This window comes from Labrus bergylta, chromosome 14 (assembly GCF_963930695.1).
Source record: "Labrus bergylta chromosome 14, fLabBer1.1, whole genome shotgun sequence".
Lineage (NCBI taxonomy): Eukaryota > Metazoa > Chordata > Actinopteri > Labriformes > Labridae > Labrus > Labrus bergylta.
The window spans coordinates 15,908,711-16,181,503 of record NC_089208.1 but is presented as its reverse complement, the minus strand read 5'-3'; the positions used below and the strand labels follow the sequence as shown (position 1 = coordinate 16,181,503).

Here is a 272,793-nt window from a genome sequence, read left to right as displayed (position 1 = left end):
CGGTGCGCATGCCCTCACCATTTGGGAAGCCCCTAGATTGACAGCACCGGTGGCTTTGACAACACTAGTATGGGGTTTCCATAATGTACAAGAAGGTAGCGTGCTTTGTGTGCGCATAATGCTGTTAAACGACGTGCACGATTTCAAAGATTATGTTTGGCGCGCAAAAACGGAGAAAAACTGAGCACCTCGATCAAAATGTGTAATAAGATTAAGATTGCCTGCATCCGTGATAATCGTTAATTTCCCGTTATTTCTTTCACTCCCTCGCAGTTTCACACACGCATGTGTCCATTTTGAATCAAACCATGTGCGCTGAGTGAATTACTGACAACATATTGTTGATTTGTGTGCTCAAAAGGGCTCTCCAGCCTGTCTTCCGTCAGACAGTTGCTGTTACTTCCGCGTAGTATGCTCCTTTTCACACTGTGTCATCATCGTCCGACTTTCACACTGTATGGCCCACATTCAAGCAGTCACGAGTAAGACTGTCCCATACTGCCCCTACTGGTGACTGGAATTATAACATCATTTCTTGTAAATGCTTGAATTCTTTGCTGGGTTGCGTTTATTTTAAAAGGCTGGTCCCCCGCACATGTTTATCATGCCAAGCATGCGCATGGGCGTGTGTGTTAGTGTGCAGCTGATAAAGTCCAAGAAATATGCTTGAATTGATTGTGTTATTTAAATTAAGTGCACTTTGCACAAACTGCAGATATATTTCACTATTTTTTGCAATATTATCATCAAAGTAATGAACAATGAAGTAATTTATAATAAGTAACACATGTCCTTTATTTTGCAGTATAGTAATATCAGCATAAACCATGATGTGCAAGTTTTATAACCTACATTTACTTTTAATATTGTATTTTGACAAAAAAGGCAAGTCTGCAAAGTCTGCACAGCCCCATGCTGAATAATAATAATAATGATAATAATAATAATATATAATAATAATAATAATAATTATTATTATTATTATAATGTTATATAATAATAATAATAATAATATAATATAATATAATAATAATAATAATATAATATAATAATAATAATAATAATAATAATAATAATAATAATAACAACAAGAAAGAATATAAATAATAAACGTGACAGTGACTGATAGTTCAGCTCATATTTTCGGTCTACGTGCAATAAGCCACCATAATCTGCCCATGTTGTTATTAACTTCCTCCTTGCTTTTAACGGTGTGATTTCTCGGAAACAGGTCTACTGCTTCAACTGCTGTGAGGCTGAGGCGCATGCGCATAAAACAACCGCTGTAAAAAAATATCAAACTTTTTTTTATTACTAGGCTATGTGGGGTCTTCAAAACACATTTCGATTGAAACCAAGAGAACGATGTCTTGCAAATATGCATTCATATGATTTAATATGTACAGTGCATGGGCAATATAAGTGAAAGTTGTTCATTTTACTGACTGAAAACAATTTATTTCGGTGTTTACTTCTACAACCTACTTGTCTAGCCTTTTCATGCAATGCACACATCATTTAAAATGATGATATGCGTGAACTTACAGTTTTTAGTTACTAAGTAAAACCCTAAAACGAAGGATTGATTAATATATATTTTAAATCTTGTCTTGAAAAAGAATTCAGAGACGGCTGATATCATGTTTTTTGAGGGTAGATATTTTTTACAGCGCCTGCGCGTCAAACCGGGGAAAACCCACGTCTCACTGTATATAAACCACTCACAGCGATGTGTAGTTAGATACTTCTGATCTGGACAGTCTGACGAGAGGATATTACAAAGACGAGGAGAAGCTTCTTTGGAGCAAAGCTCAAACAATTGGACTATTCTTTTGCATTTTCCTATCAAGGATCTTAGAACAAGCAAAGCCTGTAAGTGATTTGAAAGTTATTTTTCACTTATCCTTGCTTACAATGCCTCATAGACAATTTAAACTGTTTTTTAATTGCCCAACGATGCTTTTGAGTAGCCGAGAACTAAATGTAGTATTGAATAAATGTGCTGGTAGATTACTATTGTTAAGATTGATTTTACTCATAGTACAAAGTTTGTGTAAATCTTGCACATCTGCATTAACTTGGTTAGGCTAAATGTGACAAAAAAATGAATTAATTTCTAAACTTATTTGATTACTTTTTGAAAAAAGATTTCTTTAAGCGTGTCTTGTGCTTTTAGAAGTGGATAGGGGAAGATAAAGCATGTCTCCAAAGCCTCGTGCTTATTAAAAAAGCAAGTTGCATTTAAAATAAAAAAAGACTGCCTAATGAATCCTTGTGCATTTGAACACAATCTTAAATGCAAAAGCAATAAAAAGTCAATTCAGGAAGTTTTTTTATGGGGGTTTAGTGTGGCCTTAGTAAAGAAACGCTCCTTCAGTACGTGGAGCCTACACGCCCCCTTGTTCGCCTGCGTGCCCTGGCCGTGAACTCTACTCGCAATCGAGCAGCAGGCAGCGGTAGAGCTTAGTGGTGGCAGATGCGGGAGTTCAGTTCCTCTCACTTCTGTATCTCACACAAAGAAAGCAGTGATCATTTTTTTCTAAACACCTTTCCCTTCCTTTGTTGCTGCCCTTTTAGGCAATCATGCCCGTGTCAAGGATGAGGATGAGGCCATGGCTGGAGAAGATGATCGAGTCTAAGACGATCTCGGGCCTGGATTGGGTGGACAAGGTAAATGGCTGACTCCTTTTCTTTCTGCAACATTGTTTCTGTACATGGTTTTTAATGAAAATATGAAACTAGGCTATAGACTGATGTGAAAACAGGACTTAGACATTTTGAAATGTATTTGTTGGAGGATTGGTCTACCTTCAGACACGAGGGAGGTGATCCCTTCAAAGCTGCACAATGTTTAGTCCCAGTACACAATATTTGCACGTTATTCTTAGAATGGCTTGTTAAGAGCATGGATTTGGTTTTGTTTAGGAGTAGAAAGAATCTATTAAAGCAGATACAGTACTCTAGCATAGAACTAGAATGACGTAAAGAGAAGTTTAAAATCTCTTCCTAAAATGGCATCAAATGGACTTAAACTTGTTTGGTGTGTTTACATCTGAAATCTGTTTATAGTGGCCACAAACATGCTCTGTTTGTCGGGCTCTTGCAATACTTCTTTTGTGTTCTTCTGCTTGCAACTCAAGTGTTTCTTATTCAATTTTGCAGAACAAGACGATGTTCTCCATTCCCTGGAAGCATGCAGCCCGACATGGCTGGGAAATGGAAAAGGATGCATGTCTTTTCAAAGAATGGGCACTTCACACAGGTGAGCAGGCATGGACACAGTTCATAATGCAAAACAAATATTATTACTCGTATTTATTTTTCTTGGATGCAAACTAAACAGGATAAATTTTACAGGAAAATACATTGAAGGTCAGAACTCGGACCCAAAGACATGGAAAGCCAACTTCCGCTGTGCAATGAACTCACTGCCTGACATCGAGGAGGTGAAAGACAAGAGTATTAACAAAGGCCACCAAGCAGTGCGCGTCTTCAGGATGTTGCCTGCCACACCTAAATCGAGAGGTGAGACAACCGACAGGAAGCGAGCAAACACTTGTTATGTGAAACTGTAGGTGTGCACTCATGCGGCATCAAATCTGTTTAAGGTGTCTAATGATAAAAAATGTTTTTATTTATTCTGCGCAGATACACGAAGACAATCTAAGGAAGGAAAGCCAAGGAAGAAGGTGAATACTACAGATATTTTATACATTTAAATGCCACTTTTTCTGTAAAACTACATATGTTTGTTTTTCTTCATGAGAATTTCAAAATTAAACTTAATATGACTTTTTGTCTGCAGTACCCAATGGTAAAGCTGGAGGTGGAGGAGGACAACAGTGATACCCAGACGTCTATGCCAGCAGGCACTCTGTCCACTCAGGAGAACACAGTCGACAGCACAATGCACACAGAGCAGCAAGGTGAGGAAGAAAAAACACATTGTTGAAGCATAAACCTGATGGTACCATCATTTGTTTGAGGCGTTTGGTCAAAACTGTCAAAGAAATACATGCTAGCAAAATCACTAAGTGCTCTACTACAAAAAAAAGTTCAGTTTCCTGTCATCACTGCCTATAGTTTTTTTCTAAGTTCCAGGTATGTTAAACTTTACTTTTTGCCACTTTTGCAGATGTTGCATCTGGGTTTCCATTTGATGCTCCAGACTTCTCTGTGTCAGTTGAGATCGGGACTGATTTATTCTCCCACAGATTTGAAGTTTCCCCTGAACACGACACTGGTAAGAGAACAACACATATTTCACACTTTTTTTTTTTACACATGCACAAAAATTACTTAAACTTTATTACGTAAACTGATACATCAACACAAGAAGTCCATACTCATGTCTCCTCCTTTCTTTCTCTCTCTCTATTTGCTGTGATCTTCCAGACTACGACATAAACGACGACATTATCGAGGTAAGCATTGCTTTTGAGTACTACATTTACTAGCATGCATTGATCATTGACAGGAAAACCCATGTTTGTCTTACTCTGCCTGTTTGGCTTGTGTAATAATACTCAACAATAAACAATACTATTGATTGTCAGAGACTGTTTGATAAAGAAAACTCCAGTTGTGTAAAACTAGCAATACTCATTCCAGTGTTGCTCTTTCAGATTTGTGCACAACTGGAGAAAGAATCCCAATGGATGACGAGCAGTTTAGACAGCAGGGGGTTCCTGTGCAATGAAGCATGCACCAGTCCAGGAAGCCAGTGGAGTGAGTCTTCCTCAGGTAAATGTTGCTACTTGATGGTCAGACAACTGTCTTTAAATGTATCTGCAACATAGTTAGGATCCTTCACAATGTTTGAATTTGAGGGTAATAATCCAGATATTTCACAAGGCTCATATTTTTTGCAAGGTTTTTCTGCAAGTAAATAACTTCAGTAAACACAATTATTAAGATGCACAAAAAAGAAGGGTCAGAATTGTGTTTTTTTTTAAGTCAAACTTTGTAACTCAGTCTCAAAACCAAATCTAACATTATCCTGATGACATCATCAGGGTCAACAGCCTCAGCTAATTCTGTATAATCATTTCACTATCCTAACCTTGGATTTCCTTTCTTTGTTTTGCAGTCGACGAACTAGAAGACTTACCTCAATACACAACTCTGGGCACAACCCACAATTCCACAGACATGGTCTGGAACAACTTCAGCCTGCTCCCCAGACTATACTGAGGAATATGGGACGTGATGGTGCTTTGTCACGTTGGACTTTTACAAAGCTTGTCCTATCTACTGACTCCAATTTGATGCCTCCTTTCAGTTGACACAACAGTCCTCATACTCATCTTTGTCATCATCCTTCCGGCTTGTGATGGGCGGTGTCCACATTTTAAGCTAAAAACACCGCTCTCTCCTCACCGTTTGCCATGTGCTTGATGCTTGGCAGGCAGTTCATCGAGCTTTCCTCATCACCTCAAACCTTTCAGTGAATCAAAAAGAAAACCCTGTGAAATGCACTGCTGTGTTAAAAGAATTCACATCTGGTTTGTAGTTGAAGCATTTGTTTTTGGCTGGTTCAAAGCATTATGGTTCTCTGTTATGTGAAACTCAGATTATGGCTTAATGCACACTAAGTGGTAACTTGTAATTACCTCAAAGTGCATCATCACTGCAAGACCATATTCAGTAATCTTAAGGTTTGATAGTTAGAATAATATCAAATAGTTATCACACAATATCTGTTCTTCCGTTACAGCAAAATCAATTCATAGTTTAAGGGATAAGAAAATCTTAACCGCCGGTGAAAGCTCGACTTCAAAATGTCCCTGACTGTTTGTGTTTTCTAATCTAAGTGTACATATTTGTAAATACTTGTCTTTTTGTGTGTTTTTTGTATAAAAATAAAAAAATGAATTGTGACTGAAGGACTTTTTCTTTTTGACTTAAGCAGTTTGAAGTTTATCAGGAATAGATCAGTGCAATGGCGCTCTTATGACGTTAGTGATTAACACCAGATATTCAAGTCTCAAATTGAAAAGTGTTTTTCCAAGAAGACACCAAATGAAAATGAATCCTTGGAAGCACTAATGTGTTTCTAATCTTGTACTAATCGACAAGCAAGCAACAAATGTTGTTTTCTATGCCCAATGACTGTAAGGAAATATCAGGAAAAAGACAAACTGTCTCAGTTCAAGTCATCCCTTTTTATTTTTTTGTCTATCTTCATTTTAGTATAATGCTTTGGCTAAATCAAACAAACCATCATTACTAGTTTAAACTACAACATTTGAAGTTACTGCCTCATGAGTATTTAGAAAAAAATATCCAGCAGATTCTAACCTAGATTTTTCTATTTTTATTAAACATCAAAGCTTCAAAAAAGTATAAATGTTCTAAATAAATTTCCCCTGCAGTTAACGGCTTTGGAGAAGGAATTAATGAGTGGTGTGGGTTTCTATGTTATACTCTAAAATCATCATATTTCATGTATATTTCTACTATGATACTCTGGAACACACAGGCTGCACACTGCACACTGCACAATCTGTATTCTGTTAAAAAACGATCTTTTTAACTTGGGCAGTAAAAGTCAAGGAGCTACGCATTTCCTTGGCAAATATGACACCTTTAAATTTTACATCCTAAATGGCCCGGCTACTACACTACTAAGAGTAAAAGCATTTAAATAACAGGGAGGGGGCTTTTCTGTAAGAACTCAAGATTGACATAATCAACAACAAGATTACACTATTTCTCATTGAGTGAAGACACATTCTATGAATATTGTTCTTTTAACCTGCTAAATGTTTACTTTCCCATCCTGTGAGCTTTCTTTTTAATTGACAGCATGGCATGATCTGAAAAAGCTGTTTCTTACATCTCTGTGCTGCATGGGCTATGTTTTTTGATGTATGATCCCTTTCACTAACTGTATTGGTTTTAAAAAAATATATTTGACCAAGATAGACGCAAATAATGTGGTACTTTATTTACCTTGTATCGCCTTAAATTTCTCTGCATGTCAGCATCCATTTAAAAAAAAGGATGTGATCAGTATTGTTGTCATTTATTGCTTTTTCACTTGATTGGCAATGTACAAAAAAAGTGAAGGTTATTGATAAGTAAAAAAAACAATAATTGAGTTATGCTTATTGAAGTGTGTCTGCATGGCTTGTGCACTTATTGAGAAAGATAGATGTCACATCTCTGACCCACCGAGCATGTGAAGGTGGAGCACGGTCCTTCCACTTAAGAAGAATAAGTCGGCGGGCCAGAAGAGGGGCAAAGGCCAGAGAATTTGATTGATAACTCGAAAGGGGCAACCCTTCTGGAGCTAGGCTAAATATAGCAGATACAGGGTTAGGTGGTATATCATGTGAATACATATGAGAGCATCTCAAACACAGAGATCCAGAATGGGGTAATCGACCGGCAGGAGAAAAACATGTGAGAGAAGGTGGCAGGGGCAGCATGACACGTCTGACAGGTGGGGTCGGTACCCGGATATAGCCTTGCAAGCCTGCTTCTGCAGAGATGTAATCGAAGGAATACCTTCAACAGTTGAAGGTTAACCGTAACAAATTAAAATAATAGAGGATCAGAGTGTGTTGCCCTTACTTATAATGATTCATTAAACGGATAAAGAAGAAGAGTAGTTCTACAACTGCTATGGTTTTCATATTGTGATGGACTTCATATTTATTGTAGCAACAGCAAGTGATAACTTCACTCTGACTGATGCAGTTTTTGTTTGTGTTTCCTCCGTGGTTTAAGTTTGTGAGCCCTCAGGGGTCCTCCTACTGGTCTGGGGCCCCAAGCAGTTGCCTGCCATGCCTGTTGAAAAGCAGCGCCTCTGGGTTAAAAAAAACCCAGCCTTTTTCTCTGAAACAATATGGGAATAACTGCAATGATTAGTACTGTATGGGAAGATTTCAGTAAGTTGTCAAGATCACAAAAACCCTGGTCCATGTGAACCCTTCTTTATAATTAAAAAAAAGGTTTCTTTTGGGGCGCTGGTGGCGCAGTGGTTGGTGCGCGCGCCCCATGTATGGGGGCTGTGGTCCTCCAAAAAAGCTTTCTTTCCTTGCCATTTTATTTCATATTAACTAACAATTGTGAGATTTGAATCTCAATGAGGCTTTAAACTGGATTAAAGAAGTGGGGGGAAAAAGCAACATTTGTCCTCACAATTAAAAGGGGCATGTTAAGGTTTATAAAAGCTTTAAACTCTGTTGCAAATGTTTTTATAGACAAAGGGATCTGAAGCTTGCTTTAAGTTAGATGTCGGCCACCAGTGAATTTTGTATTCTGAATAGACTGTCCTCCATCTGTTATGGTTTAACGCCTGAATAAATTACCTGTTGCACCTGTCGCCACAATCAACATGTAAAGAAACTGTCCAACCGGTTTGATAGCGCGGTTCACTGATATTTACACTCACACAAGCTTACATGTAAATGTAAGCCTTAAAATGTGTCATATTTTGTTTGTGGAGGGTAGAAATGTCTTCATAATCAAGCAGCTTTTTGCCTTATTGAACGGGACAGTGGATTGAGGATGAAACATGGAACAAGGAGTTACAAGCCGGACTTCAACCTGGCCCGCCCGACTGGAGGACTACAGCTTCTTTACATGGGGCGCGACCCAACGGCTAGGCCCTCTGCACCCTTTTATAGAGTATTAAAGGGGTTTGAAAATACACTGTAAGGGAGAATACTCAAAATGACAACAAATATGAGGTGCAAGAAAAAAAAAATAACAATCAGTTTTACAAATCCATATTTGTACAGTTTTATTGTAGCAATTGTGGCATACATTACACTTAATATGAAGAGAAAAAGCCAGTTATTGATGGGACTATGATCCAACCAACATTTTTTAGACAAGCAAAATTTTTTTTAAATAAAAAACACTATGGCTTCATACGGAGGTTTGATTTCTCACCTTCATGTTTGAAGACATTATTTCATTATACTCTGACTGAGAATCACGCCAACAGGCTACATAAAAAGTGAATCATTTACTCATCAAACTGTGGTCAGGCTGATACCGTGCAGCTGTGTGTTAAACATTGCACGTAACTCTAGCTGAATAATTTCTTTTGTTCTGTTTACGATGCCTTACTTATCATTACGGTCTCATTTATGTTTTTATCCTATCACAAAATCATGTCCTGTAAAAGTTTCAGGTCAAAGATCAGGTTAAAATACGTCAGAATGAAAATAGTAAATGAAAAGTATGAATTTATTGACAATGTATGGGCTCAGGTCCTGCGGTTGATAACATGTAGACATTTATTAAATTACATGTAATACATTAAAAGCAGATTTAAAACTGTGTAAATTGTGATATCAGTTTCCACATCCTCGATGTAAATTTGCACAATTCCCATAGACTGTCCCTGTCTCCTGACAGACGGCCATCCTGCCTTCTTCCTCTTTCTCGTGCTTCAAACATACCTTTGAAATCCTGCAGGTTGTTAACCTATCAGAAAAGAGAAAAAACAGTTTATGATAAAGCGCATTTCTTCCTTTTTAACAACTTTAAGTGAATGACAGAGTAGGTGTCATCCCTTCACCATCCTAGATTGCAACAAGATACTGAATATGGTCAATCAATCAATGGTGGGAATCATAGGAGATTTAGAAGTGGGTATACTCTATGGAGACTGAAAAATAAGTGGGTATACACCATATACCTGCGTATATCCTGCCCTACACCACTGGTAAGGCTCCATATATCTGAAACAGACTCTCAGAAAACTGCAGGTCTGCTGAAGCTCACAGCTCTTTTTAATCAACGCTGAAGAATCACCTTTTTTTTTTACAGCTGCCTCTTATTAATAAAATATTTTTAAATAACTTTTTTAATTTGAACTCTGCACTGTAACTTTTACTCTCTTTTTGGCAACTGTGTGTATTGTTTTTGCTTCTGTTGCAAAAACCCCACGGTTGCTGAAATATGCTTGCCTTATACACACACTTTTACCATTGTTACAGTCATTGTAGCTGTAAATCTGTTTCATTCATAATTGTTTCTATAGTTGTTCTGTTTGTCTCTATCCATCTGTTTCTTTCTGCATCTCCTTTTAACCCACTTTCCAAGCCCGACAGTCGGGGCAGATGGCTTTTCAACATGAGTCTGGTTCTGCTCGAGTTTTCTGTCTCTTAAAAGCAGTATTTTGTTGGCGCTGTTACTTTGCTCAATGTTGCCAAGTGCTGTGCTCATGGTGGATTATTGTCAGGTCTTTGTCAATAATATAACAGAAAGCACTTTGATAAAAAATGTAAATTGACTGATTGCATTGAGACAAGTTTGTAAAAATCTACCTTCCCAAATTACATGTCTGACGTTACAACATATATTCCATTTCTTCATTAATATTTGCACTTCATAAAACACATGAATAATTCTTACAAACAGCAACACAAAAAGTATTGTTTCTTCCCTGAAAACAGAATTAAGAAAATTATTTAGTTGGTTAGAAATGTATGGTGGTATGGCTGCCCTTTGTTTTTTTTTTTAAAGATTTATTTTTGGGCTTTTTGTGCCTTTAATGGAGAGAGAGGACGGTGGATAGAGCTGGAAATCAGGGAGAGAGAGTGGGGAATGACATGCGGTTAAGCAGCCACAAGTGGGATTTGAACCTGGGGCCGCCCGCTTGGAGGACCATAGCCTCCATAAATGGGGCGTGCGTAATAACCATTGTGCCACCAGCGCCCCGTGGCTGCCCTTTGTGCGTATTCCAGTAATTATTGTCAACATGTCTTGGGTCTTTATTAGAATTCAAAAGTTGTTTGTATAAATGTGTGTGTGCATTTCACACTTTACGGCTTCAAAATATCCTTCAGTACTATTCCTGCTGCTGAACATTTTCACATTAGTAGGAACTACGGATTGGGATGGCATGTTTTTTTTCTAACTCCCCTAATAAATCAATCTATTAGGAAAATAGGATTTACCTTCTAACATTAGCATCTAAAATATGTAACTGATTATCAGTTTAGTCCGGGATGGGTGTGGTAGATTCCTTACCCACAATGCTCAACTGTTGGTCGTACCCCATTACAGAGATGAGATGGCAGTGAAAACCCCTTAAAAGCAAACAAGACACAAATAAGAACGAGGAAGTGAGTGAGTAAGTGAGTGAGTAAGTAAGTGAGTGAGTGAGTGAGTGTGTGTGTGTGTGTGTGTGCGTGCGTGCGTGCGTGCGTGCGTGCGTGTGTGTGTATACATGAAGGGGGAGCTAAGAAAGATATTTCTCCGGTGCTTTCCATCTGGCGAGTGTAAAACATTTCCTTACTTTTTTTATGTAGTTGTGTAACGACAGAGATGAAAATGCGAAGTAACTTCCTCTGAACATTCACACCGATGTTCACACCACAAACGCCAGCAGAGAAAAAAGTCAATTAGGGCTGGTATTTCCCTAAGTTTTCAATCTAGTCACCCTGACCAATGTCAATGTAAGGTGCTGCTTCAGTTCCACTATTAAATGCATCAGTAATTTGACATCAAACTAACGACATGGTACAGAATTGACTGTTTCACAATGTTAGGAAAGACATTGTTTTGTGTGTGTTTCTATTTTCGAGTCCACACAACATGCAAAACAGCTTTTTTGAATATTTAAATCTATGTTGGTTTAATCAATGGTAGCTGCATTTCTTCACTCTTTAATGTATACTACATCACAGTCTGGACTATATTATACCAGACTCTGGTGTCAAAGTCTTGAATGGTTAGCATGCAGGTGTACACTGCAGCCGGGGAACTTAAGTGTGTTGAATCAGCTTGCAATATTGACTCAAGTGTCCTTATTTAAGTGTTTTAGGCTACTACCTTAGGACAAAAACCCAGATTAAACCCAAAGAAGATGTTGATTTCCTTTATATGATCTAGTGGTATCAGAGATGTACACACACTGCATTGGAAAAGAACATTTTAGATATTTGTCATTCATTTTACCAGAGTAAAGTGAAAATGATTTAAGTATTCAATCTTATTCTGTTTCAATAGTACATTTTGTTATTAAGAAAGGGGCAGGTATTATAAGTTTTCTTCTTCCTGATCCTGTTTGCTTATGGACAATGTTATCATGAGAGAATATTTCATATTGTGTGTTATATTTTTTGGGAGCCAAACACTGAAATGAGCAAATAAACCAAATATGAAATGAAATTAAATATGGTACGGCTCGTTCAGGCTCCTTATGACTCCAAATTGGTTTCTACAAACTTATCAAGGAGCTAAGTTTTGTTGATGGTGAATACAATAGATGATGCATTGTTTTTCTGTTAGCATCATAAGTCTTATTAAGGGGAAAGTAACTACAGATCCACTGTGTGCTTTTTGAGTGTGGCATATCTAAGTTGTGTCAAAACTTAAAAACAAACTTTTTCAGAGGTTTAATTAGTGCAATTATATCAAGTTCATAGAAGCAATACAACAAAACTGCCCAGAAGTGTGCTTTGTGATCAAGAACTGTAAAAAGAGGGGTTTTAGTTTCGAATGAAACGCCTCCTAAAGCAATTAAACATTGCTCATTTGTGCCAACTCCTTGCCGCATAAAGACACTAGAAAGATTTTGTCTAACTAATACTTTAGACAATAAGAGGTTCATGCTTGTTGAGACAGCAGCATGAACTGCATTCTCCGGATATTTGTAGGTTAGACTTTTAAATCTGCAATGTGACTTATTAGTGTAAAACACTTTATAGTTACTTGTCCTCTACTTGATATTTTCTTTTTTTATACTGCTTTATACTTCTGCTGCACGACAAACATTTAACCCAAGATTCCTGACACCAAACGGATAATTGGTGTGTGAAGTATGGTGCAATATAAATGACCTAAACAACTAAAATATGTTTAGATCGTCTCCTTTTCTACCAGCTATGGCTTACAAAGGATGTGTAATAATAATAATGTAATAATGAATCATTAATCATATTTTCTTTTGATACTTGTAGTATACTCTCCGGAAAATACTTAAGTGTGTTGTTCATGTTTTTGTATTTTTGTAGTTTTGAATGCAGGACATAACTAACTTAAAAAGTATGTCACCGTGTCCCAAAAACGTCAAAACACACCAACATTTCACAGTAAATGTGAATATACAGTAAGTAGTGAGTAGTTTTATGAGTGTCATATTTTGTGAAAGGCTTTGAGCTACAGGGCCAGCAGATATAATTTATATATTCCCCTTATTATGGTTGTAAAACTCTTTGATCAACGTAGCAGATTTGTATCTGTCTTACCCGTTCTGCTGTTACTGCTCTCATTAAGTCAAAGGTAACAATACAAGTACATGATCACTAATGAAAAACATTCTTCTCATTCTCATTGGGCATACTACAATGACGTCTGTGCCACAAAATACCAGTTTTAATTACTTTAATTACATTAATTAGTGCTTGACGTGAACAGTTAAGATGACGATCTAAGCAGAGTAAACATAACATGCCAGACAATGAACCATGGTGATGGATTTTCAGGTCTGAATAGAATTATAAGGTCACATGCAGAGTGTTATTGCTTCACAAAAGTTAGGTTATGGTTGACCTTAAAATGCAAAGTACTGTAATTGCTAATGATTTACAATAATATAGGCATATATGCTATGGTCTCATTATATCTTGCAGGTTGAATCAACAATTGAAGTATATACAAGGTTTGTAAAATTTTTGTCCGTAGAGGTTTACTAGGTGTCAGCTAGTAAATAAAACTGTACTGGAACAAATGGAACAAATGCTCTGCAGCTTGCAGTAACGTATTAGTTTCATTTTGACTCATTAGTCATTTATTGCTTATAATCATAAAACCATAACCAACCCATAGCTGGAGTTCTGCAAAATGAGAGTTCAAGGTTAGCCGTTGAATGTCCATGTTTAAGATTTGACTTTTATGATGTGTGGATGTTTGATAAAATATATCTTTGACACACACACACACACACACACACACACACACACACACACACACACACACACACACACACACACACACACACACACGCCAAATAGTTGGGAATGGCTGTAGTTTAGAGGAAGTAATTTACATGGCTGACAGCTGGGCCAGGGTTCTGCTTACTAAGATAACATACCATAACAAAATGTATTCCTTCCCATACTAAGACAGCTACATGACCTAAACAACTACACACACACACACACACACACACACACACACACACACACACACACACACACACACACACACACACACACACACATTTGGGGGTTTGGGGTAGGTAGGAAAATACTGCCATTTTTAGGGCTTTAACTTTATCTAGCTTATTAAATTGGAAGGCATGACCACGTTCTAAATCCGCTCTTGTCCTTTCCAACATTGCATTAACATTTGCCATTGCTTTCTTTTTAAATAGACTAGAAATAATAGTTCTATTCTATACTAGTTATACTAGTTCTTTAAAAAGATGGCGGCATGTGATGGCGACCAATGGAGTTGCTTTGGCCCAGAGCTCTCCGACTACAAGCAGCTTTTTTACCAAAAAAAAAAAGACCTACCGCTGAACTAAACTTTGAATTCTTAAAAACATTTGGGCCGAAAATACTCCTGAAGGATTCCGCTCATTCACGGTGGAGATAACTTGCTCTGTCAAGTGAAAAGCTTAAATGAAGATATGAGCTGAAAGGAAACACAGTAGGCGGTGCGAGAGGAGACAGAAGAGAGGAAGGTGAGCCAGGATCTGGACTATAGGCTAAGCATAGAGTTGCAAACTGCATGATGACTTCATTGGACAACAAAACAAACACGCAGAGGGCATCTTCATCCTGGCAGGTGACTTCAATCACTCCAACCTGAGTGCAGATCTGTGAATTTGAATGATCTTGTTTAAGTCTTTTTTTCTTTGTATGGACACTAGGAACTAAATGGGATCCACTGAAAATTGAAATAAAAAATCTGAAAGAATAAACATCGCTTCCAAAGGCACTTATTTCATTTTGTCGTATATTAGACAAATCAGTTTGGTGTTGCTTTTTATTTCATATAAATATTTCTTTCTTTCTATGCTGCTCTTTATTTTACACAATTCTTTTTCTTCTTTTCTTTTTTATTTAATGTTTATTACACTACAGGCTGTACCTACAATCACATGTAGTTCGGAAGAAAAGTAGTTGGAACAAACTGTAACTTTCATTACTGTCGTTTCAAAATAAATCATATAAACCTAGAAATATGCATCCAGGACTTTTTGTTGCTTTTTTTCTGTTGAACTGAATGCGTACCAAACTTTGACTCCTGTGAACCTTTACACACCTTGTTTGTTACATATGCTAGGGGTGCTTACTTCCTCAAAGTGTCCATATTTTCCTGATAAGAATGGAACTTGACCACTATCAGCCTTAGGAGATCCACATCTTTTGGCCTTGGCAGTGGGCTTATGTGAGCACTGTGAGAACTTAGTAGCAGGCTTTCTTATGGATCACACCGCTGACAATAACTGAGCTGAATCTAAAGGAACTACAGTTTTTTGGGATTCTTTCACAGATACTATGCACTCCTGAAAATGTACGGAAATGACCTGGTTATGTTGCATGTGATAACACAAAAGTACAAATCTGCTCATGTAGCATTGTTTCGCTGCTACATTAATCGCAGCTGAAATTAAATGAGAAACAGTCACCATTACTTAAGACCCCTCCTGCACGCTCTACCAAACCCCCCACCACACCTAAACCAAACAGAGTCAAGTAATGACAACGTATTTGACAGAGACGATCTGATGTCTGGGAGGGACATGTGTGAGGGATAGAACAGAAAATGTCAGACCCTGGTTGTCTTGAATGTTTCCAGAGTTTGTGTGTAAAAGGGTCTACATTTGCAGGCCTCAGCAGTACATTCATGCTGGAGAAGAACAGGCAAAAGTTGGACAAAAGTTTTCAACTCAATGTTATCCTGAGTCAGTTGAAAACAATGACAGGAAGCAGAATGCAGTAGTCTGCCAATAGGAAGGACAATCTCAGACAAACATGCTATTATCTCAACCCCCCTCACCTATATAATTTCATTCTTACAAAATGGACAAATACTGTACGTGTGCACATCAGAGAAAAACACAGAGCATGACAGCTACGTTACTGACTTTACATCTTATTTTAAGCCATTTTAAATCAGACACAGCAATAAATACATTTTAAAAAGTCTGCGCACGAGTACATGTGCGAGTCCGCGCGTGTCATTATAGTCAGATACAGCCATGAAACTCTGGATTTCTCCATAATGAAGGCTGTCAGCGTTGTGTACCCGCGGGCTTGTGCTCATGCATGAAGTGTACCGTGCCGAAGCACACCTCTCCAAAGTGTGCCAAAGCCAAGGAAGTGTACGGTAACAGTGTCCGACCTCACTCTGGTATTTGGCTGCATGTGAGGGCTTTAATGTTAAACTGAGAAAAAGTGAAAAATAGAATTTGATTGACACTGATTGACTGAGATGCATGTGGGTGTGTGTCCCATAGAAAAAGGGAGGGTGTGTGGTGTGTGTGTGTGTGTGTGTGTGTGTGTGTGTGTGTGTGTGTGTGTGTGTGTGTGTGTGTGTGTGTGTAGGAGAGAGAGAAAGAAGTACAGGTAATAATAGTCTGCTGGTTTATTGGAAACGTCAGAGCCCTTTTAGTAGTTACAAACTGAAAAGAGAGCTAGTGGACGCAAACCAGAAACCAGATTTACAATCATTAAATTAAAGACACAAAAAGAAAAAAGGAAAAAAACAGAAGAAGAAATAATTATATATTATAATAATAATATTATAAAATATTTTGCATGTTACCTAGTTTCTGTTAATGTGCCGTTTCTAAACGCGATGATAACAGTGACTTATTTTGTGCAGGAATGGCATATTAGTTTATGCATAAATGTGACAGAGGAAACAATCTAAAGTAGACTAAAAACTGCCTGCCTTCAACATTGAGCCATATGCACTGAAGTTTGTTTTGCAATCCCCATAGTTTCATGTAACCTTCACTACATTCACATACTATGTTCTTGTCTTGCTGTATATCTATAACTAAGCTTAATGTGAATAAAGAACACATACAATATCGCAGCAGCAAATAATAATAGGTGCAGGTCTAGATAAAATGACCTGAGTCCTTTTTTTTTCTACAGTTTTGTGTAGTATTGCTGTTTGCTATTAATGTTGATCAGAATATAATGTTGTTAGAAACACACACAGATTGACAGATACCTTAAAAATCTAAACTGTCATGTTTGAATATACACACATCCTGTTTGATTTTGATACATCTGTAAACAGGAGCTGCCTGTTTGCCAAAAAACAAATGAAGTGTGCTTGTGTGTGTGTGTGTGTGTGTGTGTGTGTGTGTGTGTGTGTGTGTGTGTGTGTGTGTGTGTGTAGTTTAACAGTGGGTGTAATTATAAAACAGGAGAGAGAGAGCGAGGGGAGGAGTAAGAGGTCAGCTGACTTTCTGGAAAGACCAAAGCCATATGTCTGGTTGCTCTCCCTGTTACACAAGGTTGCATATTGCTATTTTTTGTTTTTGTTTTTTTTAGCATGTGATTTTTCTGTTTTCCAAAATCCACTGGTGCATGTATGTTTATGTGTGTGTGTGTGTGTGTGTGTGTGTGTGTGGACTCATACAGAGAAAAGGACCCTAGAAAAAAGAAGTCTGACAGTTTGCTGAAGTCAGCTGATTTACTGGAAAGCCCAGAGGCCACTCTCTGCTACACACCCACACACAAACCCACACCCACTCACATGAGGGAGTTGGAGTTTCTACACTGGCGGGAGATGGCATGATGCCCATGTCACCACATAAGTGGTAATTTTCAGTCAGGGCCCCTCGACTTTGGAACGACCTCCCTGAGGAGATAAGACTCGCAGACTCCCTCAATTCTTTTAAATCCCTTCTTAAAACATACTTTTACAGACTTGCTTTTATGTGATGTCGTCTTCTTAATGTCTTCTCTTACTGGTTTTACTATTTTTATCTTCTTCTACTTCTTACTGTCTTTTATTTATGGTCTTATCTCGTATTTATGCTCATATCTTAATCTCCTCTTGTGTTTTAACTTGGTAATTTCTTATCTTACTTACTTTGTCTATTTATGTTTCGTATTTATAGTTAATTTTTATTTTTATTAATATTATAGTTTTGGGTTTTTTGATCCTTTAACCACTTGTTTTTATTTCCTTTACTGCGCTTACCTTCTCATTGCTTTTTATTTGCTTTTATCTCTTAGTTTCTTACATCTTTTTAAATCTTTGGTCCTCTTGGTCTCAGCTCATGTTGTTGGGTTCTTGTGTTCCTGGGTTCTTATGATGGTTCTTATGATGGTTGGGTTATATATGTCTGGTTGGGTATCGTGCACTTTGGGTTCTTTTCTGTTGAATTGTTTTTAATTATTTTTGGTATTTTGCATCTGTTATATTCTTACTGTTGTTAATGTTTTTCTGTGTTTAGTTTGCTTTGTTCTTGCTGTTTGTCAAAGCACTTTGTAAACCTGTGTTTTTAAAAGGTGCTATATAAATAAAGTTATTATTATTATTATTATTATTATTATAATACAAGCTGGGTCAACCAATGCAACAGGTTAATTATAGTCAGGTACTAATAAAGGTGTTACTATTTGAACAGACTGATGGTCTTAGAATACAACTCCAGGCTATGGATGATCTGAAGACTAACATAAACTATCTCATTTTTTATAAATTACTTTTTTCCCTCACCTAAGAGCACCCTGTCATTTCAAAACATTAAACTGCCATTTTGGTGTTTTCTGGCTTCATGTGAAAATCTGAGTGTGTTTCATGATGAGTGAAATGTGTTAAGGCTCATACATGAAGCATTGCATTTCTTACTTCCTTACGACTGTGAAATCTTTATCTCGAGCAGCCACACTTCTATCTCAAACAAAATGGGGGAGGGGGGGGGGGGGGGTCTCAGGTTCATAAATCATGATTCTGGCTGAGTGTAAAAAATATAGCCTACAAACCACATTTAAAAATGTGATACTTCTACAAAGTGGCGACCATATTGTTCAAATTTGATGAAGTTCAGGCAAAAAAATTAGAGTTAGAGGAGGATAATTTAAGCTTAATAGTGATTTCCTGCTAAGATAGGAGAACAACCCTCATTTGTATTGTTTACGTGATTGGAATCAAACATAAACAGTTTGAGGCCTGTGTTGGAGCTAGTTGGACTGTTTCCTAAGATTTAATTATTTTCCATGAAGTATTTCATGTTCATGTGTTATTCTGTTTAGGTTAAATTGATTACATTTGACAACATTAGTGTTATCATTAGAATATTACAGTATTTATTTCTGCTTTTTGTGTGTGGAAAGTTCTGGGTAGTTTGGCACTGGGTGTTGTGTATATCTGGGGAGGATTGAGTAGAGCTGGGCAGACATCGGTAAGCTGATTTAAAAAAAAAATTTAAACTAAAAAAAACACAACACAGGACTGATAGAACATGTATGAGGACGGCATCACTTTTTGTTCACTTGGAGCTTATTTTTGAAAAACGACAACAAAACTTTATTCTGTGTTCAATGTGATTCCCCTCGGCCCCCAATGGCTGCTTTTTTATTGTTGAGTTGTTTGATTTTGATGATTACTTCATGAAAAATCTCCCCTACAGACCATGTCTGTTTTATCTGTGTTTGCATTAAAAGGGGCCAATCATAGTTCTAAATATGTTGGAAATATAAAGGGTCTAATGAAGACAAGTAACAAAGGGGTTTTGTAAGCTCCTATGTTGGTAGTCCTCTAGCAACCATGTGAAAACTTTTGGTGATGTAATGTACAGTGATTAGTCCAGATTGAAGTGTGCAGTTAATGGTCTAACAGCGACTGACAGCTAAAAAACACAAAAAGGTGCTAGATTACTGGTCTCATACACATGAGAGTGTTGAGAAAATCATTCCAGATTCCTTTCCGCTCACAACTATTTATTTTGGGGGATCCCTCCCTCTTACAGTGCCGTCCTTCCCCCAAGGCAGGCTGGGTTCAAACTGCACTGATGCTGGGCAGGAGGCTACTGGTGCAACAATGGAAATCAGCTCATGCCCCCTCGTTAGGGGAATGGTACCTTCTGCTCAGCACAATTGTAGCTTTTGAAAAGATATCCTTCAGTCTTCTACGTAGAATAGACAAATATTCACTGAAATGGGATAGCTACCTACGGCATATAGAAGGCCCTGGGGACTATCTCACTCCCAAGCTCAACCCACCTTCCCTCGGTTTTGAGTAGTCTTTATATTACTCAATGAACAAACCCTCCCATGGCCACAGCTTCCCTTATGGTTTTACCCCCAGACCCTCTTTTTCTTTTCTTTTCTTTTTCCTTTTATGTAAGTTGATCCCTTTATATATCTTTTTGTCTTATATGTATTTATGTGTGTATATGTATATATTTCTCCTTTCTATCGGTCTGTTCCGATGTTACCAATTTGGGCCTCCCCTCAGGAAAAAAATCATATCATCCATGACATGCAACACAGGGACAGACATTTTCTCTCCAAAGACATCACTGGAGAATGTTAGGAATGCATGTTGAGCTCTGTCTTCCAGAGAATCTGTATAAATCAAACTACCTCACTTGTCTTTATGATTCACAGAAACTTCCCTGCAGATGAGATCAGGCGAAATGTTAATGAATCTGTGAAGAGTTTATAGAGGCCAGGATCTGCAGAACAAACAAGTGACATGATTAAAGCGATTCACAAATGCAGTTTGGAAATTCTGGGTGGACTAACTATTTTCTATTCTATCTCCCCCACTTGTGTACTTCTATTACACAACACAATCCTTCACCTGACCTCCATAAATACACACGATATACTGTAGCTGTCTTAGTATGGGAAGGAATACATTTTGTTATGGTATGTTATCTTATGTTAGCAGAACCCTGGCCCAGCTGTCAGCCATGTAAATTACTTCCTCTAAACTACAGCCATTCCCAACTATTTGGCGTGTGTGTGTGTGTGTGTGTGTGTGTGTGTGTGTGTGTGTGTGTGTGTGCGCGTGTGTGTGTGTGTGTGTGTTTCTGTGAGTCAACAGCCATTTTGTGTTATGAGACAGGACATGCACACTTATTCTGCCTCTACAACCTCCCAGTGAAGACCTCCACTTCTTAATTGTTGCTGGTGTTTGAGGTGTACGTATCTGTGTTTTTGTGACTTTACATTTCATTTTAACATCATCAGGACTGCATACATGTAAGCACGGGCAGAGGTGACATTAGCAGGAAACACAATGCTGCTCTGACACTTTCAATATGCAGAAATCCTTTGTTTTCAAACATTAAACTATGTTCCAGAGATAAACAGGCGCCTGTATACCAGACTTAATCCCCCATTTACCTGAAATGCATTTAAACAGAAATGCCTTGAGCTTCTGTGCCATCTCCTGTGGGTGTGGCTACAGGTGAGAGTGGTTGGTGTTTCAAAGAAACAGCAGCAACAGCAACAGCAACAACGGCAGCAGACAACGGATAGAAAACAAAGGGTGAAGCTAAACATGTAGCCTGCAAAACCTGTTAAAACACACACCTCCATTTTTTCACTGTTACGCATGCAATCATGTTTGTGCTACGTAGATGGTTTTATATTGGCTGTTAATGTCAACACCACTAATTGTTGACTGTCTTGCTAAAATATGTCCGCCTTTAATTACGTATCTTTCTGCTTTATTGCTATTGTTTGCCATCCCTATCTGTGGGTACACAAATCATACTCAAATAATACTACTAAAACGGTACTAAATTGACCACCTTTCAAGCAATGCTGGCTGACAAATCAACAGCTTCCACAATCCTTAGTCAACAGTGTAAGAGTTGTCATTCAAACCCATTTTTGTTTTGAATTAACAAGATTTGCTTCAAGTTAAACAAAAGCCAAACAATCCCATCTTAAGCTGACAGCAAACCCTTTTCTGTGCCATATAGTGAACATACTTTTAATTTTTTTTTTTTGCAAAACTTTTGCAGAAAACATAGGGTGACTACATGTTAATATGGTGGTAATGCACCTGTTAGTCCCACACATGGTGATACCACAGGCCCATGCTGAAAACCTCCCACATGTGAGTGAGTGGGTTCATGCACAGTGTTCATTTACAAAGCAGAGACACTAACTTGTGTTATCCATTTCCTTAAATAGTCCTTAACTCTGCAATCTTCAGATAAGAGAAATAAAACTGCCACAATGCAGGATACTGGTGAATCCAGACCCTAACTACCTCTCTGCAAGTTCTTCTCAATCACGTGACTTGCAAGAAAGGCACTAAGGTGCAGCTCCACTGTTTCACCAGTAGGTGGAGTTACTCAGAGGAGACACAGAGGCATTTCTCAGAAACCCGCCTGCTGTACGGAAAGCCAAATCTGGTGTGTGGCCTTATTCAGCTCTCCCTGCAGACACTGCATACTGACTGAGCTGTACTGGAGTGTTATGCCAGCATTAGAGCCACTTTGACTGTTGGTTTATTTTGATTTGAGCCCATTTTTACTTGATGAAATTCAGTTTTTGTTTTTGAGACAGATGGCAATTTCCTTCCTGTTTGTCAAACAAAGATTTAATTATAATTACAAATGATTCACTGTTTTTATTATTCTCCTTAGTGTGCCAGATTAGTGCATTTACTGCATCTCCACAGTTAGAAAGTTTGGTGGCAGGAAAAGTACATTTTAGACAAGTTGAAATGTTATTTGCTTGGCTAGTAGTATACTATATTAAAAATGACATTAAAAGGACATATGACAATCAGCTTTAAGGGAATACCTCCCACAAATGTAAACACATATGAAACACACTTTCTTTTTTATTGTCTGGAAATAAACACTGTTACATTTGATCTAATAATAGTCTCTATCATGCTGGCTAAGCCTGCAAAAAAGACCAAACACTGGTTCGTCTTACTTCTTCAAAGGGAAAAAGAACAGTTTCAGGTTTGTAACTTATGCAGACATTTTATTTATCAAGAAGCAATCAGAGACTGCTCTCAGTGACTTTTAGAACCTACTTACTGTAGATGTTGAACAAAGGTCTATACCTGGGTAAGTCTGAGTTTAGGTGCTCACCACATCCTAAAAGCTTGTTATGTGACAACTGCAGACAAAACATGAACTGCAAATACGTCACTAAAAAAGAAAAGTATCAGAAATTCAACAATTATTATTAATGCTTATTTTCTGTGTTAAAACAGTTTAAATGGAATGGTCTTTTTGAATACTACTTAAACAAACGACTACTCTTCAATGTCAATAGAAGATATTTCTTCATCTCCTTTAAACTGAGCTACAATACAACACTTGCTGGCGATGACTTCAAAAGTAAAGACAGTGTGAGTCTTATGTCTTTTGTGTATGTGAATCTGTGCCAGTCTGTTATCTGTTTGCCTGGCTGTAATTCTTTGTCTGGTTCAGTCACTGATAACTCATAATAGGGCAAGAACATCAAAACAGATTCCAATGAAACAAGACAAAGACATATCTGAGGCTCAGGCATTCGTACACCGTGACACAAACACACACATGCCGACGAGATCGAAAACTTTTATACCACCTAAGTATCTATCACTCATCTTTTGAGGCCTGTTTGTGTTAAGACAATGGTATGCGGAAGTCCCTCTACATTTGGCTATTTTAGATAAACTCTTGTTTGGCGGCAAAGCATTTCCTGTTTGGCTGTTGTATGAAAGCCCCACCTGCCTGAGAGGAATTTAAGTAGATCAAGTGGCCTATTGGCCAATTTAGAGGAGTCATTTTTTTTTTCCCTCATTTTCTGTTTTTTTCTGTTTTCCTGAACAGGTTTGCAGGGTGGTTTCTAATCACATGCACATGCAAATTAACCAAAACAATTGAATCAGGTCAGCAGCCAGGTTAAGTTTCTATGTGAGTAGACAAGGAGAGTACCAAGTGAGTCATGAAGACTGACTCCACATAAACACTTCCCCTTTCACACACCACTGAGAGTAAGTGCTATGTACACTAAACAAGTTCATGTTGGCTATATTTAAGGCTTTACTGCCATCTAGTGGTTGTTCATGAAACATTGTTTAAATCATAGACCATTGGTGACATCTGGCGATTGGTTTTGATATTAAATATTTTGCTGTTGACTCAGAGCTCACATTAGCTTATCAACGGAAAAGGGGGGTAAAATATGCAGTTTAGTGCTTTTGTCAAAAAACAGTGTGATTAGATAGATTCTGTCCCCCCTGTATCACAGTTACGTTTATTAATGAGCTGCGTGTGGTTTTATTTTAAACATGATAAGCACAAAAAATATGATGCACTGGCAAACATTCAACGTATCTACTGGCTCTACCTCGACAAGAGTTATTACATACCGTTTTTTTTTTTATAAACATCGCAAAACAGAGTATTAAAAATTTTAAAAAATCACAGTGGCTATGTTTCCATTATACGTACTTTGATTGAAAGATATCTGAGAATGTATGGCAGTAACACTGCTTTTAATACTTTTTAAAGGATTTTTTATCAACCACCTATTACTCAGATATTGTTTTAGGTAGCCTATATGAACGCGGTTTTTAACTATTACTATTTCAGATTTTTATTTTATTGTATTAGTGGTGCAAGTAGTGCATTTAGACCTTGTATGAACGTCTTGATGAGCTTCATGGCCAGCCTTATAGGCTATATTTGTTAGTTTGATTTCTAAATACAAAAATAGCATGTTGACTATAGCTGTCAAATAAAATACATTGTGCTTTCGCTAGTTTCTTGGTTACAGTCCAGTTATTGCAAACAAAAAAAAAACAACAATGTGAAAAGTCACTCACTCAACATCACTCCAGTAGCCTAAATAAAGTAGGCCTAACTAACTAAAGTCATCACTCAAGTAAAACAGTGAGTGTCAGAAGTGAAACTGTTCTTTAGAAAGTTGTAGGCCTATCTCACTTCTCTGGTGGATGCATATTAGACCATAGTTTTTCGTTTGGCTTTTTTTCAAATTCATATTTTGGCTATAGTTTATGAAAGCATTGACCAGTAGGCCTTAAAGGACGTCAGCCTTTGGCGACATCTAGCGGCACCTCTTAGAACTGCGTCAGTAACATATTCAACAACTGTGCTCTCACTGTCTATGTGGACATGTCGGGGTGCCGCCATTTGAAACAATGTCAACATTAAAAACCGGTATAAGGACTTAAAAAACCTTTTATTCTTTCTTTTTTTTAAAGTGAATAACCCATGTTTAATAACCTAGCCTACACCTGTCAAATGGTATGTAATAACTGTGTGTCTAGTCAAGTCAACAGCGAACAATTCTTTCCAATAATGCAGAATCCAAGCGTGAGGATAATTTGAATTAAATATGAAACTGCTGTTCAGTAACAATCTGAATCTGCGCTATCAAAACAAAACCGTGCAAACCAGTCTGAATGTTTCAAAATATGCCTACTGTATGGGAATAACGAAGAATTTGAGAGGATTGAGGAGCAAACGGTACTTAAAAGATTGAACAGAAAACAATGGATGGTGGATGATCTTGCAGTTTTTTTTGCAGCACGGACACACGTTTTGTAGAGAAATAAAAGCTTACTGTTCGAGTATGGACAAATGCAGCGTCGAAACCTAATTTCTATTGCTACATGAAATTGTTTTACACCATACTAATCTTGTCTTCATGATGTAGGACTATTCATATTTAAGATTCTAGTTGATTTAATTAGCCCGTTGAAGTGAAATCTTACCTTAAATAACGTAGCCATCCTCCATGGAGGTTATGTCTGAACAAAGAAATCCATCCACTGATGTAGTAGCCTTTTCTTTAGAGAAACTGAACAAATAACCAAACGGTTTTCAGTGTAGATGCATTGTTCTTACTTTCACTTTTACTTCAGTCAACCGTTAAGGAGAAATCAACAGCGTCAGCTGCAGCAGAATTTCCCTTTAAGTGCAGCTGAGAGTGAGCAGGTCGGGGATCAGATCAACAACAGCTCTTCACTAAACAGTTTGAACACCAAGTCGACTGGAATGATATGACTTACACATAATGGAAATCCACAGAGTTTCTTGGTCTTTAAAGCTTCTTGGTTGACTAGAAGTGAAAGTGAAATTTCTCTGCGAGATAGTGACATACGTCGAATAAGCTTTTAGGCCTATAAGCAGCGTGTTGGCGAAACACACAGGAAAATTACAAGGTTACATTTCCATGAGCCTCTAAATTACTTTTTCTAATTATTTTCACTCTAAACATTTATTTTTAATTTCATTAGAATGCAAAGATAAACGTGAAAGCATTTCTTAGCCAAATCATTTTTTGCCCAAACCGGTCTCTTTAAAGGGGGGTAACCCTTATTGCAATGATAACCTCTGCTGGCTCTGTTTGTAGCTCCTGGATCATAAGCTTGTTTGTTCACTAAGGACAGTTCAAACTATTTCTATTATCCAGGAGTTGTCAAATTATGAGGTGTTGTCCCTTTAACTGAATAGCCCAGCTCTATACTATATATAACTTATTAGTAGTTACATCTATAACCTATACTTTTACTCAGCGGGACTAAAGCAAACTGCCCCTCCTCCTCCTGAGCCACTGTTACATGTGGTTTTAAGTTTGTCAGTCCTTGGTTGGGCCCCCTACTGGCCAAAGGCCCTAAGCAGTTGCCTGCCTTGCCTGTTGAAAAGCAGCACCTCTGGACTATAGCAGCAGGTGGACAACCTCTACATTATTGTCAGTGGTTTAGTGACCTGTGTAAGGTAAGGTATTTTCAGATGGATTTCATTATATCCTTTTTTTTTCTTTATCCATTATTTTCATGCAAAAATTCACATGCTTTAGCTGTTTTCACATATGCACTCTTGAAAATGTCTAGACAATTTCAGGAAGACTGCTCCGGAGATTATTCTGATCTGATCTGATATAATAAGAATGTTTGTCTTTATATCAATGTTATGTACTCCAACGAAATGACAATATCAAGAAAAGAGCGGAGAACAACATGCTGGCGAACAGAAAACGTACTGCAGCCGTTTAATTATGTTCACGGAGATCGTAGTGGTCGAGTGTATACACTGTATGCACCGTGCAGCTATCACAGTATAGAAACGTCATTCCTCCTCCTATTGGCTCAAGGTGAATTCTCCGGGGAGAATATCCTGCTGCGTTCTTACATCAGCTCATTCGGATTTGCTGCGAAAAAAAAATACAAGGGGTCCGGCAGGAGAAACTCAGAGTGAAGTCCGAGGGAAAAATTCTGATGTTTGCGTTCACATATACAGCTCCTCCTGGAAATATCAGGATTTTTTCGGGAGAATTCTGCAAGTGTGAAAGCCCTTTTCAACTCATAAATTAAGTCCTTCAGTCCAAATTATAAAAATAGAAAAAACATTAAAGCTTTGGTAATTTTCCACGTGACTTAAACTTTGTGCAGCATTAAAACAGTTTTATACCATGAAAAACTACAATAAAAACTTTTCAAAGTAAGCTTCAAGCTTTCAAGCATAAATAACCACAACTTTATCAAGCAGCTTTTTTTTGGTTTTTATTCCCTTTAGTACACAAACTTATCCAAATTGTTTATTTCAACTGAACATTTTCAGTTGGTAACATGTTCATTCAAGTGGAGAGCATGAATTTGAGTTCTTAAATTTAAGTTTAGAGGTTTTTCCTGTCTTACACATTAAATAAGTCAATTGATAAACAGAAAAATTTCACTCCAGATCAAGGAATTAAAAAAAACAAAACAAAGTCTCAATTATGGTTGTATCAATTCCAAATGAAATATATCCTTCAATGCATGATGTCTTAATTGAATGGATGATTCATCATAATTTTCTTCAAATATGAAATCAATACTTGGCATTTTAACATTATTTTGCTCTTTAGTTATTATATGATGTTACATTTTTTTCATTGCAAGGGTTTTCTCCTGTGGTAGGGTTTGGGAGATTTTCCTGAGCTGCATAGCATTTCTGACCTCCTGCAGCAATTTTGATATTAGTTTGGCAGAAAACAACCTTTGTATTTACTCTCCACTGTAGTGGCAACTAGGGGATAAACTACAACTTGGTTACTTTAGTCTGAAAATCAGCGATGTGCTCTCCCTTTTCAGCTTCTTTCTTCTTTCCACATCTCCTGTTTGAATATTAAGAGGATATTTAGTGACACTGTAACAGCAGCAGCATCAAAGATCAGAGATTAACTAAAGGTTTTTCCTGATAACAATAAGAACAGGGGTAACAAAAGTAGACCATTATAAATTAATAATTGTTGCACTTCTCTAAGACTGGTCCCTAAGGACCTTCAAGAGATGCAACATTACATAAACATGACTAAAATTACAAAGTGAGCAGCTGTAGTTTTTGTATCTGTCCTTTTTAAAAATTAAACCAAACTTTGTCTATCATTTCAATTTATATCTGCACTGACATAACATTTTTGTGTTGGCTGTAGCGCAGGAGCTAAAGAGATGGCCGACTTCAACTTGGAAGATAAAAAGTTTGATCCCTAGCTTTCTTGACTTTGTAGTAAATTAAAACATAATCTGTGCAGTTATAGAAACATTGTTGCCTTTAAACATACAGCATAGTGTGTGAACTCACCTGTATATCTGCTGCATCTGGGATAAGGTCTCTGGTAAAGGCTTGTTAAATGTCTCTGGAAGAAGGAGGCATAAGAAAGCACCGATAACTGCAAAGCTTCCCATCAATATGTACGGGAGTGACTTGTTGTATTGACCTGCAAAAGAAAGTCAAAGTAAGTCACTTCTTAGATTTATACAAACAAACCAAACTGTTGAAACATTAGGACACTCATTGTATCAAATAATCAGGATATTTTTTTCTCTGTTAATCATTTCATTTGAATGAAAAAGTATTCTCTGTGAAAATATTTGCGCATTCATTCATTCGTTTACTGATTTCTTTGACAATTGAACACATATATTGTTGCAGTGATTATGAAAACTCCTACAACTACCACATTTCAGCTGAAAAAGTCCATTGCACTGGCAAAGTTCTGACAATCTAAAAACAATAAATCCTTACCCAGATAAATGATGAAGGGGGAGATGATTGTTCCAATGCGAGCTGACATTGAACAACATCCCATTGCTGTATTTCTGATAAAAGTGGGGAAGTACTCTGAGGTGACAGCATATACGATGCAAAATGCAGCTGTTATGCCAAATTTCCCCAACATCTCAAGAAACACGGATACAGCAGGTAGACCTAAAGAGACCATCAAAAATGGCATAAAGGCAAATAACCCCAAAGTTCACAAAAGGCATTTCAAACTTCCCACATATTAACTCTACCATCTCACCGGTTTTAATTAACCTATATTTCTGGTTTAGCACTTTGGTAAGGGAAACTCAATGGGTCAGTGAACCCACTAAAATATCTCGTGAAAAAAGAAAAGACTAAAATATTAAATTATTTTGAGAGTAGGCATTTAATCTTGTGTCATATTGAGGGTGAAAACTGGACTTTTTAAAAATTTCACCATCTACTGGATGGATCAAAATAACATTTGGAGCAAAAATTCATAATAATCACATCATTAACTATAGTGATCAGTAGTATATTTCTTCAGTATCATCAACAGCTTGTAGATACATTCTGCAGCATTTTGGACACAGATTTAGCATTTAGCTCAAAGCTCAGTTTTGGACTCATAGGGCTCTATCCTGTTATTCAATTCAATAAAAAAAATACTTTATTTGTCCCCTGGGGGCAATTCAAAGGCACATACATGGAGCTATTATTGTGGCAAAACTATTTGAATATTCGTACACAGATCCACAAATGTGTAAATAGATCCACAAATGCATGTACTAATCTGCAAATATGTAGCCATTGGCTGTCATTTTACACGTGACAAACCCCACTAATGTGTTTGCAGATCGTCAGACACACATTTGAAGATATGTGTACGCATTTGTGGATCTTGCATGGCAGGAGTGTTGCAAAAGTCACGTGTAAAATGACAGCCAATGGAGAGGCCCGCCTCAGTTGTAAGCGATCATTTGTGTGTATTTTCAGGAATTACAGCTGAAAAAGTTTACTGCCATTAATAAATAAGTAAATATTTCGAAATTGATCTACATATTTGCAGATTAATTTACACATTTGTGGATCTTTATACACATTTGTGGATCTTTTTACACATTTGTGGATCTGTGTACGCATATTCAAATAGTTTTGCCACAGTAATAGATCCATACACATAGAACAGTAGCATGAAAATAGCAACACCTAAGGAGCAGCAAGGACAATTTAAGGTTGATAAACCTATCAAATTAAATATATACTATTATGCAAGTAGACTCACATTTTTAGTGACAAAATGAATGCATCATGACGTCAAACTTTGTTGATCACTAACTGCTAAAAATATCACAAAAAAGAGACTTACCTATGGGGATGAGGTTAACACAGAGGATCATCACGCCTCCAAGCAACAGTGTAGAAGACTGACAGAAGCGCCTGGGGCAAAACTTGAGCAATAGAAGAGCAAGAAGATAAGCTGGCACCTCTGTCAAAGCAGAGAAGAAGCAGTTTAAATAAGGGCTGCCGTGCAGGTTTGAAGTATTGAGGGCTAAAGCGAAATAACTGATGGTGATGATGACCCTGGAGAGACAATCAGAACAAGACATTACAAACAGGATAGGAATCACTAAAAATTACATAAAACAGAGATTTTAGTAAATGTGATGGATTGATGGATTGAGGTGTGAGGAAACTGCAGACCTACCACAGAAGTGAGCACAGTAGTGTAAGAGAAAACATATTGCAGTTGCTTAGGATATTTGAGAAGTTGTATTTCTTGTTTTTCATAGCCAGTACGTCTTCGATCTGCAAAAAACAAGAATTGTTGAAACAATGTAGCCTGAAAAGTCAAATTCTAATCTGCACATTTGACTGCTGAGCTGCTGAAACCCCCCACAAACCCCTATGAATGATGGATGGATGGTTCTAGAAGTTTCTAATTAGTTTTAAATTAAATTACTTTGATTAATGAGTTTTACTTTTTTGCGCTTGTCTCATGTTTGGTAAGGATTTCAGGGCCTGTTACGCTAAGTTTTGTTTCTGGGATTGGGAGCTTTTGAAAACTGGAGGTAATAAACTATTGGTTTCAAAGTGTAATAAAGCTGCTCTTCTAGCCTTCCATGGGGGATGCATAGTGTTTCTTGGTTTCCTCTTGTCCAAGTACAGAAGACACACAGTTTCTTTCCTATGTTTGTTAAAACTAGCTTTTACTGCTTTATTTCAAAGAACCTTCTGGCCTTGGCACGTGCACTCTGAGCTGAGCGGCACATGTGGTAAAACTTTATAACAATCATAAAACAGCTGATACCTCAGCTGCTGTAAAGATGGTCTGTGGAGCCTCTACGTTATTTGTCTTGGCAGCGTCCCTGATTATTGCCTCAGCCTCCTTCACTCTTCCCTGATAAAACAGCCAGCGAGGAGACTCTGGGACTATCCTGGACATTAAAAACAGAAAACAATGACAATAATGACTCTCAGAGAAACGGGAATAAATGCACAAAACCTAACCAGTTGACTGTACTTAAAGGGCCTATACACACCAGCAATTCCCTTTAAGGGACCGGAAAACAGTATGTAGTTAGATATTAACTTGTGCACTGTCCTATTTCATAAAACTCTGCTCTCCAGAAGTATCCTGGTTTAAAAGTATAGCCACCATGTGGGGGTTTAAGTGAGTATTGGAGGTGGATTGCTTCCCTTAAACCATGAGTTTATGAAACTCCCACCAAGAAACATCATTAAAATGGTCACAATCGTGTTAGATTCAATAGGTAAAATACATGATTTGAATATTCTTACCACCAAAGAGGGAGGTACAACAGGCCAGAGGCAGCCATGAGAATCAGCAGCAATCGCCAATCACGAAGGAAGTAAGCTGCAGCTGGGCTTAACATGTACCCCAAAGCAGAGCTCATAAAAACCCCAAGAGAGCAGAAGACCACTCTGGTTTTTGGGCATAGAATTTCTGTACCTGGATGAGTAACAAATTAAAGAAGATTAATAAAACTTGAGACTGTCAAGCACAATTTTTGTATTCAAACTTCTGCTTCTTCGTGTTTTACCTTATCAACTCAAACAGGCCATTATGACATATACAACTATATCAAGGGGTATCAAATCAATATTGAATGCTTGAGATCCTCACTAGAAAACATACCCAGCACAAATGCAATGATATAGTTGGAGTATCCTCCCCCACCGACGAAGAAGAAAATAAATGTAAAGATCTCCCAGCTTGGTGAGAATATTTGTGCTGTAATTGAAACAGTCTGTATAGCCATCATGAGAAAAAGTGTGGGTCTCCTTCCAAACCTGTGTAAGAAATACAGTGCATGATTTGTGTTTATCCCTCAGAACCAAATTGGACTGGTAAATGTTTCCAACATTGCTGTTAGCAGTACCAACCTGTCAGACATCAGGCCTGATAAAAATGCTCCCACTAGTACACCAACATAATGGATAGAGGTAGCCAATGGAGTTTTGTAGCTATTGTCACACACCAAGTCCCACTGCAAATGGAGACATATTATTTAGTTATCAGTATTATACAACAGTAGCAATATGGAACATATTTTATTTGAAGCAGCAGCGTCATAATCTTATTTAACCAGGAAAAGTCTCATTGAGATTAAAAATCTCTTTTAAAAGAGCATCCTGGCCAAGACAGGCAGCAGCACAATTTACTGGGTTTCAGACATAAAGCACTTAACAACAATTAACATAAATGAAGGAATCACAAAATATAAGAAACATTCATCAAAATATGTAATCTATAGCTTAGTGTTGTGGCACCAATGAACACAGAGGCCATTATTATTATGCCAGAAACAGCATTAATAAGTAATCTCCTAAATTGTACTGTCACCCCTAGAAGTAGTAATAGCATCAGTGTTGGTAGCTGAAATAGTCACATAGGTTTTGCTATAATAGTAGCTAACTTAGCATAAATAGCGATTAGCATTTGTAGTCAAATGGCTTTTTTTTTTGTTGTAGAATCTACATCTCGTAAATTTAAAAAATGCGGTGCTTCACAATTGTCTCTAAAACCTGATATTAACCTCAACTGTTTTTCTCCAATTGACCTTTCAATAAATAATCATAATAATAATTTGTTCTTTATTAATCCCGCAAAGGGAAATTCGGTATGACACTCTGTTTAACGAATATGATTACACACATAGGCCGAAATACACACGTGCACAAACAGGACCCCATGGACATGCATTATAGTAGAGGTCTCAGAGTGAGGGGGCTGCCCACAGAAAGCGCTCCAGCAGTTTTTTGGGGGGTCCAGCGCCTTGCTCAAGGGCACCTCAGCAGTGCTCAGGAAGTGGACTGGCACTTCTCCAGCTACCTGGCCAATTTCTGGACTTCTTTTATCTACACCGTCAGCCTGTCTTTTAGAACCAATTCCAACCAAGCTGGTTGCTCTATATTAGATATGATCAATATGTCTTTACTGGCATGTTATGTACCACAGTCGCTGTAGTAGCTGAATTTAAACCTCTTCTTAAAAGCCTACTCTTGCTTCAAGAACCCTAGCTAACCTTATTAATATCTAACCTTCATTTTCTCCAAAAGATCCTGGAGAAAGTGTTAGCAAATCAGTTATGTGACTGTCTCAATGACAACAGTTTATTTGAGGATTTTCAGTCAGGATTTAGAGTCCACCATATAAAGCATTGAGACTGTCTGTCTAGCCCCGGACAGGGAACTTCTCTCTGTGCTTGTCCTGTTAGATCTTAGTGCTGCAAATGACACGATTGACCATCTTATCCTATTACAGAGATGAAAACAATGAATTAGAATTACATGGACTGCTTTAAGTTCAATTTAATTGTATTTTACAATTTCTTATTTATAACTAAAACTGACAGAGAAGTTAATTGATGACTTACCTCTGTGACAATGGTTGACTGGTAGATTTCTTTGCTGTAAGTCCAACCATCTAGACAACTTTCTAAAGGAATGTTACTCACATTTACATCCACATTTGGGATGATTCCTTTTTGAGAGTAGTTACTGACAATATCCAAGTTAAGCCTTGAGCAGGAGCTTCGCTTTTCAATGCCATTGACAGTCTCCAAAGGGATAGTCACATTTCTCCACATGCCATTGATGCTGTTGTTCTCAGGGATAAAGCACTCATGAGGAGGGGTATCACCTGCAAATATTATGTAGGTACCAACAAATCCATTTGGTAGGATGCTGATGGCCAGTGCTAAAAAAATCCTTCGTTGAAAGGGTCCCCAAGATCCAAGGAATGATGTGATACTGTCATAGTCCCTTGTCTTTAAGCTGCCCATTATCTTGTCAAAACCCTTGATAAAAAAAAGTAAGGATCGAAAAAGACATCCACAAGGCACAGGAGAGAATTTGGCCTACTGCACTGTGATTCGAATTTGACCCATGTGAGAGAGTAAGCGGAGTTATATATCCCAGTTTCACTTGATGTTGAAAGTTACACAGTTACATGGAATAGTCCACTATGCACTTGAGTTATGCATGACGTAAGAAATATGGTGTATTAATAACATAGGTTGTGAGGTAAGGAAACAATTCAAAGTGTACTTGGGCATGAGTAAATCATTTTCAAATTGAAGTAAACCAGTAATTTGTGAAGACAGATTATTTACAGATAAAGCAGTAAGGTCGTTATGACGCTAGGTCAGTTTTTGTCAATGAACTTTGAGTCAGACGGCTAAAGTCCTGTTGAACACGAGTCAGTAACGGATACAATGCTTCATTTTCCCAGTCTCGTCAGAAGGGGCCCTGCTGATTTTGAAAATAAAACAGTTGATACTTAATGAAAAGCTCTAATGAAAAGGACAAGTACTCCGTGAAGCAAACCCACTCGTATCCTAAAGCCCTGCTGATTTGTCACATAATCTAGCGCCTAATGGTTTCCCCCAACTCAACAGTGACGACAGATGGTTAGTGAGAACCAGTACATCACTGGGGTAACCAAGTGGGCATCTCCCTCCACTATTCCTTTGTCTAGTTAAGCCCAGCACACATTGGGGAGGCTTTACTATTACTTTATCTCCAGCATAGTTATCTCAGATACAACTGAGACACAGACCACATGCAAATGGTTTTCTTCAACAGAGTGATACTTGTCTTTTACAGTTAACACTATGTGAGTTACCAACCCTTGAACACAGACAGTGGGTTTTAGATTTTGATTTTTTGTATAATTTTTCAATTAACTAACCTCACTTTTACTTGATGCAACAATAACACAATACAGGACCATTTATTTCAGGGCTGTTTTTTTTTTTTTTTCAATAAAAAACATTCTGTAGAAGCTTAATTTGTTCAATATAATGTAATATAAGACACATTTTTTTTTGAAAAAACAAAAAGATCTACATTTTTTTCCCCAAAAAATTTAAAGGAAAAATAAAGAAATCAAAATACAAGTTTGGTTTGACTTTTTAACTTTATTTAAAACAACTTAACATTTCCAAAGAACAATTCTGTAGGTAGCAACCATCAACTGAATACAAAAATAGAGGTTTTAAATATGTTAAAAAAAACAAAAACATACAGTTTTTGGCAGCAGGCTTTTGGATCCCGCTGTGCATGTTTTGGATTTTAATTTCAGATTTCAGATTATTTAATTCAAGCAATCAAATAGTTCCTTCTTTTTTTCATTTCTTTGTTGTTTGCCAATCTGAACTATGCAGTAAGAGATTGCACATCAGACTTTGCCTCATGATGTATGTTGGGGTTGTCGCTTCCTCCATTTTCTACATATCTCTTCTTTTTGAGTCCATTGCACAACCTGTAATCCAAAGAAAAACAAAGGCAAAAAGCTGATGAGCAATAAGAGAACCACTGGTAAAAAAAAATGTGTCCGATATATACTTTTTGTAAATATATTAATATTATGTATTCCTTCCTTTTACTGTGTCTTGGCTTTTATGTTTATAGGATAGAACTATGCATATGGTGTGCTGGTAGCAGACTGGCTAGATTATGCGCCCCATTTACAGAAGCTGCAGTCCTCAAAGAGGGTGGCCCAGGTTTGAATCCCACCTATGGCACCTTTCCTGCAATAATAGTAATAGTAATAGCAATTCCTAGCTCTCACCCTGGTGTCTGACTCTATCCCATATCTGTCCCTCCAATAAAGGCACAAAATCACAAAAATTACCCCCCCCCCCCAAAAAAAAAAAACCAACAACTATGCATATACTTTCTTTTTGAATTTTCCGGCCTTTGACTCCTTCTTTGGAGGAAGCAATAAGAGTGATGCACTATTACAGTATATGATCGAGTCAAGAGCAATTCAGTTATTTGTGTTGGATAAGAACTCAAAGTAATGTCTTGCCTGTTTATCTCTTTGGAGGTCAATTACAAAAGACGCTTATATTTGTTGTAACATGTGACTGAGTGAGAGCTTTTATCTTATCTTTTAAAGTTTGTTGTAAAACTTTGTGGCTATGGTTACTTCAAAAGTGTGTACCGCAGAAACCAGGAAGAGATGTACCTACCCCTGACATTCTTGCATCTGCTCTACTGTTTCTGGAAGATCTCTATGTAGGGTCTCCGGAAGGAAGAAATTCACCACAGAGGAGGCAATTGTGAGACTTCCCATGAGAATATACGGCAGAACCTTATTATAAGTACCTGAACAGAAACAGAACACAGCTCTTCATTAAAAATGACAAAGAAGTGCTTGAAATGCATTTGTACAAGTCACTGATATGAATCTATACAGAATGGTTTTGCTATTTAAACTGATACGATAACTTTTACATACCTAAATAAATGACATAAGGAGCTGTGATACTGCCGATGCGTGCAGCCGAGGAGCACATTCCCATGCCGACGTTCCTGAGTACAGTGGGATAAATCTCTGCAGTGTAGATGTAGACGATGCTGAAGGCCATGGTGAAGCCAAACTTCCCGGTCATTTCCAAAGCCAGAGCTATATACTGAAGGGCTGAGAGGGAGAGAAATGTGAAATTTGAGTTTATTTAAAGCTTATTAAAGAAAAATCTACAAAATAACTAGTCTTTGAAAGGAAAAAGGATTGTGTTGAAAGTGACGCAGGGACAGGTAGACTGAGGTAGAGAAAAAAGTAACTTGTAACTTAAAAGTAAAATCCTCAGGTTTGAAAAGAAAATAGATATCATAACAGTCTTAGGGGGAATACAATTAATTTAAATATATTAAATGATAAAATTCAAGTTAAGAAGTAAACTTTATATTTTCTGTGACCATGGTCTCATACTTACAGAACAAAGATGAATTATATGAACCCTTCTAATATGAACCCTTCTAAACTCATTCTGAAAAACTGATTGAGAGGATGCATTGATCTTGAGTACAGCTTCTTTAACGTCAGCAAAAATCATTGTGTTACCTATAGCTTATTGAGGAAAATGTTGGATGTTGTTTGGGTGAAAGGGTGAAAGGGTGAAGGTGTGTGGGATCACATGGCACTGTTTTGGCCTTGTTAAGTGTCATCTGGTGAAAACTCAGGTTAAATATTAATTCTGTCCATTACTGGATTACACTGCAATCAAAGATACAGTAGATTTTTAGGTTAATATTATCTATCATTACCAGTATTGGCTTGGACAATCATAACATTAAAAAGTATATTTATGTTGTCAAAAAGTTGCATTCACTTACAGTGTGGTATACCCTGAATGACTAGAAGTGATCTGAGCTGCACAATCAGCAGCAGAAACTCACATAAGTGATGAAACATTTACAAAGAATCTTTGTTTAACTTAGCTTGCTCAGTTGCACAACCTCTTGTACAAAGCCTTTTTTTTTTTTCCACTGAAACAGCCTTTCTAGACACTTTGAGACTGGCTTTACGTCATACCATAGGTTGAACAAAACACTGACCTGATAGCAAGGTCAGCTTACAAAACACTGACCTGATAGCAAGGACGAGAAGTAGATTTACAACTGGACAAAGAGTCATAAGGAGGAAAAATGTCATGTTAAGTAAAACACTCACTTTACCCAAATCAGAAAACACATTCCTGTCAACAAAAGTATTGAAGTAAAAAATTAACCAGCTTTGTTTCATCTGAGGAATTTCTGCTTGAGAACTGTGCCTTGAAATCCAATTCTATATGTATTTTGTAAAATGTAATGCATAATTACCCTTTAAATTGACTATAAAATACAGAAAGAAGTCTTACTATCAGGGATGAACTGGATGAGAAGAAGAACACCTCCCCCAATGATGAGGAATGATGACAGAAGTGCTCTTCTTGGACATTTTCTTAGCAGCAGAGTAGAAACCACATAGGCAGGAACCTCAGCAGCAGCTGAGAGAAAACAGTTCATGAAGGGGTCTCCGCTCAGGTTAGAGGTGTTCAGGGACAATCCAAAATACCCAATGTTTATGGCCATCCTGAGAAGAAACGAAAAAGAAAACTACAATTGATGGGTCATCGAATTTCATGGATGCACATTTAGTATTTGTATGCACTAGTGCTTTCCCAACATAATTCATTAAACTGCATATGAACAGATAACAGAATCACCATTTATCTAAGTGTATATCTAAGTTTATTTAAGTGTGACTTATGACCATTTAGAAAATGTTATATTGAACAGGAAAACATCCCCTTACCACAACAAGAGACACATCAGTGTGATACATCTGATGTTCTTGGATTTCAAAATATCAAGCATGGTGTATGTTTTGATTGGAGGCCTCCCCTGGAGCTTAAACCAATGGAAACAAGAGAGTTGATTCAGTTGTGCTTCTTGCACACAGACGATTTAGATATTTTATGATCACATTGAAATTAGGCATTGGCCAAGTAACTATTGATGCAGATTGCGGACTGAAGGGATCTGGGTCAGTTATGAACCCACTTTCTTTCTTTCAAAACTTTTAAATTGAAGAAGCAAATTTTTATACCAAGCACTCTGCTCAAGCCATATTTGCTTATTCTCCTTTTGTACTGTTGTCGAGTGCTGACATATGGTTGATTAAGTTCTGTTAAATATTACAACAGTACAGTTTGGACCTGCTGTATATGTACCCTGTAATGAGTTCATTTTTGCTGTGAGCTTGGAGCCATATATAACACAATCGCTTGATTGATTTGTGTTTAATACCAGTAATAATCTATTGGGCTGTACTAGCTGTCAGAAATGTTTGGATTTCAGTTAGATTTTCATCCTAAGAGTTACATTTTAAGATACTGATTTTAGCACAGCACTGTTCTCCATGATGAAATTATTCATAAGTCATAAATTATGTTAGTAAAAAAAAACTCACCTCAAACTCTTTAAAAATAACTGCTGGGGCCTGAACTTTATTTTTTCTTGCAGCATCTCTCACGATGGCCTCAGCTTCCTCCACTCGACCCTGAGTGAGCAGCCAGCGAGGAGACTCTGGGAGAAACCTGCACAAACAGTTCAAGTTTACATTTAACGTTTACTAAAGAGGGTTTTTTGAATCATCCTTTATGCTGATCCTTTTGATTCAAACTATTGAAGTTAATATATTCAAACACAAAAGTTTAGGGAGTACAAATGAGGAGGACATACCACCACAGTGGGATGTAGACCACAGAAGTTGTGGCCAAAACTGCCAAAAGAGTCCTCCACTCTCTAATGCCATATGCAATCCAAGGTAGAGTCATGTAACCAATGCAATAGAAAAGAAAGGCCCCGAGGGTGGTGAAGATCACTCGCATAGTTTTACTTAACACCTCCGTTCCTGTCCAAGATGAGATGTGTATGATGAACACAGTGGGGTGAAATAAAAAAACAATCTTTAATATTTCTCAATGAAAGCTGCAAGATTTTATGCCAAACATATGTAATCTACAATTCATACCTAGTACAAAGGCCGAGATATAGATGGATATCTGTGAGGCTCCAACAAAGAGGAACATGATGCAGAACATCCTCCATGAATGAGAGAAAGACTGGAGGATGACCGAGACACACTGGGCTGCAAGAGATATGAAGATAACCTTCTTCCTCCCAAACCTTAATGCAAAAGAATCACATGTTGTTTTTTGTTGTTAGAGATTCAAAGATACAGCAACAGATCAGTCAGGTAATAAATTGAGTGTATCGAGACAGCAGGCAGTTAATGACAGATGCTTATTAGTAAATGATTAACAATAAAAACACATTTTCTTATTACCATACCCTATATTATTGTTATTTTTCTTGTTACTTTTGTTGTTATTATTCTTGATACAGTTGTTTGTATTGGTGTCATTTTTGTTATTGTAATTTTCTGTTGTTTCAGAAGGTTTCTGTAAGGGTTATTACTGTAGTTTCTGTAGTCGTTAATATATACTGCTGTATACATACATGGGGTGCTATTTGAATAGTGTGAGTTTAACATTCCTGCACTGCTGATGATGGTATTTTGGGATTTTAATAGGCTCAAGCACAAGTTGAGAGTCAACACTTTTCCCAAGCAGCCATTGGTTTAATATTTAATCCAGTGGGTTGGCAGTGCAGAGATAGAGCAATAACTTCTTTTTTTTCAAGGAAACGTGTTTGTACCACACGTAGCCACAATTCTTCTCTGAGGCAAGACCCTGTAATCAACTGGCAGCTGCATGTTACCTTGTTTCCTTGACTGAACTTTTGCAACGAGAGTAAGCCAACAGCAAACTAGAGTGAAGGTGTTACACGATAACGATACGTTTGTCATCTATTATTATTCACATTATCTACAATTCAGAATTTCAAAGTTTGTGGCTATAGTTTAAATATATGCTTAATGCCTTACGTGGTAAAGTTTACCTAAACAGAAGACGATTCATTGTTTGAACAACAACCATCTTTGTTAAACATAAAACCATAAGCTTCCTTCTCATCTATCCAGCATGCACTTCAAACACAACATGAGTACGTGCATTTATGTAATGGTACAACAGCTTAATGAGACTCTGGACTTTAATGTCTTTCTTCTAGTCCCTTCAAACGGTCATAATACTTCAACTGCAGAACAGGAAGATTCCTTTGTTGCCTTCAACGAAAATAGTTAATATCAGAAGCAAATAACCAACTTGATGACTTTTGTGAATTTGCTTAATTAAACAAGGATAAATAATGTCATCAATGAACTTCCTCCCAACATACAAGTATACTCTTTAACAGCTTCAAAAGCTTCATAGTGACACAATGATCAAACAGTCCTAAAGCCCCTCACCCCCCCAGTTATCACAGCTGCAAAACAGCTGAACAGTGAACAGACACACCGCTGCGTCCTGAACCCCTTGCTCCTCAACAATCTGAAGTTCAAATGTCTGTCAGAGACAAACATGGACTACAAGTTACATTAAGTTCTCATTCTCTTTCTTTTAGGACAACAACAAACTACAAACACTTAATGTAGTGCAGCCGTCCTGACAGAGGATTGGATACCACATAAAGCTCATTTACATGTGGTTTAAATAGACACAAAGCACAACCCATGATCCAAGTCAATACTGATATGAAATGCAATGTTGTTACTAAAACCTATATCAATTACCGATAAATGGTGAAGTAAAACACATGTGTCACATCTAGGCAACCTGACTAGTTGTGCTTTTTTCACAACCTGAGGAAAATAAAATCCTCTCTTGGAGGTCACCAAGCTCAACAGTAGATGGAGCTGTTTTCATTATATTACAGATCACAGGGCCTAAGTCTCCTTTGACACCACAGTGTTTAATCCTTACTTATCTGATCATTTATACAATTTAAAAGCAGACTTTTGGCAAATGCAACAGAAAGTAGAAACACAAAGTAACACAACTACTGTTTAAAGTTAATGATAAATACTGTCTTAAAACTTTTAAAGTACATTCAACGTTTATATTGGACTGAGACATCTTATGATTTTATGGGTCTTCATGGGTGATAAGTATGGATGAAATACCTGTCAGAAAGCTGGCCTGAGATCAGGGAACCGAGAAGGTATCCCACAAAGAGAGTCGAGGATGCAAAGGGAACTTTCCACTGGTTGTCACAAACAAGGTCCCACTGTGGAGAGTTAAAACACACATTTTAAAGGATCACAAAGGAGCAGATTTCCCATAAATACAAAATAAAACACACACATGCACACTTATATTGACCTCAGTGACTATGTTGGAGTGGTAGATCTCTTTGCTGTAGCTCCATCCATTCAAACATCCCTCCTGCTCCAGGTTTGTAAGGTTGACATCCCTCCCAGGAATGTATCCTTCAGCCGAGAGATTCCTCACTACATCCAGTTTATATCTGCTGCACTGGCTCTGAACTTCATCACCATCCACTATCGTAAAGGGAATGATGGCATGTTCCCACTCATGTGTCAAGTTTACATCCGGAACAAAACAGTGATGTTTCGGAGCTGCCCCAACAAACACAATGTAAAGTCCATTGAATCCAGTTGAGACAAAAACTGTGTTCAGGAGGAAGAATGTGGTCCAGAAGTATGGACCAGTCTGTCCGAGGAATGCAGTGTCTTCATCATAGTCTCCCATTCTTTTAAATAAAAGTACCTCCCTGCTCCGGAGGGAGAAAATAAATCCTTGGAAATTCTTTAGCGTATGAGACGTGGTATCCCTCTTAAAGTCTTAAAGTACCAGAGGGGTAGGGTTGAGCTTTCTGTGGGGCAGAGTGAGCTGGTCCCTCTGTGGGACACTTTCACAGAAGGAAAACTTCAGTTTCCATTCCCGAGAGGGTATCAAACTTATTTTCAAGGGGAAACTTCTCCCAGAGAAACTTATTGAACGACAATCAAATCTCTTATCTCTTAGTTTGTGACAATTTATCTAATAAGAGACCTATCACTCACTGATTTCATTGGATTTACTGAGAGAGGAGCTTGATTAAAAGATCCAGAATGGCCAGTCTAACCACCCAGCCCCCCCACCCCCGCACCTCTGTGGTTAGTGTGGTATTTTCTCTAAACAACATTCCTCACTTTTAAATACCCCAAGGAAGTGCACGTGCCTCTACTCAAAACATTTTCAAAGCAGCATTAAAAGTCCCTTTGGACTATTTAAAGCCACACTGCAGAAGCAAAAAAGCAATTATTAAAAACTAACAAGAACGTAATTTAATATGTACGCTTTGAATTGTATAATTATTTTACTTTAAACTTTATTTACACCTGCTGTGAGGAAGCAGACTGAAATTAATCTGATACCTTTACATAAGCTACAAAAGCTAACAAGACCATTGGAAATAAGATCAATTCTTTCCATATAGTCATGTATTACTCCTGTAACACCTATCAACAAGTCATTTTCCACTTGAAACACTCAATGTAAGTGATATGATTGACTGTTAAAAGACAGCTGGATGAGATCACCTGTCAGATTTTATTAACAGACACATTCAGGACACAATTAGTATAGAGTTAAGTAGCAACTGGTCAGCAGGGGTTAACAAAAGTTCACACAATAAGCGGCTACCCCCACCAACCACAAAAAACAAGCAAGCGTAAGTGTGTTTTCTGATATTAAAATGCATGTTTCTTAAAAAAGATTTGACACTATTATTTGAGCAGTAATCACATGATCTGACTTTGAGAAAGATAATCAAAAATGTTTCAATATGCTCCATTTACCAGGCTGTGATGTTTTGTTTCCCCACACAAAGGTTTATCAGGACATTCATTCATTCATGGTCTTCATGTCTCATGATTTCCTGTGGCCTTCATCAGTGAGAACACAAACTAATTGCTTTCAGACACAACCAATCAAACTTTTACAGAAGAAATAATCTATTCACATGAAACAAAGAGAAGGTCTGGATGAACTTTCCGGTTTTCCAGCTCTAAAGAGGCTCACATGCTACTGTAGATTTAATATAGGAGTAAGTTAGTTACTGTTCCTGAAACTGGTTTCTCCAAAGTGGATAATAAGCTTAAATAATTTATTCGAATTAAGTTATGATGATCCAGCAGCCGTTTACCTCTAAAACACACTGTACAAAGGCAAGTGCTTATCAACACAATGGTCTGACCTTATGTCATTTTAGACCTGGGAAGCAAAAAAGTACTTCATTTCTGTGACAAAAACAGTATTCTCATATCTGTGCTTTTTCATTTTCCAACCTTTTTCATTTTGATTAAAATATTTGTAACTCAACTTTCTTCATATTTCAAAGGGGGTTCATTAGGTATACTGAAATGCATTTTTGGGGATATTATTGGTCGATAATTTTACAATGCCTCATTGTGTGCTCGCTTATCAACATCAAGACTTATTTCAGCTTAAATCAGCAAAAACCTTCAAAAAAGGACACTTTTTTTAAGTGTTAAGGATGTGTAAAATGTATCAAGACAAAATAAATGGGGGAGGGGATCTCAACCACTGAGCAGATGTTTCCAGTGAATTCAATGTTTGTGGCCAACATGGATAACTTGTAGCAACATGGATGGAATAACCAATCATTGAAGACAACGTTTAAGCAGATTCGCAGCTGCAAGACATTCCCAATCCAACTAAACAAAGATGATGTTTATTATGTTCAGCATATATTATTTAATTATACTTAAAGTTATAATATTTAAAACTACAGAGGAACTTCTTTTTTATGTTGATTTTTGGCGCCCCCTGTAGACAAATGTATATAGATAGCGAGATTTAATTTGGCATGGATATCACAGATGAATTGGACGGACCAGATGCATTGTTTAAAGAGGACATATTATACCCCTTTTCTACCTGTGCAGTCCCCTGTGGTCTAAATGAAACATCTGTGCTGTGCTTTGGTCAAAATATAACATGAATCAAGCACCAGAGGAGGTTTGTGACCCTGTATAAACCAGCTCTCTCTGAACCGTCAGTTTTGGTGTTTGGTGTCCCCCTGAGTTTTCCCGGTAGACATCAATCCTCTGAAGCAAAAAACTGACCTGCGCAAAAGTTTTGCTCTAGGCTGGGGATGGAGTCAATGGGTGGAGATATCAGGGGAGGGGAGGGAAGGGGATTTCTTTTTTACCAAAATCCCAATGTGACATCACAAGCTGAGCAAATTTGAAACAGAGCACTTTTCTCTGTGTTGTAAGACTTAGGCACACCACAAACAAAGGACAGGATGGGTTTATTTCACATTTTGTGGGTTCGTAGACACTCAAGTTACCCAAATGTATGTTCAAAAACACTGTAAAAGTGCATTTTTCTAAATTTGTCCCCTCTAAGTGTTTTAGCATGCATGCTAGTTCTCAACACCGGTCCACAGGAGGACAGCAAATCTTTGCAGATTTGATCCTGTCCATGATGTTCTTGTTTGATTTTGTAGATCATGTATAATCATCTTTTATTATAGTCTGTTTCATAGCCTTTTACAAATTGAATGCTCTCTTAATTGGACTTACATTTTCAGTTAGCTTTGCGCAGAAAAAGCTGATAGAGAGGACAATAACAATATGTACTTTTCAGTATGAACTTACTGACTTATTCTTGTTCAATCTGTTCTTTTATCATCGTCTTGTTTTAGATAAGTGTATTTCTTTCTACTCAAGTGAAGACTGTGTGTACTTTTGCTACCTCTGCAGATATGTATCTGACCTTCACACTAATGTCTAGGCCTACTAAGAATATTTGTTGTCTAAGTACAAACAGTCTGCCAGACAAATAAGGTGCTTTTCACAAACTGATCTATTCTTTCTTCTAGTAATGTCTGGAAAAATATAATCACACACTTTGCAGGCTTATGTTTCATGTTAATCAATCCTAAAGCATTAACGTGACTGGTCCTCTACACATGATTTGCATGGGATACTAATGTATTTATTTAATTTTATTACTATTATATAATTTATCTGCATGTGTGTATACAGCAAAGGTTTCCCAGCCTGTTTAATCTCCTGTGTAAACAGTGGAGGAAACTGTCATGATTTGGTCTTTTCTAGTTTTGTTTTTCAGTGTTTAGTGTTTCTGTATGTTCTAGTGTGTTTTGTTCATTTTTGAGTTCTGTGTGTCTTCAGTGTTTAATGTATTTATTTTGTAGTTGTCCTCAGTGTTTCTTGTGTCCATTCCTTCCTCTGTGTGTTTCCTTCCATTGTGATTGCCCTCATTGTCTTCACCTGTATTATAAGTCTCACCTGTGTTTGATTACCCCTGTGTCTACTTAGTCTCTGTGTTTCTTCCCTTCTGTGTCAGTTCATTGTGTGTGTTTGTCGGTGGCAGTTGTTGGTGTTGGTTTACCTGTGGCTCCTTGTTTTCTCCTGTTTGGATTTTTGGAAGTGAGTTTTTGTTTGATTAAATATTTTTGGTTGATTCTGCATCTGGGTCCTCCTCTCGGTTTTCCCGATCCGTGACAGAAACCCTCCATCCCTAAGCCTAATGATTAACTAGCTATCAGAGTATTCAAACAAACAGCCATCAACACCAGTTTTCCATAATTTGACACTGAAAGGGTCATGATTAACGAAGCCTTACTGAGTACAAGTGAAAGTGACTTTTCTGCATGTGACATGTAAAGCACATGGTCATAGCAGGCTGCAAGTGAGGTATTGTTGTTGTTGTTGTTGGTGTGTGTGTTGTACATTGTACTGCTGGGATACTCTGCTATGTTTGTAGTAGTTTATTTTGTGTGTGATGTTTTATTACTTTGTGATGTTTTAGTTGTGACTTGCTGAGGGACTGCAGATGTAAACTAGCTCTATATGCTAACTTTGGTTCAATGCATCAAATGCATCACCATTTATGTTTAATATTGTACATGGTCCCTTTACAAATAAAATACATAAAACAGCATTTAGACCTTATTGAGTCTTATTCAAATGAAATGCAAGGAAAGATTAGCTTTACAAAAAGTTGTCATTTAATTCACACAATACTGAAAGTGATGCTAGTATGAATTCCAAATTATGGAAATCATGGGGAAAATGGTTGCAAAGGGCATTTTGGTGATGACCTTGAATTGAAATGTTTACGATGTTAAAAAATGTAATTGCAATTTAAGGACAGCATTATTTGCAGATAATTCACTGAAAGGTTAACACTGAAGAGAAAGAAAATAGTGAGTAAAACTATTGGGTTAAGTTAGATGTGGAAAAATAGATCATGGCTGGAATCCATCATTTTCTAGTAAGGAACATTACATTACAATACATTTAACAGAAATATCCTCTGAAGAGCAGGCATACACCACATGCACAGCAAATTCCTGTGTGTCATGCCCAAGCACATAGAAAATAAATAGTCATTATACATTTATACACCTGAATGTCAATATACAGTACCTTCATATACATACCTGACACAACTGTGACAAATACCAGTGTACATTATAACGTAACATTACATTATAACGTAACTGCATTATAAGGCAAAATATGTACAAACATATACAGATAGTTAAATGAAGATCTCTATATAGTTCTTGTCTATACACATACAGTGCACAAAAAAAAAATGCATCTCATCGTTAGTAGACCAAAAGAAATGGTCCAACACAAGTTAGCAAATCTGCTGTTTAAAGGGTGAATAGTTTTTTTTAACTCATTTATTTTTGTTTAAGGGTAGAAAAACAAATGACTTGTTAATTAGTCAACCTCCGAGGTGCTGGCCTCTGGATTTCTGTCACTGTTTGACAGAGCTGTAGGCAAATGTTTGTCACTGTCTCCCCCATGCTAAGGTAACAACTGTGCTTTAATCAGATTATCAGATGTCAGATTTACTAGACAGATGTTAAGAGTGACCTTCTGAGTCTGCGCCTAAAACTGTTTCCACATTTCTCAAAAAACATTCCTTTATCAGAGTCATGCATTCTTTATTAATCCCTGTGGTGGAAATTTGGGTGTTACGATTGCTCCTACATAGAAAAGTGAAGCGTGGTCCAGTCCAAACATCCGAGAACAACACAGAGAACATGACTGCTACTTTACTGAAGTTGTTGCTTGTATTCAGTCATTTTGGTCAGATAAAGCCATAAAGCTCCAGGATTTCTTGATAATGGAAGGCTGTGCTCGTGCATGACCTGTACCATGCTGAAGCACACCTCTTCCTAGCGTGCCAGGGCCAAGGAAGAGCTTGAGCACAGATTGGAGCACTCAGTCAAACGAACTGGACTTTGGGGGTGAAGGGTGCTTAGGCACGGTACAGAATGCCTAGCGTCAGTGCGGTCTAGGCGCTGTAACCAAGGAAAAAAGTGTTCCTTTTCTGACCTTGAACAAAAGATAAACTTGTCAATAAAAGGGTTCAGAGTGCACAAGTCTTGTAAAGAGAGCCACAGTCAAGTAGAGAAAGCTGAACAACACAAGCTATTGTTAGTGAAGAGAAGAGAGATCAGTCGGTGTAACTCTCTCATCGAGTTTTTTGACACATTACTCTGTCGTTTGATGCTTTCTCTTTGCAATTGTAATTTGCAATGATTCAGTGAGATAGCTACAGCAATTTTTCAAATTACACAATAAATACAAGTATACATGAAGGTGTGTTTTTCTTACTTTTAGGCCTGTTTTTACAGTGGTTATAGAATGTATTTTCCTTCTAACTTAATATTTTGTGGCATTTACTTATTGTGTGAATTTTATTGGGCTAGGCTGCATGCCATTAAAGCCTTTTGAGACCTTATAATTATGTCTTTTGATAGCCTTATACTCTCTAGTTGGGTTTCTACACACTGATTAAACAGTGGACAGCGGGTGGTCGGTGGGTGGGCGTTTTTTTTTTTGTTTCCTACTCAAAGCTGCTGCTTTGTTTTTAGTCCCTCATCGATAACTACTTTTAACTCTGCGCCAGGTGAGTCTTTCTATCACAGGCAACATGACCGACTATGAAGCTGCCACCGCCTTCATCGGGGAATGGGGACGTTTCCAGCAGGAGGTGTTTTTCCTCCTGTGTATGAGCATCATCCCAAACGGCTTCACCTCCCTGTCCATCGTCTTCCTCGCGGACACGCTGCCTCATCGCTGCCTCATCCCCGCACACGTGAACCTCACTGCCGCGTGGAGGAACAGCAGCATCCCGCTCGAGGCTGACAGCCCCAGCGGCACGCTCGTGCCCAGCAAGTGCGCGAGATACAAACTCCAAGATGTGCTGGATTTCTCGGACAGAGGCTTGCTCCCGGGAGTTGATGTTAACCTGTCTCATGTGTCGACAGAAGGCTGCTTGGACGGGTGGGAGTACGACAGGAGCGTGTATAATTCTACTATTATATCTGAGGTTCGTGTACCTGCTCTGTCACTACCTTTTTAACAGGAGGTTATGGTGCCCTAATTATGAGGCCACATTTAGTCTATCAAGGATAAGTACGTGTTAAATAAACATCTAAATAGCGTCGGTTTGGAAAACGTTTGAATAGTCCTGAAGTCAATTGTATCGGTTTTGTGTGTGTGTGTGTGTGTGTGTGTGTGTGTGTGTGTGTGTGTGTGTGTGTGTGTGTGTGTGTGTGTGTGTGTGTGTGTGTGTGTGTGTGTGTGTGTGTGTGTGTGTGTGTGTGTGTGTGTGTGTGTGTGTGTGTGTGTGTGTTTTCAGTGGGACCTGGTGTGTGATGACAGGTGGAAGAACCCTCTGACTTCTTCTATCTTCTTCTGTGGAGTTCTCTCTGGGTCACTTATTTCGGGACAGCTCTCTGACAGGTTATGAGCAGACGACGACATTTATTGTTATTTCTACAAAATGTAGCCTACATGTCCTCAATTTTATTTGAGTGTTAAAACAGAATTGATAGAAGTAGTTAAGTGTGTGTGTTTAATTCAAGTGCCTTAAACAGTCTGCATGTCCCCTACATTGCATTAAGTCTCTTGCACTGTCAATAGATACATCTTTCATTTATTGAAGTGATAAGGATTTGCATCCGGGTAGAACTGATCGCTCAGATTAAACAAAAAGTCTTGAGATTGAAAAGTTTACCATCACATTTACACAACATGCTTATTTGGTCAGTTACCTGTACTTTGTTTCCTTTTTCAGGTATGGGAGAAAAAACATATTATTCGTTACCATTGCTGTCCAGACAGTGGCCACATTCCTTCTGGTCTTCTCACAATCCTGGGTCATGTTCTGCGCCATCTATTTCATTGTTGGATTGGGCGCAATCTCCAATTATGTTACTGCGTTTGTACTAGGTACTTTGGTGTCTGCTCAATGTTTTTGTTTCCTTATTTGTTCTTGATAATCCAACATATTCATATGATAGTGATTTTTCTCTAACATCACACAGAATAATGCTGCTAAACACAGTTATATTGTCACAAAGCTGTGTATCGTGTTTCTTTAAGATTGTCTGAGTTTGTACAATTGGCAAAGAGCAACTTATTCACTATATAGATTAGCATCTGAAAATAAAAGTTTAGTAAAAAAAAAAAAAATCAGGAGGGATATTGGGCCACCCTTGTAATTGAACAATCGTACAGTAATGCTAACTTGGAAGTGGTTGTATGGAAATGTTAGCCATCGACAAGCAGTAGCTAATAGGAAATTAAGAATGAATGAAAATAGAAAGTAAATTGTTTTAATTTAATTTAATTTGTCTTATCAGTGGCTGAAGCCGTGACATAACTTTGTCAGATTCCAGAAATGGATGCCAATTTAAACCTTGATAAATGTAATCTTATGTTATAACAGCATTCAAGCTTCTCTCCCTCAAAGTGATGCCCCCCTTTTTATCCATGTGCTTAGGAGCAGAGATTTTAGGCCAACATGTTCGGACAGTCTTCTCTACAGCAGGCGTGAGCCTTTTCTTTGCTGTGGGCTACATGCTGCTGCCACTGTTTGCCTTCTTCATCAGAGACTGGAGGATGCTTAGTCTTGGGCTTGCCCTGCCTGGCTTTTTCTGTGTTCCTCTATGGTGGTAGGTGCGTGTGTTTGTCTGTGGCTTCTTTTTTTTTATTTTTTATTAGCTTATCTTATATATTTGATCTACTTTTGCAGCCAATTTCCTAGTGCCTGCTTAAAAAGGGTTTTAGGGGCGCTGATATTCTAGTGGTCTGAAGACCTGCGCTAGCCAGCTGTCTGAGATTCTGCAACACCTCTTCAACCTGAGTCTGAGCCAGGAGAGGATACCGGTGCTGTGGTCCCAAAGAAGACGACACCATCTCATCTCAAGGCCTATCGACCAGTGGCTCTCACTTCTCATGTGATGAAAGTGCTGGAGAGGCTCGTCTTGACCCTTGTCAAGGGATTGTGAAACCATCCCTTGACCCTCTACAATTTGCCTACCAGCCACACCTGGGAGTGGACGATGCCATCATCTGCCTGCTGCAGTGTGCTCACTCACATCTGGAGGGAAACGGCTGCACTGTGAGAATCACCTTTTTTGATTTCTCCAGTGCATTCAACACCATCCAGCCACGACTGCTGGAAGAGAAGCTGCAGTTGATGGGTGTGGACTCGTCTATCACCTCCTGGATTACTGACTACCTGACAGACAGACCACAGTTTGTCCGACTTGGCAGTGTTCAGTCTGGAATGGTGGAGAGTAGTACAGGAGCTCCACAGGGGACTGTGCTGTCTCCTTTCCTTTTCACCTTGTACACCTCTGACTTTAAGTACAACGCCAGGTCATGCCACTTGCAGAAGTTTTCTGATGACTCTGCGGTGGTGGGGTGTATAAGTGATGGGCAAGAGGGGGAGTACAGAGAGCTGGTGGATAACTTTGTGGAGTGGACAGGAAGAAATCACCTGATTCTGAACTTGGATAACACCAGGGAGATGGTGATTGATTTCAGAAGGAAGAGGACAGAGCCACCACCGCTGTGCATCCTGGGAGAGGATGTGTCTGTGGTGGAGGAGAACAAGTACCTGGGTGTCAACATAGACAACAAACTGAACTGGAAGGCCAACACTCAGGCTGTGTACAAGAAGGGGATGAGCCGACTCTACTTTCTGAGGAAGCTGAGATCCTTCAACGTGTGCAGCAAGATGTTGGAGATCTTCTATCAGTCTGTTGTGGCCAGTGCACTGTTCTCTGCTGTGGTCTGCTGGGGGAGCAGCATTGGAGCTGGTGACACTAAGAGACTGGACAAACTCATCAAGAAGGCCTGCTCTGTGATAGGCTTTTGTAGTGGTGACAGAGAGGAGGACTCTTAACAAACTGTTATCCATTATGGATAATCCTGAGCACCCTCTGCACACCCTACTGGACAAACAGCGGAGCAGCTTCTCCAACAGACTGATCCAACTCCACTGTCACAAGGACAGATACAAGAAATCTTTCTTACCGAAGGCCATAACTCTGTACAACAGCTCACCTCTTGCAAGCAGAGAACTGTCATCATGATAATATCTGTCTCTCCATACTGTAATCTGTTCTGCACATGTTAAATTTACAAATTTAACAATCAAGTCTGATCTGCGGCTCCTTTCCGCATGTCATTCCCACTTTCTCCGGATATCCTCTATCCACTGTCCTATCTAAATAACAGTAAAAAAGCCCCAAAGCAAATCGTCTTTCCAATGGGCTTTTATTAGTTAGTTAGAAGCTTCCAGTTTTAATAACTCTTAAGTCCAAAATGTTAACCTCTCTTTCACCCTCTGTCCTCTCTCTTGTCTAACGAGGCAGGTACATCCCAGAGTCTCCTCGTTGGCTGCTCTCTCAGGGTAGAGTTGAAGAGGCTGAAGCCATCATAAGAAATGCTGCTAAAAGGAACAAAATTGAGGCGCCATCAGTCATCTTTAGTCCTCTGCAGGTGAGAGGACTTAATATTCTAACATATTTTCTTGAAGGTAAATCATTGGTATGTACTTCTTTGATTATATGTGAATTGTTGTTTGAAATGAGTTCTTATTTATTGATGTTACTGTGGAGGCAGCTAAATGTCTGCAGCACTTAAGTCTAAGACAAATTTCCTCAAGGGGACAATAAGGTGGAGTGTACCGTATTGTATTGTATCAAGTTTACCTCCAGGTTCACCATATAAACGTGGTGCAGAGGTTGGCATGTCCATGTGAACCATGAGGTACCAGGGCAATTGCTATGAGCCATCCAGTCCCCATATGACCAAAGTGAGAGCTATGGCTGCATACTCGGCACAAGGTCTGACATGCTCTTGTGCATGTAGGCCTATGCCAGGGTTCTCCATTTCTACCAATTCTGTTTGTGATTTTCATGGACAGTATCTCAAGGCAATGAGTTATGAGTGCACTTTACCGGACTGTCATGGCGAAGAGGTAGCTCAATGAATGAGCTGTATTTACTTACCAGATAAGTAGTGGGAATGCAAACACCTTTTAGTGTTCACATCTGTGATGTAATTATTTACTATTCTGCACTTGAGTGAGCACTTCACTGAGTTGCAGTTTATAGGAATATATTGGACAGATCTTTCTCTTTTATAATTGTTTGGAGATATAATATGTATTGAAAATTAACGAAGTAGAAAATCCTGGAAAAAAGATTAACTTCTAAGATTTAAGATCTTAAGATCTAAGGGAGATTTGCCCTTCATGACATCACAAAGCGCAGTAAGCCCTCCCCCGGGTGGGATACGCTCCCACAGCTAGGTGTTTGTTTTGAACTCTTAGTCTGCCTTCTCACTGTAAGCAATAGGGCATGGAGCAAGAAAGCAGAAAGATAAAATACAGGATTAAAGTGGATTAAGTGTGAACATGAAGAAATCACCCAGAAGGATTTATAGAAGCAGCATATCTAGTTTTGAGAATTTAATTGGCTACGAGAAATGTCAGTCATCTGCACAGTTGGCCGTAAGAACAGGGGGAGAGACCTCCTCTCAAGAACGGCTCCTATTGGCATTTTCACATCACTTCCCGACCTCACACAGAACACTAGGGGGCTGGCAGGAAGAATTGTGGGTAAGGTCAGAGTTGAAAGTTCCACTCAGTTTTCAGGAGTTTTGTGCATGTGTGGAAGCACCAAAAAGGGAGGAATTTGTTCAGTGGGAGAATTAACCAGAGCACTCAGCATTATCTTGCAAAATTATTATTATTATTAATTATGATAGTTTCACAAATAGATTAAAGCTAGTTGTGCATTTTTGTTCTGCAATTCATGTTATTGCCCTCATATAAACTAAATGTGCAATACCTTTACTATGGCAGATTTCTCTTTCTATCAGTATTCCTAATTACTAAAAGCTCTTTCATTGAACCTTTGCCTCTATTAATCCTTATCCTGGGGTTTTAGCCCTATATGTGTGAACACGTGTAAATGCATGTGTTCACACAGCAAGTGGCCGTGCATTAACAATTTCCTCTCTAATTAAATTATTTCCAGACTGATGGCTCTGCTTGTTAAGTGTTTGTTGTTCCACGTGCTCCCACTGCCCCACAGATAGAACTTCAATCTGATCAGAGGAAGGCCTACAACATCTGTGACCTGCTCCGCTCTCCAAACATCCGCTGGCTCTCTATCACGCTGTGGCTAGTCTGGTGAGTCCCTGCTGTCCCGCCTGACCTCCACATTCAGTACAGTGACCCTGCACACACAAGAAAGCACACCTAAGCACACACATGCAGACATGTACCGGGCATACACTGTTTCAACTTGTATCCATCTCCTCGACCATGTGTCAGCCTGTTTCACCAACAACAAATAATTAACTAACTGTCAGGTGCTGTGAGGCATGCACCAAAGATCAAAATCAGTTTTATGTAACTGCACAGTATGCCGGGTTCATTTCCTTGCTGTCCTGTAGCTGTGGAAAAAGCTGAACGTCAAGTCAGCTAAAGAACCATTAACATAACTCCACCTTTTCTCTTTCAGAAACAAGGAAAATCTATTGCTGTGAGTTATTTTATTGTTGGAAGGGAAACATGCAAAACACAAACCTCCAAACATTGAACTGCTATACTCTCTTCACATGCGGTTCAACTTATCTTTATAGTCTTGTATTCATCCACCTGGAAGTGTTGCACTGTTTCCCGTACACCAACCACTGATGTAACACTAACGCTCACAGTTTAGCTTTTATCACAGTTCAAGTCTATCATCCGCCCAGATTTGATAGTTAAAAGCGAACAGTTGATCTCTACCCTACAGTATATGCAGAGGCTGCAGCAAGGTGCTCCATATACAGTAAGTGTTCTGCAGGAAGCAAAGGCTGCCTGATTCTCATAATGCAATGAGAATGGAGTATGACCGTGCAGGCCAAACATTGAAAACAACAAACAGAAAGATGCTATAATGCTATGCAGGGATTAGGAAAATTGCCTCCTGGATTAAGGACTGTGGGTTCACAATGTAGCCATGCAGATGTGCCTCCAACCTGCATACTTCATCAAAACGGCTAAGGACAACATCCCAAACTCCAGGCTGTGAAGTGGTTGTCCACAAACAAACAGTTGACATCACATTCAGGTCTTTTATATACAGTGTGCTTGAAAGTATTTCCCTATTTTTTATTTTTTTTTATGTTAAATTCACTTCAATTTATAAACACACATTAATAATCAGTGAATACATAAGAAGATCCTGCTAATAGTGTGATTACATTTGGTAAAATACTGTAATTAGTAATTACTTCTATCCATTATTCCTACAGGAACACAGTGGCCATTGGCTACTTCGCTCTTTCCCTGAACACATCAAACCTTCACGGCAACGCATTCTTCAACTGTTTCTTGTCTGCCCTGGTAGAGATACCTGCCTACACTTTGTCCTGGGTTATGTTTCGCTGGTTTTCAAGGCGACTGAGTCTTTCCTCAACGCTTTTCATGGGAGGATTGTTTCTACTCCTCATACAGCTCGTACCAGCAAGTATGACACTCAAGTAGACAATTTAACATGATAAACCCCTGTGATACTCCTGTTTATTTTATGTAATGTGGTTTTCTCATTTCAATACATCAAGCAGGATTTATTTGCTGACAATAGCTGACATTTAGTCGCTAACATGTTATGCTTCACTCCCTTTAGATCAGATTTTTCTAGCCATTACACTGGAGATGATGGGGAAGTTCGCAGTGACAACAGCGTTCGCTATTGTGTACGCATACACAGCAGAGCTCTACCCGACTGTTTTGAGGAACACAGCTTTGGGAACCTGCTCCATGGTCTCCAGAGTAGGCAGCATCATTGCTCCATACTTCATTTATTTAAGTAAGGATACTCTTACCTCTGCCTGAAGTTAGTCATCATAATGAGCTGTCCGTTGATAACTTAGGGATAAGTGTGAACCTTCGAGTATTTAGGTAAACAGTATCCAGCCCTTTTATTTAATTTAGTTTGCACAAGCACAAAAAAAATGTTGTTCCTGATCTTGGTTGCTGCATTATCAGCTCAGTTGAATGTAATTTTACCTTTAATTTTACCTACATTTGATTTTCTCTGCTTTTCTCTTTAGCTTTTCCTGGCCACTTGTATAATATAACTGTTCTTGATGGAGGTTTTGGCATTTTATAGTTCTGTAATATTTAGAGCTTTTTCATAAGTGCAAATCTAAGTCCTCAAGTTATACAGATATACAACAAAATGCATGTCCTGGGATTAAAATACTCACTTAAAAAGTGTGAATTGTAATGCCTTATTCTGAAAAGAAAAAAAAAAAATCAAGAGTAAATAATTATTTCAGAGATAATAGAACCGTTGCCAATATGCAAGTAAGAAATATAACTAAGATTGAATTGACTGGAGTTTGATCCCTGTTAAGTTTCTGCAATTCCATAGTCTCTCAGGTGTAATGGAAAATGGATAAAAGATGCTGTTCACTTTTATTTAAAGGCTTTATATGCGATTTTTCACACTTAAATGTAATAGAAATCAAGTATATCCTCTGAAAATAACTCTGTGAGTCATGACTGTCTACAATGAGAGTGACACCCGAGTCTGACTGTCTGTGATGTTTTCCGAGCTTTCCGAGTCCTATTTTCACTTTGTTTACATCGCCAGGACGGCCGGCCGGCTCATCCCCCGGCGTATAAAAGTTGTTTAATTGAGGGACTAGAGAACAGAAGAATAACATACTGCACTCACTGCTTAATTGAATGTCACGTAAGTGTTTCTAGATCACGGTCATTTTGGGTAAATTTACATGCAGTGTGAAGATGCGAGCATAATAAAGATCGCTAGCATTAGCAGGCTAACACAACAATGCAGCGCGAGTTGTTTTGGTTTCATGCTGGTAGATATTCTGCCTTTAAGTTATCACTGAACCTTGATAGTATGACCTTTAGAATGAGAAGGGGGGTATTTATCTGGAATCTTAGATAAATAGTCCTAGTGAGCCTGATTAGCACCCAGATGAGGATAGACCAGCTGAAAGCGTAGAGTTTCTTTAAAGATTTAGTGGAAGTGATTTAAATTTCTAATGCAGCCACATCGTACTATTCTGTCATCTCTTTTGTCTTTTAGTTTTTAAAATGCTCTACGACACCCTTTTAGCCTCGCTGGCTTTTCACTTCCTTCTCTCCTTTGATGTGTCACCACAGGAAGCTATTCGGTTTCACTGCCTTACATCCTCATGGGAAGTCTGACAGCTCTGGTTGGGTTGCTGAGTCTCCTGCTGCCTGAGACCCGTGGAATGCCTCTGCCTGACACCATCACTCACATGCAACGCTTCCCCGGGTAAGACCACACCTCCCTGTCAGGAAGTTTTATTGTAGCTTTGAACTGGTCCGTTTAAACTTTGTTACATTTTAATGTTGATTCAGGCTTAATTTCTATTAGTTTCATGGTTACCTTTTCCACGTTTATAAAAAGTCATAGGCTCTATTTACAGTACACAATTTACAGAGCAAAATAAAGAGTAAGAGATTGTAAGTAGTCTCCTCTAACTTCATAATAGATGTGTCTTTTGTTTCTGGGGTTGGATTCTTTTTACTTCTGTACTTCCATTGTGTCTGTATACTCACTGATGAAAATAGTCAGGGTCTAATGTTGGTTAATATATTTTCTACTGCATGGGTAACAGACAGTGGACATTGTATTATTATTGTTATGATTTGGCATGATGGCACAGGTAGTTATGTTAGAGGATCATGTATCATTTACCTCTAGGTTGTGTGTATGTGCAAGTGTGTAGATGTGTATAGAGAAGAACATACAATAACAGAGGCATAATTATGGCTGGAGACAGATGAATCAAATACTTATCCTCTCCAAATCCTATAAGATATAAATAGTTAAGAAATCTTATGACTGAGATGTCTCTACTAATAAGTTATCTTAAGAGTTTTTTGTGGTCAGATTTTGAAGCCTTTGGCCAGATCCTCTTCAACATGTTCATGTATATATGCTAAGCTATGCTACCTGGCTGCAGATTCAAATTTAAAGCAAAATTATTGGCTTTATTTTATTTTATTTTGCAATTTTGGCACAGGTGGTCTAGTCTCAGAACATAGATTACAGACAGCTTACAATGTGTGTTTTCATGCAGGGCTTTCTGCCAGAAACCTGAGCAGCGCTTCTCTAGAGGGGAACTTACAGTTTGAGAACAGATCTTCAGGGTGCTGAGTCAAAATTAAAGCTGCACCATTCCCTATTCAAATGATTGTACATCTGTAATTTAAGATAAAATAGTTACAACAAGTCACAATAACCCCACCCTCCTCCATTCATAACTGTGAATCTGTCCATTTAAACACATGGAGAAAAGAAAGTGGGATCAACCACACACACTACCTGGCATTGGCTAAGGTTGTGACTGTGGCAAAGATAAGGCAAAAATGCATAGAATAGAATTACTTTATTGATCCCAAACTGGGAAATTGTGGCGTTACAGCAGCAGGTTATCCAACACACAATATGAGTAAAAAACACAATATTAGCAATCTAAACACAATATAATATTAACTACAGAGTGAACAAGTACTAAAAGATATCAAAAATAAGAATGTGAATATATACAACCAGGATTTAACTAAGCATTACTAGTCTTAAATAGGAAGATTAAATATGGAAGATTGGATGTGCAAAAACAGAGTCGTAGATGATTATAAATTAAATATGAAAGATTAAATGTTAGCATCCATACAATGTAAGTAAACTGGAGGTGAATTTGATCAATTTCACTTGTAATGACATTTCCTAAAACTGCTGCCACTCTCAAGAGTCTGTAAGCTTTAAATTTGTTAAAGTTGTGGAGTGGATGATGAGCATTGAATTTACACTGTACTTGACCACATTTTGAAGGAGATATGGAGTCCATAACCCTTAAAAAAATCTCCCTTTCCTTTTGGGTCCAGCAGGTGGAGCCTTAGCATGCTTAGTTCTCCTACAGCAATATTCAAACCAGGCCTTAACATGTTTTTCTGTGACAAGTGAAATACTGTAACTGTATAAATTATTTTTATTTTTTTACACTAGATGTTGCCAGAAGAAACCTAACACACTAACCCAGGTGGAGGAAAATGAAAACCCAGCTGAAAGGAAGTCTCTGGTTGTCCAGTGAAGATCTGATGTTCTGTGTAAGGCAAATATCTGGACAGAAATCCCATGATTCACTTTAACGTGCACAGAGGAACTGAACATTTCTTCAAATAATGTGACTATGCTTTCAAACATATCCTTTGAACTGGAGTGATGTTCTCCTTTTGGTGGTACAGTGAAAGGAAAAGTGTGACAATGTTTTTGACAATGCGATTTACTGCTGTTACCCTTATTAATAATAATTTTTCTTTTACTAACGACACAACTGTATTGTTCCACATTTACTGCACCACAATATTGCAAAGTGTATGGTAAATATTTGGAATACATTTGTCATAAACTCCATGCAGAGAATTCAAGCACAATGTAATTAACTCCAAATGTTGGTCAAATGTTGAAGAAATATGTCAACCTTTATTTCTTGTAAAAGTCATTTCTCAAAGAGGACAATTTTTGTACATTTAAAAAAAAAAAATCATATTACCTTTTTTAATGACTAAAAACTCGTCAATGATGGCATGAAATATTTTAGACGGTCAAAGTTTTGTTTCAAAAGGCAGCCCAGGTTTTGAATGTTGTTTCCGAGAGATGATTGGCCACTTCAAGCTGTTTGGACAAAAGACAAACAAACAGAGAAACATTATTCGTTTGAGTTTTAAAAAGAGCAAAACTGAAATTTCATTATGATGAGTGGGAGGGTGTTTTGCTTTTATTAAAAAACAAAAATGAATCTGTGACATCATGTTTTCTGTTGTTCAAAAAATCTGTTCTGGTATCTGTACAAAAACTGACTAGTTTGTTATGACATTACTTCCTGTCCTTTTGAGTACAATTAAAGTATGCTATCAAGCACACATATTTGAAGAGTTATACACCCATAAAAACATAATTTTTGACATAAAACCAAAATAAAGTGTACTGAATTGAAGAAAATGTGTCCGGACGTGACCATTTCTAAAGTCACACACTTATTTTCAGACTTTTTAACTTATGTCAAAATGATGGGATACAGCTGTAGCCATGAGGGGACAGGGATGCAGTTTCACTTCCAGGTCAAAAATGCAGGGGGTGTGGCTTAAATCCAGGCTGAGGCAAGGCACTAAAATTCTTGAGGTTTTAGTAGTGACATGAAAACTGGGGACATGCTTTTTTGGGCATAGTTTTTTAATTAAAAAAAATTAAATCCACAATAAATCTAAATATTTCAATACACAGTCTTTTAAAATTAATCGACTTCAATTTTGGAAAATATATAATCATGTTAAGATAGTTCATTTAATCACAAAAGTCTTCTTACATGTATCACTTTACATTACATTTTCGTTTTTTTATAAATCCACACCTGCAGTATGAAGAATTTAACTAAAAAGCAGAACTAAGCAAAGTGTTAAGAAATGTGAGGATACTTCATTACTACACTGTGGAATTGTGAACATCAGCAGACACGATGAAATGTTAAATTGACAGTCCTAATGACATTCAGAAATCAATTAAGCTCTCAGGAATAATCTGAACTTGGTGTCTGGAGGGTTATAATTGAATAATTCTAGACTTCATAAAACATTTCATAAAATCATTAAAGAGAGAAGAATATAAATGATCACTGTCTGACGATCTGATTTGATAAAGGAGAAGTTTATGAATGTATTCTTCAAACAACCTACCTTCCTCTCTTATGCATCTGTTGAATAGTTTCAGGAAGAGGTCGTCTAAAGCTCTCTGGCAGGAAGAGAGTAGCAAAGGCCGACACAACACACAGAGTCCCCAAAATGATGTATGGAAGGTTCTTAAAGTCCAAGCCTGAACAAGGAGAGGAAGAAATAAGGATGAGAAGGAATCCTACAGACATGGATAAAAATATTAGTGTTGCACTTGAATCTTAAGGGTAGGTAAGTTGTTGTCATTACTATTGAGTTTACTTACTCAGCTGTAATAAAAAAGGTGCAATGCAGCTGCCCACTCTGGCAAGAGTGGTACATGTTCCAGTCGCAGTGTTCCTGAGCCCTGTCGGGTAAAGCTCTGCTGTGTAACTATACATCAGGGATGAACCACTGGTAATACCAAATTTCCCCAGCATCTCCAGTGCAACAGAGAGACTTTGTAAACCTGAAAAGTAAGACACGGTTTGTTGTGGGATTTCAGGAGTACCTTACCTTCTTCCTCTTTTAAAGTTCTTAAATAAATGCCCTATAATAGATTAAATATTCTACAATTCTACAATTCACTTAGCAGACGCTTTTATCCAAAGCGACGTACATCAGAGAGTAAGTACAACACAAGCAAGGATCTAGAAAAAAGGGAACTATGTCAGTAAGTGCAAGCGATCAACTTTGAGTCCGATTGGACACACAGGTGCTGACAGGCATTGCACAGAGGCAAAGCACAACATTGACGGTAGTTCGAGAGCTCTAATCAGTATAGAAACCATCTTATAAGTCGTCGTTATTAAAGTAAAACCATCGTCATTACCATCATCATCATCATCAATAATATCGAGACCATCATCATCCTCCTCATTAAGTTAGTAGGTATTCAATATCTCCATCATCACTTTTTAGTCACTTTTTAAAAACATGAGATTGTTTGAGGTGTGCACTGCTAAATCTCAGTTCCTTTTTTTAACACCTGATGATATTTGCTTGGAAATATCAGCACCTTCATGTAACACAATACTGCTTACTTTGTGGTATCAGTTGAATCAAGTACAGTGAGACTCCTCCGAGGAGCAGGACACAGATTGTAGACACTCTTCGTGGAATGTATTGCAGCGCAAGCCAGCAGGCGATGTAGGCTGGTACCTCTACAGCAGCTGAAATGAAGCAGCTGAGATAGGGGTCAGCATGAAGCCGAGATGTGTTCAGGGACAGGCCAAAGTATCCAGTACTCAGGGTAAACCTGGGGAGATGCAGGCAAAGGAAATGTTTGAAAGGTATAATAAAACTTAAGGTAAACCCATAGCATAATAGGCAGCTCTTGATTATTTTTTCAATGTATTGATTTGAAGTAAGACATGCCTTGCCTTGATACTTACCACACAAGGCCCAGGATCAAAGTTGTGTTTCTGATGTTGTTTGTCCTCAGCAGACTGGATACATTGTGATGTTCCTTTTGTTGTGTCTTAACCTCATCAACCTGCAAGACATAAAACCTCTTGTCTCACCCTTTTCTCACCTTATTTTGCCCTCCCCTCTCTCCCCTCCCCAGTATATTTGGTGCAGACATTCACGTTAAATTGTAAAAACAATGTTTGTATTTTCAAGCACACAAGTTGAAGTAATTTAAACAAAGCAGACTTACATGAGAGCTGCATTTTTCAAAAATGACCTGTGGAGCCTCCACTTTGTTCCACCTAGCAGCTTTTCTGACTATGGCCTCCGCCTCCTCCACTCTTCCCTGACTGAGTAGCCATCTGGGAGACTCTGGGATGAGCCTACCATACCATGATAAAGAAGAAGTTGAATCAGGTCGGCTTCCTCACAAGAACAAAATCGCAAGGTAGGTTACCTTACCACGTATGCATGTTCATTATTCATGGTAAGAATACAACCTACCACCAGAGAGGGATGTAGGCCAGGCCAGGCAAAGACAAAGCCAACAAGAGAGATTTCCAGTTCCTTAAATAGTAAGCAAAGAGAGGCAGCATCATGTAGCCAACAGCATAGCCCAAACATACCCCCATAGATGAGAATAGCACCCGCACACTGCCAGTCAAAATCTCAATGCCTGCGTAAAAAAAAACACAGAAGTGTTGGTAATTAGTTGTACATACAACAAGACACATTCAAGACTGACATGTATACAGTTCAGAATCACTTAATACTGTTTAAAAGTAGCTTGAATTGGAATTTCCCCCCTTTCCCATTTTCAAGGGTCTCAGGATACCATTTGTCATGAATTGGCGCTATACAAATAAAGATGGATTGATTGATTGAAATAAAGATTGAGTACAAGAAGTTCACATTTACCCAGCACAAAACCAGACACATAGTTTGAGATCTGTCCCATTCCAGCGATAAAGAGCAGGACACAAAGCATCAACCATGAAGACGAGAAGATTTGAACAAAGGTAAAAACGGTTTGCACCGCCATGGTTGCAAAGAGAACAGTCTTTCTACCAAACCTAAAATAAAAGGCAAACAATGTTAAAAGAGCAAAAAAAAAAACTGTAAAAAAAAAAAAAAAAATCAATAAAAAGTGCAAATACAAAATACGTAAAATAAAGGACCACACTTTTCATTTGAGGGGTTTAGAAGATGATATGTGCATCCTTAAAGCTTTACCTGTCTGAGAGCTGTCCTGAGATGAACGATCCAATAAGAACTCCCAGGAAGACGACGGTGGAGGTGAACGGCTGCTTCCACTGCTCACTGCACACCAGGTCAAACTTCAAATCCAAGCATAAATAATTTAACAATTGTTCAATTCAAATAATTGTATCTATCCGTTAGGAACTTCAGCTCTGTAACAAAGCATCAGTGAGTAGACAGGTCAGCACAAAAACACACACACACCAACATTTTTGTCTTTTTTTAACCAATGTACAGTGCCTTTGAGTGTTGAAAAACGCTTATAAATAAAATGTATTATTACAATTATTATTATTAAATGAAGCATGACAGATTAGCAATAAATCATTCTAAAGATTTCTAGGGTTAAAAAAAAGAATAAACACTGGAATTAATTTATGAGGTGTATTGAAAGCATGATAAATAGGTCAAGGACAATGTTATGAAAGCTTAAAAATAAATAAATAGATGAGTCTGATGCATGTGGGCACAAAACAAGCCTCTCTTAGTCCTGTAGGTGAGAAATCTGTAGCCTGAGGGTAAAGGGTTGTGGATTGTAATGTGTGTGCCACCTGAGGCGTTTGTGTTGTCCCTTTATTTTTGTCCTCCTGCTGTGAATGTTGATCAGTGGTTCCTGCTGCTGTCTGATTATTGAACTGCTCATTGTTATGACCCTGTTTAATGGATTGCGATGACTGATAGACAAGGACCCAAACCAGGTTGTGGTATTCAAAATCAAAAACTATTGCTTCTTAAACTAGACAAAAGTAGTCCTAGACATGCACCTCAGAGACAATGGTGGACTGGTAGATGTCTTTGCTGTAGCTCCACCCGTCCACACAGCTCTCCTGCTCCAGCTGGGTCAGGTTAATATCCCGGCCAGGAATTAATCCTTGAGAAGAGAGATTTTTGACAACATCCAGCCTGTATCTGCTGCAGCTACTTCGCTCCTCTTCCCCATCTGTCACCTCACAGTCACATGGACAAAAACTTTATTAGTAAGGTAAGTTAACAAAAAATGTATACCTGTATAAAGCTACATAACACTTGCAATGGAGCCATACTGGGCTACAGTAGTTGGCTTAACACCTAAGGCAGATACAGAACATAGACAAATAACAAAAAATGCTAAAACTGCTAAACATATTAAAAATTAACATTAATCCCAGGAAAATATACAAAACCTTCAGAGCAACTACAGTTTTAGCTTCTCTTCACTTAGCAAGTAATATTCATAGGATATTATAACAATAAATGAAAAAACTGCCATGCTATTTTTTTTTTTTTTTTTTACCTCTATTGGTATAACAGCATTGAGCCAATCTTCAGTGAGATTGGCGTCTGGGACCAGGCAGTGGTGACGGGGGATGTCAGCAAGGAAGACAATAGAGAAAACTCCACTTCCATTGGGTATGGTGCTGGCAGCGAGCACGAAGAAGACAACCTGCTGGAAACATCCCCACTGACCCAGAAACGCTGAGGATTCATCGTAATCCTTCATTGTGTAATCCTTTCAGGTGTCCGTCACTGTTGTTCCTGCTGTGTTTTTTTTGTGCCCATTTTCTACTGTGAACAAGTTTGCCTTCCTCTCACCAGACACCTTAAGCCACACCTTACTGTACTTTTTTTTCTTCTTTAATCTTTATTTAACCAGGAAAGAAACTCATTGAGAAGTTCCCCCTTACCGTGTGAAAGTTACTTAGTGATAAACATGACGATCATACTTCCCATGGTTCCCTACAAGCCCTACAGTACTGATGTGGTGCCAACTACAAATCTACAAAGTGCTGATAAAAAAAACACTTGTGTCAGGCCTTTACGACAAAAATAAGAACGTTGCAACTTTTGCTAGACATTTATTAACAACTGTTTTTTATAGAACACATAAAGACCTGCAGATGCCTGATGAGTGGTGAAGTTTCTAAATAGATAAAAAAAAGTCAAGCTATTAGTTTTTAATTTTCACCAGTTTATTCAAGATATTTATCCATATTTAAAAAAATATATATGATGTAAAAAAGTACAAGTGCTGGAAAGAAATATCAATAAATGAACTTGTCAGTGAAGTGTTACTTCAGCAGATAATCATAGTTTACTGTCCAGGAGTACTAAGGTTTTTGGGGGTTCTTTTCCAGGGATGCATGGACACTTTATTCTGTTGAATGAGGGAAAAAGACAACATTAATATGTGCAATATTCCTCATTTAAACTAGGGCTAATCATTCCCTTTTTCAATTTTTTTTATATTTGTTACCGGCTTTATATCGATAAAGTTCTACAAATCTTATTCAAAACTTTCTGCACTCTTCTCTTTAACAACATGCTTCCCAACCTTTTTGGTGCACATTATAAATGCCAACATTTGATGATTGAAAAGCTGTAAGGAACTTTCATTTGTCATTTTTGACATTAACTGTGCACTTCAACCGTTCTCACCATGTGTCTTTTTAAATGGTTGACAAAGTACTCATTGGTGAGTTTACCTGGAAAAATGGCTAACAAGCTCTCTAGGACTGCTCGTCTTCTGGTTGGTGGTCCGGTTTGCTTTTGTGGCATCATTTGAAAAATTTAGACTGTTTCCTTTTTATGTTAAAAAGTTCCAAATTCAAGTTATTTTTGAAATAGTTTTCCAATTAAAGTATAATATTGTGCTCACAAAGATCTATTTTTCGTACATCACTTAACTATCATGTTATGCTATGAAATACCATCCATGAAATCCACTTGTCAGCTGCAATGTCTCTTACATAAGAATTAGGATATATGACTAAATGAACAGACTCAGACCAGGAAAAACATCCATGTCCTGGTTTTCTTTTCTTTTTCAAACGTTAGAAAAAAACTTTAAACCTGTGCTTGTACAGAGTGTGTGAAAACATATGAAGTACTTAGTTGATATGGGATTAGTTGATATTGTGGCAATATAGCCCACTCAAAGTTCTCAATGGAAATGAAGAGGTCAGAGAATTTAACTTTGGATACTAAATGAAATAAAACTTTTTAGAAGTTGGACGGGAAGTAAAACAACAATTTCATTTTGGAATCACTTTATCACTCAACGGTTTCTCGTAATCATAAAACATAACACTTAAGGCACTTTTGGCACTGAGAAGAATTATAAAACAATAATAACAATAAACTGGTGCTATTCGAAAGCAGCCTACCTTTCTCTTTGATGCATCTGTTGAATAGTTTCAGGAAGAGGTTTTCCAAAACTCTCCGGCAGGAAGAGAGCAGCAAACGAAGACACAACAGCCAAGGTCGCCATTATGATATAAGGAAGGTATTTAAAGTATCCACCTTTAAAAGGAGAAGATTAAGATTAGATGAGAGAATCGGCTAGGTCCTTTGTGTGTACACACACGCTGAGTCAGAAACAGAACACTCCTTAATATGTAGTAATGTGGTGTGACATTATCATATGCTATATGGTGGACTCATTGGCCCTCATTCACCAAAATGTTCTGAAGAATTTTTGTACGTTTTTTTTCTTAAGTTGTTCTTAAGATGACTCTCCGTCAGATTCATCTTAAATGACTGAATGGTTCGCAGACGTGTCCTTATCTCCTCGTGTTCATAAGTTGAAAGCTTGTGCTTGTTGTTCCATATGAGCAAAGGTAACCGCCCACTTAGAAGACATAAAGAAAAAAAGCCCATAAAAGGGCTTGAGTGCATGACCCTGCAGATAGAGAAACACATGCTGGTAGCAAAAAAATAAGGCTGTGGTGATGCAATAACCATTCCGTCATTCTGCCCCAAGCCGCTCAGCACTCGAAATGGGACTTCTGTTCTTATCTAAGAACAAATCCCACAGAAGAAAACATCTGTTAATCCCAGAACCTTCTTAAAAATACTAATTTGTTCTTAAATACTACTTACAAACTTTTTAAGAACGGTCGGTGAATGAGGCCCATTGTAGCCCACAATGCATTGTGAAAAGTAGGGCAAAATTCACAGTCAGTAACCAGGCAATAAAAACCATTATGAGATGCTGTGTGGTAAAACACTGGTATTTTTACTGAAATCTTTTTAATATTTTAATATAGAGGTTAAGGATTTTCACAGTAGTAACGTTTGTTTTTCCTAATGATGATGATAGGCATGAGACCAGTGTCTGTTCACACAAATAAATCTGTTGTTGGGCTCATTCTTTTATTAACAATACAGAACTTAAATATATGTTTTATATTTCATTGTTTTGAGAAAATACACTCAGTTTAATATTAGTTCTCTACCGGGCGTAGATATCAGCAGCCAGCACGAAGTGTCTGAAATAGTACATTTACTGATCTGATGAGTTCACTATATAGTCCACTACAGAGGACTCCCCAAATTGGGAGTAGGGATTAGGGGGAAGTGAATGAGTGTGAGACACAATGATAGAATGTTTGAAAATATTGACGACATATCAGATCCCCCAAAGTGAAGCCAAAACAATTGTAGCTCTCCCTACTGACATTCATTGGTGTAGGTGTGTCTAACCTCATGACACACGTGTGACACACCATGTTGACAAATGGAACATTGGTTAAGCAATGAACAACAATAAAATATAATACAAACATTTAAGTTCTGTATTGTTAATAAAACAATGAGCCCCACAACCCATTCACAACACACTCAAACCAATGATCCTCGTTTCTGTCTGTATAGTTAGTTCTTATCATGCTTATTTAAGTCCCAGTGTTCACTTCTCGTTGAAGCTTAGTTTAAATGAATGATTTGATAAAAAGGGCTAACATGCAACGATTGACAGCTCTGATGACAAATTCGAGCAGTGTAGAGGAGGGAAAGCGAAGAGGGAATATAACAAAAACTAACATGAGTTATGAACTTTCCATAACTTTTGAGTGTCAGCTTCGAACCCTATTCATGAATCTTTATGTCAGGGACTGTATCGCAGGATCTTTGTCATTTTATCGGTCAGGTCACTGTTTGTTTTGACAAATATTTAAAATCCCATACTGTAAAACTAATGGCGATAATTTTTATCTAGTGTCAGGAAACTCACCCAACTCTAACAACAATGGTGCCATGCAGCTGCCCAATCTGGAAACTGTGGTGCATGTCCCCGTCGCAGTGTTCCTGAGCACTGTTGGGTAAAGCTCAGCGATGTAGACAAACATCAGGGAGGATACGGTGGTGGCTGCAAATTTACCCAACATCTCCAGTGCAAGAGAAAGATAATACAGACCTGAAAAATAAGAAAAGATTCATTTATTTATTTATTTCATGTTTATTTGTGTAGGGACAAGTAGAGTGCGAGTAAACTGGTGCCACACACTACAGCGTTTATAGCATAAGCTACAATTCTACAATTCATTTAGCAGACGCTTACATTCCAAAGCAATGTACGTCATAGAGTAAGTACAACACAAGCAAGGATCTAGAGGGGAGGGAACAACGTCAGTAAGTGCAAACGATCAGCCTTAAACTAGATGAGACACACAGGTGCTGAGAGGCAGTGAAGAGAGGCAAATCACAGTCGACTGCTGTTCTTGAGAGTTCTAATCAGCATCAAATCCATCCTTCAATCATCATTATCAAATAAAACCATCATCATCATCATCATCATTAACATCTGGGTCTTTAGCCTTAACTTAAATATGCAAAGGGTTAGGCCTTTAGTGGAGTAGTTCCTCACGGGTGTACGTCAACATCCGGAACAATAAAAAGAGAAACGTCCCAAAAGAAACGAGTCATTTCAAGGAATTGCATAGCTAAAACACTACAGTAACAGAAAACAAATAAACGCAATACTATCAAAGTAAGTGAATTCAAAAAAATGAATATTAAAGAGACAAAAAGAGAAAGTGAGTCAGAGCTGCTGTAACAGGCTGCCTCTCAGCGCTCAGAAGTTTGTTCGTGAGTGCTTTAATGCATGAAAAAAAGGCAGGATGTATCATTTTTTTTATTGTCCAACACTCCGTTATGATTTACTGCATACAAGTTCATACAGTATGACTAGTTTGGCTTTAAATATTTTAAGTGAATCAACCCCTAGAATTTGTAATTGTTACTTTTACATTATTTGTATAGTAAATTCTTCTTAGTTTAAGAGCAAAGTCCATTGCTTTGCACTGAGAATATTTGAAGTCCTGGGTGTTAAACAGGGACAGGAGGGCAGAGAGGTGCCTGTTTGAGAGAGAAGACACTGTATGCTCTTTAGTTTAAGAGCTCCCCTTCACTTGTCAATCACTCGTTGATTATTTAAGTGCTTACTTTTGGGGATGAGCAGGATGAGGTAGAGTGGCACTGCTTCAAGCAGCAAAGAGCTGATGACAGACACTCGCCGTGGAAGGTATAGCAGAGCCAGCCAGCTGGAAATATAAGCAGGAACCTCTACAGCTGCAGAGATGAAACAACTGATGTATGGGTCAGCATGGAGTTGGGATGTGTTGAAGGATAGGCCATAGTATCCAATAGTCATAGTGAACCTGAGGGAGAAGGTTTTACAAACATAGAGCAGAGATGTTTTCATTGGAATCTGCATAGTAAAGGCATCTTATAACACATTCTTATTGGACTAAGGTCCACTCAAGTAAAGGACACTCGTAGAGCCTGAGGTTCATTTTACCTGCCTTTAAAAGTTTAGTTTTGTATCTTTTCCATTTTGTACTACAATCAAAGCTATTTTTTCATGGATAAAAATATAGGTCCACACTTATTCAAAAAAAGTGTGTGGACATTGATGAATACGTTTATTTGAGCAGAAATGTGCAGGAGGAGAGCCGATCTCACACACAATTACAGTTTAAAGCTTTCCTTTTTTTGTTCACTCAACAATATTTTTCATACATTTTTTATAAAGATTAATACAGTACAGTGAGCAATTGGAAAGAGCAGAAGATGCAAAAGGATCAGCAACCCCCTCCCTCATTCCCTCAAATCCCTGTCTACTGCTGGATATTCGTATCACTGTGCTTAAATATCAAATTCTGGAGTTAAAGGACAAGCAAGTGCTGGAATTTGGGTTTCATAGACCCTGAAATAAAAAGAATGACATACAGCGTTCCTTTTTAAATAAATATCCTATCTGTTAATAGTCACTTGGAGTTTATTGCAGTGTTTAAAGTGCTTAAGTGTGAAACGTGGCTTGCATATAACAGCATGTGAACAGCTGGGTATAGGCTGATAAGGAAATCATTGCCTGCATTTACAGATTTGCAAGTAGAGCTGTATTTGGTTTTCTATGCCAAACATTCTTTCAGTACAATTTAGTCGAATAAATGCAGAATGTTTCACTTCTTCCTCTTCCCTTATCGCATGAACAAACAAACCGCATCATACAGAAATATATTTTGGTGTTGGATTTTTATCATCCGTCAATGATAAAGACAGAAGATGATTTTAGGGGTTAAAACAGTATAAAATCTCTGCGCCTGTCCGTGTGTACTGCTTATATTTTGTCCAGTTGGTGAAGATCTTCACTTTATGTTGTTTTTACCCATTAGAACATTATGTGAGTTTGGATGATTTAACTTTTTTGACTTACGACAACAAGCAAAGAACGAGAGTCATGACTCTGATCTGGCTTTTCCTCAGCAGGTCCAACACACTGTAGTGTTCTTCAGGGTTTCCTTTTGTATCCTTCTTAATAACCTGCACAAGACACACACACAAATCTCATCATCTGTTTGTGATTCTTTTCTTAGAAGCCAAATTTAAATAATTTAAAAAAGATAACAAACAAACATAATTTTCAAAAATCAATGCGTTGACAATATCATGATGTTTTCATGTTGTCAGTCTTACGTAGTCAATTGTTTCCTAAAGAGTAAAGGCCAATCAATCTTCTACATGATGTTAAAGTAGCTGACAGAGAATATACCTTTTCTTCTCTTATGACTGTTCATTTGATCATTTATAGTGGTTGTTCTTGTCTCCAGCTTTTCAAACATTACTCAGACCTTGACAATAAAAAACACTTACACTGCAACCTTCAAAGATCACCCTTGGAGCCCGGACTTTATTCCACCTAGCAGCCTTTCTCAATATGGCTTCAGCCTCCTCCACCCTTCCCTGAGAGAGCAGCCAGCGAGGAGACTCTGGGATGAACCTGAAAATTACACAGAAAAGAGGTTAAATCTGATGAGCTGAGAGCAAGTAGGTTAATACTTCTCTTGGGAAAAAAATTAGTCGATAGTATTACGATTATGATCAAATCTTAAACTACTCATGCACAGATAGCAAAGACATGTAGTCACTTGAGTTAGACAATTTGTTTAGGTATGTTATTTCATTAAGACACTTAAACAACCATGCAACAGGTACACTAAATCCCCTTCAATGCTGTATCAATTTAGAGTAATATTCCTGTAGTAAGTGTGTCTCACCACCAGAGGGGGAGGTAGATCATACTTGGCACAGACAAAGCCAGCAGGAGAGATTTCCAATCCCTCAAAAAGTAAGCAAAGAGAGGCAGCATCATGTAGCCGATGGCAAAACCTAAACAGGTGCCCAAAGACGAGTAAAGGACTCGCACGTTTCCAGTCAAGGTCTCAGCGCCTGCAGACATACAGCAGATAAAAAGTCAAAGAGAGGGACAGGTAATGAATAAGTGAAAGAAAATGCATGTTTTCAGAATCTAAAAATATTCTAAATTTGAATGAGTTTAAATGAGTTAAACTGTAGAGGAAGTTAGATAGAATGCAATATGGATATGTACCCAGCACTAAAGCACCTACAAAGTTGGACATCTGTCCCAAACCGTTCATGAAGAGGAGGATGGTAAACATTGTCCATGAGACGGAGAACACTTGAATGAAGGTAAAAGCTGTCTGAACGGCCATGGTTGCAAAAAGCACCGGTTTCCTTCCAAACCTATAAAGAAGTTAAAAACAGGTCATATTGAGATACAACAGAGTATTGTTTTCCTTTGACACTTCCACTTCACAGGTTGGAGAACTAGTCGCAAGATGTGCTCAACACAAACACATTGTTTACTCTTGAATAGTCATGAATGATAAATATTTGGATACAAATACTCAATAAACAAAGTTAAACAACCGTCTTAGGGTCATGAAAGAGTACTGTGCAATTCAATGGTGGAAGAAGCACTCTTCTATTTTAATATGTCAGTCTACCCTTCTACAGAAGTATTGTGCATACAATGTAATCCAAGATTCAAAAGTGCATGTATAATTATAAACGGACACTTTGTGTTATAAATGGAGTGTGTATACACATACACATACATGTCAAGACATCAAGGGAATACATTAAATCAGCACATTATTATTGAAATGTTACAATATCAGATGCATTTTAATTCAGCTTGTTGAGGTGAAGCTAATTTGACCCTTTAAAAGGAAAATTCTGTCCAAAAAGCAGATATGCCAAATGTTTACACCTGATTACAATTTTTTTTACAGGATAGTGCAGTCATACATGTGAAATCCAATCACAGTTTGAAAATTGACACAAACACTACTAAGACCCAAGTATCTGTAACTGGTAAATGCAGCTGCTAAATAGAAGCAGTTTAGAAAATTGCCTAAAGCCCAAGAAACAGTGTATGTATTATGTATAACACTTTAAATCACATGGAGCTTTTTTTTTTTTTTCTTTTTTAATTACCTGTCTGCAAGCTGTCCCGAGAAGAAGGATCCAAAAACAACTCCAATAAAGAACACTGTGGAGGTGAATGGCTGCTTCCACTGCTCACTGCACACCAGGTCAAACTAACAGATCATAAATGAACAAATAAGGACAACAAAAACATGAATTATGATACATTGATGTTCCTATGCATTTCAATTGTTTGATTGAACACATTCTTTATGTCTTCTCTGATGCTGGTTCTACATGAGGCCAAATAAAACTCAATGTGTCTACTAATTGATTATGAGGTACAGATGTAAATTAGACATTTGCCCTGGAGCCTGTTACTTTAAAGTACTGGTGTGAATGCACATAGTCCTATTGCACAGAGTTAGCATGTACAGACAGACATGTTCATGCACATACTGAGGTTCACATATGTAGATGTGTTTCTGTATGCAGTATTGCACTGGGGTTATCTACATAGATTTATGTATGTAGGCATACTTAAAGATTGATTTTTATACATGGTCACAGATCTGGTTGGTTCTATGCCCCAGCTTCAGATGACCATTGAAAGTGGTAAAGGTGGAGCATTCCCTGACTGACAGTGGTAAGCTGTTCCATAATGTGCTCCCTTTGAACGGCAAAGAATTATGACCAAATGATTGTCTAAGGTGAATCTTGCAGGCACCTCTAACAGTGGCTTTGGTGGTTCTAATTGAAGAGTCACTGAAAGCTTGCTGTTTGATGTGATCATTTAGTGGAGGGGGAGCCAGCCCATGTAGCACTTTATACATCAAACAGGCAGTTTTAATTTTTTGGAAGTTGTCATAGCTTAATAGCTTGTACTTTAGAAGGATGTTGCAATGCTGATACGAGAAGGCTTTTTTAAAACAGAGATTTTGCAGGTTTCAGTGTTGCTACTGTAAGTGACCAACTGATTTTGAAGTAGTTAATATGTGAGAATATCATAGAGTGCAAACACATAAAGGCAGCACCTTCAGTCAAAGATGTCCTGATTTGCTTTAAATTATACAGGTTCAATTTGACAGCGTTAGACACTTTTTTTTAATGTGGCTCTTGACAGAAAGTGAAGAATCAAGGATGAGCCCCAGGTAGTTAAACTCATTGACAAGCTCTAGTTCTTCCCCTCCCAAGAGCCCATTTACTGAGTACATTTTCTGTATTGGTGGTGTATTTTTAAATCAGTGCTATTTTGTAACTACAAATCTGTTGAATTTCTTCAATTTTCATGAATGTTAAACATTATGTATGTAAACTCTACTAAGCTAGGTTACATTCCAATCTTTACCTCTTTCATTTCGGAGTTACGGTTATGGCAGAAAGCAGAAAGTGTGAGCAATTAAAGCCACTGACAGGCAAGGCTGGATGAGCAGGCTTATCACAACCACTTACTTTAAATGAATGAATGGAGGGCATGTCTACCCAGTCTGGCCAGAAGTTAAAAAAAATATTGGATGCTAATGAATGAAAGAGGTTGGCAGTAGGCTTTAACAATGCTTACATTTGTTTGTGGAGAGGATCTTGACAGAAGTATGATATTCAGATAGTACTGACAGCTGTGCTGACAGACAGTAGGTGTGTCAATATGGCCTTTATTTGATATTATGTCACTTAGTTGACTTTTCACTTTGCAAACGATCTACAGGCATCCAAAGGCTTGGAAAAATGTCCTACCTTGAATAAACAAAGAGCAGAAAGGCTATGTAAAACACATACTCGACAGACAGGTAGGAGGAGGGCTTATGCAGTGCTCATTCAGACACAGTAAAAGAAACACAAAAAGACCAAGCAGATTCTGAAAAACGACTGAGGAAGAGGAAGTAGTATTAGGGGACTGTTCAGAAAAAACTAAATATGACAGTGTTTTTACAGTTTTGGATGCGCAGTTACCTCAGAGACAATGGTAGACTGGTATATGTCTTTGCTGTAGCTCCACCCATCCACACAGCTCTCCTGCTCCATCTCGGTGAGGTTAATATCTCTGCCAGGGATTAAACCCTGAGCAGAGAGATTTTTGACCACACCCAGCCTGTATCTGCTGCAACTACTCCGCTCCTTTTCCCCATTTATAACCTGATAGACAAAATGACAGGTTGATTAAAAACTCAGTGAGATTATATTTGTACTGTGCACAACTTTACAGTATAAAGCAATCTTTTGCAAGCCTGGTAATTTCCATTGCTTTATTGCTACACTTTGAGATAAAAAACAAACTGAACAAATGTCAAATATAATTGAATAGCAACAGCTTATATAAAACAAATTTTACATTTTCAATACAATAATCCAAAAGCAAAATATAGATTTATGTTTTATTTCCCAAGAGGTAAAAATCGTCTTTTTTAGGTCGGTCTCTCTCTCTCTGTCAACTGAGCATGCATGCAGGTGTTGTATTACGATGTTATGTACAAGAGGTTATTGTGCTTAGGCACGGTTAGTTCTAACACTGAGATCTTGTTCCTGCATGGCACCAGCTGCATGGATGTCCCATACACAGTCTGCAGCAGGGGTTGTAGAACAAATGGTACAAAACCTGAGTGAGCAGTTTTACAGGCTGTCCCTCCCTAATCTGCTCACACCAATGCATCACTGGCATGAAATTAAAAGTTGCACAAATTCTCTTGTATTCAATACACACCAGCTAATCATGCAGTATGGTCTTTATGTATTATTTGCAGTAGTGTTAGGTCGCAGTATTGGGTCACACATATGTTGCTATGTTATGGCTCTTGGTGTGCTGTTACCTTTGCCACCTCCTTGCAGCAGACTTTCTCTCGAGGAGAGAGCTTAGAGAAGTAACCAGAGGAGCAACTGTTGAAAATTTAAAATAAATCTAAGGGGGCATCATCTACCTCTCAGAGCAGCCCTTATAATCTCCTGGCATCGGCAGTCTCTGCACTCAGTGCCTGTGCCAACGGTTCAAACTGATACAGCTCTGGACCGCTGTGGTCGTGGCCTACAGGAGACTCGGAAGGAGAAAAATCCTCTACCCCAAACAAAATTTCTGTTGCAAAAGTGTCATAGCTGCTTGAGTTGTTGCTCGTGGATAAATATCAAAGCTAAATTTCTAATCTGTTCATATGTGTGTTGCATAAATGTACGTTGTCTGCTGCTGATTGTGAAGGCCGGACTGGGTGAGTGGGCGTGTCTTATCCCCATGTTGAAAAATTGAGGTTCAAATGCATTTTTTAACATTCCAGGGCAGGTGCAACTACCTACAGTGGATTTAACACAGACCCACACAAAAAAATATACTCCAGGATTATAGTTATATTATATTATATAAAGTTCCGCTAACTTTCTTAAATCCTGATGCACATCTTTCAAAGTTTCATGATCACACCATTCTATCAAGCAACTATAATCCTGGAGTGTCACTCAAGAGGAATTTATAGACCCTTTAAGTGTTCATCAACATTGTGACGTTTTTTGGTGGGCTGGCCTTAGTTGTTTTTGGCATGAGATAGAGTGTTACTGGAATAAGTTAACACTGACGAGTAGGAAGAGACTGGCTGACCCATCTCGTACGCTCTCACTTAGTAGAACTGCTCTAAAAACAGAGTGTGTATAGTAAAGACAAACTGAGGGTGCACAAGTCCTTAGTTGCCTATAACTGTCGTAAACGGCCAGCTACAGATCTTTAAACACCACGACTTAACTAATGAGTTTTGTGTCTTACTGTCCGAACTTCTGCCCAGCCAGCGGCAAGGACAGAAGACAAGGCTAGGGTCATTGTTAATAGAGCAAGCAACTACATACTGATGGTGAACTGTGGTTGCACTGCTGGGTATGAAGTGACTTTCTCCTTCTACTTCTCCTCCTTTGACATTTTAAGACTCTATTGTTGCCTACTACCCTGTGGTGGCAATATGTATTTCCCTATAGTTTCGCTTGGTTTTGCCTTTCCAGCGAATACCGTGACATCATAATGACATATGCCCTAAAAAAGTCTCTACAACAAGACTTAGAAAACAGAAGTAGACAAGTAGAACCGGAAATCTCACCTTTACGGGTATGATTGCTTCAAGCCATTCCCTAGTCAGGTTAGCCTCAGGAACAAAGCAGTGGTGAATTGGTATATCATTCACAAAGACGAGTGTAAAGGCACCAAATCCATTAGGCATGATACTGGCACAGAGCAGGAAGAATACAACCTGCTGGAAAAGTCCCCACTGACCCAGAAAGGCGATGCTCTCCGCATAATCCTTCATTGTCAGACAGACGGCAGAAGGCCTTTTGCTCTTCTTCCCACAACTCTAACATGTACAGTCACATCCTCAATGCTCCGTTTTGTTAGCTGTACATAATAAGCTTTGTGGAAAAACCTGTAGGAAATAAGATACACGCCTCCAGGCACCACCCAGTGGAAGCAAACAGTTCAACTGCGTTTGCTACATTTCCATTAACCCCAAAAGGTAAATTTCTAGGCCATTTGATAGACCTCTGACATTCAGAAATCAACAAGTTATAATACTTTTTAGCAATTAAACACCAACACTGTAATACACATGCAAACTATTGTGTTTTTATCAGTATGGAATCTTGCAATCCAATAATCAATGATTTGTTTATGGAGTTAGATCAGTCTCAATATTCACAAATGCATACAGAAGGATTCACAAATATATTTACTTCTAAATGTAAAACAAATCCACAAATAAAAAAATAAGATTCACAAATGTATTTCTGATTCACACACACATGTATAGTTTTATATGTAATAGAAATCCACAAATATATAAACTGTTCAGTCTGCATTTACAAACTGTTTGTCATTTGTGAACCTCAGTGCATTTGTGTGTGGGATTTTTGAGACTCCCCTGCCGTGGTTAGATTCACAAATGCATTTTTTTCAGCAGGGAAATGTCTGTAGCCAATCAGATGTCTCCTTCCTATTCAGCCAATCACAATAGCATAGATTCAAGGGTATGATTTAATGTGATCACTTTAGCGTTGCATCTGCGCATACAGTGATTAGCCTAGCTATCAGACAATCTGATTAAGTCATTTTCTAAACTGACCAGCACAAATAGTCTCTGTGATTGTCGTACTATAGAATGAAATATATTTGTGTGCATTGAAATATATTTGTGAATCCTTCTGTGTGCATTTGTGAATATTGAGACTGATCTAACTCCATATTTGTTACACCTTAATGTGCGGGAATTTGGGCAAATGGGTCTAACATTAGTTTGACTTCCAGGTGAAGACTTGATGCTGAAAAATATTGAAGTTTGTTTTAAGGTCTAAAAGACCATAGTGCAATAATGAATGCATTTTGATGCATTTAAAATAAAATGCCCTCGTACTTTCTTGTTTTCTTTGACTGCATGTATCCTCGTGCAAAGAGCACTTAAACCTACACTTTTCTAAATCCATGCTGCTCAGTAGTATGTGAACAAAAACTTGATCCTTAACTGTAAGTCAGTACACCCCTACAGGGGTTTTGTGTAACACTGCAGTTTAGATCAAGGTATATTTTATTTATCTTTGCTGTTTGGTTGAAAAATCATGACACTCAAGAATGGAGGAAAAGTTTGCCCCGAATAAGCAGTATTCCTTAGTAGTTGAAAATACAAAAAAAAAGTACATACTGGATTATTTTGTTAACATTTTGTGTGAATTTACAAGTCTTTGACTTGAGCAGTCTACCCCTGTGGGCTTGCACAGGGGTGGCTCTGAAGAGTTTATAGCTTGCTGCCTCAGAGGACAAGTTCACAAGTTTTTACATGAAAAAAATGTATGTTGAAACTTCTCAAATAACTACTGATTTTTAATCTCTCAAAGCTTTTATCTCTTTGCAGCTGTGAGAAACTCTCATTCTGCAAAATCATGGCAGCCTCTGGGAATAAAAGCAGTTGCCCTGGTTTTAAGAATGTATTGATCGGACAAGTGATCGATTGTTTTGATAGTAAAAGAAGGAAACATTTGGATACACTGGTCAATGAAAGTTTATCAACATGGTTTAACAAATGAACTCCTTCTAAATCCCTGCATAGTGTCTCAAGTGAAAATAAAGTAAATAAAGTTCAACAAACGTGAAAAATGTCAGGTCAACAGCTCGATGTTGCTGTTCATCTGGTCTTGCACTGAAGTTCATTATGTTCTCATACAGTAGCAGTGAGGTGACTTTTATGTCATCTCTGCTTTCGCCCAATTTGTAAATTCATAATTTGTCATTCATAAATAGTCTATGAATGAAGCAGAGGGGGATAAAAATGTAAAAAAAATAATGAGTAAGAGTTTTAAACAGTCAACCATGCTCAACTAATACACTTCACAGTAGCACCTCCCTTTCTTCTTCTTTCTTCTCTCTACCCTTCAAGCCCTACTGTCTTTTTCCTTTCTTTAACTCTATAAAATGTGTATTATGTTTTACATCTGTGTAAGAATATACACATAGCAATATATATAAATATAAGTTTCTGTTTCAGGCAGGGTAGCAGGGGATATCTTCCACAAAAATGCTCTCCTCTCCAACCCAGTGGCTGGGCTGGTGGTGGGAATACTGGTGACTGTGTTAGTTCAAAGCTCTTCCACATCTAACTCAATCATAGTCAGCCTCCTCTCTTCTGGTTGTGAGTTTAGGTATTAACAAATCTTCAAGATTTGTGGGTTATTGATAGTATATTGCAATATTCTAGCTCTTTTAGTGTCATAAAGCTGTAAACTGCACAAAAAGTTAGCTCTTAGCGCTGCAATTTGATCAGTAAAATATTTGTAATAGGATACTACAATGTGACAGGTTTGGGATGAAGGCGACAGGTGTGAGCGGTGTGGTAGGCTCCACTCATCTCCAAACTTTAGCCTTCCTGACTTTTTTCTTTCCTCCTTTAATCTACCAACTGATCAAGCATGTCTATCAGCTAAGCAATAATTCTAACCTGCTCTGTGGTCTACTGTTGCTGCTTCCTCTGGTGTACACCTGTGACCATACGGAAGACCCGATTGCAAAACTCAGCCTCAAAGCCCGAAGTTGCATCATAGATCCAATGGGATTATTATCCATCAAACCACGGATTAATTTCTATGGTCATGGCTACATGGCTATCGCCTCCCTTTTCCACCACGGCGGCCGACATGCAGCAGCGAGTTCGGGACGAGCCACACAGCCACCAGACGCGGGCTGGGGAGCTGCTCGGATTTTGTTTACTCTTCTTCTACTTGCCGGTGATGTGCACTTAAATCCAGGATTGAGGAGGATGAGGATTCGGCTCGTGATAAAACAACGTCAGCATCTGTATTTTCAAACAACCTAAAGGTATTTTTGGTGGTCACCTTAATATTAGAAGCTTACTGCCCAAAATAGACCAAATACAGAACCTGCTTGTGGACTCAAACTTGGACTTTCTATGTCTCACTGAGAGCTGGCTTCGAAGTGACATACCATCCAACCTCGTAAACATTCCAGGATACACTTGCTTTAGGAAAGACATATTATCGGGGAGAGGAGGGGGTTCTGATATACATTCGAGATCATAAAAGATGTACAGAAATACAGCTGAACTGTAATCTTGAATGCCTGGGGGTGAATATTATTCTCTCACCAAAAATGAATTTTAATGTAACTTTTTTGTATAATCCGCCTTCACATGATGTAAGTTTTTATGATGAACTGAAAAAAACTGCTCATAATATCGAATTGTTCCTCTGAATCAATTCTGCTTGGGGACTATAATATAAACTGGATGGATAAAGTTGCTAAACGAAAACTGAAAGCATTGGCTACAAAATTTAATTATAACCAAATAATAGATAAACCTACTAGAATAACGAAGACAAGTAAAACTCTAATTGACCTTATTTTCACAAACAGGACAGAAAGAATAACTAGAATTTACAATCTGATCACAGGCCTATCAGATCATAATATGACACTAGTTGTTAGGAAGCTAACTAAGAAAAGAATGGCTCATCATACAAAAAAGGACACTAAATCCATTAAATCAGGCATTCCAAAACAGAAAAGAGCAGAATTTGAAAGGGACTTGATGCAAATGGACTGGTCCACAGTAACAGAAACACATAACGTGGACAAATGCTGTGATAATTTCATAACAGCTATCACTGGATTAATTAACAAACACACTAAAACATGGAAGAGCAGACCAAGAAGAAACTCGCTCCCATGGTTTATTCAAGACCTTTGGCAATTAATGAAAAGACATGACTTTGCCCTTAAAAAATGTCTTATCTCTAAAACTAACACTGAACAGTCCAAAGGTAATAGCTCTGCCCTGTGGAAGCACATTAACACTTTAACCAACTCCAGTGCCACAAAACATCATAGAATTAAGGGTTTAACGATAAACAACAAATTTACTTCAGACAACGCATCAGTTGCAAGTGAGTTTAATGCTTTCTTTATAGAATCAGTTCAGGAACTATCCAAAAACTTCAAACCTGTCGAGTTATGACCAGACACACTCAGTCAGAAAACTCAAAATGAATTTTATATCAAAGAAGTAACTTTGGAAAAAGTCAGTAAGATCATGAATAACCTGAACAACTCAAAGACTAGGGATATTCATGATTTGGATGGTGAACTGATAAAATATCATAGAACTCAATTACTTAAGCCAATAACACATCTGGTGAATATGTCAATTCAAACAAAAAAAAAAGCCATTATCAGTCCAATTTACAAAAGTGGTAAGCCAGACTTGACATGTAATTATAGACCCATTGCCATTCTCCCAGTTGTGGCCAAGATATTAGAAAAAGTTGTTGCAGAGCAACTCATACTACATCTTGAGACAAACCACTTGCTGCATCAACAACAATTCGGGTTTAGACCGAAACATTCTACTGAGACTGCAAACTGTTATCTTATTGAGAAAATAGAATGCTTTCTGGATAAGGGACACATTGTGGGAGCAGTTTTCCTACACTTGAAAAAAGCCTTCGACACTGTTAACCACAATGTGTTGCTATCCAAACTTTCTAAATTTCAATTTTCTGATCAGGCTTCGCAGTGGATTGACTCATACCTAAGTGGAAGAGTGCAATGTGTCAGAGTCAATGGGCAAAAGTCCATCTTCCGTAACAACAGCATGGGGATACCCCAGGGGTCAGTTCTAGGTCCGCTGGTATTCAGCATGTACATCAATGACCTACCTGAGATCTGTCCTGCAGTTGGCTGCCAAATGTACACCGACGATACGGTTATATACACACCTGCAAGATCTGCTAGCAAAGCTGCTGCCCACCTCAATGACTCCTTGCACTGTATTGCAAAATGGCTTGAGTCTTCTCACTTAACATTAAATATTAAAAAAACGGTTTCAATATGCTTTTCTATGCGCAAACTAAGGGATAAAGAAACATTCTTAGTTAAAATAAATAATGAGACCATTAATGCGGTTGAAGATGTAAAGTACTTAGGGATCATTCTAGACTCACACCTACGATTCGAAAAACACATAGATTACACCTGCAAAAAAGCTAGATCTAATCTAAACTGCTTCAGAATCATTAGAAAATACCTCTCATTTAGTACAGCTCAGCTATATATGCATGCTATAATATTATCACATCTATCATACTGCATCAGTTTTTGGTCTCAAGCCTCACATTAGAGGTGCACAATATGTTTAGCTTTGAAAGCTTCATTAGCTACTGCAACCTCAAATTAATGTTTAAATGTCTGCATGGTCTGGCACCTTCTCTGTTTTAATGAATTTGTAACGAGAAGTCAGGATTCAAGTCGAATCAACACATGCGCTTCAGTAAGCGGTAACTGTTGCATTCCAATGCGAAAAACCTCATTTGGACAATCAGCCTTCTCTGTTATTGGAGCTAATCTATAGAATGGTCTACCCACTGAACTGAAAATGCGACACAGTTTAAATGATTTTAACTAAGGTATTAAATCATGGCTGAAGGAGAAACAACATTGTTCTCACACCTAAACGCACATGAGCTTGTATATTTTTCTCTCTGTAACTGTATTTTATCCCTGTTGCATTCATAACTGCGATGTATTTATAACTGAACTGTTTTCTTTTTCTTACCCTTTTTATCTTTATCTCTGTTGTTTCTAAAAGCTTCCCGTGGACAGGTGTTGCAAATTAGCATTTTGCTATAAACACTAAGAGCAGTGCATCTGGAACTTGTGCATGGTTAAATGTTACAGCACCAATGTTACTGTATGTCCATGTTAAATAAACAAACAAACAAATAAATAAATATTCAAAGCCTGCACTCCGACAAGATGTGGTCAACAGACAACCACATCGCTACTCTTCAACTAATCAAATCAAACTTGTTTTTTTGTTTTGTTTACAAATCTTTACTTGATATAGTGCTGGATGTTCAGTCAGCCATTCCTATTATTATGGGCTCCAACATCGGAACATCAGTCACCAATACAATTGTTGCTCTAATGCAACTGGGGAGAGAGATTTTGAAAGGTAAAGCTGTATTTCAATGTGTTTAGTATCTATGTTAATGTGTTTGGCAGGAAAAATACAAATAATATCTATCTTATATTGTGTTCTTTTGTAGAGAGTTTGCTGGCGCTACAGTCCACGACTGTTTTAACTGTCTGTTATGGTGCTTCTCTCTCTGGAAGCCGCGAGTGGGCTGCTGAGGCGACTGTCACAGGCCGTGGTCGACACACTGTGACTCAATACTGCAGAAGAAGCTCCTGAACTCCTTAAAGTCCTCACAGAGCCACTCACTAAAATGATTATACAGGTAGGCTACAGTCTATATATATATATATTTAGTTAGTCAGCAAACTAAATATATATTGGTTCAGAGTAGTTCTGTCTTCACCTCTGCCATCACTCCACTCCTCCTCTCCTTAACCATGGAAATAAGCTGCCGCCAACAGGACAGTCTAGCAGCAGTCTCCTCTTAAGTGTTCCACGAGAACAATTAATAAATGACCACCAGAGTGTTTTTATAGTTACAACACTCTTGCAAGCTTGGTACACATTAACAGGACTGTAGAAGTTCATTGTTAAGCATGACGGTTTAAAATCCTTCTTGTGTAAAACATTTAATTCTTCAATATAGCTTGACAACAATAATAAAAAAAAGCTCCTCTCTGATTGGCCCAATGGCTGAGCCTACCAATCCCTGATTTGACTTCTTTTTTTACTGTTTGAAACCATATGTTTTCTCCCTCTAACTTTTCTAAAAACCTTGATTTTCTTTACAAGAGATAATAAAATCATCTTGTTGCCGGTTGGCATACTTCATATTTGAAAGCAATCTGAGTAAACAGCAGAAAGCAACACTCTCCTGGGACTGCAAGAGCAATGGGCCTGAGAAAGCAACAGAAAATGTGTAAGCCGTGGTTTTTAGCTGTTGTTCTAACATGTTTTTACATTACCCGAGTGAGTCACGCATGTGAGAATGCTTTGAAGTGCAGCAGTTTCCAATGTTAAATACAGAGCATGGGTTTTGAATAAACATTTTCCGTACTGGTTCTGCGAAAGCCACAGAAAAACGTATAAGCTGTCACTCTATCATGTGGTTTGATTTTTGCATTACCCGAGTTGCTTGTGAGAATGATTTGAGGTGCAGCAGTTTCCTTGTTAAATATAGAGCATGGGTTTGAAATCAAACATGCCCATACTGTGTGAGAAACAGGAAGTTGCTGTCCTCGTGTCCTTTGCAGAAATACAAGAATATTTTCTTTTCAATCATACAATAAGCTCGAGTCCAAAACTGGAGTACGACTCAAGCCCTTATTTTCAGAATTCGACAGACTCAGACTTGGTTCTTTGTTCTGCTGCTTAAATGTGTCATGCTATTAACTATGAATACATTGACAGGAGCTGTAAAAAGCTTCTCTAATCTAAAAAAAGGAAAAAGCTGAAGAAGACATGAATACATAAATAGAACGCAAGTAAAAAACTCACCTCGTAGCTTGCACTTCATATTATAATAACTTCATACTTAGACTTTGTGTTTTAACTAGGGCTGGGCTACATATAGAGTTTTTAAGAAATATGGATATATTTCCAAATGAGATATAGGGTTAAACAATATAGTTCATATTGATATAGTTAATATTGTGTAAATATAAAACATTTCTTGCATAGAGCCGCCATTTTGCCTATTTCTCCTCTCACTGTCTGTGCCTCTTCAGGCTGTTCCACATACTGCTCTGAGCGAAACTAAAAAAATATACACAGCTGTGTATTTTGTTATGCAGGAAAGGAATATGTATTCTTTATTTTATTCAATGAGCATGTTCTCCCACGAACACTTAGTTAATTTTTTTTGATATTTTTCATGAAAATGTTGACACTGTGCAGCTGGCTGTTGAAAACAAAGTCAGTTTTAAGTCAAATGCACACAGACCACATTCCAAATGTCACACAGGAACTTTATCGTTATTTCTTTACAGAACTTTTACCAAAATGATAATGATAATCATCACGATATGATTTTTCCTAATATAAATATAAAAAATGTTCAATAAAAGGTTGATAGATTTAAACATGTGATTACACCATCAAACCACTGGGAAAAGGGGGGTGGGGGGGGCTAGTTGCCACCTAACATTAAAGAAAAGAACAAAAAGTCGATGAACAGCCAATCATGTTGCAGGGATATGGGTAGGCTTAGAGACGTCTGGAGCGGAATGGAAACACAGCTGAAATGAGGATCTGAGCAATAGCCACACCTAAGAAAACACTGAGCCTACCAGCTCAAAGTAGGAGAAAACATCGTCGACGAGACGACAAGAAAGGCCGCTCCATTTCAGGAGTTTGGAGATAGTTTGGCTATTTACAGTCCGACAAAAACGAGTAACATGCTCTGTTAACTGTGCCGAAGACAAGTGCAGCTAAAATGGGCAACACCACTAACATTTCCCAGTGTTTGAAAGAATATCAACCGTTAGAACACAGAGAGAAAGAAATCAACAAACGTCCCAAACAAGTGTTAGTGTGGACCATATTGTAAAAAAATATAAACAGGGTGTGGACCCACAGTAAACACCAGGCCAGTAAGTGTGACTCCCCAGCAGCAAACGGTGAAATCAGCGTTTTCCAGCTCTGTGCACTGCGCTTATGATGGTGAAATGTCTCTGTTTAATTACAGTTTGTCATGTTCTGACAATAAAGAATAATTAAACCATAGTTAATCATGTGGTTTCTTCAACTTTCACTCAGGAGCAAAAATCAGCCTTTAAATCTTAAAGAATAAATGATTTGACAATTATCATGATAATTATCGATATTGATATGTCCATATCGCCCAACCCTTTTTTAACAATATCACACTCTCTCATACAGCGGTACAGTATGACCATGACCACACAAATAGTTATAGCTCGTCTCAGAAGCATTTAACGTCAAAGATCGATAAATGAATGCGCTAAACTAAAGCCTGTCTTGAAACTTGGCTCATACTCAACCTTGAGGACTCAGGTTGAGGTAGGACTCTGACTTTTCTTTGGTGACTCCCCGGACTTGGGGACTAGACTACAACACTGCTTTTTTGTAACTTGGAACTTATAGGTACATAAAGTGTTTAATTCATGTTGGCATATTAGAAATAAAAGTCATTATTTAAAAAATATATATTTTGAGCCATTTATGCACATGTGGCTGTTAAGAGTAACCAGCATCTAAATGTATGACCTCAAAGGTTAAACAGCTACTTCAATAAATACCATGTGACATTATTGCTAAATAATATTGCTAACAATAGTTACTACATGCACAGTATAATTAAGTATATGTGTGAAATATCAAACCAAAGACCTTTGGTTGGTGTACCGACAACCAGAAGAAGAGCTATGGCCGATTATAGACATTGGTTTATTGTTGCTGCCAACGTACCAGTTCCCACATTTTGGGTTACATGATGTTGTAAAGACATTTGAAAACAGATCAATGTACTGTAGCGTTGTTCTAAACTGGTCAGACACTGCTTCACAATTGAAAAACTATGATTACAACAATCAGTCTCAAGTAATCTCATATTTAAAATGTTCTTTGGATTTTGTTAACTGGCAATTTGTGGGTAAGCACTTTTAAAAACACTTCCTTGAATCATATGAGATCACAAGAAGAAGACGAGAAGAGTTTTCACCAGCCCTCAGTCAAAAAACCGGTCAGTCTAAAATAACCTCAGCGTGAGACATCACACCTCTGTGAGTATATCACGACATATGATTGAAACATTTTTGAGCTGAGATTGGTGAAAGAAAGCGGGTAGGTTTACTACATTTTTATTATTCAATTGTATGAAGAATTCTTAAATCTGAGGATGTCTTTTTTTCCATTTCTAAAATACTGTAACATTTTATTTTTAGATTTGATGTGCAACTGTCTCAATAATTTGATAATTAAAAGTAGAATTTTAATTACATTAAATGTATATTATACAACAGAAAGAAAATGAAACACTTCTACGTGATCATCACAGCTCTGGCAGCAACAGCTCTGGCACAAGGTACACTACAGTTTTAAAATGTGTTACTGCTAAATCCACCAGATGCGTGTTCTGTCTGTCTCCGCTCCGCCACGGCAGCAGAGCTGATAGCTTTTTACTTTAGTCAATGTGTGTGCGTCTCAGCTCTGTCCCGGCTCCAGCAGTCCAGAGTCTTCTGCAAGGCTTCTATTTGTGCCGGATTAAGGCGCATCAATTTCAACACAATGACCTTATGTTTAATAAGGGTTTTTATACAGTTTTTTATGGCATACTGTATATCATATTATTTCACGCTGTTCTGCATGATACTGTAAATAAGGAGGTAACTCCTTGGTCTCAGGACTCCAACTGTCCGTCGGCGCTGCTCAGTGAGGCTCTCTGATAAAGCTGCCTGCAAGTGTCGACTGGCGAGGGAGCACAGAGCCGTACCCGAGTGGAGTAGACATGCAATGCACACGTATCTGGTGGCAGTTCTGTGTTAAAGTCTGTTATTCTGTAAAAAATGTTTTAATATTTGATCAAAGAGAAAAAAAGTTTGCCACAGTAATGAATTTAGAAGTCTAGTTTAATAGTTAATCATTTAGCCATCAAGTTACTGGTTAAATTAAAGTATACAGTATGACTAAGGCAGCTGTATACATTTAAAACATATTTGGATTTAATAACAAAATGCTTTAACCTTCTTGTTTTACAAAGTTTTGCAACTGAAGTAAGACACTATTGTTTAAGATTTTTTGTTTGTTGATTTCAGGCTCTATTGAATGTAATTTCCATGAAGCTACTGGAACTCAGCAATGTTACGGAGCGGTGGGAGAACTGTTGTTTTTTCACCTGCCAAACACTGCAGATACAGATGTAAGGTTGAAGAAAGACAAGAAATATATGATTTTAAAATCATACAAAAATCAGATAGAGAGTCTACATGAGGAATACGTCAATCACAGCAATCAGACTGAACTTTACACCAAGGGAAGACTTGAATTGGGAAAAGCAACAAAGAAACACTCTGGAGACTACATGTTGCATGAATATACTATAAAAGGGACTTTAATAAGAAAAGTAAATGTGCACGTAGAAATTGAAGGTAAGTTAAATTGTATTTCAGTGTGTGACACTGATATGTCTTTATGTTATTGAAAGATCCTGTTCGACAGGATCATTGTCTGTGTTAAAAATAAAGATGTAATGGTCACTTGCAGGAAAAAAGATGCAATCGGTTTTTTACTACACGTCTATATAGAGTATTGCTCTAGTGCAGGGATGTCAAACACACGGCCCGCAGGCCATGTCCAGCCCGACAGCAGGTTTCATCCAGCTCGCGAGACATTTTGGGAAGAAGGGGGAAATCTATTGAATGTATTGTATTTAGGATATTTTTTATAAATTAAATATTTTTATATTTATTTTCCCCAAATAGTAATAAAAACCCATTAATAATTAGCAACGTAAAAGGGTAATATGATGATACAAAAATGAATTGAACGGGGCATTTAAACATAAAACGACAAGTGGCCGAGTGCATGAGCGGCTCCTGCGTTACATTAATCAGGAAACAGCCTGAACAAAAAGAAGAGAGAGAAGAGAGGTGACAGAACGCAGGTTTTCAAGAGAGATCAGAGGAGCAGCATTTCTTTAGTTTTAGTTGCTCACAATTTGCCAGAATTGTTTAAGCGTTAAGGGACTTAACCAAAGGTGCACAGACGTCCGCTGGTTAGTCGCGCAGAGCAGCGCTAAAATGCTTCCTTGAATTGCGCAAGGAGATAGCACAGATTCATGGTGCATAAAAAGTAGGGGACAGAGTTAGATTAAGATAGTATGGACACGTAGAAGAACGGACTGCCAGGGCTCATATTAATCTCTCTTCACTGTACTCTGTTTATTAATGCACTGATCCCAGGGCAAGTAAATCTGTATCAATGTTTCTTTAACCTTGAACAGCAAAATTAAAAAAGAATATAATAATCTCAAAGACATTTATACAAAACCTAAATATTGTTGTTTTCTTCTGTATTGTGGAACATTTAATTATTTCAATGTGCCAACATGCAGTTTGCAATGCCAGAGTTTACCCCTCTGCTTAATGTAATTTTACATTTTATGCGTTTGCATGCAGTTTTCTATACAAGTACCTTATTTTGTCTTTTTTTTCTAATCATTCAGCAGACAATATATCCATGTGTTGAGTTATAGTCATATCTGCAAAATTAGTCCGGCCCACTGGAAGTCTCATTTGCACAAATCTGGCCCCCCGACCCAATAGGACTTTGACACCCTTGCTCTCGTGTTTGAACCAACCAGCACCCCATGTTCTTCAAACTTTTAATAAAGGCCTCTTTATTCTTTGATTTAATTTTAGCTGAAAGTACAAATTCAACATTTTTTTATTTTACTGTTATAGTTTGAGAAGGTAAAGAGAGAGACAGAGAATAATGACAGAGAGGTTAATAAATGTTTTACAATCAACCAAAGACCTCCACTTCTAAGGCCATTTGACTACCAGAAGACAAAAGGACATAAACATAATGTATGCATGTTATTAGCATGAGGATCCTGATGCAAAATTACATCAAAGACGTGTACATTCAACAACTGTAGGCAGTTAATACGCTGAGTTACTATGTTTGCATATATTATGATTTGTTATCTTCATCTGCCAGCCTGACATTCTATGTTTAAATATTTTTCCTAAACAAAAAGGTTTCAATTTGGTCAATTGATTTCTTTTTTTGGGGAAGGGTCCGAAACCTCTTCAAATCCAGGAATTCTTCTTCAGCCTATGATTAACCATTTCACAAAGTTTTCCATAATCTGGTTTACAGCACCACAACCAAAACTAAGTAGTTCTGGAGGTGACACTTTGTATATCACATCCATTAACTTACATTCCCTATTGTCTACATTTTGTTCTATTTCCTTTGGGTTTAATCCTTATTTACTACAAAATGTAGTTACAAAATATTCATGAAACTTAAAAGATTTTTTCAGGAGTTAGTTTAACCATTAAAATAGGAATTTAAAAAAGCTATAGCTCCAAAAAGAACAAAGTTTAGGTTATTCTGCCCTGTATTTTGTACTGTAGGTACTTAACATGTTTCTTTTTGTTTGTCTTCCAGCTCCAGTGTCAAAGCCAGCTGTTTCTCAGACGTGTTCGTCAGAACAGATCAACATCGGCTGCTCCTCTGAGGGAGATGGAGTGGAGTTCCGTCTGACTTTAGACGGAAACTTACTCATACAGACAAGAGACAATGGCCAGTTCCTGAACAGCAGTAGAGTTAACATACAATCTCTGACAGAGACTAGAACTACACAAGACGAACCCAGTCTTAAATATGTTACCATCAGCTTAAAGGGTCAGCTGGCTGGAAGCTTAACGTGTATTGTTTGGAACAATGTCAGCAAAGAAGAAACAGTTATTCAACTGAAAATCTGCACAGTGCCCAGTCTGCAAGGTACAGCAGTTGACGATCCTACTAAAATCTTCATTTTGACTGTTCTTCAACTTTATCTAAATAAAACCAATCGACTATCAAATTCTTGTCGTAAAAAAAATAGTTATTAACTTTCATTTGACAACAAGTTTGAAGAACATAGGGTGCTGGTTTAGCTCAGTCAGTAGAGCAGGCGTCCCATCCACTGAGGCCACTGTCCTTGTAGCAGGATCAATAACAAATCCTGACAGTATTTGGAGCATGCCATGTCTGTAAAGCTCTTTAATAAAGGTGAACAGTAAAATAAAATCTGATACAGAGTTCAAATGTAGCTTTAAATGATAACTACACATTACCTTAAACTGTAAATCTATCTTGAACACTGGGAGGAAGGAGTATATATTCGACAGACATCTTTCTGGCTTTACAAATCAATCAATACATTTTTATTTGAATAGCATCAACTCATAAGTGTTATCGCGAGACAATTTACAAAAAGCAGGTAAAATACCTTACTCTTTGTCTTTTAACATTACAAAAGAGCAGGTAAAAAGACCATACTCATTGTTATGTTACAAAAAGCAAGTAAAAGATCTTACTTAATGCTATATTACAAAGACTTAATTCATCCATCATGAACACTTTAGCAAAGCAGCAAAAGTTACAATGACTTGTCAATGTAAATGCCATCCTCTAATTTTGTTTGATATGTTTATATTTTTCAGGTATTTCCATCCTTGTTGTGTCTGTGGCTGTTACAGCAAGCTTTTTGGCTGTCCTCCTGGGATGTATTTTAATCATTCTCCGTAAAAACCAAACACCCTCAGCTGTTAATGAGGGTGAGTCTAAGATTTTTTTTTTATCATGTCCTCGTCTTTCTAAATAAGAAATGCAACATTAAGTAAGGTTATCATTGCTTGAATTATTGTTCTTCCACTTTTCATTTTGGATTTGTTCTACATCAATTTGACATAATGGAAATATTTTTTAAAGACTACCTTTAGAAAAGTAGAATGATGTCCTCTGTGTTAATTTACTAATCAAAAGCCCTCCCATTTCCCCTCTCTCTCTTTTGAGATGTTACAGGGAACCCTGAAGAGGACGTTATCTACGCCCATGTAAGAATAATACAAAACACAATGACAACTGAACCCAACTCACAGATTTCAACATAATCTTCTCCTAAAGGAGGGATCAAGCATCAGTCCAAGAATGTTACAAGTAATCTTTTTCTTTTGTGGCTTGGGCTGGCAAGAGTAAAATAATTTTGGCCAATTAATTCATGCCATGAAACCTCATCTACTTCTGTAATCTATGATCGTATCTGTATGGACTATTTTTCAATTTAATTCGATTCAAATACATTTATTAATCCGTTAGGAACAGTGCACATTTTACAGTTAATACTTTTGATTCTTTTTAAAATTGTGCTTCTTTGATTGATTTTAGCATTTAGTTTCCTTATATAACATTTCTATGATTGTATTCTTGTAATTATATGGCAGCTTAAGCAAATTTGTGAAACATGTATGAAAATGTTATCTGTTGTTTGTTTTTAAGTAAAATAAAGTATATTTCTTAAATGGATTATGTTCTCTTTTTCATATAAAAGATCAAACAAAATTCAAAATGAAAACAAATAAGACAATGATAAAGGTTACAACGTGACTGAGGCCAAGTATGCATGAGAATGATCCCGATTTTCATTTTCAAAAAAGTTCCCTATTCAGACGATATTTTGATTATAACAGCTGTTCACATGGCATCCTCAAAAATGACTGAAAACATTGTAGTATACATGCCAGACCAGTAATTGGCGTTGTGACTTTCTAATGAAACAATCGCATGTGCACATGCTCTTCCTTCTTCAGAGCAGTGGGTGTAAACATAGAGAAAAGGCAAACTCGCACACGTTTGTGTTGCAGACGATGAGGTGGGGTTGCTACTCGAAGTGACCCTGAACTACAAACAGTTAAATATTACTTACGTTTCTAGAAAAAAGTCGACTGGGAGTGAGCAGCAAAAACAGAATTCGGGATTTGGCCATTGTTGTTGAGTTGCACTTAATCATTCTCATATGGTAACAGCAACGAGCATGATGTGCGTAAGGTTACCGTTCTTGGGCAGAAAAGCGGTTTGCCAGTTTAAACAGTCAGAGACACTACCGTTTACAAAAGTTTGCACTCTTGACCGCATTTTTTAAAACCTTCTTTTGAGGCAACCAAAACACTAAGTAAAGGAAAAATCAATACACAACAAAAGGAAGCCATTTATGGATGAAATTGTTGTCGTGTAAACATGACCTTAAATAAGTAGGATCTACTTTAAGTGGAATATTGGTTCGTCATTTTATGTGAATATTTTTTGGAGTGTTATTTGACAAGATTTAAAAATATTTCAATAAGGTTTCCTCAAGCAAAACAAAACAAAGCATATTTTTTTATTTTACAGTGTGAGAAAAAAAGAGTCTTTTTGACATTGCTTTGTTCTTCAGGATTGGTATAAGATTTAGCAATGAGACTTGTCACTACTTGAGGGTGGGACCATGTAGTGTAAATGTGCTTTACATATGGTTTGATCATTTTGGAAGCTGCATATGAGAGACGATGTGCTTGCTTAATTTTTGTCTTGACTTTCAGGGATTTACTTTGTGTGCAGTAATGTGAGGGTTTCTTGAAGAACCATGCTGAAATGATTTGTAAAATACGTATGGTTTCCTTAAGTAAAAGAAACAAAGCACTGTTTTAGTTCTAAGATTTAGCAATGAGACTTGTCATTATTTGAGGGATGGACTATGTAGGGTCAACATGCTTTTTATAATAGCTGTTTCTTTACAGTGATGTTTTGTATAATAAATATTAACCCTTTCATTATATTCTTCTGTTGATTTCCTTGTATTGACTTTGAAAAGTGTAACTTTTTTAACAAGCACAAGATGGAGCCAACAGTCCTCACGTCACTACTTGATGATCATCAAACTTAACTTTTAATCTATTAAGTTAAAACCTCACTGATGCATCTGTCTGGAGGCATAAGGCCTCCTGGTGTATATTTTCATGATGATAAAAGAAAAACTGTTGGGAAAAATCAAGTTATCAGTTTGCTTTATTGTCATGGTAAATACGCTTAATGTTGACTGCAGTGGGAACACCAAGAGACACTTAATCATTTTCTCAACAATTTCAAATGAGGCACCACCCAATGTAGCAACAGAGCATTAAAAGAGCAGGTTTTTAAATGTCAGTCTCCAACAGTTAAATATGATATAACCTGAGAAAGTTTAGTGATGGGTTTAAGCAAAACATTGAAGAGAGCTAGGAAGTGGTTTTTTTATCTCCTTGACAATGAAAATAGTTAGTGTGAAAGTAAGCTGTGGTTTTTAGTTGTCATTCTATCACGTGGTTTGATTTTTGAATTACCTGAGTTGCTTGTAAGAATGGTTTGAGCTGCAGCAGTTTCCTTGTTGAATATATTGATGGGTTTGAAATCAAGTATTTTTCATTCTGTGTGAAAACCAGGAAGTGTTAGTGTCTTCATGTGTTCTTTGCAGAAAAAAGGCTTATGCTATAACATAAGATATTAACGGCCGAAATTCACAAGTTTATAGCCTGGTTCAAAAAAACAAAAAAGCGCGTAGATGAGCTGATTGACGGGCAGACCTGATGTAGCTGTTGGTCAAGAGGCTAAAAACCCACCCACCCATTCTTTTTACGGTTGAAACAATCAGTTAGTTTATTTTTTTGGCATTTTTCATGTAAGTGTTGACACTGTGCAGCACAGACCACGTTCCAAATGTCACACAGGAACTTTATCGTTATTTCTTTTCAGAACTGTTTTTTCCCAGGTAAACAACGTTTCGCCATTCAGCTACAAAATATCGAGTTAATATTTCAGTTCGGCAAGAGCGATAAAACGATAATGATAATCATCGCGATATGATTTTTCCTAATATAAATATAAAAAATGTTCAATAAAAGGTTGATAGATTTAAATATGTGATTACACTATCACACCACTGGAAAAAGGGGGGGGGGCTTGTTGCCACCTGACATTAAAGAAAAGAACAAAAAGTCTGAAATGAAGATCTGAGCGATAGCCACACCTAAGAAAACAATGAGCCTACCAGCTCAAAGTAGAAGAAAACATCGTCGACAAGACGACAAGAAAGGCCGCTCCATTTCAGGAGTTTGGAGATAGTTTGGCTATTTACAGTCCGACAAAAACGAGTAACATGCTCTGTTAACTGTGCCGAAGACAAGTGCAGCTAAAACGGGCAACACCACTAACATTTCCCAGTGTTTGAAATAAAATCAACCGTTAGAACACAGAGAGAAAGAAATCAACAAACGTCCCAAACAAGTGTTAGTGTGGACCTTATTGTAAAAAAATATAAACAGGGTGTGGACCCACAGTAAACACCAGGCCAGTAAGTGTGACTCCCCAGCAGCAAATGGTCAAATCAGCGTTTTCCAGCTCTGTGCACTGCGCTTATGATGGTGAAATGTCTCTGTTTAATTACAGTTTGTCATGTTCTGACAATAAAGAATAATTAAACCATAGTTAATCATGTGGTTTCTTCAACTTTCACTCAGGAGCAAAAATCAGCCTTTAAATGTTAAAGAATAAATGATTTGACAATTATCATGATAATTATCGATATCGATATGTCCATATCGCCCAACCCTTTTTTAACAATATCACACTCTCTCATACAGCGGTACAGTATGACCATGACCACACAAATAGTTATAGCTCGGCTCAGAAGCATTTAACATCAAAGATCGATAAATTAATGCGCTAAACTAAAGCCTGTCTTGAAACTTGGCTCATACTCAACCTTGAGGACTCAGGTTGAGGTAGGACTCTGACTTTTCTTTGGTAACTCCCCGGACTTGGGGACTAGACTACAACACTGCTTTTTTGTAACTTGGAACTTATAGGTACATAAAGTGTTTAATTCATGTTGGCATATTAGAAATAAAAGTCATTATTTAAAAAAATAAATTCTAAGCCATTTACGCACATGTGGCTGTTAAGAGTAACCAGCATCTAAATGTATGACCTCAAAGGTTAAACAGCTACTTCAATAAATACCGTGTGACATTATTGCTAAATAATATTGCTAACAATAGTTACTACATGCACAGTATAATTAAGTATATGTGTGAAATATCAAACCAAAGACCTTTGGTTGGTGTACCGACAACCAGAAGAAGAGCTATGGCCGATTATAGACATTGGTTTATTGTTGCTGCCAACGTACCAGTTCCCACATTTTGGGTTACATGATGTTGTAAAGACATTTGAAAACAGATCAATGTACTGTAGCTTTGTTCTAAACTGGTCAGACACTGCTTCACAATTGAAAAACTATGATTACAACAATCAGTCTCAAGTAATCTCATATATAAAATGTTCTTTGTATTTTGTTAACTGGCAATTTGTGGGTAAGCACTTTTAAAAACACTTCCTTGAATCATATGAGATCACAAGAAGAAGACGAGAAGAGTTTTCACCAGCCCTCAGTCAAAAAAACGGTCAGTCTAAAATAACCTCAGCGTGAGACATCACACCTCTGTGAGTATATCACGACATATGATTGAAACATTTTTCAGCTGAGATTGGTGAAAGAAAGCAGGTAGGTTTATTATTTATTTGTTTATTTATTTTATTATTCAATTGTATGAAGAACTTTTAAATCTGAGGATGTCTTTTTTTCCATTTCTAAAATACTGTAACATTTTATTTTTAGATTTGATGTGCAACTGTCTCAATAATTTGATAATTAAAAGTAGAATTTTAATTACATTAAATGTATATTATACAACAGAAAGAAAATGAAACACTTCTACGTGATCATCACAGCTCTGGCAGCAACAGCTCTGGCACAAGGTACACTACAGTTTTAAAATGTGTTACTGCTAAATCCACCAGATGCGTGTTCTGTCCGTCTCCGCTCCGCCACGGCAGCAGAGCTGATAGCTTTTTACTTTAGTCAATGTGTGTGCGTCTCAGCTCTGTCCCGGCTCCAGCAGTCCAGAGTCTTCTGCAAGGCTTCTATTTGTGCCGGATTAAGGTGCATCAATTTCAACACAATGACCTTATGTTTAATAAGGGTTTTTATACAGTTTTTTATGGCATACTGGATATCATATTATCTCACGCTGTTCTGCATGATATTGTAAATACAGCAGTAACTCCTTGGTCTCAGGACTCCAACTGTCCGTCGGCGCTGCTCTGTGAGGCTCTCTGATAAAGCTGCCTGCGAGTGTCGACTGGCGAGGGAGCACAGAGCCGTACCCGAGTGGAGTAGACATGCAATGCACACGTATCTGGTGGCAGTTCTGTGTTATAGTCTGTTATTCTCTAAAAATTTTTTTAACATTTGATCAAAGAGAAAAAAAGTTTGCCATAGTAATGAATTTAGAAGTCTAGTTTAATAGTTAATCATTTAGCCATCAAGTTACTGGTTAAATTAAAGTATACAGTATGACTAAGGCAGCTATATACATTTAAAACATATTTGGATTTAATGACAAAATGCTTTAACCTTCTTGTTTTACAAAGTTTTGCAACTGAAGTAAGACACTATTGTTTAAGATTTTTTGTTTGTTGATTTCAGGCTCTATTGAATGTAATTTCACTGAAGCTACTGGAACTCAGCAATGTTACGGAGCGGTGGGACAACTGTTGGTTTTTCACCTGCCAAACACTGCAGATACAGATGTAAGGTTGAAGAAAGACAAGAAATATATGATTTTAAAATCATACAAAAATCAGATAGAGAGTCTACATGAGGAATACGTCAATCACAGCAATCAGACTGAACTTTTCACCAAGGGAAGACTTGAATTAGGAAAAGCAACAAAGAAACACTCTGGAGACTACATGTTGGAAGAATATAGTGGAAATGGGAATTTCATAAGAAAAGTAAATGTGCACGTAGAAATTGAAGGTAAGTTAAATTGTATTTCAGTGTGTGACACTGATATGTCTTTATGTTATTGAAAGATCCTGTTCGACAGGAATCATTGTCCGTGTTAAAAATAAAGATGTAATGGTCACTTGCAGGAAAAAAGAGGCAAACGTTTTTTACTATACGTCTATATAGAGTATTGCTCTAGTGCAGGGATGTCAAACACACGGCCCGCAGGCCATGTCCAGCCCGACAGCAGGTTTCATCTAGCTCGCGAGACATTTTGGGAAGAAGGGGGAAATCTATTGAATGTATTGTATTTAGGATATTTTTTATAAATTAAATATTTTTAATATTTATTTTCCCCAAATAGTAATAAAAACCCATTCATAATTAGCAACGTAAAAGGGTAATATGATGATACAAAAATGAATTGAATGGGGCATTTAAACATAAAACGACAAGTGGCCGAGCGCATGAGCTGCTCCTGCGTTACATTAATCAGGAAACAGCCTGAACAAAAAGAAGAGAGAGAAGAGAGGTGACAGAACGCAGGTTTTCAAGAGAGATCAGAGGAGCAGCATTTCGTTAGTTTTATTTGCTCACAATGTGCCAGAATTGTATAAGAGCTAAGGGACTTAAACAAAGGCGCAAAGAGGTCTAGAGGTAGAGGTACTACAAAATGTAGTTACAAAATATTCATGAAACTTAAAAGATTTTTTCAGGAGTTAGTTTAACAATTAAAATAGGAATTTAAAAAAGCTATAGCTCCAAAAAGAACAAAGTTTAGGTTATTCTGCCCTGTATTTTGTACTGTAGGTACTTAACATGTTTCTTTGTGTTTGTCTTCCAGCTCCAGTGTCAAAGCCAGCTGTTTCTCAGATGTGTTCGTCAGAACAGATCAACATCAGCTGCTCCTCTGAGGGAGATGGAGTGGAGTTCCGTCTGACTTTAGACGGAAACTTACTCATGCAGACAAGAGACAACAGCCAGTTCCTGAACAGCAGTAGAGTTAACATACAATCTCTGACAGAGACTAGAACTACACAAGACGAACCCAGTCTTAAACACGTTACCATCAGCTTAAAGAGTCAGCTGGCTGGAAGCTTAACGTGTATTGTTTGGAACAATGTCAGCAGAGAAGAAACAGTTATTCAACTGAAAATCTGCACAGGTACAGTGGTTGACGATCCTACTAAAATCTTCATTTTGACTGTTCTTCAACTTTATCTAAATAAAACCAATCGACTATCAAATTCTTGTCGTAAAAAAAATAGTTATTAACTTTCATTTGACAACAAGTTTGAAGAACATAGGGTGCTGGTTTAGCTCAGTCAGTAGAGCAGGCGTCCCATCCACTGAGGCCACTGTCCTTGTAGCAGGATCAATAACAAATCCTGACAGTATTTGGAGCATGCCATGTCTGTAAAGCTCTTTAATAAAGGTGAACAGTAAAATAAAATCTGATACAGAGTTCAAATGTAGCTTTAAATGATAACTACACATTACCTTAAACTGTAAATCTATCTTGAACACTGGGAGGAAGGAGTATATATTCGACAGACATCTTTCTGGCTTTACAAATCAATCAATACATTTTTATTTGAATAGCGTCAACTCATAAGTGTTATCGCGAGACAATTTACAAAAAGCAGGTAAAATATCTTACTCTTTGTCTTTTAACATTACAAAAGAGCAGGTAAAAAGACCATACTCATTGTTATGTTACAAAAAGCAAGTAAAAGATCTTACTTAATGCTATATTACAAAGACTTAATTCATCCATCATGAACACTTTAGCAAAGCAGCAAAAGTTACAATGACTTGTCAATGTAAATGCCATCCTCTAATTTTGTTTGATATGTTTATATTTTTCAGGTATTTCCATCCTTGTTGTGTCTGTGGCTGTTACAGCAAGCTTTTTGGCTGTCCTCCTGGGATGTATTTTAATCATTCTCCGTAAAAACCAAACACCCTCAGCTGTTAATGAGGGTGAGTCTAAGATTTTTTTTTTATCATGTCCTCGTCTTTCTAAATAAGAAATGCAACATTAAGTAAGGTTATCATTGCTTGAATTATTGTTCTTCCACTTTTCATTTTGGATTTGTTCTACATCAATTTGACATAATGGAAATATTTTTTAAAGACTACCTTTAGAAAAGTAGAATGATGTCCTCTGTGTTAATTTACTAATCAAAAGCCCTCCCATTTCCCCTCTCTCTCTTTTGAGATGTTACAGGGAACCCTGAAGAGGACGTTATCTACGCCCATGAAAGAATAATACAAAACACAAGGACAACTGAACCCAACTCGCAGATTTCAACATAATCTTCTCCTAAAGAAGGGATCAAGCATCAGTCCAAGAATGTTACAAGTAATCTTTTTCTTTTGTGGCTTGGGCTGGCAAGAGTAAAATAATTTTGGCCAATTAATTCATGCCATGAAACCTCATCTACTTCTGTAATCTATGATCGTATCTGTATGGACTATTTTTCAATTTAATTCGATTCAAATACATTTATTAATCCGTTAGGAACAGTGCACATTTTACAGTTAATACTTTTGATTCTTTTTAAAATTGTGCTTCTTTGATTGATTTTAGCATTTAGTTTCCTTATATAACATTTCTATGATTGTATTCTTGTAATTATATGGCAGCTTAAGCAAATTCGTGAAACATGTATGAAAATGTTATCTGTTGTTTGTTTTTAAGTAAAATAAAGTATATTTCTTAAATGGATTATGTTCTCTTTTTCATATAAAAGATCAAACAAAATTCAAAATGAAAACAAATAAGACAATGATAAAGGTTACAACGTGACTGAGGCCAAGTATGCATGAGAATGATCCCGATTTTCATTTTCAAAAAAGTTCCCTATTCAGACGATATTTTGATTATAACAGCTGTTCACATGGCATCCTCAAAAATGACTGAAAACATTGTAGTATACATGCCAGACCAGTAATTGGCGTTGTGACTTTCTAATGAAACAATCGCATGTGCACATGCTCTTCCTTCTTCAGAGCAGTGGGTGTAAACATAGAGAAAAGGCAAACTCGCACACGTTTGTGTTGCAGACGATGAGGTGGGGTTGCTACTCGAAGTGACCCTGAACTACAAACAGTTAAATATTACTTACGTTTCTAGAAAAAAGTCGACTGGGAGTGAGCAGCAAAAACAGAATTCGGGATTTGGCCATTGTTGTTGAGTTGCACTTAATCATTCTCATATGGTAACAGCAACGAGCATGATGTGCGTAAGGTTACCGTTCTTGGGCAGAAAAGCGGTTTGCCAGTTTAAACAGTCAGAGACACTACCGTTTACAAAAGTTTGCACTCTTGACCGCATTTTTTAAAACCTTCTTTTGAGGCAACCAAAACACTAAGTAAAGGAAAAATCAATACACAACAAAAGGAAGCCATTTATGGATGAAATTGTTGTCGTGTAAACATGACCTTAAATAAGTAGGATCTACTTTAAGTGGAATATTGGTTCGTCATTTTATGTGAATATTTTTTGGAGTGTTATTTGACAAGATTTAAAAATATTTCAATAAGGTTTCCTCAAGCAAAACAAAACAAAGCATATTTTTTTATTTTACAGTGTGAGAAAAAAAGAGTCTTTTTGACATTGCTTTGTTCTTCAGGATTGGTATAAGATTTAGCAATGAGACTTGTCACTACTTGAGGGTGGGACCATGTAGTGTAAATGTGCTTTACATATGGTTTGATCATTTTGGAAGCTGCATATGAGAGACGATGTGCTTGCTTAATTTTTGTCTTGACTTTCAGGGATTTACTTTGTGTGCAGTAATGTGAGGGTTTCTTGAAGAACCATGCTGAAATGATTTGTAAAATACGTATGGTTTCCTTAAGTAAAAGAAACAAAGCACTGTTTTAGTTCTAAGATTTAGCAATGAGACTTGTCATTATTTGAGGGATGGACTATGTAGGGTCAACATGCTTTTTATAATAGCTGTTTCTTTACAGTGATGTTTTGTATAATAAATATTAACCCTTTCATTATATTCTTCTGTTGATTTCCTTGTATTGACTTTGAAAAGTGTAACTTTTTTAACAAGCACAAGATGGAGCCAACAGTCCTCACGTCACTACTTGATGATCATCAAACTTAACTTTTAATCTATTAAGTTAAAACCTCACTGATGCATCTGTCTGGAGGCATAAGGCCTCCTGGTGTATATTTTCATGATGATAAAAGAAAAACTGTTGGGAAAAATCAAGTTATCAGTTTGCTTTATTGTCATGGTAAATACGCTTAATGTTGACTGCAGTGGGAACACCAAGAGACACTTAATCATTTTCTCAACAATTTCAAATGAGGCACCACCCAATGTAGCAACAGAGCATTAAAAGAGCAGGTTTTTAAATGTCAGTCTCCAACAGTTAAATATGATATAACCTGAGAAAGTTTAGTGATGGGTTTAAGCAAAACATTGAAGAGAGCTAGGAAGTGGTTTTTTTATCTCCTTGACAATGAAAATAGTTAGTGTGAAAGTAAGCTGTGGTTTTTAGTTGTCATTCTATCACGTGGTTTGATTTTTGAATTACCTGAGTTGCTTGTAAGAATGGTTTGAGCTGCAGCAGTTTCCTTGTTGAATATATTGATGGGTTTGAAATCAAGTATTTTTCATTCTGTGTGAAAACCAGGAAGTGTTAGTGTCTTCATGTGTTCTTTGCAGAAAAAAGGCTTATGCTATAACATAAGATATTAACGGCCGAAATTCACAAGTTTATAGCCTGGTTCAAAAAAACAAAAAAGCGCGTAGATGAGCTGATTGACGGGCAGACCTGATGTAGCTGTTGGTCAAGAGGCTAAAAACCCACCCACCCATTCTTTTTACGGTTGAAACAATCAGTTAGTTTATTTTTTTGGCATTTTTCATGTAAGTGTTGACACTGTGCAGCACAGACCACGTTCCAAATGTCACACAGGAACTTTATCGTTATTTCTTTTCAGAACTGTTTTTTCCCAGGTAAACAACGTTTCGCCATTCAGCTACAAAATATCGAGTTAATATTTCAGTTCGGCAAGAGCGATAAAACGATAATGATAATCATCGCGATATGATTTTTCCTAATATAAATATAAAAAATGTTCAATAAAAGGTTGATAGATTTAAATATGTGATTACACTATCACACCACTGGAAAAAGGGGGGGGGGCTTGTTGCCACCTGACATTAAAGAAAAGAACAAAAAGTCTGAAATGAAGATCTGAGCGATAGCCACACCTAAGAAAACAATGAGCCTACCAGCTCAAAGTAGAAGAAAACATCGTCGACAAGACGACAAGAAAGGCCGCTCCATTTCAGGAGTTTGGAGATAGTTTGGCTATTTACAGTCCGACAAAAACGAGTAACATGCTCTGTTAACTGTGCCGAAGACAAGTGCAGCTAAAACGGGCAACACCACTAACATTTCCCAGTGTTTGAAATAAAATCAACCGTTAGAACACAGAGAGAAAGAAATCAACAAACGTCCCAAACAAGTGTTAGTGTGGACCTTATTGTAAAAAAATATAAACAGGGTGTGGACCCACAGTAAACACCAGGCCAGTAAGTGTGACTCCCCAGCAGCAAATGGTCAAATCAGCGTTTTCCAGCTCTGTGCACTGCGCTTATGATGGTGAAATGTCTCTGTTTAATTACAGTTTGTCATGTTCTGACAATAAAGAATAATTAAACCATAGTTAATCATGTGGTTTCTTCAACTTTCACTCAGGAGCAAAAATCAGCCTTTAAATGTTAAAGAATAAATGATTTGACAATTATCATGATAATTATCGATATCGATATGTCCATATCGCCCAACCCTTTTTTAACAATATCACACTCTCTCATACAGCGGTACAGTATGACCATGACCACACAAATAGTTATAGCTCGGCTCAGAAGCATTTAACATCAAAGATCGATAAATTAATGCGCTAAACTAAAGCCTGTCTTGAAACTTGGCTCATACTCAACCTTGAGGACTCAGGTTGAGGTAGGACTCTGACTTTTCTTTGGTAACTCCCCGGACTTGGGGACTAGACTACAACACTGCTTTTTTGTAACTTGGAACTTATAGGTACATAAAGTGTTTAATTCATGTTGGCATATTAGAAATAAAAGTCATTATTTAAAAAAATAAATTCTAAGCCATTTACGCACATGTGGCTGTTAAGAGTAACCAGCATCTAAATGTATGACCTCAAAGGTTAAACAGCTACTTCAATAAATACCGTGTGACATTATTGCTAAATAATATTGCTAACAATAGTTACTACATGCACAGTATAATTAAGTATATGTGTGAAATATCAAACCAAAGACCTTTGGTTGGTGTACCGACAACCAGAAGAAGAGCTATGGCCGATTATAGACATTGGTTTATTGTTGCTGCCAACGTACCAGTTCCCACATTTTGGGTTACATGATGTTGTAAAGACATTTGAAAACAGATCAATGTACTGTAGCTTTGTTCTAAACTGGTCAGACACTGCTTCACAATTGAAAAACTATGATTACAACAATCAGTCTCAAGTAATCTCATATATAAAATGTTCTTTGTATTTTGTTAACTGGCAATTTGTGGGTAAGCACTTTTAAAAACACTTCCTTGAATCATATGAGATCACAAGAAGAAGACGAGAAGAGTTTTCACCAGCCCTCAGTCAAAAAAACGGTCAGTCTAAAATAACCTCAGCGTGAGACATCACACCTCTGTGAGTATATCACGACATATGATTGAAACATTTTTCAGCTGAGATTGGTGAAAGAAAGCAGGTAGGTTTATTATTTATTTGTTTATTTATTTTATTATTCAATTGTATGAAGAACTTTTAAATCTGAGGATGTCTTTTTTTCCATTTCTAAAATACTGTAACATTTTATTTTTAGATTTGATGTGCAACTGTCTCAATAATTTGATAATTAAAAGTAGAATTTTAATTACATTAAATGTATATTATACAACAGAAAGAAAATGAAACACTTCTACGTGATCATCACAGCTCTGGCAGCAACAGCTCTGGCACAAGGTACACTACAGTTTTAAAATGTGTTACTGCTAAATCCACCAGATGCGTGTTCTGTCCGTCTCCGCTCCGCCACGGCAGCAGAGCTGATAGCTTTTTACTTTAGTCAATGTGTGTGCGTCTCAGCTCTGTCCCGGCTCCAGCAGTCCAGAGTCTTCTGCAAGGCTTCTATTTGTGCCGGATTAAGGTGCATCAATTTCAACACAATGACCTTATGTTTAATAAGGGTTTTTATACAGTTTTTTATGGCATACTGGATATCATATTATCTCACGCTGTTCTGCATGATATTGTAAATACAGCAGTAACTCCTTGGTCTCAGGACTCCAACTGTCCGTCGGCGCTGCTCTGTGAGGCTCTCTGATAAAGCTGCCTGCGAGTGTCGACTGGCGAGGGAGCACAGAGCCGTACCCGAGTGGAGTAGACATGCAATGCACACGTATCTGGTGGCAGTTCTGTGTTATAGTCTGTTATTCTCTAAAAATTTTTTTAACATTTGATCAAAGAGAAAAAAAGTTTGCCATAGTAATGAATTTAGAAGTCTAGTTTAATAGTTAATCATTTAGCCATCAAGTTACTGGTTAAATTAAAGTATACAGTATGACTAAGGCAGCTATATACATTTAAAACATATTTGGATTTAATGACAAAATGCTTTAACCTTCTTGTTTTACAAAGTTTTGCAACTGAAGTAAGACACTATTGTTTAAGATTTTTTGTTTGTTGATTTCAGGCTCTATTGAATGTAATTTCACTGAAGCTACTGGAACTCAGCAATGTTACGGAGCGGTGGGACAACTGTTGGTTTTTCACCTGCCAAACACTGCAGATACAGATGTAAGGTTGAAGAAAGACAAGAAATATATGATTTTAAAATCATACAAAAATCAGATAGAGAGTCTACATGAGGAATACGTCAATCACAGCAATCAGACTGAACTTTTCACCAAGGGAAGACTTGAATTAGGAAAAGCAACAAAGAAACACTCTGGAGACTACATGTTGGAAGAATATAGTGGAAATGGGAATTTCATAAGAAAAGTAAATGTGCACGTAGAAATTGAAGGTAAGTTAAATTGTATTTCAGTGTGTGACACTGATATGTCTTTATGTTATTGAAAGATCCTGTTCGACAGGAATCATTGTCCGTGTTAAAAATAAAGATGTAATGGTCACTTGCAGGAAAAAAGAGGCAAACGTTTTTTACTATACGTCTATATAGAGTATTGCTCTAGTGCAGGGATGTCAAACACACGGCCCGCAGGCCATGTCCAGCCCGACAGCAGGTTTCATCTAGCTCGCGAGACATTTTGGGAAGAAGGGGGAAATCTATTGAATGTATTGTATTTAGGATATTTTTTATAAATTAAATATTTTTAATATTTATTTTCCCCAAATAGTAATAAAAACCCATTCATAATTAGCAACGTAAAAGGGTAATATGATGATACAAAAATGAATTGAATGGGGCATTTAAACATAAAACGACAAGTGGCCGAGCGCATGAGCTGCTCCTGCGTTACATTAATCAGGAAACAGCCTGAACAAAAAGAAGAGAGAGAAGAGAGGTGACAGAACGCAGGTTTTCAAGAGAGATCAGAGGAGCAGCATTTCGTTAGTTTTATTTGCTCACAATGTGCCAGAATTGTATAAGAGCTAAGGGACTTAAACAAAGGCGCAAAGAGGTCTAGAGGTAGAGGTACTACAAAATGTAGTTACAAAATATTCATGAAACTTAAAAGATTTTTTCAGGAGTTAGTTTAACAATTAAAATAGGAATTTAAAAAAGCTATAGCTCCAAAAAGAACAAAGTTTAGGTTATTCTGCCCTGTATTTTGTACTGTAGGTACTTAACATGTTTCTTTGTGTTTGTCTTCCAGCTCCAGTGTCAAAGCCAGCTGTTTCTCAGATGTGTTCGTCAGAACAGATCAACATCAGCTGCTCCTCTGAGGGAGATGGAGTGGAGTTCCGTCTGACTTTAGACGGAAACTTACTCATGCAGACAAGAGACAACAGCCAGTTCCTGAACAGCAGTAGAGTTAACATACAATCTCTGACAGAGACTAGAACTACACAAGACGAACCCAGTCTTAAACACGTTACCATCAGCTTAAAGAGTCAGCTGGCTGGAAGCTTAACGTGTATTGTTTGGAACAATGTCAGCAGAGAAGAAACAGTTATTCAACTGAAAATCTGCACAGGTACAGTGGTTGACGATCCTACTAAAATCTTCATTTTGACTGTTCTTCAACTTTATCTAAATAAAACCAATCGACTATCAAATTCTTGTCGTAAAAAAAATAGTTATTAACTTTCATTTGACAACAAGTTTGAAGAACATAGGGTGCTGGTTTAGCTCAGTCAGTAGAGCAGGCGTCCCATCCACTGAGGCCACTGTCCTTGTAGCAGGATCAATAACAAATCCTGACAGTATTTGGAGCATGCCATGTCTGTAAAGCTCTTTAATAAAGGTGAACAGTAAAATAAAATCTGATACAGAGTTCAAATGTAGCTTTAAATGATAACTACACATTACCTTAAACTGTAAATCTATCTTGAACACTGGGAGGAAGGAGTATATATTCGACAGACATCTTTCTGGCTTTACAAATCAATCAATACATTTTTATTTGAATAGCGTCAACTCATAAGTGTTATCGCGAGACAATTTACAAAAAGCAGGTAAAATATCTTACTCTTTGTCTTTTAACATTACAAAAGAGCAGGTAAAAAGACCATACTCATTGTTATGTTACAAAAAGCAAGTAAAAGATCTTACTTAATGCTATATTACAAAGACTTAATTCATCCATCATGAACACTTTAGCAAAGCAGCAAAAGTTACAATGACTTGTCAATGTAAATGCCATCCTCTAATTTTGTTTGATATGTTTATATTTTTCAGGTATTTCCATCCTTGTTGTGTCTGTGGCTGTTACAGCAAGCTTTTTGGCTGTCCTCCTGGGATGTATTTTAATCATTCTCCGTAAAAACCAAACACCCTCAGCTGTTAATGAGGGTGAGTCTAAGATTTTTTTTTTATCATGTCCTCGTCTTTCTAAATAAGAAATGCAACATTAAGTAAGGTTATCATTGCTTGAATTATTGTTCTTCCACTTTTCATTTTGGATTTGTTCTACATCAATTTGACATAATGGAAATATTTTTTAAAGACTACCTTTAGAAAAGTAGAATGATGTCCTCTGTGTTAATTTACTAATCAAAAGCCCTCCCATTTCCCCTCTCTCTCTTTTGAGATGTTACAGGGAACCCTGAAGAGGACGTTATCTACGCCCATGAAAGAATAATACAAAACACAAGGACAACTGAACCCAACTCGCAGATTTCAACATAATCTTCTCCTAAAGAAGGGATCAAGCATCAGTCCAAGAATGTTACAAGTAATCTTTTTCTTTTGTGGCTTGGGCTGGCAAGAGTAAAATAATTTTGGCCAATTAATTCATGCCATGAAACCTCATCTACTTCTGTAATCTATGATCGTATCTGTATGGACTATTTTTCAATTTAATTCGATTCAAATACATTTATTAATCCGTTAGGAACAGTGCACATTTTACAGTTAATACTTTTGATTCTTTTTAAAATTGTGCTTCTTTGATTGATTTTAGCATTTAGTTTCCTTATATAACATTTCTATGATTGTATTCTTGTAATTATATGGCAGCTTAAGCAAATTCGTGAAACATGTATGAAAATGTTATCTGTTGTTTGTTTTTAAGTAAAATAAAGTATATTTCTTAAATGGATTATGTTCTCTTTTTCATATAAAAGATCAAACAAAATTCAAAATGAAAACAAATAAGACAATGCTAAAGGTTACAACGTGACTGAGGCCAAGTATGCATGAGAATGATCCCGATTTTCATTTTCAAAAAAGTTCCCTATTCAGACGATATTTTGATTATAACAGCTGTTCACATGGCATCCTCAAAAATGACTGAAAACATTGTAGTATACATGCCAGACCAGTAATTGGCGTTGTGACTTTCTAATGAAACAATCGCATGTGCACATGCTCTTCCTTCTTCAGAGCAGTGGGTGTAAACATAGAGAAAAGGCAAACTCGCACACGTTTGTGTTGCAGACGATGAGGTGGGGTTGCTACTCGAAGTGACCCTGAACTACAAACAGTTAAATATTACTTACGTTTCTAGAAAAAAGTAGACTGGAGCAAAAACAGAATTCGGGATTTGGCCATTGTTGTTGAGTTGCACTTAATCATTCTCATAAGGTAACAGCAACGAGCATGATGTGCGTAAGGTTACCGTTCTTGGGCAGAAAAGCGGTTTGCCAGTTTGAACAGTCAGAGACACTACTGTTTACAAAAGTTTGCACTCTTGACCGCATTTTTTAAAACCCTCTTTTGAGGCAACCAAAACACCAAGTAAAGGAACAATCAATACACAACAAAAGGAAGCCATTTATGGATGAAATTGTTGTCGTGTAAACATGACCTTAAATAAGTAGGATCTACTTTAAGTGGAATATTGGTTCGTCATTTTATGTGAATATTTTTTGGAGTGTTATTTGACAAGATTTAAAAATATTTCAATAAGGTTTCCTCAAGCAAAACAAAACAAAGCATATTTTTTATTTTTTTATTTTACAGTGTGAGAAAAAAAGAGTCTTTTTGACATTGCTTTGTTCTTCAGGATTGGTATAAGATTTAGCAATGAGACTTGTCACTACTTGAGGGTGGGACCATGTAGTGTAAATGTGCTTTACATATGGTTTGATCATTTTGGAAGCTGCATATGAGAGACGATGTGCTTGCTTAATTTTTGTCTTGACTTTCAGGGATTTACTTTGTGTGCAGTAATGTGAGGGTTTCTTGAAGAACCATGCTGAAATGATTTGTAAAATACGTATGGTTTCCTTAAGTAAAAGAAACAAAGCACTGTTTTAGTTCTAAGATTTAGCAATGAGACTTGTCATTATTTGAGGGATGGACTATGTAGGGTCAACATGCTTTTTATAATAGCTGTTTCTTTACAGTGATGTTTTGTATAATAAATATTAACCCTTTCATTATATTCTTCTGTTGATTTCCTTGTATTGACTTTGAAAAGTGTAACTTTTTTAACAAGCACAAGATGGAGCCAACAGTCCTCACGTCACTACTTGATGATCATCAAACTTAACTTTTAATCTATTAAGTTAAAACCTCACTGATGCATCTGTCTGGAGGCATAAGGCCTCCTGGTGTATATTTTCATGATGATAAAAGAAAAACTGTTGGGAAAAATCAAGTTATCAGTTTGCTTTATTGTCATAGTAAATATGCTTAATGTTGACTGCAGTGGGAACACCAAGAGACACTTAATCATTTTCTCAACAATTTCAAATGAGGCACCACCCAATGTAGCAACAGAGCATTAAAAGAGCAGGTTTTTAAATGTCAGTCTCCAACAGTTAAATATGATATAACCTGAGAAAGTTTAGTGATGGGTTTAAGCAAAACATTGAAGAGAGCTAGGAAGTGTTTTTTTTATCTCCTTGACAGTGAAAATAGTTAGTGTGAAAGTAAGCTGTGGTTTTTAGTTGTCATTCTATCACGTGGTTTGATTTTTGAATTACCTGAGTTGCTTGTAAGAATGGTTTGAGCTGCAGCAGTTTCCTTGTTGAATATATTGATGGGTTTGAAATCAAGTATTTTTCATTCTGGGCGATAAAACGATAATGATAATCATCGCAATATGATTTTTCCTAATATAAATATAAAAAATGTTCAATAAAAGGTTGATAGATTTAAACACGTGATTACACTATCACACCACTGGGAAAAGGGGGGGGGGGCTTGTTGCCACCTGACATTAAAGAAAAGAACAAAAAGTCGATGAACAGCCAATCATGTTGCAGGGATATGGGTAGGCTTAGAGACGTCTGGAGCGGAATGGAAACACAGCTGAAATGAGGATCTGAGCGATAGCCACACCTAAGAAAACGCTGAGCCTACCAGCTCAAAGTAGGAGAAAACATCGTCGACGAGACGACAAGAAAGGCCGCTCCATTTCAGGAGTTTGGAGATAGTTTGGCTATTTACAGTCCGACAAAAACGAGTAACATGCTCTGTTAACTGTGCCGAAGACAAGTGCAGCTAAAACGGGCAACACCACTAACATTTCCCAGTGTTTGAAAGAATATCAACCGTTAGAACACAGAGAGAAAGAAATCAACAAACGTCCCAAACAAGTGTTAGTGTGGACCATATTGTAAAAAAATATAAACAGGGTGTGGACCCACAGTAAACACCAGGCCAGTAAGTGTGACTCCCCAGCAGCAAACGGTGAAATCAGCGTTTTCCAGCTCTGTGCACTGCGCTTATGATGGTGAAATGTCTCTGTTTAATTACAGTTTGTCATGTTCTGACAATAAAGAATAATTAAACCATAGTTAATCATGTGGTTTCTTCAACTTTCACTCAGAAGCAAAAATCAGCCTTTAAATCTTAAAGAATAAATGATTTGACAATTATCATGATAATTATCGATATCGATATGTCCATATCGCCCAACCCTTTTTTAACAATATCACACTCTCTCATACAGCGGTACAGTATGACCATGACCACACAAATAGTTATAGCTCGGCTCAGAAGCATTTAACATCAAAGATCGATAAATTAATGCGCTAAACTAAAGCCTGTCTTGAAACTTGGCTCATACTCAACCTTGAGGACTCAGGTTGAGGTAGGACTCTGACTTTTCTTTGGTGACTCCCCGGACTTGGGGACTAGACTACAACACTGCTTTTTTGTAACTTGGAACTTATAGGTACATAAAGTGTTTAATTCATGTTGGCATATTAGAAATAAAACTCATTATTTAAAAAAATAAATTCTAAGCCATTTATGCGCATGTGGCTGTTAAGAGTAACCAGCATCTAAATGTATGACCTCAAAGGTTAAACAGCTACTTCAATAAATACCGTGTGACATTATTGCTAAATAATATTGCTAACAATAGTTACTACATGCACAGTATAATTAAGTATATGTGTGAAATATCAAACCAAAGAACTTTGGTTGGTGTACCGACAACCAGAAGAAGAGCTATGGCCGACTGGTCAGACACTGCTTCACAATTGAAAAACTAAGTAATCTCATATTTAAAATGTTCTTTGTATTTTGTTAACTGGCAATTTGTGAGTAAGCACTTTTAAAAACACTTCCTCATACATTAAATCATATGAGATCACAAGAAGAAGACGAGAAGAGTTTTCACCAGCCCTCAGTCAAAAAAACGGTCAGTCTAAAATAACCTCAGCGTGAGACATCACACCTCTGTGAGTATATCACGACATATGATTGAAACATTTTTGAGCTGAGATTGGTGAAAGAAAGCGGGTAGGTTTACTACATTTTTATTATTCAATTGTATGAAGAATTCTTAAATCTGAGGATGTCTTCTTTTTCCATTTCTAAATTACTGTAACTCTGACATTTTATTTTTAGATTTGATGTGCAACTGTCTCAATAATTTGATAATTAAAAGTAGAATTTTAATTACATTAAATGTATATTATACAACAGAAAGAAAATGAAACACTTCTACGTGATCATCACAGCTCTGGCAGCAACAGCTCTGGCACAAGGTACACTACAGTTTTAAAATGTGTTACTGCTAAATCCACCAGATGCGTGTTCTGTCCGTCTCCGCTCCGCCACGGCAGCAGAGCTGATAGCTTTTTACTTTAGTCAATGTGTGTGCGTCTCAGCTCTGTCCCGGCTCCAGTATGACTAAGGCAGCTATATACATTTAAAACATATTTGGATTTAATGACAAAATGCTTTAACCTTCTTGTTTTACAAAGTTTTGCAACTGAAGTAAGACACTATTGTTTAAGATTTTTTGTTTGTTGATTTCAGGCTCTATTGAATGTAATTTCACTGAAGCTACTGGAACTCAGCAATGTTACGGAGCGGTGGGACAACTGCTGATTTTTCACCTGCCAAACACTGCAGATACAGATGTAAGGTTGACGAAAGACAAGACACGTATTATTTTAAAATGTAAAAAAAATAAGATAGAGACGCCACATGAGGAATATGGCAATCAGACTGAACTTTTCACCAAGGGAAGATTTGAATTGGGAAAAGCATTGAAGACACACTCTGGAGACTACATGTTGGAAGAATATAGTGGAAATGGGACTTTAATAAGAAAAGTAAATGTGCACGTAGAAATTGAAGGTAAGTTGAATTGTATTTAAGTGTCTGACACTGATATGTCTTTAAGTTATTAAACAATGGCAATGGTCATTGTCAAGAAAAAATATGCAAATAGTTTTTAACTGTTATGTCTATAACAATTATTCCTGGACTTTATTATGGTTTGAGAAGGGAAAGAGAGACGGAGAATAATGACGGACAGGTAAAACATTTTTTATTTAGTTAGTTGACTTTTTATGATTTCGGAACTCTTTAAATAACATCCAGTAGAGAGAATACAGAGAATAACATTTGAAGTTTGGAAGTGAGAATGCTATGATTTACAGGATCAAATGCTTATTAAAGTCTAGGGAGACCTTTGTCCATACATAAATAACATTTCCAGAAGGTAACAATTAGAACTTTCTGTAGATGATTTATGGTCTGAACCCAAATTGTAATGGGTGCATAAAGTTATTTTTTCCAGGTAGTGTGTTAATGTATTGTTACAGCCCTCTCCAAAAACGTTTCATAACAGGGAGGATGTTGATTGGCCGATAATTAACCCATTTGGTTTCTTGCTCCTGTCTTTATATAATAAAATAGTTACAATCTATTTATGCAGCTTAAAAGATTTTTTTCAGGAGTTAGTTTAACAATTAAAATAGGAATTTAAAAAAGCTATAGCTCCAAAAAGGATAAAAAGTTTAGGTTATTCTGCCCTGTATTTTGTACTGTAGGTACTTAACATGTTTCTTTTTGTTTGTCTTCCAGCTCCAGTGTCAAAGCCAGCTGTTTCTCAGACGTGTTCGTCAGAACAGATCAACATCGGCTGCTCCTCTGAGGGAGATGGAGTGGAGTTCCGTCTGACTTTAGACGGAAACTTACTCATGCAGACAAGAGACAACAGCCAGTTCCTGAACAGCAGTAGAGTTAACATACAATCTCTGACAGAGACTAGAACTACACAAGACGAACCCAGTCTTAAACATGTTACCATCAGCTTAAAGGGTCAGCTGGCTGGAAGCTTAATGTGTATTGTTTGGAACAATGTCAGCAAAGAAGAAACAGTTATTCAACTGAAAATCTGCACAGTGCCCAGTCTGCAAGGTACAGTGGTTAACTCTAAAACTACAATTCACATTTTGACTGTTTTTTTTTACTTTGTCTAATTAAAACCAATCAAATATAAAATTATTGTATTAAAACATTCAGTTATTAACTTTTATTTGACAACAAGTTTGAAGAACATGGGGTGCTGGTTTAGCTCAGTTAGTAGTTATATACAATAGTTATATTTAATCACACATTGATGTGATTGACATGATTCATTCCTTAAGGGTGGGGAGAAACTTCTGATACAGTGGTGAAATTTTGCTTTCAATGATAACTACATAACCGCTTAAACTGTTTGTAATGTAAATGCCATCATCTAATTTTGTTTGATCATTATTTTGATTTCTTAGTTCTTAAATTCATGTTCCCTGCTGTGGCTGTGGCTGTCATAGCAAGCTTTTTGGTTGTCCTCCTCGTGGCTCTGAGCTGTGGTTTTATCTTTCTCCATAACATCCCGACACCCTCGGCTGTTAATGAGGGTGAGCCAAAGATTTTGTTTTCTCATGTCCTCATCTTTCTAAATGAGGACTATAAGGACATTAAGTAAGGTTATCATTACTTGAATTAATGTTGTATTTGCTCTACATTAGTTTGATATCATGCCATGGGAATGATTTTGTAAAGACTTCCTTTAAAAAAAAGTTTAAAAAGTAGACATGATGTCCTCTGAGTTCATTTACTAATCAAAAGCCCTCCCATTTCTCCTCTCTCTTTAGATGTCACAGAGAACCCTGAAGAGGAAATTGTCTACACAGACGTAAGAATCGGACAAAACACAATGACAACATTTTAAAGGGAAATAATTTGTTGTTCATAAGAGGCCTCTCTGATTTTCTCTTTTTCAGATTATTGCTCTTAAAAAAGTGTTTTAAATTAAAAAGTGATTTAATTCAATCAATTCACACCGTATGTTAACTCTGCCATAGGATGTACTGTTTATTAAAGACACAAATTATGCAGTAAGTCACTGTGCATAATGTTTAAGCCGACTACAGCGTTCTTAAAACTGTCATAACCTCCGTTTATAATTAGCAAAAAAAAGTATGTGTCAGACAAGCCTTGTCCAAAATATTTAACTACTTCCTGAACTCCACCACAAATCACAAGAAGACCATAAGCAGCATACTGTCAGTATAACTATCAATTGTAAGGTGAACTCACAATGAAGCCTTGAGTCATCAGTGTTTACTCTAGGATGGAGTTGTAGCAGCGGAGGTGAAGTGGAACAATGTCTTAAGTGCGTGCAAATGAATGATTTACCTTCTATCAACAACACCCCATAGAGTAAAATCACATAACCAAATTAGTAAAATCCTAAAGATCTGTGCCTCAAATGCATCTTCTCAAGGCTTTCCACCAGATGCGAAGTAGCCAGCAAGCGGGTTTTCGTAGCCCCCTTTGGGAGTCCCGGCAGGAATTTTGATCATTAAAGCCCAAATTTGGCGGCCTCTGGCATAATTTAATGCCACTGGCCCTCCAATTTATCTTAAATGTTTCACATGTGAATGACTTTGCATCCCCGATTGTAAACATGTAGCCTAGTGAATTATTGTAAAGGAGAACAAGGCTTCTTTTCTTTTTAACATCCTCAGCAACAGGGGTTTCACTTCAGAGTATGAGAGATAGAGTTCTAGTTGCACACTCGCAGGAGCCATGTATGAGCATATGGGGGGGGGGGGGGGGGGGGGGGTACTGAAAGAGATAGGCATATTTGTCTATTATCATGCTCGCATTAGAGGTGTGATTTCTGAGCACTCTGTCACGCTCTCTTGTGCACGCAGCAATTTTATGAATAAATGAAAAATTTAATAAAATGGTCGGAAATATACTCAGATACACACGCCATCCCTTACGTTTACACGTTTAGCAATTTGGTCAGTTTCTAACTTTGTGAGTTATTTAAAAAAAAAATAAAGGAGAAAAAAAGCCCCTTACCTCTACTCTCCACCTGTCTCCTCTCCTTTCATTTCCCCTTTCCTCTCTCTCTAAACAAAGTCAGCAGCGGTGGTCATATTATATTCCATAAAGCAAATTAATATAACGTTAGTTTCTAAAGAGATAAGATGGAGCCCTGTCCCCTCCTCTCTCATTTCATTTACTTTCTCCTCTCGTAAAAAAAAAGTGTAGGTCAAATTTCAGCAGTGATGCACCTCCGCTAATAGATGCATATAGCGGAAACAGTGGTCATATGAAGAACACTCATCACAGCTATAAATAAATCCTTCAGTTGCCGGTTTCTTTATAGAATAAGGCTGCAGTAACTCTTGAAAGTTGCAACAGTTTCTGTTGGTGTTATTTTAGGCACATGGTGATGCACCTCATGTGATCATTTTGGAGGCTGCATATGAGAGACGATGTGCTTGCTTAATTTTTGTCTCAACTTCACAAGATTTACTTTGTGCAGTACTGTGAATATTTTTTGAAGAATCATATGGTGTCCTTAAGTAAAGAAAACAAAACACTGTTTTAGTAGTGGGTATAAGATTTAGCAATGAGACTAGTCATTATTTGAGGGTCGGACCATGTAGGGTCAATATGCTTTGTAAAGTAGCTGATAGATTCTATACAGTGATGTTTTGTATAATAAATGTTTATCTCTGTTCATTTTATTCTTCTGTTGAGTTCCATTTGCAGAGCTTTGAAAAGTGTTGCTCACTCATGACATCTAGTGGATCTATTCTGTTCTTGCAGGTGCTTACTAAATTACTAAAGTCTTTCTTATGTACACACAACAAGCAATGTAGGAATCTTGACGACCACAAGATGGAGCCAACAGCCGTTGCTTCAGTAAATTATCATGAAAATAAAATAAATCTATTTAACATTTGTTGCACAAGCTGTTATTCATGAACTGTCATCCTGATCCATAAGATGTTGATCTCAATGTGCATAATTTAAACTCTGCTTCACATACCACTTGGGGGCTTTAAAGGTACAATATGTAGAATGTTTACACTGAAATATCTAAATTAATTTAAATTGACTAGACCTGTCATGTTTTTTTTTAACTTTGATATGATACTAGTAAAAATTAAGGGATATAGTTACCTGAAAAAGAATCATAGGCACCCATATTGTGTTATTTCTTGTTTTTAAATGTGGACAGGAAAGAAACTAATGGTACAGTGGTGTTATTAAAAAAAATGGTTTTCAGCTATTGACCACAAGGAGGCAATAATGTGCCGTAAAACACTTTCCTCAACACAGGCTTCAACAATACAGTTTTCTGATTTGACTTAAGATGAACAACAGCATTTTCCTCTCGTCATGTATCAAAACTCTCCCAACATCAGCCTTAAAAAGTCATTAAAAGCCAACTACATTAAGCCCTAATATGAGTTTTGGCCAAAAAAAATACCAATACTGACTTGCTTCAACAAATGTCAATGCATTTAATCTGTTCAAACAATGATGCAATTGGGTATACTGGCATTCAAGTTTGTAATCACATATGTATGTGCTTTCATTTTTTGGTAGAAGCAGTTTTTTTAACTGTTGGAATGTCGATACAAAGTCTGATATTTATGGGTATACATTAAATGTATATTTCCTCATTTAGGAAGCACAAAGGTGTATGGTATTGAAAATGACATTTCATCCTCTTTTTGCCATAACTTTGTTTTTTTAATGTTATTCTTCTGCTTGTTGCCCAGAAAGAAAAGACCCTTTAGTCGTTCTTCAGGAGTAAGACATTTAAATTGTATTACTACGTTTATAAAAAGTTGTTTTCCTATCTTTAAAATTGAACATGTTTTTCAATGTCTGTAAGTGGCTTTGATTATAACAAGATAAGCAATGACAGGGATGACAAGTGTACAATAAGTCTTCTTAAACGTACAATATGTAGAATTGTATGACAATGTTGACACTAAAATATCTAAATTTATTAAAAAATTGACTAAACCCATGTTAAATATATGGTAACACTTTATATTAGGTGCTTGTAATAAGCTGTAATTAATAGGTGATAAGTCACTTATAAGACGTTATTATATAGAGATCTTATTAGATTCATATTAACACAAATAAGACTATATAAGTGTTAATATAGGCATAATTAAAACCTTTATTATGTCTTATAAGACACTTATAGGCTCTTATTAGAAACTTATTAATAGTTTATATACCGCCATAAACATTAATAAGATGTTTATTAACACAAATAATGTCATGATTTGGTCATTTTTTGTTTTGTTTTTCAGTGTTTCTTTATGTTCTAGTGTGTTTTGTTCATTCTTGAGTTCTGTGTGTCTTCAGTGTTTAATGTATTTATTTTGTAGTTGTCCTCAGTGTTTCTTGTCTTGTGTTCATTCCTTCCTCTGTGTGTTTCCTTCCATTGTGATTGCCCTCATTGTCTTCACCTGTGTCATTAGTCTCACCTGTGTTTGATTACCCCTGTGTCTAGTTTGTCTCTGTGTTTCTTCCCTTCTGTGTCAGTTCATTGTATGTGTTTGTTGGTGTCGGTTGTCGTGTGTCAGTTTACCTGTGGCTCCTTGTTTTTCCTCGTGTTTGGATTTTGGAAGTAAGTTTTTGTTTGTCTTTTTTGAAGAATAAATAGTTTCTGTTGATTCTGCATCTGGTTCCTCCTCTTGGTTTTCTCGATCCGTAACAAATAAGTCTATATAAGTGTTAATAGAGGCATAATTAAAACCTTTATTATGTCTTATAAGAAACTTAAAGGCTCTTATTAGAAACTTATCAACAGTTTATATACCGCCATAAACATTAATAAGATGTTTATTAACATTTATAAGACTTTATAAGGAAATATAAATCCTTATAACAAATACTTTATTATGCACTTATTAAGAGCTAATAAAGCTCCTCTGCAGTTACTGGATCTAAAGTGGGAACACTACTTATAAAGATTAATAAATACTTTATTATGCACTTATTAAGAGTTAAGGGTTAGGGTTTAATCTTTATGAGTAGTGTTCCCACTTTAGATCCAGTACCTGCAGAGGAGCTTTATTAACTCTTAATAAGTGCATAATTAAGTATTAATTAATCTTTATAAGGATTTATAGTTCCTTATAAAGTCTTATAAATGTTAATAAACATCTTATTAATGTTTATGGCGGTATATAAACTGTTAATAAGTTTCTAACAAGAGCCTATAAGTGTCTTATAAGACATAAAGGTTTTAATTATGTCTCTATTAACACTAATATAGCCTTATTTGTGTTAATAAGAATCTAATAAGGTCTTATAACGTCTAATAAGTGACTTACTACCTATTAATTACAGCTTATTACAAGCACCTTAATATAAAGTGTTACCAAATATATATTTTTTTGTTGGGTACTTACCTCAAATATTTCCAACAGTAATCAAAGCCAGAGAAATCTGTAATTTTATAGTTGTAACGCAGGGATGGGCAACTTTGGTCACAGCAAGGGCCACATTCATTTAATTCTCACTGCCAGAGGGCCACATTGTAGGATACAAAAACGATTACAGTCAATTATGTCTCAAATTTAACTCAACATATACCAGTGATCAAATATTTTGATGGACATATTTCTGTTTTTCATGGCAGATTTTGGAATGTTTTCTTCTTGTTTCCAATTAATTGATATTTAAAAATTGACCTGAGGGCCACGTTGAGGGTTGATGGGGGCTGCATGTGGCCCCGAGGCCGCCAGTTGCCCACCCCTGTTGTAACAGGACGTGTTTTGTCGAGGCGGCCACCATGATGAGCCGCCATGACACAGAATGTTTATCGTTACCGTGGAAACACTGGATGTTACGTCAAAGCCCGCTACATGAGGAAGCAGGTATTCCTCCTGAAAGCCGTCGTGCTGTTGCTGTATTTGCTGTTTTGATAAAAACGTCATGTATTGGGGGGTAAAAGATGCAAGCTAAATCTCCCATGATTCCCCGCCAGCCTCGACATCATCTTTTGTTATTGAAGTATTGATTGACAGCTCCCTGGCGGCTGAATCTACATAGTGTATTTTTAAGAATCATGTATTATTGGTCATTTAGACATGGACACTTTCTTCTGGTGTCCCCTTACTAGGATTTTGATTGTTCAGATTTATTTTATCGCAACATTTAGTCTAGTGACAGGGATGCCGCATCCCTTTATTGGCCAACGTCCGTTTTCATGAGATTACTTATCACTTACATAACCAACTCACCCGTTTACAGCGTCAACAAGGCCTTGTCGCTTCAGCTTCAGGAAGAAAAAGTCCCTCTTTGAGCAGAAGGAGGAACTGAGGAAGAAAGAGGGAGATGATGAAGAAGGTTTAACAAAGTGCAATGGGTGAGGACTCTGGGAGTGTGGTTTTCTGTATCAACTACTCACTCTCACATCATTAAATACTCCTCAGCGTACACTGTAGTGCAGTGGTTCTCAAACTATGGTATGCGTACCACCGGTGGTACGCATACCATAGTTTGATCTCCACAATATAAAAAAAAACATGTTCAGCATAAAACGCCAATTTTTTGTTTTTTTGTCATACTCTTATATTATCTGTCTTGTATCTATTGGGTTGTATTTCAAATGTGTTTTCCCTCTAAATTAATCTAGTTTTTGCAAAAAACAACTTTAATCTGCTCAATTTATGCTCAAACACAGACATAAACAACAACAGGAGAACACCTCGCGTTTTGAAAAGTTCCACTTGATATTCCGTTATAGTTCAAGACTGAAACAACAGCAAGCAGCTGTAGACCTACATTAACAGATATTCTGTTATTTATTGAAGTTCAGCACACAATCCGCAGCAAGCAGCTGTACATTAACATTTTTAAAACGGAGCCAGGAGAAGCTTCAGTTTTGAGACATGTACGGACAGCGGGAGGGGGACCTTATCGCTCCCCCTCCCTCTATCTCTATCTCTCTCTCTGTAGCTCTGAAGCTGATGTGATTCTGCTCTGTTTTGATGTCTTAACGCTCCGTAGGAGTTGAGAGGCATTTTTTTTAAAAAGGCAGTTTTGCTATGTTGAACGCAGAGACTTATAATAAAGCGGCGTTGTTTGCACCAAGCCTGCAGAGTGCACGCCTGCACTCTCACAAGCTCTCTCTCTCTCTCTCAGGCACGCAGCAATTTTATGAATAAATGAAAATTAAATGAGAACAGGTCGGAAATATACTTGGGCCCAGGTATCGTGTTTGTGTGGGAAACACTGGAGACTAAATATTTCCAATTGTCATTTTTAATGTTCTGCATTTTTGTGTGTGCAAGTTCTAGCACTAGCCCTTAGTAGTCCTACAGTGTGGCTGCCAGCAGTCAATAATAAATAATATTCTTTTAATTAATTTGCCTCTTGCATGAAATGTGTGTTGAAATAGGCCTACAATGTATTTTAACATCTACCATAATGGTGGTACTTTTTTTATTTTTTATATTTTCGGCGGTGGTACGCAGTCTAAAAAGTTTGAGAACCAATGCGCTAAAGCCTGTCTTGAAACTTAGCTCATACTCAACCTTGAGGACTCAGGTTGAGGTAGGACTCTGACTTTTCTTTGGTGACTCCCCGGACTTGGGGACTAGACTACAACACTGCTTTTTTGTAACTTGGAACTTATAGGTACATAAAGTGTTTAATTCATGTTGGCATATCAGAAATAAAAGCCATTTTTAAAAAATATATATTTTGAGCCATTTATGCACATGTGGCTGTTAAGAGTAACCAGCATCTAAATGTATGACCTCAAAGGTTAAACAGCTACTTCAATAAATACCGTGTGACATTATTGCTAAACAATACTACATGCACAGTATAATTTAGTATATGTGTGAAATATCAAACTAAAGACCTTTGGTTGGTGTACCGACAACCAGAAGAAGAGCTATGGCCGATTATAGACATTGGTTTATTGTTGCTGCCTACATATTTTGTGGGTAAGCACTTTTAAAAACACTTCCTTGAATCATATGAGATCACAAGAAGACGAGAAGAGTTTTCACCAGCCCTCAGTCAAAAAAACGGTCAATCTAAAATAACCTCAGCGTGAGACATCACACCTGTGTGAAGCGAGTATATCACAACATATGATTGAAATATTTTTTAGCTTAGAGATTGGTGAAAGAAAGCGGGTAGGTTTACTACATTTTTATTATTCAAAATGTATGAAGAACTCTTAAATCTGAGGAGGTTTATTTTTCCATTTCTAAAATAGTTCAAAAACTCAATGCAATCGACAAACTTCACTGTAACATTTCATTTTAGATTTGATGTGCAACTGTCTCAATAATTTGATAATTAAAAGTAGAATTTTAATTACATTAAATGTATATTATACAACAGAAAGAAAATGAAACACTTCTACGTGATCATCACAGCTCTGGCAGCAACAGCTCTGGCACAAGGTACACTACAGTTTTAAAATGTGTTACTGCTAAATCCACCAGATGCGTGTTCTGTCTGTCTCCGCTCCGCCACGGCAGCAGAGCTGATAGCTTTTTACTTTAGTCAATGTGTGTGCGTCTCAGCTCTGTCCCGGCTCCAGCAGTCCAGAGTCTTCTGCAAGGCTTCTATTTGTGCCGGATTAAGGCGCATCAATTTCAACACAATGACCTTATGTTTAATAAGGGTTTTTATACAGTTTTTTATGACATACTGTATATCATATTATCTCACGCTGTTCTGCATGATACTGTAAATACGGCAGTAACTCCTTGGTCTCAGGACTCCAACTGTCCGTCGGCGCTGCTCAGTGAGGCTCTCTGATAAAGCTGCCTGCGAGTGTCGACTGGCGAGGGAGCACAGAGCCGTACCCGAGTGGAGCAGACATGCAATGCACACGTATCTGGTGGCAGTTCTGTGTTAAAGTCTGTTATTCTCTAAAAAATGTTTTAATATTTGATCAAAGAGAAAAAAAGTTTGCCATAGTAATGAATTTAGAAGTCTAGTTTAATAGTTAATCATTTAGCCATCAAGTTACTGGTTAAATTAAAGTATACAGTATGACTAAGGCAGCTATATACATTTAAAACATTTGGATTTAATGACAAAATGCTTTAACCTTCTTGTTTTACAAAGTTTTGCAACTGAAGTAAGACACTATTGTTTAAGATTTTTTGTTTGTTGATTTCAGGCTCTATTGAATGTAATTTCACTGAAGCTACTGGAACTCAGCAATGTTATGGAGCGGTGGGACAACTGCTGATTTTTCACCTGCCAAACACTGCAGATAGAGATGTAAGGTTGACGAAAGACAAGACACGTATTATTTTAAAATGTAAAAAAAATCAGATAGAGACGCCACAGGAGGAATATGGCAATCAGACTGAACTTTTCACCAAGGGAAGATTTGAATTGGGAAAAGCATTGAAGACACACTCCGGAGACTACATGTTGGAAGAATATAGTGGAAATGGGACTTTAATAAGAAAAGTAAATGTGCACGTAGAAATTGAAGGTAAGTTGAATTGTATTTAAGTGTCTGACACTGATATGTCTTTAAGTTATTAAACAATGGCAATGGTCATTGTCAAGAAAAAATATGCAAATACTTTTTAACTGTTATGTCTATAACAATTATTCCTGGACTTTATTATGGTTTGAGAAGGGAAAGAGAGACGGAGAATAATGACGGACAGGTGAAACATTTTTTAGTTAGTTAGCTGACTCTTTATGGTTTCGGAACTCTTTAAATAACATCCAGTAGAGAGAATACGGAGAATAACATTTGAAGTTTGGAAATGAGAATGCTATGATTTACAGGATCAAATGCTTATTAAAGTCTAGTGAGACCTTTGTCCATACATAAATAAAATTTCCAGAAGGTAACAATTAGAACTTTCTGTCGATGATTTTGGTCTGAACCAAAATTGTAATGGGTGCATAAAGTTATTTTTTCCAGGTAGTGTGTTAATGTATTGTTACAGCCCTCTCCAAAAATGTTTCATAACAGGGAGGATGTAGATTGGCCGATAATTAACCCATTTGGTTTCTTGCTCCTGTCTTTATATAAAAAAATAGTCACAAAATATTTATGCAGCTTAAAAGATTTTTTTCAGGAGTTAGTTTAACCATTAAAATAGGAATTTAAAAAAGCTATAGCTCCAAAAAGGATAAAAAGTTTAGGTTATTCTGCCCTGTACTTTGTACTGTAGGTACTTAACATGTTTCTTTTTGTTTGTCTTCCAGCTCCAGTGTCAAAGCCAGCTGTTTCTCAGATGTGTTCGTCAGAACAGATCAACATCAGCTGCTCCTCTGAGGGAGATGGAGTGGAGTTCCGTCTGACTTTAGACGGAAACTTACTCATGCAGACAAGAGACAACAGCCAGTTCCTGAACAGCAGTAGAGTTAACATACAATCTCTGACAGAGACTAGAACTACACAAGACGAACACAGTCTTAAACATGTTACCACCAGCTTAAAGGGTCAGCTGGCTGGAAGCTTAATGTGTATTGTTTGGAACAATGTCAGCAAAGAAGAAACAGTTATTCAACTGAAAATCTGCACAGTGCCCAGTCTGCAAGGTACAGTGGTTAACTCTAAAACTACAATCCACATTTTGACTGTTTTTTAACTTTGTCTAATTAAAACCAATCAAATATAAAATTCTCGTAGTATAATATCAGTTAACTTTTTTTTTGACAACAACAAGTTTGAAGAACATAGGGTGCTGGTTTATCTTATTTAGTAGAGCAGCCCCTGAGGCCACGGTCCTTGTAGCAGGATCAACAACCAATCCTGACAGTATTTTGCGCATTTCATGTCTGTAAAGCTATACTCTCTAAGGGCACACTCACACTAGGCAATCGGTACTGTGAATAAGCACACTTCATCCGGCGGCTGTGGCTCAGTGGGTAGAGTCATTGCCTCTTCACCGGAGAGGTCAAAGGTTTGATCCCCAGCAGAGCAACATCATACGGAAGTCCGCCGGTTAGTCGCGCAGAGCAACGCTAAAATGCTTCCTTGAATTGCGCAAGGAGATAACACAGATTCATTGTGCATAAAAAGTAGGGGACAGAGTTAGATTAAGATAGTAAGGACATGCAACATGTCCGATGTGTCCTTGCAAGACACAAGACGCATTGCTCCCTCTGCTTTGGTGGCGGTGTATGAATGGAATAGTGTTGTACTTACTCTCTGATGTACGTCGCTTTAGATAAAAGCATCTGCTAAGACTTGTGAATTGTAGAATCCCTTAAATCGAAGGCAAAGGTGACCGGTACAGTGCCATGGTATCTTTATCTGGCTTTACAAATGACTTGTCAATGTTAATGCCATCATCTAATTTTGTTTGATATGTTTATATTTTTCAGGTCCTTTATTCCCTGTTGTGTCTATGGCTATTAAAGCAATCTTTTTGGCTGTCCTCCTGGGAAGTGTTTTAATCATTCTCCATAACATCCTAAAACCTGGCATTGAGGGTGAGTTAAAGAATTTTTTCTCATGTCCTTGTCTTTCTCAATAAGAAATACGGACATTGAGTAAGGTTATTAGGATTTAAATTAATGTGGTATGCTACATCAATTTGACAGAATGGATTTATTTATTTTTTAGAATTCCTTTAAAAAAAAAAAAACAACTTGAGAAGTAGAATGTCCTCTGAGGCAATTTACTAATCAAAAGTCCTCCTATTTCCCCTCTCTTTTTAGATGTTATAGAGAACCCAGAAGAGTTCATTACTACACCCATGTAGGAATAATACAAAAAAAAGGACAACTGAACCCAACCCCAAGATTTCTACATCCAGTGTATCCCACAGAATGACGTGATTCTGCTCTCATAGATTTGCTGCGTCTTATCTCTCCGCAAGAGTCGAGAGGGAATCTTTTTTTTAAACAGGAGTTTTGTTATGTTGCATGGAGAGTTCAGGCACAGAAAAATGTCATCCGCTCAGTGATATCCTTGGGCCCGCCTGAACTCTTGCTTGCTTTCTCGTGCACGCTGCAATATTATGAATGAATAAAAAATAGATAAAAACAGGGCTGAAATATACTAGGGCAGGCTCACCCAGGTATCTTCTATGTTTGGTAAACACTTTAATCTTCTCCTAAAAAAGGATCAAGTATCAGCCCAATAATTGACCATGTCTGTAATCTGTGATCATGTAGTTCAGTTAATACTTTGTATTCTTTTTTTAAATTGTGCTTCTTTGATTCATTTTGGCATTTGGCTTCCTTATATAACCATATCTTTGATTGTATTCTTGTAAATTTGTGTTATCATAAGCAATTTATGAAACATATATCAAAATGTTCTCTGGTTTTTGTTTTTAAGTAAAAACACTGTATATTTCCTAAATTGATTATGTTGTCTTTTTCATATAAAGATCAAACAAAATTCAAAATGAGAAAAATAGGACAACCCTTAAGGTTACAATGTTTGTGATACCAGTTTGTTTTATTGAAATGGTAAATGCTTAATGTTGACTACTGTAGGAACACCAAGGACACTGAATAATTTTCTTAACAATTTCAAATGAGGCACTTCACACAGTGTATCAACCATGTCAGTCTCCCACAGTTAAATATGACTTAACCTGACAAAGTTTAGTGATGGGTTTAAGCAAAACATTGAAGAGAGATAGGAAGTGGTTTTTTTTATCTCCTTGACAGTGAAAATAGTTAGTGTGAAAGTTTGAGTCATACTTTCATAAGGCATATAAATGATGTGCTTATTTCCTCACTCAGATACAGACATTACTATTTCTATTGTCTTCATAGTCCTGCTCTGAACTAATCTGTTATTTGAAACTGTAAAGGGCAACGTCTCCCATCACTGCATATTGTCAACATTACTTCAAAAATATTTTTCATATTAATAATTATTACCCACCAAAAGGAATAATTTGGAATGTTTTGGAAATGAAATTTCAGAGAAAGACTGTTTATATATCCACAGCAGGGGCCAACCATAGTTCACTGACAATCTGGCATTCTAAAAAGTTTAAATAAATAATTGCGCTTAGCAATAGAGCTAATGCTATAGGGAGGAACACAGGTTGTTAGTGCTGTTACAAAAGGTGCCTATAAAGTTGCTGAATAATCTTCAACACAGCCGAGTATGGTTTTAAGGTTCTTTAGTTAGATTTCTGGTTGCATAACATTAACCTCATAGCCTCAGTTTTCTTCTTCGTTATTCCAACATATCTTTCAAACATGAACCAAGAGGGCCCCCAATGTGGGCCAAACAGAACAGTACCAAATTACATCACTTGCATAAAACATAAACATTACAGTGTCCTTTTGCATATGAAATTGCTCTAAATGTTTCCATGTTGTAAAAGTTTTTGAAAATAATAAAGTTTATAATATATATACAACTTTTAGTTGTCGTTCTATCACGTGGTTGGATTTTTGTAATACCCGAGTTGCTTGTGAGAATGGTTTGAGCTGCAGCGGTTACCTTGTTAAATATATTGATGGGTTTGAAATCAAAACTTTTCCATACTGTGTGAGAACCAGGAAGTTGTTGTGTCTTCATGGGTCCTTTGTAGAAATAAGAATATAATATAATTAAATAAGTTATTAAACCAAAGCAGGTAATAAAGCTGAGATCTCTGGTGTTGAAGAATGAAGCTGACGCCTAAGTGCCAAACCCTGCAGCTTGTTGAGTGTCGACTTGAGGCTGACTGCAAAAGCTTGGTAGTCCCATAAACACCACAATTCAAATTAATGGCAGAAATTATCAAGTTTATAGACCGTTTCAAAAAAATGAAAAAGCGCGTAGCTGACCTGTAGACAGGCAGGCGCGATGTAGCCGTTGTCAAAAGGCTGAAAAACCCAGCTTGGCTCCAGCTCTTAGCCTGTAGTTAGGTTGACTGAAGGTTAGGTTGAGACAGCATTTCAAGCATGGCTAAGCCATCGATGGGACTCCAGTGACCCCTGCAGTAACAGATGGGTGACGCCACTCAGGCTTCGTCCATTGATATTTACAGTCCATGGTCACTATATATGGGTGTTGGAACCACTCAGATTTCATAAGAAAGACAAAAACATCCCTTGATCAATTGTGCCCATATCTACGCCTTTGTAAATTTTAATTCTAGAATGAAGTACAAGTATTACCAATGGTACATCAGATACTCCTATAAATTTGACCTCAGTTTTTTGCAGAGTTTAACAATATGTAGTTTGTGTAGTATTGAACAGCTTTGGAGGGACTCAAACTAGGGATGTAATCGTGAGGCAGTTACAAATCGATTCTAAGGTGTCAAGGTTCACACCGGTACTCTGAAAAATGAATCGCAGTAATATCGTGAGCGTCAGCAGCTGTAGAGCAGAGGCGGTTGGTTGTAACAAGCAGGCCTTATCATGACAGCTGCGGAGGCCAAACCATACTAACAAGTGGGTTTTCAGCCCCGCTCGCCCAAACGAGTGCAAGAGCCAAAGAGATTACGAGGTGTATTGGTGTTTTAATGAAAAATTAAAGGTATCTTTTTCAGTCATCTCATAATTTTTCCTCAGTCTCATTTTGTTAAATAAATTGTGAGAGAATCATATCATGAACACAATATCGTGAACCCAGTATCGTGAATCATATCGTGAACCCAGTATCGTGAATCGTATCGTGAGCCCAGTATCGTGAACCCAGTATCGTGAGCCCAGTATCGTGAGCCCAGTATCGTGAATCAAATCGTGAACCCAGTATTGTGTATCGTATTGTGAGCCCAGTATCGTGAACCCAGTATCGTGAGCCCAGTATCGTGAATCGTATCGTGAACCCAGTATTGTGTATCGTATTGTGAGTTGAGTGAATCGTTGCATCCCTAACTCTTAACTGTTAATCCCATTTATGTTCATAAGGCGAATAGAGTATAAGAAAGACCTCTTGTAGTTTGTAACCAGCACAGCTAAATGTATGAACTCAATGACTAAACAGCTACTTTAATAACTATCTTAACCACGTTTGAAAACACTTCCTTGAATCTTATCATACGACATTACAAGAAGACGACAAGAAGAGTTTTCACTAGCCCTCTGTCAAGTACCGGTCAGTCTAAAATAGCCTCAGAGTGAGATATTACACCACTGTAAAGCGAGTACATGACAACGTCTGATTGCAGGTAGGTTTACTACATTGTTATGTTTCTTTCCTGTTTCTAAAACAGTTAAAAAATTAAATATACTAGATAACTTAACAAACGAAAAACTTCAGTGTGCGTTTCAATTTAGATTCGATGTTTAACTGTAAAATAATGTGATGATTTTAAATAGAATTTTAATTACGTTTTATTCATGTTGGACAACAGAAAGAAAATGAAATCCATCTACATGATCATCACAGCTCTGGCATCAACAGCTCTGGCAAAAGGTACACTGAAAAGTGTTATAGTCTGTGATTCTGGAAAAAGGTTTTCATATTTGATCTAAGATAAAGAAAGTTTACCAAAGTAATTAACACTTTTCAATTACAATTCTGAATTTCCTGAGGGAACCTTCCCAAGGGATTAATAAAGTTCCTATCTATCTATCTAACACATTTTGAAATTCACTTCAATATTTAAGTTGTAGTTTGGCCGATAAGGTCATGGTTATTCTAAAGTATACATACATTTAAGTTGACTAGGACAGCGTTATACTAAAGAAATATTCTGATATGACTAAATGTTTCAACGTTCTTGCTTTTACGCTCTAATGAATGTAATTTCACTGAAGCTACTGGAACTCAGCAATGTGACGGAGCGGTGGGACAACTGTTGGTTTTTCACCTGCCAAACACTGCAGATAGAGATGTAAGGTTGACGAAAGACAAGACACGTATTATTTTAAAATGTAAAAAAAATCAGATAGAGACGCCACAGGAGGAATATGGCAATCAGACTGAACTTTTCACCAAGGGAAGATTTGAATTGGGAAAAGCATTGAAGACACACAATACAGTGGTTAACTCTAAAACTACAATCCACATTTTGACTGTTTTTTAACTTTGTCTAATTAAAACCAATCAAATATAAAATTCTTGTATTAAAACATTCAGTTATTAACTTTTATTTGACAAACAAGTTTGAAGAACATGGGGTGCTGGTTTAGCTCAGTTAGTAGAGCAGGTGTCCCTCAAACAATAGTTATATTTAATCACACATTCATCTTTTGCCTGCACTGGTATGAGATATTATATTTGATTCATTCCTTAAGGGGGGGAGAAACTTCTGATACAGTGGTGAAATTTTGCTTTCAATGATAACTACATAACCGCTTAAACTACCATCATCTAATTTTGTTTGATCATTATTTTGATTTCTTAGTTCTTAAATTCATGTTCCCTGCTGTGGCTGTGGCTGTCATAGCAAGCTTTTTGGTTGTCCTCCTCGTGGCTCTGAGTTGTGGTTTTATCTTTCTCCATAACATCCCGACACCCTCGGCTGTTAATGAGGGTGAGCCAAAGATTTTTTTTCTCATGTCTTCATCTTTCTAAATGAGGACTATAAGGACATTAAGTAAGGTTATCATTACTTGAATTAATGTTGTATTTGCTCCACATTAGTTTGATATCATGCCATGGGAATGATTTTGTAAAGACTTCCTTTAAAAAAAAGTTTAAAAAGTAGACATGATGTCCTCTGAGTTCATTTACTAATCAAAAGCCCTCCCATTTCTCCTCTCTCTTTAGATGTCACAGAGAACCCTGAAGAGGAAATTGTCTACACACATGTAAGAATCGTACAAAACACAATGACAACATTTTAAAGGGAAATAATTTGTTGTTCATAAGAGGCCTGTCTGATTTTCTCTTTTTCAGATTATTGCTCTTAAAAAATTCAATCAATTCCACCGTATGTTAACTCTGCCATAGGATGTACTGTTTATTAAAGACACAAATTATGCAGTAAGTCACTGTGCATAATGTTTATGTTTCTTCTTTATGTTAATGTTTCTTAAAACTGTCATAACCTCTGTTTATAAGTAGCAAAAACAAGTATGTGTCAGATAAGCCTTGTCCAAAATATTTAACTACTTCCTGAACTCCACCACAAATCACAAGAAGACCATAAGCAGCATACTGTCAGTATAACTATCAATTGTAAGGTGAACTCACAATGAAGCCTTGAGTCATCAGTGTTTACTCTAGGATGGAGTTGTAGCAGCGGAAGTGAAGTGTAACAATATTTTAATGGCATGCAAATGAATGATTTACCTTCTATCAACAACACCCCATAGAGTAAAATCACATAACCAATCATCAATCAACCAATCATCTTCTCAAGGCTTTCCACCAGATGCGAAGTAGCCAGCAAGCGGGTTTTCGTAGCCCTCTTTGGGAGTCCCGGCAGGAATTTTGGTCATTAAAGGCCAAATTTGGTGGCCTCTGGTATAATTTAATGCCACTGTCCCTCCAACTTATCTTAAAAGTTTCACATGTGAATGACTTTGCATACCCGATTGTAAACATGTAGCCTAGTGAATTATTGTAAAGGAGAACAAGGCTTCTTTTCTTTTTAACATCCTCAGCAACAGGGGTTTCACTTCAGAGTATGAGAGTTCTCAGTTGCACACTCGCAGGAGCCATGTATGAGCATATGGGGGGGGGGGGGGTCGGCTTCCTGGTCAGAAATATACTCAGATATACACGCCATCCCTTACGTTTACATCCTTTAGCAATTTGGTCAGTTTCTAACTTTGTGAGTTATTTAACAAAAATAAAAATAAAGAAGAAAAAAAGCCCCTTACCTCTACTCTCCACCTGTCTCCTCTCCTTTCATTTCCCCTTTCCTCTCTCTCTGAACAAAGTCAGCAGCGGTGGTCATATTATATTCCATAAAGCAAATTAATATAACGTTAGTTTCTAAAGAGATAAGATGGAGCCCTGTCCCCTCCTCTCTCATTTAATTTACTTTCTCCTCTCGTAAAAAAAAAAAATTAGGTCAAATTTCAGCAGTGGTGCACCTCTGCATATAGCGGAAACACTGGTCTTATGAAGACCACTCATCACAGCTAGAAATAAATCCTTCAGTTGGCGGTTTCTTTATAGAATAAAGCTGCAGTAACTCTTGAAAGTTGCAACAGTTTCTGTTGGTGTTATTTTAGGCACATGGTGATGCACCTCATGTGATCATTTTGGAGGCTGCATATGAGAGACGATGTGCTTGCTTAATTTTTGTCTCGACTTCACAAGATTTACTTTGTGTGCAGTACTGTGAATATTTTTTGAAGAATCATATGGTGTCCTTAAGTAAAGAAAACAAAGCACTGTTTTAGTAGTGGGTATAAGATTTAGCAATGAGACTAGTCATTATTTGAGGGTCGGACCATGTAGGGTCAATATGCTTTGTAAAGTAGCTGATAGATTCTATACAGTGATGTTTTGTATAATAAAGGTTTATCTCTGTTCATTTTATTCTTCTGTTGAGTTCCATTTGCCGAGCTTTGAAAAGTGTTGCTCGCTCATGACATCTAGTGGATCTATTCTGTTCTTGCAGGTGCTTACTAAATTACTAAAGTCTTTCTTATGTACACACAACAAGCAATGTAGGAATCTTTGTCGACCACAAGATGGAGCCAAAAGCCGTTGCTTCAGTAAATGATCGTGAAAATAAAATAAATCTATTTAACATTTGTTGCACAAGCTGTTATTCATGAACTGTCATCCTGATCCGTAAGATGTCGATCTCAATGTGCATAATTTAAATTCTGCTTCACATACCACTTGGGGGCTTTAAAGGTACAATATGTAGAATGTTTACACTAAAATATCTAAATTAATTTAAATTGACTAGACCTGTCAATTTTTTGTTTTACTTTGATATGATACTAGTAAAAATTAAGGGATATAGTTACCTGAAAAAAAATAGGCACCCATATTGTGTTATTTCTTGTTTTTAAATGTGGACAGGAAAGAAACTAATGGTACAGTGGTGTTATTCAAAAAAATGGTTGACCACAAGGAGGCAATAATGTGCCGTAAAACACTTTCCTCAACACAGGCTTCAACAATACAGTTTTCTGATTTGACTTAAGATGAACAACAGCATTTTCCTCTCGTCATGTATCAAAACTCTCCCAACATCAGCCTTAAAAAGTCATTAAAAGCCAACTACATTAAGCCCTAATATGAGTTTTGGCCAAAAAAAATACCAATACTGACTTGCTTCAACAAATGTCAATGCATTTAATCTGTTCAAACAATGATGCAATTGGTTATGCTGGCATTGAAATTTGTAATCACATATATGAGCTTTCATTTTTTGGTAGAAGCAGTTTTTTTAACTGTTGGAATGTCGATACAAAGTCTGATATTTATGGGTATACATTAAATGTATATTTCCTCATTTAGGAAGCACAAAGGTGTATGGTATTGAAAATGACATTTCATCCTCTTTTTGCCATAACTTTGTTTTTCTAATGTTATTCTTCTGCTTGTTGCCCAGAAAGAAAAGACCCTTTAGTCGTTCTTCAGGAATAAGACATTTAAATTGTATTACTACCTTTATAAAAAGTTGTTTTCCTATCTTTAAAATTGAACATGTCTTTTAATGTCTGTAAGTGGCTTTGATTATAACAAGATAAGCAATGACAGGGATGACAAGTGTACAATGAGTCTTCTTAAACGTACAATATGTAGAATTGTATGACAATGTTGACACTAAAATATCTAAATTTATTTAAAAATTTACTAAACCCATGTTAAATATATGGTAACACTTTATATTAGGTGCTTGTAATAAGCTGTAATTAATAGGTGATAAGTCACTTATAAGACGTTATTATATAGAGACCTTATTAGATTCATATTAACACAAATAAGACTATATAAGTGTTAATATAGGCATAATTAAAACCTTTATTATGTCTTATAAGACACTTATAAGCTCTTATTAGAAACTTATTAACAGTTTATATACCGCCATAAACATTAATAAGATGTTTATTAACACAAATAATGTCATGATTTGGTCATTTTTTGTTTTGTTTTTCAGTGTTTCTTTATGTTCTAGTGTGTTTTGTTCATTCTTGAGTTCTGTGTGTCTTCAGTGTTTAATGTATTTATTTTGTAGTTGTCCTCAGTGTTTCTTGTCTTGTGTTCATTCCTTCCTCTGTGTGTTTCCTTCCATTGTGATTGCCCTCATTGTCTTCACCTGTGTCATTAGTCTCACCTGTGTTTGATTACCCCTGTGTCTAGTTAGTCTCTGTGTTTCTTCCCTTCTGTGTCAGTTCATTGTATGTGTTTGTTGGTGTCGGTTGTCGTGTGTCAGTTTACCTGTGGCTCCTTGTTTTTCTCGTGTTTGGATCCTTGTTTTTCTCGTGTTTGGATTTTGGAAGTAAGTTTTTGTTTGTCTTTTTTGAAGAATAAATAGTTTCTGTTGATTCTGCATCTGGTTCCTCCTCTTGGTTTTCTCGATCCGTAACAAATAAGTCTATATAAGTGTTAATATAGGCATAATTAAAACCTTTATTATGTCTTATAAGAAACGTAAAGGCTCTTATTAGAAACTTATTAACAGTTTATATACCGCCATAAACATTAATAAGATGTTTATTAACATGTATAAGACTTTATAAGGAAATATAAATCCTTATAACAAATACTTTATTATGCACTTATTAAGAGCTAATAAAGCTCCTCTGCAGGTACTGGATCTAAAGTGGGAACACTACTTATAAAGATTAATAAATACTTTATTATGCACTTATTAAGAGTTAAGGGTTAGGGTTTAATCTTTATAAGTAGTGTTCCCACTTTAGATCCAGTACCTGCAGAGGAGCTTTATTAACTCTTAATAAGTGCATAATTAAGTATTTATTAATCTTTATAAGATTTATATTTCCTTATAAAGTCTTATAAATGTTAATAAACATCTTATTAATGTTTATGGCGGTATATAAACTGTTAATAAGTTTCTATCAAGAGCCTATAAGTGTCTTATAAGACATAAAGGTTTTAATTATGTCTCTATTAACACTTATATAGCCTTATTTGTGTTAATAAGAATCTAATAAGGTCTTATAACGTCTAATAAGTGACTTATTACCTATTAATTACAGCTTATTACAAGCACCTTAATATAAAGTGTTACCAAATATATATTTTTTTGTTGGGTACTTACATTACCTCAAATATTTCCAACAGTAATCAAAGCCAGAGAAATCTGTAATTTTATAGTTGTAACGCAGGGATGGGCAACTTTGGTCACAGCAAGGGCCACATTCATTTAATTCTCACTGCCAGAGGGCCACATTGTAGGATACAAAAACGATTACAGTCAATTATGTCTCAAATTTAACTCAACATATACCAGTGATCAAATATTTTGATGGACATATTTCTGTTTTTCATGGCAGATTTTGGAATGTTTTCTTCTTGTTTCCAATTAATTGATATTTAAAAATTGACCTGAGGGCCACGTTGAGGGTTGATGGGGGCTGCATGTGGCCCCGAGGCCGCCAGTTGCCCACCCCTGTTGTAACAGGACGTGTTTTGTCGAGGCGGCCACCATGATGAGCCGCCATGACACAGAATGTTTATCGTTACCGTGGAAACACTGGATGTTACGTCAAAGCCCGCTACATGAGGAAGCAGGTATTCCTCCTGAAAGCCGTCGTGCTGTTGCTGTATTTGCTGTTTTGATAAAAACGTCATGTATTGGGGGGTAAAATATGCAAGCTAAATCTCCCATGATTCCCCGCCAGCCTCGACATCATCTTTTGTTATTGAAGTATTGATTGACAGCTCCCTGGCGGCTGAATCTACATATTGTATTTTTAAGAATCATGTATTATTGGTCATTTAGACATGGACACTTTCTTCTGGTGTCCCCTTACTAGGATTTTGATTGTTCAGATTTATTTTATAAGTGGTTCTCAAACTATGGTATGCGTACCACCGGTGGTACACAAAGAAATCTCCACAATATAAAAAAAAACATGTTCAGCATAAAACGCCAATTTTTTTTTTTTTTTTCTTGTCATACTCTTATATTATCTGTCTTGTATCTATTGGGTTGTATTTCAAATGTGTTTCCCCTCTAAATTAATCTAGTTTTTGCAACAAACAACTTTAATCTGCTCAATTTATGCTCAAACACAGACATAAACAACAACAGGAGAACACCTCGCGTTTTGAAAGTTCCACTTGATATTCCGTTATAGTTCAGTACTGAAACAACAGCAAGCAGCTGTAGACCTACATTAACAGATATTCTGTTATTTATTGAAGTTCAGCACACAATCCGCAGCAAGCAGCTGTACATGAACATTTTTAAAATGGAGCCAGGAGAAGCTTCAGTTTTGATACATGTACGGACAGCGGACCTGATCGCTCCCCCTCCCTCTATCTCTATCTCTCTCTCTGTAGCTCTGAAGCTGAGCTCAAAAGGCAGTTTTGCTATGTTGAACGCAGAGACTTATAATAAAGTGGCGTTGTTTGCACCAAGCCTGCAGAGTGCGCGCCTGCACTCTCACAAGCTCTCTCTCTCTCTCTCAGGCACGCAGCAATTTTATGAAAAAAAGAAAATTAAATGAGAACAGGTCGGAAATATACTTGGGCCCAGGTATCGTGTTTGTGTGGGAAACACTGACATTATTGCTAAACAATAGTTACTACATGCACAGTATAATTTAGTATATGTGTGAAATATCAAACTAAAGACCTTTGGTTGGTGTACCGACAACCAGAAGAAGAGCTATGGCCGATTATAGACATTGGTTTATTGTTGTTGCCTACGTAGTTTGTGGGTAAGCACTTTTAAAAACACCTCCTTGAATCATATGAGATCACAAGAAGACGAGAAGAGTTTTCACCAGCCCTCAGTCAAAAAAACATACGACAACATATGATTGAAATATTTTTTAGCTGAGATTGGTGAAAGAAAGCGGGTAGGTTTACTACATTTTTATTATTCAATTGTATGAAGAACTCTTAAATCTGAGGAGGTTTATTTTTCCATTTCTAAAATAGTTCAAAAACTCAATGCAATAGACAAACTTCACTGTAACATTTCATTTTAGATTTGATGTGCAACTGTCTCAATAATTTGATAATTAAAAGTAGAATTTTAATTACATTAAATGTATATTATACAACAGAAAGAAAATGAAACACTTCTACGTGATCATCACAGCTCTGGCAGCAACAGCTCTGGCACAAGGTACACTACAGTTTTAAAATGTGTTACTGCTAAATCCACCAGATGCGTGTTCTGTCTGTCTCCGCTCCGCCACGGCAGCAGAGCTGATAGCTTTTTACTTTAGTCAATGTGTGTGCGTCTCAGCTCTGTCCCGGCTCCAGCAGTCCAGAGTCTTCTGCAAGGCTTCTATTTGTGCCGGATTAAGGCGCATCAATTTCAACACAATGACCTTATGTTTAATAAGGGTTTTTATACAGTTTTTTATGGCATACTGTATATCATATTATTTCACGCTGTTCTGCATGATACTGTAAATACGGCAGTAACTCCTTGGTCTCAGGACTCCAACTGTCCGTCGGCGCTGCTCAGTGAGGCTCTCTGATAAAGCTGCCTGCGAGTGTCGACTGGCGAGGGAGCACAGAGCCGTACCCGAGTGGAGCAGACATGCAATGCACACGTATCTGGTGGCAGTTCTGTGTTATAGTCTGTTATTCTCTAAAAAATGTTTTAACATTTGATCAAAGAGAAAAAAAGTTTGCCATAGTAATGAATTTAGAAGCCTAGTTTAATAGTTAATCATTTAGCCATCAAGTTACTGGTTAAATTAAAGTATACAGTATGACTAAGGCAGCTGTATACATTTAAAACATATTTGGATTCAATGACAAAATGCTTTAACCTTCTTGTTTTACAAAGTTTTGCAACTGAAGTAAGACACTATTGTTTAAGATTTTTTGTTTGTTGATTTCAGGCTCTATTGAATGTAATTTCACTGAAGCTACTGGAACTCAGCAATGTTACGGAGCGGTGGGACAACTGTTGGTTTTTCACCTGCCAAACACTGCAGATACAGATGTAAGGTTGAAGAAAGACAAGACACGTATTATTTTAAAATGTAAAAAAAATCAGATAGAGACGCCACATGAGGAATATGGCAATCAGACTGAACTTTTCACCAAGGGAAGATTTGAATTGGGAAAAGCATTGAAGACACACTCCGGAGACTACATGTTGGAAGAATATAGTGGAAATGGGACTTTAATAAGAAAAGTAAATGTGCACGTAGAAATTGAAGGTAAGTTGAATTGTATTTAAGTGTCTGACACTGATATGTCTTTAAGTTATTAAACAATGGCAATGGTCATTGTCAAGAAAAAATATGCAAATAGTTTTTAACTGTTATGTCTATAACAATTATTCCTGGACTTTATTATGGTTTGAGAAGGGAAAGAGAGACGGAGAATAATGACGGACAGGTGAAACATTTTTTAGTTAGTTAGCTGACTCTTTATGGTTTCGGAACTCTTTAAATAACATCCAGTAGAGAGAATACAGAGAATAACATTTGAAGTTTGGAAGTGAGAATGCTATGATTTACAGGATCAAATGCTTATTAAAGTCTAGTGAGACCTTTGTCCATACATAAATAACATTTCCAGAAGGTAACAATTAGAACTTTCTGTAGATGATTTATGGTCTGAACCAAAATTGTAATGGGTGCATAAAGTAATTTTTTCCAGGTAGTGTGTTAATGTATTGTTACAGCCCTCTCCAAAAATGTTTCATAACAGGGAGGATGTTGATTGGCCGATAATTAACCCATTTGGTTTCTTGCTCCTGTCTTTATATAAAAAAATAGTTACAAACTATTTATGCAGCTTAAAAGATTTTTTTCAGGAGTTAGTTTAACAATTAAAATAGGAATTTAAAAAAGCTATAGCTCCAAAAAGGATAAAAAGTTTAGGTTATTCTACCCTGTACTTTGTACTGTAGGTACTTAACATGTTTCTTTGTGTTTGTCTTCCAGCTCCAGTGTCAAAGCCAGCTGTTTCTCAGACGTGTTCGTCAGAACAGATCAACATCGGCTGCTCCTCTGAGGGAGATGGAGTGGAGTTCCGTCTGACTTTAGATGGAAACTTACTCATGCAGACAAGAGACAACAGCCAGTTCCTGAACAGCAGTAGAGTTAACATACAATCTCTGACAGGGACTAGAACTACACAAGACGAACCCAGTCTTAAACATGTTACCATCAGCTTAAAGGGTCAGCTGGCTGGAAGCTTAACGTGTATTGTTTGGAACAATGTCAGCAAAGAAGAAACAGTTATTCAACTGAAAATCTGCACAGTGCCCAGTCTGCAAGGTACAGTGGTTAACTCTAAAACTACAATCCACATTTTGACTGTTTTTTAACTTTGTCTAATTAAAACCAATCAAATATAAAATTCTTGTATTAAAACATTCAGTTATTAACTTTTATTTGACAACAAGTTTGAAGAACATGGGGTGCTGGTTTAGCTCAGTTAGTAGTTATATACAATAATTATATTTAATCACACATTGATGTGATTGACATGATTCATTCTTTAAGGGTGGGGAGAAACTTCTGATACAGTGGTGAAATTTTGCTTTCAATGATAACTACATAACCGCTTAAACTACCATCATCTAATTTTGTTTGATCATTATTTTGATTTCTTAGTTCTTAAATTCATGTTCCCTGCTGTGGCTGTGGCTGTCATAGCAAGCTTTTTGGTTGTCCTCCTCGTGGCTCTGAGCTGTGGTTTTATCTTTCTCCATAACATCCCGACACCCTCGGCTGTTAATGAGGGTGAGCCAAAGATTTTTTTTTCTCATGTCCTCATCTTTCTAAATGAGGACTATAAGGACATTAAGTAAGGTTATCATTACTTGAATTAATGTTGTATTTGCTCCACATTAGTTTGATATCATGCCATGGGAATGATTTTGTAAAGACTTCCTTTAAAAAAAAGTTTAAAAAGTAGACATGATGTCCTCTGAGTTCATTTACTAATCAAAAGCCCTCCCATTTCTCCTCTCTCTTTAGATGTCACAGAGAACCCTGAAGAGGAAATTGTCTACACAGACGTAAGAATCGTACAAAACACAATGACAACATTTTAAAGGGAAATAATTTGTTGTTCATAAGAGGCCTCTCTGATTTTCTCTTTTTCAGATTATTGCTCTTAAAAAAATGTTTTAAATTAAAAAGTGATTTAATTCAATCAATTCACACCGTATGTTAACTCTGCCATAGGATGTACTGTTTATTAAAGACACAAATTATGCAGTAAGTCACTGTGCATAATGTTTAAGCCGACTACAGCGTTCTTAAAACTGTCATAACCTCCGTTTATAATTAGCAAAAAAAAGTATGTGTCAGACAAGCCTTGTCCAAAATATTTAACTACTTCCTGAACTCCACCACAGAACACAAGAAGACCATAAGCAGCCTACTGTCAGTATAACTATCAATTGTAAGGTGAACTCACAATGAAGCCTTGAGTCATCAGTGTTTACTCTAGGATGGAGTTGTAGCAGCGGAGGTGAAGTGGAACAATGTCTTAAGTGCGTGCAAATGAATGATTTACCTTCTATCAACAACACCCCATAGAGTAAAATCACATAACCAAATTAGTAAAATCCTAAAGATCTGTGCCTCAAATGCATCTTCTCAAGGCTTTCCACCAGATGCGAAGTAGCCAGCAAGCGGGTTTTCGTAGCCCCCTTTGGGAGTCCCGGCAGGAATTTTGATCATTAAAGCCCAAATTTGGCGGCCTCTGGCATAATTTAATGCCACTGGCCCTCCAACTTATCTTAAATGTTTCATATGTGAATGACTTTGCATCCCCGATTGTAAACATGTAGCCTAGTGAATTATTGTAAAGGAGAACAAGGTTTCTTTTCTTTTTAACCAGCGGTTGACATCCTCAGCAACAGGGGTTTCACTTCAGAGTATGAGAGATAGAGTTCTAGTTGCACACTCGCAGGAGCCATGTATGAGCATATGGGGGGGGGGGGGGGGGGGGGGGGTACTGAAAGAGATAGGCATATCTGTCTATTATCATGCTCGCATTAGAGGTGTGATTTCTGAGCACTCTGTCACGCTCTCTTGTGCACGCAGCAATTTTATGAATAAATGAAAAATTTAATAAAATGGTCGGAAATATACTCAGATATACACGCCATCCCTTACGTTTACACGTTTAGCAATTTGGTCAGTTTCTAACTTTGTGAGTTATTTAAAAAAAAAATAAAGGAGAAAAAAAGCCCCTTACCTCTACTCTCCACCTGTCTCCTCTCCTTTCATTTCCCCTTTCCTCTCTCTCTAAACAAAGTCAGCAGCGGTGGTCATATTATATTCCATAAAGCAAATTAATATAACGTTAGTTTCTAAAGAGATAAGATGGAGCCCTGTCCCCTCCTCTCTCATTTCATTTACTTTCTCCTCTCGTAAAAAAAAAGTGTAGGTCAAATTTCAGCAGTGATGCACCTCCGCTAATAGATGCATATAGCGGAAACAGTGGTCATATGAAGAACACTCATCACAGCTAGAAATAAATCCTTCAGTTGCCGGTTTCTTTTATAGAATAAAGCTGCAGTAACTCTTGAAAGTTGCAACAGTTTCTGTTGGTGTTATTTTAGGCACATGGTGATGCACCTCATGTGATCATTTTGGAGGCTGCATATGAGAGACGATGTGCTTGCTTAATTTTTGTCTCAACTTCACAAGATTTACTTTGTGCAGTACTGTGAATATTTTTTGAAGAATCATATGGTGTCCTTAAGTAAAGAAAACAAAACACTGTTTTAGTAGTGGGTATAAGATTTAGCAATGAGACTAGTCATTATTTGAGGGTCGGACCATGTAGGGTCAATATGCTTTGTAAAGTAGCTGATAGATTCTATACAGTGATGTTTTGTATAATAAATGTTTATCTCTGTTCATTTTATTCTTCTGTTGAGTTCCATTTGCCGAGCTTTGAAAAGTGTTGCTCACTCATGACATCTAGTGGATCTATTCTGTTCTTGCAGGTGCTTACTAAATTACTAAAGTCTTTCTTATGTACACACAACAAGCAATGTAGGAATCTTGTCGACCACAAGATGGAGCCAACAGCCGTTGCTTCAGTAAATTATCATGAAAATAAAATAAATCTATTTAACATTTGTTGCACAAGCTGTTATTCATGAACTGTCATCCTGATCCATAAGATGATGATCTCAATGTGCATAATTTAAACTCTGCTTCACATACCACTTGGGGGCTTTAAAGGTACAATATGTAGAATGTTTACACTAAAATATCTAAATTAATTTAAATTGACTAGACCTGTCATGTTTTTTTTAAACTTTAATATGATACTAGTAAAAATTAAGGGATATAGTTACCTGAAAAAGAATCATAGGCACCCATATTGTGTTATTTCTTGTTTTTAAATGTTGACAGGAAAGAAACTAATGGTACAGTGGTGTTATTTAAAAAAATGGTTTTCAGCTATTGACCACAAGGAGGCAATAATGTGCCGTAAAACACTTTCCTCAACACAGGCCTAAACAATACACTTTTCTGATTTGACTTAAGATGAACAACAGCATTTTCCTCTCGTCATGTATCAAAGCTCTCCCAACATCAGCCTTAAAAAGTCATTAAAAGCCAACTAAATTAAGCCCTAATATGAGTTTTGGCCAAAAAAAATACCAATACTGACTTGCTTCAACAAATGTCAATGCATTTAATCTGTTCAAACAATGATGCAATTGGGTATGCTGGCATTGAAATTTGTAATCACATATATGAGCTTTCATTTTTTGGTAGAAGCAGTTTTTTTAACTGTTGGAATGTCGATACAAAGTCTGATATTTATGGGTATACATTAAATGTATATTTCCTCATTTAGGAAGCACAAAGGTGTATGGTATTGAAAATGACATTTCATCCTCTTTTTGCCATAACTTTGTTTTTCTAATGTTATTCTTCTGCTTGTTGCCCAGAAAGAAAAGACCCTTTAGTCGTTCTTCAGGAATAAGACATTTAAATTGTATTACTACGTTTATAAAAAGTTGTTTTCCTATCTTTAAAATTGAACATGTTTTTCAATGTCTGTAAGTGGCTTTGATTATAACAAGATAAGCAATGACAGGGATGACAAGTGTACAATAAGTCTTCTTAAACGTACAATATGTAGAATTGTATGACAATGTTGACACTAAAATATCTAAATTTATTAAAAAATTGACTAAACCTATGTTAAATATATGGTAACACTTTATATTAGGTGCTTGTAATAAGCTGTAATTAATAGGTGATAAGTCACTTATAAGACGTTATTATATAGAGACCTTATTAGATTCATATTAACACAAATAAGACTATATAAGTGTTAATATAGGCATAATTAAAACCTTTATTATGTCTTATAAGACACTTATAGGCTCTTATTAGAAACTTATTAATAGTTTATATACCGCCATAAACATTAATAAGATGTTTATTAACACAAATAATGTCATGATTTGGTCATTTTTTGTTTTGTTTTTCAGTGTTTCTTTATGTTCTAGTGTGTTTTGTTCATTCTTGAGTTCTGTGTGTCTTCAGTGTTTAATGTATTTATTTTGTAGTTGTCCTCAGTGTTTCTTGTCTTGTGTTCATTCCTTCCTCTGTGTGTTTCCTTCCATTGTGATTGCCCTCATTGTCTTCACCTGTGTTTGATTACCCCTGTGTCTAGTTAGTCTCTGTGTTTCTTCCCTTCTGTGTCAGTTCATTGTATGTGTTTGTTGGTGTCGGTTGTCGTGTGTCAGTTTACCTGTGGCTCCTTGTTTTTCTCGTGTTTGGATTTTGGAAGTAAGTTTTTGTTTGTCTTTTTTGAAGAATAAATAGTTTCTGTTGATTCTGCATCTGGTTCCTCCTCTTGGTTTTCTCGATCCGTAACAAATAAGTCTATATAAGTGTTAATAGAGGCATAATTAAAACCTTTATTATGTCTTATAAGAAACTTAAAGGCTCTTATTAGAAACTTATCAACAGTTTATATACCGCCATAAACATTAATAAGATGTTTATTAACATTTATAAGACTTTATAAGGAAATATAAATCCTTATAACAAATACTTTATTATGCACTTATTAAGAGCTAATAAAGCTCCTCTGCAGTTACTGGATCTAAAGTGGGAACACTACTTATAAAGATTAATAAATACTTTATTATGCACTTATTAAGAGTTAAGGGTTAGGGTTTAATCTTTATGAGTAGTGTTCCCACTTTAGATCCAGTACCTGCAGAGGAGCTTTATTAACTCTTAATAAGTGCATAATTAAGTATTAATTAATCTTTATAAGGATTTATAGTTCCTTATAAAGTCTTATAAATGTTAATAAACATCTTATTAATGTTTATGGCGGTATATAAACTGTTAATAAGTTTCTAACAAGAGCCTATAAGTGTCTTATAAGACATAAAGGTTTTAATTATGTCTCTATTAACACTAATATAGCCTTATTTGTGTTAATAAGAATCTAATAAGGTCTTATAACGTCTAATAAGTGACTTACTACCTATTAATTACAGCTTATTACAAGCACCTTAATATAAAGTGTTACCAAATATATATTTTTTTGTTGGGTACTTACCTCAAATATTTCCAACAGTAATCAAAGCCAGAGAAATCTGTAATTTTATAGTTGTAACGCAGGGATGGGCAACTTTGGTCACAGCAAGGGCCACATTCATTTAATTCTCACTGCCAGAGGGCCACATTGTAGGATACAAAAACAATTACAGTCAATTATGTCTCAAATTTAACTCAACATATACCAGTGATCAAATATTTTGATGGACATATTTCTGTTTTTCATGGCAGATTTTGGAATGTTTTCTTCTTGTTTCCAATTAATTGATATTTAAAAATTGACCTGAGGGCCACGTTGAGGGTTGATGGGGGCTGCATGTGGCCCCGAGGCCGCCAGTTGCCCACCCCTGTTGTAACAGGACGTGTTTTGTCGAGGCGGCCACCATGGTGAGCCGCCATGACAGAGAATGTTTATCGTTACCGTGGAAACACTGGATGTTACGTCAAAGCCCGCTACATGAGGAAGCAGGTATTCCTCCTGAAAGCCGTCGTGCTGTTGCTGTATTTGCTGTTTTGATAAAAACGTCATGTATTGGGGGGTAAAAGATGCAAGCTAAATCTCCCATGATTCCCCGCCAGCCTCGACATCATCTTTTGTTATTGAAGTATTGATTGACAGCTCCCTGGCGGCTGAATCTACATAGTGTATTTTTAAGAATCATGTATTATTGGTCATTTAGACATGGACACTTTCTTCTGGTGTCCCCTTACTAGGATTTTGATTGTTCAGATTTATTTTATCGCAACATTTAGTCTAGTGACAGGGATGCCGCATCCCTTTATTGGCCAACGTCCATTTTCATGAGATTACTTATCACTTACATAACCAACTCACCCGTTTACAGCGTCAACAAGGCCTTGTCGCTTCAGCTTCAGGAAGAAAAAGTCCCTCTTTGAGCAGAAGGAGGAACTGAGGAAGAAAGAGGGAGATGATGAGGAAGGTTTAACAAAGTGCAATGGGTGAGGACTCTGGGAGTGTGGTTTTCTGTATCAACTACTCACTCTCACATCATTAAATACTCCTCAGCGTACACTGTAGTGCCGTGGTTCTCAAACTATGGTATGCGTACCACCGGTGGTACGCATACCATAGTTTGATCTCCACAATATAAAAAAAAACCTGTTCAGCATAAAACGCCAATTTTTGTTTTGTTTTTTTGTCATACTCTTATATTATCTGTCTTGTATCTATTGGGTTGTATTTCAAATGTGTTTTCCCTCTAAATTAATCTAGTTTTTGCAACAAACAACTTTAATCTGCTCAATTTATGCTCAAACACAGACATAAACAATAACAGGAGAACACCTCGCGTTTTGAAAAGTTCCACTTGATATTCCGTTATAGTTCAGTACTGAAACAACAGCAAGCAGCTGTAGACCTACATTAACAGATATTCTGTTATTTATTGAAGTTCAGCACACAATCCGCAGCAAGCAGCTGTACATGAACATTTTTAGTTACACACTAGCTTCAGTTTTGATACACGCTCCCCCTCCCTCTATCTCTATCTCTCTCTCTGTAGCTCTGAAGCTGAGCTCAAAAGGCAGTTTTGCTATGTTGAACGCAGAGACTTATAATAAAGTGGCGTTGTTTGCACTGAGCCTGCAGAGTGCGCGCCTGCACTCTCACAAGCTCTCTCTCTCTCTCTCAGGCACGCAGCAATTTTATGAAAAAAAGAAAATTAAATGAGAACAGGTCGGAAATATACTTGGGCCCAGGTATCGTGTTTGTGTGGGAAACACTGGAGACTAAATATTTCCAAACAGGTTGTTGGTATAAATTTGTCATTTTTAATGTTCTGCATTTTTGTGTGTGCAAGTTCTAGCACTAGCCCTTAGTAGTCCTACAGTGTGGCTGCCAGCAGTCAATAATAAATAATATTCTTTTAATTAATTTGCCTCTTGCATGAAATGTGTGTTGAAATAGGCCTACAATGTATTTTAACATCTACCATAATGGTGGTACTTTTTTTATTTTTTATATTTTCGGCGGTGGTACGCAGTCTAAAAAGTTTGAGAACCAATGCGCTAAAGCCTGTCTTGAAACTTAGCTCATACTCAACCTTGAGGACTCAGGTTGAGGTAGGACTCTGACTTTTCTTTGGTGACTCAGACTTGAGTCTCTACCCGGACTTGGGGACTAGACTACAACACTGCTTTTTTGTAACTTGGAACTTATAGGTACATAAAGTGTTTAATTCATGTTGGCATATCAGAAATAAAAGCCATTTTTAAAAAATATATATTTTGAGCCATTTATGCACATGCGGCTGTTAAGAGTAACCAGCATCTAAATGTATGACCTCAAAGGTTAAACAGCTACTTCAATAAATACCGTGTGACATTATTGCTAAACAATACTACATGCACAGTATAATTTAGTATATGTGTGAAATATCAAACTAAAGACCTTTGGTTGGTGTACCGACAACCAGAAGAAGAGCTATATATGGCCGATTATAGACATTGGTTTATTGTTGTTGCCTACGTAGTTTGTGGGTAAGCACTTTTAAAAAAACTTCCTTGAATCATATGAGATCACAAGAAGACGAGAAGAGTTTTCACCAGCCCTCAGTCAAAAAAACGGTCAGTCTAAAATAACCTCAGCGTGAGACATCACACCTCTGTGAAGCGAGTATATCACAACATATGATTGAAATATTTTTTAGCTGAGATTGGTGAAAGAAAGCGGGTAGGTTTACTACATTTTTATTATTCAATTGTATGAAGAACTCTTAAATCTGAGGAGGTTTATTTTTCCATTTCTAAAATAGTTCAAAAACTCAATGCAATAGACAAACTTCACTGTAACATTTCATTTTAGATTTGATGTGCAACTGTCTCAATAATTTGATAATTAAAAGTAGAATTTTAATTACATTAAATGTATATTATACAACAGAAAGAAAATGAAACACTTCTACGTGATCATCACAGCTCTGGCAGCAACAGCTCTGGCACAAGGTACACTACAGTTTTAAAATGTGTTACTGCTAAATCCACCAGATGCGTGTTCTGTCTGTCTCCGCTCCGCCACGGCAGCAGAGCTGATAGCTTTTTACTTTAGTCAATGTGTGTGCGTCTCAGCTCTGTCCCGGCTCCAGCAGTCCAGAGTCTTCTGCAAGGCTTCTATTTGTGCCGGATTAAGGCGCATCAATTTCAACACAATGACCTTATGTTTAATAAGGGTTTTTATACAGTTTTTCATGGCATACTGTATATCATATTATTTCACGCTGTTCTGCATGATACTGTAAATAAGGAGGTAACTCCTTGGTCTCAGGACTCCCAACTGTCCGTCGGCGCTGCTCTGTGAGGCTCTCTGATAAAGCTGCCTGCGAGTGTCGACTGGCGAGGGAGCACAGAGCCGTACCCGAGTGGAGCAGACATGCAATGCACACGTATCTGGTTGCAGTTCTGTGTTAAAGTCTGTTATTCTGTAAAAAATGTTTTCATATTTGATCAAAGAGAAAAAAAAGTTTGCCATAGTAATGAATTTAGAAGTCTAGTTTAATAGTTAATCATTTAGCCATCAAGTTACTGGTTAAATTAAAGTATACAGTATGACTAAGGCAGCTATATACATCTAAAACATATTTGGATTCAATGACAAAATGCTTTAACCTTCTTGTTTTACAAAGTTTTGCAACTGAAGTAAGACACTATTGTTTAAGATTTTTTGTTTGTTGATTTCAGGCTCTATTGAATGTAATTTCACTGAAGCTACTGGAACTCAGCAATGTTACGGAGCGGTGGGACAACTGTTGGTTTTTCACCTGCCAAACACTGCAGATACAGATGTAAGGTTGAAGAAAGACAAGAAATATATGATTTTAAAATCATACAAAAATCTGATAGAGAGTCTACATGAGGAATACGTCAATCACAGCAATCAGACTGAACTTTACACCAAGGGAAGACTTGAATTGGGAAAAGCAACAAAGAAACACTCTGGAGACTACATGTTGCATGAATATACTATAAAAGGGACTTTAATAAGAAAAGTAAATGTGCACGTAGAAATTGAAGGTAAGTTAAATTGTATTTCAGTGTGTGACACTGATATGTCTTTATGTTATTGAAAGATCCTGTTCGACAGGAATCATTGTCCGTGTTAAAAATAAAGATGTAATGGTCACTTGCAGGAAAAAAGAGGCAAACGTTTTTTACTATACGTCTATATAGAGTATTGCTCTAGTGCAGGGATGTCAAACACACGGCCCGCAGGCCATGTCCAGCCCGACAGCAGGTTTTGGGAAGAAGGGGGAAATCTATTGAATGTATTGTATTTAGGATATTTTTTATAAATTAAATATTTGTAATACTTATTTTCCCCGAATTGTAATAAAAACCCATTTATAATTAGCAACGTAAAAGGGTAATATGATGATACAAAAATGAATTGAACGGGGCAATTAAACTTTATTCTCAGCGGGGAGTAACATAAAAAGAGGAGTGTCCGAGCGCATGAGCTGCTCCTGCGTTACGTTAATCAGGAAACAGTCTGAACAAAAAGAAGAGAGAGAAGAGAGGTGACAGAACGCAGGTTTTCAAGAGAGATCGGAGGAGCAGCATTTCTTTAGTTTTATTTGCTCACAATTTGCCAGAATTGTTTCAGAGCTAAGGGACTTAACCAAAGGTGCACAGCGGCACTGCGCGCGCTTCCTGGCGGTCTTCAGTTCTGTCCACACTTCTCACCAGTGTCTCCTGTCTTGACTAATGTAAAACGAAAGTTTGGCTGATAATAACAGCGCTTCCTTTCAGGAGTGAGCTACAATTAGCAGCTCGTCTGGATAAAAAAACACTCTTCTCCATCATACGTAACAACCAGACCGTCTCTCCACATAAAGACTAAGTGTAGGTTACGAACACCGGCGTTGATCCTCTGGCATCTTCAGACTTATTTTACCTCTGATTTTTGTAAAAACAGTAACGTAAAATTAATATTAACTGATTGTATTTACACAAGGTTCCTTTTTAGGTCACGTCATTGTTATCCAAAAACGATATAACACAGGCTGTCCGATCATACAGAGGTCCGCTGGTTAGTCGCGCAGAGCAGCGCTAAAATGCTTCCTTGAATTGCGCAAGGAGATAGCACAGATTCATGGTGCATAAAAAGTAGGGGACAGAGTTAGATTAAGATAGTACGGACATGTAGAAGAATGGACTGCCAGGGCTCATATTAATCTCTCTTCACTGTACTCTGTTTATTAATGCACTGATCCCAGGGCAAGTAAATCTGTATCAATGTTTCTTTAACCTTGAACAGCAAAATTAAAAAAGAATATAATAATCTCAAAGACATTTATACAAAACCTAAATATTGTTGTTTTCTTCTGTATTGTGGAACATTTAATTATTTCAATGTGCCAACATGCAGTTTGCAATGCCAGAGTTTACCCCTCTGCTTAATGTAATTTTACATTTTATGCGTTTGCATGCAGTTTTCTATACAAGTACCTTATTTTGTCTTTTTTTTCTAATCATTCAGCAGACAATATATCCATGTGTTGAGTTATAGTCATATCTGCAAAATTAGTCCGGCTCACTGGAAGTCTCATTTGCACAAATCTGGCCCCCCGACCCAATAGGACTTTGACACCCCTGCTCTAGTGTTTGAGCCAACCAGCACCCCATGTTCTTCAAACTTTTAATAAAGGTCTCTTTATTCTTTGATTTAATTTTAGCTTAAAGTACAATTTTATTTTACAAGTAAAAAACTTTTATTTTACTGTTATAGTTTGAGAAGGTAAAGAGAGAGACAGAGAATAATGACAGAGAGGTTAATAAATGTTTTACAATCAACCAAAGACCTCCACTTCTAAGGCCATTTGACTACCAGAAGACAAAAGGACATAAACATAATGTATGCATGTTATTAGCATGAGGATCCTGATGCAAAATTACATCAAAGACGTGTACATTCAACAACTGTAGGCAGTTAATACGCTGAGTTACTATGTTTGCACATATTATGATTTGTTATCTTCATCTGCCAGCATGACATTATATGTTTAAATATTTTTCCTAAACAAAAAGGTTTCAATTTGGTCAATTGATTTCTTTTTTTGGGGAAGGGTCCGAAACCTCTTCAAATCCAGGAATTCTTCTTCAGCCTATGATTAACCATTTCACAAAGTTTTCCATAATCTGGTTTACAGCACCACAACCAAAACTAAGTAGTTCTGGAGGTGACACTTTGTATATCACATCCATTAACTTACATTCCCTATTGTCTACATTTTGTTCTATTTCCTTTGGGATGAATCCTTATTTACTACAAAATGTTGTCACAAAATATTCATGAAACTTAAAAGATTTTTTCAGGAGTTAGTTTAACCATTAAAATAGGAATTTAAAAAAGCTATAGCTCCAAAAAGAACAAAGTTTAGGTTATTCTACCCTGTACTTTGTACTGTAGGTACTTAACATGTTTCTTTTTGTTTGTCTTCCAGCTCCAGTGTCAAAGCCAGCTGTTTCTCAGATGTGTTCGTCAGAACAGATCAACATCAGCTGCTCCTCTGAGGGAGATGGAGTGGAGTTCCGTCTGACTTTAGACGGAAACTTACTCATGCAGACAAGAGACAACAGCCAGTTCCTGAACAGCAGTAGAGTTAACATACAATCTCTGACAAGGACTAGAACTACACAAGACGAACCCAGTCTTAAACACGTTACCATCAGCTTAAAGGGTCAGCTGGCTGGAAGCTTAACGTGTATTGTTTGGAACAATGTCAGCAAAGAAGAAACAGTTATTCAACTGAAAATCTGCACAGTGCCCAGTCTGCAAGGTACAGTGGTTAACTCTAAAACTACAATCCACATTTTGACTTTTTTTTTTAACTTTGTCTAATTAAAACCAATCAAATATAAAATTCTCGTAGTATAATATCAGTTCACTTTTTTTTTGACAACAACAAGTTTGAAGAACATAGGGTGCTGGTTTAGCTTATTTAGTAGAGCAGCCCCTGAGGCCACGGTCCTTGTAGCAGGATCAACAACCAATCCTGACAGTATTTTGCGCATTTCATGTCTGTAAAGCTATCCTCTCTAAGGGCACACTCACACTAGGCAATCGGTACTGTGAATAAGCACACTTCATCCGGTGGCTGTGGCTCAGTGGGTAGAGTCATTGCCTCTTCACCGGAGAAGTCAAGGGTTCAATCCCCAGCAGAGCAACATCATACGGAAGTCCGCCGGTTAGTCGCGCAGAGCAGCGCTAAAATGCTTCCTTGAATTGCGCAAGGAGATAGCACAGATTCATTGTGCATAAAAAGTAGGGGACAGAGTTAGATTAAGATAGTAAGGACATGCAACATGTCCGATGTGTCCTTGCAAGACACAAGACGCATTGCTCCCACTGCTTTGGTGGCGGTGTATGAATGGAATAGTGTTGTACTTACTCTCTGATGTACGTCGCTTTAGATAAAAGCATCTGCTAAGACTTGTGAATTGTAGAATCCCTTAAGTCAAAGGCAAAGGTGACCGGTACAGTGCCATGGTATCTTTATCTGGCTTTACAAATGACTTGTCAATGTTAATGCCATCATCTAATTTTGTTTGATATGTTTATATTTTTCAGGTCCTTTATTCCCTGTTGTGTCTATGGCTATTAAAGCAATCTTTTTGGCTGTCCTCCTGGGAAGTGTTTTAATCATTCTCCATAACATCCTAACACCTGGCATTGAGGGTGAGTTAAAGAATTTTTTCTCATGTCCTTGTCTTTCTCAATAAGAAATACGGACATTGAGTAAGGTTATTAGGATTTAAATTAATGTGGTATGCTACATCAATTTGACAGAATGGAATTTTTTTTTTTTAGAATTCCTTTAAAAAAAACAAAAACCTTGAGAAGTAGAATGTCCTCTGAGGCAATTTACTAATCAAAAGTCCTCCTATTTCCCCTCTCTTTTTAGATGTTATAGAGAACCCAGAAGAGTTCATTACTACACCCATGTTGGAATAATACAAAAAAAAGGACAACTGAACCCAACCCCAAGATTTCTACATCCAGTGTATCCCACAGAATGACATGATTCTGCTCTCATAGATTTGCTGCGTCTTATCTCTCCGCAGGAGTCGAGAGGGAATCTTTTTTTTAAACAGGAGTTTTGTTATGTTGCATGGAGGGTTCAGGCACAGAAAAATGTCATCCGCTCAGTGATATCCTCGCGCCCGCCTGAACTCTTGCTTGCTTTCTCGTGCATGCTGCAATATTATGAATGAATAAAAAATAGATAAAAACAGGGCTGAAATATACTAGGGCAGGCCCACCCAGGTATCTTCTATGTGTGGTAAACATTTTAATCTTCTCCTAAAAAAGGATCAAGTATCAGCCCAATAATTGACCATGTCTGTAATCTGTGATCATGTAGTTCAGTTAATACTTTGTATTCTTTTTTTAAATTGTGCTTCTTTGATTCATTTTGGCATTTGGTTTCCTTATATAACCATATCTTTGATTGTATTCTTGTAAATTTGTGTTATCATAAGCAATTTATGAAACATATATCAAAATGTTCTCTGGTTTTTGTTTTTAAGTAAAAACACTGTATATTTCCTAAATTGATTATGTTGTCTTTTTCATATAAAGATCAAACAAAATTCAAAATGAGAAAAATAGGACAACCCTTAAGGTTACAATGTTTGTGATACCAGTTTGTTTTATTGAAATGGTAAATGCTTAATGTTGACTACTGTAGGAACACCAAGGACACTGAATAATTTTCTTAACAATTTCAAATGAGGCACTTCACACAGTGTATCAACCATGTCAGTCTCCCACAGTTAAATATGACTTAACCTGACAAAGTTTAGTGATGGGTTTAAGCAAAACATTGAAGAGAGATAGGAAGTGTTTTTTTTATCTCCTTGACAGTGAAAATAGTTAGTGTGAAAGTATGAGTCATACTTTCATAAGGCATATAAATGATGTGCTTATTTCCTCACTCAGATACAGACATTACTATTTCTATTGTCTTCATAGTCCTGCTCTGAACTAATCTGTTATTTGAAACTGTAAAGGGCAACGTCTCCCATCACTGCATATTGTCAACATTACTTCAAAAATATTTTTCATATTAATAATTATTACCCACCAAAAGGAATAATTTGGAATGTTTTGGAAATGAACTTTCAGAGAAAGACTGTTTATATATCCACAGCAGGGGCCAACCATAGTTCACTGACAATCTGGCATTCTAAAAAGTTTAAATAAATAATTGCGCTTAGCAATAGAGCTAATGCTATAGGGAGGAACACAGGTTGTTAGTGCTGTTACAAAAGGTGCCTATAAAGTTGCTGAATAATCTTCAACACAGCCGAGTATGGTTTTAAGGTTCTTTAGTTAGATTTCTGGGTGCATAACATTAACCTCATAGCCTCAGTTTTCTTCTTCGTTATTCCAACATATCTTTCAAACATGAACCAAGAGGGCCCCCAATGTGGGCCAAACAGAACACTACCAAATTACATCACTGGCATAAAACATAAACATTACAGTGTCCTTTTGCATATGAAATTGCTCTAAATGTTTCCATGTTGTAAAAGTTTTTGAAAATAATAAAGTTTATAATATATATACAACTTTTAGTTGTCGTTCTATCACGTGGTTGGATTTTTGTAATACCCGAGTTGCTTGTGAGAATGGTTTGAGCTGCAGCGGTTACCTTGTTAAATATATTGATGGGTTTGAAATCAAACATTTTCCATACTGTGTGAGAACCAGGAAGTTGTTGTGTCTTCATGGGTCCTTTGTAGAAATAAGAATATAATATAATTAAATAAGTTATTAAACCAAAGCAGGTAATAAAGCTGAGATCTCTGGTGTTGAAGAATGAAGCTGACGCCTAAGTGCCAAACCCTGCAGCTTGTTGAGTGTCGACTTGAGGCTGACTGCAAAAGCTTGGTAGTCCCATAAACACCACAATTCAAATTAATGGCAGAAATTAACAAGTTTATAGACCGTTTCAAAAAAATGAAAAAGCGCGTAGCTGACCTGTAGACAGGCAGGCGCGATGTAGCCGTTGTCAAAAGGCTGAAAAACCCAGCTTGGCTCCAGCTCTTAGCCTGTAGTTAGGTTGACTGAAGGTTAGGTTGAGACAGCATTTCAAGCATGGCTAAGCCATCGATGGGACCCCTGCAGTAACAGATGGGTGACGCCACTCAGGCTTCGTCCATTGATATTTACAGTCTATGGTCACTATATATGGGTGTTGGAACCACTCAGATTTCATAAGAAAGACAAAAACATCCCTTGATCAATTGTGCCCATATCTACGCCTTTGTAAATTTTAATTCTGGAATGAAGTACAAGTATTACCAATGGTACATCAGATACTCCTATAAATTTGACCTCAGTTTTTTGCAGAGTTTAACAATATGTAGTTTGTGTAGTATTGAACAGCTTTGGAGGGACTCAAACTAGGGATGTAATCGTGAGGCAGTTACAAATCGATTCTAAGGTGTCAAGGTTCACACCGGTACTCTGAAAAATGAATCGCAGTAATATCGTGAGCGTCAGCAGCTGTAGAGCAGAGGCGGTTGGTTGTAACAAGCAGCCCTTATCATGGCAGCTGCGGAGGCCAAACCATACTAACAAGTGGGTTTTCAGCCCCGCTCGCCCAAACGAGTGCAAGAGCCAAAGAGATTACGAGGTGTATTGGTGTTTTAATGAAAAATTAAAGGTATCTTTTTCAGTCATCTCATAATTTTTCCTCAGTCTCATTTTGTTAAATAAATTGTGAGAGAATCGTATCGTGAACACAGTATCGTGAACCCAGTATCGTGAATCATATCGTGAACCCGGTGTCGTGAATCGTATTGTGAGTTGAGTGAATCGTTGCATCCCTAACTCTAACTGTTAATCCCATTTATGTTCATAAGGCGAATAGAGTATAAGAAAGACCTCTTGTACTTTGTAACCAGCACAGCTAAATGTATGAACTCAATGACTAAACAGCTACTTTAATAACTATCTTAACCACGTTTGAAAACACTTCCTTGAATCTTATCATACGACATTACAAGAAGACGACAAGAAGAGTTTTCACTAGCCCTCTGTCAAGTACCGGTCAGTCTAAAATAGCCTCAGAGTGAGATATCACACCACTGTGAAGCAACTACATGACAACGTCTGATTGCAGGTAGGTTTACTACATTGTTATGTTTCTTTCCTGTTTCTAAAACAGTTAAAAAATTAAATGTACTAGATAACTTAACAAACGAACAACTTCAGTGTGCGTTTCATTTTAGATTCGATGTTTAACTGTAAAATAATGTGATGATTTAAAGTAGAATTTTAATTACGTTTTATTCATGTTGGACAACAGAAAGAAAATGAAATCCATCTACATGATCATCACAGCTCTGGCATCAACAGCTCTGGCAAAAGGTACACTGAAAAGTGTTATAGTCTGTGATTCTGGAAAAAAGTTTTCATATTTGATCTAAGATAAAGAAAGTTTACCAAAGTAATTAACACTTTTCAATTACAATTCTGAATTTCCTGAGGGAACCTTCCCAAGGGATTAATAAAATTCCTATCTATCTATCTAACACATTTTGAAATTTGCTTAAATATTTAAGTTGTAGTTTGGTCGATAAGGTCATGGTTATTCTAAAGTATACATACATTTAAGTTGACTAGGACAGCGTTATACGAAAGAAATATTCTGATATGACTAAATGTTTCAACGTTCTTGCTTTTAGGCTCTATTGAATGTAATTTCACTGAAGCTACTGGAACTCAGCAATGTTACGGAGCGGTGGGACAACTGCTGATTTTTCACCTGCCAAACACTGCAGATAGAGATGTAAGGTTGACGAAAGACAAGACACGTATTATTTTAAAATGTAAAAAAAATCAGATAGAGACGCCACAGGAGGAATATGGCAATCAGACTGAACTTTTCACCAAGGGAAGATTTGAATTGGGAAAAGCATTGAAGACACACTCCGGAGACTACATGTTGGAAGAATATAGTAGAAATGGGACTTTAATAAGAAAAGTAAATGTGCATGTAGAAATTGAAGGTAAGTTCAATCAGCGTCTGACACTGATATGTCTTTAAGTTATTAAAAGATCCTGTTTCACTGTGAATAAATGTACGTGTTAAAAAAATCAAGATCTAATGGTCATTGTCAAGAAAAAATATGCAAATAGTTTTTAACTGTTATGTCTATAACAATTATTCCTGGACTTTATTATGGTTTGAGAAGGGAAAGAGAGACGGAGAATAATGGCGGACAGGTAAAACATTTTTTAGTTAGTTAGCTGACTCTTTATGGTTTCGGAACTCTTTAAATAACATCCAGTAGAGAGAATACAGAGAATAACATTTGAAGTTTGGAAGTGAGAATGCTATGATTTACAGGATCAAATGCTTATTAAAGTCTAGTGAGACCTTTGTCCATACATAAATAACATTTCCAGAAGATAACAATTAGAACTTTCTGTCGATGATTTTGGTCTGAACCCAAATTGTAATGGGTGCATAAAGTTATTTTTTTCCAGGTAGTGTGTTAATGTATTGTTACAGCCCTCTCCAAAAACGTTTCATAACAGGGAGGATGTAGATTGGCCGATAATTAACCCATTTGGTTTCTTGCTCCTGTCTTTATATAAAAAAATAGTTACAAACTAATTATGCAGCTTAAAAGATTTTTTTCAGGAGTTAGTTTAACCATTAAAATAGGAATTTAAAAAAGCTATAGCTCCAAAAAGGATAAAAAGTTTAGGTTATTCTACCCTGTACTTTGTACTGTAGGTACTTAACATGTTTCTTTGTGTTTGTCTTCCAGCTCCAGTGTCAAAGCCAGCTGTTTCTCAGACGTGTTCGTCAGAACAGATCAACATCGGCTGCTCCTCTGAGGGAGATGGAGTGGAGTTCCGTCTGACTTTAGATGGAAACTTACTCATGCAGACAAGAGACAACAGCCAGTTCCTGAACAGCAGTAGAGTTAACATACAATCTCTGACAGGGACTAGAACTACACAAGACGAACCCAGTCTTAAACATGTTACCATCAGCTTAAAGGGTCAGCTGGCTGGAAGCTTAACGTGTATTGTTTGGAACAATGTCAGCAAAGAAGAAACAGTTATTCAACTGAAAATCTGCACAGTGCCCAGTCTGCAAGGTACAGTGGTTAACTCTAAAACTACAATTCACATTTTGACTGTTTTTTAACTTTGTCTAATTAAAACCAATCAAATATAAAATTCTTGTATTAAAACATTCAGTTATTAACTTTTATTTGACAACAAGTTTGAAGAACATGGGGTGCTGGTTTAGCTCAGTTAGTAGAGCAGGTGTCCCTCAAACAATAGTTATATTTAATCACACATTCATCTTTTGCCTTCACTGGTGTGAGATATTATATTTGATTCATTCCTTAAGGGGGGGAGAAACTTCTGATACAGTGGTGAAATTTTGCTTTCAATGATAACTACATAACCACTTAAACTGCCATCATCTAATTTTGTTTGATCATTATTTTGATTTCTTAGTTCTTAAATTCATGTTCCCTGCTGTGGCTGTGGCTGTCATAGCAAGCTTTTTGGTTGTCCTCCTCGTGGCTCTGAGCTGTGGTTTTATCATTCTCCATAACATCCCGACACCCTCGGCTGTTAATGAGGGTGAGCCAAAGATTTTTTTTCTCATGTCCTCATCTTTCTAAATAAGGACTGTTAAGTAAGGTTATCATTACTTGAATTAATGTTGTATTTGCTCTACATTAGTTTGATATCATGCCATGGGAATGATTTTGTAAAGACTTCCTTTAAAAAAAAGTTTAAAAAGTAGACATGATGTCCTCTGAGTTCATTTACTAATCAAAAGCCCTCCCATTTCTCCTCTCTCTTTAGATGTCACAGAGAACCCTGAAGAGGAAATTGTCTACACACATGTAAGAATCGGACAAAACACAATGACAACATTTTAAAGGGAAATAATTTGTTGTTCATAAGAGGCCTCTCTGATTTTCTCTTTTTCAGATTATTGCTCTTAAAAAAGTGTTTTAAATTAAAAAGTGATTTAATTCAATCAATTCACACCGTATGTTAACTCTGCCATAGGATGTACTGTTTATTAAAGACACAAATTATGCAGTAAGTCACTGTGCATAATGTTTAAGCTGACTACAGCATTCTTAAAACTGTCATAACCTCCGTTTATAAGTAGCAAAAACAAGTATGTGTCAGACAAGCCTTGTCCAAAATATTTAACCACTTCCTGAGCTCCACCACAGAACACAAGAAGACCATAAGCAGCCTACTGTCAGTATAACTATCAATTGTAAGGTGAACTCACAATGAAGCCTTGAGTCATCAGTGTTTACTCTAGGATGGAGTTGTAGCAGCGGAGGTGAAGTGGAACAATGTCTTAAGTGCGTGCAAATGAATGATTTACCTTCTATCAACAACACCCCATAGAGTAAAATCACATAACCAAATTAGTAAAATCCTAAAGATCTGTGCCTCAAATGCATCTTCTCAAGGCTTTCCACCAGATGCGAAGTAGCCAGCAAGCGGGTTTTCGTAGCCCTCTTTGGGAGTCCCGGCAGGAATTTTGGTCATTAAAGGCCAAATTTGGTGGCCTCTGGTATAATTTAATGCCACTGTCCCTCCAACTTATCTTAAATGTTTCATATGTGAATGACTTTGCATCCCCGATTGTAAACATGTAGCCTAGTGAATTGTTGTAAAGGAGAACAAGGCTTCTTTTCTTTTTAACATCCTCAGCAACAGGGGTTTCACTTCAGAGTATGAGAGTTCTCAGTTGCACACTCGCAGGAGCCATGTATGAGCATATGGGGGGGGGGGGGGGGGGGGGGGGGGGGGGGGTCGGCTACCTGGTCAGAAATATTACTCAGATATACACGCCATCCCTTACGTTTACATCCTTTAGCAATTTGGTCAGTTTCTAACTTTGTGAGTTATTTAAAAAACAAAAAAAAAAAAGGAGAAAAAAAGCCCCTTACCTCTACTCTCCACCTGTCTCCTCTCCTTTCATTTCCCCTTTCCTCTCTCTCTGAACAAAGTCAGCAGCGGTGGTCATATTATATTCCATAAAGCAAATTAATATAACGTTAGTTTCTAAAGAGATAAGATGGAGCCCTGTCCCCTCCTCTCTCATTTCATTTACTTTCTCCTCTCGTAAAAAAAAAGTGTAGGTCAAATTTCAGCAGTGATGCACCTCTGCTAATAGATGCATATAGCGGAAACAGTGGTCATATGAAGAACACTCATCACAGCTAGAAATAAATCCTTCAGTTGCCGGTTTCTTTATAGAATAAGGCTGCAGTAACTCTTGAAAGTTGCAACAGTTTCTGTTGGTGTTATTTTAGGCACATGGTGATGCACCTCATGTGATCATTTTGGAGGCTGCATATGAGAGACGATGTGCTTGCTTAATTTTTGTCTCAACTTCACAAGATTTACTTTGTGCAGTACTGTGAATATTTTTTGAAGAATCATATGGTGTCCTTAAGTAAAGAAAACAAAGCACTGTTTTAGTAGTGGGTATAAGATTTAGCAATGAGACTAGTCATTATTTGAGGGTCGGACCATGTAGGGTCAATATGCTTTGTAAAGTAGCTGATAGATTCTATACAGTGATGTTTTGTATAATAAATGTTTATCTCTGTTCATTTTATTCTTCTGTTGAGTTCCATTTGCCGAGCTTTGAAAAGTGTTGCTCGCTCATGACATCTAGTGGATCTATTCTGTTCTTGCAGGTGCTTACTAAATTACTAAAGTCTTTCTTATGTACACACAACAAGCAATGTAGGAATCTTGTCGACCACAAGATGGAGCCAACAGCCGTTGCTTCAGTAAATGATCGTGAAAATAAAATAAATCTATTTAACATTTGTTGCACAAGCTGTTATTCATGAACTGTCATCCTGATCCATAAGATGTTGATCTCAATGTGCATAATTTAAACTCTGCTTCACATACCACTTGGGGGCTTTAAAGGTACAATATGTAGAATGTTTACACTGAAATATCTAAATTAATTTAAATTGACTAGACCTGTCATGTTTTTTGTTTTACTTTGATATGATACTAGTAAAAATTAAGGGATATAGTTACCTGAAAAAGAATCATAGGCACCCATATTGTGTTATTTCTTGTTTTTAAATGTGGACAGGAAAGAAACTAATGGTACAGTGGTGTTATTAAAAAAAATGGTTTTCAGCTATTGACCACAAGGAGGCAACAATGTGCCGTAAAACACTTTCCTCAACACAGGCTTCAACAATACAGTTTTCTGATTTGACTTAAGATGAACAACAGCATTTTCCTCTCGTCATGTATCAAAACTCTCCCAACATCAGCCTTAAAAAGTCATTAAAAGCCAACTACATTAAGCCCTAATATGAGTTTTGGCCAAACAAAATACCAATACTGACTTGCTTCAACAAATGTCAATGCATTTAATCTGTTCAAACAATGATGCAATTGGGTATACTGGCATTCAAGTTTGTAATCACATATGTATGTGCTTTCATTTTTTGGTAGAAGCAGTTTTTTTAACTGTTGGAATGTCGATACAAAGTCTGATATTTATGGGTATACATTAAATGTATATTTCCTCATTTAGGAAGCACAAAGGTGTATGGTATTGAAAATGACATTTCATCCTCTTTTTGCCATAACTTTGTTTTTTTAATGTTATTCTTCTGCTTGCTGCCCAGAAAGAAAAGACCCTTTAGTCGTTCTTCAGGAATAAGACCTTTAAATTGTATTACTACGTTTATAAAAAGTTGTTTTCCTATCTTTGAAATTGAACATGTTTTTCAATGTCTGTAAGTGGCTTTGATTATAACAAGATAAGCAATGACAGGGATGACAAGTGTACAATGAGTCTTCTTAAACGTACAATATGTAGAATTGTATGACAATGTTGACACTAAAATATCTAAATTTATTAAAAAATTGACTGAACCTATGTTAAATATATATATTTTTTGTTGGGTACTTACATTACCTCAAATATTTCCAACAGTAATCAAAGCCAGAGAATCTGTAATTTTAAAGTTGTAACGGGACGTGTGTTGTCGAGGCGGCCACCATGATGAGCCGCCATGACAGAGAATGTTTATCGTTACCGTGGAAACACTGGATGTTACGTCAAAGCCCGCTACATGAGGAAGCAGGTATTCCTCCTGAAAGCCGTCGTGCTGTTGCTGTATTTGCTATTTTGATAAAAACGTCATGTATTGGGGGGTAAAAGATGCAAGCTAAATCTCCCATGATTCCCCGCCAGCCTCGACATCATCTTTTGTTATTGAAGTATTGATTGACAGCTCCCTGGCGGCTGAATCTACTTATTGTATTTTTAAGAATCATGTATTATTGGTCATTTAGACATGGACACTTTCTTCTGGTGTCCCCTTACTAGGATTTTGATTGTTCAGATTCATTTTATCGCAACATTTAGTCTAGTGACAGGGATGCTGCATCCCTTTATTGGCCAACGTCCGTTTTCATGAGATTACTTATCACTTACATAACCAACTCACCCGTTTACAGCGTCAACAAGGCCTTGTCGCTTCAGCTTCAGGAAGAAAAAGTCCCTCTTTGAGCAGAAGGAGGAACTGAGGAAGAAAGAGGGAGATGATGAGGAAGGTTTAACAAAGTGCAATGGGTGAGGACTCTGGGAGTGTGGTTTTCTGTATCAACTACTCACTCTCACATCATTAAATACTCCTCAGCGTACACTGTATTGCAAACCACATCCTTCCCATGCACCACCAGAGAGCTCAAACAACTCCTCTGGATTGGCATTTTCTATTTAACATGGTCTCTATCAATGTTCTGTTTAATGTCTTACTATCCATTAAATTATGCACAGAATTTGACTGAGTGGGCTACCTTTTTGTAGAGTCATTCATGATGGATTTACATGAATCATTTATAAATACTGTTAATAAAAAGTACAAAGAAATGCTTCAATTAAAGGAAGAACGTGCAACTTTGAGCACCAGCATTAAACTAAAACAAGCAAACTGCTGTTTGGCGACACTCCGCTATTCTGAAGCCTCCTTTCTCTTCCAGCGGCACACCTCCAACCCCTCTCCACTCGAAGGAGTTATGAATTAGAACGCACCCTAATTAAGCACAATCAAGCGCAAGCGGAGGACAAAATTCTCCTTTGCTCGAGCTGCAATCGCCCATGGCCTGCTTTTTAGTGTTAGCTGGCTAATGTTAGCACACTTGGGTTACTCATGGCTTCATATTGCACAAAAACTGACATGGAATGATCGTGACCTAAAGACACTTATGTGACATCTAAATAAGAAGTGAAAAGGCTAGGTTATTCTTCTTTTCTCTAGTCCTTGACTAAAACAGATTTATAAGCAAGGCCATCCCGGCTATGTAAACAAGGTCCCGACAACAACACAGCCAGCGGGAATAACTCATAGTAGACAGTCATGACTCAGAGACAATTACAGAGGATACACTTGATTTCTGCTGTATTCATGTGTAAAAAAAATGTTGCTCATTCTAAAAATAAGTGAATATCATTATGATTAAATTATTTAATCAGTCTTCAAATAAAAAAATAGATTAGTGAACTGGGAATGGGATGATTAAATGCATATTTAAAAATGGACTAGTCGGCTTCAGAAAAGACTTTCAAAACAGTGAAAATAGGGCACAATTCATTTTCCCCTGCTTAGAACCGAGGGTCTCAGAGTCTGTGGGTAAAATATGTCAAATTAGTTTTTTAATGCGGCTAAGCTTAGCTTAGTATTGCTAGCACTGCAAGCCTGTTATCCTCCTGCAGATTTCTTAATTTCTGTCCCCATGTCTAAAATCAATTAACTAAAAGAGGCCAACCATACACCACATTTGACCGACATTGTGGGCCTGAATTGATACAAAATATTGATAAATAGTTTAACTGAGTACTTTTTTTCGGGTACTGACTGACCAGTGAGTTTGACAATGTTTAATCAATTAGTGGGCTGCTTGCGCACATCCCTAACATAAACAACATAAACCTGTAGACTTGGACTGGAGGACTGAACTATTTACTCTGCTGTCATATCTCCAAGGGGGATTTATGTTACCACATTCCTTAGGTAGCCATCTGTCTTTCCATTAGCACCACAACACAATAAATGCCAACTATAACCTACAGCCACAACACTGGAAACTGACTTAGGTCATATGGAATAACACTGTTGTGACTTTCCCCACTTTCTCTCCTTGCCAACTTCCCTCTTTCCCCTTCAGTGTTTTATAGAGTGACTGCAGGAGAAAGTAGGAGGGCTTCCCTATTCTCTGAAGCCCCTGCTTTCAGAACATGTGGCCTGGGAATAATTGGGTTACAACTGCAGCAGTCCAATGAGTTGGCCTTGATTTGGAGAATGACTCCATTTACTTTTGTCTGACTGCCTGCTGCTTCCACAGCTGCAGCTTTTATCCTCCATTCAGGCTCAGGATTTAACTGTACAGGTCTGGCAGGCGGCCAGATGAGAGAGTGGAACACAGTCTGAGCATTATACTAACCCACATTCAGTGGTTAAGACGAGAAAGGAGGAAGGCCTTTGCTTTCTTTTATTCTTGTATTCTTTAAATAAAAGACACCATAGGGAACGTTGTATTTTGTTCACTTTGGCAGCTGTTGTGGACAAATACCATGTGTGTATACCACTGTACTGTATTTTAAATTATAAACAAAACAGAATAACATTTTCATTTTGGGGTCATCCTTATGTACCCTATGGTCATGTGTTCACTAACATTGCTATGGGAGGTAAGGGAAGCTGACTTTCCCTACAATGAAAGGGGGGGACATATCTATGATCTATGACCTTTTGTCCTGGATTACCCACCGCAAAATCCTCTTCATATGAAAAATGAATCAGCGCTTTCACGTGATGTTATGTTTTCTTCAAATCATTTATGTTTTCCAGACTGTTCATATTGAAATGATCCACTAATGGTTTATTTTTACTCTGTCAAACTCAAACAATCAAATTTGCAGTCAAATAGTTTTCATGCAAAAAGTTTTTAATACGTGCCCTTAGATATGTAAACTGTGCGCACAGATATGCATCCTGTGGGGATGGATTTTCAAACAGCTAATATTATTAACTCAGTAAAATATTCTCAGAAACGGAAGGCCCTTACCATAAAATTGCTTTTAAATAATGAATAAACCCTTTATATTGGACCTGCATTAACATCCCTTACCAAAGAAAGAAACACAGGTGTATCTCATAAGGCTGTCTTCGATATGAGACTGGTAAAAATCCATCTACATTGTTATCTGTTTCCATACTAAAGCAACAGGAATCGCATCCGAAACACACAATACTTGGTAATTTATTGTTTTTAATAGAGGGCAAACTCATGCATATTGATAGTCTAAATTGTACAAAAACATTGGCTTATTTATCTATAATTACACCTGTGCTAGAGGCTACCTACCAGGAAAAAAGGAAAACGAGAGTTAACTTTATTTACAGCCTATGTTTGAGATACAAACATTTAGCACCAGCACGCTGTGTACGCTGTCAACAAACATAGACGACTAGTTTTTACAGTTACACGTTACAATAAACATAATGTATTAAGACTTCACATATAATAAAGTTGTTCACATTCCAAGTTCCTGTCAACTTTGACATGTCTTACCGTGAGTCCCCTTCACCAAGGTGTAGGGTAGAAATACAGCGGCAGGCTTTGGGACAAACGTCCCTCTCTCAGGTGGAAACAGGAACTGTGTGTTACCATGGTTACTCAGCGGTATCGAGCAGGAACGGCTTTTTTTTTTTTTGTAGCTAATGCATTCTGTAAAAATATTTATGTAGCCTAGATTATTCTTCTTTTTTAGTTATATTATATATGACAAAACTATTAGATTGAGCCTACATTGTTTATTGTAATTTATAATTTCAGTTAAGTTATTGTAATTTTTAGAACAGGGTGTCCTAAATTAATGCAAAGACGAGGAAACTATTGTTGAACATCGGAGCAGCACAAAGTGTATTTTTTGTTGTTGAATTGAGATTTCACAAAGACATCAAAAGTAGAAAAATAAGAAATAAATATTAACAGCAAAAAGTTGTCTGCAACATGATTTAATATGCTTTTGTTTTTGCAACAGTCGCTGTAAATATAAAACACTTTACAATAAATAAACATATAGGCCTATTTAGCATATTGTCCTTGAAGAAATAAATTTGCAATTGAGTCCTTATGTTAATGCTTGGATGAAACGTGAATGAATAATTCTACAATTCTACAACTCACTTAGCAGACGCTTTTATCTAAAATAAATAGAATTAGAAATAGAATAACACATTCAAATAGATGCACTGCTGACCTTCCTTCAGTGCTATTAAAGTAAAATAAGTTACTTTGCAGGGACATCCTTTTTGTTATGTTTTTCATGACACCTCAACAATCCCTGCCTTTTGATTGGACCATCTCACAATGATGAAATCTGTGGTCAAAGTGCAGCAATTGGTCACCAGATACCATCACACCACATCTTTTTCCAACAATTTGTGCATCATGAGCCAAGGATGTGGCAAAAAGTTTCCTAAAGCCATATATCTTTTTTTTTTAATCTAAAACTGTTTGACCAATGAAAACAGGCCTAACCTTTCCCATGTCTGCATTAGGACCACAGAGGACCAGTTTCTTCTCTGCTGGAAATACGTCAAAGGAGGGTCAAGGTCTGTGAACACTTTAATCAATGTTGTGTTGTGTACTTTTGGAATGAACAGTAGCCGGCTTCATGTCAGTGAAATTCTCAGGGTCACTAAGACAATGAAGACACTTATCTTAAGACAAAGGCTTCTTGGTCAGAGAAGTTGGTGAACAGCCTGATACACCCATTTAAGAGGCACTTAGGCTGGGAAATGCCTCTGAGTACTTAATTCAATATTTTTATATGATAAGGAAAGGAATGCAGAGAAATCAAAAACCCAGCTCTTCAATGGCTATGAATTTGTCATTAAGTTCTAGCCGTAGTCCAAGTTTTCTCATTGTTTCTTTATTCTTTTAATTGTTACTATGTTAAGTTGTTTGGGTCACATGTTTGCACAAAATGCACAAAATAAATAATGCTCAATCAAGTTGACACTGCCCTGTAATTTCTAAATGAAACATTAAGTTAGTTAGTTAGTCTAAAACACTGCTTTAAGTTATGTTTAAGTCATGAAACAGTGTTGGCAAAGCCTCAAAGCTTTTCCACTCAGCCTCAACCACAAATCAATAAAACTGTCAAGCAAGCGTGCAGGGAAGTGTAGAACACAATAGGTCCAGCGTAGTCTCTGTTAAAAAAAAAAGGGAACCACTTTGGTGCACTAACAGAACCTGCTGGAAAGTATTGTGTTGTCGGTTTTCAGGGTTACAAGCCATTGAATGCATCTATGTCTCATGGTTCACAGGAGGAATGAGATATCATGTAACTTAGTAGGACAAACAGGATTGTCATTTTGACAAGACCACACAAGTATTTGAACTGCATGCGGGCACAAATGCAAATACACAAATAAGTAGGTGCCATGTTCTTGGAAGTAAATATACGTGCATGAAGAGACACACATGCATCCTCTCCAACACACACACAGCATAACATACATGCATCCTTCAAGCCACTGTCCATGAATGGTTACCGTGGTAATACCAAACAAACATGTACTGTCATTTGGCAGGCAGGCAGCTCGCTGGTCTCCTTCTATGAGAACTACTTTACTGAGCTGCTGTGTCATGTATGATGGGATACCACGCAGGGCTGACTCAGCCATTTAGCTACACAGTTAGTGTGGTGAGGTAGCCGACATGGATATATTCAACCCAGATTTACACTACTTTTATGTGCTAATTTAAAAAGTATATGCCACTAAGATTAAAGCACAAGTTAAACAAATTACTAACAGCCAGCTGCCTGTGTTTAATCCACGAAAATGTTGCTTGTGCAACCTTGGTGGTAAATTCTGATTTGTATTTGGTCCCGGTTAGCCAATAAATACTCTATAACAGAATTTGAAGATATTTTGGGGGTCATTGGGGAGCTACATAGTCATTTCCCTTGAAACCATTAAAACTGGTGGCAAGAGTTGTTGCATGGGAACGCAAGTGCTTAGCATTATAGTCCAACAACATTCAAAACTTGGCTGGATTTGGTCATGCAAATTGATGCACCACTATGTTGCTTCCAACAGCCTCAGGCTTAGATAGAGCTATTCCCATACTGTGTTATCTGATTTAAGCTTACAATATGTCCATTTAACATATTATATGTGAGAAATCACAGCATACATTGTTGGCTTACTTGTTTTTTTTTCCCATTATGGGCCTCAAGTTGTTGTAATGCCAACTTCATTTTGGTTTTGAACATAAAAACAGCAGAAGTCAAGCAGTAACCTCCGGTGTTGAAAAATCAAGCCAATGGGGAAGTGCAAAATCCAGCAGTTTGTTGAGGGTCCGCTTGAGGCTAGCTCCAAGAGCTCCGGAGGTCACATACACAGCACATTCAAAGACGCTTGTAGCCTGGTACAAAAAACAACATTGGTCTGATTAGTTTTGTCCTCATGGGCACACACTGTACGGGGATTTATAACACATCTGTTTTGTTTTTATGAACGATAAAAGGTATCCATAGTTAGGTGCGTAGTTGACCTGATTGACAGGCGGGCGTGATATAAGAGAATGTCAGGAGGCTTAAAACTCGCATCAGCTCCAGCTCGTAGCCTTTCGTTAGGTTGACTGAAACTTAGGCTGAGACAGGATTTCCAGTGTGGCAGCTGCCGTTGATGAGCCTCCTTAGCCCCGTGCAGTAACAGATGGGTGAAGTCCATTAATATTTACAGTCTACGGCAGAAGTCCCTGTTTCTTTTACATTTTGTGCTTTTTCAGCAAAATATCATTTTGCTTTTTATTTCTAAGTTATTCTAAAGACCACAAACTGGTTTCAGTGTTTTTTACACCTTGATTTGGTTTGAGCTTGACTGGTATTTTTTTTCCTTTCCTGATCATTTGGATGTCTGAGATCCTGTGTATATCATCTTGCTGCTGGGATTGTAGAGAGCTGTGATTACAGACAAATCACCTTTTGAAGTGAAAGTGACTTGGGGAAGAAAGACAGGAGCACACTGAGCCTTTCTGTTCTTCTTCTGCAGATCATCAATCAGCAGCAGAGGGAGACTGTGCATCTGGACCACAGATCACCTTCATCTACATGTAAACTGCCAAACGCCTATGTGGCTGGATGAAACTGAGAGCTCACACCAGCATGATGTACAAAAATCGAAAATACTCTCATGTAAATTGTTATAGTATGTCCATTTAACTTTATAAAGGTGTTTCAGAACCAGTGACTTATTGTTAAACAGAGTCTAGTTTGCCTTTTACATTTAGTTTCTGTCCATGTGTGAGGTTCGAGAGAGGAACAAGAACAGATAAGGAAAAAAGTGCAAAATGACACCATTGCTTGTAAGCTTTTATTGCTTTTTCGTTTCACCACCTTGATTCTTGCATGATCCTTTTTTTGACCCTTTTTTTTTACCATTTTGAGGGACCCGCAACATTCATCATGAGCTAGCACTTTGCTGCAGGGGTGAGGGAAAACTTTACAGTGTCTCCCTGATGACCCTGGTCAAGGGCAAAAGCCAAAAGGCGTCGGTCTAATTTGTTAATAAAGTATACTACAAGTGTTGTTGGAGCATTTTGACCTCTAAAAGCCTTTCATGCTTCATGCACCAGTTGGTGAAGTTGTGCCTGAAAATCCCGCTCTACTTCTTCAGTGTCTCTCTGTAGTCACGGTGAAGGAAAAAAAACGACACTGCTGCATCTTCGAATGTCTCATTTCATTTTTTAAAACCTCCTAATGAGCTCAGCTGACGAGTCAAAAGTAATATCCAGCATGTGACATCAAATATTTCACTTGGTATGGTCTTTGAGCTGTTTTCATTCAATTTTTGTTCCACAACAAATTCCTTTTTCCATGGTTGAGTTAATTTCGTAAAATTTGATCTACCAGAAGGTCTCGACTTTTTTTCAAATTAACAGCAGAGTTAAATTCAAACAGCAAATAAAGTACTCTCAGCTTTGGACAATACACAAACTCTAAATAAAAGCTTGCATTTTTATTTCAATAAAAGCGTACTTTTTGTTTTTAAAGGGCGAAATAATGTAATTTTAAACATTGAAATGTTTCACGCCAACCTTTCAGTAAAACCCATTTCCGACATTACGTGAGCTGATGTTAATCGAGTTTCCCAGCTGTAAATCCTAATGTAATGAATTGAATTAGAGGGGAACTTGAAATCTTCACTCATGACTGCACATGAATCAGTTTTTAAGCCTCAATTTTGACTCATAAGTCTTACTGTGGAGATGAGCTCATATTTGCTTAAGTGATATATGGTGTAGCGGCATGGTTTGTTTGAAACCCTGCACATCTATGAATGGATCCAACATTATGTCATATTAACACAACTATAATTACACAATCCCTGTCATTTACACAGGGTGGATTTATATAAACTAAGTGTGCGTGACTGGGTGTGTTTGGTGTACTCAGCGTACTTCCTTTTGTACACTGTTCACATGTTGGCCTCTGAAGATAAAACCCAAGTTTTTGGGAAGTTGCTTATTTTGAACAAATATTTTGTGGATATGACATTAATTAAATCTGAGAGAATAACAGAGTAATATTTGTATCTTTGGATGTTGAAAGCTCCTCTATGTTGATCACATAGTTGCTTACTCTGTCTGTTTGTGCTAGGCTTCATTTTCGCAGAGGGGAATCTAAAGGATGACATAAAACCTGCTGTTAAGCTCTGTGAGGCCAATGGGAGCTGACGATCCAGGTAGGTGCAAGAATATGATTGTTTTCACACCGATGTATACTTTTCACATACTGTAGCTATTTTTATTTTTTATTTATCTTTTCTAATCTATTCTGTTTAATGTGTATTTTGAGCTTACTTGTCTGTGCTGCTGCAACGCCCGAATTTCCCCTCTGGGGATCAATAAAGTACTATCCTATCCTATCCTATCCTATCCTATTTGTTTTGTTTTTTTCAGATTTGAAAATATCGATTGTAACCTGTTACAAGTAGATCATTTTTCTTTTTCTTTGAATTGTAGTAATAATGCTATAAAGATATCACTACAACCTGTTTGAGAATGATGTTATCTGGAAGAATTATTGGTTGAAAATTGCCAGCCTTGGAACGAACACAGACAGACAGACAGACAGACAGACAGACAGACAGACAGACAGACACTCCTCCAGCTCTTTGCCAGGCAGTGCACATACACCTCTCTTCTCTCCTGCTTGTATTTTGACGGACAGATTAGATTCACAATGGAGGAAAATATCATGCATTTCTAATGTCTGACTGATCACTATCAACATTAAAACAAACAGAGTTTTTATAATCCAAGATCTAGTTTAGGCTCGTTAACTTCTCCTCTTCTTTAAATAAAAACGGTTGTTGACAGACATTTTATCGTTATGCCAACCCCATGGCAGCAGTTTCTGGAATAAAAATATAAATATAAATTAAAGTTCTGACTTCCTGCTGAAATCTGTTTAAGTGTTTTTTTCTCAGAGAGACATGAAGACAGAGAAAACTGCAGAGACCAAAATGGTGAAAACACATTTCAACTCAATCGTTTAGCAGGAGTTAAACTCCTCATTTTGTTTCGGCCACTTGTTGAGGGCTGAATACTGTGCTTCAGATGTCAGTGTGACTCATAGTGTGCAGCCAAAGCCAGCAATACAAATAACTCCAGCCGACAGACGGGACCCTCCTCTCTGTGTCTTTGATTGAATTATAGCTCTCCTCGCTGCGCTCTTAAACCTTCAGATGATTGTATCTACAGTCCAGGAGCCTCACGAGGTCCACACTGAGTTATTTCGAGAAATAAAAGCCTTTTTCACTCCTTTAAAGACGGATGAAAGACACAAAGAGAGGAGAGAGAAAGAGAGATAAATAGAAGGAGCGAGAGCTGGCACTTGTAGACTCACAGTGTTTGTCCTGTAGGGCCAACTGCTGAGGAACTTTTCATACAGTCTCTATGGTAGCCGCTGAAACATGCCACTACTGCTTTTTTCAGGGTATTAAAGGGGAGGATGTAAAGGAAAGTGTGTGGGAATATGTGTGCTTTTGTTGTGTCGTTAAAAAGAGAGGTACAAAGAGTTGGAAAAAACAGTGAAGCAAGCTAGATTATTTCTTCTGAACAAGAAGATAGTCAAGCAGCAAAAGAGATCTCTTTAAAATCAGATTCATCTGTTCTGCTCTTTTGTTGTTTTATTAGGTTCAGTTCACTGTAATCTAGCTTTCTGGTTCCCTGTGCCTTTATGTAGCTATCCTCAAAATGAAAGCCTGACCAGGACTGAGTTTTCTTTCTCTGGCTCATGCAGGGGGTGCAGAGGTCAACCCATAGTCAAGCTTTTTTAATTTGAAGATCTGTTACATATATAAATCTGAAGCATCCCTACAATGAAATGGCTGAACACTAACACTTCCATTATTTTTTATGAATGCATTTGTTTTTTTAATCAAATAGTGGTTGCAAAAAGTAGCAGCTTGTAAAACAATGCGCATGTGCGTAAACAACCAAGAAGACGACACTCCATCTTATTGTTGATAATTCTTTCTAAGTACATGTTTTCATTTATTTTCCCTTCCTGTTTTATTTTGAAATACTACCCTTGTCAGATCAAGCTCCCAGGGTTTCTGAAGTTGTGTGTCACCCCACCCTGATTACACTCACCTGTGTATCATTATCCCCTGATTGTCCATTTGTCCTCCATCATGTTGCCAGTTCATCATGTTTTCCTCCATATTACCTCGTCCTATCAGGTTCTCGTGACCCCTCCTGGGTTTTTTTTCTTACGCTTCCTTTTCCATGCTCCTCTGGATTTGTTTGCTGATTGTTGTTTATTTCTACTGATAAATAACTCCCTGCTTTTTCAATGCCCTGTTGAGTCTTGCTTTTGAATCCATTGTTCCTAAGGTTAACCTTCATTTTGGAACAAGCTTTATTTGCTTGGTGTTTCAGCTCACATTAATTATATTTTCTCTTCTTTGCAGCTTGCCCACTTTCGTCATATTTGTCGTTTTGAATAGCGTCCAATCACTGAATTGTATCCACTCATCAAATCACACAAAAAAGAGGTTTTAAACAAACAGACATTACACCATGAAGCAGAAGGGGGGCATAAGTAGGGGTTTGACACCACCACACTAAGCACAAGGTGCAAGCAAAATTGACATTAAGTCAAAATATAATACAAAACTAAACCCCAAATCCTCATGACATTGAAAGTAACTTCCAATGAGTTTGATACAACATACAAGTGTTCACCGGCATTTGCATCATAGACCACCACAGAAGTCCCACCCCCCACAGCAAGGTAACTCTAAAGAAATAACCATGAATCAAACAGAAATATACCCTATGTGTTGTCTAACAATTTAATGTCTGAGCTTAATTAAAACAATGTAGCATTCAATTCAAAGACAAACTGGACAAACACTAAATCAAACTGTTCATCAGTTGACTGAAGAATTCAACAGAGTTTGATAGTTCATGTCTGAATCCATCCCTAACTTTGTTCTGTCATCACTTTCAGTTCAGTTGACCTCATCCAGGTCAGCTTTGGTGACCTATTTTTGGTTCTTAAACTCACTTTTATTCAAACAGACCGAAAGACATGAAGCTTTAGTCTGAACACTGACAGATAATGTAGAAACTCTGCTTGGTGACTGGACAGCGGACATTGAGCCATTTAGAGACATAAGAGTAAACAAAGACCTCAGAGGGGAAAACTTCACAGCATTACATATGATAAACTGAGTGTTCAGTACATCTTCAACAACTTAAGACGGATCGGTTTTCATGTGAAACTATGCACTCAGACTTCAATGTAAACACTTAATGTTCATGGCGAGGCTCTGTGAGGGAAACAGAAATAACAAGAGTGATAATAATGTGTTTTAATAGACACAATATTTACATACTTTAATCAAATATCAACACAGGGACAGACAACCTTTAGATACATGTTCCAGATTGCTCCTCACTCAATTGAGGGTATGTGTTAGAAAATGAATTGCTTGTTTGTTGGCTCATGACAATCAGTGGGGACCGAAAATATAACCTCCTCTGTGACCATGCACCATGAGTTGTATCAGGTTGTGCCACAGTAAAACATTTAAACTAAAGAAGCTAAATTTATCCACCACTTCTTCATGCAATCCAATTTGGGAAAACTATAATCAATTGTACTGTTTCTGTATGTCTCAGGACTAATTCCTGATCTAGCTCACAAAACTGCACTGCTCATCAGAGAGCTGAGGTCATCTTGTGTGTGTCTTAAGATGGGTGAGTGTCTCTTTCCAAATCCTCTTTTAATGAGAAAATCAAAGCAGAGCTCAATCTCAGCTTCATCCCTTAACAAGGGCAACAAAAACATCAGATGGATCAAGAGGCTTCCATTGATAATCACAGAGATGCCTGCAGATTAAATCGCAAAGGTTATTGTACTTACCCAAGCTCTGTACCTTTGCATGGGTGTAGATTTGGCCCTTATACTGAAGAAATAAAAGGAAACCCATGCACATCCATAAACAACTCCATGACTTGAGGTTTTTATATTTTTATAATGAAAGAACCCGGATTGATTTTGCCTTACTCATTTTTGCGGTAAAAATGGTCATTTTAAAACGGGGCTCAAATGAGATTCCTTGGTTTTTGGAGCCAGCTTCAAGTAGACACTCAAGGAACTGCAGAATTTTGCTCTTCCCCATTGGCTTATTTTGTCATTATTGAAGGTCACTGCTTGGGGGGAACTTGGCTTGAAACTTTGCTGAATTGATATCTTTGATTGACAGCGTTTAATGTAACATTAAACATCCAAATCAAATTCAGCAGAACATGAATAAATTACAATCACTAATAGGAAGATGAACCCATTTGCAGACTTTATTTTGAAGAGCAGATACACTCACATTCATAGTTCATAGTAGACAAGGTCATAAGTTTCCACTTCTGCTGTTCAGAACATTCACAGTAACTTTTAGTAACCTGTCAGGTCATACAAATAAATTCACCAGCTACACCACAGCCATTAGAACGGTAACAAAGCTGTCAGTCCTCTGATATACAGCAGACTACAAGTGTTATTACGGCTCTTAACTTCCATCATCCAGAGAACACTCCTCTCACTGAACTCCTTATTAAAGCCTCTAAAAGACCTTCTACTGTTAGAAATTGAAGGTTTCGTGTGTTGCTTGTAGATCTTTATGGGTCATGTCTTCAATCTGTATCTGAGGAGGAATGGTCAGAATGCTGCTCTGCCATATGTACCATAAAGTCTCCTATACAAAAAGTACAGTCTGCACTCATCGTGTGAGACTACACAAATCACTGCTGTCACAGACAACAGGTTGGTGCCGTATGAGCTCGAAGATCAGGAATGAGCAGAATGCTTCACAAAGCTGAGAAGTGAACAGGAAAAACTCTTTAACTCAGAGAAAGTATGGCATTATCTGAGTTGTCATTTCAAAAGAATTTTCATTTTACAAGTGTTGTTGGGGTTCGAATTTCATTGTTTATTAAAACAAAGTTATGGAGGAAGAATAATGGAGAAAGATGACTGTCCGGATGTGAAAGTGGGAAACAAAGTGATGGAAATAGGAGTTTATAAATTTGTTCAAGCAGCAGATCCATAAGATGGTTAATGTGGTTAAATACTTAAAACATAATAATACTTATATTGTATAAGAGAAGCAATACTGTCAACAATTTAAATCAATTTCTCCAAAGAGGCCAACGTGAAGAACCTGATCCTGGTCAGTTCTCTGGCATTTTATGGACTCTGGTCTTTTTTGCTGCAGTCATGCAGAGGAAAGGGAGCTCAGTTTCTGAGCTACATGAAGTGTTTATCAGTGAAGTAGACCTCATGTTTATAGATGTGAGTGAAGACAACATGAGTTTGTTTTCAAGTTGTATTGTCTGGGTTTCTCTCTCTATATCTTTCATGGCCTCAGTTTTGCTTACACTCTCCGTGTGGGCCAATTTTGTGAATTACCTTTACCCCAAATTTAAGGTAATTTCATATTTACTTCACAAACTCAATTACAAAGTCCCAGTATGGCTTCTTTGTCTGTGGTAGGTATACAGACTATCATTATAGGAAAAATGAAAGAAAAACCTTTCTTTAAGTAATTCTGTCTTGATTTAATACTCATAATAGATTTCTGCATTATGCCTGTAGAACAACAATAAGAATATGAATCTATATATAATGTTACAATTGTGACTGAGCACTTGTGCCATGCATACGGTAAACATAAGCAAAAGTGAGTAATGTTGATTATACAGGAGTAACGGCTTGTTTACTTCTCTCCTCTTCTCTATTCTAGCAGCTTTTATTTTTCCGCACACTCACCGTGGATGTTGAACGAGCTACTTCTGAAGGTGCGAGGTCATTAAATGAGCTGTGAGGTGGTCTCTCGCCTCCTGGTCTTGATTACAGGAACTCCCTTGAATCCGAGCCACTGACTGCAACTGTATGTGTTATATAGATTTGACATTTCGCTCACATACGGTAAGATGAGAAGCTGCAAGCGTGATGAAAGACAACACGTTAACAGTGCCATAAAGCAAACGCTACAAAGAATGAGAATGCTTTAGCACCATTGGCCCATTTCCCAGAAAGGCATTAGGCCTACTTCTTTAAGTGCCCTATTAAAGCAGATAGAGTCTAATTGGCTTTTCCTGATATGGCTTGTTATAGTATCACATTCAATTTGGACTAATATAGTTAATTAATTATCAAATTTCCTGAAGAACAATTAGAGGTAAACTGCAGGACTAAATGAGGGTTTAATTCAACCTTTCCCTTTAATGCTGTTCGTCAGTGTTTTTTTATGGAATGTATGGGCTGCAACATTTCACGTAAAACCCAAAAAGACCTTTAATTATTGATTTATTTGATAATTTAAAAAAACGCCAACTAATTAAAAATAAGATTCATGTTCATGCTTGTGATCATTTCTGATTTTAACATGCACAGATGTGAACGCATGTGATATGGGTAATGATAATTTAAAAGATTTATTTTGTTCTGCATTCTCTTCATTCTATTTGATTGTTTTGTCACTTTTTTACACATCTGCTTCAGCCATGTCTTTTGCTTGTTATGATGTCTTTTTTTCTTTTAGCTCCATCTGGCCCTTACTGTGGTGGCTTGGAGGAACAAACATGCTGCAGCAGTCTACTAAATATCTGTTATAAGACAGAACAAAACCAAAACTCATTCAAAAATACTTCACAAATGAACCTACAAAAATGTGCTGCAAATGTAAACCATGCTGCAGAAGCCAGAAGAAGTTCATTAACAGCAATTATCCCTGAAAATACACGATTGAAATCAAGATGCTAGAAATGAAAGAGAATTGCAAAACCCCTAATGTTACATTTCTTGAGATTGCGATGGAAGCTCAGCACATTTGCCCCTGCTGGCCACCGTACATCTCTGTCTGTGTTTACACTCACTTAGAGGACAGATGTCATTTTTGGAATCAGTCTGAATAGTTCTTCAGGACTCTACAGTGAAGAAATACGACCCTCAAGATGCTTTTCAGAGTGCCACTTTAAAGTAAGATAGGCTACTGGTTTAATTCACACTCTGTCCAGAAACAGGCACCAACGTTTGATTTCTTTAGAGCCAGGCTTTATGTATAACTTCACTTTCTGGGTTTTCACAGTAATGTTTGGCATGGTGGCTGCTGATGTTCAGTTACAAAATGCATTTATTCTCCTTGGCATTAAAGTTGAATGAGACACCATGGAAACACAACACCAGGTTTTGTGTCTTGATAACTTTACACTCAAATGTAAAGCCTCTTTAAGTGCGTGTCTACCTGGTGGTCTTGCACAATAACCTCCATGTTAGAGCTGGGGGGGGGGGTCAAACTAAGAAAACCTGAACCTCTTGTGTTTTTCACTGCACAGCTCTAAAACATGTTGTAAAAGTCTGCAGTGAAGAATGTGAACACTCACGCCACTGTAAAGCACTTCTCATTTTATTTAGTTATTCGAGGGGGAAGAAAAGCCAATAAGAAGCTCCAGAACAAAAACATGGGTTTGTAGGACAATAAGTTAAACACAAGAAAAAAGATTTGTGTCAAAGAAATCATCTAGAAACAATGAGTATGAAAAGGCACATGACTTATACGTTATATCATCATAAAACAAATATGTACAATACAAAAGGAACAATGTGGTAGCAATATAATTTTCACATAATTTACAAGATAACTAGTACAGACGGCATACCAGCAGCTACACATCATTGACGATATCTTGAACAAACTCAAGGATACCTGCACTGCAAAATTCATCTTTCATCTCAAACTACAAGCTATAAAAAAACTCTACCAATTATGAAAAGGATCACCCTATCCAATTTAATTCACTATTCACAAAAATTAAAGACGTTTTGGCCCTGTGTTGCAGTCACAATATCATATTTCTTTCATTTTGAAGCAGAAAAATACACCCCTTCTTTTCATCTCTCCATGTCATCGCTTTCTGTTTCTCTTCTCTCTGAGGAAATGTCAAAGTACATTTCATTTTCGTCATGGATTTCAGCCACGGCCAGAAATTTGAGCTCATAGCAGGAAGGGAATGCAACTATGCATACACTCAGTTTCTCTCTCCCTACGAGGATCTGTAATGTATCTATGTTGTGGGTCCAAAAAACCAAACACAGTGAATATTGCTCACACATGTTGAAAGCTGCCCAGTTTCCCAGTTTTCTACTTCCATGTTTCCCGTCTCGAATGCACATGACCATTTTTTAAAAGTTGACATAAGAATCAGAGAACACATAAGTGTGAATGGAGTGATCCAGATGAACTGTGTGCTCTGGGTTTGAACTGGAATTCTCTGGTGTGAACACGAGGGAGAGTTTAAATTCCTCTTCAGACAGGTAGTCTAGAGAATTTGAGTTACAATCGTCTGGAATAAATTATCACAACCGTTAAAAATGTCATCATTACATGCATGCTTTGCATTATTTAAGTCTCCTTTCTTGCAATGTGATGCTTTTTATAATACCATCGGGTAGAAATTCTGTTTCTCAACACAGTTCCTGAGAGAACTGGGAGGATGCCTCCTGCAGGGCTTTGTTTACAGTTCAGAGGGTGGTGCTTGGATAGCTGCATACAGAGGCCTTTACTACATGTTACGAGTTCTGTAAACCTGTTCACCGAAAGAAACGCAGCTGCGCATTCCATATCCTAACATTGAAAGATCTGCTTGGTATGAATATTGCTTATTGTTTTGCATAAGTGTAAATTGAGCAGAAAAAAAGTGACCATCAAACAGAATGTCACCCAGTTTTGTAACGAAGAAAGTCTGAAAGTAAACTGCAAAGATGTAAAATGAAGAATGCAAAAGTCCATCCAGAGGAGTAATATGTGTAACTGTTACATAGTTAAAAAGAATACTGACACCTTCAAACCCCGCACCAGGTTTTAAACGATATAACATTATACCTTTGATGACTGTAACACAGACATTAAAATATCAACTAAAATAGTCTTGTGATAACCCACATCAAAAACACACACTGCTGTTAGATATTTTAAGGCCTGAGTGATGGTTATAATGGGAAACTGAGTATTTTGCTGAAAAGCAGCAGCTGAAGTCTGCTGGTGTAATTTCAAACTGAATCTTTCATTCTTCTGACAATTGTTTTAATCAGTACATTTGATGTTTCATTTGTCTTTTAAAGGTCACATATTATACTCTTTTTCAACAACTTTAATGAAGTGTTGGAGCTCCCAAAAAACATGTCTGAAAAGTCTCTTTTTAAAAAAATCCACTCCGATCCTGTATTTTAGCATGCCTACAACCCGCTCTACTTCAGCCCTCCTCAGAACAGGCTGTTTCTGTGTCTGTAGCTTTAAATGGAAGTGAGCCGTGTCTGACCACACCCCTCTCTGAAAGGGGATGTGGCTCAGGCTTTCTTGCACCATGCCCTATTTTTTTTAAGGTGAGTAGGCAGACTCAGAGTGCAGAACTAACACTTGGCTGTGGGATTGTCACCAACCTAGCCTAGGGGAGGGGTTACTGCCCTTTGTGATGTCATGAAGGGAAAATCTGCAAACGGTCTGTTTGGGCGCACATTTTCTGAAAAGTGGAGCAGGAAAAAGACAAGAGAGGATAGACTTTTCTTATAATTCGGGGGTTTGTAGACAGACTAGAGACACATATTAGTGTTTAAAAAACATGGTAAAGTGTATTTTGCATAATATGTGGCCTTTAACATGTTCTGCTTGGAATGTGGATGCGAGCTTGAATATGCACAACTCGTCTATGAACATGATGAGTTCAATGTTTCTCATGGATCTAAAATCCAATGTCAACACTTATTGGTAAACGAGTGCTGTCATGTTGGGACGTAGCATTGAATGTCAGTTTTTTAAAATGGGTTTGAGTTTTGGGACACTCATCAGATCCAAGCCACATATCTGTCGACATATCTCATAATTATCAATGGACACAGAATTTATCAATCTGTCTGTGTAGAAATGCTGATTTTGGATCACAACATTTATGAACCCCCCCAAAGGCAAAACTTATCCAAGATCTGCATTCCTGCTTGACAGAGCCTGATAAATGCACACTAGAATACTCAGTAGCCCTGTTCACCTACATTTTACTTTCCCTGTTATATTACATTACATCCAGCTCCTGCTCCGTCTTTGTCTCAGACCAGCTCCACCTTGGAGTTTGGGTAAACGGCAACAACGTCGTAGCCTTCTGGAGGCTGGACGCGAGCCTTGGCGTGGGTCTCACAGTACAGATTGTCCTCGATGAAGAAATACCCTCTCTGCTTGAGGTTCATGCCGCAGTCGTCGCACATGAAGCACTCGGGGTGGTAGAGCTTGTCCCGAGCTTTTACGATGGTCCCACTGGAAAGAGAAGAAGGCAGACGGAAGTGTGAGAAATGTAAAAACAGAAGGAGAAGACTGAATGTTTGAAGACAATTAAAAAAAGAATTGTGCTAGTTGCTGATGGATTCCTAATATTCATGTGGTTCTTTCATGCATTATTTTTTGCTTAATCTGGATAAAATCATGATTGACAGTGTACAAAGAAAACACTGGGTTACATGTTTTGTAGAGTAGATGAAATGAGAGAAAGGTGGCACATTCGTAAAGCACCTCTCAACTTGTTTTCTTAAAGCGCTTTAATACTATTATTATATATGTAATTTTTTTCCTTAATGCATTTAAACAGGGTGGTATTGTGCATTAAAAAAAGACAAGTTTAAATTGAAAAACTAAAGGGTTGCACTACTGAGAAACATAAAAATACATGATGGAAAAATGATGCTTTCAAGGGCTCTGAGCAGTTCAGGCAGAGGTCATGATCATCCCAGAGTACAAACATTGAGCAGATAAATTCAAAAGTCAGTCAGCGATGATAAAATGTTCAAAACAGCCTCCCAGTTGTTTATTGAACCTTCTGTTGTCTATGCAAATCAACAATTATCAAACGTTTTTAGTCACTTCAACCATTCAAGCCTTTGCATATATGTGATAACATAGCAGGAATCATGAAGGTCTGACACCTGCCTGACACTTAACAACATAATCAGAATAGATAATGGATGGATGGATGGACATCCTGAGAGGAGTTTCAGAAGGAGCAAGGTTCACACACATTTGTAGCGTTGAATTCTGAAGTTGACTGGCACATGTTTATTCTGCCGGCTGGCTGCTGATCAACACTGCTGCATTTAGACGTTCACTGCTTCACTCAGTCATTAAGGGCGTTGTTCATTCACCGCTCCCAATTAGATTTTCCTTTCTGGACTTGGGATTCAGCCAGCGACCATGCAGTCACCAGCCTGCTCCTTTTAATGTGACCGCTCTGCATGTTTAACCGCACAACTGACTGGGTAAACTATTGACACAGTGCTCTATATTTGTTTAAAAAGCTGTAAAAGGCTCACTGGTCATAAGAGCCTTATTGTGCCCGGCAAGCTCCCACAATGCACTCCTGTTAACAACTAGAGTAAGCCGATGACATCACTGCTTACCTGCAGCTGCTTTTATAGAGGGGGGATTACCAATGCATTTAGCCACTTAGGCAGAAAGGTGTGTGTGTGTACGTGCTCATTCTTATGTGTGACTGTTTATTGCAAGATTGGATACCTGTGCTTAGTGAGTGTGCGGGGAAGTTTTCGTATAAAGCATGATTGAGTTAGAAGGGGTGCGGAGGAGCGCTTGGATTAATCATTAAGATGATAAATGGATAGATTTTCCACTTTGCGGAGGCCTGTTGGTGCAGGTTTATCTGCTGTAGTTCACTTCAATGTTTCAGAATCTGCAAAGAGCCAAGACTCACCTCCCACAGTTCAACATTTAAACTTTACAACTTCTCAGACAAAGTGATAAAATCCGACCGAAACATATCTTTCCCAGATGGCAATCAAAATAGTTTCAAAAGCAACTCCAAGAAGGAAAATCATTCATATTTCCAGTATGATATCGAATGACTTTCTTTTCATGCTTTTTTTTGTAACACAATGCAAATTAAATCTTTTACTTTTCTTGAAAATAAATTTGGATGGATGAAAGTATCAAAAAAATGGTCACACACTTTTTCAGACAAACTTCAACTAAAGAGACAGATTTACATGTGTAGTCTTTGAAATGTTCAGTGTAGTTGTATACTCAATTATTGCGTATATGCTTAATAATGACACCAGGATGTGAACAATACTTACACAATGCCGTTATAGCAGCGTGTGCACTGGGGTAGCTTCTGAAGACCAGGCATGGGGCTGGGGATGGGGCTTCCCAGTTTGGGGATCGGAGACCTGATTGGGGACTTTAAGTTCCTCATCCTGTCTGTTGGGGAAACACCTGGAAGTAACAAAAATATTCACAGAATTAATGTAAGAATTTACACTGTCAACTGTCAAAGGCTAGGACTTAAAAACAAGCAGAATTCTCTCAAAGGGTTTTCCAGCTGGCCTCAGGTGAACTAGGTAAACCTGCTTATATTAGGAATGTGTGTGTGAGCATCTGTTGAAGGGCCACTACACTCCAGGTAGTGCCTATCCTTTAAGTAAAGGGAGAAAGCCATCCAGCTTCATGAGAGTGTGTACTTGTGTTTGTTTTTCACTCTGCAGGGAATCCCTCTGAGTTCCTGGTAGTACTACTTGTGCCCGCTGGCTGTCAGGTTTGTATTTTGCCAGTAAATTATATAAAGATAGACTCATGTTTCACACACTTCCCTCAAGGGAGGTACTAAAGGTCAGTTTTTCCCATGCTGTACTACTTCTCACTACTTCTGGTCCTCCTCACAGATGAGTGCTGTGTTGTCCTGCTTGCATTGGGCTTAGTATAGTAATAAATGTACTGTATCATTAAAACTAATCACACGCTGGGTAACACAACCTGCAATTAACATGTGTATGATTGCTAGTGTTCTGTACTTTTTGGAGTGTACACGTCATAAAAAAAGCTCCCAATGAGTACCTAGCTGAGGACAACCTTTTGCTGATCTGGCATTATTAACCATATTGTCCTTACATATAACTTGATAAATACTGTTGTGTGTTCCTATTGTTGTGTGCACCTCGTGAATATAAATAATCAGGGAAACACCTCTAAGTTTTCACTAACTTGATGTTTAAAAGGGTATGGGCAACATATCCGATGGATTGTTTTTTTTTTAACAAATTGATGATATGTGAAATGTACAGTATGTGCTGATAACAATTCCCAGTTACACTCTATGAAGTTTGGGCCTAGATAACATTTCACTTTATTTCTGTCCGTTTCAGTTCTTCCCCTCCAACAGCCTCTCTTGCTCCTTCATGTTTGCTCTGTTCAGGTGTGAGTGGCAGCACTTCTTAGTAGTAATTCATCAATCAACCTGGCAAGACCCTCAGCAGGGAAAACATGCCAGTTACCGAGTCGTGCTTCAACCATCACACAACTGTGCTACAATCCAGGGGATATGTGTGAACAACACAAGGTGAGTTATGATGACATCCATCACAGTGTCAAGAAACAATGTAGCGCCTTGGTCTAATCTTAATATCTTGAACATGTCAAGGAGATGTTCTTCGATATTTAAAATGATTTTTTTTTTTACAGAGTAATTGATGATGATAAGTCTCATGAAAAAGGAGGGATACTGCCTTCCCACAAATTGCGCTTCTGATAAACTCGAACCATCACAGCTTTAGCCATGCCTGACTGGACTATTTGAAAGGAGCATTGTTTTAAACTGGATTTCTGCAGCCACTTGAAGGTTTCCGACTTAGATCAGTGAGGCAGAGCCGTAAACTGCAGCACATTTGACTTCTCAGTATTGATGATGTGCCAGCAGGGGTTATCCAGGCCAACAGGCCACCTATCAGAGCCACTAACCGCAGTCTAATTAGCTTTCATCTAGCACCTGACTCAAAGTGCTCTCCAGCCCTCTGAAACGTTTAGCCTCTGACTGCTCCATGGTGTGTTTAAGAGCTGACATTAGCTGGGTATGTTATTTCTGGGATTAATGTCTCTATTACTCAATTATACTCTCTAATAGAAGAGCTTTCATGTGTAGCTCTCTTGTGACTTTCTCACAGAGGGGAGGGTTGACTAAAAGAAGCCTTTAATGACTGTAGTCAGGAGTAGATATAATGAATAAGTGTTTGTTTATTCTTGCTTCTACATTTTAAAACAGACAGATGGTTTGGGCTCCACATTTTGTGTTGCCAAATGCAGAACGATACCATGTTTTATTTGACAGGTGTTTACATTTGGGGTTTTAAAAAGTCATAACTCACCTCAAATAGTTTCCATGGCACCATTTGTGTCTCAAACTGTGACTAACATTAACTAGACACACTTTACAACTGTCACATGTAGACATTAGCACACATGAAATCTGTCAAATGCAGAGAGTGAAGCCTCGGGGAGTGTTAGGCAAAGGGAATCACGATGTACTAAGATAAATAAACAGCAATAACAGTGTAATTTAAGACAGCTGTTGTCTGGAATGGTATCTACTTGAACGGGTAAAAAGAAAACTTTATTTGGGATTTTATGTAAACCATCCTTTTCATATCTCAGGGCTGAATATCACTCTTGTGACAACAAAGATGATGACAACTGGGCCTCAATAATTCACTTAATTAAGAAGTTCAGACATTACTATTTTATATTTTGAGTTGCTTTACATCACTTCACACAGTGTGCTTCAAGGTTTTGTCTGCTACTGGGCTGAACAAAAATAATGTGAGCTACTTATTAACGACTTTGTTTGCTGACTTATAGAATTATCAAAAGACCCCTGCTCCTGCTCCTACAGAGAGACAAAGGGTTAAACCCTCCAACACTTGAATCACATGTTTATCCCCAGTAGACCTGAAATCTTACCAGGGCTTTAACTCTTGTACCATTGCCACTATCACTGTGTTGCTCCACGAGGAATAACTATTTGGAAGTAACGCTCTCTCTGTCTTTCTCTAAAAATCTCTAAGAATGGAATAATCTGAAACAGAGTTTGAAGGAGGCGGATAACTGAAGTGATTTAAAATTCATCTTCACCTTCACCTGCCTCAGTTGTGGTCATCACCACATGATTAAAATCCTGCTGTTCCATTAAGCTATCATAAATCGAACAAAGTTTTTTAGACAAAGTAAACTCAAAGTTAGATATATATAACTGTATGTGAACATTCAAAGGTAACATAAGGAAGCAATCAATAATAGGAAACGTATTATAGATTTAAAGTATCAGCAGTGATTCTGATGGATGTATTTTGTCAGAGTTATTCTGATCGAGGTCAAAGCCTGCTCCCCCTGAGCGCTGTCTGTGGACCGATCCTCTCACTGAGTTATGAACTGAAAAAATACTGATGGAAAAGAAGGTGCTGGACACAAGTTAGGGTATGGGGTGCTGAAGAAGTGTGAGTAAACAGACAAAAAAAAAACATGCGTTACTTTTCTACATCCTTATATCCCTGTATAAAGTCAGGACAAGATGTGTTTAAATGTGTTCAAAGCTTCTGGTTTTGAGAACGTCTTATTTTAGAAGGCTCTGCAAACAGAAACCCAATTTCTTGTGCCAATGGATGGAAACTTGCTTTTCAGAAAATAATCAATCAAAAGTCAAATATTTAAAAATAAATAAAAACCTAAGACAACTAAACTTGAAGTTGAAGTTCGGGGAAGGGACAACATCACTGAAACTTGGTTTATTTCTTTTTCTGAAAAAATAAATAACATAAAAACACTCCACCAATCACGTTGTATTCTGTCTTCTTCTGGTTATTCCCCTTAAATGTACTTAAAACCTTCAAGTACATTTAAGGGGAAAACCTTCATGAAAGAAACCAAAAACTAACTCATTGTACAAAAGTAACACATTTTGATTCTTTTTTTTTTTTAAATATTGCTTCACACAACTGAACTCTACCATCAGTAAAATGACTTCTGTGTTATCCAATCATGGTGGCGTCTGTGGAATCCTGGGTAAACTGACACTCTTGTTTGCTTTAACTTTAAAAGCCCCTGAAAGTCAACATGGCCTCTACAGGGGCTTTCTCCTTCAAAAGGAGACCTACCACTGTGCTGGAAAAGTCTGACAGCAAGTTATGCATTCACTAACACGATGATTGGACTAAAACATATGTCAAAAAAGAGATTTGACTTGTTTTATTCTCATATGAGCTACTAAAACTCAACTAAACAACAACCTTAGGCAGCATCTGTGTCAGGATTTCACTCTCTCACCAAGATTACTGACAGCTCCAAACATCAACAAAGAGACAGATCGCTTTTAGAGTAATCCCAAAGTAAACCTAAAGTGTCTTCTTGTTTCATCAAGGGCTTTACCTGTCAATCAACCTGTCAGTCTCCCAAGCTGTAAGCCCACTGCCAGCAGACCTATTAGACCTCTGTGATCCATCAGCAGAGCCTCTGCCCCTGAAAACCCATTTAGTAGCTCTCACATCTGTCTCTTTCTGCTGCTCTTCTTTCTCTGGTATTGCTTTGAATGCAAAGGTAAGTGGTGAATCAATGAAACACCGACGTCTGGATCAGCTCCAGACCTCATTGTAGAAGCAGGGCTGTTCCTTAATTATTGTGCCAGTTCCCACATTGAAGATAAACCCGTTTGAAAAGATAACTGTAGGACTAAAACGTTCTGTGAATGTTTGACAATGGAAAATGCAACTGAACACAGCAGCTGACTTTGAATTACACATTGTATGTACATTCACAGCTGGTTACACTCCACTCATAGAAGAAAAGGTGAAAGGAGTTTTTTCAAGGACATATCAGCGTTCTCTGATTAATCATAGAAAATCCGTAGCAACAGGTCATAAGTCAACTCCTCCAATGTCCAGGCTATTTCCTCATTATCAGACAAACACAAGGCTTATAATTAAAACTTTCTCTGCTGCTCTTTCCCAGCTTCAGTGGTGAACATGGAACCTTAAAGGAATGTCTTAGCTCGGAAGATTAGCCTTCCTCTGCTGCTGTCAGCATCACATGCTCAAAAGCTGGAACGCCAGGCAGTCAGGGGGCAGACAGGAAACAATCTTTCTATCTTTATTGTACAAAGTGAAGTTGTTTTTGCAGTAAATTGCAAAACCAAAACTCCCCTCCCCTGCTCACTCATGTTTAAGCTATTTAAAGCACTTCATCTTCAACCCCCCCCTCCACCCTCAAAGGTCTTGCTTTTTGTCTCTCCCTCTCTTCTGTTCCATCCCCATAACCTAGCTGTCTGTGTCTTTCTATAAAAGGAAAACTATGCCAGTGAGATGGAGAGCTCAGCAAAGTGAGTCAGGAGCCACCTGAGAAAGGCAAGATGTTCCTTTGGCTGGAATCACAAGTCTCATCTGCTCAGAGAAATATACTCAAGATTTTTTACCTCCCTCAGCTGCGTGTCTGACCTTCTTTATTTGAAACCAGTTCAAAATGTTTTGCATAACTTTCTTTTCACAAATTATGGATAATTTTGCCACCTTTGTTCCAAAAGAGGACGATTAGGACACTTTTATTATTCCGAACCCATAACAAGAAACTTCAGAAAGAAAACTAATAAGAGAACAGATTAGCCAACTTTAAAGTTATAGCAAAATGCTAAATATTAGCAGTTTCTATGATTCAGATTTTTTCTGGCTATAAGTGTTGTATTGAACGTTATATTCATAAGATTTGGTTAGTTGGTGGGACATAACACTTTTTTTTTTCCATTCCATTTTTAACATAGGCTCGGGAAAATGTGTTTGGGCTTTTCGACATTTTGCAGAAAACTACAAACAGGTCATTTTAAACATATCAAAAGATCAGTGAGAGTGAATCCTAACTCCTATCGATTTGTAATATATTTAAAATTATGCAACAAATAAAAATTGACTTTTGGTGGACATTTTCTCAATCCCAGCGCTACGGTAAATGTTCCTGTTTTTGTTAAAAAAAAAAAAAAAAAATGCAGATGGAGGTTTCTTTTCTGTCCACCATCACACACATGCAGGCCTTCACAGAACACATGCTCACAGGAATCCCTACCTCCATCCTCTGCCTCCAGGATTCCCTGGAGGTATTTGAAGGAGCCTGACTGTTTGGGTTCAGAGACGGGCTCCACGTTGTCCTGCAGCATCTTGTAGACGTCTGACTGCGTGTCGACACCATTACGGCCCACAGGAGAGTGTGTGGGAGGCTCTGGGCTGAGGGAGACATGGGGGGCAAGATTCAGTTTTATTGCAATCCACTTTGATAAATGATGGCAAGTTACAAAAATCATAAATTGTTCTTATGTCAAGACAACAGAAAATGAACCCTTTAAGGACCCAGTGTTTGTTCTTCTCTTAAAAAAAAGTAGATGTGCAAACATTTTGGTGATTGGATGTTTCATTTTCCTGGGTTTATGTTTGAACAAGGGAGAGATGAGATGAGTTAAAGTTTTAGCCTCAACAAAGAGATAAAAGAACAGATGCCAGAGCACCAAAGAAAGAGAAGTAAACTATTTCTTTTGTTTAAACAGATGAAGTAGAGCACCTCTCTCTTTTTTTTCTGAACCAGCAGTGAAGCGCACGCAGAGGGGGGAAAACAGGCGTCTACACTTTACAACTGACATGTGATTTCACAGGCATGAAGTCTTAATCACAGCAGCTCTGTGTGTTCATCCATCCATCAAGTGATTCCCAAACCTAAGAGGATGGATGCTGTTCATAGGATACTTTTCAAACAGGCAGAGCCTCTGGGAGATGAGCAGGACTGCTGACAGATGTGTTCAAATCCTGACACACTTAACTTAGTGTTCGTCTCTGGACTCCAGGAGTCTGAAGGATGCGCTTCACAGCCAGCCTTGGGGTGTGTGTTTGTGTGGTTTGTTTGAGAGAGTAAGAGAGAGCGCAAAAGACCGAGAAAAGTAAGACTGAGAGAGAGAGAGAGAGAAAAAAACAATGAACTAGCGTAATAAAAGATTAACAGCAGGCAATGAGTTGTATAAAGTTGCTATTTTACTGTTTCCCAGGAATCAGGGAGTGCTGGAGAGGATGTTCACCAGGAGACTAAACACACACATTTATTGCCTGCTGGAGAGGATACACAACAACAAATGTCTTTTCCAGTCCACACAGCCATCTGTGCAGGTGTGTACAGAGACTTCCAAAGTTTGTCTGTGAGTGTGCTTCTGTGTGTGTATCTGTTAGTGTCTTCAGAAGAGTCAGCAACATGGATCAGTGAAGTATAAAAACACACTGTTCCATTATTTAGTTTAGTTTACACCAGAAAATTATGGTGAATTTTGTAACGGTTCTATGTAATTAATGTACCGGTACAAGAAATAGTCAAATAGTCAGAACAGAAGGTTTATAACAGGGTTTTTTCTTTGTGTGCTGTGCTTTGTGTCTAAGAAGAAGTGAAACCAACGTCCTTCAGGTGAAGTTCTGCAGTTACCTGCTTTCTGGACTGCTCTTTTTTGTATTGCACTAAACTTCCATTATAAGCAGGCCAGAGAATAATTGTCTCATTTTTAATCTTGTGCTCTAGTCGTATTTGAATGTAGAACCTTGCCTTAGACATAAGACTTTATTAGCAGTGGAAAGGTTTATGCATTTTAAACAGAAGTCATTTGACTGTCAATTCTACTGCCCAGTGTACCTAACAAGAGCTGTATTTAAAGCTACTGAAGCTAGGTAAGTATTAGTAGCGATAAGGCTATATGACTCAACATTGCATCACACATATAGATGACCTCACCTGTGCGTGGCACTGAGGCTGAGTCCTCCCATCTTGCTCGGCAGAGATCTGTCTCCATTGCTGTCGTAAAGTCCAGATGGGTTGTTGTACTGAGCGTGCCCGTTTCCATAGCCATAGCTGTGTCCATTGTTGGGTCTGGAGTGTCCATTATTCATGTGAGTGGGCAGGACAGGCAGCGGGGACTGGACGGGCAGCGGGGACTGGACAGGCAGCGGGGACTGGACAGGCAGCGGGGACTGGACAGGCAGCGGGGACTGGACAGGCAGCGGGGACTGGACAGGCAGCGGGGACTGGACAGGCAGCGGGGACTGGGGCTCAGGAGTGTATGAAGGTTTACGACTGTAACTTCCATACCCGCTGGTGATGGGACGGAAATTCTATAAATGACAGGAAACAGAAACATTCAAAAGTGATAGATTCAGACGGAAACATCGCAAGACTTATGGCACACAATTCAATCAACGTCCTGGCCCAAATGCGCCCCTGTGTCTTCCTCAATCCAATGCAAAACAAATTCCTAGAAGGGACATTCATTCTCACTGTTGTTGAAGGTGTTATTTCATGCTAATTCAAATGTTAGATAAGAAATGTGAATGTTTGTTGGCAGTTCACTTTTCAAATGTTGCCCTCCTAAAAAAAGTGATTAAATAGGCCTAGTTTATAAAAAAAGAATTTCAGCAAAAACAGACGAACAAAGGAGCAGTGGTAAAAGGAAAAGGGCAAACTAGATCAAAGACATACTTATGTTAGGAGGAGGAAGAACGGTTAATTGACCCATTACGAAATGCCCTGTTATGTTTTAGCTCAGGAAACGAAAATAAAAAGAGGGGACTTTGAAAACAAGCCCAGTGGTGCCCTTAGTAGAAAACCACAATTCTTCAGAGGCGAAAAAAAGTGGTTATTCCCAAATGAGGCTTTGCAGTGTTGAAGATGCAGAAAAAAAAAAAGCTTTTTCCATTTTATTTTCTCTTTAATAGCCCGGCTTATTAAGAAGGAGCTTGCATTAGATTTCCTGCAGATGTTTCTGTCAAAACAATTTAACTTGTGTGGTGTAAATTCTTTTTTTTTTTCCTCCCCTGGCTTCTTCTTCTATGGGTTGAAAAGTTTACAGAAGATGTGACATGTAAAAGATTAAATGATCATCTTTTTTGACATGCTATAGTGGACTTCTGCATTCTTGCCCCACAGTTGCTCTGCTGGAAATGTTTGGATAAATCTAATGAAGGACAGATGCACGGACACCTACACTTACACCACCGTGTGTACTCACAAGGGAGTGTGTTTCTGCCAAGGTCAACGCCCTCGTCTTGCATCTGCACAAACTGGACAGTGACATCACCGAGCTGCTCAGTGTTTACCACAGTTATCAGCGCACTTTAGAGATAACAGACGCTGCCAGGATCGTCTGTATCAGAGACTGCAGATAACGCTTTATTGCAACATGACGTAACCACCTCTGATGGTGCTAAGTGCTTTGAATTTCAGAGATAGCCAGTAGCTTTGAATGACCAAACAGGGCTGCACATTTTCATAACTTCAGATGTAAACACTTCAGCTGAGACAAAGGAACTTGTTTACAAGTTGAGAAACGCTGTGGGACAGGAGACAGTCAGACTGTTGTAACTATGAGCCTCTGGAATGAGTGTGTGTGTGTGCATGTGTGGTTTTTTTTTTTGGTATAAGCGCCTCTGCCACAGGGGGTTGAGGTTCACAGCTTCTCCAGACAGGACCCTTGTCATTTTCAACAGATGGGTCTGCTGGATGTTATCCTGTCCTCGGCCCCTCGCCTGGACCACACACACGCACACGGACAAGCGCACACGCACGCACACAAACACACTTCTCTAATCAGCACTTTTCGGCGGACTCGCCTCTCCTCTACACCAACAACCCACATCTTGAACGTGGAGGAGCGCTCTGTCATTGCCCTCCTCCTGCAGCCAAGACAGATGACTCTCAGGAAATTTAAAACCAAGTCTTCCTGCTCTCCCCAAAAACCTCGGACAGTGGAGATGGATGAATCCAAAGAACCCTCAGAACAAAATACCAACAGTGAGCCGTTAATGGTTAAACTTTGGAGAGGCATGTATTTAATGCTGCTACTCTTCCAGAGCCAAACCCAGTTTGGGCAGTATGTCAGAAACACCCAGCTCTCTGCGGCTCGCTCTCCAAGTAAACCCGACACTCTGAAGTCTGGTGCTCACCACAGGGCCCAGCGATCAAACCACGTCTTACTCTTTATCTTCAGCTTTATTTGCACAGATGGTGGACCTCATGTGATTCTAATCAAAAGGTCCCATAACCTCTGTATTTTTGAATATGATTTCACTTTCAGGTAAAGTGTTTTGAACCCTTTGGTCCTTTAAATGAACTTTTATTTCATTCATCATGTGTCTTTCATTTCCTGAGAACACAAAAAAAATGGAAGGCTGAAGTTCCTCAGGTTGGATCACTGTCCCAACACGTCTTTTCAGTTTGAATAAGGATCTATTATTCACGTGTCATATCTGGACAAAGTATAAATCTGCAGATAACAATCAGTACAATAACTGTATGACTGAGCTTATTCATGCCTGAATTCAGAGAAGAAAGAAGGCGAGGGGAGGAAAATCCCTGACGGTGTATTATATTACACAATCCCAGTGGCACGACAGTTAAAGACATCTATGAGTGCTAAACTGTATAAACAAGACATGCAAAGGAGGACAGGTAAACACATGAGAACATATATTGCAATACACAATTAGAAGAGAAAAAATAAATAAAAATCCTTGTTCACATTTGTTGTATAGCTTGAAGGGAAATTTACTTAAAGAAAAAATAACCATTGTCTATTTATCTGACAGACCCTAAGGCCCAGATCCTTGTACTTCAGATTTGAGAACAAGAAAAACATTTTTTTTAAAAGATACAAAACAGGAGGTCTTTATGGCCAATTTGATTTGATGTGATGTGGTTCAAAACCTCAAGGGGAGGAAAAAGTACTCTAACACTTAAGTAAAAATAGGAATACTGTAAAAAAAAAAAAAAAAGAAAAAAAAAAAAAGAAAAGGAAGATAGATAAGTATGTGTGCTTAAAGGGGAACAGATCTCATTTAAAACAAAGTCTGTTTATAGCAGAGGAGCAGACTGCCGATGTTTTGTGGCTATAGAAGGAGTTTGCTTTGTTTTCAAGTGCAGTGTCTGTAGTAACTGAAGATTTCAAGTTTTGGGTATGTGGAATTACAAAAAGGTCAGTTTCCCAGTCCTCACATCAAGCTCAGCAAAGAGATGTACCATTGTTTTTAAAGGGCTTGCCAAAATTAACAAAAAAGCTTCATGTTCTTCACAGTAGCTTTACCTATTGGTGCAAAGTAGCACTAGAGATTCTCTAAACTATAACATGACATTGTCACCGTTAACATCATTGTAAGCAGGATTTTCCTGCATTATGAGTCCCAGACATGTTCGACGCAAAATATGACAGCATGGGGTTTTTGGTTTAAACTGCATCAATTTCAAAACAATTTCTTATGCTGTCAGTCGCAAGTCAGAAATGTTATAGGAGTACAATTCTCAGTCATAGAAGTACTTCTTTTTAGTATGAGAGTTTCCTTAAAATGTAGGTAACCAGAGTCAAATTAGACAATATCAAATAAGGCCCTTTCAAAGAATATGTGTTTTGTTTAGTGATGTGCAAGCAGCACTTAAATTGTAGCTTGAAGCTACAATGTGTACATAAAAAAATATTTTTTGATTGCTGTATCTCCAAAGATTACAATCTTCAAAGTTACTTAAAATGTCACATGAAACTTTTGTTATATTCAGAATTATCAATGAAAGGAAAAAGCAACGTAATTGGGTTTTTTTTACAAACCAAAACTAAAATAAAGACCTCAAGGTGTGATCCTGTCAGTTTCAGCTAAACTGTAGCCCGAGCCCCGACCACCTGTCCTTCTTACTCATAACACTCCTTCCTCTCTGGCTGCTTGTCTGTTGCACAGATTCTTTCTTTGTGTGTATGGCAGATTTATAAGGAAGCACATCTGGTGCTGGCCTCATAAAAAAAGGCAGTTTGGTAACATTCAGGAACTTGTGCTTTAAAGTTGCTTTTGTATAGGTGCTTGTATTTTTTTAATCATAAAATCCACCTGTAAACCAACCGTCTCATTACAAAGAATTATTCTAACTTTTTCTGTCTGCATGTAGTTTTAATGGAGAATTTATTTTAAGGTGACAAGTTTATCTGGTGAATGCCTGATCACCCCAATTCCCTCCTGGTAACCTTATCTTGTTATTTCAATGTAGTCAAAACAGTTTAAAGTTAACATGAGCAGCTTCGGTCTATCTCTGATAGACACTCAACACAACAAGCTTGTTGAAAAAGGCCATCTGTGAGATCATCTATTTCCTAATTCCTCCCTCTTGAGAATTGCTGCTTTATATATTTTTTTTCCAAGTCTTGACTGCATTCCTTCTGGCACGGAGGAAAAACTTTGAAAGGGGGGATAAAAAATACAGAAAAAAGAGCTCTAAAGTAGTAACTATTTATGAGAAGCAGCATTGTCTACCTCTGCATGCATATACTGTCACAGTTCACTTACCTGCTTTACCAGAGCTGGGCTAATTATTTAGCATGACTGCCCATGTGTGAAACTATGTGTGTCAATAAATAAATACAGAAGAGCAAAAAGGCAAGAAAGTTTGAATATGCCTTTTTCTGTATACTCTGCATTATGTTGAACTGAGTTGCATTCAGCCAAGCGGCATCAAGTCCCTCCATTCATCAACATGAGTAAAACTTACCCTGATTAATAGGAGTCTAAATAAGAGAAGACAGCCACAATTTGGTCATAGAGGGGTAGACAGTCACAGGGAGGAGGAGTGGGGAAGTGCAGGAGAAAAAGGTGGAGGAAGACCTTAATTGGAATCATATGCCAATCTGTAAGTAAGAACCAGAACCTCAGTCTGCCTGCTTCACCATACACAGTTGTAATTCTTTCTTCTGTTCCTCCTGCATGATTTAAGCCATCAGTACCTTTCGAAATAAAGCTTTTCACATGGTGCTCTGCACCGCTAACCAAACACAAACAAGCCCTTTATGGCTCCCCATGGCCGGGCTTTGGGTGCCTTGCTGGAAGAGGGCCAGGCAGGCGAGCAAGGGACTATTAGTAGAGTTTCAGGGCTTCTGGCCTGAGCCTGCCTAAGAGGGAGGACATGCAACGAGAGGGATGGATGTTGCATAATGAATGAACTGAAAATGTTAAATATTTAATCCATTCTTTGTTAAATAAACTTGATAAGAAACTTTTCCATCATTCTGACCTAGCCATTCCCCACAGGGTTGAATTAAGATTCATTGTGATGTAGTCAATAATCTCCTCTCCAGTATGCCTACATTTTACAGGGGAAACATAGACTTTGCATGTACCACTGAGGGTGAAATCAGACAGACTTTTATTGTAAATAAGTCATGGAAAATTAGAAAACTTGCCACAAACAACACAAAAGTGGCTGCTTCAGGATTCATGACTTGCATCGTTCATCCTGTGATGTAACTAATGTACATCCCTTGGGCAATGGCCCCTTTTCATGATAAAACAATATAGCCTATCGTTCAGCTCTAGCATGAGCAGAGCAAATGTTAAGCTAACGTTGCTGATTGTGTATGATTTAGTTAGTTGCCATGGGATTGATTATGATACAAATGAAATGTGGTCAAATTAGCTTTAGAAGAAATAAAAGGAATTTCATACATTCTCCTTTTAAAATAAAGTTTCAAAGTTAACTTCTAGCTATCCTGCATTAGTTTTACTTCATCCATCAACCCATCCATCCATACATGGATGCTTTATCCGAGGTTGGTTCGTGGTGGCAGCAGTCAACCCAGACTGCCTGGTCCCCAGCAATGTTTCCCAGCTCCTAGTGGGGGATTCCGAGGCATTCCCAGGCCAGACATATATAACCCTTCCAGCGAACTCTTGGTCTACCCCGGGGTCTCCTGCCAGTTGGGCGTGCCTGTATAACCTCCAAAGGGAGGCGTCCAGGAGGCATCCTAATTAGATGCCCTAACCACCTCAACTGGCTCCTTTCGATGTGCAGGATAAGGCTCTACTCCAAGCTCTCCTAGAATGTCAGAGCTCCTCACCCCTCAACTCTATGGATCTTAGGCTGAGAGCAGCCCCCCTCCAGGGCAAACTAATTTCAGCCGCTTGAATTGTATTGAATCATACTCATAATCATAATCTCAAAATATCCCACTGTTATTACTGTGCTTGTATATATTCATTATTGAAGATAAGATGTGCATAGTACATCGCTGTATTCTTAATTGTTACTCTTATTGTTGTATCTTTTTTTGTACTTATTGCATTATATCTCACTTAAATTCCTATTTATTCATATTTCAACTGTATAATGCTATATTGTGTGTAAGAGCAACTGTAACGACAGAATGGGATTAATGAAGTATCTCTGATTCTGATTCTGTATCTGTGAGCGTCAACTCATAACAAGTGTTATCTCGAGACACTTTACAAAAGAGCAGGTAAAAAGACCATACTCATTGTTATGTTACAAAAAGCAGGTAAAAAACCTTACTTATTGCTATATTACAAAGACTCATGAATAGTTAGCTTTACTGATATTATAAATAATTCTGCTAAGTTTAGGGGCACCATCTACTCCTGTCTCCTTACCACTTCTGCATCACTGTTTCAACTTTTTAAACTCAAAGGGGGATAACTTAAATGTGCATAAGAAATCACTTTGCTCTGTGGACTCTTTGGATCTCTATCAGCCCAACTTCTCAATGAATGACATTCTCAATTAAGCCAAGACCCACTAAAGGGGAAGAGAATGGAATGGAAATGGGCAAAAAAAAAAATCTTCTCTAGACATTATAACACTATCTAGATCTGAATGAGCCTGAGCGGCTGCAGAATTTCCGACTTTATTACCCCGGCAAAGATTGCTCTCAGTGACCCCGTCTCTACTGCTGACAGCCAACAGCCAACAGAGCGAGGGAAGGGGGGTTCCATTAGGAAAACCAAGAGGCTGATTTGGACATTTCTGAGGATTACTGGATGATTAGTGAACACAAACAACCAAATAAGTGGGGTCATAGGTCTGTTATCTAAAAGGCCTCCTGTGTGAATGAATGTGGAGTTGTTAAAAAGGCTTCCCAGCAATGCTACACTGGTTTCAGATTCCTTGGCAGGGGATTAAATAGCAGTAGACCCAGGAGATATATTTTGGCAACCTATGACAATACTCTAAACCCTTTAACAGCCCCACATTGTTTAAATACTTTCGGGATTGTTGTGGTACAAATGTTTATCTTTTTTTGCACAAAATCTATCATTGTAGTTCAGTGTTTATTTTCCCAGAGTGTAAATATATATATTTGACACATTTACCAGCTTTTAAACTCTGTTACTCTACTGAACATATTTCACTTATCAATATCTTCTGCATCTGAAAGGCAAATGATTCTTAACAACAGATATCAAAAAGTAGTTCCCTGTTTCCATTCATAAAATAAAGCAGTATCATGCACATATTTTTGTTGTCTGAGGTAAAATTTTGTTCCAAGCAGTGAACGAAAAACGGTCTGTAAGTCATGGAAGGACTCTGTCTGTCAGCTCCTATTAATGTTAGCTTAGAGAATTCGCCTTCAGCTGCCAGATCCCGGACCGAAACTGGAGGCCTCTGTGACGTGTGATCCAGATCTCTCAGCTTCCGCATTGTAAAGTCTCATTCTTTCCACAAGGCCAGAGTGCACAGCCACAATAGCTATCACTTTAATAATGGGGTATAAGGGCAATGAAAGGCATTCTGATGTTGCCTGCCAAAACATACGGTTTGGCTTCAACAATGACCAAAAGGCCATTCCCACCTACTTGAAACTGCCACTGTTAAATTTAAGGGAAGGAATTTAAAAAACCTAAAGTGGTATTATTTTACAATTGCATGAAACCAATCCAAGTGCAAGGTAGACAGATGTATAAAGAGAGCATTTACAAGGCTGAGAGACCATTTCCCTGTTAAGATGTCTCTCTCATTGGAAAAAGGATTAGATTAAAGATATGGGATGAGATTTAGAAGGTGGTAAACCACTAGACATTATTTAATCCAAAAAATTTGCATATTTGACTGCTCACACTTGAAAACCATTGATGAGAATACCAGATGAACCCTCATGATCAAATGACATCAGGAGCAAAGGGAAGCTGATCAACAAAGCATGGCAAACCTCTGAAGACTGAAGACGCTCTCTAATGACTCTGTTGATCTAATATAAAAGCTTTGGTTTAGTTTGTGTTTGGCCTCTTTTCTGATCTAATTCTTTGTCTAAATGGTAGAGATGGGTTATGATGTGGTCAAAAATATATGTATTATTTCAGTCCTTTTTTTTTTGAGAGACTATATAGTTTTCATTTGATGCATCAAATAACTTTAACAATACAAATCACTGTAAAAATCAGCAAACAGACATAACTTGAATGTTTTCGAACTGCTTCTTACTCTCTTTTGTACGGGTCTGGATTTATACCTTATGCAATGATTTAATAAGAGTCCCAATGTAGGTTTCTCAGTGAGATCCAAGGGACAAACGTGGAACACATTTAACTAGCGTGAGTATGAAGAAACATGAACCAAACAAAGGGGTCCTTGGTAGCAGGGCTTTCAAGCGTCAAGATTTCAAAAAACATATTTCAATAGAGTACAACTTTCTGTTTAATGGTTGAAAGTTGTGAACAATGCAGTCGGCCATGCCTTTTTAGTTTCCAAAGTGTGGAATTTCAAAGTAGAGCTTCTGATAGAGTGTGAAACTGATCGCTCAGTATCGCTATCGTGATATTTACATTAGATCATCTATCTGAAGTGCAAGATTTTCTTTTTTTTGTAAGATTCATGAGCAGTGAGACTCTGCCCATTAATACAAGGTGGAGCTTAAGTTTGCCTATGACACTATTCCATTATGTCATCCCTTTCATCTGATCTACATCAGGGAAGTTGTGTATGACATATTGCTCTGTATGGAGAGAAATAAGCAGTTCTCTCGAAATACATGGCATACCACTGAATTCCCGAAAAGGATAAAAGCAACACTAAAAAAGCCTCAGTGAAAAGGTCCCATCAGCAGTATTGACTCATACCATTCCTAAATCTAAAAGTACAGCATTTCCTCATCACCTTTTATGAAAGAATAACGACTTCCTTATGTGAAAGGATATCTCATGGCTTCCATGTGTCACTTCCTGCTTAGTAGCTGATTCCCACTGGTGAGGCTGGAGTTTCCAAAAGACGTTTAGTGAACAACAAAAGGTCCATGAATAAAAAGGAAAATGTTATGTACAGATGTCCTGAAGACTGTGAGACTGGATTGTTAACGACCCAGAAGCTTTTCATTTGGCTCAAGTGGTAGCATGTTTGCAAGAGATAAATGCCTTGCCCTCTGATATCCCTGTTGGTAAATTCTCAGGTTATTGATTCACTGTGAGAAGTAAAATACCAATAAATGAAGAGGGCAGAAAAATATGTGTCAATTTCATACATGAATTGAGTCATTTTAGTCCGCCTCTGTGCTTTCATTTCTCACCCCACTAGCTAGCCAAGTCAAACGTCTTCAGCATGAGGCCCAGTGTTGCAGGTCATGTCAAATAGCAGTATGGAATCATCCATGATTGATACATTACTTAAAATCTTTGGCAGCAAAATCAGAAATCAAGTTATCATTTAAATCATAGAATTTGTTTCAAATAATTTTCTTCTCATGCTGCCCAAATTGGCTCATGGTTGGAGTTACTGAGAGCCAAGAGTATCACACGGTTTAGTTTGGACTTGGTTCCGCTGGTGTGAGAAGACTCACGGTTCATATATTGTTTCCTATGTGTCAAAGGAGCAATCTGCATTGTTGTGTTTCATTGTGGCCCTTAAAGCCTAGTCTGGACACAAAGAAAGAAAGAACCTTGGTCTTTTGTGTGGCCCCAGGGAACGGATGTTTCCTCTTTTTATATTCAGAGGAATCCACCTGAGCGTGACCATCAAGACGCCATGACTCGGAAGTTTCCAGCCATCCAGGTTCACTTCATTAAATGTGACTCCAGGGAACATTTCTGGACATTTTAGTGAGGCAGAGTGGAATGCCTGGGTGAGATGTTACAGAGAGCAAGAGGGGAGACTCTGAGAGAAAAGAGTCTGCAGAGAGACAGGTCTGCTACTCTTGTGTTACCCACACGCAAAGCCCTCCTGTCATGCATGTCTATGTTTGTATAAACAGTTTAAGCTGATGGTTATTCTCACTCAGGTTTGGTATTTCCTTGTTTTAATCAAAGCAAGACCTGAGCCGCTGAGACTTCAAGATGAAGACTGTTGCATCAGGGTTGGCTGGACATATAAAGCTTGAAACCTTTTGGCTCTTAAAACCGTATCATCATTTGTAGTTCCACGCTGACTCAGCAGTAATCACATTTGTCAACAGAGCTGTCAATCATGGATGGTATTATATCCTTTTTTTAGAGCATTACATTTGATGACAGAAACCACATTTGAGTGAAATGTATTCAATGTGTATTTTGATTTTATAGAGCCATGTCCCATCTGTTTACATGGAGGGAGCGGAGCTTATGAGCTATACTGCAGCCAGACACAAGAGACAGCTCCAAATGTGTTGGCTTCATTTTTGAGGAGCTGTCATCTCGTCCATCTTTATAAATAAATGTGATATTTCACATTTTATTTCATAAAATGAGAAAAAGCAAACAAGTGTTCCAACATATAAATTCATCTCACTCATAGTAAAAGCGTGCATTATCATCACATGTGAAGGTTTAACAGTAGACTCGATCTTTTGTTACTCTGGCAGTTCAATGATTTAAACTGAGATTGTACAAACAAATCAAAAACATATTTTTTTTTTTTACTCGGGGAAATCAGCTCACACGAGTTCTGATGCAACAACCTCTTTGATGAATTATACGATGATACGGTAAAGTTTCTTTCACTACCCAGTCACTGAAAACAAAGCTTTCAGTAGGGTGTCAAACTCCCCCTGAAAAGAGGACAGATATATTTCACTTCTTCTTCATTGTATGTCTGTTCCACCCTTTTTAGACAAAGAGACCAACAGACTAGACCGGACTCCATAACTACCACAACACAGTACTTGACAAATGGACACTCACATTTCTGAGACACAATATGCTTATTGTCTGTCTGTTTGAGTCACACTGTCTCCATTCTCACAGCATATGTGCGTTCGAACACACACACCTACTATTCTCTCTATGCTGCTTGGAAACCTGAGGGCCTGCCAGCACTGGAAAACTTAGACAAAGATCATCTGCTAGAGTTCAATGCGACTCAAATGTCCATTTGGCAGCTGGTACAATTGGAGAACAGTCAAGATACTATTTCATAACCATTCCAGTGCACAGCGGGATGCATTATTTCATTTTTAATCATGTGAATAATAGTGAACATGTAATTTATTGGCTCAAGTGTTGTGTCTGTTTCCATGGATTCTGTTTATAACACAAACAGGCTGAGAGGACTTAGGTCTCGCACCCACTGAACTGAACTGTACCTGAAGTTACAACCCCAGATGTGAATTATCCTCTCTTGCAGCTGGTGGCATAGGTAGCAGAGGAACGTAATCCAAAGCAGAAGATCTCAAAGTAAAAATAGATTTTAACATAAAGCAGATCCCTTGAACGATATCCACAGTCAGTTGATTTTGTTTATCTTTGGAGGAAAAAATAAATGAAGTGCAGAAGTAAGCCATGACTCTGAAAGTGCATTTCTGCAACAACCACCCAATCATGAGCTTAGAACTCATGCAGGATAATGACACATTGGAGACTTTGGAAGTTCACTGTGTCGAACAATGTTTAAAAAAATGGACGTTTGGATTTTTGGGAGAGTTGTGATGTATTTGGAATCTGTGATGCCAAGCTGTGGTGCTGTGTTTTCGTCAAACACAACCACAAGTTTTTCTACCTCCCCTTGCGCCTGTAACGGCCTTCACTCAAAAGCAAAGTACAAATGAATGTAACAGGAATAACTGGCGGCCCCTCCCAATTTACAACTCTATTTGATGAACACACATTCACATAAATCCAGTGTTGTTGTTGTTGTTGTTTTTTTTATATAAGAGACGTGCTTGTCTCACCACTTGGCCAGATCAGACAATCCTATAAAATGGATTTCCAAGAGCCAACCAAAGACTTCACTGATTACTCCTTTCTCTCATTTGCGGCCTAGTGGGTAATTTTAAGAGTATTTTCTGGCCGAGACCTAAAAAATTAAAGCCCTGAAACTCTGGATGAGAAATTCAGCTTGGATCAGTTTTGAAAGCCTCCCAGTGCATGTGAATTTGAATCTAAAGAAACACGTTTAGTAGATCCAGTGTAAACAGTGTTTACCTGTGAGTCAGGCTCCATGTAAGGGCTTGTCTTGCCATCTTCACTGACTGTTGGCGACCACACTCTGTCTCCTGATCCTGACCTGAAAGACAACACCCATGGGAGAAAAAAGACAGAGTTGGATCAGTCCTTGTGCAATCTTACACGAACAGCACTGAAGCATGCAATCATTTCTGCTGAGAAGTATGCTTTTTTTTTTTTTTTTTTTGCTGACATGTTTCCCACAGGAGATCTAGTGTATTAAGTTTCATCATAACTGTATGTGCATGTGTACAGAGAAACTAGAAAAGAGTGAAATGAAAGACACCATTTACATTAGTCCTTTAAGAATAACTCTAAACTGGAAAAGATGACAACTTTCAAATGATATCATACTAACCCTGTCTCCATTCTGTGCCAAAACACTCACATAACTGCTCTTAACAAATCATACACTGTACTGCTAGCTCTGTAAGAATGAGTTTATAGTGTGAGGACGTGGATATACATTTGGCAGGTTTTCACATTAGCAATGGGATTAAGATATATTCTGGCTGTCTCCCATTGCTATGAAGATAAAGTCATCGTCACATCATAACTCATTCAATGAACGATCCAGTGTTGGGATAAATCCCAGTGCATTTTAGGCCATGGAAGTGAAAACTGAACTACTGGTATCTGACACCCTGTGTAGATTCAAAGTAATTGATTCCAGTTGCATTTACTTAAAGAGAAGGAAATTACTGACTGACTGGCAACAAGGATAAATAGAATATTTAGAGCACTTCTGAATGGGCCTACTGTGTGTATGCATTAGCTGGGGTCCAAGAGATTTATCGCGACACGCCTTGGTGAAATTTGGAAAGTGACATGTATTTCTTAGGCTGATTAAATATTGCAATTCATCTCTGAAACCAGCATTTATGGTTCCTTTTCTTTCTCACATTGACATTCTATATTAAAATATTATTAACAATAATGCTTTCTGAAAGGGAATCTTTGGTTCCTCACTGTTGGCAGGTTTTCGTTGCCGTAGAGTTGACTGCTGTGAGGGAAGGAATCCAATTTCCAAAAGAAGTAACACCAGGACATCCAGAAGAGCAACTAGAGATAAATGTGTCCCTTGAATAAGGGGACTGTATAGTCGAAAGAGTTGATGTCCAGAGCAGTGAAGTCATGTTGCTGCAGCTGGCATGGCGTTGGCTGAGCTGAGGTAATGCTTCAGATATGTACCATGGAGGTGTTGCTATCAAGGACGCTCTTATGAGGCGGAGAGTGTTTGGTGGATGAACAACAGCTAGTGCGTAGGATGGGACATCCCCCCCCTTCATGGGACAGAAGTTTTCATGTTTTCAGATTGTTTGGTTTCAATGGTTACGGCACAAACAGCCTATTGAAAAAAGTAAAAGTTCAGTCTGAAGTGGCCTATTTGAACTGACATTTTGGAAGTGCAAGACAAAAGAATGAATTTTACCATCCTTCCATAAAATAAGGCCATGAAGGACGATAAGTCAGCGGAAACTATGAGAGGCAGATCAGTTTAACAGTCTTACACTGTTCATACTGTAGCGGGAAGTCACTTAAGCTCTTGAAAATTAAAATATTTTCCACTTAAAAAACAACTGCCAACACAACAGGAAAATCTCGTGCTTGAAATATTGTATTGTATATTGTATTGCAGCTTCCAGTATGCAGGCTGTTTGAATACCTTAAATGCAATGTAACATAAATAGACAAAGCTGACAGAAACAATCTGGTGTACAAAAGGTCAATCAGGGACAATGAACTGAATTGTTTTCTTCTTTTTCACACTTTTCGCATCTACCAGTATTAAACCACTCTGTGTGTGGGATCAAGTCCTTTACTGAGGGATTCACTAAAGATCTTACATTAGACAAATTGCTGTTACACATTTATTTCCCTGTTGATCATTTCTGTAGCTTTTACTTTTAAATGTTCCATTGTCAGTACTATGTGCTAATACAATATTAAATCTAGGCTTAAAGTAAAACCCTTCCAACCATTTTCTGATGAATGAACTAGTTCAATATATTCTGTATGGCTATAGGTAAGTAGATCATGTGTTTAAAAATCATTTTTATCTGGTTCTACCTCCTGTGTCTTGTAACTAAGCCAAGGACTGGACATAGCTGTGCACTGTGTTCCTCAATACAGCTTCATTGCGAGAGGATATGGATGAAGAGTGGGGTGGAGGAGCACATATGAATGGATAGAAAAGCAGGAAAAAAATATAGGGAAGTCAAGAGGAACACATGAGAAGCTTATAAGAATTAATTTGTTAACAATATGATACATTACTGGAAGTTTATTGTAAAATAGCAACAAAATCCATTGTGAACTTAAAAATGCAATAGACCAAGAGAATCATCAACTTTTGTCTGCAAAGGTAATAAAAGTACTGAAGGAAAAAAGTGTGCAATGTAGTCTTAGTACAGATGTTAATAAGAAAAGAAAAGGTGTGACGAGAAAGGGACAGAGAGATGCAGCAGTGAAAGAAGAGAGTCCCAGGTCATCACAATCACTCTCCTAAACTTTCTTCTGTTCATATTTTCCCTTGTCTGACCTTTCTCTGCCAGGTTTAATTTCCTGATTGGAGAGATCTGGTTTTCATAGCAGTGGACGAGTTTACTTTGGCCTCACAGGCTCAGTATGTTCATGTCAGGAGGAGCAACAGACAGATGACTGAAAAACCAAGTGCCCTCAAATTAAGATGTGGCTGATCGGAGAACGTTCAGGGTTCACTCAGAGTCCTTCGCTACACGTGGCTCAGTCAAACCATTCTAAATATGGAAAGAAACCAGTGGAGCACTTTGCATGTTGTATTGTGACTTGTGCGGAGTTAAAATGCTTTATCCTCAGCATGTAAAGACAGACAATGTCTTTAAAAGAAGCAGTAATGGGGGTCTCGTCTGCAGACCTAAGGGGGTCACTTAAAACATCTGCATGACGGCGATGACAAGATCAATGCAAGAGAGGCAAATTGAAGGAGGTTTGTGGTCGCCCCTTCCTCTCTCGCTCTGCATCACAGCCTCTGAAACTCCACTGATGTTGAAAACCACCACAAAAAGAGGCCTTGGGAGAGCCTTGAGAGGAATGATGCAATGGAGAGATGAAGGAGGATAAAAAAAGGAGTTTGAGTCGGGTGCTTTTGGAGGTTTCCTTTTGTCTTTGTCCCAGCTGGAGTCCTGTGTTCCTCTGGTCCCATGCAGCCTCGTGCATAATTCCTCAGCAGTGAGTCACAGGTCCTGGAGTCAAAGCGAGACAGAAGGGGCAAATCCTCCACCACAGGCTCTGACTCTGTGTCTTTTCTCAGCCTGTTTCTCTGATTCCTCCTGAATCCTCTACCCTGTGTAACATTTGTATTTTAACTCTCCAGACTCTACTCAGATTTGGATTCCTCTCCTCTGCATGGCTCAGATATGCACTCATACTGCATGCACTACTTGCAGGTTTGGAGAGGTAGAAGGCAGAGTGGGACATGGAGGTCAAGGAGAAGAAGGGGGGGGGGGGGGGGGGTAAGGGATGACGATACCAAAGTAAGGTGATGAAAAGAAGAAGACGAGAAGAAAAAGAGGAGGAGAGGGGAGAATTGTTCCACCACAGCTGGCCGTTTAGGTCTGAGGATACACAGGCTGAGCAGACATGACACACTTAAATTCATAGCTTTCAGACATGTGACTGTCGTGGAGGCCTGGAGGGCAAAAAAGGTCTTAAGAAAGACCTTAAAGAAAGTGGCGGCCATCATTTAAAACTATATAGCTGTAGCACAGGCTTGTCTATTTGCCATCTCCTCAAACAACACATATTAAGATCACATGACCTCTGTTCGCATTTCCACTAAAATGACAGCGGAGCATCTGAGGGCATCATCTCTCTGGGTTTTCTTTCTTAGATGGGATTTTTGGTTTAAAGAATAAAAGAAGCGAAAACACGTAGTGAGCAATGGAGACTGGCAACTTCCCAGTAGCGTACAGCGGTAGAAAGCCTGTCTTTTTTCCGCTAGGTGGGCGTCGTGTGTGACGTCATGTCAAAGCTATGAATATGGACTCTGTCAAGGTCCTCTGACATTACAGTGAACTTGGACATTGTGTGTACGTCAGGGGGTGGACGACATTTTTCCTCCCCAGCAAGCCAACACAGCTTCATTTCTTCACTGGTGAAACTAGCGACGGGTGTTTGACCTCGGTGTGGAGCGCTGACAGGCCGGCATCAGCAGGGAGGCCTGATGGAAAATAGAAATGTGTGGTACAGTGGTGACCTAAGAGAATTTTTTCTCTCTGGTTACTTCTCCTTGTCTTCACTTCTTAATTTTCCCCTTCCAATGCTTCCTTCTTTCTCCTCACTTAACCATTTATGTATGTTTTAATTTGAATTTATTTTCTTTGTACAGGTGGATGATAAATTAATGGGGAAACAGGAAATTAATCTAGAAATCTAGCGACATTTACACGAGACATGATGATTCCTTCTGGGTCTAAATTGCTTTAGAAGTATTTAGTTATTTCAACTTTTTACCCATATTTTTCTATATCATACATTTTGCCAATGCAGTTTGATGGAGTTCAATATAACAAAACAAGACTCCAGTAACACCAGCTGCTCTGTGAGGCTTTTCTTTGGCGAGCATACCTTGTGCACAGAGATTGAATTGATATCCTAAGGTCAGCACGCCGATGTAGTCATTTAAAATGTTTTCTGTTTGCATGTTGACCTGTTTAGATTGGGTTCTAAAGTTGCGCATGATTAAAAGGAGAGAAGGCTTTAAGTCATAGGTGGAAGCAGTTAGCTGTCTGCTAGATGCTTCCAGAGCAAATTCCAGTCACTCAACTGGACTTTTTGAATACCCACCCTCCCGTCCAAATACGGTGACTCTCGCGAAAAAAAGAAAAACAAGATGGAGACAACAAAAGAGCCAAGTTCAAGGCTTCAAAACCATATTCGACATAAAGAATGACCACATAGTGCCTTTGTCAAATTATGAAGTCAATACAGGAAACTCAGATCTGAATGAAGGTGGGTCAGAGAAATATTTCCCCAAGATAACAAAGATTTTCAAAGTAGTGTCAAATCTATTCAAATGTGACATGCACAAACACTGTGCACTTAATCACAACAGAAAAGAAAGTATTTGTTACAGAGATCATTAAAAAAAAAAAAAAAGCAAAAAGTATGAGAGCATTTGAATATTTGACAAAAAAAATCCACACCAACAACTTTTGGCAGCTGGCCCAATTCAATAAAGCCTCTATTGTTATGAGGGAACATCCCCAGAAACCCCCCAGTGCTAGCTAAAAATGCTTCATTATAAGAATTATGACAAATAGGGGTTATGAAAGTGATAAATGAGCCATTTATAAAAGAATTTTGTTTTGTTACACATGACCTCAAACTCAGATGCATCCAGTGTACTGTCATTTTGGTTCACAGCAGATGTGCCGACTCGTACATTTGTCCATCAGCAGCAACACAAAATTACAGGTCTCTTGTTTCTCCCACTACGACTCTGTGACTGTGGAATATTTGATGGTGTCGTTTTTAAAGATGGCTGGGAACTATTGTCCTCTTAAATATTATTTTCTAGTGAGTCAGCATATTTGTTCAAGTCATTTCAAACTTCTTGGACTCAAAAAGTCAATGGTTGCAATCGTCAGTTATTCCCTTCAGCCTGCAAGTGATTGTTTCAAATAAACCCACAGTGCCATATATCACAGTTTCTTCATTAATTATCATAAGAACATATCTTTCATATAATGTAAATGCGTCCTTATTGTCTGGATGCTTTACAACCCAGGGCTCAGGGGTTTTCTCCAACCTCAGAAAAGAGTAAAAACATTTACTTTGTTTATGTGACTTTAATATAATGGTAAGTATTTGACTATTTTCTTGGATTTCAGAAGTCAACAGCCAAAAGAGTGACCTCGCTTTTCCTGTTGACAAGGGCTCTTAGATTGTGTTTGTCTGCTCACACATAGTGACTGTTGCTATTTATTAACAAGACTTCCTGTGCAGCTCTTTTCCTGGGAAAAAGCGACTTCACAGAAGGTGTTTAGGACACTAAATGTAATCTTTTAATCCCCTGGCTTGAGGCTTAAAATAATTGCTTTGGAAAACATGTGTAAAACAGGTCATCCGTTGATTGATATTTGACCGGGCACAATGTGTGAAAAATTAATAACCCTGTCAACTAATGTTTCATTATATTCAGCGGGAATATTCAAACATTATTAGAAAAACGTATGCAGTCGTATGTCTTTTATCTCAGGGAGTGAAACTAAGCTCTTCATGGTGTTGTCTGTGTAATTGAATTTCCAGAAATGCACACAGCAGAAAATCTTGGCTGTAAAACAGCATTCTAGGCAGAGAAGAGCCCATGTGGATTTCTCACTTTCTCTCACTTTGATTCACTGCTCTTCTACTTGGCTTCCAGTTCCCTCCCTTTGTCTTGGTTCTGTCTTTCTCTCTGTCCACCCAGATATTTATTTTTTTCCCCATAATTCCCCCTTGTGGAAACCAAGCTTTTGTACCATCCTCCTTTGTCTGCCGTCTTCTCTTGTTGTCCAAACTCACTTGATTTCAAATTTTCAAAAACAATAAAATGCCTGTACTCGTGTTGATCTATTCCCCCCCCCCCCTTCCCCCTTCACCAGTAGCTCAATTAATCTCTGGGCCCTGGAGAGAAAGATGAATGCCTATCTCTAAGACATGCCTCACCGCCCTCGTGTCCAGCAGCAGGACAGTGCTGACTGTAATTATTTAACCAATATACTGCAGAAAGGTCACATACCAGCAGCTGGCCTTGATTTACCCGTGCTATGTTGCTATCTTATCTGTTAAAATGAAAAATGTAGGATTAATAAAGAAAACATGGCAGAGTATTACAGTTTAATTGAAGCTGATATTTAGAGGAATTATCTGTCAGCTAAGTTAGAAAGTTACAACAGCTTCATAGTTGTCAAATATGGCACACAATCAAATGAGGTTTGCCTTTCAGTTGTAAAAGCAGAGTAGATGAATTTGATGTATTTTCTTGTCCAAGTAATTTTTTTTTAAGAGCATTAAATTAAAGGTAGCTTTACTCAACAGAGACACAATGTGTAGGGGAATTTTGACAAAACTAATCTTTGTAACAGGAGTAGCTGAGAGCGGATGTTTGAGACACAATGTCAATCAGCACAATAAATGTATCCTCTTCACCTCCTTCAAATAAAGAGTCTTCTTGACAAGCATTGCTCAAATCTGTAAAATTAAAGCCAAGAAACTGTTTTTTTGTCCCATAAAATATCAATGTCTGTCTTAATAAAAGAAAATCTTCAATTTTCCACTTGGGTGTTACCATAAAAATGGCATCTTGAAAATGTCAGACAGTAAATGTGTTACAGCTCCAATGAAACGACAAAACAGGCTATAAAATGGTAAACGTGAAACAAATGGGCAGATCAGAATCGTCTCTTCAGCGCACGCATCACTCTGAAGTGCTTCTGCTTTTGATCACACAACGCTTATGTCAAGTTTTGTTTTGAATAACTTAGACTATTTAAAAGGACATTGAGGCTGAATTTGTGCATATAATGGTGTAAGTGTAAGAGTCCTTATTTCAGCTGCTGCAGCTGCAGAGGAACTCCCCTGGTCTTGGTGCTGAATACTACTTTCTGTATCCTTAAATAAATTTACTATCCCTATGTGGACAGACCACTTAACGCTCAGCTGCTCAGCTTGATATATGGTGGATGGTTTCTAGTACTGGATGAAGGAAAGGGAGGCTGTTGCATGCTAGAGTGCGTACAATAAAGCATAAAAACTGTCTGAATTTGGAGTTGTTACATTTGTTAAACTTTGCTTATCTGGCGGGTTACTCAGATAGGGTTTCTTTATTCCACCTCATCTGCAAATCAGCGTCACACTCTGATGGAGGGAGGCTGTGTTGCCTGCTGCCCTAAAAGGAGAGAGCTGAAGCACCAGTTGGCAATTGTCAACTTGTAACTGAGGCTGAAACCACACCGAGTTCTTCATCTGAGAGGACAGAATTCAGAGGTTGCCAGATTCTCTACGCACTTTCCAGGACTAACCGAAAGCAACCATCTAATAGAAATGTGGGAAGTGGCTGACATTTCAGTTTTTCCTCGGTAATTCCCCATCACCCTCTCTCTGTCATTAACTGTTCAGACAGATGATTTCAGTTGTCCGCCATTGACAGAAACATGTTTCTCCTGTCCTGCACTTATGATTGAATAAGATAAGATTAGAAAAAATAATTCTTTATTGATCCCAAGAGGGGAAGTTGAAGTGTTGCACCAGCAAAAAGTCATAAAAAAGCAAGCTATTGAGACAAATAGAAATATGCATAGATAAGAATAAATATAATTATATTTACAACTATTTACTAGTATAAAATAAATGTTACATCCATTAATGGCAAAACTAAAAACTATACAGTGCATTCAGACATGTTGTGCAGTAAGTGGCAAGTTAATGTGACAGATTGTGAGAAAAAGTGACAAGTAATGAGATACAGTAAATAATCAAAACATTCCATCCTCACATTCTAGGTCCACAAAGAGAGGAGGATAGTTTTCCATCCCATGAACTGGTCAAATTCCTAATATCGACCTGAGAAGTCCATTTGTAAAGGTCACAATCTGACTCACTGTTTGCACAAGCCTCATTGACTTTGACGGCGCTCTATAGGAGCACAGAGTCGATCATTTAAACTGTCGTAAACCTGTCATCCGTCTCAATGACTCGACTTTGCCAAGCTGAACAGACCCACCAGAAATAGAAACAAGATGTGTTCCTGGACGGGCAGCAAATGACATAGGTCATTAAAAACTGTCTGTTTTTTTAGACCCCAAGTCACTTAATGAGCAAATCCATCAAAAACCATGAGCAGCCTTTGTTAAGGGACAAAGTCGTGACGTCTGATTAGCGGTGACATATGTTTCACATTTCCTTAAATCTAATTTTTCTAAACTCATTATTTCCAGCAGTCATTCCTTACCAAATATAAACCTCATGTGTCACGTATAACGAAGGAACAAGCATTCATAAATTAAAGTGTGTAAGAATTGACTGCAAACTTGCAATAAACTCCAGTTTAAAGGTGTACTTACATTTATAGCAGGTAGATTTTGAGTGTTAACTTAACGGGACATTTTGGTTTTCCAGTGTGTGTCCACATTTAAGAAGATGGTTTGTCAGCCCCTTGCATACAATTCAATATGATCAAAACAAAAATTTGCAACCAGCCGTCGAAAAAAGAACAATATTGCTGCATCAGATACTGAAACATCCTTCTTATTGCATGAATTCTCCTACCGGATAAAAAATGATCAACCTATCTTACACAAATGCAAATTAACTATTGACAGTTTGTAAAGGAAATGGGTAAAATCAGTGGAGTTTCCATTTCAGGAAATTCTAAACATGTTGAAGTTTGTTTTCGGGTGACTCAAATGATCAGCGCTGTCCTCGTTCTGTTAAAGACGGTTTCATGTTTCCGTACCTGCTGATGTCGAGTGTGAGCTGCTGAGTGCAGTTTTTGATCCTGTTCTGAGCCTCCATGTGTGTCATCTGCTCTGTGCTGTCGCCGTTGATTGCCAGGATGGTGACTCCCGGACAGAGGTCGCCTTGGGCTGCTTTGCTACCTGGTGTTACCTACAGATTCACACACACACACACACACACACAGACAACCACACAGACAACCACGCAGACAACCACACACACAACCACACACACAACCACACACACACAGCAATCCAAGCACAACCCAACAACAAAAAAAGACAAGAAAGAAAGAGCTGTTATAAGTGGTGTCAAACTGTCAGTGAAGAAAAAAGAAAGAAATGGAGTGGTGTCAACACAGAGTCCAAATACAACAAAGAGCAGCTCTCTTTTGATTTATGATCTGTTGCCTTGGGCAGCACGCTCGGTTTAATATTTCCAAAAAAGTCAGCAAGAATGACACTGGGGAGTGAAGGGAACAAAGTTTTTGAGATCGTGAAATATTTGGAAAGAAGTTGAACATTTGAAATGCCCTACTCTAGAGATTTAAGGGGGGGAGGGGTAGGGTGCATTTTAAACTCAGAGGACTTCAGAAGAGCAGAGTTTTTGTTTGAACCTTCAACCTTTACAACTGTGTCTGTTTAATGTAGATTCATGTGCAGACATCTGCTCAATAACTTCCTTTTGTAGATGTTTCTGAGCCAACCATTCTGATCTTGTAAAACACACATCCACATCAACTTCATTTTCAAGATTATCTCTGAGCCGCATGACAGTGAGCAGGTCCGTCTCTGTGATCCCGCATACCACAAACACACACAGCTTTATGGACATTTGATCCCCTCGGGGAGGTAGAGGGGTGAGGAGTAGAGGAGGAAGGGGGGATGGTGGATGTCCCAGTGGGTATGTTTCACCTTCACAGACACGCGTACTAACATATGATAACAATTTTCCATTATGTCCTTTGTATTTCAAGGCCTGCCTCGGTCTGGTCGTATGGTTTTGGCTAACTTAAGTCAAACCCTCTATTACGAGGCATGCACAGTAAAAGAGACACTTTCATATGGTGGCCATCTGTAGAGGAATATACTCCCTACCAAATGACACTAAAATATAATGAAATGTGAACAACTGCCATCTTGTCTCCGGTCTTTATGTGCTGTCATGCTGTAACACATCTGTTAGTTTGACTACGTTTTTCAAGCCGTTTGATATGAGGGGAGCAGCAGCAGCTGGGTGCAGTTGACTGAGTCATCGTTTTTTGATGAATACAGAGCTTTTGTTAGTGACATAGTTTTCTGCTGGATCTGCCATTTCTCTCGCAGTTGAAAAGTGATTAAATATTGATTAACTACTCTATAAAGCCTTGATTCTATTTGTGTCAACAACTTGGAATTTTGTTTAGTACAAATGAAGAGTGAGGAGTGATAGCAACAGAACCTGTAAATATGACTGCTGTCATTTTTAATGTATTGTGCGTTTCTTTTTAACAGAAGAAAAAACCCTCAGTTGACTGAAATGTCTTGTTTGGTTTGACCAATAGCCCAAAATGCACAGAGTTTCCCCTTTTAATTATATAAACACAGAGAGCATCTATCATCACTTCAGACTTTCAAAGGAGATCTAAATTTTGGTAATCTTTCCTGACAATCACAGTTCACTGCAGGTCACTATTATTGGCTCGTTTTTTCTCATCTTTGGCCAATACCTTCACCGTCACCCAAAAACCAAAATTGACATGTTAATTTCTGTCAATAAATCTGTGTTTAGAGTCCAGCTGAAACACTAAAATGACTACCTGTATCTGTGAAAGAACAGGGAACAGATGATTTGGGAGGATTTTTCTGTTAATGAACACCATGGATGTCAAATGTCAGTAATACATCTCTTTCCTGTTATCCCCCTGAGCTTCTTGTACAGCTTTACGTTAAAGGGTATTATCTTTGAAGTGCTGATACTTTATGTTGTAACAGCACTTACTTTTGCAGATATATATAATCTGTTCCTGATAAATTATGCATTGATGTCGAAAAAAATGAACAGAAGCCAGAGACAGAGAGACAGGGGTTCTGCTTGTGGAGAGACAAGCAGCCTGGCTTACTTGTAGGAGCAAAGGCACAAGTTCACGCTCCATGAGGCACTAATAGCTGAGTCGTGTGGTTCAAATGTGGAATTCCTAATTTACAGCTTCTGACCGCCCAAATGTTCCTGACTCAGTTCCGGTAAACTGAGAATGTGAGTGTGGAAATCTGTGTGTTTGAGGGTCTCAGGGGAAAGTAACAAAACTCACTTTATTTATGTATCAGCATAAATCTTACAAGTGAAACACAAATTGGCATGAACTAGTCTTAAGTTCAAGACTGACTGTTTTCAAAAAACGGTTTTCTGGAAGGGGAAATGGAACGGATTCTTATTTATCAGGGCATTTGTTGAGAAACACTAACAACAAGCTCCTTTTGGCGATGTGTTTTATATATCGTATACGTATTTGATATTGTGTTTGGTGTTCTTTATTTGTGTGTCTTGGGTTTGTGTCTTGGCTGTGTTGTATTGTGTCATATGTCAGAGCGTGAGTTAGTGGGTTATATCACCTCAGGTTCAGGCCGTGAATAGCAGGGCATGAATCATCACAGACAAACACACAGTGGTATGCTGAGTGCTACAATGGCATGACGGAGTTTGTCACTAGAGGACAAAATGTAAGGATAGTGTCAGGACATAATCACAGCCTGCTATATTTACCCTGCAGACATAGTGATGTAATGACTTAAATGTATGGAGCGTTAAAGATGGATGTCATTTTGTAATGAGCTATCCACTCTTTGGCCTGGATTAGTAGCTTTGAAACCCAACCAGCATCTCCTTTTTTGCCTAAAGATTTTATTTCTCTCTTTTTACTTGAAGTTGTAGTTGCTTAATTTGTTGGCCAAAGTAAGAATTAACAGTTGTCAAAAAAGAAGGTGTGTGACTGCATCTGGCTGAGGCAAAAGATGGAAACCAGGTTGTTTTGATTGATGAAAAGTACTTTCTAAACCGCAGTGAAGGGGAACAAACAGACATTAAAATTCTACAAATGATCCAATTCTCTAGAAATAGTCACTGAGGATCATATGGTATTAATTTAATCCCATGTGCACCCCTACTTTCACTTCCAGCTGACATTCATGGAAGGAAAAAGGGGAAATCAATCAGGTTATCCGTGTTTTTAACAATAAATAACTGCTGATTTTTTCTCACACAAACAACTCCTCTTTCTAAACAGTAACCTACTTTAAGATATCACTTTGGCATTTATCAATGTTTGATGTTAATAACATGGTTTTTACTTTGGGAGTTGGTCACGCACTGTAAAAATGTGACCATGATGGATTGGATGGTGGTGATGCAGGAACTTCACCGCTTGTTGGGAAATATAAACAGTCCCATCGTTTCCATACAGGGCCGCTCCACAAACAGTGACATAGATAATTGCTAACAGATAGCGTGGTTAGTGAATTGACAGCCTCATGTCACACGGAGTCATCGTGTGGCACACTGAGGGCCTGATGACTATGTGCTGCAGTGTGGTTGCACAGTGGGCACTTGTGTGTGAGAGAGAACCAGAGGATTGTATAAAAAAGGAACTGGTCCGTGTGAATGTTTGTGTACTTGACGTGATAGTGCTACATCAACACTTTCACTGTAGTGACACCAGCCTGAGGGCAAAGTTTCCTGTCATGTCATCACTGTTTTGTGTCTGTGTGTTCTATCTTCTGTCTTATCTCGATAGAGACCTAAACTATGAAACTATGGGTGCCTCTCTTTGATCACAAATTCCAATGTATCTGTACTGCTTTGTACCTGTAGGAATGGCAATAAACATCTATTCTATTCTATTCTATACTAGATCAAATATAATCATATTCAATTAGATAAGCTACATCACAATGCAATATCATCAGTCATGACACAATGCATTAAGAAACAATAACTGACACAGTATGTTACAATACAATAATCAGAATACGATTCCATACAATACAACATGAAAAAACTATATAGGTTATGATACGATATGATATGTCACAACATGGCACAACACGATAAGATAAATAGCCTACTATTGGAACAAAAATGCACATCCTTATCAAAACACCAAGGTTACAAATTTAGCCTATGACCCCTAGTTCACTTTCCTTGTTAAACTCAATCCTAACTGATGAGACGCAGATAACTTCTGTTTCTTTTTTCATATCCACACTTCATTTGTACAGGAGTTTAATGTAAGATACGAGAAAATATATCAACATTTTCCATTAGCTGTCATTAAATCAGTATTAATAGCATCTTGAAGTGAAGGTCAAAAAAGCTATTTTTAAGGTCAAAAGAAATCCAGCCTAAACAAAAGTCTTACTTTACATGGGGTTACTCATGCCACATTTCAATGTACTGGTTGGTTATTCATAAGCTTTATGCAAGAGGAGTATGACTCTTAAATGTTTTTCATATGCCTGATTTCGACAGTAATGCTTCCCACAGGACAGGAGGAGGAGGATCATTAACTGAGTTGCACTTCTTGAATATTTTCTGGCAACGTGTCAGCTGCTTTGTTTGCTTGCTGGACCTTTGATAGGAACCATGGTTATGACCTTCGTGACACCTCAGCCTGCGGTGGGAGGATCTGACTGGTGTGTTATTGAACACTGAAACAAAGACACTGAACCTGCCAAGAACACGACTGTAGCTGATGATTAAATATGTGGAGTTTAATGGGGGCATGAGGAAACGGGAGAGTCATGTGGAAGTAATTGCAGAGTGTAATGCATTTGTGTACGTCTAGTATGACCAAAGATATTGCTCATCAATGTGAGTCACCAAAAAGCGTGCGGTAATGCCTTTGAATCTGATTAGTAGTAATTCTGCCTGGTTCAGCTTTCTTTGAAGTCTTTCCCACAAAGAAATGCTTTAATATGTTCTGCAAGGGCGTTAGAGCATCACAAGAATCATTTAAAAATACTTGGCAGCAACTCTATTTTAAAAAGAAACTCGTGCTTGTGGCAATACAAGTCATTTAAGAAGATCTGAAAGAAAACAAAAATCAAAAGAACTGCAGGGTGGTGAGTGAATTGAGAAGGTCAATGTAAAATCAAGCATAAGACACTTCTGTTTTCCACACAGTCGAACAAATCTGTGTGATTGGTTTACTCCACAGTGACGCGTTTTCTGTCTACTTTCCTTCAAGCCACCCTTAAAAATATTTTGAAGTGATTATCAATCACAGCGAGTCACTTTCAAACATCAGATAACCACATAGGCAGGAAACGCTCAGTAACAAACCCAAGGACTCCCATTGTTCCTTCTGCCCTAAAGTTTCAGGAACTCCTCAGCCTCACTGACAACAGGAAATTCTTGGAGAGTACCATCTGTTATCTTCCACTTAGCATGTTGTTGAGCTGAAGAAGCTCGAACAGCATCTATAGCCACGAGAAGGGGGCTGCCTGCAAGAGAGCTGACTATTACAACCAGCAGGGCCAGAGGGACGGCCCATGCTGCTGCAGGTCACATGTCCTGTCTCTGGTATGTGGCATAGACGCAGAGACGTACGTACACAGTGGGATTAAAGGGTACAAAGGACACTGCGCTCACTGTATATTTTCTGCTGATGTAATAGGAGATACTTTCCTTCTTATTTCAAAGCCCTCTAAAGTCAGCTCAACATACATTAACCATCCATTATGGTTTCATTATTAGTATATTTTTTTCATCTTAACTCTTAATTTCCATTAAACCCATAACGTGAATGGGAGTTTAGACTCAATATTTGAAAAAGAAAAAACGTGGCAAGTTACAGAGCCCTGATAATGTTTAAGACCATATCAGGGAGGACTTTGATCCCATACAGCAGAAAAAAATTAAGAGCCACTGATAGTTAGAAACCTAGAAGTTCACAGGGTTGATTGTTAGGCACAGGGAGTTGATGCTTTCCTCATGTTTATTTCACATAAATATTGGGAAATTTGAATTGTTGGACAAAAGATGTTTTTATTTTGGGGAAATTGGGATGGATTATATCCTTCCTTCTTAAATATTTTATTGGATAAACTTTTTTTATTATTTGAATAACATAAAAATAATTGTTTCAACTATACCAATACATGTAGCTACTATCCTGGTGTGAAAGTTGCCCACACCTTTTCCCATTAAGCAACAAGACAGACTGCAATACAAAGGTGTCATATGGGAAGCTGGACAGTTAGGTGTTCACTGCTAAGGTCATTATTTACCCAACACTCAGTTGTGAATTCCTGTCCAGGAAAATGAGTGTTTGCCAATTGGCCTGGTTGACAAGCGTCCTGCGTCACCTTCTGCCTGGACCTCTATTCACAAATCAGTTTAAACCAGAGCTGCCATATTCAACGCATCCTCTCTAAATGCTTCTGCAGTAACAGCAGTGATTTTATAATGTTTCTGTTTCTTGGCCCCCTTTTCTGTCTCATGGACATAAAGCAGTTTAAGAACCTTCAGGGCAAATGTTTCCAGAGTCAAGTAGACATGCCATTAACTGGCTGCAGCTCTAATGGAATGGCAGGGGACTAATGGGCTTAACCTGGGGTATTATCACCTTAAGCAAAGAACCAGCTGGTACCATCAGAACTTGTTCTCTGGTATTTACAACTTTCACCGTCTCCAGGTGCAGTCATCTACTTTTATATGCAGAGCGAGAAGGAAAGGGGTTAAGTCAATCATGCAAGTAAGAAGGATTGCATTATAAATTGGTAAGCTCAGCCAGCAGACACTGTTGCACCAGTTAGACGAGGTTTCCAGTGCCGCCTAAAGAGGCATTTTATATGAGACCATATTTCTCAGACACACTGATTCTCTCTCTCGAAGCATCTCAGGTTCTTTTTGATGCCATTCAACACATTGTAACTGTCGTCTAGGGCACACTGTGCAGGAAGAATGTAGCAAGCATCTGATGAATAGGGTTTTAGAGATATAAAGTCTGTCAGCAGCAATGAATCACACAGTGCTACAAACTCAGAATGCAATCAGTTCCCATGAGGTGACGCGAAAAAATTCCTTTCCCACCATTTCTACTTTTTATCACTTCTCATTCAATTTAACTATGATTTATTCACTCTGGCAAACCAGTATATTATAGAGACACCATGATAAAACAATTATCAAGTCCTGCCAATAAAACACATTTTGTCCTGTCAGCGGATGTATCAGGGTGTATGACGTCAGTTGAACATCATGCTCGGTAATGGCTGGCAGAAATAAAAAAAAGGCTGGTAGAAAGCAAAGAAAAGTATTTAGGAAGTAGAATAATGATGGGTCCTGCTGCCAAGAGAGAGTGTTTTTTATGCCTCTGACATTACATATTTGCTAAATATTCATGCAAACCACCAGCTGCTTCATTTCCTCGTTTGCAAGCCAAGAGTTTGGAACGAGCCCAATCTCACATATTTACTCCATTGTATGCAAGTGCTGATTTTTATTGCCACCTTGTTGTGCCATGTACTGTAACTGTGTATTAAGTGTAACCTGTAATTAATTCAACTGAAGCCATCATAACTCTGTTACGCAATGTTCAGAATGCAAAACGGCTTCCCTGAGAAAGCCATCGGTTTCACATTGGGAGGCACTGAAGTATGCATGGATCATATAAAACTGGCATCGTTCAGAAATTAATAAACAGCTTAAAATAGAACCACAACATGTACGCTCTACAAATCATTAAACATTTAGCAAAGTATGGCCCAGAAAAACGCACAGAAGAGAGCTGCAACAGGTCCTCAAACAAGAATCAAGCAAAAAAGAAAAGTTTAAGGATGCATTTTGTCTCCTAGAGACTTATAAAGCTTCCTTTTACTGTGATTTGGAGACGCAACATTGCCAAGAGAGCAAGAGAGTAGGTTAAAACAAAAAAAGCCCAAGACATAAAACTGGCCAAGGTTCTGAGATTTCACGCATTTCATAGCACGCCTTCCAACTGCATCATAACTCTTTGTAGGGATGCAGTTGTAGGTTTAAAACCAGAGAGCAGTTCAGGTGACCTTAAGGGGTTTGTCTGCATCTCTCAGAGTCGTTAACCCCAGATTGTAAATCTTGAAATTACACCTTTAGTTTAGAGTGCTAGGGCCCTGTAGTTAAAGGGTCGTTTTGGGGCTGGTGATACAGCTGAGCACAACACCTGGAATCCCTCAGCAGCACCAATGAGCTCTGATGAAAAACAAATGTCAGCAACCCCATTCCTCGTTTCTATAAGCCCTGCAGCATGCACGACCAGGCTGTGTTTACTCTGGCTGGGAGTAAGTATCGGCTACTGCCAGATCCACTGCCAGCACACCAACTCCTGACCCATATTCTGGGGTCAGGAAAGTTCACCAATCTTCATCAATACTTCTACAACTGCTTTTACAACTAACTTCTAATATCATAAGCAATACAAATACCTATCTAAACGATCCATTTTCATTAATAAAAAAAGCACCAAATCACACAAAAAAAGAGGTTATTTAAAAAACACTCAATACATAGAGCAGGTCTTCACTGTAGCCTACTCTTTGTTATATTCTTGAGAGAGAGCCAATATTGACCAAGAAAGCTTTTTTGAATCAGTGTCAAGGAAAAACTTCCTTTGAAGAGGTGGGAACCGTGAGCAGAGCGAAATCATTGGTGAACAACCATCAACCAATAAATGAAATAACCCAGTAGACATTAAGACCATAATATCATAAGCATCAGTTTAGGACACAGATGAGTCTGTCTTATTATTATAACCTGAGGCCACCTGCTGAAATCTGATCAAAGACTTGGAAAAAGAAACGGAAAATAACATTATTTGTGTTTAAGGATGTAGACTATTACATTTATTTTTACTTAAACTTAAGGAGGAATTCCTCATTGCCTGATGTGAGGGGGTATCAAGGTTCTGATGTAGGTTTAGGCTTATTTAAAATAACAATTTTGAATGATTACGCTTTATGCTTAGCTATTCTTTCGGTTCTAATGAAAGCTTACTAGTAATGGTATGCCAAATGCAACAACTCCTTACATCGCATAGAGAAACTTTAGGCTTCAATAATGGCACTGTCGGTTATTAAAGCTGTTCTACGTTCACTTTTCAGCCTTTTCAACCCCTATACGACCTCTTATTCAACGGAGGCTGCATTGAAAGAGGTGCGTATTTTCACCTCAGACACGTCTCTGCATTCCTTCCGGCAAGTAAGTGCCAATGAGTAAAAAGTTGCCTGGAAATGGTTTAGTCACCAAAAGTTTTCCTCCCACCGCACGGCTCACAATGAATGGAAACACAGCGAAGCGACAGGCAGCGAGTGAAGACCTACCCTGGAGATGGTTAACGGAGTGCTGAAATCCCGTCCTCCCACCAGTCGAAACCCCCAAGGAGAGGGTCCCTTTAGTGTCACGGTCTGGGGCATGTTTGGCATATTGACGGCGAAAGGGAAACGGACAGATGAACAGGTATTAGACAGAGCCGAGAAGCGTCCGCGGTTGCTTGATATGTTTTTTTTTTTTTTTTTAAAAGAAGGCAGTGTGTAGTAGCAAAGAGTCCTCCTCTGCCTAGCTGCTAGGCAACGCAGTCCCGACTGTGAAAACTCTGGTCCCCACTTGATACAGGTTTAAATAAAGAAGCCGCATGTGACGTAGAATGACGGGTTGTCCTCCCCGCCTTTCACGGGCTGTAAAGAGTGGAGGGAGGCGGGGCTGTGCGGGGGCAGGGATGGGGTCAGACCGGTCAGTCAGACGCAGACCTAGTTCACAGTGTGCCCTAACGAACTAAAAGGAGACAACAAGTTAAAAAGAGTGATAATATTATAAAATATTAGGTAAGTGTGCGCATTTTCATGTGTATGATTGATGATGGTTCAGTTTCTCTTCAAGCATTTTATCCTTTGTTACAGAAATTATAAACATAAAGGCTAAAGATTTATCACTTAGTTCATTGATTGTTACCTTAGATATTTGCTACAGCTTTACATTTTTTTTTTTTTAAATAGCCTTCACTTTCTTTGTAAATATCTGCATATTCATACATTAACATCACAAAAGGATATGTAGCCTAACTTTTTAATAAAACCAAAAACACAGGAGAGCTGAATTTTACTTCATTTTTAAGCTATTAGTTTTAGGAGCCCCTGAAAACTGTTATATTACACTGTAAGATTAAAAACCTTTGAATCATTAAAGGAGCGAATTAAAGTTTTTTAGATCAATTGCTTCAAAATCAAAAATGTAATTTTCCCATAAATGAATGAACCGTTTGTCCTTTGCTTTATTTTTTAGCTTTGAAAAGACAAATCTTGGGGAAGCTGAAAGCAAACAAGCCACCATTATAGTGGTGTGTCTCCTTACAACATCTGTACAACATCTAGGGAGGTTTAAATGCAAGCTAAAATATTCTACTTTTACCGTTACTTTTTATGTAACTTTAATTTTGATATAGCAATGTCAAGCGCATCACAAATAACCTGTGGGGTACTCAACTGCTCCAACAGTTGTGACAAACTTTGAGTTTTGAAGAAGAAAAAAAGCAGGAATGAACAAATACGCAAGCCTTTACTTCATGAAGATTTCCCCAGTATGATACCTGACACTGGACATAAGCCGCTTACGTGGAAATAATGTTAAGATCAGCAGATACCTTCATCAGCAGCTGTCTGACATTTTTAATCATCTCTCCATGTTGCTGTCACGGTCAGCGGGCAGACGCTAAGATGCCACCACAAGATCGCAGCACCCACAAATCCGTCCGTCAGATTCCTACGCATTACCTTTTATTATACCCTCAACATTGCTCCTAAAAGTTAAACATTTGCTTTCTTTGAATAGCACTTTGACTTTAAGTCATGCTGGCCTTTGGGGCTGTAGTCCAGTAAAATCTGAAGATGTACTTTAAACCAATAGCCATCAAAAACTTGTTGATCAGGGTCTTAAACAGAAGGACATGAGGCCTCAGTATCTTTTTCAACAATAAAGATGTGTTATAATTTGAATGTCTGACTGACGGTGGATATTCTAGTATCCTCTCTGCCCCACTTCTTGATTCTCTCATTTCCCCAGCCAATAACAGAGTGACTCACTGAGCTCGAGTACAGTTTTTCTGCTGCCGAGGGAATGATCTCATGGACATTCCTGGGAATCTGTCTTTCAGACAACTGCAGGCGTGTTTGAGCTCTGTCTGAAGGTTTGAGTCAGTTTTAGTCAGACAGTGACCTTTCCCAGTCACTCTCTAAAGACAGTGGCACTGCTGTCAAATCTATTAGATGTCAACAACAGGTGTCATCATCATTGCATCATGAACGTCAGTGTCCACCAAATACAATAACTATAAATGTATTGTTTTAAAAACTACTACTCAAGCTAGGCACTTGAGTTTTCTACAGGGATAATAAGGACAACAGGGAACATTATCTTTGGGATCACCATAGAAACACTTTTTGCTTATCTAAATTCAAGTCTCAACTAAGAATCAGTAGCCTATTGTATAGTATACAAATTAGTAGAGGCTTGAAAAAATATAACCTTGCACAAATAAAAAAAATCTAACATAAAAAGTATACTATAGTTTCATCTGGTACTTACAGCGAAATAGACTTTGGTACCAGTGTGTTTGTCAGTTTCTTTTTCCTTCTGATGTCCTCTTTCACAGTGGTCAGATTGCCATCAAAACTATTCTGACTCGTATAAAATATTTATAAAACTTGCCTCAAAAAGATGACAACTCCCATGCAAGACTTTAAATTATGCTTTAATCCCTCTTGAACCCGTATCCATATTGTTTTCTTTGTTTCTCCATGCAGTATATAGCAGTAACTGTAACAGCATGTGCAGTATACGTCCAACACAACTGCCATGTCCACTGCATGTGATTCTATTGTTTAATATTATCATTTATCAGTTGCAATACTTTCAATGTTATAGTTAAAGAATTGGTTTTGGTGTTGACATCCTGATCATATTAGTGGTCACAAACCCCTGTCAGGAGTATGGATTCTAAAGCCCAAAATGAACGACAAAATGAATCACATGCTGACAAAGTTCATTTTTAAAAACATACTCTACAATACTTGGCACTTAAGAACATTTCTGAATCTTGTATCCATTAAATCTGGGTAAAAATAGTGAAGTAAGAGAATGTCAGTCATTGTGTAAACATGCAAACAAAGCCAGTTATTACTGTAGTTTCAGAAGGTGTCAGTAAACAGTATTTACAAACTGCTCCTTTACTTGTAACCCAGGATACATCAAAGCATGACTAACCAAAGAAGAAGAGAGGATGAGCGGAGTTCAGTCTGCAAGGGAGATTTACTGAGCAGATGAATAGGCTGACATTTCGGATATGCGTCTTCTTCAAAGCCTGCTAACAATAAATCTGAGTCAAACTACAGAGAGCTCCCATCTCTCTGTTCTTTTCCCCTGGATGGTCATCATTCTACATAACCTTGGCTCAGCATTCCCTACAATTGCATTTACTCTGGGTTTTTTTGCCTCTGTGTTTTGAGCCAATCATTACCTGAGGGCAAGCAGGTAAGGCAAGCAATGTCGTAATCATGAGCTGTCCGCCTCTGTCTGGATTGTCTCTGCTGTCTGGGAGAATGATGTCATCTAAACTGTTGCACAAATGTTGATTTCTCAGCCCTCTCACAGGCAGTAAATACACACTAATAATTATTAATGTCATCAGACAGTATGTAAGTGCCGATAAATCCGTTCTAATGAAGAGATCTAGAGTTTTTACTGACACAAATGCATTTTAATACTATGCTATGAGCTTTTGGAGGATTTTCATTGGACAGAAAGCCTTTAAAATCGTACAGTGCAATGTTGCACCAGATGCTTTGCCTTACTTTGTGTACAGTGCACACATCACCAAATTTAATTGCTTAGTGTGAGTGTAATTAAACAAAAGAACAAAGTTGATTGAATTCATGAGAAAAACTACTAAAAGCAAAATAACTCAACTGACATGTGGAAGCTTCACTTGACTGATAGGGATGCTATCTTTGTCCTGGAAATGACATCAGCATTAGCATTTGAGTTTAAAAAATGAATGATGCATTCATCAATACTTTTATTTCAAGAATTGTTTTAATGGTGACATGCATTGTGAAAGGAGTCATCCGCAGTGAATAAAGTTAAATAATTACCTCCAACTTGACCCCTGAAAGTTCTAGCCTCTTTCAGCTCATTGTTTTGGTCCTTAGGACTGAAGCTGCGTTAGTTGGGTTGAGATTGTAAGCTGTCATCAACAGTGTGCACAACAGCAACAGGTAGCTGTTTATAGTTGACAAGATGATAAACCCACTGTAGGTTGTGCATGGCATGGTGAGAGTCGATTTGTTTAAGAACAATTTGGTTAAGAAAGAGGATGATTCAGCAGCAGCAACAAAAAAGTCAGAATGTCCTCTAGAGCAGGGGTTCCCAAACTATTCAGCCGGCGACCCCCAAATTAACGGTGCTAAGAAGTGGGGACCCCCATTGTCCCTGGAGGTGGTTAAATCATTTGCAAACTATCCAAATGGTGTTGTTAGAACAGCACAAAAGAACACAAAGCTAGAAGCAGAACACAAGTTATCTCTTGGACTATATACATTTTAATATGTTTTTAGTAGGAATCTCTCGACCCCCCTCTCAGTGTCTCGACCCCCACTTTGGGAACCACTGCTTTAGAAATCAAAACATGGCTAACATGAGATCAACTATTGATCATATCATATTAATTACATGGCCAGAAGCATGACTAAGAGTCAATTCTACTGTTGCTACATAAACGCTTCTTTTGCAACAAAAAAAAACAATGTCAGTGTTTATTCCAGGTTTCATTCTGAATTTACATCAAGCACTATGAACAAATTACAATAAAAATATGAAGACTTTGAACAAGACTTTGTATATCACTATCTGCCTTTCATCTGTAGACCCAGGGCAAGTTCACAGTGCTGTCCCCAATAAGCCAAATAACACATACAAGCTGGTTTAAGTTAAATGTTGTTTTAATTAAATCCCCACATGTACAGTATCATTTCAATATCAAAACCCTTTTAAATAAGTCCTGAATAAGGTTCAGAAGTATGCTGCAGGGAAATCAAACTGCAGATGTAGCTCCCGATGAGGAACATCTTTGCTGCGTTAACCAAAGACATAGCTTCTTTATTTATTTTTCTAGCACACGCGACATTTGGTAGCTTTACGTCTCCTGCACTGGAAACGGTCGGCTCTAATGACACAGGCTGGAAACAATGGTGCCACTTCCAGCGCTTTGCCTGGAGTGCCCACGTGGGGAAGCGAATAGTTTTAGGGAATTCATGAAGCTTAATTTATGTGGTTTCACTATCGCTGAGTCAGAAATGAAAAACAGATGAATTCATAGCGCAAGGCCACCACAGGCCCCAAAGCTGTCTTTTAATAGTGCTGCAGACTTACACATAACATCAGCATGTTAATGTGATTATATGTAATGGATGAAGAACAGGTATAACCTGAGGGAAATACATATCTTTATCTCAACACTATTCCTATTTCTTCCAAAATGATCCTTTATCTGAAAACCAATGTTTCAATCAATCTTGTTTAAAGTGTTTTTCTTGAACAGCTCCTACACTGTCCATTAAACAGTCATCCATCATCTGACTTGTAATTGAACAGCTCTGTTTCCTGACCACACACTGAGACACTCATGCACACTGACCAGATGCAAACAATGAATATTTAATGTGGTGCTGAAGCTTTACTGTTGGTGGAATAATAAACAGATGTGAATGGATCTTCAAGTACACTCAATTAATATGAGATATGATCTATTGAGGCTGTGTGCTGACATGAAAGTCAGAAAGACTGAGTGCATGTTAACCACCCTGGAGTTAAGTAAAACAATATTTTTCTAACATGATATTCAGTTAAATATGATTATTATAAAATGTGATGCCTTATAGTAGAATGATTGATGCACATGCATGTATCCAAAGTTCAGCTGTCAGTAAATTAAATTCTCAATTGATCATAATCGTGATAAGCATGGCTTGGATATAAACCAGAAACTGAACTTGAAATTGAAACTGTTAAACAATCACACTTATGCACTGATCTTTCTCAGTGTAAGGGAGAATATGAACTGGATCTGATCAACTCTGAAGAACAGGTTTGTTTCTACTATAATACTGCTTAAGAGTTAACATTTTACCAGGCACATGCTTGTCACAAAGAAATATAAAGAGGTTCATCAGTAGGTGGTACTGTATGTGGACACGATTCAGGTTGTATTTTGTTTTTTTGGTGTATGCCACATCTCATCACAGGCCCGGAAAAAATAAGTTACAGTAAAAGAGGAGACTCCACTGTTCATTTTTTCTTTCCAAATGACAGTCAGTGTTGGTCTCTCCAAGTAATTTAAACTGAACTTCCTGCCCTATGTACCCGGGGTTAAGTTGATACTATCTCTCGTGCGAAGAGTGTAAGCTTTGTTGCATGGCACAGTCCTGAAGGCAAACTTCTCCTGCTACCAGTCTGATCTTGATTTTCTTGTTATGGCTTTATGAGAGGTTGTTGACCAAGGAAACTGCCAACAGAAGAGAGACTGACAAGGACAAGCGAATATCTCAGACTGCTTTAAGTTGTTGGCAAGAAAGTTAATTGAACCCTAAAACTGTTAAGGTGCTATATAATTTTAAAAAATCCAAGTTCTTCTTCTTGCATAATGAAGATTAAACCCAAATATGATTGTTTGTGATCCTAACTTAGTTACCTTCTAAACCTAAACAAAGTACACAAATCCCTTATCACGTTACTTTTGAAGTTTTTAAAAGCACTTAAAAATGATAAGTTGTTGATTTGTTTGCTGCTGATAGGACTTTCAGAACAAAAATTGCTATTGCATGTTGATCCAACAAACAATGTGTTGGTACTTTGATTTAAAGAAATTGTTGCCTTTGATACGTAGTCCTTAAATACTGTAGAACAATAAGACAGTTTGCAGGTCACATGTTGCTTTCTTATCCTTGCTTAATGCGTCTTGAGTTTGACATGTGATCACATTTCATAACTTCACATAATTTATGATTTCAACTCTTGGGACATTCTTTCCCGTGCTATTCCTCCCTTCTCTCTTTTTTCTTGTAAATACACTTTCTCTTTCTAATTCCTTCACACACAGAGAGAATGTTATTCAGTTAACCGCAGTGAATCATCAAACCATTTCCACAGAACCATCCACTGAAACATAAACAAGCTATAGATAACTTTATCCAGAACTAATTGGCACCAAGCCCTCCTCGTTACATCAGAGGGGGGCTATCTGATGCTATGACTGAGGTTTAAATCAAGAACCATGCTCTATACTCATTAATGAACAATCAGTTGTCATGAAAGCATTGATGATGAAGAGCTCCATGGCAACAGGCGTGCTACAGACAACTTTTAAAATGCAATCAAAGCTCTGGAGGCTGGTTTAGATTTACAGATGTCATTCTGTTTTTAATTGAACACATGTGCAAAAAACAGCTAAATCAGACTCAGTCAAAGTTATCTTAAATGGTTATTGTTATTCAAGTTTGCACAAGAACATGGAGATTTTTCTTTAGCTGGACATGTCTTTTTGTGCAATGGGCATGTTGTGTTCCAGGAAATCCTGAAGGATATTAACATGATACAGTTCTTTGTGACATCTTCAACTCCAACTTCAATGTGCTGTGTATGGTACCCTGCACCTGGACTAAATAATCTCTATAGGATCACATGTGGACTCCTTGTTCCTGCTACTAAGATGTTGTTGTGCCTCTTTTTAACTAAACTTTACCCAGAGGATGTCATATCATAAACTCATTTCTTTTGCATTGTTTCAAAGGGCATGTCGCATGTTTTTGAATCTTATAATCTACCTAAAAATGTATCATTACACTAAATGAGCAAGACAAATGTGGATTAAAATGTATTTTCATGCTATACCTTTTTTAATAAGAAAACAACTGATGGTGCTGATCTTTATTTTCATTACAAAACAGATCAAAACATGATTAGACTAAATTAGTTTCAGGGACTGAAACTGCTCTGATGAACATACAGAAAATTAAAATGAGGAAAAATTATGTTGCAGGCCAAAAGTTTGGTTATCAACTCGTGTTTTTGACTCAGATCAAATTAAAACATTCCCAAATGCCCCTCATGGAGATAGTTAACCAGATCAACACCGTAACAATGCATTCTTTGTCCTCATGTGCTGGATGTTTCTGACCTGAGAAAAACACACAAATGTTTCCCATCACGTGGACACATGCAGGCTGCTGACGACCGCACATTGGCTGCTTTGTTTGTGTTTACAGTTAATGTACAATACAGCAGAGGTGAGGGCCAACAAGTATTCGTGCCAGCTGGCAGGCTGATCACTGTGACTGCCACTTTGTCTATTCTCACATGTGGTAAGCCTTCTCATGCTGATAAATCATGTATACATAAAATATAAATATTCTTGTGATTTTCAGTTTTTGAATCATCATGAATCATCAACAGCTAAAATATGAATGACTTACTTCAAATCCATGACCCAAATGTGCTATCAAAAGAAAAACATGTCACTACAACCTTTGCATGTTTGCTTTCCTGTATTTAATTTGATATGAAATGTGTATATTTATAAAGCCAAACAAAAAAGGCTGATTTTTTGTGCAAGCCACAGTTTTATCCAAACCTAAAGGGTGACTTAATGTGAAGCAAATCTTTTAGGTTTTCTCTTTCAATAACACCAGAGTAAAGTCATATTTGCAAATGTAGAAATCATACAGATTGTACATCATACAATAAGATGTCGACACTTGAACTGAATATTTCATTCTAAGGGGAGACATTGCTACATGCAAATGTAATAAGTGAAGATGAACCAAATGCAATTTTGGAAAATAAATTAAAAATTCAACACATAATTAAAGTTTTATCTTCCATTCTGACAGGTCCAGCTCAGACAAAATAAGGAAGGAAGTTTCATCCTGAACCTCTATTGGTATTCCTCCATGCAGATAATAACGGCGTCTTTTGGCTTGTTTTAAGAACATAAGTCCCTGACATGTTTGTCTCTATCTTCACTTCTTCCACCACTGCATATTGTAGTCGCGTCATGATGTATTTTACAGTAGCAGATTATTTGCAATCCTCTGCGAATAGGGCTTAAAGGATTTCACTAGATCAATGCTGTGTGATCCCTCTGTTTGTTTGTTGGTTGTGGTAAGTAACTGGACACTTTGTTGGTCATAGGAATGTTGAAATGTTTAAAAAAACAAAAACATTCTGTGGCTTTTTTACTGTTCATTAGGGATTCTCATTTTCCCTTTAAACATGGCATTGGACACAATGAGTGAGGTCTAAATAACTAAGTGAACAAATAAATGAGTTAACCTCAAACAAGTAATTGTACAAAAAGAGGGGTTGTTTTTACAGGATAAAAGTAATGTGCCCTGCATTAAATTATTTTAAATCAACACAAGTGTTTCACCTTACTTTGTTTTGCTTTAAAGGATGAACACAAAACAAAAAACATCTCTGACTTTGAGGCCTCACACGATGAACAGGTTTTTTGTTAAGCAGCGCTAAAAGATTGCACACTTCATAAACCAAAGGGGAAGTCTCTAATAGGCGAGTCCGTCACAGTTCATTCCAACCATTCAAGGCTGATCACACTGCCGAAGATAGGGCTGGCACAAAAAGTATAATTTGAGGAAGCCATATGTATTTAGACTCCAATTTGTCTTTATTGCATAGACTTAAAGAAGTGGACATATATTGGAAAGTGCCTAAAACTGCCCTGTTACCTCCAATGACCAGTAGAGGGAAAATCCATTAGTTGTTAAAGCGTTTAGAAAATTTATGAGAAAATTACCCAATTTTTTTATTCGATTTCATGATTCAGTTAAGTAAATTATAGTTGCAATCAAAGTAAAATTGATGATAAAGCAGGAAAGTCTTTATGGAGTTTCAATTATTAAATCTCTGATGCCCCTCATGTTTCGCGATCTGATTCACTCAAAGACACTTTTAGAAATCGGCTTTTTTTCTCTTCATGTGACTGCTTACAGACTGCAGTATATTTTGAAATTCATTTTACCAGCCAATAATTAACAGCTAATTATTTTATTTTTTTCTGTTAATTCCCTGTTTCCGAATGCCAATTATATCTTTATAGTCTCAACAATAGAGTGTAAGATTGAATTTTCCCAATGAGGGCTCAATAGAAGACATTGTTTCTTCTTTTAATTAGGAATATGTGTTCAAAGGGCAAATTTCAAGAGCAGGGCTGCCTAAAGCCATGCCATCTGATGTACAAGAAGAACAGTTCATTACTTGAGTTTTCTATCTCTATTTAAATTATCTGGGCCGAAACCTGGGCCTTGTGGTATGCCACTGCAAACTTGTTGGTGTCTTGTTTCTGTTTTTTCTAAACTGACCAGATGGCTTATTTCTCTACAACGCTTTACAACAAACCTTTTCTTATGTTCAAATCAATAAGTGAAAAGGGATTCAACTTTATTGTGAATGTGGCTGCATTTAAAAACATTGTGGTTGGCCTCAGAAATCAGGAATGGATGTTGAATAATAACTTGGTCAGCTAGCTGTGTCAATTCTATGTCTTTCAGCAGATGTTGGCTGTTCTACAAAAAATCTTAGAGAAAGGAGGCAGAGAAGCTTTTGTTAGGGGTTTAATACTTATTCATGCAATAAAATGCATTAAAGTCTTGCATACTTTTCAAAAATAACGTTTTGAAGTTTGAGGGCTTAATGCTGACAGGGCAGTGTCATAATATCAGCAAATAAATTGGGCCCATTTATATGCATGCTTTATTGTCTTGCTTTTAGAGAAATATGAAACTTGTTCTTAGTGATGAAATTTGAGTTGTGATTCCTCTGAAAGTCCCATGTCATGATGAGCAGTGACAGTTACGAGCTAGTTTGTGGACTGAGCAAAGTGCCTACTTCATTTTCATTCATACAGAATACAAAGTTTGAGCATCAAACGTTTTGTTGAACAGGTCTGTTTTTCAAATTATGTCAGAAACTTAAAATTCAAATATTTGATTAATTCTGTTGATTTATTGCATTTTCACATATCCCAAAACACATTCAAATACAATTCTTGTAAATGTTTTTTTGTTTATGATTTCATTTTTTCTGTTGATTTTTGTTGTTGCTGAAGTTCGGGTCCATTTGAAAAAGAGTCCCTATTAATTTTAGTCCAAACCGTCCAAACGTGTACACCTTAGAATAATTGTCTTCCTTTATAAGGAGGACTGGAGCAGAATGTAGTAACGCTACTGAAGCACCTGCTTTTAAAGACGTCTCCACCCCACGCTCACACAAACAGGGGGGAGAAATCACACACAGAAAGGAAGACAGACTGCACTTTGATCATTGTAAAGAATGTAATGGCACGACAAGTTTTGGCCTCCAATAAAAAAGTATCAGGTGGCTGACAAGCAGAAGTCAAACTATTTTTTTTTTCAATACACTTGGATAAACAATTTATTCATTTTCTTTTTAATTGTCTGTCCCTCTTGTCCACCCCTCACTTCCTCAATTCATCCACTCTAAATACTTCGGTCCAGCCCTTTGCAGGAATGTCAAACAGCACTGATGAGAGTAAGACATAAAAGGGACACACACACACACACACAAACACACTTATAAAGCCTTCCATTCACACACACACACACACACAGGAAATTACCCGGTGTCTGGCTTTTGTTTCGTTTCATTTCTTGAGAGCTTGTTTACCTCTCCTACTTTGCACCGAAAAACAGCAGCTGAACTTAACCAGGCCGCAGTGTGCAGTTAACCACTCTTACCGCTTCAACCAGAACATCTACATGTCTGACACGCTTTTTAATTTTGTCTTACACAGAGGAGATGGAAAAAATCTGTTTGTTTACAAGTTCCCCATTTATTAATTTATTTCCCTAAAAGCTTACTATGAGACTTTGAGAGCAGATTTTCAGACCTAAACAATCCTTTCTTCAGACACCCCTCTGTCATCCCTCAGCTCCCTCCTCCCCTACTGTCTCCACACTTGCCCTTTTCCCTCTCGTCCTGTTTCACTCTCAGGCTTCTGTGAGGCAGTGAGAGCAGCAGACAAGTGCTAATAAACCCCTGAAAACAGATTATGTGATCAATTTCAAGGACAGATGCATTTCGAAGTATACTATATTCAGTCTTATCTGCGTGTCTTTTTGGAATAAAGAAAATCTTTTTGGGGGTCTTGGAAAGTATTGTCCGTTCTCCTTCAGTTGTACTCTTTCCACGACACTTTCTTATTATGCCCGTAGACAAAGCACGTGGTGGCAGGGCTAACGTATGGACAGGGAGGAGCTCACTCGAAAAAAAAATGTATGAAACATGTTTGAGCCTCTGAGCAAAACATAAACAAGCTCAAGGACGCACCATCCTGTCCATGTGAACACAAAGCTGGTGACAACAAATCCAGAGGGAGTTTGACTTCACTCTCTTCTGAAGGAAGAAATTACTGAAAGATGAACAGACATAGGGTATATTTGATTTTTGCAATATTTAAATCCAGAATGTTGCATAACTTTTTAACAGGCTAAAATAAAGAGAAAGATAAAATAAGCTTTCTAGCTTTCCCCTGTAAGACTTCTGAAAAAACTTAAAAACCGTAATTTTATATATTTCATGTGACTAAATAAAATCAATCAATCAGGCAGTTACTTCAAAATAAAAGCACACTGCACATGATTCAGAAAATAAATAAATAAATACAAAAGTATATTATGGTCTTAACCACACACAAAAAAAGGCACGGGCACAAATCTCTTCTTTCTAGTTGCCAAAAAATGTGTTTCTAAACTGCATTTATGTGATGAGTCCAATTAAAGCCATCAAGGTCTTTAACGCAAAAGAATCCAAACACAATGAAAACCAGATTGGCTTCCTCCGCTTATCATCTCACTGTTACCAGCTGTGTTTGAAAGTCATTCTGTGTGTGTGTGTGTGTGTGTGTGTGTGTGTGTGTGTGTGTGTGTGTGTGTGTGTGTGTGTGTGTGTGTGTGTGTGTGTGTGTATGTGTGTGTTGTTAAGATGATGGGAGCTGAAGATTTCTAAGACATCTCTGAAGAATGCGTTCAGAACCTGTTAACAGCCTCTTCAGGGACTTCGGTGGCTTTAGGGGGAGCAGAAGGGGCCAACTTTAACCTTGTTTGCATGATGACTTCCAGACTATCGCGTGCTCCTTCTCTTTTATGCTGCGTATTCCTCTCAGGGTCAATCATCGAGTTTATTACTCTTTCAAACAACATTTTTATGGCAAGGACTTAGGGTTTGACTGATATATCTATCAGAGAAAATGACTGGCCAAAGTAGAGGTTTTCAAAGAGCTTTATCTATCTACGTGCGTCAGAACAACAAGGACAGAAATAGACCTGAAAAAAAAAGCAGCCCACACATACTTTAAATATCCAGGAAACTTTCAGTTGGTGAACCTTAAACGATCAGCCCACCGTGGGCCCAAACAGCCACTGACCAAGCTCCAACAGAGACATAATCATGTAATTGAATCTCCTCTCCCTCTTCCTTGAAGGCCTAACTGAATTACAGGTGCACTAACATTTGCCATTTGGGGGGTTATTTTTATAGCTACTTAGATTTAGCTTCTGCTGATGGCTGTGACATCATGTCTGGTCTGGATATGATTAAAATATTTTCCTTGGAGAAAAAATTCCATAGATATGTGTTATTTTCAGTTTTGCTTTAAGGGGATTTAGACCTGAGTATTTAAATAAAAGAAAGTACCTACAACATAACTAACTGAATCTTCAGGTCAGACCTGATTGGGTAATTTCCAGTTTTTCTCCTTTACTTTCTCTTTCTGCACCCGTGCTTGTTCTCCTGGAAATCGGCCTAACTTCCTTGAACAGGCTGTGGTTTTAGTCGCAATTGGCTTTGGGCCTCACATGTGATTCAGAATAAAATGTGAGGAGGACATTGGGGTCTGCATTCCCCCTCTTCCCTGCTTTCTCTCCCTCTCTCTCTAGTTGCCAGCTTCCCTCTGCTCTGTGATTGATTCAGCACATGTCTTAAGGGAGTGTGTTTTCCTATGCCTCCTTGGTGCTGTTGCCAGTCATCCACCCTTTCCAAATGAGAACAAAGTGCTGTAGATGGCAATGTAATTTGAAAACCAGCAGCAACAAGACAAACCCAAGGTCACTGAACGATGTTTTTGTGGATTTGGTTGGCTAATAATTTACACAGTGAAGATGATTTGATGTTCTTCTTGACTGCCAAGCTGTGAGTCAGGTTTGGTTGTGTTGCCCAAAACTCACAGACATGGCCTCATAGGTCTTGGTAGGTCTCACATAAATTTGATATTCAAGGAAAGATGAACACAAAGGACAAAAATAAACTTTGAAGAAAAAGGATGAGGGAAAAAAGCAAGGTAAAAAAAGGGACTGGATCTGCTCTCAGCCATCCAGCGTCTGCTAATCTGCCTTTCTCATTTGTTTCTTTTATTGCTGTGGGAACTTCTGAAACAGCAGAAAGGAGGGAGGTTTCCAGTCCTTGTGAAGTCCCCAACAGGAGAGAGAGTCTTTCTCCGGAGCTAAAGCTGCTGTCTCTGGAGACACAGTCTCTCTGGGTCGTGTTTTTACCAGTTCTCTGGAGTGGCTTTCCCTGCAACTGTTGTTTTTTTTCCTGTTATGAAGTACCTAAGAGGGAGTTTCTGCAGAAGAAGGTGTGTTGGTTTCAGTCTGTTACAGATCATAATAGATGACGTATTGGTGGATTTGACCTTTCAGTGACCCAGGACAGAGAACTCTGACTTTAGCACGAAGGGCAAAAATAAATTCACAAAATGAAGCTTCAGTCGTCATCTATTTGAACCATCTAAAGTCATAAGTCATAAGTCGTCTGAGAGTTTATGGTGATGTTCAGAAATGTATGTTTATTTTTTTTCAACCAGGCAGTCATAGAGCCTCATCAGATATGGTATCACAGCATTGTTTGTTCAACCTGTCTGTGCAGTTACAAACCAAACTGATCCAATTGATTTAGTCTGCATGGGAGATTATGGGAAGTAAACATCACACATCCCTGCAGATTATTTCTGAACAGGCTTCTCTAAGACAGGTGTAAAAATATATTTAACCCATAGCGTCTGTAAAACTTGAAATACTTAAAAATAAGACAGAACAGGACTATCTTTTCTCTTTGCATTTTTGCACTGCTGTTTGAAGATCCTGATGTTATTTATATTCTTATTTTCTCTGGACCTTATTTATGATGTTCATTTTTTGTATTTAATGTGAATGATGTTGAATGGTGTCTTTTAATGGCTGCAGCATGGGTGAAGAGCCCAAGACAAATTTCTCACCTGAAGGCAAACCTCCGATAAGTTATCTCATGTTCCCAATTGCGAGGCCTTCAATGACATTTTAGCTTCCAAAATCAGATATTGGCAAATAAGTGTACCTACCATTTGCTCTTAGACATTACTCTTCACTTGACTTCCAATCTTGATGCTCAGGTTGCTAGTTAGACTTTAAATAATCCTTTCTGCACAAACATAAAATAGTCCTCGATTTATTGTATCACACCCGTTGAATACTACGGGCTTTATTCCAAACCACTGGGTTTCTTTAGCCCAGTTCTGGCAGGTCAGGGACAGGCCTCGCTCGTGCATCCTTCCTTCTGTATTTCACAACCATAATAGGCTGTGACCTGTTTGTGCATCTGTCCGAGCTGCCTGCTCTTTCACTAGAAAGAGCTGTGTCAATATTAGTTAAGCCGTAACTCACTGATATGTTGAATGGTTGGCTAATGCTTCAGTGACAGCATCCTTTGGTCAAATAAGGTGTGTGCAAACAGATACGCTTCCGCACAATCACTCACTAACACACATGTCCTTACATGCTTGTTCACACAATAAAAGAAGGAGGGGGAGGCTGAGAAAGAAACAACAAGACAAACTGTGTTAAGAGTTAAAGTTGTAAACAATAGTCGTAGTTATACAGTAACTATCCTGATCCTTGGCTTATCCATTTTTTAGGGGGGAATTCCCAAACTTGAAAGTTATTTCTAAATCTATAGAACACATCTACCAGAGAGATGCACTGATTTTTTTCACTCGTGATACAGATACCTATAGCTTTTGGTATTATCTTATAACTGATTTAACACCAAATAAGCTGTTTATCTATGGAAATGTCACTGGAATCATTTTTTCATAAAAGATAACCTTAAAAACTGCTCTTCTAACGTTTCAAAACAGAATGTAACAACTTTGTAGCTCGTGCGTATAATTTCGTGGTATAGGAAAACTGAAATATCTTCCAAACATGTCTCAAAGTGATGAATGAATAGGTCCCTGTTGCATTTTGTTCCGCTTACACAAAGAGAACCCCTTATTTGGATCCCCAATCCCACTCCATTATTTGAATCAAAAATTGAAAATGCATCAAATATTATTGGATCATGACATCCCTTTGACTGGTCTTGCTATTCGTGGTCATTTGAAACGTTCTAAAGATATTTTATTAACAGCGCTGTCTGAAATTACAGGTTGAGCAGACTTTTCTGTGTTACTAAATCAACTAAACCTTTCTACGTTTCTACGGCAATCATTTTCATTACTGATGAAATATTGGCAGAATTTAAGGGCTGCGAGTGGTTTTGATTTGTGTCAGGCTTAAAGCTACTGTGTAGGACTTAGTGACCTGTGTGGAAAAAGTGGTACGTCATCACTTATTCACACTTAATGCACTAATATTCTCTAGCAAAATTCCTCATGCTAACAGTTAAACACATCAGTTACAGAGAAGCTTTGCTGTGGAAAAATTAGTAAAGGCTGTTTCAGCAGAGTGATTTAAATTCCTTCTTTCATTTTGTCGCTAATGGTCTTATTTGCTTTTCATAAAGAGACATCATTTCAAATTTCAGCCTTGTTCATACTATCTGAAAGACTCCTCACATGACATCAAAGCCATGGTGACTCAGTGGTCTCTAGTCCAGAGACCAGCAGACCCCACAGAGAAAGGTGAACGTGAGATAAATTAGTGAGTCTAAGTTGCCTATGAGTGTGAGGAGAGACGGACAACATGTCTCTCTCCCTCGGTCAGCACTGTGACAGGTCATCCAGGGTGTAGCTCTCAACCAGATGAGCCTCCTGTGACCCTGAACACGATAAGTGTGTGTGTAGAAAATGTACATACTCAATCTGTCTGTTAGTTGTATAGGGCCGCACCAATAAACAAAACATCACAGTACATTCCTGTGATTTGAAGGTATCTGGTGTCAAGCATCACCCATCTGTAGTCCAACTTCCCTAAAACAAACGTGAAAGGATTAATTCTTAATAGTACTTGACATCGGTGCGGTGTGAACAACACTTTGTCTATTCTGTCCTGAGGGGGCTCATTTTGTGTGCGCTGACAGACAGCTCATGTAACCCTATCCTCAGGTACTGAGCCAGCCCTGAGTCATTAGTCTGCACTGGAGTCACAGACACACAGACACACACACAGACAGACACACACACGCGCGCACATTCACACACACACACCACAAGAAAAACATGGCTCACAGAAATGTTAATGCTTTATTTCAGTCCACAGCAATTGATGGATCTTAAGTTGGATCATACACAAAACCTGACATACCAACAGCAAAACAAAACTTTTAAAAGATTGGGCTTTAAATGACTATTTCTGCTTTATTACTTGCACATCAATATGTTATCAATATCTGTCCAGGTTGGAAAAATGCCACAAAGTAGTCCTCTTGACAAGCTCGGAAAAGCCATAGCTTTGGATTTCTCCACTCTGGACTGCGCTGGAGCAATAGTCTTTCATTTCGGAGCTGTCTAAATCAGTCATGAACTAAAGTGTTTTGCTAAGAATGTTTACAGTAAATCCATTATAATAACCCCTGCACTCAAAGCATGCTAGTGATTATTTTGCTGAATGACTTTGTTGAAAACTATAAGCTGTTAATTGAGCTGCCTAATGATGCCTTGTGTTGGGTCTGTCCTCCGTAAGAGGCTCTTCTATTGATGTGTAGGTTATAAGTTTTATATCGCAAGAGTCACAGAACAATGAGGTAGTATCACTGCAAATGTATTTTCAATGGATTCAAATAAGCTGACAGCTGACAAAATAATGAGTTTTTTTATGTATTTTTTATTTTTATGTATAGATTTCCATTTAAGCACAAGGTTTGTCTTTGTTACAGACTTTTGTAACTGCTCTCTAATATTTAATTTTTCATCATTCTTAAATATATGTTTTTTTTTGTTTTTGTTTTTCACTTTGGCTGGTTTGAAGTTCTAAAATATTTAAGGGCTAGGTGAACTTCTCAATTTACAAATAAAGAATATTTTGTCAGGACTTTTGGAATCCAGAGCCCCACTGTAAGGTTTTTAAGAACAATACAGTCAGTGGTGTATTGCAGGGTATGTGGGGTATACCCACTTAATTTTCAGTCGCCATAGGGTATACCCACTTCTAACTCTCCTCTGATTCACACCAATGTTTTATTGACAATATCAGTGGTGTGGTGTAATTTTTTTTCTTCATACCAGCTCTCATACACATGTACTACAATGTCTCTGGTAAGTGTGTCCTCTCTAAATCTTTCCAGCAAAACAAGAAGGCATATTTGACCTTGTGACCTTTCTGATACTCTATTTACCAGCCAGAGCCAGGCACAGGACGAGGCCTAACATAAGGAAGCACTCCAAACATCTGGAAGACTTTAACCTCAGTTAAATGAATGGGTGCAAGTAGTTTCTGTAGTCATTTTGTCGTCATGCCACACTCTCAAAACGTGATGCCTCTGACTCCTGAAAGAGACACAAAACATATTTTGTGCACTGATGTCACGATCATAAAACCATGTCTCCAACCTGTAACAATAACTCTGACAATACATCAAAGACGTTTGACACATTCCTCAACCTGACTTTATTGTTTGTTTTCCACTCTCTTATTGGTTTCTGTGTGACATACCAGACATTCAGTTCCCTGCATGTAATCACTAAATAAATGGTTTCACACCCTTTTTTTTTCCAGCACAAAGCTTCTGCTGAAGTGTGAAAATTACCTGATGATCGCTGTGTTTTTCTTCAATCTTGTCGGCCTGACAAACAAAATACTTTTCTCTTTAGCTAAGAGCAAAAACCCCCTGCTGTGTCACCAAGACAAGATTTATCATAGGAATCAACATTCACCATTATTGTTGAATTCATGGTAAAAGCAACAGCAGAAAAGCCATATTTCATTTGAAAATGTAATACATAATCTTACATGTTTTCATTTAAGTGTACTTTATATCACCACAGTATGAAATGTTAAATGAGCAAAGAGTGAAACCTTTTGACCAAAACTTAAACAGCATTAATATTGTTGGTGACTTTTTGTCTGAAGTTAGTTGACAAGCTGTTTTGTTGTGATGCTCTAGAACCATCAATCAATCAAACAATCTCTATTTGTATACATTATTCATAATGTTATCTCAAGACACTTTACGAAAAGCAGGTAAAAGACCTCACTCTTTGTTATATTATCTACAAAGAACTAACATTACTCCTTCATGAGCACTAACATTTGCCACAGTTACAGAACTGTACTTGCACTTGTGGCATTTTTTCCTAGTTCGAACAGTTCGACTAATGGCAATTTATTCATGTACGGATTGTTTAATTAGAATGATTTTCAGTTTCCAACTAAGTATTTTGATAAATAATAAACAAATTCAAAGGGGAGAAGAAAATAGAGACTGTGAAAAAAAGTGACATGGCTGTATGCTCCAGAACTGAGTTTAAAAAGGAAAAAACTGTCACATATTTTAACAGACATCAGTCATAATGTTCATCTTCCCTATATCCATTCCATAGCGTACTGCTGACACTTAGTGGTCATCAACAGATAGTGCAGCCTGTAGTTCTGAATCAGTGGTTTAAAATGACAAGGTAACAATAAGTTTATTAAATGTAAATTTCAAAATTATTTCATCATTGAATTGAGTTAAGCCTTGAAGCATTTTCTCACTTTTCAAAGCACAGAGTAGACTACACAGGACCTTTGACCTTTTTGAGGTAGCCTATTTTCTTCTGAAAACCAGTGCAGTGAAGAGGGTTAGGGTTAGGGCTATCAAGTTGTTACACAATATTAAAAGTGTTTGGAGTTGTTAATGGTCAAGAGTTTCCAGACAATATAAATAACTGTATTAATAAACCTAGTGTGCCAAGTATAGTAAGTATAGGCTACAATTTTGTGTTTTGTATGTTGATATAATAATTTATAGCGAATCCAGGTTTAATTTACACATGATGCAATGTTTATGTGAAACTGTGTCATTAAATAAATGCATCAACAACTAAAAAAGGGGAGCATGGATTGTAAGGAAGACTTGAAAGACTTCACATTTCTGAAAGTTGAGTTTTCGTATGGGACTATCTTATTGTAAGGAAGCTAGGTCGAGTTCAGAGTACCTAAAATGTTCATTCAGTTATCAGATCAGTATGCTGCTTTGTATTCCTGATTGCATTCTTCTTGTCTTTCGTGAAATTTTCTTCCCATACAAATAAATTGTTGTTCTTTTTGGTGGGTCCTGTGTGGGTTCTTTAAATTGACACAGCGACATCTGCTGGTCAAACTCTATAACTTGTCACTTTGCAAAACTCATAGCAGTAACAGACGGGTCAGGGTTCGTCCAGTAATATTTACAGTCTATGAGTATAAATCTATGCATTTCACTATTAATCAAAAACCAAATCAACATGTACCATTTGAGATGAATGTTATTTAATTAAAAATCAAATATGACATAATTGTAAAAAATTAATCTTAAATAAAATAATCCGAATATAATAATCTAAAATATTTGTTTGAGATTGAGTTGAGGTTTGTTATTTTCCCTATAGCCTATATGAGTAACTGAACATGCTATCCATCATAGAGATGATACAAGTAGGCTTGGGTGCTAGAAAACCAACTGTAATCGCAAGGAATATTTCATCAGATGGACTTCCTCTTGCCACATATGCATCAATATTTTACTCTATCAAAGCAAAGAAATATTCCTCCCTTGCGTCACAACTAGTTTATTTAAATTGCAATGCATTAAATAGGCATTTGACACTGACCCCTGTTAAAAGGTGTCAATTAAACCCCATTTCTCTTATTAAATCCATTTGAACCAAAGACAAGAACATCAGCGACTGGAAGGAACAGGAACAGTAAGAGACTTCAAGAACAGCACGTCATTGAAAAACCATGTTCAAATGTTTTTTTCTAGATCCTTCTATCCAAAGAACAAGCCCTGTAAACCCAAATCCAAACTGCAAACGTGACGGATTGCATGTACTTACACTACCGTAAGTATCATAAAAGATTAGAACATGGAGGGGAAAATGCTTTAAATTAATACAAAATTAATCCATAAATAGGCTAGCCTTACTTTTTTCATTTCAAATTACAATAGGACCGTCAAATGCAGAATCTATGTCTAGAATGTTATCTGTGTGATAACTAAGGCAGTGATAATAACTATTCAGAGGCTTATATGCTCAAATTTAACATGTTCTGTAAGTGACAGCTTGGGGAAACTCTTCACAACGAAATCAAGTTTAAGTCGATTGAAACTACAACTGCTGTACTGTTTTCCCCTGAAAACAAGAAGTCTACTGACCGACATAAAGCTCTAGAAGTCAGGGTTTACGACGCGCACGTAAGGGAAACGTAAAGAAGCTTCAGAAAGAATGTCCGCCGTGCATGTATTCTGAGTATTACGGTCACTCCTCCGGGAGGTTCTGTACGTGGCAGCGACTGAACCCCCTCTTGTCCGGCTCACAACCCCAAAGGTGCCAAGACAAATAGCGTGCTCATACTGACGTGTGACGTGACTTATTGAAACACAAGAGGATAAAGGTAAGATAACATTAAATATTGCGTTATAATCACACACTCATCCCTCCTTTTCAGCCCTGGAGGTTGCTGAACAGTTGCGCTAGTGTGCGTACAGAACATGTTGGGATGGTTGTCAATAACTGGGTTCAACAGGTTTTCTTCGGTGTGAAAATGTGTTACGAGACACTGGAAACCTTGTGATAGCCCGCTAGAAGGTAGAGCAACAGTGAGTGCCTTTTTCGTGAGGTGAGTGTTTATTTCCGACATGTTGGTTGTACTGTAACACAAGACGGCGGTGGTTAACAATGTTTCGCAGCAAACGAAAGGGGAGAAAGTTTTAACCTTTGCGCGAACTTTTGTGACAGAGCATCTCAGACGGTGGCGCTTACGTGATGTTATTTTTTTCACACCTTTTTTTTTAAAAAAACACACTGTTTTGTTGAAGCCTGTTAGGTGATAGGACAGACATTATACACAGGACCCAAAGAAGAGCTGAAGCGTTGGGAATTTCTAGAAACAACTGTGCTGCAGGTGACGTCACTGAAACGATTGCTGTGCTGACCAGCTGGAGATGATGGTTATGTGAAGGATCTGCGCTTTGTTTTTTTGATACTGCTCATAGTTATTAGATTAAAAGAAAGTCTTCATGAAAAAAAAAACTTCTCTTCTACCGCAGGTCGTTCATCCCATCTGCCGTCAGACTGTTTAATCAGACTCTTTAACAGCATCACCACCTCATGACTCATATCAATAATGCTACACATTGTGTGTTTTTAATAACAATAACTCTTTCCACAAGTATAGTATAGTGTTTTTTTTATTTAACTGATTTAAATATGTTTGATTTTTAACTTCTATTTGTATTTTTAATAATTATATTCCTGTTTCCTGTTTTCTTGAGCTGCTGGAACGCAATTTTTTAAAAGTTTGTCTTTATCTTTATAAATCAAACAGGCCTGAAAAAAGTGTGTCAACAGTATGCGGATTATCCAGGGTTACTGTGGCACTGTATGCTCATTTATTGAGATGTTGCTATGATTTTCTTCGGGGGAAATCTTAAACATTCCTCCTTTTCAGGTCCAGTGTTCGTCTTCAATTTTATACACAAAATAGTAGTTCTAATATATTCTGTATATTTGTGAGCGCCACGAACAATATCTAAATCCCCAAGATGAATATTAGTATCTCAAAATCGTTGCTATAAAAAAGCCTTCTTACTCAGCAAAATGTTCATGAGTTTGTACATCCTTACTTACAATGTCACTTTGCACACACTTGTTCATACACATGTGTGATGGGTTATATAAACGTAAAATGTCAGTGTTGCCCCGCAGCAATTTATATTTAACACGATGGCAATAATTGGACCTGACAGCCATTGAAATGCGTATAAATGGAGGGCAACAAATGGAGGGATGCCATAAATCTGTCAGATGGAATTGTGCTCAATGGCGGATGACGTGCACACTCCAAAGGATGATACTCTGCTGAATAAAGCGAAAACATAGAGCTGCTTTATTAAGTTATCTTAAGAGCACTATAAAATCATCATATCCTGTCTTTGTCTGCTGACCTCCTCTTTGCCAGGTAAATCTAATTTGTATTATATCTGCATTATTTGTGTTCAGTGTTTACATACCATAAAAGGCTTTTGGATGTTGTGTACTCAAGCACAGAATGGACCTGTATCTCAGTGTCCATGTCCATATGCTCTCAATTGTAAACAAATGCATCCAACTCTAACCCTGGCTGATGATAAAAAAATGTTTAAACATGTTGCACCAAATAAATATTTACATTGTGGTATCAATCATAAGGCCTTCAAACAGGCAGAGATTTACCCGTTTGCAACACATCAATCTGGTAAAAGATTACTCGTGCTCTGACAGTCTTGCTGCCACGTTATGATGTTTAGTCATACACAAGGGCAGGGGAGAACATTAACAGATGGTTTAATGGTTCTCCCTCAAAGAAAAAAAGAAGCCTTTTTTTTAGTTGTAATTTCGGTTACATGTTTTGCATTAGCATCTGTAACACATTTTCCATTATGACTCCCACACATGGTCAGCAGAAATCTTGGACTTTGACTTGGAAAACATTTTTACCCTTTCCATATGTAGAGATTTGTGTATCCGGTTCATAAAAAAGTAGTCAGAGACTTTTGTCAAGAGAGATTTACAAAGAATAAACAAAACAAAACAAAAGATTAGATGTCTGGTTTCTGGAAAGACTACATTATGATGGAAGTGCTTGTTTCCGTTTTCTCTGTTTAGGGAGAGACTAAAATGCCTGTGAGAAGTATGTTTGCTTGCGTCTTTGAGTTGTGAAATGTCTTTATCTCTAAAATGGATGTTCCTTATCCACCCCTCGTGGGATGTATAGTGGAAGTGAAAGTCAAAGCAAACTTTGGTGCTCTTCGTTTGACCTAAACGGTGGGTGACCTGTGTTTAAAGTCAATCTGATGCTGGATAAGCTTGAATATGAGGTCATCGATCACAGTTTGATTTTAATCTAGGCTGTGTAAAGTCCAATTGAAGAGGAGCTATTCTTGTTTTAGCATACGTGTAAATTGAAAGGCACAGTGCAGCAGTAATGACAAGTTTCAAGTCTGAATTTCAAATTGTTTCTTTACTAGTGTGCAGAGTTAAATCTCCTCAAGCGACAGGCAGGGGTTGTCTGTGCATGTTCACTGCCTGTGGATACTGTGTGCACTGTGCACATGTACAGTGTTTGCAGAATTATGCAGTATGCTTTGTAACATCCTGTACACGGGTGTTAGCATCATGTGTCTGTATTATATCTATGCCAGCTGTGCTTACATTGGTGCATACCAGAACTGCTAACTGATAAACATCAGCCAGAAAAATACCTATAAATAATACTAATTGTATAAATTCTATCCCTCCAGCTACATTTTTTATTAAGTAGCTGATTTATATAATCCCTACCTGTTTGATCGAAATGCTGGAATCCAGTGTTCCAAGCAAAAGTGTAATGCAGGAAAAATATGAACTGTTACTTACCTCAGAAAGCAAGAAAATCCAGCAACCAGGGTGTTTTAACATTTAAGTTTGCCAATTACTACAACTTTTTTAATAAGCTTGAAAGTATGGCTTAATACATTATTAGATTTCAAATGTATTCCATATTTATCTTGGAATAACTGAAAGGTGCAAAGAGAGAATAATTTGTTAACGTTTTATCTGTTGGATCATCTTGAATTCTCGATGCCAGGCTACAGATAAAGCTCTGTCCTTGTTTTCTTCATTCTTATCTTCTTTGTTTGAATATCCCACATTATCCCTTTTAAATATATTTTGTTTAAGGGATTGTGACAGGAAATGGCTTTGAAAAAGGTCATTTGCAACAATATTTGCCTATTTCTTGGGTTTGTTGTCTTGACGATGCTAATCTCTTATTAAATTATTTTTTGGAAGTGTCTGGAAAGTATATAAGTACTTGTTTACTTTTCTGTAATGGTTGCGTTCAGTTTTTACAACATTTGTTTTATCCTTTCCTTCTCTGGTAAAAAAAAAACACGATTCATTTTAACAACTTCCCCAGCTGGCACTTGTGTGACCCAAGACAGCTGTAGCTAGACCAGCCAGGTTTTTTCCTCTGAGGATATGTTGCTGAGTTAGCTCCAGCAGAAAAGGAGAACAAGAACAGCTACAGTACAGCTGTTAAAAACTGACCGTCTTGGTCAACGTTTGTTCCTGCCCCGCTGCAGACCTTGGATCCTGACTGCTCTGCCAGAGAGAGCGTTGCTTTGCGTTCTTATCTCCTCAACAAAGCCACACCTCCATGTCAAAATGCAGTCTGGATACACTTGAAGCCAGCTGGCTAGAGGCAGGTTCCTGTGTTTTGCAGTCATTGTATCCAGGCAAAACTGTGCTACAACAGAGAATACGAGTGCTAACTTGTGAACTTAAAAAGTTGATATAAATAAACAGTTAGAAACACTACATTAGAATTTGAAAAATCGTGTTGTGTTTTTAGCTGACTTTTTTCTTTTTTAGTAAACTATGTGCAGTGTTTGCTACATTTCTATTAGCCCAGATTTATATCTTAATCCAGAATTATCAAATATTAAAAACATTTCTGACCTCCAGTTAAAGTTTTTGCAGCACCAGAAATGTTTTCAGTAAATCATAAAACATAGGATTGGGTAATTGGTTATTACGTCTGCCTATAGATACCATATTTAGCACAAAAGAAAAACCTTGTTGCCCCAGAAATATTTTCTGTTGTGGCATTTAATTCCCTGTTTGTTCATGTTAAACAAAGAGATCAACCTTTGCCAGGCCATAACTTCAAACAATGGCAATTCTTTCTTTTTATTAATAGTTAGGTGACTGGTATGAAGAATTACAATTTTAAAGACTGTCCAACTGGTATAGGGTCCGTATTGGCTGAATCTCGAGAAGAAGCTTCATTTATTTAATGACATACAGGTTTATTTACAGTGAATAACACGGGAAGACAAGCTTTATAAGGTTATAGGTTATAAATACAGCTGCCTTGTCTTGTCCCCTCCTGACCCTGTCATATATCATTTCCTGTCATGCCCCCTCCCCAGTGCTGTTTCCTACATTTGACAGAAAAAGCCAGGATGAGGTCAGGAAGACTCACAGCGTGGGTTAGTAAATGTAACAGGCCTCTTTCCAGGAATGTGCCCTGGTATTACAGCCTGCAACAACAGGCAAGAGTGTGTTTGGGCTGGGTAATCGCTTTGGCTGTAAATGACAAGGAGAGGGAATCAGTCCTTTAATTTTTTCAGTAGTTTAGGGCTATGGTTGTTATTATTTGGGCTGGCACACCCTAAATAAATCATTAGCTCTCCTTGGTAGCACACTGGGAGGTGAATTACTGCAGTAGAACATTTCACTGAGATTTTAGATGTCTTTATAGAGCATTATAGTCACTTTCAGGAAGTTGCTATGCAAGTTGGGATGCAAATAATGTTGGTTTATTGATGTCTTGAATGCCAGAGTGGTTTTGCATCATGGATAATTCAAGCAATGCTTAAGCACTGCTGTTGGCCTGTTCTCATGGTACTGGAACGCCCATGTTGACCCCAGCTAACTGATTACAATGATCATGGATGCCTTACTAATAATAAGTGTTCAGTCTTTTAGTCATGTTGATGTTGCAAAACTGTTCAGATTTTTCCATTTTCTGTATTTTCCTGTGTTAAATTCTTTTGTACAATTTGTAAGGATTTTGCCAATCAAGGATAGATATGTATTTAAAAGACAGACATGATAGGTCAAAGGAAGCTTGAATTCATTCAGTGACATTGTGAGGGCTTTGTTTTTCATGTCAGATGTGTCAGTTTTCACATGTGTGGACTATTGAATGTTTGCAGACAAGTTAGGACAGTTTTCCCACACTGTACAGGAGACACCACGTAGAACCTTTCAGTGTTGACAAGATTGATAAGATGCTTATCCTCCAACAAGTAACACCAAATATGTATTGTCTGAGGTTTTTAGCCCATTCTAAAAACATTGACCTATATACTTAGACCCAATGTGGTACATTCCAGCAGAAAGACTATAATCGTAAAGTCTTAAAGTGGCTTAAATAAAGTCCTGTAAGACTTGTTTCCTTTCTTCTCACCCTAAATTGTTGGTTACAACAAGTTTGTGGATGAGAATGTTTGTGCATTTCTCTGCCTTTTCTATTTATTTTATCATTTCTGATAAAAGAAACAAGGATTTATAAGTCAAGAATTCAACATGATTTTAGCTCAGAACGCTGGGCTTTCACTCAAAGCATGCATGAGTGAAATACATGGGAAACTGTAGTTCACAGTGACTTGCTGAGAGTTTTTAAGCCACTTCACAGCCCTTCACTAATGTTGTATTGATGTTTGCCTTTTTAAAAGGATCAATTTGTCTGAATTCTTACTATACTAGTGTTTTTTTTTCCTAAGGAACAGTTTGTCCTTCAAGCACAATAATTTAAATTTTGTCCTTTTTTTGCAGGTTTTGATGACTCAGACTCACTTTTTGTAATGTTGGTGTTGTAGTGTCTCCTTGGCTGAAGGCCCAAACTCTGCTTCTGTTCAATGCAGTTACTTTGTCATGACTTATTTTGGCAACATAATCATCTTGGATGTATGTGTCATGTAAGTGTAACGATGTCTTTTTTTAAGGTAATCCTTACTGAGTTATTACTTCATGAACAATTAAGGGATGGTTTGTGGTTAACAAGATCTTTCCCTTTAAGCCTTTGATAAGAGGGTGATGCATACAGAGGAACACGCATGTGTTTGAAGGTATGCTATGATTGAAAGTGTTTTTAGATTAGAAAGTCACTGTGAAGTGATGTGGTGAAGCAGGATTACACTATATCCTGAAGGTGAAAGCAAAGGAGTTTTACTTTCTACCTAATATCCCAAAGGAAGCTAGTCTCAGTACTGCACTGTTTAACAAATCTGTTCAGGTGATACATCACTGACAGTTCTTCTCTCTTTGCCGTTTGCCAGTGCCGTTGATTTAACAAGACAAAAAAGCGTGAAGAAAATGAGGCAACTTCTGAAAAGGATAAAAGAATCAAAAGACATACCACTGAAACTATATAAAGACCTTTGTTAATGTTAACTTAATGTTGAGTGCCAATGTTCTTGCATGCAAGTTGACTGATTGGTTGTCACATTAGTCTCGTAGCTTAATGTGAACATAACATGTTCGCAGTACTTCATTTTTCATAATAATACATTGTAGTGTTCCCAGGTTGTGTCCCCTGCTTCCAGATTTGCATGATCTGTTTATGAAGAGTTCAACCAATAGTTAAATATTTAATTTAATTTAATTTCAAACCTTTATTTATTCTTGAAAGGACACTGAGGTTTCCCTCATTTCCAATTCCGTCGAGATTACAAGCACAGTAAGACAAGTAAAAACACAACAAACACTCAGAATCAGTGACATAAACCACTGAGATCAATTAAAACAGTTACAATTCGACACAAAGTGGTTCAAAATCAAATTCCTGAACTCTGGAAGAGAGGGAAGAACTCAAATCTTTTGTTTAAATATCAAAACAAGTTATCGGTTATTTTTCTGACAATCAACAAATGATTTAAATGATTATTCCGTGCAGCCGTAGCCAAATGTCTTCAGCATTTCAAGCACATTGCCACATTGTTGTACTTGATTTGAGATTACAAATACGTTTGAATCACTTGTAACGTTGTGCTGTGTATGCTCTGGTGTTCAATTGCATTACACTGTGGTCTTTATTTAGTCATGGCAACAGTCAAGAATATTTTTTCATCAGGCATATGGTGGCCATGTTGAACTCCACAGAAGAACAAAGACATATTATAAAAAGGCCCATATTACCTTTAACATATGTCACTTTTTCATCTTGTACATTTTGTTGTGATGGTTGTGTTTGCAAGAAGAAGAGTTCTGAGAAACACTCGGCCTGGAAAGATTATTTAAAGAGCATCACTCATACAAAAAGCAAGTCAAAGTGCTTTACAGAGTAAAAAAAAAACCTTAATATTTATAACATTAAGAGCATTAAAAGAGATATCACATTGCGCAAAAATACTATTCCTTCTTTTCCCCCCCTTTTAAAGAACTGGACTTCCATGACAGCATGCCTCCCAACAGGAATCAGTGACTCATCTTTTATAGGAAACGTACTGGAAACTTTGAATATTGTTGGACCCACATGTAACTCTGTTCAGAAACGCACTGGAGTCAGGGTAACGCAACATTTATTTATTTGTACAGTTAGAAAAAAAGGACAGTTCATGATGGAAAAGCAATCTTGGTCAATCATAAGATGGCATTTTTTGTTGCCCATATAAAAGCAAAGGGTGGTGCCAATTGGATAGGATTGATGCAATGTGAAATTAAGAGGAACAGCTGCAGTTTTCTAGTTAGTTTCCAATGGATTTAGAGAAAAAGCTAACTTTAGCCATCAATTGATTTAAACGGCAAATAACTGCCCATTTGTTTCATACAGTCAGGTACATTTTATACTGTCATCTCATGAAGGAGACCCTGTTGTTTCTCTACATGAGTAAAGTATATCATTAAAGTAAGCATAGATTGTGTTTCCTTGCTGTGACATGATGTGATTTCATTACAGGTGACTGCACGACTCAGAATGAAGACCTTTCTGTCTTTTAAATTCTGGACTCTCCTCGTCTGCTGCTGCTGGACAACGCAGGCGGAGATCTTCACTTCAATAAGTATGTTTTAAGAGCCCTATAAATAATTTTTCCTGCTCTAACTTTGATATATTAAAATGTGTGATTAGCCTTTGTTGGATGCATTGTCGGACTAAGTTTTCCTCTGAATGTCTCTTTAACACATTTCTCTTTATAAAGCAAAAGCAACATGCTTTCCCCCCTGTATATTGAACCCAGAAGACTAAAAATACACATTTATTGTGTCCAATCTGATAAACTCTGAATGTTAACCCACAGCTGCTAAAAAGTATTTGGAGCAGTGCATCTATTCGGCAAAACACAAGTGTAGCAGCAAAATGTGTCCCCTATGGGATTCGAAGATATTGAAATATGTCTCATTTCAGGCTTTGAAATTATTTTTTCATGTTGAAAGAAATAGACTGGAACTCATAAATTAGGCAACCATTAATGGAGAACTCCATCTAGAAGTTTACAGATTTTGCGACGACATCTTTTTTTTTTCACATTCCCTTCTGAACACACTTTTAATGATTTATTGATAGTTATGTGGCCATGCCAACTTAATGTATTAATAATAATCCAAGTCTGGCTTCTTTAGCTACAATTACACTGACTCAGCATCGCTAGCTCTCGACCTGGCACATTTTGAATGTGCCCTGTGGACTGTATGTTGTAAGTTATTTTGTCATTTAGTGTCACTCACTCAAAGTCACTGTGTGTTCTTGAGGTCCAGTCATTATGTTGATGGTATTTTTTCCTTCATACCCTTGCAAAGCAGGTTTTCTGAATCTTTTCACAGTTGTTTGAACTAGCTTGCATTCTTCTTTCCCCTTTCTTTCCACATTTCTATGTTTTTGTACACTTCTGCCACCTGTTGGTAAGTGAAAAAGTTGAATTAATTGGCAAGAGTGTATACTGCTTTAGCTTCATGCTTCTGGCTTTGCCACATTAAGGCCTAATGTTGTAAATAAATGCTACACAGCAATAATACAGGTTTTAAAAAAAAAAAAAAAAAGCTACACAGAATAGCTTTAACTCCCTTTTTGAATGTTCTTCAATTTTCAAACATAACTTGTCACACTCTACTCATGGTTTTATTCGGGTCAGACTCCACAGACCAGCACAGGTAGAAGAGAGGAGCGTGTTGTGCACAGGAACGCTTGTATTTCCTCTTCCATTAAAGAAGGCTTTACTTGTAGGGTGTGCTGAGGAAGCCAGTAAACTTTAATGAGTATATTTATACTTTTGATTTTTTTAGGCAACCTGATTGATTTAATAAAAATGAATGTCTTTCACTGGAATCTTTAAATCTTTCAAATTAAAATAGTTTTTTATTTTTGCAGAACTTTCAAACTTCTCGATTCCTTTTTAGGGAAATTCAAGCCAGTTTGTTTTTATTTACCTGGAAGAGAACATGATGAGACATGGGGGTTCTGACACCTCATTGGTTACATTTCTGTTCCTCTCTGCAGGTCAGATGACAGACCTGATCTACACTGAAAAGGAGTTGGTCCAGTCTCTGAGGGAATATATAGAAGCAGAGGAGACGAAGCTTGCCACTGTCAAAAGGTACATCACTCACACCATCAGCAAAACATCTTTACATTTTGGTGGGATAAGTCGATGTCTTATGTACGTAACAGAATCTTCAACCAACACTCGATCAGTCTTTCTGTCTGTCTCTTAGCTGGGCCAGCAAACTTGATGCTCTGACCAGGGTGTCCACCTCTGACCCAGAGGGTTACCTGGCCCACCCGGTGAACGCCTACAAACTGATGAAGAGACTCAACACAGAGTGGTCTGAGCTAGAGACCCTGGTGCTTCAGACCCCGTCTGATGGTAAGGAAGGAAGAAGTAAAGGAAACATTATAACAAGACAGGAATTTAACTGTGCCACTCTGTCTCATGAGCAAAATGCAGAAAGGGCTCAGTGTTGCTAAATGTATGACTCCTTGCCTATCTATTAGTGTTTTTGTTTTTTTTACCACTTGCAGCTATAGCTCGGAGTGTACACATACATTTTGTGCAAAGATATAGCACTGTGACTGTCTGTCTGTGACAGGTCAGCTTAAAACAATTTGAACCTGATGAGTTCTGTCTGTACTTGATCTGTCTGTTAGCCTTCATTCTTTCCTTTGGTTTGACACTGAATTAATTCAAACATAACCAAATATGTCTTCACATCATATTATGGGTCTGAATGGCAGCATTCACCACTTTTTCCTCAGAGGCTTCTCTCGGGACGAGCACAGAGCGAGTAGCAAGTTGCAAATATGGATTCCAGAGAATATATGAGCTGAGTGATTACAGCTTCGACTGCAGAGCCGCTCTGCTATAAAGCTCTTTCTCCCGAATGAACAGAAAGAGAACAGACACTGTCATGTTTAACCAACAGATGTTCCTTATCTCTGCATAGTTTGGCTATGTTCTCTTTATGTGTGTTTGTGTTTGGAGCTGAAAGACAGTGCGTGTTTGGACATAGAGGGAATATCTGCGTGAGCCAGATAAATTAAGAATGAATAGAGTGTCGTACAAGAGAATCTGTATATGTGGACATGGTGAGCTAGTATAGGAAGACGTGGATAGAAATAATACAACATAACATTAGCAGGTGATCCTTTTCCTCTGTTTGCTTTGACAATACTGGTTTTCACATGTCATGTCCAAGAAAGAAAAAGTTGAAATTCAGACCTCTGTCCATACTAGTGTTGGCTCCTAGATCAGGGCTCTGCTGAATACCACACAATAAATCATCTAAAATTCCAAAGAAATTATCTGCTCTTACCCTCTGAAGTCTGGATTTTTTTACATGTTAAACTTAACTTGGCAGCAGATGCTAATATTTGATGTTATGAAGGGTTAAGGAATTGGAGAAATATTTAGGGGTAGCACATGAGGAAATCTCTAAAAACAGAACTTGTTAGTAGTCATTATCAGAAAGACACAAGACCAAGAACTTTATAGAACGTAAGGTAAAGGCAGCAAGACAAGAATAAGATTAGTCACCACAGAGAGGTTGTCATATTTCACTTAATACTTTTATCTTTTTTAAATTAAAGGTGTGATTTGTTTATTTTTGTTTAATATGAGTTTCATCAAATCAGTAGTACACGTCTTTAAATTCCACAAAAATGTGTTTGTTGCTGGTGTCCCATGTTCTCCCATCATATTTTGTTTTGATAAAGTTCAGTTAATAATCTTCATTCACCTCTTTGTGTTCATCCACTGTTTTTTAACAGCACACTAGAACTTAACAAAGATTATTTTCCAATAAATCCTGTTGTTTGGTTTTAGTGAGAGAAACAAAGAAGAAACAGTTTGTGAACGTAGTGTTTGTGAATGGTTCATATTAAGCTCCAAGACGTTTCTGTTTAAGCTTTGTGTTGCAGAGTTGTTGCAAAATGGGTTGCAAAACCTTTGCATGCTAATTGTAATCCTTGAATTTATTAGATGTGTCATCTGCCGTGACGCAATCTTTTAGCAACTGTTATATCGTGACATGACCAACCTAACCTTTTTTTTAAATACTTTTTTCTCCAGGCTTCATTTCCAACATGTCCACACACAGACAGTACTTCCCAGATGAAGAGGATGAGACGGGTGCAGCTAAGGCATTGATGCGTCTACAGGACACGTACCAACTGGATTCTGAGGCTTTCTCCAGAGGAAAACTACCAGGTAATCAACCAGAGTGCAGGAAGTATTTGAGAGAACATTACTTTATAAAGAAGGGCAGAGCTGTGTATGTTTATAAAACATAAAGAGGAAGGCTATAGGAACCCACCCATTTACTTTTAGCTGGTGTGTTTGAATATACAAATACAACTCACTTTGTGAAAGAAGCTGTGGAGTTTTGGACCTTTTACAGCTGACATTTTTGTGGAATTAGGTCATGTTAACAAGTCTTCACTTCATCAGGAGTGAGGGCTGTGTTGATCTAACAAGTTTGCAGTGTAAGTTACAAGGAGTTACAAAAGTCAAAAACTTTAAATATTCTCCAGCTGTATTTATATTTTATAAGTAATTGAAGTAATCAGTCATGTTTCTTCTAGATACACTTGAATAAGGATGCAATGATACCTCACAATACAATTAAAACAATCAATACAAGTAACAGACTACTCAACTCAATCAGACAAAAAGTGCATTGTAATAGAGTTTGTTTGTTTTTTACCAGCAGAGGGCGCTATCTGCTTTTGGCTTCTCTTGTTCGATGTAAGTGGCTAAACACGTGAGGCGTATAGACATGGCTGAGGCAAATGAAGAATTTGTTTCAAAGCATGGCAGGGGTGTAGCAGCAAGGTGAAAATTGTCCAAATATTGCAAGAGACTGATTAATGACAAGAAACCACAACAAACATGAAACAACACGTACAATGGCGCCATGTTGAGAAGTGTAACACACCAAAAACATAAAACATGTGCTGAGCAGCGGATAGGAAACCCCATTTGGCCAAATGTGTGCAAGAGCCAAAGATATTACTATTCCCGTCTGTGTTGAAAATATTTGGGTTTATGATTCAAACTCGAGAGCCAGATTCAGATTATTTATTGACCCGCGAGGGGAAATTTGTTTTGCAGCAGGAGCACACAGAAGACAATGAGCATAAGGACAACATCACTGTAAAATCTAAATTAAAACAAAATAAAAAAATCAGACTAAATGCAGTAATATGAATATGGAGTTCAAAGCAAGTTAGTAAACCGCAAAGTGATCAAATGTGCAGTTAAAGAACACTAATTTATACGACTGTTCAAGATCATTCATACTTAGAGAAATATGAGCAGCTCATACCGATTTTAGAACATTTCACACTTCACGCCAAAGGTTCAAACATGGCCTATGAGCAGTTCTCATAATTTACAATTTACAGAGCAATGAAGATGACAGCAGATGTACAGACATATATGCACATTCAACGCTCTGCAGGGTTGCACTTAACTGGTAAACAGAGTTACCTTAGATGATGAACAGATGATAAAATTTTTGTTTCTTGTCCCTCCACCTTTGTGTGCAAAGGCACGTTCCCTCACTCTCACATCTGTATGAGCTCTCTCTCCCTCTCAGGGTTTTTCGTTGCATGTTTTTAAGTCCTTTAAGTGGGCTTGAACACCTGCTTAAAGGACTGTAGCATCTGTACAGGCTACCCATACAAGAGCATGACCTAACCGCTAGGCCATCTGCACCCCATTTGTTGCAATGTTACACCGCTTTTTTAGCGGAAGCTACAAAATGAATAATTAAAGGTTGGTAGGAATAAAAAAGTAAACACAGTTAGGTTCCTGACTGAAGTTATTAAAACGATCTGAAGACATGTTTCAGTAATAATGAATAAAATGTGGTCAACAGTTCATGAAAAAAATTCAAGACAAAATCATAATACAGCATGGTCAGTATTTAACTGGATAAATCCTTCCTCAGGTATGCACTCCAACGCCTTGCTGACGGTGGATGACTGCTTCGACATGGGAAAGACTGCGTACAACGAAGCAGACTATTACCACGCAGTGCTGTGGTTGCAGCAGGCCTTGAAGCAGCTGGACACTGGGGAGGAAGCTGTGGTTTCCAAGGCAGACATTCTGGATTACCTCAGCTACTCAGTTTACCAAATGGGAGACCTACCTCGGGCCATTGAGCTGACACGGCGGCTCGTGGCTATTGGTAAGATGTAGAAAAACCCAAGTCTAAAGACCAAAAATAGAAGCTGTAATTAGGGTGTAAACTTTTTAACATTACATATACTATCATTAATAGACTCGGCCTGTGTACGCACCATGAATGATCTTTAAATGGCTTCATCGGCTGTCTCTTCATCACTACAGAAAACTGAAAAGCAGGGTGTATACCATCTGAAGTAACGGCCTGTGGTTTTGTTATTTTGGTCTCTGCACCAAGGGCTGTGTTGACAGCAGTCGGCCATCTTTTCAGAGCTATACTTGTTTAGATAAGTGAAACGAACTGAGGGGGAGAAGATGAAGTAGACATGGACCTACTTTGTGGTATCAGTGCAAGTGAAGAACATAATGCACACATTAAAAGAGTAGAGATGGGCATTTACAGTTATCTAAATGCTCAAGTACTCTCATTACCTTATGAACGAGTACATGGATACTTGCTGGTTTAACGACGATCTGAGGGTAAAAGCTTAAACTCACGGTGAAGTGGTTGATTTGAGCAGACCACTATAAGCCTCTGGACCTGCTCGTATTAAATGGTCAGAAGCCCAGTCTGACACCTCCCTGATCTGTAACTGTGATTGCTGCAACACTCGTTAGTGTACATAATGTACAAAAGGGGTGACGGACAGCAAACCTGAGGAGACCCAGTGGAGACACACGCTGGTTTGTGTTACTCACATTGTCCTTGTCTAGGTGGTTGGGCTCACTGGTTGGTCGTTTTAATTTCCTCCAGCAAACTCTGCAAAAAGAACCTTGACTAAACCAGTACTTACAAAACACTCTGTACCTGTTGTTTTATATTTACATGAGGCAGCTTCACGCCTACATGAAAATGACCTCAATGTTACTCACCACCCCCACCCACTCCATGCCTCACTAAAAATGATTTATTCAAAACGCCACAAGGGGGAGTGCTCTCTCCACCATCCACTATGTGACTGCTTAAGTGCATTGAACACTACACAAAGACCTGCACTGTACTGGAAGAAGAATTTAAAGCATTTATTGAAGCAAAACTTAGGAATACTATAAAATAAAATAACCCCAAGAAAAGCTGCTTCGTTGAAAGAACTGATGTAGCTGTATAAACTGTAGTAATGACAAAAATTAAAGTACTCATTATGGAGCAGTTCCCTGTCAGTGTGATAATTAGATGCTACTGGAATGTTATTAAACATAAAAGCAGTAAATAAATGTTGCAGTTGTGGTGATACTTTTAACGGCTTCATATCTTGCAGGGTAGTTTAATGAACAGTTGTATGTCAATTCATCACACTTTATGAACTGAAACAATATTATGTATAAATCTACAGAGTACCTGCTTACTAAAGGCACTGGATGAATGTGTTAGAGTTTATTATACAAGAATACCTTTTACATCGTCAAGGACTAGAACTGTTAAAGGGATACTTCACCCATTTGCATTAAGCTTTGTATCATTAGAAACCTGGTAGTATTTTTGAATGGTCGTGCATCCCGCCCTCATTTTCCCCTGAGATGGAATATCTTTGTATTTCTAAGTCTGAAAAGGAGCTTCCAGTGACGCAAAATTACGCTTGCCACCGGGGCCGTCACCGCTGCGACACAAGACCGGCCTGTCGGCAGCAACCGTCTTGCGGCTATATTGCTGGACGAGGAGCCCGGGCCGGCTCGAGCTGGGGCGGTGCAGTGTCGGTGCTCTCACTGTTTGCCTATAGACACAGACATAGAGTCTGTTTTCTGCCAGGAATTTCCAAGATCAATTCTGGAAAAAAACTCTCAATCAGTTGAGGAAATGGTCTTATGTGTTTAAGTTAATGTCTGCAAATGTTTTTATTACTATATTTCTACTGCTATATTGTATATTTTGGAGAAACTGTAACGATCGAATTTCCCTCTGGGTTTAATAAAGTATTTCTGATTCTGAAATAGAGGACCTTAGTGGGAGTGGCATGCGGTGCTGTGCATTCTGGGATTTGGTGTCTTTCATCTGCATGAGCCAAAAAGACACTTTCTGCCTTTTCTCGGCCAAGAAGGCACCAACTTCAAAATTGATTTCACATTTCTACTACATATATGACCCAATGTCAATACAGATTCATGTTTCAATGAGGTGAAGTATACCTTTAAGTCGCAGATACTCAGGTAATTGTACATCAGGATTCCCCCTCTGACAGTAAAGTGTGATGAAGATTTTTTTAAAAGGTAGGGTAGACCACTTGACTATTTACTTGAAATGGCAGTTGGTTGAATATATGTTTTCAAAAGAAACTGTTTTAAACAAATCATTGTTAAGGCATCTTTTCAGCTCTTCATGTTATCCACTTCTTTATGATTTAAGCTACTACAACTACATTGTTCTTGTACTGACAGACTCCAGCCACCAGAGGGCAGGAGGGAACCTCCGTTATTTTGAGCGGCTACTCTCCAAGCAGCTCAGCGAGATGAACCAGGAATACCAGCCGGCCTCTGAGGAGCCCATCCAGCTGGGAACATATAGCCGACCTAAAGACCACCTCCCAGAGAGAGAGGCCTATGAGGCTCTCTGCAGAGGAGAGGGGCTCCAGATGGTGAGACATGAATGGAAAAAAAGGGGATGATGAGAATCGGGAAGGATTTGATGTGAAGGCAGTAAAAATGTTTATTCAAATCTTAAGTGCTTGCATTTTGACTCACTGCTTCCTAAAGTTCCTATTTGATCTTCTTGCTATCAATGAAGGGTACATTGCAACTCACTTTAAGACTGTTTCATTCATATTAGGCTGATCAGGTTGATTCTAAAAACACTATATTAAAAACAGACACAAAGTGATGGAAAAGATAACTGCACAGTTCTATGTTAGGATCCAATTTTAATGTCAAATTAAGATAAACCTGCTTTAGCCAAGGCTTTAGTTCGTTCAGTTCAGCAATGGATCAAGAAATCAGTTTAACGAAAACGAAAGATCCGAATAATTACAGACACAAATCTAACCTTCACCATGCGGAAAAGGTTTTATTTCACTCAAACCAGCATGAAGATATAGACTAATATCCACATATTTAGCTACATATACCAAGCATGAGGAATTTCTTATAAAGCCCTGCAGAACTCTGAGGTGTTCTTCAGGTATTGTTGCTTACTAGAGCTCTTTTCAGTTTGACAGAGGAGTCGTCCTGGGGACAGGTGGGATCAGGTGTAAAGTTGACTTTCTTCACAGGTGTAACAATACTATTAAAGAAGAGAAATGCTTCTACCCATCTATGCAAAATTATTCAAGAACAAGATAGAGGAATATATCCTTTATTAATCCCTCAAGGGGAAGCTCAGTTTACTCTCGAGACATACTCATAGGGGATGGGGATGGGCATGGGCTAGCTTCCCATGTGTATAGTTTCTCATGTTTCTTAAACTTGTTGGAAACAACCGCTGTATCTAAGTCAAGTAAACAAAAGAGAACACCCCCAGAGTCTGCGAGAGTGGCGGTGGAAGAGGACTCATCGACTGTCTTAATGGTAACGAACCCTGGACCGGAAATGACTTTGAGTGAATAGAGCACAGAACAAGAGAGTGGGTGGAGGAAAGTTACATCACATTTGGGATTGAGGATTCATCAGGGAAAGAAAGGGTGCTTGAGAGAAGGGAGGGTGCCCACTTGAAAACCCTTCTGTGTCTACATTCCCCAGCTAGGTACACTCTTATTAGGTGTTTGCACATAAGGGATTTTCTACATCTTGTCCTGTGTTTCTGAAATCATAGGCTGAACATTTTCAAGAAACCACAGGTTCACGACGTCTGTTCATCATGTGACACTAGGTTTCAACAGCAGGGGGCAGTCAAAACAAACCAGATTCCAATTCTTCTAATTCAAGCTTGTTTTAAAACTTGATGGAAATCAATGTTAAGTATTTTCTGTTTTTCCTGAATAATTTTTCAGAATGAAGCGAGGCGCAGCCGTTTGTTCTGTCGCTACCAGGATGGTTACAGGAACCCTCATCTCCTACTGAAGCCAATGAAAGAGGAAGATGAGTGGGACAGCCCTCACATCGTACGCTACCTGGACTTCCTCTCACACGAAGAGATTGAGAAGATTAAAGCGCTGGCTAAACCCAGGGTGAGCCAAAAAAAACTCACCCTGGGTGAGATTTATCTGCCAATTCTGTGTAATAATTGTAAAACAATGTTTGTAGTATAATAATAATGGGGGACAGAAAATAAGAGGATTTTTGTGGCCCAACATGTGGATGTACTTTAATATGTTCTGATGACAACCACTGTCTTTTTTAATTCCTGTGTTTTTTTTGTTTCTTAAAGCTTGCCAGGGCGACTGTTCGTGACCCAAAAACAGGAGTCCTGACCACAGCCAACTACAGAGTATCAAAAAGGTAACATTCAAGAGACAGGTTTCCATGGTAACCTCCTGTGGAGTTCATCTATCAGTTTTTATTATCTATTATTGAAGCCAATAACATTGTGAACCAAGGTACTCTTAACAACTTAACTGCTTTTATTTCTTTATTTTTTTAAATTGAAATATTCACATTTTCTGAGTTGCTATTGTTGTGAGGCTCCTCTGTTCTCTCTTTAATGTTTAAAAAACAGAACAATTACCTTTGTGTTTTTTGCATTAAATCTGCCAATAACCAACAGTGCTTGTGGTCTCTGTGAAGGACCAGAAGTATTTTTCATTGAATATTGCAAAACAATAGAAATGATGAGCTTTGTACAAAACATAGGCCATTTAAGAAGTTGTTTTAGTTTAGTTTTCCAGTCTGATAAAAAAATAAAAAAATAAATATTTGCATCAATAAATCACTGGTAGTGTTCTGGTAATCTGGGAAATATTGTTCCTTGGACTTTACTAAGACTAATGAGAAGCAGGCGAGGAATGACAGAAAGTAACCCTGAACAAAAAGCACTACACTTTTATTATTTGAAACAAAACTATGTGAGTGGCTCATCATCAATTGAAATGGTAAAGCCTTTCATGGAATCATTATACCTGCAGCAGATTAAAAAAAAAAAAAAAGAGGGTTCACAGAAGATGCACAGTTTTTACTTTTGAAGTGTGTGTGCATGTGTGTGCTGTACTGTGTGCTCATGGATATGATTCTGTTTTCATAGTGCATGGTTGGAAGCTGAGGATGACCCGGTCATTGACAGAGTCAACCAGAGAATACAAGACCTCACAGGCCTGACAGTAGACACTGCCGAGTTATTACAGGTAACGTTATCACAACGTTCCACAGACATCTATTACATAATAATTGCCCAATATTCACTCTAGTTATAAATAGGCCTACAATGATATAACACATGTGTTTAAGAATACGTTATTCCCTCTAGTGTGCCAATCCTATTCAATCATATTGTTTTTGTTTAGTTAAATACCGAGAACCAAAAATGAAATACCTTGTCTATCAATCACCAGGTAGCTAATTATGGAGTTGGAGGACAGTACGAGCCACATTATGACTTTTCAAGGGTGAGTTCACTTTATGACTGTTACTATGATTAAGTTACTAAGTGTGGGAGCAAAAAAAAAAACCATAACTCAATTTGACATGTTTTGTTTAATATATTGCCAGAGAACACAAAACCCAAACTATTTCTCAAGTGGCTTCAAGCAGTCATGCTTGTTAGGATTAACCCCCCTCCTTGAACTGTTAAACATGGAAAATAGAAGTAATTAATCTCCCAGAGGACTAAGATCCAGATCCAAGCATCTGGAATGAGGCAGAAATATCCCAGCAAGAGCGAGAACGATCTTGCAGATCTGCTGATGGTCCAGCACAGAGAAGTCTGAGATGAAAAGGAAGATGGAAGAGTAAAGAGAACAGTTCACAGCTTGAACATGCAGTACTTTTCAGAAAGTCATCAGCATTCTCATTGGCAGGAAAAGCATACACAATAAACAATATGAATTTTGTTTTTATAGCACTAATACTGACTCCCTGGAAGGATAATGGTTAACAGTTACAGAGCTTGAGCTCATTTTAGAATAGGCCACCAACTGAAAGCTAAGGCAAAAATAGACTTGACAAGATAGTGCCATCACTAACAGGTGTTTATACAGTATAAGTCAGTTGCTCAAGATATCCGGTCTGTCAGGGCGCGATCACACTGGCAATCCCTACCGTGCCTAAGCCCGCTTCACCCCTAAAGTCCAGGGGTCTCATTTATAACCGTTGCGTACGCACAAAACGGGGTCTGAAACTGGCGTACGCCATTTCCCATGCAAAGTTTAGTGATCTATAAAAACAAACCTGACGGTAAAATGTCCACACCGGTAAGCAAACTCTGACCCAGGCGTACGTTCATTTTGGAGGCAGGGGACAATTGGCGACACAAACAGCGAAGTGGTGAATTGAAGCCTGCAGATACATATTGATGTCTCGTCCACAATTTATTTCACTAACTATCAAACTTTACTGACAGATCCACGTCATCATAATCATTCAAACCGGTGGTTTTATTTAGGCTATAGCCGCGCCTGTAGTGGGCCGTTTCCAATAAGTAACTTTCATCATGACAATATATAAACATAAAAAAAAGAATAGTCCGCCACATACATATTTCATTAGCGCCGTCTCGCCTTCATTATTAATTTGTTTTAATGTTTTCCAACAACCTGCCCAGGGACTACAGGTGAAAATTTGCCTATGGCTGTAACCTGGCATATTTACATGTTTCATGTTCATTAATGTGCACTGGCCCTATTTAAATAAATAAATTGAAATTGAAATTATACCGGACGGACCTCAGAGGACCAGACTGTACACTAATGTAATCAGTGATGATCAACTTTGCTCGTGCGTGTGCGCCCTCAGTGACATGTAAGGAAGAGTGATGGTCTTACATCTTCTAAACACCAAAGGGAAAGTAACCAAGAACACCTACTACACTAAAGTTTCTTCTTCTTTGACTCCCTCACACCGAAGACAAAACAAAAACTAAAATATTTTAGAAATTAGTTGATGCTTGACTACACACAAGAAAGAGTCAGGAGACTCAGGTGGCTTAAGTTGAAGTGGTTTTTATATGACTCATGAGGAGAAATTACATTAGTATCACAAATGTAGTACAGGGTCTTGCTGAACCAGTTCTGTCAGACCATCCCTCAGGCGTGTTATTTATCCCAAAGATAATGCTATAGTTAGGGGCGTGTTAGTCTAAGACAGTGTTTCCCATTAATTAACTAGACTGTGGCGGCCCGTCAGATAGAGAAGAATGAGGCACTTTGTTCATCAGTGCAGCTGTTACTGCTGTCAGGACTGCAGACTCTGTCTGAACCCGTTTTCACATATGCTCTCCGGACAATATATAGATAATTAGAGGCAGGGGGGAGACTATCCCTATCAGAGGGGAGGGGGATTGGGGGATTTCCTGAGGTAAGACATGACGTTAATAAACAATGCGGAAGTAGCGGCTGAAGCAACAGAGTCCGCTACACGACGTTATAATGAGAATATTTGCCTTTATATCAATGCTATGTGTAATCCAATGGAATGACAACATCCACAAAAGAGAGGAGAACAACATACTGACGAACAGAAAACATAATGCAGCCGTTTAATTACGTGCACAGAGATCGTAGTGGTCGCGTGAAAACACTTTAGGCAGTCACCGTATATAAACGTCATTCTCTTCCCATTGGCTGGAGTTGAAATCTCCGGAGTATATGCTGCCACGTTAAGACATCAGCTCACTCTGACTTTCTGCAGATAAAATACTAGGGGTCTGGCCGGAGAAACTCCGGTTAAAGACCATGCGAAAAATGCGGCTGTTTGCGTTCACACATGGCCTAAAGCCTCTCCGGGTAGCCAAATCTCAGGAGTTTTTCAGGAGACTTCTGTATGTGTGAAAAGGGTTTGAGTGGGATGTTTGAAGTACATAAATCTACAAAGATAAAGAAATCCCCAAAAACTTTGATTCAACGTTGTTTTCCTTAGTTACTAAGAACACAATCATCTCCTGAATGTCTGTGCAACATATAGTCATGTGAAACAACATTTACCTAATTGTCTTCTTGTATGTGAAGGTCACATCTTCTTGTATTGTGTTATATCTTCCTGCCCAACTGAATATTTGTCTTAATGTTGTCTCCTCATTTCTCCTGATGTCTCCTTACATTATTCAGAACCATTGCCTCGTCCTCTCTTACCTCCACTTTGTCTTTCACCCTTCTTTCAAGCTTTGCTGGATTACACTTCTTATCTCTGTCTTACTAAAGTGAAACGTCATATCAATGTGGTGATTTTGTGTCAAGGTTTCCAAAATATATCTGCTGCTTTAATTCCTTTGATTCCAATGTAGGCTGGTATTCAAAGAAAGAACATCCTCTTTCCCATCACTGGAGTTCTGTATAATGTCTGATTGTCTGATTGTTTTGTCTTCTTGGTTAATGATCCTGTCTCCTCCATCCATTGTATTGCTAAAAACAGCTGTTAGCGTTTCTCTGCTGTAAACTGATAAACCTTCACTGATTCTCTTTCCATCCTTAAGGTAAATCTCTGGACAGTGAAAGTAAACCTGATCAGTTAACTTTATAGCATATGTGTCAGTGTTATGAGCTAGCATCAGCTACACATACAAATACAACAAAAAGCTAGCCCTAACCTGAAGTGTGACAGAGAGGTCAAGAGATGACAGTGAAGAAAGGACTGGTTCTCACGACAGGGAAAACAAAAGGTTAGGTCAGCTAACCCACACGCATTCATTTAACGGCAATACAGCACCGCTCTGAATGGTGTGTTTAAGACTAGCTGACAACCCAGAATAAACACAGCTTAAACCCATTCTCTATTCTCCCTTCTATTCTATAAATTTACAAAACAGAATGATAAGGACTAAAAAGAACCTTACTGTTCCTTAACAATCACTGATGTAACTAGAAAGTTTCCCAGGTTTTATGATCCAACCACACACCCGTGATCAATTAATCCAAGCACAGTTTATTAAAAATAAATGATCTTAAGGGCAACCCTTTCTTCACCCTGTTTACTTCCAGCAAGCTGTCACATTCAATGGAACACTTTCTCCCATATTTAAAAACGTCTTGATGTGAAGAGCCAGTGTTGTTCTTTTGTTTGATCAAAAATCTGATATTATTTTCTCAAAACTTGGCAGTACAGCTAGATACCGGACAAATGAAAAGGATATTTGTCTTTTGAAAATGTTAAACTCACATTCCATTTTTCAAATTACTCCAGTGTCTTGTGATTTTCATTAACATTATAGAAAATAACCAAAGGCTCAGTGCACTGCCTGAGGTGTTCCAGTTTAAAAACAAATTGTCCTGAATAGATTTTTTTCACCTAGTATTACCTAAATGTAGCTTCCAAGTAAGAGTTCCTTGATCCCCCTCGGACAGGCAAACTGTTTGTGAGTGTTGGGAAGCAGCACTTTTATGGATCAAGAAATCTGGTTTCTAAATGTTCATGAGTTCCGCTACATCTACAGCATGTTTTAAATCTGGCAACTGAGCTATGAATTTGTTATGATGCATCGCTGCATTAACCATGTGCATCGGTGGAGCTTTCTGATGTTTGCTACAGAAGGATATAAATGTGTGATTTTCTATGTATTGTACTGAATGAAAAAAAAACCCACAGGAGTTTATTATTAAAGTTAAGAATGTACAGTCATTTGAATAAAATGTATAATTATTGTCCTCTGTGGAGACCCTTTAAAGAAACATCACGATGCTTTTAAAAATACAATTTGATTCTATAAATCTGTAAGACGTGTAATCCAGTCATGTTTTCACAGGTTATAGAGTAGATATGAATGGATATGAGTGTAGTTAGTGCCCTTAGTGGCAGGCTCCTAGTGCGAGTCGTTTCTTGTGATGAGTGAAATGTTTAAACATCTGTTGCAGCGCCCTTTTGACAGCAGCCTCAAGGTCGATGGAAATAGACTTGCTACCTTCCTAAACTACGTAAGTACATGTGTGTGCGAGTGAGCAGCCTTTTCATCTTGTATTTTCATTTTTGAATTTTATCTTCGTAGAAAGATGAGCCTGATGCTTTCAAAAGATTAGGCACTGGAAATCGTGTGGCAACTTTTTTGAACTACGTAAGTACGTGCATCCAGTCGCCGTTGATTGAAGGCTGGTTGTAGCAGTCGCCTGAAACTGTCAGAGTCTTGCAGAGATACGTAAAATAACGACGACCTCTTAACATTTTGTGGCGGTTGACAATACCCAATTCAAAGTGTACATGGGAGGAGCAAGTGGCCTTTCCATACATGGTGACCACTGGTGACGACTTCCTTCTTCATTCTTTGGAAGATTCTTAGAAGTAGCAGGTTTACATTTTAAACCGCTATATATTTTTTCAGACTAAACTAAGTAATTTTGGTATGTCTAACCAATATAAGACATTTTAAAGATGTTAACATGTTCGACACATGACACATGAATGGGTCACAGTTTGGTTAGGCTTTGGTTCCAAAACGACTTGGTAAGTGTGGTTAGAAATCACGGGGGTTAAAAGAGAAATGTTAAAAGATTGAAATGTATTCAAGTGTTGGTTCAACACAGCTCACAGAAAGCAGTCTATAGAGTTTAAGTCCTTTGATTTTTTTCCTCACTCATCCTTCCTGGACCTCTGTGTTGCATTTCTTTGTTGACAACATCATCTTGCTTCCTAAAGGAAAATAAAGATTACAGATTGTAACACAGACTTCTTTGGATTTGAAACCATAAATGTGTGTCCCCACCTGGACTTAAATACCTCAATTGACTTTCCATTAGAATTGTCACTTGATGTTGAGAGATCGTGGTCATTTCACGAATCTCTGTGAGACCAGGTTGCCTTAAAACTACGTAACATTCTTAATGTTTTAGCTTCATGGGCATATGCATAAGCTCTGGTTCAATATTGCACTTGGATTGATTGACTTTAATTAGGTTGGTTATTTGGTCTGTAATGTATAGTTAACAAACATAAATGAAGGTCCAAGATTATTTAATGAATTTTGGAGCAAGAGGCTGTAATATGTCTACAGATTTTTTGGGAGTTGATACTCAAATATCATACTGCTAAAGTATACATAGTCCAGGATGACTGAGAAACTTTAGTGTACGATTATTTTAGGTGTTAGTTTTTGGTCAATCAGTTCTTGTACACATTGTGAAGAGTTTTGTTGGCCATTCCCCATTAACATGTTGATGAATGAGCCACTCCTTATTTTACCCTGCTAACATAGAATAGAATTATTCCCATAAAGAGGAAAACAATGGAATATGATATGAACTTCAGTTTTTTCTTTTCCCTCAATTCAGTGTGATGATGGATATCTTACTATCTTTCTTTTTTCATGATGTGGATGTGCACCAGTGGTACTTATATAGGACGGTTGATTAAAATAGTATAGAAGGACTTTGAGCCTGGGTAAATTCTATTATATTTATATAGATATATATATTTAAGTAATTGTATTATAATAACCTTCTATTAAATATTTTCTATGACACCTGAACTGGCACATTTTGTGGAAAAACAAGGAGTGGTACTCAATTTCAGATAACAAAATTAAGGATTTATTTTAACAAAAAAGGCTTAATGCAAAACAAGAGCTTATTTTTCAAAGGCTCAAAGTCCATCAACATCCAAACACAGTGAACAAAACACAAAAGATCACCGGAATCTACTAGAGGCTCATGTTATCAAGGAAGGCATAGATATACAGTATGACAAAAAGGTATAATTATATGACAAAAAGTGACCCAGAAGGGAACGAACACGGAGGCTAAATAGACATGGGTAATGAAATCCAGGTGTGACAAACAAGACAGGAGAAACTGATGAGGGTAAACACACACAAGGGCAAAAGGTAAAATAAAACAAGAAACACTGAAGATCGACAGGGAACTCAGGGATATAACAGTAACAACACACACAAGGGAAGGAAAAGGCAAAACAAGAAGCAATATCAGATAGATAAAAATACAAAACTAAACCAGAAACTCATGATACTAAACATGTTTACTTAGGAAGAACCTTAAAGAAAAATGAAAAATGAATATTTTAATGATATTTTATTATTCATTATATGCCACTAGAGATCATTACATTTAGGTGAAATAAGGTTTTCTTATCTGTGTTTGCTTTTTTTAACAAAGTGGTCGATCCTTATTCTCTTCATATGAGAAGTATTTTTCTGTCTTTAATGGTTCATTACTGTAGTGCACATAGCACTTTTCCCACACTTCAGCCTTATGTAAAGATGTGTAACTTCATTTTGTACATCTTATTTTTTTCTATCAGACATAGAGCATTTATTTGTGTAATTTTATGAAATTTTCATTTTTTGTAGGTTAATTCATCAATTTTTGTAAAAAAAAAATGCAAATAAAATATTCTCAAAAAAATGTTTTTGATAATTTCTGTGACTTTGAATAAGTTTTAAGTCAAGTTAAGTTCTGATTTGTAGTTCAGTAAATGATGCTTTGACAAGTAGAGCGACAATATTGTCTCACTTTATTTTATGTATGTTTAAGGATTGTTTTTTTTTTTAAATATATGTTAAGATTCTTTAAGCGCTTTTGTTGTCTTCTCAGATGAGTGATGTGGAGGCAGGCGGGGCCACGGTCTTCCCTGACTTTGGGGCAGCAATCAGGCCTAGAAAGGTAATTTATGTGAAGACGCTATAAAAATGTATTTGCTTTGGTATTAAAAGTTTTATTACTTTATGCAGCTAGTGCAATAGTTTCTGTTATATCCTCATTTAGTTCAAGGAGTTTGAGAGGTCCAGCAATTAACTTCAGCAACACAGACAGAATTTAGTTTGACTGTTGTGATTTTAAAGGGACATAAAACTTTGTGGGGTCAGCGTAACAATTGTACTTTACATTATGGCTACTAATGACCTGATCCATAGGGAAATCATATTAATGAAAAACAGTAATGTGCCTAAAATAGACCTTTGATGGACACCTTGGATGATATTAGACACAGAAGATGAGAATATCCAACAGCAATGTGACGAAAACAGATTTCAAGGGATAGGAGACCATTTGGTAATTCTTCCAGATGTACAGTTGCATTCAAATGTGTTGTCTTTTTTTCTGCAACATTAGTGGGGTTTCAAATTATTTTTATTGAATTACTATAGGGTACATTTCCAACACAACATTTTGCAAATGTAAGCAACAATCTGAAGTAAAATCCCCACAATTTACACATAAAATAACTGTTTAAGGTTCTAACAGAGGGGGAAAAAAATCGTAATATATTTTTTAACCTCCTCAAATCAAGGAACATAAATGTGCGTCATATTTTCTGCAAGGGATCAAACAACTTTTTTATGTGCCAAAAACGCACAAAACCAACATTAACAAAAAAAAATAAAAAATCTGTTTTCACAATAATCATTCTTGAAATCCATCATAAAAACACTTTAAAAGAAAAAATGTCAAACTTAAAATGTAATAAAGCTGAATTTTTAAGCGATAAATTATAGTTGGTTAATGTGTCAGGCAAGAACTGTGTTACCAAGCAACCTAAAGTTCTCTTAAGGACATGTTGGGTCTGTTTAGGTCGAAAGTAAAAGGCTAGAAGACACATGTGTGTGTCCTCATTGTGTTTTGTTTTGCATTTGAATGTTCCTTCTCTCCACAGGGGACAGCAGTGTTCTGGTATAATCTCTTCAAAAGTGGGGAGGGGGACTATCGGACCAGGCATGCGGCCTGTCCTGTCTTAGTGGGAAGTAAATGGGGTGAGTCAAGGTTCTTGCCAACCCAGTTGTTTGTGTGTTACTGTGCAGGGGTGCTGTAATGTTGTACTGTCCTCTGAAGCCTGCCAATGTTCAAAGAAGAGACTTTTTTTCACTTTTTCTTTAAAAACGTCCTTAAACCGTCTAGAAGGAGGATTGTCCTGCATGTTGGTTTATGTGTCTTTTTTTTTCTGTTTATTCAGTCTCGAACAAGTGGATTCATGAGCGAGGGCAGGAGTTCAGGAGACCCTGTGGCCTGACAGAAGTGGATTGAAGTTTGAACAAACCCTACAGAACAAGCGTTAACACACATACATATACACACAAACAACTCCTCAGCAGTGCCTTAATTCTGGTAGTTATACATAAATCTGTTGAAATCTACGACACAAACACATCTGTTCTCCCCCTAAAAGTGTCTACATTGGCATGTGCAGGTTGGTGTGTGGGATCTGGCTTTGTTAAGTTTCACCAGAAGGTGCAGAACATGCTGTACTATGTTTCCGCACAGCAGCAACATTTAATTGAAAAAAGGGAACAAGATTAAAGGGTCAAAAAAAACGTTCTCTAAATGTAATTGAAGAAGCAAAACACAAAGCTGTATCAGCGTGGTCTGGAAATGATATTGTTCACCAATTGAACAACAATTTAAATCAGATTTAAAAGGAAATAACCTTGTGTAATCGAAAAAGTGTAGGTCCTTTGCTGATTCTGTTTTTACGTTGATAATGAGATTTAACTCTCAAATGTTTTCATCTCTCTGGTGAACATATTGTTCTCCAAGCTGTTAGTTTTCTTCTTTACACTGTTAGCAGCTATTTCAAACTTTTTGATTTAAAAGCCTTGGTTGTCTCGCAGAGTTTTTGAAATCCTGGGAAGGACGGGGGAAAAGGGAAAGAAAAAGTTTGATTACAACAAGATTGAATGTTCTCTGGAATTTTTTTTTTTTTTTTTTAACTTTAGTACAGAAGCATTTTTAAGTAGTGAAAACAGAGTGGTTTTGGACTGTGCACAACATTCAGATATTAAACATACAGCCACAATGACAGAAATGTCCCTTTAAAAAAGAAAATCCTGGGATTCAAACTTACTGTTTTTTAAATGTTATATAAATATAGATTTTAATGAAAAATGGAAAATGTTACCACCAGTTTTGAATTAAATGAATGAAGACACCTTTGTAAAGGGTAAAAAATAACTGTAAATTCATTTCCCTTCAGTCTTTATAGTTTACAACCTACCGGTAAGTGTCTTATTCCTGTCTTCAGGCCGAGAAAAACATGTCCTACAAACCATGTATATTATTTATAGTGTTTAAATTATTACACTGTTATGTTGTGTGCTTTTTTTTTATACAAAATGGCAAACAAGGAAATCAATAAACAGTGTCTTTTGTTGCAAAGTTCTGTGGCTCCCTGATATTTTTAATGGTTTCATACTCTTATCAAAATGTCCCTCTTCTCATGTATTTCCTTTTTCCAGATTATTTTTTAAATTTCACAGTCTTTGCTGATACAAAGTGGGTTTTATTGTATTTTTTCACAAGCACAACCTTTGGTGATGCCGATTAAATTCAACGTAGAGATGCGCTAAAACTGCATTTCCTTAAATGACCAATTGAGGCAAGCCCCAAAAGTGAGTCGAACCCTCTAGACCAGCCAACCTATTACCATTTCAAACTTAAAAAAAGGTTGCAACCATCAGTAACAAGTTTTCTGAGCCTGACCAACTCAACCCAAAGGCACTTCATTCCCCCCTCTGACCGAGGATAAAGTCTCTAAGCTTAAACTCAACCCACCACCTGTCCTCTGGTCCTAATATACCATCAAGCCTCCTGCAGATCATTTATTCTACACTCAATGCTGCACTGATGCATATCATCAACTGCTCTCTGTCAACAGGTGTGTTCCCCACTGCATTCAAGGAAGCTCGGGTCACCTCTCTGCTCAAAAAAACACTTAACCTAGGCCAGGTCGAAAACTGCAGACCGGTTTCACTTCTGCCCTTTCTGTCAAAAATACTCAAGCTTTTATCAAGTCTCTGAGTTTCTTTCCAGAAATGATCTGTTTGACAAAATCAGTCTGGCTTTAAGTGGGGCCACTCTACTGAAACTATTGTCAGTAACAGAATCGCTACGAGTGGCTAGAGCTGCGGGTCAGTCCTCAGATTGCCACTTGGGTATACCTTTGTATGCTTGTTATTTCATACAAAAGGAAAAACTTGTCAAAGATCTTATTGTAATTTCAAGTGGAAACTTTATCCACGTGATGAGGAAAATTGAATTGGATCTTATTACCCTGTAGTTGCAACAGCGAGTGTTCACAGCACATTTAGTAAAATCAAAGATGTGAAATAATGATGAGCTCTGATGTGTAAGTAATCACACACCATATCTGTTCTTTTATATTGCGTAAATTAAAAGATGTCTATAGAAGTTCATACTCAGATCATAGATTTTGCCAGAATTTGGCCCTGAAGTATCATACATATTTCTTTATATGATCTAGTTTGTGTCCGTAAGTAAATGTGTGTCAAACATACTGTACATGTATACATGCACAAACCACATCCTTTTCAGGTTTAGTACAAACATTGAATATGTTGTATTAAATGAATAGAAGAAATCGCTTATATAACGTTCAAATTAAATTTCAAAGTTAACTAA

At 37.7% G+C, this 272,793-nt stretch overlaps 15 protein-coding genes and 1 long non-coding RNA gene across 31 annotated transcripts; 10 read left to right on the top strand and 6 right to left on the bottom strand.

Moving 5' to 3' along the window:
* Nucleotides 1-1,717: 1,717 nt before the first annotated feature.
* On the top strand, nucleotides 1,718-5,880 carry irf1b (interferon regulatory factor 1b). The gene is made up of 10 exons (XM_020638321.3): nucleotides 1,718-1,872; nucleotides 2,578-2,670; nucleotides 3,163-3,262; nucleotides 3,358-3,525; nucleotides 3,649-3,689; nucleotides 3,806-3,926; nucleotides 4,136-4,243; nucleotides 4,396-4,424; nucleotides 4,626-4,743; nucleotides 5,090-5,880. Exons 2-10 carry the CDS (start codon nucleotides 2,584-2,586, stop codon nucleotides 5,191-5,193), a joined length of 876 nt encoding a protein of 291 aa, XP_020493977.1. The 5' UTR covers nucleotides 1,718-1,872; nucleotides 2,578-2,583; the 3' UTR covers nucleotides 5,194-5,880.
* A 2,846-nt stretch (nucleotides 5,881-8,726) lies between these two features.
* Nucleotides 8,727-25,945, bottom strand: LOC109987294 (uncharacterized). The gene is made up of 2 exons (XR_002278106.3): nucleotides 25,657-25,945; nucleotides 8,727-9,444 (listed from the first exon to the last, which is right to left on the bottom strand). It is a non-coding gene; the product is annotated as an uncharacterized lncRNA (long non-coding RNA).
* A 1,485-nt stretch (nucleotides 25,946-27,430) lies between these two features.
* LOC109987319 (solute carrier family 22 member 4) lies at nucleotides 27,431-34,444 on the bottom strand. Its single transcript, XM_020638356.3, has 10 exons — nucleotides 33,853-34,444; nucleotides 32,360-32,463; nucleotides 32,112-32,266; nucleotides 31,754-31,925; nucleotides 31,263-31,389; nucleotides 30,660-30,760; nucleotides 30,321-30,535; nucleotides 28,952-29,134; nucleotides 28,508-28,643; nucleotides 27,431-28,040 (listed from the first exon to the last, which is right to left on the bottom strand). Exons 1-10 carry the CDS (start codon nucleotides 34,258-34,260, stop codon nucleotides 27,965-27,967), a joined length of 1,677 nt encoding a protein of 558 aa, XP_020494012.1. The 5' UTR covers nucleotides 34,261-34,444; the 3' UTR covers nucleotides 27,431-27,964.
* A 933-nt stretch (nucleotides 34,445-35,377) lies between these two features.
* Nucleotides 35,378-42,752, bottom strand: slc22a5 (solute carrier family 22 member 5). The gene is made up of 10 exons (XM_020638340.3): nucleotides 42,034-42,752; nucleotides 41,835-41,938; nucleotides 39,783-39,937; nucleotides 39,491-39,662; nucleotides 39,219-39,345; nucleotides 38,562-38,656; nucleotides 38,125-38,339; nucleotides 36,723-36,905; nucleotides 36,454-36,589; nucleotides 35,378-35,741 (listed from the first exon to the last, which is right to left on the bottom strand). The coding sequence occupies exons 1-10, from the start codon at nucleotides 42,421-42,423 to the stop codon at nucleotides 35,636-35,638; spliced, it is 1,683 nt and encodes a 560-aa protein (XP_020493996.1). The 5' UTR covers nucleotides 42,424-42,752; the 3' UTR covers nucleotides 35,378-35,635.
* A 5,449-nt stretch (nucleotides 42,753-48,201) lies between these two features.
* Nucleotides 48,202-59,670, top strand: LOC109976164 (solute carrier family 22 member 4-like). Its single transcript, XM_020626337.3, has 11 exons — nucleotides 48,202-48,329; nucleotides 48,640-49,062; nucleotides 49,375-49,478; nucleotides 49,813-49,967; nucleotides 50,521-50,692; nucleotides 52,403-52,529; nucleotides 54,131-54,228; nucleotides 55,341-55,555; nucleotides 55,715-55,897; nucleotides 57,226-57,361; nucleotides 59,102-59,670. Exons 1-11 carry the CDS (start codon nucleotides 48,324-48,326, stop codon nucleotides 59,184-59,186), a joined length of 1,704 nt encoding a protein of 567 aa, XP_020481993.3. The 5' UTR covers nucleotides 48,202-48,323; the 3' UTR covers nucleotides 59,187-59,670.
* LOC109987308 (organic cation/carnitine transporter 2-like) lies at nucleotides 53,490-64,951 on the bottom strand. 3 transcript variants are annotated; one of them, XR_010668660.1, is made up of 12 exons: nucleotides 64,745-64,951; nucleotides 64,236-64,418; nucleotides 63,445-63,548; nucleotides 63,130-63,284; nucleotides 62,716-62,887; nucleotides 62,462-62,594; nucleotides 62,196-62,296; nucleotides 61,845-62,059; nucleotides 61,088-61,270; nucleotides 60,829-60,964; nucleotides 59,649-59,770; nucleotides 53,490-54,275 (listed from the first exon to the last, which is right to left on the bottom strand). XR_010668660.1 is itself a non-coding variant. In XM_065962898.1 (11 exons), the coding sequence occupies exons 1-11, from the start codon at nucleotides 64,949-64,951 to the stop codon at nucleotides 59,701-59,703; spliced, it is 1,659 nt and encodes a 552-aa protein (XP_065818970.1). In that variant the 3' UTR covers nucleotides 58,463-59,700. The 3 variants fall into 3 exon arrangements, 1 of the variants encoding a protein (XP_065818970.1); XR_010668659.1 differs by lacking the exon at nucleotides 53,490-54,275 and adding an exon at nucleotides 58,463-59,215; XM_065962898.1 differs by lacking the exon at nucleotides 53,490-54,275 and having other exon boundaries at nucleotides 58,463-59,770.
* Nucleotides 64,952-65,466: 515 nt separating this feature from the next.
* On the bottom strand, nucleotides 65,467-162,107 carry LOC109987309 (organic cation/carnitine transporter 2). Of its 5 annotated transcripts, none has more exons than XM_065962900.1 (12): nucleotides 162,033-162,107; nucleotides 120,236-120,310; nucleotides 74,911-75,093; nucleotides 73,030-73,133; nucleotides 72,119-72,273; nucleotides 71,787-71,958; nucleotides 71,383-71,509; nucleotides 70,946-71,052; nucleotides 69,673-69,887; nucleotides 68,462-68,644; nucleotides 66,615-66,750; nucleotides 65,467-65,605 (listed from the first exon to the last, which is right to left on the bottom strand). In XM_065962900.1, exons 3-12 carry the CDS (start codon nucleotides 74,980-74,982, stop codon nucleotides 65,536-65,538), a joined length of 1,341 nt encoding a protein of 446 aa, XP_065818972.1. In that variant the 5' UTR covers nucleotides 74,983-75,093; nucleotides 120,236-120,310; nucleotides 162,033-162,107; the 3' UTR covers nucleotides 65,467-65,535. The 5 variants fall into 5 exon arrangements, with proteins under 5 accessions (XP_065818972.1, XP_065818973.1, XP_065818974.1 ...); XM_065962901.1 differs by lacking the exon at nucleotides 162,033-162,107 and adding an exon at nucleotides 131,679-131,696; XM_065962902.1 differs by lacking the exons at nucleotides 120,236-120,310; nucleotides 162,033-162,107 and adding an exon at nucleotides 116,028-116,152.
* On the top strand, nucleotides 86,382-92,435 carry LOC109987310 (uncharacterized). 3 transcript variants are annotated; one of them, XM_029278148.2, is made up of 6 exons: nucleotides 86,382-87,099; nucleotides 87,380-87,441; nucleotides 88,172-88,504; nucleotides 90,534-90,869; nucleotides 91,574-91,687; nucleotides 91,926-92,435. In XM_029278148.2, exons 2-6 carry the CDS (start codon nucleotides 87,387-87,389, stop codon nucleotides 92,021-92,023), a joined length of 936 nt encoding a protein of 311 aa, XP_029133981.2. In that variant the 5' UTR covers nucleotides 86,382-87,099; nucleotides 87,380-87,386; the 3' UTR covers nucleotides 92,024-92,435. The 3 variants fall into 3 exon arrangements, with proteins under 3 accessions (XP_029133981.2, XP_020494002.2, XP_020494000.2); XM_020638346.3 differs by having other exon boundaries at nucleotides 87,090-87,200; nucleotides 91,935-92,435; XM_020638344.3 differs by having other exon boundaries at nucleotides 87,090-87,200.
* Nucleotides 95,872-100,504, top strand: LOC109987313 (uncharacterized). 2 transcript variants are annotated; one of them, XM_065962668.1, is made up of 6 exons: nucleotides 95,872-96,486; nucleotides 96,679-96,740; nucleotides 97,471-97,803; nucleotides 98,618-98,938; nucleotides 99,643-99,756; nucleotides 100,004-100,504. In XM_065962668.1, exons 2-6 carry the CDS (start codon nucleotides 96,686-96,688, stop codon nucleotides 100,090-100,092), a joined length of 912 nt encoding a protein of 303 aa, XP_065818740.1. In that variant the 5' UTR covers nucleotides 95,872-96,486; nucleotides 96,679-96,685; the 3' UTR covers nucleotides 100,093-100,504. The 2 variants fall into 2 exon arrangements, with proteins under 2 accessions (XP_065818740.1, XP_065818739.1); XM_065962667.1 differs by having other exon boundaries at nucleotides 95,874-96,486; nucleotides 99,995-100,504.
* LOC110004228 (uncharacterized) lies at nucleotides 103,941-108,573 on the top strand. Of its 2 annotated transcripts, none has more exons than XM_065962670.1 (6): nucleotides 103,941-104,555; nucleotides 104,748-104,809; nucleotides 105,540-105,872; nucleotides 106,687-107,007; nucleotides 107,712-107,825; nucleotides 108,073-108,573. In XM_065962670.1, exons 2-6 carry the CDS (start codon nucleotides 104,755-104,757, stop codon nucleotides 108,159-108,161), a joined length of 912 nt encoding a protein of 303 aa, XP_065818742.1. In that variant the 5' UTR covers nucleotides 103,941-104,555; nucleotides 104,748-104,754; the 3' UTR covers nucleotides 108,162-108,573. The 2 variants fall into 2 exon arrangements, with proteins under 2 accessions (XP_065818742.1, XP_065818741.1); XM_065962669.1 differs by having other exon boundaries at nucleotides 103,943-104,555; nucleotides 108,064-108,573.
* On the top strand, nucleotides 111,588-115,051 carry LOC110004223 (uncharacterized). 2 transcript variants are annotated; one of them, XM_029282716.2, is made up of 6 exons: nucleotides 111,588-112,172; nucleotides 112,359-112,420; nucleotides 112,695-113,018; nucleotides 113,751-114,086; nucleotides 114,443-114,571; nucleotides 114,809-115,051. In XM_029282716.2, the coding sequence occupies exons 2-6, from the start codon at nucleotides 112,366-112,368 to the stop codon at nucleotides 114,883-114,885; spliced, it is 921 nt and encodes a 306-aa protein (XP_029138549.2). In that variant the 5' UTR covers nucleotides 111,588-112,172; nucleotides 112,359-112,365; the 3' UTR covers nucleotides 114,886-115,051. The 2 variants fall into 2 exon arrangements, with proteins under 2 accessions (XP_029138549.2, XP_029138550.2); XM_029282717.2 differs by having other exon boundaries at nucleotides 111,801-112,172; nucleotides 112,695-112,798.
* Nucleotides 136,802-140,889, top strand: LOC110004227 (uncharacterized). The gene is made up of 5 exons (XM_065962666.1): nucleotides 136,802-137,092; nucleotides 137,823-138,146; nucleotides 138,879-139,214; nucleotides 139,554-139,682; nucleotides 139,920-140,889. The coding sequence occupies exons 1-5, from the start codon at nucleotides 137,038-137,040 to the stop codon at nucleotides 139,994-139,996; spliced, it is 921 nt and encodes a 306-aa protein (XP_065818738.1). The 5' UTR covers nucleotides 136,802-137,037; the 3' UTR covers nucleotides 139,997-140,889.
* Nucleotides 147,081-154,079, top strand: LOC109987311 (uncharacterized). The gene is made up of 6 exons (XM_020638349.3): nucleotides 147,081-147,195; nucleotides 147,406-147,467; nucleotides 148,200-148,532; nucleotides 150,962-151,297; nucleotides 152,089-152,196; nucleotides 152,423-154,079. Exons 2-6 carry the CDS (start codon nucleotides 147,413-147,415, stop codon nucleotides 152,470-152,472), a joined length of 882 nt encoding a protein of 293 aa, XP_020494005.3. The 5' UTR covers nucleotides 147,081-147,195; nucleotides 147,406-147,412; the 3' UTR covers nucleotides 152,473-154,079.
* On the top strand, nucleotides 155,544-158,613 carry LOC109987315 (uncharacterized). Its single transcript, XM_029278147.2, has 6 exons — nucleotides 155,544-155,650; nucleotides 155,837-155,898; nucleotides 156,216-156,539; nucleotides 157,308-157,643; nucleotides 158,014-158,142; nucleotides 158,371-158,613. Exons 1-6 carry the CDS (start codon nucleotides 155,631-155,633, stop codon nucleotides 158,445-158,447), a joined length of 948 nt encoding a protein of 315 aa, XP_029133980.2. The 5' UTR covers nucleotides 155,544-155,630; the 3' UTR covers nucleotides 158,448-158,613.
* Nucleotides 162,108-177,568: 15,461 nt separating the features above from the next.
* pdlim4 (PDZ and LIM domain 4) lies at nucleotides 177,569-221,310 on the bottom strand. Its single transcript, XM_020638329.3, has 7 exons — nucleotides 221,035-221,310; nucleotides 211,701-211,852; nucleotides 202,202-202,283; nucleotides 189,795-190,171; nucleotides 188,100-188,257; nucleotides 182,306-182,444; nucleotides 177,569-180,482 (listed from the first exon to the last, which is right to left on the bottom strand). Exons 1-7 carry the CDS (start codon nucleotides 221,134-221,136, stop codon nucleotides 180,278-180,280), a joined length of 1,215 nt encoding a protein of 404 aa, XP_020493985.2. The 5' UTR covers nucleotides 221,137-221,310; the 3' UTR covers nucleotides 177,569-180,277.
* Nucleotides 221,311-242,459: 21,149 nt separating this feature from the next.
* LOC109987298 (procollagen-proline, 2-oxoglutarate 4-dioxygenase (proline 4-hydroxylase), alpha polypeptide 2) lies at nucleotides 242,460-271,533 on the top strand. 5 transcript variants are annotated; one of them, XM_029278149.2, is made up of 17 exons: nucleotides 242,520-242,616; nucleotides 250,190-250,318; nucleotides 250,708-250,810; nucleotides 252,244-252,340; nucleotides 252,459-252,610; nucleotides 254,312-254,449; nucleotides 256,194-256,433; nucleotides 258,803-258,999; nucleotides 260,347-260,523; nucleotides 260,724-260,794; nucleotides 261,534-261,633; nucleotides 261,841-261,894; nucleotides 266,290-266,349; nucleotides 266,421-266,486; nucleotides 268,975-269,043; nucleotides 270,035-270,131; nucleotides 270,332-271,533. In XM_029278149.2, exons 2-17 carry the CDS (start codon nucleotides 250,202-250,204, stop codon nucleotides 270,400-270,402), a joined length of 1,809 nt encoding a protein of 602 aa, XP_029133982.1. In that variant the 5' UTR covers nucleotides 242,520-242,616; nucleotides 250,190-250,201; the 3' UTR covers nucleotides 270,403-271,533. The 5 variants fall into 5 exon arrangements, with proteins under 5 accessions (XP_029133984.1, XP_065819041.1, XP_029133982.1 ...); XM_029278151.2 differs by lacking the exon at nucleotides 250,190-250,318 and having other exon boundaries at nucleotides 242,460-242,616; XM_065962969.1 differs by lacking the exon at nucleotides 266,421-266,486 and having other exon boundaries at nucleotides 242,519-242,616.
* Nucleotides 271,534-272,793: the final 1,260 nt, after the last annotated feature.

Excerpts from the sequence above, each read along its gene's own strand:
- irf1b (XM_020638321.3), top strand. The coding sequence starts at position 2,584 with ATGCCCGTGTCAAGGATGAGGATGAGGCCATGGCTGGAGAAGATGATC. Across the intron at positions 4,244-4,395 it reads TTCCCCTGAACACGACACTG|ACTACGACATAAACGACGAC; the intron begins GTAAGAGAACAA and ends GTGATCTTCCAG. Across the intron at positions 4,744-5,089 it reads GTGGAGTGAGTCTTCCTCAG|TCGACGAACTAGAAGACTTA; the intron begins GTAAATGTTGCT and ends TTTGTTTTGCAG.
- LOC109987319 (XM_020638356.3), bottom strand. The coding sequence starts at position 34,260 with ATGGGCAGCTTAAAGACAAGGGACTATGACAGTATCACATCATTCCTT. Across the intron at positions 30,761-31,262 it reads CCATCTTTACAGCAGCTGAG|ATCGAAGACGTACTGGCTAT; the intron begins GTATCAGCTGTT and ends TGTTTTTTGCAG. Across the intron at positions 29,135-30,320 it reads TGTTAACCTCATCCCCATAG|GTCTACCTGCTGTATCCGTG; the intron begins GTAAGTCTCTTT and ends TGGTCTCTTTAG.
- slc22a5 (XM_020638340.3), bottom strand. The coding sequence starts at position 42,423 with ATGGGAGACTATGATGAAGACACTGCATTCCTCGGACAGACTGGTCCA. Across the intron at positions 38,657-39,218 it reads TTATTTTTAAAGAGTTTGAG|CTCCAGGGGAGGCCTCCAAT; the intron begins GTGAGTTTTTTT and ends CATTGGTTTAAG. Across the intron at positions 36,906-38,124 it reads CATCCAGTTCATCCCTGATA|CCCTTCAGTATATAGCTCTG; the intron begins GTAAGACTTCTT and ends TCTCCCTCTCAG.
- LOC109976164 (XM_020626337.3), top strand. Across the intron at positions 52,530-54,130 it reads TCATCTTTAGTCCTCTGCAG|ATAGAACTTCAATCTGATCA; the intron begins GTGAGAGGACTT and ends ACTGCCCCACAG. Across the intron at positions 55,898-57,225 it reads TCCATACTTCATTTATTTAA|GAAGCTATTCGGTTTCACTG; the intron begins GTAAGGATACTC and ends GTGTCACCACAG.
- LOC109987308 (XM_065962898.1), bottom strand. The coding sequence starts at position 64,951 with ATGAAGGATTACGATGAATCCTCAGCGTTTCTGGGTCAGTGGGGATGT. Across the intron at positions 62,595-62,715 it reads GCCTACATCCCTCTCTGGTG|GCTCATCCCAGAGTCTCCCA; the intron begins GTAGGTTGTATT and ends ATGGTATGGTAG. Across the intron at positions 61,271-61,844 it reads GATTCAACTGATACCACAAA|GTTTACAAAGTCTCTCTGTT; the intron begins GTAAGCAGTATT and ends CTTACTTTTCAG.
- LOC109987309 (XM_020638342.3), bottom strand. The coding sequence starts at position 77,231 with ATGAAGGATTATGCGGAGAGCATCGCCTTTCTGGGTCAGTGGGGACTT. Across the intron at positions 73,134-74,910 it reads AGTCTACCATTGTCTCTGAG|TTTGACCTGGTGTGCAGTGA; the intron begins GTAACTGCGCAT and ends ATGATCTGTTAG. Across the intron at positions 71,510-71,786 it reads ATCTACCTCCCCCTCTGGTG|GTTCATCCCAGAGTCTCCTC; the intron begins GTGAGACACACT and ends TGTAATTTTCAG.
- LOC109987310 (XM_029278148.2), top strand. The coding sequence starts at position 87,387 with ATGAAACACTTCTACGTGATCATCACAGCTCTGGCAGCAACAGCTCTG. Across the intron at positions 90,870-91,573 it reads CACAGTGCCCAGTCTGCAAG|GTATTTCCATCCTTGTTGTG; the intron begins GTACAGCAGTTG and ends TATATTTTTCAG. Across the intron at positions 91,688-91,925 it reads ACCCTCAGCTGTTAATGAGG|ATGTTACAGGGAACCCTGAA; the intron begins GTGAGTCTAAGA and ends CTCTCTTTTGAG.
- LOC109987313 (XM_065962667.1), top strand. The coding sequence starts at position 96,686 with ATGAAACACTTCTACGTGATCATCACAGCTCTGGCAGCAACAGCTCTG. Across the intron at positions 96,741-97,470 it reads AGCAACAGCTCTGGCACAAG|GCTCTATTGAATGTAATTTC; the intron begins GTACACTACAGT and ends TGTTGATTTCAG. Across the intron at positions 98,939-99,642 it reads TCAACTGAAAATCTGCACAG|GTATTTCCATCCTTGTTGTG; the intron begins GTACAGTGGTTG and ends TATATTTTTCAG.
- LOC110004228 (XM_065962669.1), top strand. The coding sequence starts at position 104,755 with ATGAAACACTTCTACGTGATCATCACAGCTCTGGCAGCAACAGCTCTG. Across the intron at positions 104,810-105,539 it reads AGCAACAGCTCTGGCACAAG|GCTCTATTGAATGTAATTTC; the intron begins GTACACTACAGT and ends TGTTGATTTCAG. Across the intron at positions 105,873-106,686 it reads TGTGCACGTAGAAATTGAAG|CTCCAGTGTCAAAGCCAGCT; the intron begins GTAAGTTAAATT and ends TTTGTCTTCCAG.
- LOC110004223 (XM_029282716.2), top strand. The coding sequence starts at position 112,366 with ATGAAACACTTCTACGTGATCATCACAGCTCTGGCAGCAACAGCTCTG. Across the intron at positions 112,421-112,694 it reads AGCAACAGCTCTGGCACAAG|GCTCTATTGAATGTAATTTC; the intron begins GTACACTACAGT and ends TGTTGATTTCAG. Across the intron at positions 114,572-114,808 it reads ACCCTCGGCTGTTAATGAGG|ATGTCACAGAGAACCCTGAA; the intron begins GTGAGCCAAAGA and ends CTCTCTCTTTAG.
- LOC110004227 (XM_065962666.1), top strand. The coding sequence starts at position 137,038 with ATGAAACACTTCTACGTGATCATCACAGCTCTGGCAGCAACAGCTCTG. Across the intron at positions 139,215-139,553 it reads CACAGTGCCCAGTCTGCAAG|TTCTTAAATTCATGTTCCCT; the intron begins GTACAGTGGTTA and ends TTGATTTCTTAG. Across the intron at positions 139,683-139,919 it reads ACCCTCGGCTGTTAATGAGG|ATGTCACAGAGAACCCTGAA; the intron begins GTGAGCCAAAGA and ends CTCTCTCTTTAG.
- LOC109987311 (XM_020638349.3), top strand. The coding sequence starts at position 147,413 with ATGAAACACTTCTACGTGATCATCACAGCTCTGGCAGCAACAGCTCTG. Across the intron at positions 148,533-150,961 it reads TGTGCACGTAGAAATTGAAG|CTCCAGTGTCAAAGCCAGCT; the intron begins GTAAGTTAAATT and ends TTTGTCTTCCAG. Across the intron at positions 151,298-152,088 it reads CACAGTGCCCAGTCTGCAAG|GTCCTTTATTCCCTGTTGTG; the intron begins GTACAGTGGTTA and ends TATATTTTTCAG.
- LOC109987315 (XM_029278147.2), top strand. The coding sequence starts at position 155,631 with ATGACAACGTCTGATTGCAG. Across the intron at positions 156,540-157,307 it reads TGTGCATGTAGAAATTGAAG|CTCCAGTGTCAAAGCCAGCT; the intron begins GTAAGTTCAATC and ends TTTGTCTTCCAG. Across the intron at positions 158,143-158,370 it reads ACCCTCGGCTGTTAATGAGG|ATGTCACAGAGAACCCTGAA; the intron begins GTGAGCCAAAGA and ends CTCTCTCTTTAG.
- pdlim4 (XM_020638329.3), bottom strand. The coding sequence starts at position 221,136 with ATGCCAAACATGCCCCAGACCGTGACACTAAAGGGACCCTCTCCTTGG. Across the intron at positions 188,258-189,794 it reads AGCCTCAGTGCCACGCACAG|CCCAGAGCCTCCCACACACT; the intron begins GTGAGGTCATCT and ends TGTCTCCCTCAG. Across the intron at positions 180,483-182,305 it reads CGCTGCTATAACGGCATTGT|TGGGACCATCGTAAAAGCTC; the intron begins GTAAGTATTGTT and ends TTCTCTTTCCAG.
- LOC109987298 (XM_029278149.2), top strand. The coding sequence starts at position 250,202 with ATGACAGCATGCCTCCCAACAGGAATCAGTGACTCATCTTTTATAGGA. Across the intron at positions 250,811-252,243 it reads GGAGATCTTCACTTCAATAA|GTCAGATGACAGACCTGATC; the intron begins GTATGTTTTAAG and ends TCCTCTCTGCAG. Across the intron at positions 261,634-261,840 it reads ACACTGCCGAGTTATTACAG|GTAGCTAATTATGGAGTTGG; the intron begins GTAACGTTATCA and ends ATCAATCACCAG.